Source organism: Barbus barbus, assembly GCF_936440315.1.
Source record: "Barbus barbus genome assembly, chromosome: 33".
Taxonomy (NCBI): Eukaryota; Metazoa; Chordata; class Actinopteri; order Cypriniformes; family Cyprinidae; genus Barbus; species Barbus barbus.
Genome location: NC_136761.1, coordinates 24,041,558 through 24,329,915, shown reverse-complemented (window position 1 = coordinate 24,329,915; position 288,358 = coordinate 24,041,558). Strand labels below are relative to the sequence as shown.

Here is a 288,358-nt window from a genome sequence, read left to right as displayed (position 1 = left end):
TTGGGCAGCCAGTAATCTTTGCCGATCTTTGTGACTCGTGTTACCCTAGCAGCCAATGACTGCAATAGTAACGCTTATGCAAAAATGTGTCTCACTGTGGTTTTGACAGAGGAAACTGTGCTGAGGGTGGAGTGGCTTATTTGAAACACATTGAAATGCATGTGCTTTTGATAAAGGGGAAATACCATTTTTTGAGCGGCATGATTAAAGTTATAGTCGGTGATAACGGTAACTTGCGTGAAATCACCAATATAAAATGTGCATCTCTAAAATCCAATTAAATACTTCCTAATAGTGCCATCTCTCACTAGTTTGTTTTGTGCACTTTAATTTACATGCAGCACTGAAAAGCACATGGTAGAAACGTGTCAAATTTGCATGCCCATCCTCTCGAAAGACAACAACTGCGTCATCAGGGTCAGCCACTTCCTGCTTCACTTCCCCAGTCTGTGTTTACAGCTACTTTGTATTTCCATGGAAACCGTCGCCTTGCCTACAGAGATTACAAAGAAAAAAACTTATCTGACATAATGGCACCATTTAGGAAATTTTTCTTCATGGTAGCCTACACTGTCGAGCTGCATTCCTGCCGCTTTCAATGAAACCAAAACTGAAATGTTCCATAGACTTTTACATGACAGATTTCGGTTGTCCGTTTTAGGATAATAAAATAATCTTTATTGATGTCTAACACTCTTCCTGGGCTAAGTGAGACTTTTCCACCCATGGTCAATATCCTTTTCAGATCTAAGGCCATTGGGCGTCCATAAAGGCTTAATGTCTCATCTGGGGGTGTGTGGACAGCTTATCCCATGCAATCTGCTGTGAGCTACGATGCATAACGCAGTGACGCCACATATCTGCATTCGTTAGGCTGTTTATAGCCGGCGTTGTTAGTGTTGTCCACCCACACCATGTGCTGTATATGGAAAGAAATTAGTGCATGACAAACCCTGAGTTTAGAAATCGTAGTCCTGTTTATCCACTGCATCCTCTGGACTTTGTTATCCTGACATTAGAAACATCCGTTTGGTTAAAAAAAAGCCTTAAATCAAAGCTTGCTGTTTGGTAAGCCTCTTTACCAGAAATGACAAAATATGTGGGCTAATGTTACAATAAGGGGATAGTTCATTAAAAAACTAAAAACTGTCATCATTTACTCACCCTCATGTTGAAAATCTCAAATATATTCTTTAGTATGCAAAGTACTGTATATGAACTCAGACTTTGTATATTTAGTGTTTGAACTCAAACATTAAGCAGCATACAAAAATGAAAGAAACTCTGTGTCAACTTTCAAGGAAAGTACCCTGTTTTCCTGTAAATGGTTAATATTTCCTCAAATTCACATGATGTGTGGTATTCACAGTACTGTCACATTACAGTCATATTTTATGTGGTTAAAAAACCCAGTCATGTTACTTTGCCGAATTGTTTTCCCCATGTTGTTCACAGGAAATGCAAAATCGTGATCATTAATGAGTCTGGGAATTCTGCCAGGTGGCGTTGTCGCATTGCCTTACATGGCGTGGGATCGTTTGAGAACGGCTTCCTCTTTACCTGAGGTGTATCAGTGCACTCTGAGTGTAAGAAGAGCTGGCATGTGTTCTTTCAGACTCCTTTGATTAATGGTTAATCACATGAAGTCCACAAACCGAAGCCGGCGTGTTTACTCTCGTTGTCATGTCTCTCTTGGTTGACAAATGGATGACTTTGTCCTTTCAAGGACATGATAATGTATCCTCACTCTGTATTTGCAGTTTGCAGGCTTGTTAATGTTACATAGCCGCTGTGACAATGTGTAACAGGTCCATTTCCGTTTTTCAACAGATTGAAATGAAACGTGCCAGCTGTCTTTGCCACTAATTTGCGATATTTATTATATATAACTTGCCTTTGCCAATAATAATTGATCAAATTAAATCAGAAAAAAAAACTAGATTTTAAGGTTTCATTGCACACTTCAGTTGATTCACAGAATTTATTTTCCACAGATTTATAATAGCTCAAATGAGTTCAAGATGTTAAAGCAGGTAAAGCAGCTGTGAGAGCAGCAGTTTACATAATGCCTTAAAGACAACAGGCTCCAAAAAAATAAAGCAACAGCCGAAATAATGCATTAACTTTTTGGACAGGGGTCACTTTGCTAGTGAAGCATGTGTCTGCCTCAGAATAAAAATGGTAATTGTGAACTTTAAATTAAACAAAGACACATTGTGAGATGTGAAATCACACTGTGACACACAAAGGCAAAATTTCAAGTTATAATGTCACAAAGTGACCCTTTTTTGTGTGGATTTGCCTCTATTTCATTCATTCATTACAATAATCATCCTGGGAGCATTTAGAGTGCCTCTCCAAGGCTGCATTTATTTGATCAAAATGTAAAAACAGTAATAGTGAGATATTATTAGAATTTAAATAACTTTCTTTTTTAATGTAATTTATTCCTGTGCAAAGCTAAATTTTCAGCATCATTACTCCAGTCTTTAGTGTCACATGATCCATCATAAATCATTCTAATTTGCTGATTTGCTGCTCAAACAAAAATCTAAAGAACAGCATTTAAATAAATAAATTCTTCTTTACTGTCTTTTTTTTATCAGTCGAAAGCATTCTTGATAAATAAAAGTATTAATTTCTTAAAAAAAAAAAAAACCTTGACCCCAAACTAGTGCATGAACATTAACACAGATCTAAAGTTACATAAGCATTTAGATTCACAGTCAAACCAAAACAACTGAATGCCCACACTCGGCACATCTCGTTTGCCCTGCTTTTTAGGGGAGTTTCAAAACCACTAAACAGGCACATGGTTTCTACCTCCACATAATTGCCAATTTGATCTGACATGGTATACTGAAGAACTGAATTCCTCCAAAGCCAACCGGCCTAAAAAACAGGAAGTGCTGGTCACAAGGAAACGATATTGTTTCACCACACCGCTGGTTGCCAGGGTGTAAACTACACCGCTGTGTGTATACAGCACAGGTCAGTGTTGTCATCGGTTGTCATCAGTTGCCTGGTAACACATCACCATCTCATTTTGCAAGTGTTGTGACTCAAAATGCATCAAAATAGACAACTATGCTTACAAGGAAATGATGAAAGTCTACATGATGAAATCTGTTGAATGTACAAACAGGTTCATTTGCTGTTTTGTCAGTGTTGTTTTGTTTAATATTATTGTTTTAAAAACAGCACTTCTGTCTATAATTTGTGTGAACTCTGTATAGTAATTCTGGTATACTACATGCAGTGATTGGTTTAAATTGACGGTTACAAAGACCTTTAACATGGCACTTACACAGGTGGGTGAACATACCAAACTCCAGTTGCTCTACACAACCCGCACATGTCTTCAAGTATCTGTGTGCAACAGCATTTGCTCCGCTCTTACTCTGGAAAAACAAGCCTGCTGAGACACAGATATCAATTAGATAAGACTTCCGGCTTGGAGTGCAAGGCCATATGCTACAGGAGACAATTAATCACATGTCCCGGGAACTAAAAGTTTTTTAATTGAAGGGGATTTTTTAAGATATAGGTAGCAGGAAAAATCCATATCTCCTGCAGATAGCGTTAAAATCGGTATTCGGAGATGGTTTGAGGCTCTCACTCTCCATCCATACAGATTTTTGAATGCCTTTGCGGACATCCCTTCTGAAAAGGGAGACTTTAGCACACTTTTAAAAAGAGTATTTAAAGTGCCCCTATTGTCTATTTTTGAAAATTACCTTCCATGCAGTGTGTAACACAGCTCTAAGTGAATGAAAACATCCTACACAGTTTTAAAAATGAAAGTGCACCGTGCATAAAGTTATTGTCTCTCAAAACAAAGAGTAGACTCTGAGGCCTCGTTTACACTAGTGCATTTTCGTTTTAAAACGCAAAACGTTTGCTACTTTTACGCCTATCGTTTAAACTACTCCAGCGTTTTCGAGGTCGAAAACAGAGACTTTTGAAAATGCTGCAGACCCCGTTTCAGTTTGAAAATTCCAGGGTTGCGTTTCAATGTAAACGGACCAAAACGGAGACTTTTGAAAACGATGGCGTGGCTGCCCACATTCGCTCTGCGTATCCTTGATGACCGTGTAAACAATAACATAATGCTCACTGTTGTACTCATAGAATATATGTACGTAGAATCCCCATTCGACCACTCCAAGCACGCAGAGGCGTCCGCCATCTAAATAATAGGGAATCTACCTATGCATATCTATTGTTGTACCTGCATGAATGCTCATGTGACATGCGTTTTTGATAGTGTAAACAGAGATCGCCAGTGTAAACGGGGATCGTTTTCATTCTGAAACGCCGTTTTAAAACGAAAACGCACTAGTGTAAACGGGGCCTGAATCATCGAAACGAGTCATTTTTAAAAACGAATGTCAGGCATTTTCATGTTGACGTCAACATGAAACATTAGCATATTGCCCGCCCACTTGTTGCGGGAGAACTGGATTTTCGTGTTGGTCTGAATGAAAATCCAAATTCATTCTTTGCCACTAGGTGCCGCTTCTGGAGCGGTAAACATAGCGGTTTCCCTGGTAAGGGCTGTACACAAAGCAGCACTGTGCTCACAAAGGCTGCTTTAAATGAAATCAACCAACTGGACCAATCAATGCAGATTAGCGTAACGCAAAGGAAGGATTTGGAAAAATTCATCGTTGAGCGAATCGTTTGGGAGTCATTGAGCAAATAAGGTAAAAATAAATGCATATTATAAAACAAGGAAAGTGTTTTTTGACCTTGGATCCATGTCAACCTGTTGTTGAGGACTCCCAACACCAAAATATGAACCTTTCATAACCCATAATAGGGGCACTTTAATGTCTTCTTAAAAAAAATTAAAATAATTACCAGTATAAATGTAATTACTATACCAGTGTAATTTATTATTATATCACATTTAATATATTTGTGATTACAAGTTTGTAATTTAAGCTCATCAAAACAAGTGCACTTCTATTAAACACAACAAATTAAAGCATGATTTAAAATGTACTTCAAAGCAAAAATTCTAATTTGACATTATTTCAAAGTGCACTTTTTAAATCTTAAAAAGTGGCTTTTTATTTCACTACTATTATACTATTATATCTGAAACCGTTCAAAAAAACTACACTACATGTGCACATTCAATACAATTAAGTGCACTTCTTTTTCAAAAGAGATAGCTTTCAGTTGCTAACATCGCTCATAGCACCTTTTGAGTGCAATTTAGTTTTGTACTAAAAGGAAATGCAGAATTATTCTAGGTGCGTTGTGCATATCATGCTGAATAAACTTTGTCAAAGTGTGGACAAATAATGGACACGTAGGACATTTTTGAGATGTTCCCATGTTTGGTTGATCACTCCCATCTGCCTCCTTTAAAAACCACACATGCTTGACCTTCAGACATCATATAGACAAAGGCAGACTGGAGTATGACTATGCTTGTGAAAATAGTAAATGCATTCCAGATAAGAGTGTAATCAAATCCTCCTTCAAGAGAATTGCTGTGTCGAGGAATTTTCTTTCAACACTATCAAAGTGATCAAATGAGTCAGCCAAGACAATATAACCAAAACTCCCATAATCAAGACATCGGCAAAGAGAATATGAGGTTAATAAATTAGTTTATTGCAAGCGTTGCATAACATCTACCGTGTATCTGTACGTGACATCCATGTCTGTGGACTGTACATGTGTACAAGTATACGACTTCTATATAGTAAATGTTGCATGTCCTGTCAGTTTGTCTGCGTTCTTTTGTTTACATTGCACCAGATTGAAGATCACTTATGCCACTCCTGTCTCGTCTGCTGTCGTATTATGCTTTGCAAAACAGTATTTTTTTCAAGTCATTACCCTTGACTTGTTGTTCTTACCTGTCAGAATGAGGCAGCAACCTGAGCCCTGAGACTAGACCTAAGGCGCATATGCAACAAGAAACCTGATATACACAGGCTTTTCAAGATAGCACTGTCTCAGTATAAGCTAAACATACATACATGGTCTTGGTGGTGTCTGAGGCCTTGCAGTGCAAGCAGTGTTTATTTTGGTGCCCATTTTAACATGTTACAGCGCTCACATTGCACACACGAGCAGAGAAACCCCGATGAGCTGGAGTGTAGGAGTTTCAACGCTGAGCCAGTTTTGCTGCATGAAGAGTGCTGCACTCAGCAGAAAAAAAATGCACTATAAACTTATTTATCTTTTGCAATATGGGCTTTAAAGAAGCAATGTAAAATAATGGGGTGAATTACTCAGCGGTTAATGAAAGTTACAAGCAGTGACAGGCGCAAAAATCATTTTGTATCCGGCTGATTCATTTACGCACTGCTTGTGTGTGCAGAGTGAAACAGGCCTGAAAAAGCTGCTTAGTTCTTACAAGATTACCAACTAACAGATTTATTCCAATCACTCTTTGTGTGAGTGTGTGTGTTCTGTTTTTGTTTTTGTTTTATTTTTTGTTTGCTGATTTTGTTTGTTTGTTTTTTGTTTAATGTTTTGTTTTGTTTGCTGTTTTATTTTATTTATTGTTTGTGTGCTTATTTTTTATTTATTTTAATTTATTTGTTTTTTATTATTATTTTGGGTGTTTTATAGGTGCTTTCTGTACTTTAAAAAAAAAAAAGTTATTTAATTTGTTGTTTAACACAGGTGCACAGCTCTAAACAATATACACCATTTTTTTCCAATGAAATAATCCCCTCTATTCTTGGCTTTGACACAATAGCCCACCATTCTCTTTCAGCAAGAATGCACAGGCATTGTTTTCAGCAATAATAGGTGAGCATATGAAGGAGAAATATATAAAAATAACAAATGCATTGCAACTTGCTAAGTGAATGTGCCAAATTTTCTGGTGTCATAACGATGGCATTGGATCACTCTGTTAGCACTGGCAGCATACGAGTACTTTCAGTTCCTCCAGACTCCATAGGGAATTATGTGTTCATGCACATGCTAAGAAGCTGAGAGGCTGTCACTAGATGTTCCTTACTGTTAAGTACAAGCAGGCTTGCCAAGTCCTGGCCTAGCCATTTAAAGGTCTTCTTTTAGGTCCTGACTCACCCTGGTAAGAACCACTAGGGGAAAATCTCAAGGCTATGAGTGGTCTCACAGCCTGGTAAAGTCTATATTTAGACAAAACAAAGTATACAGATAACTTTTAATAATTAGAATTATAGTATAAAGATATAATGCAGTCTCCTTTTAACATGAATTTAAATGACAAAAAAGAAAAGTGTTTTTGTTTTATCAGTCCAAAGCAGTGCGTCTTTGTTCACCAAGAAACGCTGATGCAAATAATGAATCAGAATTTTTTTTCCAGCAAATGTGTGGCAGTCTTTGGTCTTATGTAAACACTGCGTACACCCATACAACCTTTTATAGTGAAGAGGTTTCTGGGACGGCCGGCGTGACTCACTCACTGATGACTTCTAATTTCCCCCTCTCTGTCTCACCCTCTGTTATGGACTTTTCACACCATTGTTGCCACGGTGACACCGCTTGCGTCCAAATAAACAGACAGTGGATCTGTTGTAGTTGGAGAATGATGAAAACAGAGCTCACCAGGCGCGGCCTGGTTGATGAGTGGTGCTGGTGAAGCATAAAGTGGTAGTTGAGGCTGCTTGCATTTCGCCTTCAGCCAGGCTGAGTGAGCTTTTCCCAGCCTCACTCCCAGAGCGAAGTGGGTCAGGTCCTGGCCGCAAAGGGCATTCCTGCTAAGCACAGATGTGTGTCGCAGGACGTGTAAGGCCCCTGGGATTTAACACCAAACTATAGGTTGCCCCAGCAAGTCCTGAGACAATGCATGGTCAGCCTTCATGCATAAACTTTACCTTTAGTGTATAACTTTGTTGAACGGTTTTAAAAGACTGTTAGTCCAAGTAAAGATGGGACACCCACATACATGTGGGTTATGTAATATTAAATATAATGCCTTAATCCAATAGTAACCTGTAGTACGGCTTTGAGCGGAGTCCTTAGCAGCTGAAATAATACACAACGGGCACCGAGGCGGTAGGAGACGCCTCCTTCTGTGCACAGCTCGAAGCAACATGGTGCTAACACCAATATTCCAGATGTAATGAGGCCATTTGAAATAAAGTATAACTAATGGAGTCACCTCTCCCATGAACCTTTAGGGAGAAATACGATGGCTGGTGAGTTCCAACTGCCCTATCAAACTGTTAAGAAAAACAAATGAAAACATCTCCCGCTGTCAGGTACACATCTGTGCTTTCCAGTAGTGTGAGAACGATTATTTTTTGATGTCTATTTTGACCAAAGTTGCATCCATGCTTATTTAGACCTTTGGGAAAATAAGGCAATTTCACTCAAAATTATAATTACCCATAAAAACAAACGTGTCATTCTTATAGAAATCACTATCCACTGTTTCCTGCATGTTCACTGATCAAATGTTATTATAAATAATTAAATAGCATTAAATATAATACTAACATTAATAAAATTATATTTAAAAACAAATATAAAATAATTAAAATAATTTACAAAAAAAAAAACTAATTAAATCAAATTAAATTAAAATTAAAAGTGTAATATTTTGTGTGTGTTTGTGTGCTTCCACTTCTGTGGCTGAGCTGGCTGGTGTTCCCTCGTCATATCGCTGTCTGGGTCAACAGTTAAGTACTGTACACCTCACTTTACAGCCTCTGCAAAGATCTCCAGCTAGTTAATTATCCATCTCACTAATTAAGCTGCTATTTCATTATCGTGACCTAAAACCCTGCTAATGGCTGGGCTGTATCTGTTATATCAGTATATCTGTGGTTGTGTAATCCAGGTGCACCAGTGGATTTTGATCACAGTGTTTCCATGCTTCAGGTCATGACGGCTGAGTCGGAGTTAGGGCATTGTTGATAAATAATAAAAGCCTCGTGGTCTTTTGATAAACTCCATATGAACAGGCATAGCTTATGCAATAAAGCCTTAACATGTGACTGTGCCAGTACGTCTAGAGTGTGCCATGCATGCTATGACAGCCGACACAAATATGACAGCATGACAAACATAATTTGTGTAGGTCTCAGAGGGCACAGTCCAATCCAATAGGTGTTGCCCTTTTGAGGTTATTCTGGTGTCACGCACACATAACTCTGTTTCTCATTCTGCATGTACCACAGGCTTTCATATGAAAGAAGTCTTTCACAATATAAAAGGAAACTCTATTATAAGAAGATGGACGGATAGATAGGTAGATGGATAGACAGTTGGATGATGAATGCATAGGTGGAAAAATTTAATGGATGAATGGACAGAGGGACGGATGACTAGATAGACAAACAGATGAGGAAAGATAGATAAATTAATAGATGGATTTTTGGAATATATAGATGATGGGTGGATGGATGTTTGACAGACTGACAGATAGGTAGATAAATGGATGGATGGACAGACAGACGGATGGATGGATAGATAGATAGAATAGATAGATGAACAGAGGGACAGATGGTTGGACAGATAGACAAACAAATGCATGGATGGATGGGTGGATGAATAGACAGATTGAGGGATAGCCAGATGGACAGATGGGTAGATAGAAGGAAAGATGGTTATGTTGAATAGAAAAATGGAAAGATGGATATTTTTTAATAGATGGATGGATGTTTCTCAGGATGGACGGACGGACAGACAGACGGGTAGATAGACGGGTGGGCAGATGGATGGATGGATGGATGTTTTGTTGGACCCTGAAATATTAAGAGTTGCATGAATTCTAATCAGTTTTCTCTCTCTCTCTCTCTCTTTATAAGCATTTTGTAATCTATGACTTACTGCTGAGGAATTGTGGAACTTTTCGCATGCAAAAGATCAGCAGTGCAGAAAGGAATTTTGCAAAGCTTGTGGGAACTGCTTGGAACTACCGAATCATATTATTGTGGTTATTTTATATTGCAATCGCTTTATGCAACATGATCCTTGCCGTTTTAATAGGCTCTAGAAAGTACAGTAGCCTTTCATTTCTCAGTATATTTTTTCTAGGGGCAGTGCCGATCTATTTGCACACTGGCAGGCTGTAGATCCACATCTCTGCATACCGCAGATATAATCCAGCTGGAATGAAGGAAAAAGTGTTATGAAACGACAGCCTACATTTGAAGGCATTTTGCATACGTGCACAATACAAAGTCTATAGAAGAATATGATTGCAATGCATGCTCAGTGATCAGAGGCTCTGCGGTTCCTCCTCTGATGCCTTCAGCAAATCTCTGGACTTTACTAGGTCACTACATCTGGTTAGTGGGCCGCCACATAAACATTTGCAAAGGAAATCCTGGCAGGGTTGTGTTCTTCAAGGTGTCACCCTGCTTTATTACAGCTCGTTCCTTAGGCTGCCCAATAAGAGTTGAAAGGAAGTGTCTACTGACAGTTGTGTGACGAGTGGCTGCTGGTGGACACTAAGCAGTTTATTGTCTAGTATGCAGACAGAGACCTAAAACAGATGTTTATAACTCTGATTTTATGGATTGTTTTTATTTTGTAATTTTTTTTCCCCCAAACACCACATGAACAGTGTTAACTAACTACAATTACTGCACATAAAAGACTTAAACGAGTTAAAGGTTTAAATAAGTGAGCCATTAGTAAATATGTGACCCTGGACCACTAAACCAGTCATAAGTATATTTGTATATGTATTTGTATGTACATTGTATTGGTTAAAATTATCGATTTTTCTTTTATGTCAGAATTCATTAGGATAGTAAAGATCATGTTCCGTGAAGATATTTTGTAAATTTCCTACCGTAAATATATCAAAACTTATTTTTTGATTAGTGATAAGATTGATTAGATTGCTAAGACCTTCATTTGGACAACTTTAAAGGCAAAGTCTCTTATGCTCACAAAGGCTGCAAGAAAGAAAAGAAAATGAAACAATATTTCAAAGTTTAAAACTTCCCAAAATGACAAATTGCACAACTAATGGATTTTTATTTGCGCTTAATGCAGGAATTAATCTATTTGTGTTCAGGAACAGCATGTGAAATCATTCTCTGTATATTTTCCAGTGGGAAAATGCTGGTATTGTCTCGCCGTTCCGCATGGAAGGCATCTGTATGAGGTTTCATTAGCAAGAGAACGGCTTGCCCATTTACAGCCATTGGAAAAGTCATGCACAAAGCTCGACCTTGTTGAAAGATAGACCACACAGACGAGCATTGCGTGCCAGCTATTGTGTTTACCTCCTACTCACAGGCTCTGGCTTGATGACTTCCCCCAGTCTGAGATGTTGATGAACAGTGTGATACATACAGTACATTCAATTCCCTTAATTCCCCACCATTGCAACAAATCTTACATATACATATGCTGCTGACCATTTCAAAATGTTCCTTTTGGACATTATAATTGTCAATTTGAATGTCCGTTTAAGAATTTTCCATAATGGAAATGTGCCTAGTTCTGATGCAGATAATGGAAATTGTTTGTACTCTATTAGCTCTTGTTAATTATTTTTTCCTACATGAACAAAAGAGATGGTGCAGGAGTCTTGAGGACAGGTGGTTTCAGGGGCGCTAGTGTGAAATATTTGTCAATTTGAGCCGGTCGAGCGTCTGCAGCCCCAGACAGCGCCCTTTTCACATGTCTGCTTCAAGTGTTATGCAGCTCACCACCTAACCCTGTTCTCTCTTTCTGTTGCTAATTGGCCCAGGGGAAACCTCATATTTGCATATCCTTTCCAAACTGGGCGATTGAGAGTGAGCTCTGGATTTCTCTGCTGATTTGCTTCTGCTGTTGTCTTTCACTTCCATTAGGCTTTAGAAAGTTTAACCACATTATTTCAATCTGCTCTATTGCATTATCAAAGGATAAACTGGATGAATAGCAGAGGCCCAGAATGCTGCCAGTTTGTTGTTTTTTTTTTGGGGGGGGGGGGGGTACAGGCGAATGGTTCTGTGAGAAGGAGCTTGAGTCAATAAATTGAAGATTGCTCAGGTTTCTGTTTGCAAATATCATATTATGTATTCATGCTGGCTTATGCATAAGGGTTTCAACAACAAAATCGTCCTGTTATGCAACATACCAGGCTCCAGATTTGTCTAATCGAATCATGGGTAAGGTATTTTACCCATATATAGACCACGGTAAGCCTAAAAGTGGAGCGGTTAGAGTTTGCAGCCTTTTGAATCTAATTTGATTGCAAATGCACTTGGTTTCAATAAATCCTACAGACCACCAAAGATGAATGGTAAACATTTTTAGTTTAATCTTGTGAGGATAATGAGCTTTAAAATCAAATTAGAAACATATAGATGCCCTTCTGCATAACCACATTATAGGTTTGTAGTTGTAAAATCACACACTGAAAGAACTCAGTAAACATCACACTCCTAGAGCTATTCTGCCAACTGTGCAACTAACCCATGTGCCAATGTTTTAAAGGTTCTGATATCATATACTGCTTTTTGAGTGAGGAAATGCTGAAAAAGATTAGATTATAACCAGACAAGGCTGAGATGAATGTCTGATTTCCCTTTCAGTTCTGTAGCCTGTTCTGTATCTGCTTCATATCTTAAGTTTGACGTGTACTGTAGTCGTAGGTCAGGACATGCTCTATATTCTCACAGGGGCCTTGGTAATGTTATTTCAGGTCACAGACAGAAGCACAATTACTGTGATTTTACATAGACACACGCACACACACATGAGGAATTGACAATAATTAGGATGATGTCATAGTCAGATGCTTGAAAAGCCTCAAAGCTGAAAAACTGAGTCAGTTTTCACACAAGACTGCGCTGCCAATCGATTAAAATTGTAATCAAAACGAATTACATGATATGCAATTAATTTGATCCATCAGTATTTGCTGTGAAAAGCCAAATGTCAAATGTAGACATTATTTTGGCAGACGAGTAAATCATTGAATTTGTATGTCAACACGTGGCTTTTAAGTCCAAATATTGTCCACACAAAAATTAAAAGTGTTTTTTGTTGTTTTTTTTCAACAAGCAAATAAATTGTCGGCATATGTACACATGCAAGTAGCCGTTACATTGCATACTGCTGTTTTTCACCGTCTTGTGCGATGTTTACCACATTTTTAAGATGCATTGATGCATTTTCAGATGCATTATATTAAATAAAGTATAATGCAATTCAATAATATAAAAATCTTATTAAAAATAAATATAATTGTTTGATTTACTATAATATATAATGTAATTTTAAGGTGTGAACCTCAAATTATATATTATATAATCAAATTGTATTAAATACATTATAATATTAAAATGAGAATGCAATATGCAATAATGCATTTTAAATTCATGTTTTATATTATAATAAATTCTGAAATCAATTGTATGCTCTATGTGACTAATAACAGATTTCTTTTCTGATCCTATAGATCCATTTACAACCAAAAACATGAAAAAAAGCAACCACTGTAGACTGTTGGCTTAAAATGGCTATATTTTTGTGACCGTTACAGAATTCTATTCATCCACTGCCATCTTGTCTTGCTGAGTGCCAAACACACTAAGCAGCTTAATCTGTATTTTAATGTACTCCAGTTCAGATTTGAAGTCAGATTAACCTTTTTTTGTAATTTTAGCCAAGTGCAGTTTGATGATTGTGCCCGAGCGCATTAACTCCAAGCGCATTTCCACAACTACTTCGATCTATGGAAACAAACCTCTCCAGTGTTTGGTCTTGGACGGTACATGAAAGCTAGGAAGTGCGTTGTGACAGGAATACGACCGGGTGCTTCAGCTCTGCCAGCAGCTCCATTGTAACAAATGTGTTTTACAGGGCAGGTTGTTTTGTCTGGCCTGTTTTCTTTGTGGGCACTTTGCCCTGCAGCCATTTTCCTCAAAGGAAACCTTGCCATGTCCTTTCTGTTTCATTTCCAAGACTTATGTCAGACTGTCACACTTTTGTTCTGCTTTGATGGTGGTTATTCTTTGTGACAATTTGTGTACATTACAAGGGACAATTTCTCATTTAAGCTTTGAAAGGATTGTGACCCACTAAACATACAATATGACAGCTATTTTCTGCTCCCGACACTGAAATCGAAGCTCTGAGGTGGAAGTAACAGCGAGACAAAGTCAGCTAAATGTTCTGGGCTGCACTTTAAAAAAGTCAATACGTGTTTCCTCTCTCTCAAGGGGCAAGGCACAAGATCAACAAAATCTGCCTCTCTCCACAAATACACCAACAATTGCCAATGGAAACAGTCCCTGGGATGGTGTTTAAAGAGCAATCGATTGAGGGACTTTTGTCCATGCGTTTCTGGGAATTTATTGATGCTATAAAGCTCATTTCATTTGCTTAGTTTAGAAGTGGCTTGAACTTCACCACTCATTCAAAACAGCGGGAGTTCTCCGCACATGATCCGTATGATAGAGTTTCTTGGACACAAAGCGGATTTAGAGAGGGAGCGTGGGCGTCTCTCCAACTAGGACAGAATGTACCGCACGAGTCTGCTCACATGCATAAATGTGCATGCAGCTGTCATTTCGCACTGCTGATGAATCAATGCAGCGTTTGAGTTTGTTATTGGCTTTGGTGTCGGCTGTGCAGTTGCTGTTGATGGCCAGACAGTCTCTTGGACAAACTGGACTTTCAGTGCTGGGTAGAGAGGAGGAGGGCTGATACGCTAATCCTGTGCTGCATGCGTGCGTTTACACCTCCTCTCTAATGTCATGTGCTCTCATGTGCACTGAGTGCCTTTCATGCAAAGAACTCTGACTGAGCTGGAATGCACAAAGCACCACCAATCAGGTTCATTTCAGTACACTTTAAATGAGATTATCTGTAACTCAAAAGATGCTTTCAAATGTTTTCAGTAGAACTTCAATGAAATAAACATTTAAATGTCAGCTTGCTATTTTTATTATTATATATTTAATTATATAGGTGTGTGTGTGTGTGTGTGTGTGTGTGTGTGTGTGTGTGTGTGTATATACAGTATATATATATATATATATATATATATGTGAAGAGTTCATTTGCAAAAAATCAAATATATATAATTTATTGTAGACGTTAGAAGAGTCTAATCATACAGTATCTTTAGCATCATAATAATAATAATAATTATCACAACGGCTAATTGACATGAGAATAATACACTATGCATGCACGCACACATATACATATATATATATATACATATACATATATATATATATATATATATATATATATATATATATATATATATATATATATATATATATATATATATATATATATATATATATATATATGTATGTATGTGTGATATTTAAAACAAATAATAACAATTTATACACACACACACACATGCACGCACACATTTAAATGTATCATTATTAGAATTTATTACCAGTAGTACTGACAATAGCATAAGAATATAGACTATAGACACTACACTGTAAAAAATAGGTACACCTAATGAAAAGAGATAAAAATAAACAACAACTGAGACTTTTATATGTATATATATATATAAACCCCTGTAATGTGTGTCCCACCTGCAGCCCTTGTGCATTACTAACACAGCTCTTTGAGTTGTGATTGGATCTAAGTCCTCTATCCACAGTTTGTCCAGTCTTATCAGCATTCCACCCCTTTCCTTTGATCTAGCCGGTGATTTAAACTGGAACTTTGTGCTCACATTTACGCTCTTTTATAACTTTTTAATAAGAACCAATTGTGCTCCCCAGTGTAAAAGCTTTCTCTTCCTGTCTAGCATAGTGAAAGCTGAAATTTATCTTCTTCCTGATGGAGAGTGTGAATCCTCAGTAGGCCTGTGCCTAGCTTGTTTTCTAATTTTATCTGAGTGCATTACTTCAGCATTGGCTGCCAAAATGCTGGTTTAAATTAGAAGTGTGCAGAATATACAATGTCAGCACTGGAGCCCCTCCAACTAGTGTAAAAGTGGGTGATGAGCAAAAAAACGAATGTGGTTAATAATTAGGCATTACTGCTGCATCAGGTCATTTTTTATTTGAGGACAGAGAGATAAATCTTTGAGCGTATAAATAAAACTAGCCCATTAAATCCAAAAGATCAGAACATCTTAGCAGGCAAGATTGCCAAAGAGGGCAACCGCTTGGAAACACATTAGAGTTGTTTGGGTTGCACGGGGTCAGAATTTCCTATTTAATGATGTAGGCTGTGGATGGCATGGCATAATTCGTGTGGGGTGGAGGTTTGTACTTGGATCAGAAGCCTGTGTGTACTAATCTGAAAGGTCAGATACCTTGTGTGTTGTCATTTTCATTTCTTAACAGCTGCAACTGTTATTTCCCCCCAACACTTCAACAATCTCAGTGTATTTAAGTCTCTAGCTATAAACTTCATCGTCCCGAAGAAATTTGCAGAGTAACATGTTTTCACTTTATACATTGCACATGCTAAAAATCAAATAAACTGTTAAAAACCACAAAATACTGTACGTGTGGTACTGAGCTGCAAAATCACCGCTAGTAACTTTTTGCAGTAAACCATACAACCATAAAGTAAATATTAAAATCTGTTGTATTTAAACATCCTTTCCAAGCTGTGGTAGAAGTGCCAAATTGTGTATTTTTACTTTTAAAGCTTTCATTAAACTTTTAAATCTGCATGTTCAAGTGATGTCAGGCCATAATCTTTTTCATAGTGTTGGTTTGACTGAAATAGCATTAGCAGCAGCTCTGTAGAAGTTAAGTGAATTAGAGGAATGTAGAAACCTTCCACACTTTTTTTAATGCCTCAGGTCTAGTTTGTGGTTCTTTTGTGTGTGAAAAAAGTTTTTTGGAACAAATAGCTACATAAAGTGTTCAATGTGAAATACAGGCTTTGTTTATAGTTCTGCGTCTTTGTATAAGTATATGACAAGACATTTGTTGACTTGTATTGAGAAGCTGCACACTTAGTGCAAATCTCTTTTCAGTTTCTTTTATGACTAATATTTTTGTTATATAAATAAAACCTACAGGTTTTACTATTGGTATGTTTTTGGTTGATGTTCAAGCCCATTATGCTCGTGTCATTTCTTTTCATTGTTTTTTACATTTTTAGTTTTCTTATATAGTACAATTACCCAAATTGTGTATGTATATGTGCATGTATGCATTTAGTTAGTTAGTAATTTTAATTTATGGCTGTAAATAAAAACCGAAAATCCCTTTGCTTTATTTCAGGCATGGTAATATTTCTTTATTTATTTTTGGTTTATATGTCATTACTCATGTTGTTGCTCCAGTGTGGAAAGTCTGGGAAGGAGTGAGGATCTCATTTTATTATGTCCAGGTGTTCTGCCAGCGACTTCCTGTATTCAGTTGAAGTCGATGTTTCACTAAAATTAAAGTCTGCGAAATCCGTCAAACATTAAACAGCGAGCTAAAGTGCGACTACAATGTTTGGACATTTCTAGCTGTCAAACAGGCAACACATGAATACCTCAGCCATAACGTCATTTCCTTAAACCGCTGAATTCATTTTAATGTCATTTTGGTTTGTTTGTGTTGCACTTTTAATCTTTTAATAGATTCTCATCCAGCTTTATCCAACATTCAGCGAACTTGAAAGCTTCCTTCACTTCCAGAGTAAAGCTGGCCATAACATAGTGCTTTCTTCAATACCATGAATCTGCCCTGTAGCATTTCACATAAAAATGTCTCTCACACACATTTCTCATGCTTGGATTGTTTTTAGTGTCTTCCTTGCAGTTTAAGTCGCATGCGGTTTGCAGTTTAACTGTTTTCATCTGTGTTGATGAGATATGAATATATTTATCATGCATGCAGGAAAGGCGTGTGCTGAACCGTTTGTAAACTAGGACATCTCCCCATCTGCTGTCAATAAACAAGGGAATGAATGCATTATATAAAAAAGTAAATAATCCAATGCTCTTTTTTTTCTGTGCAAAGCCCTGGCCCAAGAGTCTTGCATCCTGAATATGAAGCGTGCATGTGTTTGTGTAGGATTGTAGTGTTGTGTGACTGAGGGTTGCAGCACACTAATAATCTCTAGCATGCTTGTGTAAAGCACTGCCTTTCCCAAACCACAGGAGAGCTGTAAAACTCTCTAGAGAACACTGTGTTCCTCCTCAGTCGGTTGAAAAATGCTGTATGGTGAGCATATGGGACAGGTGGGTAATAATCACTGTGTCAAATTATATGAAAAAACTTTACAGGGAGCCATACCGGCTCGACTTCATCCTGCAGTGCCGTGTAAGCACCATGCAATTAGTCTCACTCCTCATACTTATTATTACACCATGACGTTATTTTTATGACTTGCCATATTTCATCTTTAACGGTGCTTGTGGCATCAAAACAAAAAGCAAAAACAAGTTGGATATGGATGTGTTTGCGTTGCAAATCAGCTTATTTCAAGGCCTTTAAGACTCAAATTTAATTCTCGTAACCTTTTTTTCATGGTAATTCATCTTCATTGTGTCACGTTCAACTGAGATTGCCCCACTTCACCATGGAGACTTTAATGATTAGAATTGCAGAAGTTGCAGCCGCTTTACTTGACATAAGGAATGCTGTAAATGTCCCACCGCTGGTCTGTTAGAGGCATTTCTTCCCCTGAAGGTGTAAACAGGAAGAGATACTGATATGCTAGCATTTGGCAGAGCTCAGAATAGATAACAATCTCCCCACTCAGCTAAAACACATCTTAACATTATTTAAAGACATTCGTTAATAAATTTTAACAAGCATTTAGTTGCTGTTTTTTTCCCCTCTCCAATTTTGATGGTCCTCTTTAGACATTTTCTTGATTATTAAGTATTTGCAAATACACGGCAACTAACGAATTAGCTTTCCTGTAGCTCAAATAGTAGAGCATGGCGCTAGCAACGCCAAGGTCATGGGTTCAATTCCCAGGGAAAGCAAGAGCTGATAAAATGTAAAAACTGTAACTTGAATGCAATGTAAGTCGCTTTGGATAAAAGCGTCTGCTAAATGCATAAATGTAAATGTAACTCTCATTAGAATGTTAGTAGACTACGTTAAAGATATGGTTGAAAATTCTGTCTTTAATTACTCACCCTCATGTTGTTCCAAACACGTAAGACCTTTGTTCATCTTTGGAACACGAATTAAGATATTTTGATGAAACCCGACAGCAACGTAACTGAAATATTCAAGGCCCAGAAAGGTAGTAAGGACATTGTTAAAATAGTCCATGTTCAACCATAATTTCATGAAGCTACGAGAATACTTTTTTTGTACTCAAAGAAAACAAAAGTAATGACTATTCAACAATTTATACTCTTCCTTCGACACACGTTCACAGGAGTACCACAATGAATGTGTCAGTTGTATTGCTGTCTATGCAGGGTCAGAAAGCTCTCAGATTCCATCAAAAATATCTTAATTTGTGTTCCAAAGAATGAACAAAGCTCTTACAGGTGTGGAATAACATGAGGGTGAGTAATTAATGACCGAATTTTTATTTTTGAGTGAACTATTCCTTTAAGGTTAGTAGAATAAGTTGAAATACACTTGCAAAGTTATTTAGGCTGCATTTACATTACATGGTTCAAGTGACCAAAATTCTGAATTTTTCCTCCTATGTGGCACAGATCAGATATGACCCACACATGTGTAAGCAGGAAAAAAAAGTGCATGGATTCCGATATTCTCAGATTGGTTTCAGGCTTCATTCATAAGTGGCAATAAATCTGATATGAATCAGATATATGCATTTGTGTCTGCCAAAAAGTGACAGCGCCAAATGATTTTAACTGAGGTCAAGTGTTGCCAAGGTCATGGTTTTTCTGTGGCATTAGGCTTATTTTACACTTTTGCGTCTATCCTGTGTTGTTTCAAAGACTTTAGATATATAAAGACGGTGCACTCCTGTTGCTTATGAATGGGAAAAAGTGCAACACGCAATATGGCAGAATAGTCCCGACTTCTCAGTATAAGAGCCAATCACCAATTGGAAAAGTCACATGTCATTGCAGTTGCCTTTAGAAGCTCTGATTGCTATAGAAAGAGTCAGCGTTCTGAGACATGTAGGACTACACATGCACACTGGCTGAACTTGGTTGTTTTGCCAAGTGTAAATGCAGATATCTCCTATAGTTCACTTTTAAAAGATTCAACTGAATGTCTAAAGGAGACCATCTAGTTAAAGTGTTACCTAGATTCAAATCAGTACTGACTGATGAATTCTGATATGTAAGGATTATTTGACATTTTTTTATGAGGTATCAATCATAAAACATTGTCAACATTAATCTGGAGACTTCTGTACAGTCCTGTGGCTACATTTGGGAACGCTGTAGTAAATATTTAGAGATTTCATAACTAGGAAAAAGCTGCACTGTGTTTAAAAACTAAGAGACATGAGCGCACAGACAGCAGGTTAAGCTCAAGCTGAGTTGAAGTGTGTACCTTGCCAAGGTAGGCTTAATTGTGTCCATTACACTAATGCCTGCTTTATTGCTGTAGACATGGGACGAAATGACGGTGGGTTATATAACTGTCTCAAACGTCTGATTAGCATGTTCTCTTGCCTCTTGCCTCCCGCAAATGTCTTAGTTGTGTAGACAAGCTTATACCATTTTGGATTGAATAAGATAGAACTAGTTTCTAATCCTCTGTTGTTATGTGTGTTATGTGATCTCACTTTCCACACTAAGGCAAACAGATCTAAGAAGATTTACTTCTTTAGAAATGAGTGCAGGCCTTGCCCTCGGGAGAAACACATTAAAGGACTCACCCTCATGTTTTGTAGATCGAGCACAAAAGGAGATTTCCTGGTGATTTTTTTTAGTCTCTCTTTTCAGTATATAATTAAAACGTAATTGAGGACTGGGGCCTTGAAGTTCCAAAATGAGAAAAAGTTCCATAAAAGTGTCATATAAGAAGTCAACATGACTTGTTTTCCTATTCTATATAAAATGGTAATGTTTAGGTTTGAGGATAGGGATCGGGGATCTAAAAATTGAAATGATTAATCGCTAAAAAGGTTAAAACTGCATACACAATGTTTACATTTTAGAAGTTTCAATATGTCCAAATTGTAGGTTTCAGCATCAATTAAACCTGTAAATGTTTCATACTAACCCCTACGTATTAACAATGAGACCTGGCTGTCATTATTTATATATTATCTGCCCTAGTTCTGACATTTTCAGTGAATCACTTGGTCCAGTTCATCTGGTTGATTTGTTTGTGAATCTGACTGCTCCAGTTCTCAAGTTCAAATCACTGACTCAGTGAGCTGGTCCCCAGTATCTTGCTGAAGGGGAAGATTATCACTGGATTACAGCCTACGTTTTGGCCTTTTTCTCACACAGAACTATATGAGTCAAAAGACTTGGAGTATATACAGTTGTATGAGTCATATGGACTACTTTATTGCACTTTAATAGTGCTTTTACATCCTTTGTAACGCTTACAAAGCTTCAGTCCATATTCATTGTAATTACATGAACCAGACTTGAGCAGCACATCTATGTTTTACATTAGAAAGTTACTGAGTGAAGTAATTCTCCAAAAAAACCTCAATGATTTCTCAACTATGACTGTTTCAGTTAATAGAAGCAACTCGTAGTTTATAATCTCTGTAAAAATAGTCACTTGAAGAAACAAGTAAGCATTGTTCTACTGCACTTAAATGCAGATTCGTTTATTAGAAAGGATGTATTGCTTTTGCCTGTTGTATCATTTTTCTGGTAATTAAATCATAGATTTCTTTGCATAGGTACAGTATGAGAGATAACACAATGACCTTGTCATTGCGTTGGTGGTTCAGGCCTTATGAAGCACCATTATTTAGAAGCTTTTTTATCAACTTCTCCCCACGTCACGGGACAAAATTTCCTTAAATAGTATCTAGCCTGGAAGTTTTGAATCCTGAGTTTCCTGAGGCAGGAAAAACTGAATGGTTTATGTGATCAGAAATAACTTGTACTTTCTCAGTGCCTGCTAAATCAACATACACTCACTTGTGGTGGGAATATCATGAGAGATTTGTACGTACAGCACTTATTGGCCTCTACACCTAGCAACCAGATCAAAGTATTTAGGACACAAATTATAACATGCAAGCATTGACCAGGTGAAGTCCTTCTGTTGATGCAAATGTTGATGGACTAAAGAGCAATAAGAATAGGCCCAGCTGTCCTCCTTTTATATTTTAGAAGCAATTGTACAGACAATGGCAAGAATGGTTCACCTGTGCAGAGATCAGGCTAACTGCACTCCAAGGCCTCTGTTGTTGGACTGAACCGACGTCATAAGGAAGAGATGAACATCCGGGTTGTGTTTTGAAAACACTCACTTTTAACAATGCCCACCCTTGAGGTAATATCCAGTGTTGTTTACTGCATTTAGTTTCCTGTAGGACTTGGCATTGCCAAACCAAGCAGATCCACACATCTGATTATTCCACAGTCGTGGCAGGCTCCAAAAAAATACACAATTTTACAATTATGCTACACGCATCATTAATGCAGTGTAAATAAGTGAGCTAAGCCCAATTTCCAGAATTTTCCCAGCATCTTCTAAACAGCTATTCTGTTGTTATGGAATGTAACTGAGGAGCCGTGTGTTTCAGAAACAAATCTTCCAAACCTGTAACCATTCCAAGAAAAATGAGGCTCAAGAAACTCTGGTGGTGATTTTATTTTATTTTTTCTCAGTTTGAGCAAAATTAGATTTTAGATGATTCCCAAAAAAGAACACCAGACTGCTGTTAACACCCAATATTATGAAATGTTGACTCTTAAGGAGTGATATACTTCTGTGGCAGATGAATTTTGGGAAATTGCATAAGCATGAACAAAAAAAAATGTATAAGCCAAAAGATAGACAAGCAGATGGATAGTTAGGTGAATGAACAGATGGATAGATGGATATTCATTGGATGGATGATTAATAAATGGATAGATAGATGAACAAACAGATGGATAAATAGATGGACATTCGATGGAAGGATATAAATGGATGTCCGATGGATGGATGAACAGCTAGATAGATGAATAAACAGAAAAATGGATATTCGATGGATGGATGGATTGACGAATAGATAGATGAACAAGCAGATAGACATGATCAAAGAGATGGATAGGTAGATAGATATCCATTGGATGGATGGAAGGATGGATGGACATGGATGGACGAACAGACGAATGGATGGATGGATGGATTCTGTTTTCACACCTCCTGTCTCTTTGAGATGGCCGGTGGGTTGTGTGTGGGAGTGGAGAGAGTATTTATGGCAGGAGGCATGGTGATATCACTCCCAGGAGATCCAAGTGCTGATTGGATGAGAGTCACAGTCGGCTCAAACAGACACTCTGGTATTCAGTCATGCTGCTGCATGCGAGCGTAAGGAAAGCACCTTACAGCTTTCTACATGCAAATCAAGTTGGGGTTTCAAATTTCATGAATGAACTGTTGATATTCCCCAAGTAATATAAGGTATTCCTTTGTTTCTTATTGACAGACCTTTTTGTTTTTTTTTTGCCATGTATCTAGACTAGGTTAGAAGGTTAATTGCCTGCTGTCAATCGTGAGGTGTCCAAGACAAATGTGTTCACTCCCAAAAACTGACACAACTATGGTATTTGCATGAGTTATCACTTCATAATTGTTCTGCAGTGTTTTTCAACTCTACTTTTTTTCAGTTATGAAACACTAAATTCTATGCATATTATTTATTTTGTAATAAGCTTTTCTTTGATGGTCTCAACTGGACATGGCCATATGAGTCTCTTAAGAGAGAGACATTCATAGCAAGAATAATTTCACAACCAACAATAATTATTGAGACTTACAAATTTCTGCCCTTTACATGTCTACTTAAACTGTTCCACTCGTGTGAAATTAAAACTGTCTGAACTTTCCTTAGGGGACCTAAAGAGGTCAAAGCGTTAGTTCAGCTGGTTTTGTAGTCGACCTATACCGCATGCATTCACCACGCATAAAGTTATACAACAACAACAATACTCCAGCAATTCAACTGTTCAGATTACAATCTTAAGGACAAAACCATGCCACCGAGAACACTATATCCTTTCAGTCATTAGATGCAGAAAAACAAGTTGATCTGTCTGGCACACACAAAGTATATCACATTACAGGCAAATTGCTTCAAAGCAGTTTTACAAAAAATATTAATGTTTATAGTATCTTCATTCTTTATAGTTCTATTCAGCAGATTAGAGCTGGGCAATAATATAGTTATATTAAAAATTACTTGAGTGTACTGTATATAAGTGGATTTATATGTAACGTGTGTGACTATATACAACTTTATATATAGAGTTGTACAATAATACCGTTTATATTTTGTGACTATATAACAATCAAGCAGTTAATATTTGCTATATAGTACATACTGCTTAACCTGCATGTACCTGGGTAAGAATAGATATAGTAGTTGTATAATTTGATGTAGGTGATATTAGGAATTATAACATTTTGGTGTCGTGACAAGCTTAATTACTTTTTGGTGATGTGTATGACTGAAATGGTTATGCATATAAATAACAGGGTTAAAAGTTTCTCATATCACCCCCTCCTGAGCAGTTTATCCGAGGAGTTAATTGAAAGTTGGCATGGCATGATACTTAATATCTTTAGTCAAATTTAACAAAACAAGTCTCAGAAGCCCAACAGTTTCAAAGTACTCATTGCTCATGATGAAAAATCCAGGTTATGTAATAAGGGCGCCTCAATTTCCCCCACGACATATGTCAGTGCTAGAAAACAAGCTGTGCTTGTCCCGTGGTAGGACTCTGAATTCAAGGCTTTCCTCTCAAATCCTCAGCCTCATGCTGGTGGCCTTTGTTCTGCCCCACTTGGTCAGAATAAGATGTTCCAGGCACATTCCTTGCGATGCTGGTACCACAGAGCAAACCTCTCACACAGACGGCGATTCACAGTGTTTTCCAAACCCCTGGGGAAAGACGGACACAGTTCTTTTCAGATATGATGCGTCTAGGAAGAATTCCAGCACTGTTAAATAAGAGCACCTTCCCTTCAGCTGCTTACAAAGGGTCTCTTTTTGAGGAGAGCTTAATAAAAGCCACTCAGATAAAGTTGCAGGATCTTTCTTGCTATTTTTACACACTTATCATTTACAAATCATCAAGCTGAGGAACTAACAAACATATGTTCTGTGTGCTCAAGCCAATCACCCATGAAGGGTAAGGGTCATTGGGCAACTTCTGCTTGGTGTATTTGACCTCTTGCACCAGCCCTGGGATTAGTACAGAGTTTAGGGTGGAACTACCACCCAGATGTGTTTGTGAGGCAACATCCTTTTATGGTCGTGTGTCTTTTAAAGCGACTGTTGCTTTCCAAATCCTCTTTCTATAGGTGGAGTGCGGTAAACTTAACACATTCCCACACCCGTGTAAAAACAAGAGCATAGTGGCTCACCTCAAATAAAAAGACCATTGATCTTGTGAAAATGCTCGGTCTTGAGAGATATGTTTATGGGAATAAACAGAACTTTGTCGCAAATTCAATCTCCAACTATTCACTGTTTACTGCTTTTGCAAAACAGTGAAACCATTCAAAAGACTGTATTTGAAGTATGACAGGACAATATTAAATCATAAGGGACTTTGGGATCAAAATTATTTGGGTCAGGTCAGCTAGGGTGGATACTGAGATAAGACGCCTCAAATAATTGAAGAAAGATTCAATATATGAGATACTATATGCATACTGACTACAGAAGTTCAGTACATGCACAAACATAAATCTTGCTGTCACATCACAAAGAATCTGAAAATGTGGTTTGTACAATGGAAATTTTTTACTTGTCTGTGGTTATGACATGCAACCCTAGTTAAACAATGGGTCATGTATTTGTTTGCCATTTATGTCAGAAGCAGCTTGACCATATGCCTAGCACTGCCCTAGAAACCTTATACAATCATTCTTGTATTCCATTACAGGGGAGAATATTAAAGATTTGCAAGTGCATTTTTATATAGCCTTTTTGTATGGATTATATAATCTTATAAAGATTTGTGTATTTATGCAAGCTACGTATCTCGTATGTGTTCATTTGGATTGGACTTTGGATGCTGTGATGCATTAATTAGTTTATTTGGGAGCTGAGCACCACTCCATAAAGGTAGTAAACACTTTCAGCTCATTATGACTTTGTCTATTTATACTGTCAACTTTCTTTTAAGGATAGACATAAAAAAATCCCGAAGTAAACATCTGTCACGTTTGATTCTGTCTCTACAGGATGCACCTGTGAGGGAGAGGGAGGTTGTTTGTATAACGTGAGAATGAGGTAACAACGTTTACACGGCGGATCACACTCAATAACTTTCCACAACAGGGTATTAGATCTGAGGCTTAGGAAATAATGTCACTCCGCTGAAAAATGGCACAAACAGCCTACTGTGAGCCTATATTTACATGAGAGGACAAACAAGAACAATTCTCAGTGCACTGTAACTCACTCGCATGCAAAGCCGGCCACACTTCATCAGGCCTTGACATAAAAAGCCACCCACTACACCAAACTGAAACAGATGTTTGTGAGTTGCATAACAGCAGAGGTATTGCAGCTGTTTTGGGAAGAAGAGCAAATGCTAAATCACCAGCGAATTTGCAGTGTTTACACCAGGTTGTTTTGAACCAGTCAAAAAACAAAACAAAAATGACAGAAAATTTTTTTGTTTTTTTTGTTTTGTTACTTAGTTATATACCAAAAGACACATAACTTGTCTATTACAGAATGAAATAAAATCAAAGCACGAGTCTTTACTTTCATGTAAAAGCCACTAATATTTATTCATTTATGTATTATTATTATTAATACAGTTCATTGCTTTAGTTATTTGCCAAAAGACAGATGCATTATTACCCAATGAAATAACATTCTTAAAGTATGAATCTTCATATTCACAAACTTCACAAATAGTTATTAGTTTATATTTAATGCGTGGTTTGTCTATTCGCTTTGGAATCAAATTGCCATGTTCAGTACAATTAAAGGGATTTTAGTTTGACGGCATGTATAGGTATATCTTGATTTTATTAGTAGCAATAAAACATTAATGAAACCTCAGATCTGAGTGCATTTGGATTCTGATATTTCCAGAAGTCATTTCCTTTTAAGCCTCCACCCATTTGCAATAGGACCCAGTGGACACAACTCGCTAGATCTGCATAACCTTTGAATCTACTTTATTACCGTTTACCTTATCGGAACTTCTGCAGAAATAATAAAATCTGGGTCTTACGTAGAAGTCCTACCCCAGAGACCTCTGAGAGGCTTGAGTTACACTGAGCGTGGCTTTCCTAAGGAGAGAAAGATGAGGGTTTCACATGCCAGCTCTGTTTTCTCATGCTTTGCCTCAAAGCCTTGTGGATTACCACAGCACAGTAGCCATTATGAACTTACCTCTAGATCTATTAAACCCTCTCTTTACTCCACTTTTAGTTTTTAAATAGCCATTTTTACAATTCAGTGGAAAGCTCAAACTATAGTTTTTAATCATGCACGTGATGCAGAGCTCACTTAAGTCAATGACATTTACTGTATCTTTATATGTAATTACCGGAAAGAATTTGATTATTCCTATAAAGAGATTTCATTGTGTATAATAAAATGTAAGCAGTGAGTGATGCCACTGCATATTTGAATAATAAATGTCAATCATAAACTACCATGCATGCTAAGAGGACAATATTGGGCTAAATAATTGCATCGTGAAGGCCTTATCTTCATGGACTTTACTCCTGGTATCAAACACTTTATCTCAGTCCTATATTAAAGCCAATGAAGATTGTGCCAATTTTACATCGAAGTAGGAATTTTTATGGATATTAATAATCTGATGGCAACTTATCTAAAATTTTACAGAGGTCATGAGCATTCATGTGAACTACCAGTGCAAACTCACGTTTACTTTATGCATGAATTCAGTAGAATAAGAGAGCCGAGAACTGCATAAATAAACTGTTCTCACCGTCGGAGGCCTGGCTAAGTGTACATTAGGTCCTTATTTTTAAGATTATTATATAAAATGCATCAACCTTAACCCTGGTATCAAACACTTTATTTCAAACCTATATTAAGGCCAGTCAACATTTAAAACTGGATTTTATAGCCATTAAGAGTTTGATATCTAAAATGTTAGAGGTCATACGGAGAAGTGTCCTTGTCCTGAAGAAAAAGAAAAGACTCGAGCGTCATATTTGGTGTAAACATAAGGTTTATTGCAATGTGCATTTTGCATCCATAAATTGTTACAAAAAATACCATGGACACAATGAAGCAACAATACCCATGTTTCAAAAAGACTGCTGTCAAAAAACGTATCCCTGTGAAAAGTTCCACATGGTCCTGTTGGCTTGTGAGTATTAGGCAAGTCTTTGGTAGTTAGAAAACAAAGTTCATTCGAAAACATGTGGCCCTCTCCAGACACCATCGTGCCTGCTAAAAAGTTGGCATAGAAGGTCAACAGAACAAATGTTCGACATGTCAGCAGAACATTCGCAGCAACATTATCCTCCTCCGTTTCAAAACATTTCTCTTTACATCAGTCGCTAATTTACAGAACTATGCAAATGTATACAGATTTTCATTCCCACAATAAGAAAAAAATCATTTTTTACACACAGCCCATATAAACAAGTTGATTTTGTTCCGTTTCAAAACACAAACAAGCAATAATCCCCATAAGCAGCAGGCCCCATCTGCAGAGATACAAGCGATGCTACACAAATCATATGGCAGGAGTCACCGCTGTGGACGAGAGGACCAGCGCTCCGTACAGGCCCGTCTCGAACGTCCTTAACCACAGGAGCTAAGAAATGTCCACAGCACTAGGGATCAATGATATGGAGGGCATGAACGCAAGTCCCGTATAGCTTGCGTCAGGTGGGACTGTGGGGGCGTCTCGCAAGGACGTATACATTTCCTTGGCTTGCATAGGCCAAAGATGCGCTCTCGGCCAGCTCCATCTGGCAAACCCCTCTCCGTCTCTTCGTGAGAGGGACCAAGGGAAAGCAGGGTTGGGCCCCCTTCCTAGCAAGGGGCACGTCAGTCCCGTTGTACAGTAACCTTGGACATCTACAGCACTCTCTCTTTTCCGTGTTAGTCCGAAGAGATTGTCAGATATTACTGAACTAGGCCACTTGTCGCAATGCTTTCATTTCAGGTCAGGTTTCCATCTGTACAGCCAGCTTCATCTTGAAGTTGCATATTTGGAGGTCCATTTCAGGTGAGAGCTGTGGCTCTGCCCGCCCCATGGCAGAGCCACTTATACAGCAGATCCCATGCTGTTGTACTGGTGCTCGCCATCCTCGGAGGATCCCAGCTCCAGAGGCTCCAGGGGGAGGCTGGACTCTGAGGGCAGCCGTGACTGAAACTTCTCCATCTGCTCTGGGCTCGCCAGGTTCTTCAGCAGGCTGTTCTCACGCTCCAACTGGTTGTTCTTCTCTGCCAGTTCCTTGATCTGCTCTTTCAAGATCTCAACTTCCTCCCTGACTGCATACATCAAGTGATTCTTCACAAGATCCTATGAGGGAAAAAAAAAAACAGTGTGTTGAGTTTCCATGATCACACCAGGACATCTGACTTTTAAGTACAATGCAACTGATCTGTCTGCACTGTAATGCATGAATTGAGTAGACTGAGGCTAAGAACATAAATCCAAGTTTTACTCCTTGAATAGTTCAATGAAATAAACTACATGCTATTTTTTAGGGGTCCTGATCTCACCATCAGGGTCTGTTTTTACAATACTGGCCAGCTGACTGTACATTATGTTCTAATTATTCATTTTACCTTTTTAAGGGGGAAAAGAAAATCAATCCAAGAATTTAATAATTCGTGGTAATTTTCTACCTAAATGTGAATCATGTTAATTCAAAAAGATTTTCATCTATTTTGAGCATGATTTATATACTGTAAGAGAAACATAAATAGATCTGAATACATAGTTATGATTATTTGCACAATATATTGTAGTTATGGATCTGCACTTTAATTTACAGTTAAATAATAGAAAATAGTCAGTAGTACTCATTGGTACTAAATGGTTACTAGGAGGATTAAATGGGTTCAAATAAATACTTTAACTAAAAAAAAAAAAAAAAAAAAAAAGAATCACAATCTGAAAATAAACGCATGTTTCTCTTTATTTTAGTTACATTTTCCAACATCCTAATCTACAGTCAAGTTATTGAAATGTGGCACTGGATGTTTACATCTATTGTTAGCATGATTTATATACTGTAAGACAGAGCAATCTTAATACATTAATAAATGACTGTTTAAAGAACATTTGTAGTAAATATGGTAGTTATGGATCTGATTTTGTTACCTATATAATAATATTTAATACATATTTTAATAAACAATACATAAATGATAACAGATGTTACTAGGGGGGTGAAATGGGGTTAAACAAAGACATGCTCTAAACAAAAGGGTGCATGTATTATTGTATAGTGACGTTTGACTTTTACTGCAGGTGGGCCAACAAAGCACAGGCAACGAAGGTGGATGCAGCAGCTCTAGAGCGTGCCACAGCTCTGGTTACAGCCTACACAGAAACTAGATATTTCCACTGCACTAATACAGTCTGAGCTCATTCTAGTAGGGATCTGATCGTGATGTTAAATCAACTCACCATTGCTTGTTCGATCTTGTTGTCAATTGCCACAACGCTTGCGCCAGAGGCACTGCAAAAGACAAAGAGACACGGTATTAGAGCACAGCCCAGGCACTGCAGAAGTAAACAAGCTCTTAGTCGAAGTCCGAGATGCGACTGTCAAAAAACACCCTACAATCGCATAAAATCGGCCTACCTGTTGTCTAGTTTGACTGATACTACATCCCCTCCTAGGAAGGACGAGAAGAAGGAGATAGAGAAATTGTGCAGCTGATAGACCGCGAGCTCCATTGGCGTTTTGAACATCTCCGTGCTCATATTGAGGACAAGACCCGTCTGAATAATACTTCTCGCCACGTTTGCGACTTGTTTGGAGACGAGTTTAAGATCCTGGTTGTTTTGCTTCGTTGCTCTGTTGCGGTGCGCACAGAGATGCCGGGCGCTATAAGAGAACTAGGAGCGGTTTCAGAGAAACACTGTCGGCTTGTGATGCTATTTCTGCCGCAGCGGGGCTTTTATACTCGGCGCGGTGACGTCGCATGACGCATGCATGCATTATGCAAATGAGGCGTGTGGGATATATTCTCTTTCTGCCCTCTTACTGAACTCGCTCAGAGAACACACAGCATGCAGCAGCGAGCCGCAGGACAAACCCTCAAAACACATCAACACAAACAAGACACGCCATTAACAAGTGGCCCTTACTAGTTGCATCATGTTTTAATAACTGATGCGTTTTGCCGAGTTATGACAAGCATTGTGAAACAGACAATGCATTTGTTTTATCCAGGTAACACTGTCACTGAGGAACAACAGTGAACCTCGGTGATTTGTTACAAGGTGAAAATCAGTCATTAGTTTATAAGAGTAGCTAAAATGACACCATCTATGCTTCCAGGTCTTCATAAGTTGACAGCTGCTCATACACGAGAGAGTTTGGGAATTGGATGGGAAATGAGTTTTCTCACAGTGTTTAACTTCAGGCTTTAGTGCCTCTAGTGGGCAAACTGTGTATAACAGAAATAAACACGTGCTCAACCTGAAGTCACTGATGCTTCAACACTTGGATATTAGTCAATAAACTGGTGTTTGCACATTTTGCTCGCTCAGAATGTAAACAAAATAAGTGTTAAACTGTCCGTTTGTTTAGTTTTTAAAGTTAAAGCTCATACCAAAAGCATGACAACAGTAATTAAGTTTTAACAGGTACATTTTACAATGTTCTAGTGATATAACAATGTTTTAAGACATAGAAAGTCATTCTGATACCTGTTGTAGACTCAAAATCTAAATACAATTATAACAAATTTCATTTAAGTTCATGATTATTATGAAAAAAAGCAAAACTGGAATCTCAAATTTCTCCATCCAAAGTTCCTCTTTCTTTCACTCAATATTGTTTTGTTATGTAAATACTTTTAGGGATGGCATGTGCTAGAAACGTTATACATAGTTTCTCCTCCATCCAAAGCACGTTATCAGCCTTTCACTACAGTTTACACTATCATCTTTTCTGAGTGGAGTCTAGATCCCAGTGAAGCCCTTTGAAAGGTGACGGCTCAAAGTTGATCCACCTAATGAGATTTCACAGAAAAGCACAAATTAGTGACCGTAGTGCTGTCACTCCATTTCATGCAGTGTTAGTAATGCTGCCAGATTAGATTTCACAGGGACGCCCCAGAAGGAAGTTAACGTCTTCTCGTTTGACAGATGCTGAACTCCTGGTGAGCTGTAGTCACGGTAATTGGCAAGCGCTTGTACAGTTTGTACTGTATGAAATGATAATCGTACCTCAGATGAAAGACCATGAAGCACCCTCTTAATTTAAAGAAATAAGTATCTTGCTGAGGGTCTGCAGATAATTAAGTGTCCTGCAGATTTAGTGTAAGGTAATAGTATTCACTTTAGTGGCTTGACATGAAAAAACGAGGACAACCAGCCTCTCGAACAAAGAGAAAACTGCATACATTCCATTCCAGTGGAACTAGGATGTTATGCACTTAAAACTTGTTTTGGAATTGGATAAATTAGGCATTAATAATTAATGGAATAATGCATTGTTGTGATGCAGCGAGATGAGCAAACAGATGCTTCATTCAGCCGCCACTCCTAAAAAAAACCCTGAACATCACAGTAAACACAGATGTGCCATGGTACAGTATGTCTCCGTCTGTCACCATGGCCAGGGTGGGGATGTCCCAGACTCGCTCCGAAAAACAAATCCTTTACACTGCTACTACACAGTTTGGAAACTTTAAGACCGGTCTTAGTCTATATATTATGTTTAGTTCAGAAACGCTCATTATTTATACTTGAACCCCTAATGCACAAGTTAAACTTAATTTACTACAAACCCACAAAGCACACCGAACCATATTTGGTAAACTTGGTTTGTATTTGCATATAGGGACACACCAATAATTACAACTAAGGAATGTGTGGAATTACACATTTTCAGTCCGTCAAGTTTGCATTCCGTGAATAGTTGCTGCTTATTAAGTCAAAAAATTAAATCTAGTTTACGTAGGAGGACAGCTTGAGAGAGACCTACACCATAGTTATGAATTAAATATGTAAATAACACCATCTACAGTGTAAGCTCTTGACTTTGTATCTTACAAAAACAAGTTATGCAAGATATGCATAACCCATCTGTAATCACTTTCTATCATGATCCACAGCAGATGATAAACACAGTCACGCACTTTGCTGACTAAAACGTATCGTTTTTTGCAACTCGTAGAGCAAGATGTGCAGTATTCGCCTGTTTGAGTAGTTAAATGAGACTAAATTTTCTCACTCACGTTCACACCTTCACAATTAATCCGTCAGCTGTCAGTAGTAATGATACACTCACACGACTCCATCATTCTTACACTTACCGCCTGTCCATCCTCTTAAATAGACTAGGTGAGTAGAAAGGTGGCAAACTCATGGCCGTTCCTTTATGAGAAATTCACTTAACTGCAGACGCAGCCTGAGATGCGTCAGTGTGGATGGAGTAAAAATGTCCCATTCTCTCGGCTGGATGGGAGGGAGGTGGACATACAATGATATTGTTTCTTTTTTTTCCCCCTCTCTGTTCTCTGTCTGACTGTTCTCTGGAGACATACCCAGAAATTCTATTTTGCACATGGCAAGATTGATTAGGGACTCTCATTGCGACATGATTGAGAGCAGAATATTCAGAGGATGATAAATTATTAAAGTCAACAAAATGACAATGCTGTAGTAATGAAGTCTCACTGTTGCAATCTGGAATTTCCTAGAATAGATGATGTTAAATTTCCATGTAGAATTTTCCATGTCCATTTATGGTATGTTTTTTTTTTAAGTTTAAGTTCCCTTTTGTTGGAAGAGAAAATACATGTTTTAACTTTTATGTATATAGCGTGCTCATTTCTCAGCAGACAGCTTTGTTTTGTGCGTCTGACGGTCTGAAAGGACTCATGCATGACTGCAACAAAGCAGTTATGCTGTACGTGCAGCGGTGTTTGTTTGCCTACATAAAACATGTTGGTACAGGAGATGTGCATGCAATGTGTTATGTAAAACGAGATTAGGCATCCATTACTTTAATTCACTGGATATATTAAACTGTCTAATTGCCTGAGTCAAGAACGCATGAGTAATTCTAATAGACATAATTCAGGTCAGCCTGTAGGCAAATAAAGCGTTTGTTTGTGGGCAACTGTAAGCGAAATAATCTTCATGTTCCAGAAGTAAAACCTTCCTTTTGAACATGAAGTGCGTAAGTATTTTTTGCTTGTTTTTCCCTTGTCAGGATGGCTTCCTATGTATTGTACTTTCACAGGAACCCTGGACTTGACCTATTTGAGTGTTAATACTTGGGGTGCCAGGTCCTGCCCTGAACAACCAATAAGACAGGAATTTAGGCCAGAAAGTTACAGAACATTTGTAGGACTTTTGAAAGCAACGTTGAACAAGTGACTAGTGACTATTAAATATGTTTGATCACTCAGAGGTTTGGAGTCAGTATTTTATTTTTATTAATTTTTTACATTAATCAAGTCTCTTTTGCTCACCAAGGCTGCATTTCATTGATCAAAAATACAGCAAATAAACGTAAAATTGTGAACTAGCCTATTATTAAAATTTATAATAACTTTTCTTTTTAATATTTTAATATCATAAGTATTAATATACTTTATTACTTCAGGCGTCAGTATTGCATGATCCTTCAGAAATCATTATCATATGCTGATTTGCTGCTCAAGAAATGTTTCTTATTATCAATGTTGAAAACAGTTTTACAGCTTAATATTTTTGTGAAAAACATGATATTTTTTTCCAGGATTCTTTGATTAATAAAAGTTAAAAAGTAGAGCATTTGTTTGAAATAGAGTCCTTTTGTAGCATTATAAATGTCTTTATTGTCACTTTTAATTGAATGCATTCTTGCCGAGTAAAAGTTATTTCTTTTAAAATAAATGCATAATATCAAATCCAAATAATAATGATTGGTAGCATCGGTTTAATTGCAGTCCTGTGCAATGCTTGTGAATGCATGTGCACTGGTATGGAATGAAATGAGGTGCAAAACAAGTCATTACATCACTCAAGCTCTCAGTTTCGTGCATTGGCTGACTGAGCAATTATGAACGGTCAGAATGTCAAAGACACTATTATCATAGCGCATGGAGGAGCTGCTTACATAAAACCACCTGTAATCATACAGCAAGTGTTAGCAGGTGTTTGTACCTTTACAGCCCAGGTGTGTCACAAATCCGACCCTTTTTGTTGCTTTATCTGTCTAGACAGGACTCAGTGTGGACTGCAGTGACTATGGGTTATACTAACATCTCTGTGGTTTATCTGTTTCCATTGGGCCTCATGGAAATTCTGCGCAGTCTCTACTAAAGATCCAATTCTTTTCATGACAGAAAGCCCAAGTCTGTAATACATTGAGTCAGCCACTTGAGGCAGTTGCGGACATTCAGTGCCCCTATTCCTGCTGGATATTTACACACGCTTGAGTTCTGTGTCAGCTCAGCAAATGCACTCATCTGTCTTTACCCACTAAAGTGAATCTACTGCCCTCTCCTGTTTTATGGGCTTGCATTTACTTATTTTCTGATTCACAAGGAGCAACAACGCTGGGCTAATCCTGGATTACTAAAATATTGGTATAGATGCATGTAATTTACTCATGTGATGATAAAGCTGATTTTTCATCATTGTTACACCAGTTTCCAGTGTCACATGATCCTTCAGAAATCATTCTTATATGATGATTTTGAACTGTAGTGTTTTAGCTACATAATTTCATAGTAATTTGTTGATAGGAGCAGTTAAATATTATGTAACAAAATATAATTTGACTCTCTTGAATGCGCATTGCAGTCTTATTACTGCGTATGTAAAATGTTTTGGAAATTATTTGTCTGTTCCACGTCTCCATTTTCAAATTGCATAACCAATTGCATCAATCTGACTAATGCATGGAAAGTGCATGTTAAAATATGAAATGCAGGAGTACGCATGAATTAGGGGGAGAGAAAGCTTCAGTTATGTCAGTAACTAAATCTCTAAATGGGAGTGTTGAAAACTGGTGTTAAAGGTAAAGTCACTAAATGAAATTCCTAAAATCCTGAACACTCCCCCATCTTTCATCAAACAGATAGTCTTGCCCTAAAGTCATGCCACTGGATGAGCCAATGATTCTCTGTCCGTCTGGGGTGCATAGTATAATGCATTGTTGGAGAAACAAACTGGCTAGTCACAGCTGCTTCCAAAAAAAAATGTTTATTGGCGTAAATCTATGAATATTATTGTCCCAGCAATAAACTAGATTATTTAACACTGACTGACAAATGTTCAAGAAAATTGTGTCCTTTTCACAAAACATGCAAGATATGAGCTCAAATCAAAGTAATGGAGTCCAGTGGGAGAAACTTTGGTCCAACAAAAATGGCTGTTCTGCACAGTTTGTGCAGTTATCAAATCACTCTAATTAAGTCTGTCATAGATATTCAAGCAACAAAATGAGAGAGAGCGCTCTGACGCAAGTCATCATTATCATTATTAATGTAATCATCATAACCTCAGAACATTAGTCCCAAGGTTACGTTGAATAAACCCTCCATTTCCATTCATGCATTTACAGATCGGTAAATATGAGCAGTCTCCAAGTGATTATTCTAATTTCTCGTGCAAATATGATACGGTGAAACAGTGAATGGATCGGTCTTCAGTTCTGTTCGGTATGAACCAATGATCCACGTGTTCAAGTGGCCCCTGCTGTGCAGACATGAAAAGATATCGCTCCAGATGTGGCTGTACTTCTGCACACACTCTTAATTAATAATGCATTGTTTTGTGCAGAGAGCCGTCAGAGCGCTTTACTCTTGCACGGCTGCTCACAGGTCATACTAATCAATGCCTCTCGCTGGGCCGTGACCTCCCACGTGACCTCCCAATCTGCAGCCAGGTCATGAAGTCATTGTCAATGCAGCAGTTCTTCTACAGTAGTGAAATCATAAAAATGTATTAATATAAGGCTTCTGTATATATTCCATCAAAGTTTTTCCACCATCAGTGGTTTTCCACGTATTCAAAATAATTAGTAATATTGAAGTCAGCATTGACGTCATCATTGTAATTGTACTGTCTACAATACAAACTTGTTTTAGGTTTTCAGTTTCATGTGAGATTATTCTAAAGTTACGCCCACAGAAAAACACATTATGTGTATGTTTTTAAATCGTGTATAATTAAATTAATTTAATATTAAATAGATTTTTGATATAAATTTCATATAAATATAAATTGAACAACAGTGACAGTAAAGACATATAATGTTACAAAAGATTTCTATTTCAATGAAATGCTGTTCCTCAATCTTCAAAAAATGTATCAAGCAGTACAGTTGTTTTCAGCATTGATAATAATAAGAAATATATCTTAAGAAAATCAGCATATTAGAATGATTTCTGAAGGATCATGTTACACTGAAGACTAAAAATTTAACTTTGCATCACATGAATTAATCACATTTTAAAATATATTACAACAGAAAATAGTTCATTTAAATTGTCAAAATATTTCACAGTATTACTGTTTCTACAGAATTTCTCCTATTGCTCCTTCTCATAAATACAGCCTTGATGAGTATAAAAGTGACATTACAGAGCCCAAACTTTTGAATGGTCATCTTCATCATCTTAATCATAATCTCACTAAACTAAGCGTTATTTGTTTGTAAAGCTCTTATGGAGGCGAGAGCTGTAGAAAGTGTCTGATGGTGGTCTGACGTGAACCACAGAGACTTCCCTGCCTGCAAAGTGGCAGCAATACAAGCGAAGCTCCAGTGTTCTGGCCTCAGAAGATAAGTGGACATGCCAGGAGGAGGGTGGAGCATAAGGCATCTGATGTCATTACATCCGCTTTAACGTAGATCAGCTGGCATCAACACAATGTTCAGAGCCTGGCAACGGGCCTCCTGCTAAATCCATTCATTAGTGCATCTCATCTCAACTGAAAACAAAACGTGTGTGTGTGTGTGGAGCGGTACTAATTTATTTTATCAGGTACGCTTCAGTGTCTGTTGGCCAGGGAAGTGCCTGTTTGTATTCTCTGCGACCAATGAGGCTTGAAAACAAAAGTAAATCAATTTAAAACATAATTGTGTTAATCTGTGCAATAAAAGGGCACCATAAATCATCCAAAGCGTCTGTATTCATTAAATGAGTACTGAGAGCAATCATTCTTTATTTACTTTCTTGCGTCGTATATTATCTGCACTGAAAGAATTTGTCCTCTAAATCATATGATGTTGTCATCGGATGGTTTCCAAAGACAACACAGACAAAATGCCTTTGACACAATTGAACCATAAACCTTAAGGCAAACACCGATATCTAAATAACTAAGGAACAGGAGCAAAGGTCAAGAAATAGCGTTATCTCGAATACATGTTGTCATCACAGCACATTTGAAGATGTACACAAACAGACAAAAGAAATCCACACGAAATCCTCTCAGTCTATATCAGGCCGGATGAGTTCCATGTGTTGGCCAGATAAAGCTGGAAGCCAGGCAAAGATTTACAGTATCTGGCATCTCAAATGCACTGCCCCAAACTCATTCCTGTGTCTTCATCATGAATGGATCCTAGAAAGGAATTTCACAGAAATAGGGTAACCTTGTTCACCCTGAGCCATAACCGCCGCCTACGCCTGAGCACTGGTGTTTGTGTACGTACTTACAGTTGTGTATGTGCATTCAAGCAAGTGCCTCTGCAGAATGAAAACGTGTTATCTTGAGGCTTTGTACATTCTTAATCTCCTCTGCACAAAAGGATTAAACCGTTTAAAGGTATGAACTGAAAGATGATATATGTGCAGGTAGCAGAGGCGGTGACGTAAAAGCTCTGATCAAAGTCAACCAACCGGACAGAAATACGTAGGTCAACTAAACAGTGCAGAGATGTTTTTATCTGATGTGCAGGCTTTTTTACACGTAGGCAGCGTGTGAGCCAATTAGCTGTCAGCGTATCTCCAAAACAATTAAGAAGCCTAGTCAGACTTGAGAAAGTTGTCCAAAAAATGGTGATATGCTGGCATGCAGCCACTTTTGCAGAAACACGCGATGTTCAGAGCAGTCAGGGGAGGTGGAGGCCATACGCTGCTATGCAAAAGCATGTTACAAGGCTTGATGAGGTCGACTATTGGCCTCAGATGATCTTAGGATCTGCTGTACTGTATTGCAACTGTATAGCACTGAGATGGAGGCAACTCAATTGACTTTATAAAATTCAGATAGTGTGCTTGACTAATCGGATTGCAGATAGTTATTGAATAACACACAGATTTTTAGAGTGTGCAAACGTGCCACAACTGTTAATTTGCTCCATAATGTGCCAATAGTGCGTGTTGAAAGACTGTATCGGCATGCAACAGTTTGACTCGACTCTGCAAACTCCAAACACTGAGATTGAAACGGATCAATGTTGTCAAGAATGTCTTTCGAGACATTGTTTGCAGTTCTTAGTCACTTTAAAAACAAGGCAGTTAATAGAAAGCCTGTTTTAATCTAATGCAAATACAAATGGTGCAAGCAAGTTCGGTGTATTTGCGCAGTTTCACTTTCTCTCTCTCTCTAAGTCACTGTCCATAATTATTTCATTTTATTCAAAATAAAAGATATTATTAGATATTATAAAAAAAAATGACTTGATAGGAGTGATTAGCTCCAATATATGGCTCAATGCTAAAGATCAGAAGCTGTGAAGGACGTCCTGTTCATATGTCACTATACAATCAAAGCTTTCCATGTTTACAGAAACTGATATCTCTGTATGGCCCTTATTCATATTTAAAATACCACTTTCTTTATTATTTTCAGATATACAGGCACACAGGCATGGTTTTTCTTTACAGTGAACCGAGTCAACTGCCACACCCAGAGTAATGCAGAAGTGCAGAGGGCCGTTTTAATACACCAGCTGCATCTAGATTTGTTCTGTTTCGGGTTCTTTTTAAAGCTGTTAACACATAATGTGTTTTAACATTAGAGAAATGAGAAATTAGAGAAACTTGCTCACAAAAACATTTAAATACAGCTGTTATTGTATCATCCCATCATTTTCTTGAGGGATTGAATGCGAAGTTTCTGAGGAATGAAAAAGCATTGAAATATAATTTTTCTTCCATCTCATTTTCCCCGTAAATATTTCAGTTTAGACCATGTGGGCTATTAGATAATTTAGGCATTTCCAAAGGCAAAAAAAAAAAAAGTCCCACCCATTTTTCCTCCCTGAATATGCTGTTTAACAAAAAACGAATCCATATGAACCAAGTTTACTCCAAATTCTGAAGAGACTCAATTACTTTACATGATGAACAGATATAATTTAAGCTTTTATTCATTGATAAGTGCACATAAACAGAAGCTCAACCATACTTGATGCGCAAGAACAAACCTCACTGGTTCAATATAGCATTTCAGAAATCTGCTCCAACACCTTCAGTTGCCCTAAAAGCATTCGTTATGTTCGGATTTGCCCAATCTATGCCAGATTGTGAAGGTCAAATACTTCAGCAATTGTCTACATTTTAAGCTCATCCCGTCTGCGCTTTTGCTTATGCCCCTCCCTGCGTGCTTTGCATGTCTGCAAGTGTTTGCCTGGTGTCTGGCTTGGGCGCTATTTCTGGCATGAGTGAAGGTGTTTGGTGTGACACTGACAGTATACCTGCAGGCTTATAACAAGGTGAGTCACTTCTACCTGGATGCCTTCACCCTGTTGTTTGTTATGAAGTGCTTTAACCGGTGTGCCGCTCTCTGTTGCTAAACAGAACGCTCTTCAATGTCCTCACAACGCCCTGGAAAACATTCATCTCGCTTCTTCTGACTGGGGGGGAGCCTCTAAGGCCAGACTCACTTCAAACGGCCCTGTGACATAAACATGGTCACCAGCAGGTTCTCAGAAACTCTGCCCAAGTAAACAGACCACAGGAAGAGACTCTGCATGACCCTCAAATGAGGACAACAAGGAAGCTGGTTGACATGGGCCCTAATATTAGACGCTCCCTGACTACTCTTTTTGCTCTCTTGAAAACAAAGTTAATGGACTCCAACAAAATGAAGTACCTACATTTGTTTTCCTGCAGGTTTTCACATTCAAAGCCAACTTGAAATCGAAGCTGATCCCGTTTACTTTTTATAATAGAGACATTCCTAGTCCTGTTGTGAAAGATTCATTGCTGCATGTCATTCCAAGTTTTTTGGTTTGTTTTTTTGCCAAAAATAATAACTTAGTCTGAAAAGCATTGTTTTTTCCATGCACTGGTCACTTTTAAGATTTTGGGCTATTTTGCTAACATAACATGTCTTCTTTTAGACTAGAAAGACTTATAAAATAAAAACATGTAAAATACACGTGTTTATGTCATTACACTTTGTCTGTAGTTTCCAAATACAATACATCTTTTCTCAAAAATATACGCACCAAACTTTTTTTTCTTGTACGTTTTATACCCATATTCCTAATTTCACAAAAAGCCTATATTTTATTTTATTGAAACAATGCATTTTGAATCTGACTTTATCCAATATTTAGATTTCTGTTCTGTTTCTGTTGTTATACAAAACAATCTGTTAATGTACTGTGATACTAACTAGCAAAGTACTTTTTAGTATTAGGGATGGCATAATTCTGATATGTAATTTTTATCATATAAAAGTTCTTATTCTGGAGTTTTGCTCACTGAATATCCTGTTTCACTTGGAAATGTCACATTACGGAAGTAACAAGTGTTAAAAATGGCCAAATTGTTCTTTATTTTGTCATTGTTGTTGTTGTTACTACTATTCTTTGAGAGCTGATGTCCTGATTAATCCTAAAGAGTCTTCCATGGTTTGAAGTGTGGGTGGCACAAATATACTTCTCTTCTGATTCGTGCTATTATATCATTTGTCAAGATCTAAACGGACATGTGATGTAATCTAACGTAAAATTTATTTGAAGGATGTCCTCTTTCAGATCTGGGTGACTGTGAGTGTTAGAAAGACAGAGCGTGAGAGAGACGGAGAGTGCACGCAGAAATAGGGAAATTAAAAAAAAATGAGGAAGAGAAAGAGGTGGAGTGGGAGGGTTTTCACAGCTGTTGTTCTGCTGTGTTTCCTCTGATAGTGGACTTGGCTGTACTCCCAGTTCTTTAGGTAAAAGATTCAAAACACAGTTACCTCCAACAACTTTTTATGAAAAGACAAGGTGGAAGTATGCAAAGCAACACTCATTCTGGATTTCCACCTATATATTTTATGATCATTTTTTCTCTCAAATCTGTATGCATAATTGAGTTGTTTTGCTTTTATATTTTAAATATTCAAGGCATGTTGCATATTACTGTGGATATACTTTAGATGTACAAGAATTAATTCCACCCTCATCCTCTTATAAAGCTGTCTCCCATCACATGAGTGAAAATGCTGACAGTGCTGACATGAGCTTCTTATATCTAGATCAGCTTATGGTGCACGCTTTAATTCTTTAATCTGTTCTACACAAGTGACCCTTTGCGAGTTGCACTCGGCCGGGATGTTGAAGGGAAGGAACTTATTCTAGAATACTAATTGAGGGGAACAAAAGCACCCGATGGGCCCTCACCCATGATTCTCCAGGTGACCATGGCAACACTTAAAACCTGAAAGATAACGTCTTCTTGAATTGCAATGTGCTTCGAATGTCTCTTATGGACATTTGCCTGGTAATTCTAAAGAAACGTATAAATAAAATAAAATAATTAAAATAACAGGCCCACGTGCCTACGTAATGGATTCCACTTAAGAACAGATATGCAAAACACTGTTGCAATTCATTTAACATGCCAAGACATTTCTCTCATACAAGTCTGGTCTTATACTCTCAGATATGGTCTGTCAGACTGATCTAGTAACGTAACTGTTGCTAGTTAAAGTAATAGAAAGGTGTGTCTCTTCTACATGACAAATTTCCATATGCACGTCAGGCTTATATAATGTAATAACTCTTGCTTTTCAAGCAACAAAGGGAAAAATTAACAGCTGTCAGTATATGTCTTGCCTTGGAAATCTCTCTTTATTTCTATGCGAGCATTACAATAATTTCCATGTGTCTGGGCTGCAGTGCAATGGCATAGTATCATTTTAAAATAAATATTTGTTTTAGGGGAAAAGATAAATGTCCTGTAAATCCAAACATTATCCAGAACTTTGGACTGATGACAAGTACATTCACCTCTGGAAATCCAATGTAAAACATGTCTCAAACAACACAATGAAAATTACTCTTTTTTTATGTAACTTATGTCACCTGTTTTCCTCAGTTACTGAAAACGACTCGGTATATTTTGTGAAATAATTGTCATGCTTATGTTTAGATTTACATATTTGGTAAGTATTTCAAAACCTATGCATTATTCCAACGGGATAAGTTTTCCAATTCAAAAATGACAGTAAAGACAGTTATAGTGTTATAGTATAAAATCCATTTCAAACAAATGCAGTCTTTTTATTTATATTATGTTTATAGTAATCAAACAATTTTTGGTTACCACAAAAATATTAAACTGTGGGAATGCTGAAGGATGCTGTGACATTTATGACTGAAGTAATGAAAGATTATTTTTTTTTAAATATATTAAATCAGATGTTTTAAATTCCATTATTACTACTATTAAGTGTGTTCTTTCAAAAAAAAATAAAAACAAATAAAGCACTGTTGGAAAAAAGCAAACCTCAAATCAAAGTAAATTCTGTCTGGCTACAGTTGCCCAAATTAGCCCACAACACTAATTAATTTTGTTGATTTACTAAGAAGAGCACAAGTGTTTTTTCAAGTTGTTTTATTGGTCACATACGCAATCATACACAGCACGACATGTAGTGAAATGCTTGGTACGACTCTCCACACAGAATGCAATAGACTGTATATTAAAATAGAAATATTATAAAAGTAGTAATAAGAAGAGTTACTATAAAGAAGAATTTAAACTAAGAAAATTCCAACAATAAAGAATTATAAATAAAAAAAGAATATACGGGTTACTAAAACTTACAGCAAATAAGAAATCATTTAAACAAGTAAAAACGTAGAGAATATATAAAAACACAAAAAAGATATGAATACAGAGATGGTAGCAGCAACAGTCTTGACAGTAGTCTTTTTTTTTTTTCGAGATGGGTTGCATTCAAAAATGTCAGTGAAACACTAATTTACCCGAAAACTATTCCCATCCGAAACTAGCTTTACAGTGTTCACTACATGCCTGTTTCCATGAACTCATGACTTTGGTGTGGAGAAGACCACACTATACAGTACTTGAGATCCAGAAAATCAAAAACAGGAACCTCTCAAACATATTTATACATGGCAGAGCTATATGGGGGATCATGCATTTCTTCAGTGAGGAACTTACATCACCAAACAAGAGAGCATATTATGTTGCACAAGTCAAAGGCACATAAGATCACTCTGCGCCTGTCACGAGACGATATTTCTTCTATATACCCAGTCTCCTAAGTAATACGTTACAATAAGTCAAATCAATATAAATTGAAACCAATGCTATCATAATTGTTACTTCTTGACCTTAAATCATGCAAAATAAAATAAAAAAATCAAGCTGCATGTTCTGGAGAAGAAAAACAAAAGTCTGTTGAAAAGTTGATTGGCTCTTGAGTTATACTGTAGGCGGGATTTTCATTGCTGCTGCTGCCATATTGAAGTTTTATGATTTCCCCATTCCCCATCTCCTCCTCCTGTGCTGTCTCTGGATAAGTATGTTCTAGTCTATGAAGACTAGAATGTTCTTTGCTGCTCAGTTCTTAAAAAAATGACACATCGTGAATTGCAGGCCCTGGGAGATTGCAATTTGGACCACAGCTCTGTAGTTTGTCCAACAAGAACCCAGTTGCCCCTTTGGACAAGGCTAAGAGCAGAATGTTTCACATTCCAGATCCCAGTGTCTTTGATTTTTTGGCAGAGCTTTGTAAGTTACATTAGCCTGTCCCAGAGTTCACTGTTCTGTTTACTCATTTGTCTATTTGCGTTTGCTTGCATGACCAACCCATCCAGATGATCTATTCCATGACATATCAGTGGAAAGAATGCTACTGCAAACGTGGTAAATGACACTGGTAATTAGCACAACACAAGATGCAGAAGTGCAGAAACAAACTACACGCTAACACTAGGCATGCATGTTTAACATGGCAGATACTGTAAACAGTGGCTTACAATGTGCGTCTTGTTCACAGGTTTTTCATTCAGGGTCATGTTTTAACTTCTCTGACTTTGAGGGGTAGCTCACCCAAAAGTAAAATAAATTATGATTTTTTTTTTAGGAATATCTTTGCAGCTCTTCTACATTTAATGAAGGTAAATGAGGAATTGGGCTGCCAAGCTTCAAAATGACAGGGGAAAAAAGCTAAAATAAAATATAAAATAAAAATTCAATTAAAATAAAATAGTTGATAAATGTGATTAAAATCACCAGTCAAATAAATGATGAAGAATATCTTTGCAACTCTTGTGCATTTAAAGGGATAGTTCACCCAAAAATAAAAATTTGATGTTTATCTGATGTTTATAATGAAGGTAAATGAGGAATTGGACTGCCAAGCTTCAAAATGACCAAAAAAAAAAACGTTGATAAATGTGATAAAAATAAAAATTGTGAAATAACCAATCCATTGAAAAAAACAGTTGTCACTTTTATAATAAACTCAAATTACCTAAGAGCCATGGATGTTTTCAATGAATAAAGTCTTCCTTGTTCTGTCTATTCCTTACACAAAACTAAGACTTGAAATATAGCATATGACTCACATTACACGAAATTACTATTCTTTTACGCAACCTTTTTACTGATCAGACTGCACACAAAAAAAAAGGTGAAGAATAATTAAAATCACCTATTCTTGCTTAATTGCGCAACCTCGTCCGGTTTACAAGAAACTCAACACTGAACCTGGTTATCATTTATCACAGTGACTGTTGGAGTCGATAAGAATTAAAGACAGCAGTCTACTGGCATGGGCATGTTACGGAAGGATACTTGGCAAAAGAGCTTAACAAGGGCTTTCCAGGACGCCCAAACATTTCCGATAAAAGGAGAGGAAGGTTTCTTAAGAATAGCAGTACTTTGGGTTATTATTAATGCAAACAAGTTGATTCAAATGAAAAAGCAAGTGTGATGAATCAGTGTTGTTGACTCTCTTTTTTTCTTTTGCTCTTAGTCTTTGGGAAGTGACGGCAACAAGCGTTAAACCTACGTAAATAAAGCTCATAAGTAATATCTGTTTACATTTAGCAATATCTAACAATTAGTCAACATCCCTTCACGTAAGCACTCTGTGTTTATGTGAAGACACAGTGCCTTTCCTTCATCAAGCGTGAAGTTTTTAATGAATTACATGCTTATGGAAAGAAATGCTTTGGGGTTATATGTTGTGTATCAAACATAAATGAATGTGGGTGGCATCCGTACTATATCCACAATCCTGATTCAGTACATCGAGATAAACTCAGTTCTATTTATTTTTGAACACCTTGCATAATATGCATTTGACAAGCTTTGTATGTTGACTCAAAGTTCCCAACATAATACTTTGGCAACTTTATTCAAATTTGGCAAATCTATGTGCCACAAAACAATCTCAGCTTTTACTGCCTAAAATATAGTCTTATAGTGTTGTTGCATGAGACTAGTGTTTTGAAAAACCAAGATCCTTTAATTAGCCGTCCAAATCTAAGAAACCAAAACGGAGAGTTGTTTACTGTGAAAGGGCTGTTTCGGACTGGAAATTGTTCACTGCGAAGCCACATGCACACATATTTTACTGCAACCTGCTGTGCACATGCATGCCCAACACGCCAGAGCAGAGATGACTCGTCGCTGGTTTGTAGCATGTGACTGGTGAAGCCTGGACAAAGTCCATAAGTATATCCTGCTTGGATGATACGCAGCGCAACAACCCTGTGCAGAAGCTTTACGCAGGGCTGCAGCCGAGCATGATGTGATAGCAGGCTGATTCATTCACTCTATAGGTGTTTCGGAGGACACCATGTTCCAGACCAGTCAAGACAAAACCATGATGACCCATGGCGTGTCAGAGTTAATCTTACAGACTAGCATAATGGAAAAACACAGAGGTTTCCGTAGAGGCCTGCTCTGCCAGCACAGTGTTCTTGGTCATACATAGTGAAATAGTTGAAAAAAGTGTTTTGTCACGTAATCTAAAAATGTGATTGGTAACAGATAAAGAAAAAAGAAGTTATATTTAAGACAAAAATAGTATTTAAAAAGACTGAATCAATTAGACTACGTTAAATTAAATTGACAAAAAGTGACAGTTGAAGTATAGATCCTTAGTTTTAGAATTTATGTACATTCATGACTATTTGTGTGTGTGTGTGTGGGGGGGGTTATATTATTATTGTTGTTGTTGTTGTTTAAAACACAAATAAAAATAGTATTATTATTATTAAAATACAAATAAAATAAATAATAAATGTTTACTATTATTTTTTAATAATTTTACTATTATTATTGTTGTTGTTATTGCATAAAATAAGAAAAATAATAATTCATAAGAATAATGTTATAATTATTAATAATAAATATTTATTTTACTACCACTACTTTTTATTATGGGGAAAAAAAAACGTAAAATAAATTTAAATTTGATGTTTAATGCATAATAAATCTACAGCGTGATTTCACTCCAGTGTGATATAAAATTGCTTTATACAGTATATGGCTAGGTATAATGCAAAGGCTAAATCCTCTTTAAACCACACACTCAAGCAGTGTGAAATCAAAGCAAAAGCATGACAAGTGACAACAGCATGCTCACCTTGTGCATTCAACTGAACTGCAGTTCTATACAGAAACTTCTTTTATTCTTACAATGAGTGAGTAAATTACCCTGTTATTTTGTGTTCCGTCATAAATTCCATATTGCAAAAGATAATGTTGAGGAATAGGTTTATAGTGCATTTCAACATTTTTTCTGCTGAGTTCATGTGTGGAAACAATGGTGTGTACTCAGCAGCGAAACTCTACTTGCACCTTTTGCTATGTTCCTGATACAGTATACAGCACAGCTCTGCTAGGGCGGGCAGTGTGAATACTATAATCTGTTAATATGGGTGCTTAAATAATTACACGCTGCTTTGTGTGTGGTGTGAGAAAGGCCTAAGTCATGCACAGATTCGGCTCGGCCCACGTGGGCTCCCAGGTGCTGATATAACAAGGGCAAATGCTGCAGAGGGCAGACCACTGTTGACAGATTCTGTCATTATCTCAATGGGCGTCATTGGCAGGGTGTGAGCAGATAAGACAATAAAGGCCAAGCACTTTTCGCAGGACTCACCACTGTATCATCATATAAACAACAACCGCTGATGCTTTCCACATCATTCCACTCTCATAAACAAGGAAGGCAAAACAAAATCACTGGGAAATCAATAAATCATTGTTCTTAAATGTACAGTATATTTAATATAATGTAATATAATATAATATAATATAATATAATATAATATAATAGGTCATGTGATCTATGAGCCAACCTGCTCCATGTAGAATAAAAATATATTTTGTTGGACTACAAATATTACTGTTGATATATGATTTTAAGCATACTTTTCAAAAGTGCTATTTGTTCATTTGTTCATAAATGAGAAAATATTGAATGTATCTTTAAAATAAAGGCAAAAGGACTGGGGCTTGTTTGTTCTTTCAGGACATTGTACAAGGGTTGAAAGCGCTGGAAGTGGTGAAAGTTATTCCACTCCAAGACAGTTACCAGCAGAGACTTTTGAGGTCGTGAAAACAAATGCCTTGGATGAAACCGAACTCTGGCCACAGATCTTTTCAGAGTTTGTGCGATCATTGATTTTCAGCCAATGAATGTCATTTTTTCACATGCAGTACTAAGTTGTACAATAGAATAACTGTCCTTTCGCTTTTGACTGTTTTGTACAGTGCATTCATTTAAAAAGGCCTTAGGGGAAATTAAGGATACAGTCCTGAATGTCTGCGATCTGAACTCTATTACGTCTGCCTTGGCAGCCACTTCAACATGATCAGACCTCTCTTTTGCCCTGAGGTAAACACAGCTGAAGCCATCCAAAAGAGTGTTTTATCAAGTCAACAAACCATGAACCCATGAGGCTGTTTCACAAGCTACCAGGGCAGTTTTATTTCACAAGCAAATTATCTGACCTCTCAGCTAATACTGTGGACATAGGTTTTTGTTGAAGGCCTGCCACAATCAACAACATGGTTACCAACCAACAGACACCTTGAACACTGGTTTTAAGGGACAGTTCACCCAAACATGACAGTTATGTCATCATTTACTTACTTTTGTGTCATCCCAAACATGGTACACAAAGGATGGTACACTGACACTACCATTCAAAGTCTCACATATACTGATTTATTTGAACAAAAACACAGAAAAAAAACTGTATGTATGAATGTCATTGAGGATATAAGCATGGGTGTGTGTGTGTGTGTGTGTGTGTGTGTGGGTGTGTGTGTGTGTGTGTATGTTTATGTGGTTTTACAATATGAAGGTGGTTTATGAGGACACTGCCTATGTCCCCGTAATTCAAAAGGCTTAAAAAACATACTAAATAGTGTTTTTTTGAAAATGTAAAAATGCACAAAGTCTCCTGTGAGGGCTAAGTTTAGGTGTAGGGTTGGTGTAGGGCAATAGCACACACAGTTTGTTCAGTATAAAAACCATTACGCCTATGGAGAGTCCCCATAAACCACAAAAACCAACATGTGTGTGTGTGTGTGTGTGTGTGTGTGTTATATAAGTATATATAAATACATACACATACAGTATATATTTTGAAATTATTTCCATGTATATATTTATATTAATATAATTGATATTATATATAAATATTTTAAATGTATATTTTTCTTCAATTTATACATGCATGTGTGTTTATATATACATAATAAATATACACAGTACACACATATTATGTAAACAAAAACGTTTATTTTTTATGCGATTAATCGCAATTAATCATTTGACAGCAATATATATATATATATATATATATATATAAACAAATCATTGGTGTTTGGTGATGAGTTTTTGACTCAAGGTCTGCATATAAAGTCACACCAGAGGAGTTCAGCTGGGATCAGGACTTGGCTTTCTGCAGACCAGTCAAGTTCTTCCACACTGACTCAATCAATCATGTCTTTTTGAACCTTGCCTTATACACAGAGGCACTGTCATGTTAGACTAGAAAAGGGTCCTGTCCAAACTGTTGCGATAAAATTAGAAGCACACAATTCCCTAGAATATCATTATATGCTTAAACATTAAGATATGTACTCATGGAAATTACTAAAGTAGTCAAACCTGTTCATTAGAAGGGGGTGACCCAATACTTTTGGCAATATAGTGTATATATATATATATATATATATATATATATATATATATATATATATATATATATATATATATATATATATGTTTGTTTTCTATTTTATACAGAAGTCCTAAAAGACCATCCAGCAATACATTTTTTCTCTCGTTTTCTTGTGATCATGACTTAATTTTCTGGTGATTTTGCATAACAATAGAAATTAGAAAAAAAAGTCATGATTGCGAGAAAACAAGGAAGAAAAAAACATAATAATCCAAGACCTCTTGGGACTTCCATAATATTAATGTTTTAAAATGTATTCTGAATTTTAGCATCATTACTCCAGTCTTATGATCCAGCTTTTTACATTTAATTAAATTAAAGTCATTATTCACTGAAAAATCCATCTTACTGTACTCCTTGGTACTTGTGAGAGAAATAACTGTGTATGATTTGTGCATGAATTATTCTTTTGAGTGAGTTCCCAGTTATCAGCTCACTGGAGAGGAAGACAAAATAATAATAAAATAAGTTTTCTTATATAGCCTCAGAAGGCTTGGAATACAGGATATGAGTCAAATGCGCCACTTTTATGATACTTTTCTGTACTCTTGCATCCGTTTTAAAGCTTGAAAGCCTTCATTCTTATTCAACTGAAAAGAGCGACAAGCACATTCTTCAAAATCTCTTCTTTTGTGATTGACTGAAGAAATGAAGTCTGTTTGGTGGTGCATATAAAATATGCATTGCTTATTTTCACCTGTCATTAACAAATGCCACCAATTACTATTGGAGTAAGCTTTTTTAGACAACGTTTATAAGACTACTTTTTCATTGCTGAATGAACCCCAGCTTTGTTTCCATTTTAAAATGACATCACATGATTGTCAGTGACATTATTCTGTCACTGTTAGATTACATAACAGCACAATGTCTCTTTATTAGCCTGTCTTAACATTTAGTCCGTTGTCCCAGGTCATGGACTCCGAGGCACTCCAGTGCCCTCAATAAGTATGTTTGTGTTTTGGCTATAGCATGGCTGCTCTGGATCAGTGAATGCCAGTGCTGGGTGGGCTTGCAGACAGTGCCTGTCACTACCCTGAACCCTGCGTCTGGGAACAGGAGCACCTTATACCAGACAACAAAGCCTGGGCTGGCCCCCAGCCTCTGGCTCACTGTCAACTCTCCACCGGCCCAGTCACAACAATGCTGCTATTCAGTCAGCCAATTAAGTGGATATTATACACCTCTGTGCATGTTTATCTGACTATGACAAGTAAATTACTGAACAAGCCTCTGCCATGAAGAACTGACCTGTTAAGCCACTGTGAAACTTGATCCACCTGTTGCATTTTATTACAACACCCCATCTACTGTCTGCAAGTCATATATTACAAACAGCTTGTGTTGAGTGTAGCGCTCGCTACACGGAGAAGCGCGTGTGAACTCATAATCAGAATCATCGATGCAAATGACTTGCTCTCACAGCACGAGCTCAATGGATGTTCAATTTTCAGACCAGCTGCACGACTGAATGCGTCGCATGTGTTACATCAAAAGGCCGCTTCTCACTCAAATAATTAGCGGAGACATTATCAATTCATTAGGTTTTATGTGTATGATAGGGAAAATTGATGGCATATGATCTAAGACGGGTGGAATGCGTGTACTGCTATTCGCTATTCTCTTTAGTAAGCCGGTCTAAATTTAAAGCAGCATTGGTTCTTTTGAAATAGGGCAAGAGCCATAAACAATATCACACAAGAACCGTGAAGCTATTCAGACCAATGACTCAATTTTGATTGCTTCTATTGAAAAAACGATATGACTGCAGACTATAAGTTCCAGAATGTTTATTCATAAAGCAGTGTATCATTTTTCAACCAGTCAGGTCTTTACCAGGCATCGTTTTTATTTATTTCTATTTGGGCTTTGGATGTGCATACTTACTCTGTATTTTTAGATTGCTTTTGCTTTTCTACAACAGTTTAATAGACACAAAGTTATTATTGAATAACTCATAGTTTTAGCTACTACTGCCAGTTACTTCATTTACTTTTGCTCCACTAACAAGCCGTTGAGCGTCAGACACACATGTTGTGTCTCATTTCAAAGGCCGAATCCACCAAATGTTGCATTTTTTATTGATACATCATTGGGACTGTCTCATTTCAGAAAAAATAACCATTATATTATAAAGCAGAAAGGAAATTACAATAATTTATGCCTCAAAATGGCAACAATCAATTTTATAATGGCTGCTTTTCTAAAATGCAGCCAACAAAATGAAATACAGATAGAGACGTTCCTGAATCAATCAGTGTTTTTTAACAAATTGGTTGAGTGAGTGAATGATTCAATCATAAAGGGAATCAATTTAGTTTCAGAATGTATTAATCGGTTAAGTGAATGATGCATCATTCCTCAATAAATTAATTGTTGGAACCACATACGATTTACTATTTTCTCTTCACTTGCTTAGAATTATTTCTATAGTCTCTTCCACACAGCAATTCCGGAAAATACACGGATAATGTGAGCCGTGATTTGTTTTCCGGAATCGTTTGATTTTGACTCATTCACACTGCCAATGATTTTCCGGGAATCTGTGTGTGTGTTCACACACAACTTTTAAAGACTCCCGATGTGATGTCACCATTCCACTAAACTGGCGAACGATCTCCGCTTCAGCGCGGGTAGTGAAGAGCTCCCTGATCGCTGCTTCGTTACAGTTTGCACATATTTTTTCATCTGGAACACGGATCTGCCTTTAAAACACCTGGTAAAAGAGTCAGATGATAACGTGCGTCATCAGCTTACGGCATTGGTTCTGCTTTTTGTTCGCACAGTGCTCATTCCGGGACTTATACCGGTAATGTTACTAAGTCCCCAAACCGGGATCATTCCCAGAATCAATCCCGGGACGTATTTGCGTTCACACAGAAAGCAATTTTCCGGAATCAACACGCTGTGTGAAAGGGGCTTATGTCACGAATTCAGCAAACGTTTTTAAATGAATCAGTTTATTGAATAAGTCAATGACTCCTATCACTTGTTGCCACCTACTGACTTATTCATTTATGCAGAAAGATTCACTGAAAAGAAAACATAGCTAATGGCTAATGCGCAAACTGGTGGTTTTCACATTGTGCACATTTGCTGTGTTATGAATCCGATTATGAAGCATTATTTTTCAGAGCATGAATTTTTGCAGCAAACTATGGAAGCCCGTTTCCGCCACTGAATAAAAAGTAAAAAGGGTAATTGTGACTTTTTATCTCACAATTCTGACTTTTTTTTCTCAGAATTGCATGATATAAACTCGCAATTGTGAGTTAAAAAGTCATAATTGTGAGATATAAACTGGAGATTCTGAGAAATAAAGTCAGAATTGCATGATATAAACTCCCAGTTGCGAGACATAAAGACAGCAAACTATGGAAGCCCGTTTCCGCCACTTAATAAAAAGTAAAAAGGGTAATTGCGACTTTGTCTCACAATTCTGACTTTCTTCTCATAATTGCGTGATACAAACTCGCAATTCTGAATTTTTTCTCAGAATTGTGAGTTTATATCTCGCAATTCTGACTTTATAACACACAAATCCGAGTTTATATCTCATAGTTTATGTCAGAATTGTGTGATAAAAAGTCGCAATAACCTTTTTTTTCAGTGGTGGAAACAGGCTTCCATAGCAAACTCCACAGCATTAGTCTTGTGCATTTACACTCATCTAGCATCATCACAAACATAGAGCACATGATGGTGAACTACACACAGGTTGGTGTGTGTGTGTGTGTGTGTGTGTGTGTGTGTGTGTGGTTGGTGGGTGGGTGGGTGTGTACATATATATAATATTTATTTCATTTTATTTCATTAATTAGTGAGTGATAATTGCATCTATTTTGTGTAATTTAGTAGATGTCCAAGAGAAGGCGGCTTTTTGGGAGAAGACATCCCATGCAGTTCATTTGCAGTTTTATACAGTAGCTCTGTACTCATATTATGTTACATATGCTCTTATCCAAGGTGAAGTCACATTGCCAGTTTTTCATGTAAAATGGTGTTTCAAACAGTGGCTGACTTTGAAATAGTATACTCTCATAAAACTCTTGCTACTTCTGTGATATATTTCAGAAGAATATACTATAAAGCATTAAAAATAGTAAAAGTATGTTATTGCGAACACACAAGTCGAGTGATAAACCATAAAAAATGAAACCCCCGGTGCTGCTGCAGTCTGTGGTTAAGTTTCCACATCGTCGCTGATTGTTCAAAATCTGATCCAATCAGCATTTAGATTTTTGCTGTTCATTTGAAACAGAAGTCTTATTGAAGCGTTCCTGCTTCTGTTGACACAGCTGGGAGTGGTAAGCATGTCTTCAGATTGCAGTGTAATGTATGTATAGCTGATCTTCTTTATAGTGATGACCATGTCAAATAAATAGGCCTGTGAGGCCACAGAGAGCCAGGGATGGATGGGAATAATGCTCAGAGGTTCCAGGCCTGGGGTTTTTCAAAGCCTTGATTTCTTCACACTTATAGTGCAGGATCAGGCTGCCATTCTCAAAACAACTTTGAGAGGAAGACCACTCAGCCGAAACCACAGAAACCCTGATGACCCTGGGATTTTTATGTAACAGTCTGCTGCGTGTTGCCTTCCAGGAAATATCCTGCAGGCTTTAGGAGGACCTCTCACAAAATAGTTGCATCTTTTGATATGTTTTTGTCCTCTGCTATAGACTTGGCAGTATACAGAGGTTCATTGTTAGTATTTTTGGTATATTAGTGCTACTTACATATATAGATAGGGATTGCTCAAGTCTTTGCTTCAACACGTCTTCACCGTCTTGAGAAAGAACAAAAAGCTAGAGCTCTCATGTGGAGAGCATTATCTCTCTTTCCTCATGTGATGTGCTGGATGCTTTTTATTAGTAGTGGCTCCCTTTTACATGCTGGCTGCAGAAATATTGTGCAGACAAACTCTATATCTATTTATCTATCTATCTATTTATCTATCTATCTATCTATCTATCTATCTATCTATCTATCTATCTATCTATCTATCTATCTCTGTAGCACATATTCAGCATTCTTGTTAAAAGAATTTTAAGGAGCAGCCAAAAATTCTCACTTGGGACGGAGGCTTGAGAACGAGCAGTTCTGAATTTTGTTTGTTAATCTGTTTGGTCAGAGATATCGGGGTCAGTCTGGACAAGGCTGAGGGTTCAGATGTTATCTCACATGGACATCGTCCTTGAAGGGTGGCAAAATGTTGTCTTTTCATGATGTTTATGAGGGCGTAGACGACCTTTTGCAAGGTTTTGCATACTCAGCATTCGGGGTGTGATTTAAGTAGAACGTTGCTCCTAAGAGTCTTTATGTGTATTTATGAGTCATACTACCTTTTTTTGTGCAGGTGAACGGCCTTATTCTCAATTCTCTTTAAAATTTTGTTTATGTTCCTGGCTTAGTGACACAACACTCTTTTATTTTCTTATTTTTCGTGTTTTGTTTCTCTGTCTCATATTTCTTACATCAATATGAGCTTAACATTTTTTTGAAACAGATATTTTGTGGTGTAGTGAATGTGGACATTATATGTCAGTTCTGAGGTTTGTTGTCCGAAACCGTCATAAAACCAGTTAGTGTTAGGGATATCAGATTCTAAGCAACAACTTTATCACATTTTAAGAATCAGAAGAGTCATAAAAAATTACACTGAAGAATAAATATACATGGTATAAAAATGTATATTTATTGGACTATATTTAGAGCTCACCGAGGATATTTACATATTAGTTTGTTGGTGTTAAAGATTAGAGCTGTCAGAATACTATTTTTTTAAACTAATGCAATAAGTATTTTTTTTATATATATATATATAAATTTGGAGTAAATTTTATATTTGGAGTATAGCATTCAATTAAAATGAGTAAATTAAAAATTTTATTTAAAATGCATTAAATTACATGACATTTTTAATCACATTTCTTAAAAGCACTACTAATTATGTGCTTATTAATATATATATACATATATATTATTCATTAATCACAATATATAGTGCACTTTTAATGTGTTATGCAATCACCTATTTCCATTCACCAGGCACCAGAAACACTCCTTTTATTTAAATCCCCATGGATAATTCCCAAAAGCACTGGCTTCCAGACACTATAGTGTAGATCATGAGCTGTTCAGCTTGGCATGTCTGGATCCATGTCTCTGCATGCCTGGAGATGGATTGCATTTCTTCATATGAAGTAAATAGACTGGCATTTAAGCAATATATCTGAGGGTTTAGTGGACAGGACTTATTGTTGGCAAGACCTCTGTTACTTTGTATCCTGCATACTATTAAACAGACACACCTTTCTTATCTTTGTTCCATCAATAACACCATGTTCCTTTCTTAAGGCATCAAGGACCTTTGTGTGAAACACAAACAAGTCAATATTTAGTCTGCAAGAGGTGTGAAATATGAAATATTATACCTAGTAAAGGATGAGAGAAAGGAATCATCATCATAAGACACTAGAGTGCTAATTTTTGAAATCATGGATCACAGGGAAAGTATCCAATGGCATAGAACAGTCCAACACGAAAAAGAACTGCCTTTCCTGTCATAGAATACAAGAATGGGTCGGTGTACAGACTAACAATGGCTATTTGATGATATTAGAACAGAGGGCTGTTGAACTCTGTGTATTTAGTAACTAAGACTGTGAAGTGTCTTTGGGCTAGAGGTCCCATGCAGACTGCTCCTGTTTGCATCCCGACACCAGGCTCATAAAGAAAAGCTAATTATGTAGACTGTAACCTTTCACTGCCACCCATAAAACTGAGGACACCCCGATAAAGAAGATTAAACATTAACTGGCACACTAGGAATCTTGTTTCAGAGGTGTCCCAGTAAGGTTATGAGGTATATTGTTTTGTCGTAAAACAGACTAGACAGATTAGATGCTGAGCAACTTTATCGCATTTTAAGAATCAGAACAGCCATAAATAAGATTCCACAATAGAATACATTTATACTGCATAATATTAATATTTATTGCATCATATTTAGAACTTGAAAGGTTCTTGTTTTAAATATTTATTAGGGTTTGTTGGTTTATTTATTTATTTTATGCATTTTTTTAATTATTGTGATTAATTCATATCAAATCATATCATTATCTGCATACCATGTCATTAAATTTATTACAAAAAAAGGTAAATTGACAGCCCTATTTTTCATATGCGAATTTGTTCTTTTAAATTAAATATTATGAGATTTTTTTTTTTTACTACAAGAGTTGCTATGGCTTTCATTAGTCATTCGGTTTGCAATCTTTTCATTTACAATAGCTGTTTCAAATATGAATTGTATAATCCCAAGAAAGATTGATTTTCTGACTGTTGATATCTAGATGGTTATTAGACAATTTTATTCTGCTGTCAAAACTTAAGATAGAAATTTGAGCAGATGTGCAGAAAAAAATGGCAAAATAATCAGCTATTACCATCAAAGACAGTATGACAGACTAGCTATACGCTGACAGTGAGTATTTCCAAAGTCAAATCCAAAGGTGTTACAATAACAACACATGGAATACATTCTTATCATCTGGCTGCAAATGTCAATTAAAAATAGTTCAGTTTTATTTATTTTTTTTATAATACCTGGCTATTTTTCCACTAGGCCTCATCTCTACTTCTTCCGCAGACTAAACATTTCAAACACTATCGGAATTTAGCGAACTATCCTGATGTCCATATATGTTTATTTTCAGTTTGGAGAGCATGGTTTCATGGAAAAATGCGCTGTGAGCTTGATCCTGATTAGACGCTTTTGCCAAATACCTGCTGCTGTGGATAGCTTGCAATCCATTTTTGACACTGTTACATCACATCAGCTTGTTCCACAATTCAATATTATGCATACACACTGAGACTGAAGCGAGTGTTAAAGGTTTATGAGATATCAGTGCATCCACAGTTGTTTTGGAAACTCCTGTGACCATTAAATTTTATAAACATGCATATTACCTGGAAAGGAATTTGTTTTTCTGCATACTTCAGCTATGGGGAGATAGACTATGCCAGAATGGTATGTAAATTGCCCATAGTTTGTAAATGAATGGGTGTTTTGCCAATCGGACTGGTTGGGGAGAAAAATCCACATGCACTTTCATTGCAAAAAAAAAAAAGAATATTTGCACTAAACCATTGCATGAACCTGATGAGTTGCAATGAATGGGGAGTATTTAAGAAGTGAGAACTGGACTGACTCAAGATCCTCTTAAGTTTGCGCAAAGTCATGTTCTTCACATTCCCGGAACCCTACTGAGACTGCAAGCCACCCTGTTCTTAAATAACGTGGTCCTTCATGTTAAGCATCAAGGAATGTAAATAACTAGTAGTGTTCAGTGTTTGTGTAACACGTATTGGTGTTGGCTGGTGGTTGGCAATTAATAAATGATGAATTACTACCCAAACCCATTAAAATGAGCTTGGTTCAAACTAAATGGTAGTGTTACCACTCTAGTGTGGCGATTCGTCGATTTTAGTCGACTAGTCAATAATCGTCGACTTCATTTTGCTCGCGTTGACTAACCGGCAACATACCCGAAGTGGCGCATTTCACGGATGAGAATCCATAAAACACATTGTTAGACTATTTTCCAAGGCTGCGTGATATATTAAACCCATTTAAAAAATCATAATTGTGAATTCACAAACGCTATGATTTAATTAAATAATTATATGCGATGTAGTTCTAACACAGTATATGCGCTTTATTTGCATGCGTGTAGTTAAGCACGTGCGTTCACAGTAGCTCCACAGAAACTGTTATCATTTACAAACTCATCTCTGCATGTTGTTGTGAGTTTGGGTTTATTATAACGTTCATCTGGGAATGCAACGCGCGCCATTGCATCAGATTTGTAAGGTAAATCATTTATAAATCTACTCAAACAGGAGAATACATCGCGATTTCAAAATAAAAGCTCAAACCCTCACTCTGAGTTACACGTTTTGATGTCCACATATTCATGTAATTACAGTGGCTATAGCATTTCTGTCCTAAAGAAATGGCCAAATATTAAAGATTAAGTGTACGTTTGATTCAATGGTGCTTGGTCAATATTAAACAGTAATGTGTAAAAACAATCATCAGGTCGTCAGCGCCTCCTGCAGGTCTTTGTTGTAATGCGTCATCTACATTAGCTCTATTGTTTATAATGCATTGTATTTTAACAGTTTTGTTCAATAAAACCATATAATTTCTTGCTTTTGATACTTTATTTGAACTAATTATTATTGCATAATTTCTATTATATATGTATTTTAAGTCATTTTAAAAGCTATTGTTCACTTAAATCTATGTGTATTACCACAAAAAAAAATATATATATAATTATAGGGCCCTATGCAATCCGTTTTATTTCCAAATTCAGTTTTTTAAATTGTATTAATCAAAAAGTCTAATTAATTGAGTTTTACAGTTTTATCTGTACCAAATTCTGTTTTCCATTATTTTCTGGATTCAATTTGAATGGTTCCATTAAATTTGAATAATAAAAACATCTCCAATTAATTGATTTTATATATATATAAAAAACATTTTTCACCTAAATAATTTCTGGTAAATACTCTTTTAAAAATTGTTTTTTTGATTATAATTGTATTATTAGTAGACTAGAACACATGGATATGTTGTCATTCTCACACTATAATACTGAACTTTGATTTCGGTGACTATGAGATGGACACTTGCTTCTTGTACTCTATGTTGCACTTTACTTTTGCTTTAAAAAAGGATTTCATAGAAATTTGGATTTTATTTGGTTTAATAAAATATTCTTAAGTAAAATTGTAGATTTTTTTTGTGTAGGAAATTAATCGTTTAGATTAATCGATTAATCGAAAAATTAGTCGATAGATTAATCGAAATGAAAATAGTCATTAGTGGCAGCCCTAGTTACCACTTAAAGTCATCCATAACCAGTCAGCCAGGAGGTGGCCAGAATTACATAAGTGAAACCACAGCATGTTGTTGTCATAAGACTCAAACATCCCAACATCCTGGCAATCACGGCTCTGGCAGAGACTTTTAGAGTTTTTATGAGCTGAACTAGACGAGTGTGCCGGAGCAGGTGTGTGAATGCACGAGTAGTTTCACATACCTGTGGAAGAACAGCAGTATGGACAGCATGGTCTGGTCAATGTTGCTGTTGCAGATGCCCTCGTTGAGCAAGTAACAGGGGTCCCGGACCACCGATTCCAACGAGTCCTGTCTCATGATGTTGTTGAGCTTATCTGTGTTTAGGTTCTGAAAGTGAAGCTGGTCTCGGAGCTGTCTGAAGTGGTTGGCGGACGTAGGGCTTCCCAGGCTGGTGTGACCAGCTCGGCCCGGCTCAGGCTCGCAGCCATTGGCCAGATCCAGACAGCAGCTGCAGCAGTCCAGGCCGATGGGCGAACGGCACTCCTCGTTTGACATCAGGTCAAGTTCCCCCACGTGGGAGTCAGACAGTAGCCGTGACAGGTTCCCCTCCACCTGCTCCCAGGTGATCTTCAAGCACACCTCCCTCCTACTCAAGTCCACCAAGTGTGCCAGGTGCTACAGGAGAATAAGCGTCTGTGAGTTGGTTCTCCTCGACTGTGTGTGCGCACACACGCGACGCAGGTTTTTATGAGCCGGGGGGTGCCTGTTCTCTGGTAATGATGCAGCGGGAATGCGTTTGAAAGAAAACCCAGAAGCTGCTTCTGTTTTTTGTAGATTTTTTTCTTCTCGCTGTCCCCTGCCCCGCACTTTTCCCTGCCCCTGTGCGTGCATGCAGTGCAGACAGCGAGAGAGGAGGTGGAGGGATGGAGGAGAGGGAGGAGCAATACATCTGATTGGCAAAGCATGCAGATCAGTTCACAAAAAAGATCCGCCTACTTCCCCTCAACATCACAATGAGGGAGGAGCGAAGTTAGGAAGGGAGTAAAAGCATGCTCTTTAACATGTGCACTTCAGTACTGCCAGGGGCGGAACCCTGAGAGAGAGCAAACACATAGTACTTCCCCTGTTTATATCACTGAATCAAACACAAATGTAGTTTTTTCCTTGCTGGTTTGGTCTCGCTTTCCTAAGGCTATTAAATTCTGACTCGACTCGTAGTCTTTGCATGCTGCTGGGACAAATACTGCTTGTGTGCAGTGTTCCGTGTCCAATGATTCATTGCTAAAATCTTTCTATCAGACGTGTTTGCAGTTTTTTTCCATTCCTTGCCTTTTAAAGAGAGAAATTTTGGCTTGAGTAGTGTTTAATGTCCCATGAAAATTGTTTATTAGCCTGTTATTCTCTGGCATAATTTGTTAAAGGTTAAAGGTCAGTTATCCTATCTGTTTTATTAAATTCCTATTTCAGGGAGAGATTCATGTGAATCAGATTTAGAATTTTGCATCAATAGGATTCCTATCATATTGCATAACATGAGATAAACTAAAAATGCTGACATAACGTTAACTCAACACAGTATGCTTTAAAAATCATTCAGTGGTCAATAAATTCTCTGAACACCTTCCAGTGTTCCACTGAGCATGTTTGAAATGATTTTGTTGCCTCTTTAGCTGAACTTTCCACTGAAATTCAATCAAAGACTGATTATAAAGCAAATGTTATTACTGTTAGGACCAGTGCAATGTCTGAGCCAGCTTTGACATTTGACAGTCTGATAATACTATATGATATGATGTTTAATTATTGCATTGTATAGTGCAGAGCTCCTAAATTCAGTGTATTGTGATTATTTAATAACGTGTTAAATGCCTTTCTGGATCGTCTCTTGAAATGTAATTTATGCTGTAATAAGACTTATCGAAAGCCCCTTAATAGGAATTCAGGAAATTTAATTTAGCAGAGAATAGGTGAATTATGATTGCTTTGTTGAGTGTGTAAAGCGGTTGAGACATGTTGGGACATTTAAGGACTTTACCAGTATGGGGTCATATGGGTTGATTGGCCCTCTGCTGGCAGGAGCAGTGAAGTGCAGAGAATAACATACTGTGGGATATGAAATGATTCCATTATATGCTGAATAAGCTCTCTGAGTTCAAGTGTTTAGGTTTTGTAACACAATCTGAGAACAAAAAACATCAAGTGCGTCATACGAGAGATTCCTTTAAAGACAAACATGAAGAGTTTCTTGTATAGGCTTGGTGAGTGCAATCTGTCATCAGAGAACACTGGACCGTTCGCCCTACTGCAAAAACAGATACACTGACAGTGATATCAAAACCACAATATAATGTGTGGACAATATTATTCCAACTTAAAATTTTCAGCATCATTACCATAGCCATAAGTGGCACATTATCCTCCAGACATCAATCAAAAATGATGATTTCTAGAAATTTTCTATTTCAAATAAATGCTGTTCTTTTAAACTTTCTATTCAGGAATAGTGAAAAAGTATCGCAGGTTTCACCAAATATTAATTGGCAAAAATCAAATCAGCAAATGAGCATATTAGAATGATTCTGAAGGACACTGAAGACTGGAGTAATGATGCGGAAAAATTCAGCATGGCATCACAGGAATAAATTACATTATATACACTACCAGTCAAAAGTTTTTGAACAGTAAGATTTTTTATGTTTTTTAAAGAATTTATCTAGGTTTATAGAGAGAGAGAGAGAAAGGGATGGATTGGTTGATCGATTGATCAGATTGATGGATAGATAGCTATAGATGTATAAGTGTATAGATTAGATAATGCATCAAGAAATGGTTTTCACACAGACTACGTATAAATTGTATTATGTGTGTAGATATGGTGGAAAATATATAATGTATATACTGTATGCATACAAATTTTCCACTATATATAATCATTTTATATTTATATTTTTCTGCAATTTAAATGCGCTATTGTGCTGCCTATATATAATGCTGCAAGCAATGGTTTGCCATATGTGCACACAAATTTTCACTGTGGGTGGCGTTAGGCCGGAAAAGGTCCTGGGCTTTTTTCCCAGTCTCAGTAGTCCCAATCCTTCCCCGCTGTACTGTTACACTGAACCTGGGGTGAATAATGTGACACTGACGGGTTACATATGCAGCATGTGGGTGCCTGAGGCTGGAGAATGTATAATGCAAATGCTCTCTTTGAATGTTACCTAATGTGTACACTAAAGCTTTACTTTGATACTTTGATTCTATACATGAAAAGACAACAGTGACTGTTATCCAGGCTAACATGCTGGGTTCTGCTTGGAAAACAGGCCTTTGCTTGTTATTATGGATTTATTGTCATTATCACTGCCTAGATAGGAAAAAGAAATCAAATAAAACTGTGGAACTGTCTTGTCACAGCTTACAGAGATGAAAACATGTTTGGGTTAAACTGCAATCTTGCAATGATCAATCCAAACACACAATACAGGTCAGCTGTCAACTACACATGATCACTTCCATATCTAGACATTTATGTTTAAAATAGTCCACTCTTCTCAGACTAAAATGTCCAAATTATTTGCATTTCAAAGCGTGAATGGCATGTGATAGGTCAGTAAGGTCTAAAGTGAGTGATGTCTTTTTGTTCGTTATCTACTGACCAACCGTTTTTTTGTTTTTGTTTTTCCTGCACAGTCAGTATTAAAACATATGGTGCCTGTCCTGAATGCTGATTGGTCAATGCAGCGTTCCTGTCCTAAAATACACAAAACACCTGTTCACCTGCCAGGAACTGTATCCTTTAGCAGAAATGTGGCACTTCATGAACATTACTAATAAAAATATTCTTGAATGAAAATTGTCATCTTTAATCATTTTTAATATGTAACTTTGTAACTTGGATTTTTTTTTTTTTTTATGTTTTCCAGGAAACATTTTTTTACTTATCTTTCAAACAAGATACATTTCCTTGAAAAGCAGTTGTTTGACATTTTTAGATAATATATCTTGAACTATGCTTTTTTTTTTGTTACCATATTGGTAAATTGATTTTCTTTTAAGCTATAAATCTATCTAAATTCAGGTAGGTTCATAATTAAAATGACAATGATTTACTAATAAATAAATATTAATTGAATATATACTGAATACTCATATTCATAATATAGAACTACCACTCACACAATATTTCTTAAATGTCCGAATGCATTAATTTAAGACATTAATAATTAATGCATTGATACTAAAATGTATTTGACTTTTTTTCTGCAAGCTTAAAGCTGGAATCCATGCTGTGTGAAAACTGAAGTTTTGCTGCCACCTTTTGGAATGAAAGTTTATTTAGGAATAATTAACCCTTGTATATAATAGCTTTGTGTGTTTGTGACTTGGCACATGGACAGAAAGAGTCAGGACAGAGATGGGAAGGCTGCCTGGGACAAAATGTACTCATCACAAGCAGTCAAAGTCCCTAAAACAGCGTTTGATTTCAGATCTCCCTGTTCATAGTTCAGAGCTCTTATAACAGAGCCAAATGCTTAGCACAGCATTCCTTGACCAAATAACGAATCATTATAGTTATATAATATAATTATGTCAATACACTTCATATGACATTATAATATATGAAGTAAAGCTTTCATATAAAAGAAAAGAATAAAATGACAAATTTACTTCAAATGTCAGCATACTTTTATAACTATAATAAATATAAGGCTGTATTTGGACCCTAATAGCAGCTTTGAATCTTTTGATTTCTGTGAATAAAGTAAAACATATTGGCTTTGTTCCATTATGATGACAGATGTGCTTGGTGGAAGCACAACAGGAGTTTAACTCTGGTAATGGCTCCTCTAATCAGTGTAACAATCTGTGTCGCTAAGCATAACACTATCTACTTAGATAAATGACCCCATGCTGGTAGGGCAGCGTGTGATGGATAGCTCTGCTGCAGTATCTCCATTCTGGTTCAAGGTTTGCTGATCTCCCCTTTTTCAGTCGAGTTTAGCCACAAGTGAATGACATTGCGTTTTAGATAAAAATGTAGGTCCTGCTGTAAGCCAGCTTCAGATGAGATGCAATCAATCACAAGGTTTGTTGCCAAATAAAGCCTCGGTGTGATGAATAAATAGGTGAAGGAATTAATAAATTAACTGTCATTTCAGCTTTCTGATATAGGAAAAAAAAATGGTGTGGAATTAAAAAAAAAAAATCCACAATTTTGGCTTTACATGCAATACTGTTTAGATGCAATCCTGAGTTAATTTATCACAATTTCTTTCTCTTGCAATTCATATATATACAATTTTGAGATGTAAACACAAGAAAAAGTCAGAATTGTAAGGACTGTTTTGCCAAGGAATAAGGGTAATAATGACTATTTATATGACAATTTTGCCTTTTCAATTGCTTTCAATTGTTAACTCAAATAATAGAGCATGGGGCTTGCAACAACAAGGTCATGGGTTCAATTCCCTTTGAAAGCAAGCACTGATAAAATATCTACCTTGAATGCACTTCAAGGTCAGTTTGGATATAAGCTTTTGGATAAATTCTGAGAAGAAAACCCCTAATTGTGAGATATTAACTCACAATTATGAGAAGAAAAAAAACAGAATTGTGAAAAACAGAAGTAAAAAATATAATCTTATTTTATAAAGTACTTCATAATTTTATAAAGTGCCCTGTGATGAGACTTTTCTTCAGAATTGTGAATTTATATCTCAATTACAATTGATGTCTCAGTTAACATCTTGAATTCTTTTTTTTTTTTGTGCACATTTATTTCCCACAATTCTGAGTTTATAAAACGAATTGTGATATTAAAAAAATCGAAAATGAGATGGATCATCTCAAGAGGCTATCCCTTTAATAATATCAATTAATTACTGTAAGCATGCATTTATTTTATTTTGAATAGCACATACAAAGACTTACGTAAAGAATGAACAGCATGACTCTTTTAAGTATAATTATTTGGAGTACCAAAAGTACTAATTTCCATGATTATAACTGAACACTAATATTTCCGTTCATGAACAAATGACAGAAAAGCAAATAGTTAATTGATATTCTCAAGCAGTTGTGTTCAGTCTGAAGAAGGTTTGCTGTAAATAATGTAGAAACACGTTGCTCCTGTTTGGTTGAACCTTGTGAAATCAAACACTAGATGTCGGTCTCTCCTCTGATATTGAAGAGGAAATGAGTCTGGCCAGGGTGAGAGAGCTCTCCATACAGCATGTCACATACAAATGTTTCCCAGCTGACATAGGAAGAATTGGGATTCAAGGTTAGTTTTCAGTGTCCTATATTTTAATGCATAAATCTTTAAGGCTAAATAGATACAAGCCTGTTCAGGGAAATCAAAAATACCTTCTAACAAAGAAACACACCACAGTATTCCCATGCACTGATGGATTTGCCTCAGGCTGAAAGCAAGTGATTAATTCTCCACCAAGCCTTGGTAGGCCATCTCCAGTAGAGGAGCAAATGTGGATTGAGTCCTCGGAGACATAAAGCATCTGTTAAGTTTGTCCATCCATACAAACATAACACCAGTCATTTCTATCATGCCGTTGTAAAGTCCGATTTGACCTTCATTATGACAGCACATCACCAAAACATTTTTGTGTTTTCATCTTAAATAATCATTTTAAAATTCCTCAAATGTTAAGCATGCTAAAACAATATTCAGCTGTTTATGGTGTTTGTGATTCTGAATGTATGTGAGAATCCACTCTTTTTTTAAGAAACATATTGACACAAAATATTATTTTAAAATAGCACACAGTGATTTTCAAATGATTTGCTTTGTCACTGACACTTTGGCAACATGTGTGCTTACTGGATCATTTGTGCTTAAAGCTGTTCATTATTAAAACACTATCCCAGCTTGTTTAAAATTAGTCCTGATACTAGACACAATTTATGCGGCTTGCTCCCTTGCCTTTCATATCAGGTCCCTTAAAATGACTTAATTATGTGATAATGCTTCACATTGCTCAGGTTATTTCACTCTGAATCTTACTTTCACAAGTCATTAAAAATGTGTAACATTTCATTACATGAAGTATCATCATTCTAGTCAGCTGCAGACTCAGTCATGAGCAACGTAAGGTGCACGGACCACACACAGCTGTCACAGACACATGCTCTGTTTTTCTGTCATGCTCTTTGTTTCAGTTCAGTGAAAGCAATTTTTAATGTGTTTGCTTTTCAACGTGGTCAGTTGATTCAAACATACCACCCCTTGCACTTACACCAAAAAAGTTCCTCTGAGTGTACAGAAATTATTGCATAGAAATGGTACACTTTACCTTTATGTACACACACACACAAACATATCTTGATAGAGTGTCATCTCGTATAGTATGATATAGGCGAAAAATTATAAACTTAGCAACAAATATGCAATTTGGTGCAGTTTCTGATATTTATATAGTCAAAATGCAAGATAAATATTCGGCTAGCTTATAATGTAAATCAATGAGATCTTTACAACAGCATAGCAAACTACATAAAATGCATATAAATGTCACTAATGTAAGATTGTAAGATGATATTTAAATAGCTTAGTTTTATGATCATATCTCTGTTTTTTATTATCATTATTATTATTGTGAGGGGCAAACATATAATGCAATGAATTACAATGATGATGTGAGATGTACAGTACAAGTAAATGTTCCTTAAAACTTACATGACAGAAAGCATGTAGTAGATTGTGTACAATAAGTTTTTCTTCAAAGATTTTGTTCATGTTAATAATTTAGAGACCTTAGAAATGTCTAGCACACATGCCGCTTGATACAGTAGGCTTTACAGGGTTAACATTCATGCAAACTCTGTATCAGCAAAGAGATATCAGATGCCATCATCCAGATTTTCTAATGGCTTTCATAGACCATATGTTCCAATTAGAGCATAGTATATGAATTTGCTCTTGCCCGCTGTTTGTTTTCAGGCCTGGCGAGCACAGCTTGAGGATTGTTCAGGCTTTCGCACCTGAAGCTCAGCATTTGAGTCAGATCTTAAAAGCAAGACAGAAGAGGGATTTTAGCTCAGTCAGTGGATATGCTTCAGGGGAACCTGCTGCGTCTTCTTAAAGTCAAGCCGCTGTCAAGCATCTGACTGAGGTCAAAGTTCCTGTCAGATCTGAACGTCCATGTGATCTTAGCCTTCAGACTCCATATATTCTTTGACAGGTTTAAGGCCCGTCATTGATGATTCTCAATGACACTGGAAAATAAAGCCCAATCCACATCAATCTGTCATCACACAACATGCAAAGAGTTAAAGGGATAGTTCACCAAAAATAGGAATGCATATTAAAAAAGGGTGCAGAAACAAATTTCACTCATGAAATTTTGAAGTGGAATTTCTTGTAAAGCATGCTCCAGTAATATTTGTTTTATTTACAACTTCGAAAAATCTGTTTTTACAGTCTATTTTCCCTTTTTTCATACAATGAAAGTCAATGGGGTCCGATGTTGTTTTGGAAAACCTTCATGTTTGGTTCGTTTAAAGTGCCTCTATTATGGGTAATGAAAGGATTTGGTCATATTTTGGTTTTGGAAGTCCCCAACAGCAGGTTGACATGCATACAAGGTAAAAAAAAAAAACACTTTCATTGTCTTATAATATGCATTTATTTTCACCTTACTTCCTCAACAACTCCAAAAAGATTTGCTCAATGATTCATTTTTCCAAACCCCTCCTTTGCGTGACGCTAATCTGCGATGATTGGTCCGATTGGTCTCATTTTCATTTCATCGTGCGTGTAATGCCTGATAAAGCAGTGTTTGTGAGCGCAGTGCAGCTGCTTTGTGTACAGCCTTTCTGGGGAAACCGCTATTTTTACCGCTCCAAAAGCGGCACCTCGTGGCAAATAATGAATTTGCATTTTCATTCAGACCAACGAGTGGGTGGGCAATTCTAATGGTTCATGTTTCAGATTTAAAAAATTTACAGGATGTTTTCATTCACTTAGAGCTGTGTTGGCATGAAAGGTCATTTTTAAAAATCCATAATGGGGCACTTTAAAAAAAAACAAAAGTCAATTTATAGATAATTTGGAATCTACTTTAAAAGAGTGCTGTAGATACAAGAGGTTCAAGTGCTTAATTTTAAAACACAACTGATATGTTTTTTTTTATTATTATTATTATGGCCATAGGCACTCAACAATTTCTCTGCTCTGCTGCTTGTAAACCAGATCTAAGCTGGTATATTGAGGTCCCTCTGTTTCATACACTTCTTAGGTTTTACGCTCCGCTCATACAAGGTTCATGAAGAATTCTTCTGTCAGTAGCACACTTTGAAGTGTTCACTTTTTCTTCTGCTCAGAATAGAAGACATCTTCAATCATTTCCCCGTAGGCCTCATTATAAATCCAGCTATCATTACGCTGAGGGTGGGAAGCGGAGCAACACGCTGCTCTTGCTACTGTATGGTACACGTGGTCAAACGAGAGCTGCGGTTTGATTTGTCCAAACCTCTACATCTCCATCTGTTCCAAGACTCCCTGCATGACAGAAAGTTTTTTGTATTTTTCTTTCATTGCAAGAAATAGGCTTAGCATTCCTTTGTAGGAAATCGGTAAAGCACTGTTACCGGCTTTGAAATCCAATGTTTTCTCAAAGGAAATACTGAGAGAGAGAAAAGAATGTCTCTTATGCCTAACCACATGACAGTTAGGAGCTGGATTTTTATATTTATGCTCTTCATTAGCCAGGTTCCCATTACCTAGGCTTTGTTTAAATTATATTCTAAATTATGTGGCAAAAAGTGGTTATATAAACAGACATGACTCTGAATTCTCAAGGCTGCTTTGTTTATACTGGACTACCTTATTATATGATTAAATTTTAATTGCATCTTGAGGTTACATTATTTGAACATTTCCTAAATGAAACAGGATAGATGGAAAAATAAAATATTTTATTCTTGAGCCTTTGTCTTTGGTTGTCAAGGGAAGGATGAATGCTGCCTATAAAGACTCTTTCTTGCAAGCGCAGCACAGGGTTGCAGGGTTTAAAAATAAAAGCTTTGTTATATTGCATCATGGAAATCATTCACTTTATGTATGCATTGTACATAATTTTCATAATATAAAATTCTCTTTGATCCAAATTATAATAAAGTCTGGTTTAAAAAAAAGAACAATATATGTGAGTTAGTGTTTGTCTTTTGTGTTGAAATCTATAATGATGATGATGATGTTAATAATAATAGAATTTTATGACTGTATTATGTAGCATAAGGTATGCTTGTACAAATGATCAGAATGTTGCAATCAAATCACAAATGGTGACATAAAACTATGAAACACTGTTCTCATTATTGCATTTGATGCTTTTAATATCTGGACAGTGTTTCATATTTTAAAATCAGCTTATTATTGAGTGTTACACAGATGCATTGTGGGTTTTCGGTTTAACAATGGCTGTTACTGTTGGCATTATTTGGGGTTTTCCAAATCTTTGAGGAACTGTTGTCCTATTTTTGTTACTGCATTTCCACCTCATGTGTTTCCAGGCCATCTTCTCCAGCCCAGAGCACTATATGTTTACTTTCTCTTTCCTAAATCACTGGTTTCAGATTCCACAGCAAAACTGCTGCTATATATATCAACTGATGTATAATATGCAAGCAAAAATAATGCAGAGACATAAGCATGCGCTATTGCGCTTGTATAGAGCAATATTATTAGCTTTGTTGTCAGTCACTGTAGCTACTCTAATGTCTAGTAGGTATATTGGCACATTCACTAAATTTATCAATAATGCTTAGAGGTTTTTCTAAAGAAATAATTTGAAATGGACTTTCATTTGATGCCAATTTAGTTTGTCTTTCATTCAGAGGCATTCAAGCTGCATGTGTGCTAGAGAGCATCCAGGGATCCGCACTGTTAGGGAGTATCCTGCAATTCTCTTGTCCTACTGATTAGGAACAAGTCTCAGCTGTAATTCTTTCTGGCCTGAGCCACTAACTCTTGATTTTGTGTTTACAGCTGGTTGCTAATAATAGCACAACTAACACTAGCACAACACAATGCCTAATGTTTTTTTACTGCTTTTCTTTTGTTTGTTCTTTACTATGTGTGGAAGTTTGTTTGGAGATGTGGGTATTCATCATTCTCATAGCTCTCATAGAGCAGAGCTGTAGGGGTCAGTATTAATATTTTTAGTTTTGGCATTTTTATTATATTATTATATTATATTATTACTGAAAACATAAAGAATAGCACAGCAGTAGAGGTCATTATTAACAGCATTATTTTTTTGCATTAACATGTTTAGTATTATATTATTAAATTATATTATATGTTTCTGTATTATATTATTATTTCTGAAAACCTAGAAAAAAAAGACAATAGCAAAGCAGTAGAGGTTATTATTTTATTTTTTTATATTATTATATTATCATCTGTTATGTTATGTTGTGTTGTTAGAAAATAGCAGAGCAGTAGAAGTACCAGTGATATGATATGATATAATATTAATGTGTTACACAGTGTTTGCCATTTTCTCAGTATCCATAGTACTTTAGCTCTTTCACGCTCATCTCTTCAGTTTCCTGTTTATAGCACAGTAATGGTTTGTTTGCTCTGAGCGAATGAACATTTCCTCAGAGGTTTAAGGGCTTCTACTGCACTTGGTTCTACTAAAAAGCTTAGCAAGGGTTACATATATCTAGCTGTATCTCAAAGCCCACGCAAACGATGCAGACGTTCCATGAGGGACAAATCCATGTAACACGCAAAGAGTAAAGTGAACCCATGCATCACACTTCATTTGATTTTATCAATGTTTTTTTAGTCATAATTCTTATTTAACCTACACCTTCGTTTTGCCTCAGTTTCTTTTTTGCACGATTGAGGAGGAATGATTATGCAAAGGAATGTGAGCTAGAGAAACACAGAGCCCCTCACTGAGGCCAGAGGGGTGCACGTCTCCTCCGAGAGCTAACTTTAGCTGTGAGCCTGTGTGGCGTGTTCATAGCTGCCACCGATCTGACCGGAGGTCGGTTCAAGACAATCCTCTTAGCTCCCCGCTGAGGGTCTGCTCCTTTATTAGCATTGGTGACATTCTAGACACGAGACGAGAGTTTGAAGAGGGGACAGACGCTCTGAGGGTCACAGCTACTGCTGCATGTGCTCTTCTGTCACATTATGAGAGGACGCTCTAATTAGGTCAGCGGTGAAACAGCTAATGGTGCCGCTAACTCTAGACGGATTTAGTTATGACTACAATCCTCTGTTATGTGTGAATGGCATTCTTAGCCAACATGAACAGATATCATGTTGGTGTACCAGTGTGGCTGGAGTGTGTTTCAGGGCAAAGGTGTCCCAAAAACAGTATGTCAACGGAAGGCTGTGTGAACCCACTGTGACCGATTGTTGTTACACTCCCAGTGCTGTAAATAAAGTTCATTAGCATCACTCTCTTTTGCTTTGGCTTAGCTTAACTTTTTTGTGACTTTCACTCTGCATAGTCTGTCTGAGCAGATGCTTGTCATTTGGAGGAAGAATATTTGCATAGAAATGAAAAGATTGTTTACACGCTGCTAGCTCATATATGTGGATTGTCAAAAGTATGACAAATATGACAGTTTTGTGAAGCATTCCTTGCATTTAGTGCTTCTTAAAAAATTAAAACACAAAATCTGGCAAGTGCGCTGCACAAGATATATGAATGCAAACTATTATACTCAAAATCCAATCTGCTGTTTTTATTTAAATCCATAGCGCCAAACAGTGCAAAACACTGAATCATTAAGGAGAAAAAAAAACTAAAAACCTGTGGCTTTTTTTTTTGTCGTTTTATTTTTTTTATATATAGCCTATTTACACACTACCATTCAAATGTTTGGGGTCAGCAATTTCTTTCTTTAATTCAGCAAGGACACATTGAATTGATTAAAAGTAACAGTAGAACTTCTAAAGATTTCTATTTCAAAGAAATGCTGTTTCTCAAAAAATCCTGAATATATTAAGCTACACAACTGATTTAAAAAATGATAATTAAAAAAAGCATATTAGCATGTTAGAATGATTTCTGAAGGATCATGTGACAGTGAAGACTAAAAAATTATTTTGCATGCTAAAAATTTTTATTTGCATGGAATAAATCACATTTTAAAATACACTAGTCAACATTTGAAATAGATCAAAACCTTTCATCAGTGTATTTTAAAATACTAGTGTAGTTTAAAACTACTATATATAATATTAGCAATAATAATTCACAATCAGGCCCGTAGCCAGCTATGAGGTCACCAAGGTCCGGACCTCTGTAAATTTTTCATGTTCAAAAATTAAATTTGTTCTCTGAATGACTGATTTGCTGTTTAAAACTCATCATAAAAATGTCTGCATGTATAAGTCAGTTTAAACAGTTTGCAAGAATGTTTAGCGTCCGTGGTATTATAAGCATTTTTGACTTGTCTTTTCCACTTACTTTGAGTCTTTAGAAAGCTAATAAAGTGGGAAGTTGCAGTTTAGGGTCAGCGATATCTTTATCTTATCTTATTTGCAAAACATTTGAAATAATTTCGGTTTATTTTTATTTATTTTTCGGATTTTGTTTGTTTTAATAGCTATACCTGGCAACACTGCATCGCCGGCACTTAAACTGACAGTAATAAAAAAAAAAAAACCATGGACAGGTTTTGCTGACAGGATGGCACATTTGATAAGAGAAATGCAAAAAAAATTAAAAATCATGATAGTATCTGTCAGAAACGTTATCAACGTTGTCAAAAACAGTAGCATTTAAGTTCACAGATCTGTAGAACAAGTAGGATACAGAATGAAATGAAAAAGCCTATGCAAACACTATGAAGAAGTCTATGCTATGTCATTCAGTATAGTAGTTAAATTTTCACAAAGTCATGCTAAAAACATTTATATGAGCACTAGACAAAGTTATCATCTATATAGCAATTATTATTAATAAAAACTAGAACAGTATCAGAATCAGAAAGAGCTTTATTGCCAAGTGTGTTTACACACACAAGGAATTTGTCTTGGTGTTAGGAGCTTCCAGTACAGAATTACAAACATAGTGCAGACAACATATAATTAAGGTAATAAAAACACTAATAATGAAGAGAATAGACAATAAATTATAAATAACAACAGTAATAAAAATACAAATATACAGAAAAGAAAAAATGTCCAGTAGACAGAACTGTGAATGTGCATATGTCTTATGTACGGATGGGGGTTTGAGTTATTTACAGATGGACAGTACTGGGGTGTGTTATATGTTGTTCAGGTGGGATATGGCCTGGGGGAAAAAACTGTTGTGTCTGGCTGTTCTGATGCTCAGTGATCTGTAGCGCCGGCCAGAGGGCAACAGTTCAAAGAAAGAGTGAGCTGGGTGTGAGGGGTCCAGAGACATGACTTTCTTAGCCCTTTTCCTCACTCTGGAGATATAAAGATCTTGGAGGTTGGGTAGAGGGGTACCGATAATCCTCTCAGTAGTCCTGACTGTCTGTTGTAATCTTCTGATGTCTGTTTCGGTAGCTGAGCCAAACCAAACAATTATAGATGAACACAGGACAGACTCGATGATGGCAGAGTAAAACTGTTTCAGCAGCTCCTGTGGCAGGCTGAACTTCCTTAGCTGGCGAAGGAAATACAGCCTCTGCTGGGCCTTTTTCACAATAGAGTCAATATGAATGTCCCACTTCAGGTCCTGGGAGATGGTGGTGCCCAGGAACCTGAATGACTCCACTGCAGCCACAGTGCTGCCCATGATGGTGAGTGTGGGGGGGTGGGGGTTCCTCCTGCAGTCTACTGTCATCTCCACTGTTTTGAGTGTGTTGAGCTCCAAGTTGTTGTGACTGCACCAGACAGCCAGCTGCTCAACCTCCTGTCTGTAAGCAGACTCATCTCCGTCCTTGATGAGGCCGATGACTGTAGTGTCATCCGCAAACTTCAGGAGCTTGACAGAGGGTCTTTAGATGTTCAGTCATTTGTGTAGAGGGAGAAGAGCAGTGGGGAGAGAACACATCCCTGAGGGGCGCCAGTGCTGATGGTGAGAGTCCTGGATGTGAGTTTGCCCAGCCTCACTAGCTACTGCCTGTCTGTCAGGAAGCTGGAGATCCACTGACAGATGGAGGTGGGCACAGAGAGCGGTGTAAGTTTGTCTGAGAGAAGGTCAGGCATGATGCTATTGAAGGCGGAGCTGAAGTCCACAAATAAGATCCTTGCGTAAGTCCCAGGCTTGTCAAGGTGTTGCAGGATGTAGATCCGGTTCACATCCTCTACACAGATTTTAAACGCAGGTAAAATGGTGGGGGAGGGAGGGGGAATACAGGGGGGGTAGGCAAATGTGTGGAGTGCAGATCAGAGCGGGTGCTGGGTGTCAGTCTGGCCTTTTCAAATCGACAGTAAAACACATTCAGATAGTCAGCCAGATGTTGATTCTCCACAGACTGTGGGAGAGGTGTCTTGTACTTGATGTTCCTCAGACTAGTCCATACTGACGCCGGATCGTTGGCTGAAAGCTCTTTTCTCAGCTTTTCAGAATAGTTCTTTTTAGCCACTCTGATCTCCTTTGTTAGTCTGTTCCTGGCCTGGTTATACAAAATTGTATCCCCACTTCTGTAAGTATCCTCTTTGGCCTGACAAAGCTGTTTGAGTTTCCCAGTAAACCACGGTTTATCATTATTGAATGATAAGAATGTCCTGGTGGGGGTGCACATATCCTCACAGAAACTGATATAAGATGTTACAGTCTCTGTGAGCTCGTCCAAATCGGTGGCAGCAGCTTCAAAAACAGTCCAATCAGTGAGCGAGAAACAGGCTTGTAAATCCCGCTCTGTTTCATTAGTCCATCCTTTAATAGTTCTTAATACAGGTTTTGCAGATTTAAGTTTCTGCCTATAGGACGGAATAAGATGAACCTAAAGCTGTGGGACAGAGTGATATGCGTCCTTTATCGCTGTGTAACAGTGATCCAGTATATTACTGTCTCTGGTGGGACGTGCTGTCTGTATTTTGGCAGTTCACGGGAGAGATTTGCTTTTGTTAAAATCTCCAAGAATGATTAAAAGAGAGTCCGGGTACCGTTGCTCCGTTTCTGATATTTGTTCAGCCAGTTGATGCATTGCGGCGCTCACGCGCCCGGAGGCACGCACACATTCACGAGAATGAAAGAGGAAAACTCCGGCGGCAAGTAGAACGGTTTACAGTTTATGAAGAGCACCTCTAAATTAGTATTAGTAATATGTATTAGTATTAGTTTTACTAATATGTATTGTTGCATGAATAATAATCAACTGATAAAATTATCCATCCCATAGTAAAGTATTAATAAATTTTAATGCGATAAATATGATTTAAAAATGATCATCCCTGGAAAACAGAGAAAATATCTTTCACAAATATCTACATGCCTATCTCTTTTAAAGTGTTTATAGGGTATTTAATGAGTTGTATTTGTAGGGGTTTTTATAGAACAATTCTTTAACACCCCCCCCCCCCCCCTCCCCCGATACCCCGGACCTCACAATTTTTTCACAATATTACTGTAATATATCTGTTTCTGTTTAGTTTCCTTTCTGCCCATATTTGGTTCTTCCTGCTTTAGTTCATGACCCAGTTTTGTTAATTAGTTATATTCATCACCTGTGTTCTATTAATTACCTTGTTTCCTCGTTTGTTCCACTCCCTTTATAAGTCCTCAGTTCTCCCTCTGTGTTTGTCGGATCTTAAGTTAGTAATGGTAATGTGTGTTGATGCTAAATAAATCTCTTTTGTTATTCTTTGTCGAGCGCTCCCTTCTCTACAACCACCAACCGTAACAGAAGATCCGACCGCCAACTGAAGACGAGATCAACGCTTGGGATGCTCGAGCTCGTTCCCGTCGTTTGCGGGGGTTCTCGCCGCCGTTCGCGGCTCGCCCCTGCCCGTTCTGCGTGGGATGTTAGGCTGCCTGTCGCGGCTTACCCAGGCCACCCGTTTTGGGGAGAACGGGTCGCCATTCGCCGCTCGCCCTTACCCACCGCCCAAGAGAAATTCGTTCCGCCTGAGACGGCGATGAATGTTCCGCCAGCGGCGAGGAGGATTCCGCCGCAAGGGGCGATGAACGTTGCGTCGTCCGCGGAGAAAAGGGATTCCGCCGCCAATAACGGTTCCCCCGAACCACCGAGGGGGGAAAAACAGGTGCCGGTGGGGATTTTAATTGAGTTTGAGGGCATGTCATTCCCTCCATTGCCTGCTCCTCGCCAGTGCCATCCATTGCCTGCTCCTCGCCAGTGCCCTCCAGTACCTGCTCCTCGCAAGCGCCCTCCAGTGCCAGCTCCTCGCCAGTGCCTTCCAGTGCTTGCTCCTCGTCTGAGCCCACCAATTCCGGCACCTCGCAAGTGCCCACCTGAGTTCCCGCTGGTTCCGTCCAGCCCACCTGAGTTCCCGCTGGTTCCGTCCAGCCCACCTGAGTTCCCGCTGGTTCCGTCCAGCCCACCTGAGTTCCCGCTGGTTCCGTCCAGCCCACCTGAGTTCCCGCTGGTCCCGTCCAGCCCACCTGAGTTCCCGCTGGTCCCGTCCAGCCCACCTGGGTTCCCGCTGGTCCCGTCCAGCCCACCTGAGTTCCCGCTGGTCCCGTCCAGCCCACCTGAGTTCCCGCTGGTCCCGTCCAGCCCACCTGAGTTCCCGCTGGTCCCGTCCAGCCCACCTGAGTTCCCGCTGGTCCCGTCCAGCCGTCCTGAGTTCCCGCTGGTCCCGTCCAGCCGTCCTGAGTTCCCGCTGGTCCCGTCCAGCCGTCCTGAGTTCCCGCTGGTCCCGTCCAGCCGTCCTGAGTTCCCGCTGGTCCCGTCCAGCCGTCCTGAGTTCCCGCTGGTCCCGTCCAGCCGTCCTGAGTTCCCGCTGGTCCCGTCCAGCCGTCCTGAGTTCCCGCTGGTCCCGTCCAGCCGTCCTGAGTTCCCGCTGGTCCCGTCCAGCCCACCTGAGTTCCCGCTGAGTTCCCGCTGGTCCCGTCCAGCCCACCTGAGTTCCCGCTGGTCCCGTCCAGCCCACCTGAGTTCCCGCTGGTCCCGTCCAGCCCTCCTTCGTCTCCGATGGTTCTATCCAGCTTCTCGCCTCCCGTGCGCCCTCAAGTGTCCGCGCTGCAAGAGCGCCCTCCTGCATCTACGCTGGTCCCGTCCCGCTCTCCTTCGTCTCCGCTGGTTCCGTCCAGCTCCGCGCCTGCAGAGCGCCCTCAAGTGCCCGCGCCTCCAGAGCGCCCTCAAGTGCCCGCGCCTCCAGAGCGCCCTCAAGTGCCCGCTCCTCCAGAGCGCCCTCAAGCGCCCGCTCCTCCAGAGCGCCCTCAAGCGCCCGCTCCTCCAGAGCGCCCCCAAGCGTCCGCTCCTCCAGAGCGCCCCCAAGCGCCCGCTCCTCCAGAGCGCCCCCAAGGACCCTCTCCTCCTATGTGGCCCCCAGAGGGGAACTTTCCCAAAGAAATTTTGGGGGGGGGCCATATAGTCTCAGTCTGTGTGGCCAGGCCAAAGGCCAAGGCCACAAAGGACCCCGATCCATCATGGCCTCCCGAGGACCCCGATCCGCCATGGCCGTCCGAGGATCCAGATCCGCCAAGGCCGCCCGAGGACCCCGTCCTGCCATGGCCTCCCAAGGCTCCGGATCCGCCATGGTCTCCCGAATCTCCAGTCCTGCCATGGCCTCCCAAGGCTCCGGATCCGCCATGGTCTCGCGAATCCCCAGTCCTGCCATGGCCTCCCAAGGCTCCAGATCCACCATGGCCTCCCGAATCTCCAGTCCTGCCATGGTCTCCCAAGGCTCCTGATCCGTCCTGGAGGCTCCCCTGTCCTATCCTGGTCCTGCTCCAGCCTCCAGGACGCCCGCCCCCCCCCCTCCCCGATGTTACGGTGCGGGACGCACCTTCCGGGAGGGGGAGATACTGTAATATATCTGTTTCTGTTTAGTTTCCTTTCTGCCCATATTTGGTTCTTCCTGCTTTAGTTCATGACCCAGTTTTGTTAATTAGTTATATTCATCACCTGTGTTCTATTAATTACCTTGTTTCCTCGTTTGTTCCACTCCCTTTATAAGTCCTCAGTTCTCCCTCTGTGTTTGTCGGATCTTAAGTTAGTAATGGTAATGTGTGTTGATGCTAAATAAATCTCTTTTGTTATTCTTTGTCGAGCGCTCCCTTCTCTACAACCACCAACCGTAACAATTACATTATAAATATTAGCTTTTTTGCGTTATTGATCAAATAAATGCAGTCTTGATGGGCATAAGAGATATCAATATAAACATAAATAAACATCAAAATAATCTTACCAACCACAAACTTTTGAACACTAGTAATTTTGACTGACTTTACTTGTATGTTACATGTCCACAAATAAAGACCACAAGAGCAATTTGGAATAGGGCCTAAGGCTGTAAATATCAGTATCAACACGTATAAATCTTACATGCATTCTATTTGAAGTTTAATCAGATTTCAGCTTTATTTTGATAATTTATTTTCCCTGACTGAAGCTTGAAGTGTGTGTTCAGATGCTGAGAGACCCTAAACATCTGCTTTGGTCTGAGGAGGATTCTCATGTTTGCTCTCTAATGTTATTGGAAGTGAAGCACAGAGTTTCTGTGAGTCATGCAGCCTTTGATGTGATTCTCTTAGGAGTTTTTGAGAATCAGTGTTACTTTATTTAGACTGAGGGTCATTTATGTCAACAATTTCCCATCTTTGCTTCTGTTGGCTTGTTGGTGAGATATGCTTACTTTGGATATGTATACAGAATGTCTCCTTTTTTCTCTGTATACAGTTTTGCCCCTAAGTACGTGAGGTGAGGGTTTTATTTTGCCTGATACGATATGCCCATAGGCCAGCTAAGCAACATCACAGCACAGTGATAAAAGCATGCTAGAACAGAGGGTCATGGCACCATGTTTGTACCTGCATATGAAAGCACTCACACCAAAAAAAGCCCAACTGTTCAAGATATCATACCATGAGACTTTCAGCACTAGAACAGGCCTTTCCCTGCTTCTTCCTGGAACACTAGTCTAAATTCCTCTCTTTTGGTGTGCTGAGAGAAGTGACAACACTAAACAATTGGGTATATTTGGCCCCGCTTCCTGCATCCGTCTATTTATAGTCGTAAGTTTTTTTTTGCCTCACGAGAAGCTTAACAGTGCAGACACTGGGAGAGTTTGAGGGGTGCCAGTGGGGGCCCTATGAAGATGAATTGTTTTAGATTGTGCATGAAACGGATTGTTAGGAATGCACAAAATATCTGTACTGTATCAGTTACAAAATTTCAATATTACAGTATCAGCCAATACTGGATATTTAACTGTGGATACTTATTTCCCCTATTTCTGTGTTAAGATTACATCTGCCTTTATGCAAAACTCTTGCAAAAATTAGCCTTTAAAACTAATAATTTAATAACACTGTTAAATGTAATCTTTAGCATGATCTCAAAACAAACATACATTTTCCATTTTCATACACTTCTATTATTATATATATATATATATATATATATATATATATATATATATATCACCATTAACTAAAATAAAAACACTCAAATAAAAGCATATATGTGTGTGCAAATGGATAGATAGATCCATATCTATAACTTTCTTATTGTCATGAAAATATGTGCATTATTGTAATATCTAAATCAAAATATGAATTCAAATCTACTATTTAAAGCGTGATGCACTGTTTCCTGTGATTGTGATTCATATGTAAATATGATGCACGCATTATAAAGTCTGTGCAACACCATTTTGTGGTATAAATGTGGCTTTTGTTCAGTGTTGTGATTCAAGAAAGCCAATTTTCAGTTTTCTTTTCATCTCTAGATCTCTATCAAACTCACATAATATCTAAGACCTCAAAAAGTTCCCCAAGACTCCACTACAAAGAGTCTGTCAATTTCATACATCAGTGCGATAGCATGATATAATTGCTCTCTATTTTAAACCATAAAAGTCATCTGACATTCCATTGCTTCCTATTCACAGAAGTGTCATAAATCTATGAGAAATACTGTACATTTATTGCCCTACCATTGTCCTCTGTGTGCCACATTGTTCGTCCATCACTGCCACACTCAAATATCTACAGTTCAGAATCAGTGCTAGGCTTTATACTAGATAGATTTAACAGCGCCAGTTTGTCAAAACAGTGCAGTTCCTGACAGTAATTATTCATGAGGCAATGAAGTATGGCTTCCACTTATACTGTAGATATCTGCTCTGCTCGTAACTGCCGGCAGTCTGATTCTTCCCCTCATTTATTCAGTGACTGATCTTCAATGTATTTAAAGATGAGATTGGTTTTAAAGTTTCTAGACAGGATGTGCCTGTAAGGCATGTTGGATGTAATATCTGTTTGAGCTCTACAGGTAACTGCTGGACATGATGAGATTCATACCAAAACATATGGTGCTCGGACAGGATGAGACACTAAAATATGCCATGATGACCACCAGAGATAAAATTAATGATCATTAAAACCAACAGTTCTGTTTGTGTAGGCAACTGTCAGGTAAGACAATAATGCTTTCTGTTAAACAAATAAATGAACTAGATTTGTTCACATTCTGAAGAAAATGCAACTCGACACCACAATGCAAGGATGTTGCAATGTTTGCTAGGGTGTTCTGGGTGGTTTTGAAACTTCAAAAAAATATGCTGTGGTTGCCAGAAATTCAATGTAAAAAATACAATGACAATGTTTCAAGGATTACAGACTTGCATATTAGTGCCTGTATATTTTCATTTTAATAAACGAAGCAGCTTGAACTAACAAAATATGATTATTTGTTTGTTTGTTTAACTTAAAATGTACTTATAACCAACATGATAATATATAGGTTAGAAAAGCCTTGTCTAAAAAAAATATATACACACATGACATTAAAATAATGGAAATATTAACCAAATAACATAAAACATTACTTTTTTTTTTTTCTTCAAAATTATATGCAATGAAAGAAATTGGGTGTATAAACAAACTTCACTCAGGAACTGCACATGCATTTCAGAAACAATTACAAAGAAATAACACATTTAATGAAATATGAATTTTTGAAGTAGAAAAACTGAAACTGAAAGAATACCTTGTTAAATATACTCCAAAAATATTTGTTTCGTGTACAGATTTGGAGGGGAAAATTTTTTTTATAGTGTGGTAATTCATGAAGAGTTTATTTGCAAAAACTGATAACTCTGTTTTTTTTTTTTTTTTTTTTTCAAAAATCATGTTTTTTCATGTTATCATGTTTTATTGTGTTAGTTAGCTGTATTTTTAGTTGTTTTTTACCTAATCAAAATAACCCAACTGCAGTTTGATTGAGATTAATTGGAATGCACAAAGAAAAAACAAGATATTTGAAAATTTTTAAAAACAGTTATCCGTTTTTGCAAATAAACTCTTCATATATATATATATAGTATATATATATATATATATATATATATATATATGTGTATATATATATATATATATATATATATATATATATATATATATATATATATTTATATATATATATTAATTTATTTATTTTTTGTATTTATTGTATTTTTATATACTTTTTGTTGTTGTTGTTTTACTTCCAAAATCCTTTTTTTTTTTTTTTTTTTACACTTCTAAACAGTATTTGTCAGTAAAATTACATGAAACGTTAAACCTGTTTTTCACCACGTATGGAAAGGCAAGTTAACAAATTAATAGATTTTATAGCAATTTTAAATAATTTTTCTGTACAAATTACAAACATTTTTACAGATTGAAAGCAATTTTACTGGCCTACGTCAATAGAGCCCAACTCTAGACACTAGAAGCAGTGATCACCTCCCAAAACCATCTTCCTGTCGGGTCAGATGCGGTCGGAGTAATTTCCAGCCATTCAAAAGGTGACCTTGAAGGCCAGCAGCCAATCAGTGAAATGACTGGTCACCATCTGTCTGCCTTAACTATGCCCAAATCTGCTACCTTCCTGACAGTAGACCACTTTTCTGATTCTATCGCTCTATTTGCAAGAACACAGCCCAGTTGGATTTCTAAAATGTGACACTAGACCTGGCCAGATAATCAGGGACCTTTCCCGCGATTTCTATTCTGCCTTCTGGCCAAGACCGACAGCAGCTGCTTAGTTATGCTGTCAAGTCAGACTGAATGTTGAACACTATCCCTGAGTATAAGAACTAAAGTGATGCTTTTAGTGTAGTATTCTCATCATACAGGATTAAAAATGCAATCCACGGTCTCTCAAACCGGGAAAAAAACAAGAGTTTGAGTCATACATTTACATTTTGTTGTAATGAAATTATGCTCCCATCCAGCACTTTACACGCTTCATATTTCAAAAGACAGATTTCCCAGTGTGATAAGCAATTCAGCAGCAGGCTCATAACCGCATGAATCTCACAAACTTGGCAACCAATAAATGCACCCATCTGAATCGCAGAGGCTGACAGTGTCATGTGCTGCACATGGATATGGCTAATGATAGCTGGAGGGGACCATTTCCAATACCAGCAGATGCACGGCTGAGAGAGGACCCCAAATGTGGTTCAAAACAACCAGCTTTTGGAGATGCATGTGAGAAAGGTTAGGGATGCCGAGCTCAGCATTTGTAATTACTTTGAACCTCAGACTTGTCCGAAGGTCAAGTTAAGAAGGATGTATTTCCAGTACAGCAAGAAAGCTTTTGAACTTCTGTTTCCTACTTTCTAAGTTCAAAGAGAATGAAGCTGCCAACCTGTTATGGTAGCGTAATGCAAGCATTTAACTGCCTGATTCGGGCCTAATATGATTAACATAGTATTTAAAAAGAACGATAATGTTATATTTGCCTGAATGAAACTTTCTATTAAATTGCCTCATCTGGGATATATCAAAGATTAATTTAGTGCTAAAAATCATCCATATATTTCTACCCTGCTCTGTGGAAGCTATACAAAATCTGCTTACTTTAGCAGTACAAAAATGTGCTGTTCCCACTTTTTAATTAGCAAATTCAAAAAGCAATAATCAACTTGTGCTCTCTGGAGTTACTGAGCTTTGGGCTCTTTGATGATGAGATGAGAGAAGCATGGCAGAAAGTGCTTCAATATTTTTCATTGCTTTACGATCAAAAAACAAATCCCTGGAGGAAACCGTTTTTCCGCCTTTTTCCCTGGGCCAGCCAGGCTTAAATGTGAGCAAAATGAAAAAGCAGAAGTTGGACTCGACAAAGGTGAACTGTAGAGAAATGATGAGACAATTAAAATCCCTTTTTTGAGTACATTTGCATACATCATGTCTTCTAATGTGACCACAGTTTCTTAAGTGGTCTTAAGTTTGCCTAGTGCTCTAAAAAGTTTTTGGGCCATTAATAAAGCACAGGGTTATCAGTTACAGAACTTAATTAGGCAGTGTGGCCCATCTGCACTCTGTCTCATCAATTATTGCTCAGAACCTGCCCGAGTCCCCCATTATCCGATGAACTATTTATAAACCTTTAATGATTCACGCTATAAGAGGCACGATTCATCAGATATTATGTGATCTTATCTCACTCCACTCTGGAAATATGTCATTTCCTTTTCAACATTGAAGCTCCAATTCCAATTTATACCAGGAGTATGGTATAAAACACAACTTGCATAGCTGATTTAGTGTCATAGGTTTGCTAAAATAATCTTTTTCCAGGGCTACAGTTACAGAGGCACTTAAGAAGCTTGTTCAAATTACAATCTAGGATTGCGATATGGTTGAATAAGCCTTGACTATGAGTTTTGTGGGATTTGAAATCCAAACCTTTGTTCAGCTTGGATCAGACTGTTGTATATTTGCTTAGGACCATGGAGGAAGAAAGCTTTATAGGATTGCTTTGGTAAACCGGCAAGGCGTACGGCCTAGCGTGCCAACTCAACAGAGTATTTCATCAACCCCAGTCTTATCTAAGATTACTATTATCCGCTTTTAGAGGATTTTTTCTCTTTCAATGAAACATAGATGGAGTACACTTGTCCTAAATTCACTTTGCTGTCCAATTTGTGATGACGAGGAGCAAAGAAATGGAAAGTTAGATCAATTTCATCATGCACTTGCAGGCTGGGGTTTGCAATCAATCTCGAAAGGTGTTTACAATGTGTGACACATGATAAATGTGTTTTTATTTACTTAGGCATCAGCATTGGTGCATAATCCAATAACTGGATCATTAGTTTTTCTCCAGCTCCTTCAGACTCCTGAGTGTCTCCTGAAAATTTTCTGTCCTAGTCTGCAAGGGAAACGATCGTGAAGCTTGATATTTGTCAGGGTTTTACTGTCAACAGCTCAATGATAATGAGTTCCCCGGGAGAACGCCACTCCATTGGCGTAAGAGTTTTTCTTTCTTTTTTCTTTCTTTTCTTTTATCGTAAGAGTCCGACTGGCAATTATATACCAACCATGGCTATTTTCTTGGTAGGGACCATTAATCTACATTATAATGCTAGGTAGTAAGCAGTTCACCCACAGTAGTCATTTGCAGATGCAGTTGCCATGAAACAATGAGATTTTCTAGTGTTCTGAGGGCCTGTGGCTCATGGGATACCTGCTCAAAATTCAACATAAGCAATCAGAATAGGATGCTACATCCAGTATGCAGGCTTTGCCTTGAGTTTTCTTCAGTGCAACACAACCGCAAAGCTCTTGTTTACACATACCACATAGAACTACTCTTGACACTCTTTGCAGGATAGGCTTAATCCCTTATTGTGGAAGCACATATAAAGTTTAAGAAGAGTTTAGCATTAGAGCTTAGACAAAAAATGAAATGAAACAGAAAAAGCCCCTCACTTAGTATGGTAAATGGGCTCTCATTTAAATTGTGTGTAAATATTTTAGCAGATAACCATTGGATAATATCAGACTCTTTAAACTTCCCACATGTGTCCTTGAACTCAGGGTAAAAATGGCTGCTGAAGAATTCATTACTAAAACGCCATGAGAACATAGAGACGAGTCATGACAGCACCACAAAGATCCATCCGCTCCCCACAGCTGCTCTCCACGAGGGTCCCGAGCAAGTGAATGAATTGAGATTTCTTCTCAAAAGCAGGCTCCCTTAAGGGATCTCATTTTGTTTGCTGTCCAAACCCTTCTTAGTCACAACGTCATTTGTTTTCACGTCAGCTGTTTACAGCAGGGCACTTAATACGTGTGCACATTTTAAGAACTGTTAGATAATCGTGTTGATGTGAGCAAATGTGAATGGAAGTCCAGAGAGGTGGAATAGAATTAAAGTTTAGCAGAAAGAAGAAGTACATCAAAGCATCCCTGTCATGATGGGATTTACAAAGCATTAACCTCTATTAGTCAGGGATAGTCATATGGTGGTAATTGCAATTCCATGTTTTGCTTTCGCTCTGTCATCCTTCAAATTTACCAGGAGCAAATCTCAGGCTCCTCAAATGTTGCATCTACTCTGAGTGTAAGTTTTGTCACTCCTCTGTAGTTTATTTCACTTTAGTTGTTTGTTTGACTTCAGACAATAACAGTTCACATTATAAACTAACATGTGCATATTTTTCTTCTCTGCCTTGTTATGTAATGCTGAATACTCACTGAACTCTGGCAGAAACCTGTTTTCCAAGCAAATATTTTCCACATGGAAATCCACGTGTGGAGGAGGCCCAATGTGATGAAGTGCCAGAAAGTGACTCGAGTTGTCTTCCTCAGCCCTCACAACTCACAATCTGTATGGAGAAGGTAAGAGGACAGACCAAAGTTTGATATCCCATCAATGTAAAATATAACTATATATTATATATATATTATTACAGTCATAGTTCAAAGTTGTAAATAAAGATAATTGGAGTATGTTTTACAAGAAAAACTATTTCAGTCTTTCTAAAATTTCACGTTTAATTTAGGGTGTTACTTTTTTGCTATTATATGTGAGATTAATGTGCAATAATACCAGCAACGACAGACAGACAGACAGATATTATGTATACCTTCTTGGATTCGTTCTTGGATGGCCCTGTCCAGTTTTACATCACAGCAGTCTTAAACAAATAAGGGATAATACTGTCAGATTATTTTATTATTATTATTATATGAGAGGCTTGACTAGATTCCAGGTATCTATCCACTTGATCTTCCAACCAAGAATATCCTGCTTATAAAATATAGACAAACCCTTTAAAATGTACCATGATAGCCACGGCTTCAATCAAGTTAAAGTTATTGGTACTATAATAAATGATGGTTACCATTTGGGTGTAATGAGTAAAATAGATCCATTGTCTATCCAGAAGGCTAAAAGAGTGACTTGTGTTTTTTTTTTTTTTTTTGTGAAACAATTTGTTTGTTTCACACAATCCAAAAGTTTTTTTTTCTTTTACTGCAATATATTTAATGACAGTTTTGTGCCATCCTGAAATGAACAAAAATGCTAGAGCAGCCTACTGTTGCCATGGTTACCACCTCAGGCGAACATTATATTATGTTTTATTTTATTTTTTAATTTATCAGGTGAAAATACCCGCTTTGACTAACTTGTAATCTAACTTTTGTGGTTACTGAACTGTTTGAAAGGGAAATGCATGCTTCTGTTTAAAAGACACTATAGCCTATACTAAAAAACAGAAAGCCACCTTGTAAGCCATGCTTTGCAAGGCTGAAGTATGGTTCTCATGCTGAATGTGTGTTTAGTCGATATGTTTATATAACCAGGTCGATATTCATATGCATTCAGCTCAGACTGATTCGATTGTCAATGCTTGTCAACTTGTTTTCATTGTCCAATACAATCTGTGCACATGACAAAGCCGAGCTCAAGGACGTGTCCTGCCGAAGCGATGCCGGTGTAACCCATACCAGCCGCCACTGAGGGAGGGATGAGAGCTATTCCCGTGGGATGATCACGTGTCCGTGGGGAGTAGTTGTGTGTGGAGCCAGTGGTAGCGTCAAGCGCGTCGTTCAGACTTGATTGTTACAGTAAAGAAGCTGTCAACACAGAGCCGACTGTATTCGCGTCTTTGTTCAAAGCGAATGAAAATGCACATGAGGATTGAGGATCTGGCGATCGATTTCCATAAACTTCTGCGCGCATCTCAATCGCATCAAACACACTCAGCGTGCTCAGTGTTGTAATAACAACGCTACTGTTTACTATTGCTACAAGATACGCCGAGTACTAAAGACTGTCTGCAAATCAAGGTGAGTGCATGTGTTTTTTGCAGTTTTATAAGTTTTAGGAACAATTAAAACATAACAGATCGTTTGTTATCATGAAGATAAACAACTCTGTTTACTATGAATGTAACATTATATCTACATTATGGAAAGTTATGTTTCATTTGTTATTGCTGTAGACTGCATTGTTCATATTTGCACTTGTATCGTGTGTTTTTATATAACTGCTGTACAAAATGAAAATAGAGCAGGTACATGGGACTTCTCCGGTGATGAAAGCTTCTGGATAATGTGCAAGAACAACGTGATCCAATTCATGCCTCTGTTGCCTCCTCTGAATTTTTTATTTCTTCTAAATAGGCCTATATATTGTTTCTCTGGACGTTTTAGATGTCTTGAAAATATAATGGCCATAAAATAGCCATTTTCCAAGGAGGGGTGATATTACAAACACTTTTATGCTTTGATAATTGAATTTTTTTAAATGAATAGTTACCCCAAATATGTAAATTCTCATTATTTATTCATCCTCATGTCGATTTGTCTTTCTTCTGTGCTGAAGACAAAAAAAGTAGCCTATAGAACTTCCAAGTCTTCCAACAGGAGGGAATTTAAGTCATTATTCACCTATATTTTCATTAAGTATTTGACCAGATCAGTTTGCTGAACTCAAGAACTGTCATGAAAACAATTCACTACGTCCTACATTACTGCTACTAATATAGTTCACTGAATGAGTGAATAAAAGTGAGTGAATTTAGACACTGAGCATGCTGGATTTGCTGCAGACATCAGGTATTTTCTAGAAGTTATTAGTTGAGTGTACATCAGTTATTGAGATGCATTATGGTGTTGAATGAGTGCACTCGACAGTGTCCACTATGGTTTTGGACACCACCTCAAATGGCTCAAATCATGTATCTATATGAGTATAGGGGGCGATTACAATGCCTGATCAAACAAAACATGTAAAAATCTAACATTTGCATAGAGTGTAAGCTAAGGTAGCAGTTTAATCAACTACCAGTATGCTAAACTAGTACACTGAATGGTTAACTTGCAAAAGAGTGGCCAATTTTGTGGTAATTTCAGTTCCACGGTAAATGTAAAGGATGACAGGATTTTAATTTTGAGGTCAACTGTTCTTTTATATCATGTACAGCTTCAGTGCATTGCATGGTTGTCAGTATCTTAAAATTGACATCCTCTATTCTCATGGCAGAAATATCAGAACTGTGTGGAGGTGTACCTGCCCTTAGCGATGAGGAAGCATATTACACGCCTCCGAGTTGAAAATGTCTGTTTTTCATTCAGTGCAGTTCATGTGGGGCATTTGTTTGTAGCCAGTTGATTTCCATATTGCATCTGAATACATAATTAAAGGTTACAATGCATTGTTGTGCACTGCGAGTTATTTTGGTGGCATTTCTTCATAAAAGTACTGTCATCCCCATAGTAACACTGAGCTTATTGTATATCCGACACCTGTGTCACCGGCTGTGCTGTCAGCGCTGATTTGACATTCATGTGGTTAGATCCGTTTGTGGAATAATGGTTTACGGTGCAGCTTTTCAGTTGCACCACTTGGAACCAGTCCTTAGAGCTTGTTTAGAAAGAACATAACTAGTTTGTGATTATAATAATAAGACCTGTTCATACGATAGTTTGTTCTTGAGGAAGTGTGAGATATCATATTGGCACTCTGTCTAGCCTTAAGATGCATTTAAAAGGTGCCCAGCAGTTGAAAAGGGTTCCTTCAGTGTTGTTTCAGCCTTTCTTCTGTTTATGCTGAGTAGTCTCAACTTCCTGCCAGTATTGTAGGGCGTTCTTAAACTAGCAACAAACATCCAATTTAGACCACCCTTGTGTTATGTGACATATGAGAAAATCCATCCCCATATGTACAAAGGCTTCATTATCCAAAACTCTGCTTATATTTACAAAAAATCAACTCTGATGCCATGTTCAAAGACCTATCTTTCCTTCATTACCACTGTAGCTCCAAAGGGAAGAAGAAACGTTTCTCAATATTAAAAAGCACAGAAGGTAATTTTCCATGGCTGACCTGCTGTGCCAAATGTATTTTTTGAGCCTATGTACTATTCTTATCTCAGGCAAGGCAGCCTGAGAAAGGTTGCTGAAGAGCTTGAGGAGATATCTACTGAAAATATTGAGATATGTGTTAGACATGATGCCAGGAACCTGGTGGTGATTAGGAGGGGGGTCCGTTAATGTTGTTAGCTTCTCGTCAGGGGTTTAATATTCAATTAGAGAGTCCTGCTTTCATGCCAGCTCTTATGTAAATGTGGCCTTAAGGTTGATTTAAAATGTCTTATATTAAGCATTTCTATAGTTTACTGTGTCAATGAGGCTTAATCGCATGTGGACAGTAAGGCCTGCTGTGATGACGGTCGCAGTAACAGCCTCCCACTTTTTCAATCTATCTTTTGCTGTATCCTTATCTTTCGCTGCATACACTCTTTAGCCAATCCAGCATGTGATCTCACACTGATTTAGTGTTCATATTGTGGTTCTCGGTTATACTTAGTGTGCTGATTTAAACTCTCCTTCTGTTTACCCTGCATATTGAGCTCTCACTGAATGATGACACAATGGAGCTGACTGCATGGCAGGTCATCTCATAATGCACACAGCTTTTTCTAGGAGAGCCTTCAAATAATGCAGGCCTGTTGAAATGGGTATGACTAATTTTGTTTTGAGCCAGAGTCAAGACGAGGTGACGTTGTGATGTGACTTTCATTCCATTTTTAGTGGAATCAAATCATAGTGTCTGTTATGAAGTGCCATGTAAGTGTCTGAAGAGTCTATTTTAGGGACTATTTATAGAAATAATGAATTAAAGCTACAGTAAAGGTTTCATTTATAACCAAATAGGGGTTTAAAGCCTGATCCCACTGGAGAGCCTTTTCAAATTCAAGAAAAAAAAAATTCTCTAGTATCTAGAGTTTTGAGGAACCAGAAAAGCAACAAAATTATCTAAAGAATGTGTATCAAAAGAATTTGAATCTTCAAACTAGCATATAGCCAAATTGTGAAATTGTGGTTAAGTTGCTGAATGCTGATTTTGCTAAATAAAAAAAAAAAAAAAATTTCAGAAATGTTAATTTTTTTTTATGTCTCTATATAGATTTGTGGATTTATTTACTTATGGACTAATTTGATAAGCCATACACTCGTAAAATTACTATTTTTGGGGGTAACGCAACCATTTTTGGGTTACTCGAATAACTTTTCAGTGAGCAGTTCTTAAAATAAACTAATTTTTCTTAATTAAGAATATTTTTACATTTACATTTATTTAAGGTTGTTTAAATTATTTTAACCTTTTTCCAAGAACCTTTTGTGCAATAGAAAATCCCATGGATGTTAAAGGTTCTTTATGGAACCATCAATGCCAATAAAGAACCATAAAGTTTTAGGAATGTATTTAATTTTTTTCTTAATCGTAAGATTTAAAAAAAAACAACAACAACTGTTTTGGTTTTTCCAGATAAAAAAAGATACTTTAACAAATATTTAATGAATAGTATAATATTTTCATTAGCCAAAGAAAAGTGTCGTTTTTATCCCATTTATCAATACTGGTACCTCATAAAAGTGTCATCCTGTGTGGCTTCATACAATTTCCCTTTTCCTTCCGAGACGCAGGACATCACCATAAATTCCAATTGTTCAGTTTTCAGTATGGTGGCAGTTTATCTCATTTTAAAGGATGTGGCACAGTGTAAGCTGTTATTCAAGACACTTAGAAGACATTGTAAATTGTCATTTTTCTCCTGCTGAAATAATTAACGCCGTTCTAAGCTCATTAGCTACAATGCACATTAGAGTCACTGAGATGGATGTCGAGACATTCACCAAACCAGAAAGACAGTCTTGTCTTCCACTATCTTTAGTTCATTCGAACAACTCCTTAACCAGCGGCATTCAGAAGGTTTTAATTTGTTTGTCTTTCAGCCCGTGACGAACACACCTCTCCCTCCATACAAAACAAACAGACAGTGTTTAACTTCATAGAGGGTTTGGCATCAATACAGATAGTCTTACTCAAGTGTTTTACTCAAGGTCAAACGTGTCACCTTCAGCTGATGGAAGTAGCACAGATGTTGAAGCTTGTAATCGTCTCAATGGGAGAGTTTAGGCACAATGCTATTGTTCTAGTTGTTTTGTTTTGTTGGGAGCCATATAATGCCAATCGGCGGGGTGGGGTTGTCTAGACTCCAAGGGGGACATGTTTGTGTAATGACCAAAATAGTGGACCAAAAGGAACAGGAGATAAACCTTAAGTATCCCTTGGCCAGCCAACATCGTTTAATGCAGAGTTCTCTTGTGTGGATTAGATGCCATTGAGGCCAGACTTTCATTATCGTGTTTTGTCTCAAGTTTTCTTTCTAAACAGCCACCTACAATGTCTCGGTGTTTATCTCAATAGGGTGAGTTCAAGAAAATTGGGCCATTTTTCACATTCATGGTATTCAAAATAAGCTTACTTTCTGGTGTCATAGTGGGGTCAGTTTTTACTCGCCCTGCCAACATGTTTTAATTTTTATCAACATATTTTATGTATAGGAAAAGCATGTTATTATTACATATTATTACACATATTATTAATATATATAAAAATTATTCCTGTGATGCAAAGCTGAATTTTTAGCATCATTACTCCAGTCAGTGTCACATGAACCTTTAGAATTCAATCTTATAAAATGCTGCTGAATAAACATTTCATTATCAATGGAAAAACAGTTGTTCTGCATAAAATGTTTTTCATTATTTTTTTCATTAGCATTATTTGAGAAATAGAAACTTCAAAATAATGGCATGTATTTGAAACAGAAATCTTTATTTTATCCTTTCTAAGTAAAAATACTAAAACATTTCTTAAAAAAAGGTCTTGACACCTAACTTTGAATGGTGGCGTAATAGAATATATATATATATATATATATATATATATATATATATATATATATATATATATATATATATACATGCATATACATACATGCATATACATATACACATATATATGCATATACACATATACAGCTCTGAATTTACAGTTTTGGTGGAAAATTATACAAACATATATTTATTTGATGGTTCCAACACAAGTCATTACACTGTGTTGGAAGTGACATTTCAACAACCAATGTTAACTAGCTATAGTAAGTTGCCCTAAATTAGTAGCAACAAATATCTTTGAACCTTGCATTGATGTCAATGTAAAAAAGTTGACATTTACCTCAGTTCACTTTATTTCCCACCCTTATTGTTTCTATTTGCTTGCTCCTATTAGAGAGAACTTTGTATGCTTCTATGTATACTTGAAGCTAATGTATGCTTTTTAAGCTATGTCAGTTGCTGTGTCACCCTTATTTTTGCTAGCGTTCCACCTGTTTTATATGAGCAAAACCTACATGTTTTTGACATTTTGAGATCTAACAAGTGAGGGACTCTTTCTGCTCATGCATATTTTATTATCACGTTCTGCTAAAGTACTCTAGCAATTTGCATTTTGCTGTTCTTAGTTCAAACTGCTGCTTGCCCAAATATTAATTACATGGATGGAGGGTATAGCAGTTTGTCATAAATACATTTCAGGAGATGTCAGGTCACCATTTTCATTTCAGATATTTGCATTTGCAAGAAAACATCCATAAGCTAATTGATACACTCAGATCGGAGCAGTCCCACAAACTCGGAAAAGAAAGAAAGACAGATTGCTTTGATGCATTATCACAAATCTCCTGTTCATTTGGACTCTCTCTTCCACCTTTTTTGCCCTGAACATGAACAGGAAATGTGCCCACATTTTGGTTCGTGGGAAAGGTTGAGAGCATGCAAATGCGTGTAATTAGTCAATGCCAACGCAGCGATTAAAACCTACAAAGTAAGTCATTAGTTCCCTGACATCCGTGGCGCCTAAATTCACTTATATTTTTCTTCCCACTGCATTACTGGTTTGAAATTAAGTGATTTGCTAACAGTCACACAGCAACGTGAGCTAGCGACTGTGAAAGTCAGTTATTTGTGACTCATGAAGTGTCAGATGTTCCTTAGTGTCTCTGTATGAGCCCTGCAGTTTTGTATTGTCTGGTTTAATTGTCGTCCTGCTTGGGCTGAAGGCCACGGCGTGTGGATCACTGCACTCTTGCGTTCTCCATGTGTAGGCGTATCTTGCTCTGCCTTAAGGAGCAAATAAAGACTCACATTGTTGCCACCCAGTCAGCCTGCTGGATTCCAGAGCTTGGGAGAGGAAATCTATCCACAACACTAACAAAAGCAAACTGGCATACCGCTGAAGGAATCAGCCAGGCATGCTGGGAAAGTTTGTACCCATCTTATGCATCTTAAATGAAACGTGATAACCTTGGATAATCTTGGATCCATATACAACATTCCGTTCTTGTGTATGGGAATTGCTATTTCCAAACGTGATGGCTGCTATCCAGTGCTTTCAACACCCACTGAGACTGTAATATAAAGACGTTTGTGTATTTATTACAGTAGATGTTTTGTTCATTAGCATTGGGGAGTCTGATTCATTTTAGTGAATTGATTTATTCGGTTGGGTTATTTAACCCTCAGAGACCCAGCATAGCAGTAATATTGTATTAGGGTTAAATGAGTATATAGCTCACAATTTTATATTTTAATTTTGTAGTTATATACATTTATGTTAATATTGCTGTTTATCATAATGTTTTTTCAATAGCTTATGTAGATTGTCAAATGTTGTGTTGTTTTGGCCTCAGCATTTTTTTTTTTTTTTTTTTGAAAATAGGCTCATTTTCCAACTCCCCTAGAGTTAAACAGTTGAGTTTCACCGTTTTCTGTTCCAAGGACCATATTTATTATTATTATTATTATTTAGTCATGTAGCAGATGCTTTTATCCAAAGCGACTTACAAATGAGGACAACAGAAGTAATCAATTGTAGTATTAAAACAACAAAAAAACTGATCCAGAATGGATCTGTATATTTATTTATATTATTTATATAATATAGATATCTGGGAATCCATACTCTGGCCAAGTCAGTCATTTTCTATCTGATATGTTATGGCATTGTTAATGGAGGAGAACAGTAAAGTGCACTGATTTTATTCTAAGGTGTACTAAGATTTTACTGATATTAATGACATATTTCTCTGTTTTTGCTAAGAATGTTTAATTCCTTCCAGTTTTACCATCTTTCCATGATTTATAGTAGTGAACGTTAAGAAAAAATATTTTGTATTTTTCAGAGGGGGTTTTGCTGAGCGCTGTATGTGATAAACATTTTAATAATCAATTTCTTAAAATATAGTACTGTATGATCACAACATAGTGTTGTTTTTTTCAGTTCTGTTTGTCTTCCCACAGATTCACTGGCTGTGCATCTTTGAAAAGCCCACAACCTACAATTAACAGGGAGAGGCTGAGCACATGGAGACTCTCTCTTCTAATTGTCAAGCATTGTTTTTGAATGAGCAGCCTGAGATCTGCTCTCCATCACTAAGGCTTTGTTTAGGTAGAAAATAACATCAAGGGTGGCAGTGTGTCACTTCCTCCTGCTATAATCAATTCAGAAAGCAGTAATGACAGCTTTAGTTTCTCTCTCCGGGTCATCAGCCACAGCTGGTGGGCGCAGCCTCTGTCATCGGACATACAACATTGCTTTAGTTTTTCATCCATTATAACCTTGCACTGCATTTTCACTGGATTTTAGCGCTAGTGTCTCATCCGCCTTCTCATTGCCCTTTTGTAATTTTTTTTTGTGTGGTTTTTATCTGGTCTTTGTGAGGCTAAATTGCCTTTTATGGAATTTGAAATGACATTTTAATGCACTTTCTGTGCACAACACTTTTTTTTTTTCTTTCCTTTTCCCACATCGTAAAGAAGCTTTTGTGTTTTTAAAGTGCACTTCTTGAACTATAAATAATCTTCTGGTTGTTTTGGAGGGATAAAATAAGACATTTGTGATGCCTTGCGAACCAAGTTTAAATATTACTCAGGTTTGTATGTGTATAAGTGCAATGGCATCACAGTAGACTGTGAATATGACTAGCTTTAGCGCTTTTAAATTTACCAACCTCAAATATAAAAACACAGTCAGAGATTTGCAATGTACTTCATGCCTGGTGTCAAGCAAAACTACAGTAGCTTTATTGTAACAACCAATGACTTTATTAAATGCATTTTGACATCACTTAACAAATGCATTATGGATCAGTCGTTGATGTTTATCAAATTATGAATGCATTTAACCGACTGCATGATTTACCTCGCAGTTTAAGGATACACGTCAGACATGCATATGCAACACACAAGAGCCTTAAGGTTCCTTAAGGAACTTAAGTGTTTGCCAGAGGGCCGGCGGGGAGTCTGAACAAGAAGCCGAAGTGTGTACGACTGGTTGAGGTAAAGGGATAGCCTAGTGACAGGTGGCTGCCCTTCAGTTGAACCACACAGTTCGGTGGCAGTGCCGAGTTACCCCCCTCCAACTCACCTCCCTCTGATCCTCAGAGCTCAATTTCCACTTCCACCCCGCCGGCCGAGCCTGAACCTACGCCAGAGTCAATCTCATGGGACGGGGCTATCGAATTTCTACCGCGATACGGAATAGCACCTGAGGCACTTTCTGTGAGAGCAGTGTTGCTGAGAAAATGGAACGATAATAACCCGAGTGCCAGTTTGTCTTCCAAACTGTTTTTATTTGGTGGTAAATGGTCTTCCACTGCAATTTTATGCTCATTAAATAGCTTCAGTTTTATTGAGTATATTCAGAACAGTGCGAGATGGTTTTCTGCATTTATGAGTGAAAAAAGGATATCTAGATAAGGGGTGTTTGCAGGCGAAGTTTACTTTGTAATTGTAAAATAAAGGCTTTAGGGTAGCTTAATATTACTTGTACAGACAGATGCAGGTAATAAGGTGTATTTAGCATGAATGTGTTGAAAATCATCCCCATTTAATAAATGCTGTTCGACAGGGAGAGAGTAATAATTCATAATGAATTGTAGGGTGGAGAAATGGCTCACTTCATGAGCTGCCTTAGAAGGCATTTTCTCACAGCTTGAATGCTTAAAGCGTATGTAGATGTGTTTATGATTTCCTCAGATCATGCAGAGTTGTTTCGTCTTTATCAGAGCGTAGCTTGGATGTATGGTCTAATGTAACATAATATATACATTTGCACTTACTCATAACTGCAACAAGTTGTTAATGCAAGCATGAGTAATGCCATTTAGCAAAGCCATAGCAACAGTAGGAATACAAATATTGGGCAATTGACCCTGCCTAAAAATGTTAATGACCAATTATCTTGTCAGACTGGCTTTGGATACCTTTGAACTCATTTTACAGTAATTAGACAGTAATACTGTAATTATACAGTAAAACTTTGGGAGATAGATAGATAGATAGATAGATAGATAGATAGATAGATAGATAGATAGATAGATAGATAGATAGATAGATAGATAGATAGATAGATAGATAGATAGATAGATAGATAGATAGATAGATAGATAGATAGATAGATAGAATTAAATACATCTTAAGAAATTCATGTAATATAAATGAACATTTTATAAAACATAACATCAGTCAGGACACCTACATGTGTTCCAATGTACTGTAAACTAGTCTTATGCCTTGATTCAAGTCTGTGGTGTTTATAGTAAAGAGTTCACAGTATCTTAGTTAATATGTTGAAGAAATTTTAGAAACCGTTTACTAGCTCTTGTGTGATCACTTGTAATTGCTTTTAAATGAGACTTTTCTCTGTTCACTCGACTGTGATAAGAATTTGCCTTGATTTTCATTTGCAGTCGCCATAAATTTGAATCATATTACTGCTTAATTTAACATTTTCTTTAAAAACAAAACTGGATTTTCAGGCACATTTGACTGAAAACCATGCTGTTCACAGAAATCTCCAGTGCATTAGTATTAAATGTTCTATAAAGTTATATAAGGGGGTGGAGCTAAAGTTCAATGATCTAATTACACACGTGCCCCAAAGAGACTGTGGCTGTAGTAACTACACTGAAAGTTGGATGTGAAAGTGTTTATTAAATGACAAGTAACTGCAGAGTTAAACTAGGATCCACTTAATGCCCACATGCATTGTGAGCCACTCATGTGCACTAGATGGCAGTGTGGATGCACACTCCAGCACCCACACTTACATCACTGTACTGAGAAAGCTTGCACAAACCAGCATAAGCAAGCTATATATCACTGTATTGTGTATTAAAGAGATCTCTGTCCTGACTATAGACTAAATTAATTCATGGATTATCGCAAGAACCTAATGAGATACAGTAGCTGTTGAAAGATGTTTTTTGGTCACAACATAAACTGCTTCATACAATAATTAGATCCGGTCCTCCAATTTGATTGGCCAAACAGTGTTCCAGTAGCGTTGATTATATGCAGTACAACAACATGCTCAGAAAACTACGTAATCCATATAATGTATGATTTATACACTCACAGAAGCTGTCTGAGTTAAGAACATGATGCATTTGTGTTTCTCTGGCAGCTCTTGGCAGCTTCATCATTTGAGTTCTGCTGAGATGCTTTTGATCCCTTTAAGCAGGTTTTGCCCGAGACAAACTGCCTCAGAAATGGGCTTTTTACAAGTTACAGCTAATCTTTATTGAAGGGATTAGTGTACACAGGACGGATGCACTTACCCTCTCCTCTCTGAGTGATCCAATTAATAAGATCACGAGGGAACCGCTCCTGTGTGGCATATTTGACTCGACCACTGCTTTGTGTCTTGGTAGTGACTCACATATATGACCAACCATTGGTTTTGGTTGGATTTATGTTTTTGACAGCTTTTATTCAACTGAAATTGAGCAGTCAGACATTAAATTGTCTAATTTATTATCAAGTAATTGTCTCCCAAGAATTGCATTGCAAACCTCAACACTGGGTTTTTCATGCTTTGCATGACACTGCCTTGCAGTTCTCTAACTTGTTGCTAATATTTTTACACATCTAATCCAGCCAGCTACACTCTTAATGACATTTAAGCCATAGGTAATTTATTTTCAATTCAATATTCATAAATTGCCATGTACTGCAAGGGTCAGTGTCTCCTCGGCTACCAAAGCATGAATACAGAGTGTTAGCTTCATTCAGGTTGAATTTTCAGCATGGCTTTACTTGTTCTATTCTCTGATACTGCAGATGCTTAGTTATACATTTTAATATTATGTTGTGGTTAAAATGATCCTGTGTAGAATCATGTATTTTGGTGATGAAATTATAAAGGTACCATGTAATTATGAAATTATGGATCTTGATTTGTGAGTAACAGAGCTAAACAGTATGTTGTGCATTTGTAATCTGAATATTTGTGCTGTTGTTTGAGTACATAAGGAGGTTATGTATTGCAAAAAGGAGCCTGTTTTTATGGAATGCTTTGGATTACATAAAAGTATAGACACTTCAGCCATTAATGAGAAGACTGGATTGCACAGCACATTGCATTTTTCTGTTATTTGCTTCACTGCAGCCGGTGAGATTCAGACTTTCACAGAATTGCATTTTCCAAAGCAATTGCATGCGAATTGAATTTACTGCTCTCCATTTTCACTGACCTTTCTCTCCTCGTGGAGCCATAAAGGTGGTGTATAAGGGAAAAGAGGTGTTTTTAGTTTTATTTAGTGCTAGGCCTGGACAAAATGAGGGTGAGATGGCTACAATCTCACACTGGGAGCCTTTCATTCTGCTCAGACTGTCCTTTACTTGTTCACAAGCTCCAACAAAGATGTTCTCTATGACTCAAGAGTCTTTTAACAGGGTGGGAAAAAACCCTGTATTTTTGCAGTATGCTCTGACTTCATACTGCACAAAGAAGATATTATTTGCGCTCTTTTGAGGGCCCCCAAAAATGGAGCGGAGCTAGCTGATAGATGTTCACCCCTAAGCTTTTGTCTTCTGTTTGGTGACAGAACATGAGCCGTATGCCATCGGGAGTCTCACATCTCCATTTACAGCTGTATTGTGTCTTTCACCTGAAAGACAGACCACAGACATTGAAGCAGACGGGAATCCATCTGAAGCCACAGAGCGTTGATATTTGAGCAGGTGGTCTGCGTTTAATCATAACCAGAACCACAAAACACACATCATCAGCCATAGAGCTGAGGTCTTCAAAGAATTACATAATGCAGATCTATTTATGGCGTATTGTGTGGGAACATACTGATACTGCTTTGACAGGCATTGTTAATACATGGCTCCCAAAATTGTAGCTTTGGGAAGAGACAAGAAGGAGTACCTTTTCAAACGGTGGGATTGTTGTCATGCGGTGAACATCCACCATGAACACAAAAGAGAGTGATTTCTGAAGCTGCTGATGCAATCCACGTTTCCTCTATCACTCTGCTACTGCTACTGTCTGTAAATCCAGTTGATTTGCATATACTGTTGTCATTTTGAATAATTTTTTTGCTTATGTGCTCTGTTATGTGTTTCTTGCTTTGGGCTTGTTTGTAACTGTAATATGGCAGAGATAAATGTAGGTTATTAAAGATGAAGTATGTAATTTTCACTACACTAGTGTTCACTACACTAGTGTTTCACTAGTGTTACCAAATGAAAATAATGACTGTTTTGAAACTGGTTTTTGAACACTCCCCTGGTATCCCATTGGTCAGACTGGCAGATGGCCATGCCTCCAAACTCATGCCATAAGTGCAACAGTGGCCACCCTGTTTTTCACTTGGGATTTTTTTAAAGTTTTCCTTAAAGAAAAACAAGCCATGACCAGCTATCAACCAGCTAATCACAACGTTACAAAGTTTGATTTGAAGCAAAAACGTATTTGAAAATTTAACAAAAAGACAAAGGTACAAGTCTGAACTTAACAGTTTTAATGAGGGAAAGAACTATAATCCCATGATGCATAGCGAATCTCTAGGTGCGTTCCGATTGACAGGGTCCCTACGCAGTGCTCACTGCTCCCTAAGTGCGGGATATCCTTTGAAGTGAACTTCACTGATAATAATCATTCATTTGGAATGCCCTTGAACGTAATTTTCCCTCTCCACTTCCTGTGAAGTGATTTATCAATGTTCCCTTATTCCCTATGCCGTTCGCAGTGCCCTTCAAACTGAACATGATCGCTCCCTTCAGATTTGGAATTTCACTTAAGATGACGGAATACCCTGTGAAGTCCACTTCGAATGGAATACACCTTCTGATTGGTGGCTATTCCCTGCAGAATCATGGGTAATGTAGTTTTTCACCAGAAACATGATTATTTAAAATAAGTTGAAATAATGGAGGCCGATGGCTTTAACAAAAGCGTATACCATTGATTAACAACCTTGTAGTTCACAGTAGGTCTATCTTTAAGGGCTTATGAGTTATTGTTAAATATCAATCCCCTATTAAGAAAGTGGATGGGATTTTTGCTTCCGTAACCTGACTGCTGCACACTATTGGTTGACACGTTGTTGCTATGTTGAACTCATTGGGTGCACAAACAAACAAAGCAAGTAGTTTGTTGACTGAGTGCAACACATGTTCTGATGCCTTTAATAATCTTTTTCTTTTAATAATGATATTAATAATAGAACAATATGGTAAAAATATGGTTATACTGTATATTTGAGTGTATGAAATTCTCAATGTAGAAGTCACTGTGTAGTAGATTAATGCTAGCTTAGCAGGCTAATGTTAACTGACAACACGAACTGTACTTTGGGTAATTTTTACTAAAATATATTTTATCCTTATGGCAGTGAGATTATTTAGCTGTTTTCCCTTTTGTATGAGGTACATAGCACCGTGTGACTCACAGAATCATGCTGGACATGAGACCGTGAAACTGCACCTGTCACAAAAATGTGAAGACATAAAGTGATTTTATTACTCATATTTTTCGTTTCACATTGTATAAGGTGTGAGTAGCTTTGATCTCCATTTTCACAAGTGAAATTATTAATAACCTCATGTTCACATTAGGACCTATAGGATGAGGATGTGACTTGACCCAGGTAAAATCCACATGCTGGTTATTAAATTTACTCAATTGCAAGACTCGCTGTAGCTTACCGCTGTTACTGTAGCACATTCAAAGAAATAGGACAAAGTTTAAAAATAGGTGCTCCCCAATTCCTCCCTATTTATAAGACGAAATGACACTGCAACTCGATTTTGAATCCACTTATTAGGTCCACTTTTCTGCTGTGTGTCTGATTTGCTCTTGTGTATTATGTCTTTTTCAGGAGTGTGTTCTAGCCTGAGGGACTCATCTGTGCTTGAATAAATTCTATTAGAGACCTGGCAAAACTAGACATAACACGCAGTCAATGAGAAAGAAAGGCTGCATTTTTATGGCTTGTAAGAAGTGTGGTTCTCCTGACACCAGTGAAGCCTAATTCAGGTTAAACAGGCGTTTTCAAAGCGTATTTATGCCACTTGTTTTGCATTAATACAGTTAAGGCTGTGAATTCTCACATTAAGCCAGTCAACATGGTATAATCACATTTTCCTTAGATAGAAAAACATCTAGTTTTAAAAAGAGTAAATATTTGCCCAGGTAAGATTTCAATAATTTGTTGTGACTTAATATTACTTGCAGTGATTTTGTTTTACTCAAAAACAACAATTTTCTGATTTATAAACTTAGAGATACATGTTCGATTCAGTTCAGTACCAATTTCACAAAAATGTGAACATTAATAAGAATTAAAACATAACTTTTTATATTTATTATACTTGTTATCCAATGATAAGTTTGTGTGTTTTGTAGCTCTTAAGCCTATCAAATGTACTGTAAATACCCTGCATTTTGTTGGCGTGTGTGTGCTGGCATTATTCAGATAGTGTTATGATTAATATAAATTATCTTCAGTGGCTCTGACTAAATGCTGCAGCCCACCTGGGAGGTAGTTTAAGGTGATAAGTGTGTCTTTACCTGCTGTCAGAGGATAGTCACAATGAAGAGGTCTGTACTAACATTTTATTTGTGTTAATGAATTACTTGATAGACATATCAAAGGCATCCGTGGCCCCCCAGAGCGCAGTCTGATCATGAAATATTCACGTCCTGAATAATTTAGCTCTCGCTGTCAATGTTTGTGTTAACAGAGACCTCCAGCAGACAGCGCATAACTGGCAAAGTAGGGTTGAGGCACTTCTTGTACTGGATATGCGGAGGAACGCAAGATTCATGAATAAAAGCCAGCGTTCCTTGTTCATCGTTTTTGGAATCGTTGCATCTGTTTTGCTTTCTCCCTGAAATCTGTTTATGGAGACGTGGAAAAAAACTAACAAATATCTTTTTAGCATATCAAAAAGAACAGAGCCATTTCAGTGTTTTCAATCTTTTCAACAAATAAGAAACACATGAGTAATGTACAGCTTTACAGCGTCAGCGCATTCCAGTTGAGCATTGTTTTTATCTTCAGTAGCAACAACCATTATTAGAATCACTCTACAGTCAATGCAAAGTGCATCTGCAGGCCTGCAGTTCTGTCAAAAATGAATGTTTCCTTATTCAGACTACTGTAAATGCAACAAAGAGCCTAAAAATAAAGCATCCAACCCTTAATTCTTAGGTGACACTGTAACACTGTGCACATACCTTTTTTATAAATGCACTATACTGTATACACATTCAATGCATTTTAAAAAGTAAATGTCGTTCTCTATGTGTGTATTTTTAAATTAAATTAAATAATTCATATATTTTTATTAAAATATATCAAATAGAAATTATTCTATTTTAAATTGTAATAATATTTCACAATATTGCTGTTATTGTCATTTTCATCAAATAAATACAGCCTTGGTGAGCATAAGAGACTTTTTCAACAACACTTGCATATCTTAGTCTTAACAAGTAATAAATATATAATAATATGCTAAAATATATGCAATATATATAAATAATGTGCTGTGTATATATATAGTTTGAGGATGCACTTTAGACAACAAATGAGTTGAAAGCCATTATGCTAAGTTGATTTTGAAGAAAAGCTGTGTAATGCACTGTGAGTTGCTAGTTCAGATCAGGATGCTTGTTCATCTCCTCCAAGTGCCCTGAGGTTTTCTGAACGGAACGGTGTCTCCTCCTGGGTGTTGTAGCGCCGACTGAGGTGCACGTAATTAAAAGTGCACTGGACCCAGAATGGAGCTCTCTGAACCTTATTAAGGTGTAATACTCTGAGGTTTTAATGCTGTCATAGCCCAGCATCACAAAGTTCAATTAGCTTGCCCTTCACACACAATTACCCAGATGTAGTGACCACCTTGACAGGACACGTCAACCTTAATAGGAAGCTGGGATGCCTTAGAAGTTTTATGAGGATGCCTGAAATGTCCTAGAAGTCTAATGACTTGCCCTTGTCCTTATGGCCCAAAGTTTGTTTTTAAACTTAGTTTAATAAAAAAGTTGTATCCCCTTTGGAACTTACTAACAGCCTCCTTCATCAACATAAAGCTTGAAACATCTGCAGGAAACTACTATCAGTACTGAACACTCACTGCTGTAGTGGTCAGTGAGGTCATAGTTAAACACAATGTGATAAAGGCATACAGTGTGAGAGACCGGCAGATAATGTGGAGTGAGATAATTCCTGAGTTCTGATTAACACTCTCCACTCTGTCCCATTGGCCCTGCCATTTTCCCACAGTTTCTTTTTCACTAAACTGCAGGGGAAAACACCTTAGCTGAATATGCAAGAGAAAACTGAAGAAAAATTCATCAATTTGTTCTTTATTACTGACTGTTTTTGCAGAGAGAAAAATTTTCAGTTTTATTTATAAAATAAATAGTTTGAGTGCTGCCTTGGTTGGGGAGAGTAAAAATATTGTGGGGGGTATTCATATTATGCATATTAATGTCACGTCAATTTGCATAAACAGTCAGTAAGATGATTAAAGTAGTTAATTACTTGTAGATGTTTACAGATCAAAGTGATTTTCTATGATTTTATCACAGATTTGCTGCATTTAATTTTGCACTTTGTATTGATCGTTACTGATAATAATTGATTATTATTGATAATGTTATTGAATCTCACATAATGCATGCATCACATCACTTCTAGCAGTGGTACAGATTGAACATTTTGAAATTGAAATTTTGGTATGGTGGCAGTGTTATAGCAAGTAATAGTGACACCTTGATAGTAAGGGTGTAAGAAAATATTGATACACTTGATAGTATGCTTGGCGATACTGAATCGATTCTCCAAAAAACCGTATTGGTATTTCATTATTTGTTTACATCCTAGATTTAGGGGCTTGGTGTTGGGTTTAAAGCAGGTGCTTTAAACCATAGACTAGAAAACACACACGTCCTGAAAAGTGAAGCCAAATGACTTTGATCGCCCTCTGTTGGCTAGCTTCAGTATAGGTCGTGTAAAGCAATGGGATGCCTTCTCCATGTAAATCAATTGGACATGAACCAACTTAAAAAATAAAAAAAAATCACATCTCAAAGATGATTTCTGTCATTTAGTTAGACCTTATCATGCTTATGTTCAAGTGTTTGTTGTGTTTGGGTGGGTCCCTGATACAGCGGATCCACTTCACGATCACTACAGCACAGCTTCTGGCTCCAAATTAAGTTATCAGAGCAAGATGGTAGTGGCCATCTTGGGACATTTTGCCTTCACTTTTCTGCAGCGGCAGGAAGTGGATATGCATTGTCCGTCTTTTCTACAGTGACAGGAAGTAGAACAAGGGCACACTGCTAAAGTTAGCATTAGCAAACCTAGCTCATAGCTACCACCAATGACATCTCCTGCCTTGCTGAAGTGTGGATTCATTTTGAAAGGGATAGTTTACCCAAAAATGAAAATTCAAAATATCTCCCTCTGTGTTCAGCAGAACAAAGACGTTCATACAGGTTTGGAACTACTCGAGGGTGAGTAACTGATGACAGAATTTTCATTTTTGGGTGAACTATCCCTTTAAAGAAGGCAGTTTATATAAAATTAGATCCTCCTCATAAATAAGGAAATATTGCGATATATTGCCTTGCATACAGTCTCGCAATATATTGTAAGCTCTGTTTTGCTGTCGTATTGCCAGATTCTTGCCAATATGCAGCCTTACCAAATATTGTGATAAAGACTGACTTTCTTAAATAGTTCAATTGACTTTCTTGAACATCTTAAAACCGTTTAGAGTTCTTTTCAATAGTTTGAATTCTTTATTATGAAGGTCATTTTTTCAAAAGAAGATTCTGAAATGAATAAATAGCTTGACTTTCTAAAGCACTTTTCACTGAAATGGCAATTGCAAATGAAATGGAGCACTTGACTAAAGTCATAAACATGAAAATGAGCCTTCTGCCAACAGTTAGCCCTGGATGTTATTGAAGGCAACATTTAATTTATTCGACGCGGGGATATGGTGACACTTCATTTCTTTCCTCCGTGTCTGCGAAATACAGCTTGGCCTGCAGGAAGTTTGATGAGAGTAAAATCAAAGTGGGCAGTTTAATCGCATACAGGGGGTATTTATCTGTCTTGTGCCTTCACATCCCCTACACGCAAACCAGTGTCAGCAACATTCATAATTCATTACCTTACAACTGCCATTTATCTCCGTGCAACTTCCATTTGGCTGCATCCTGGGGTAATTCTGAGCATTGCGTTGCAGAAGCAGCCACAATTTAGCTTTCTTTGAGACGCTTTGTCATCTATCCCCCCCCTCTGAAACATCTTAGATTGACTGATGTAATATCATGTAAATACTTCAGTTTCAGCGTATTAGCTAACAGATTAATCAAGCTTGCTGTTCAGAGTGTGTTAGAGTCAGTATGTTGATTTCACTATATACGCCTCGGCTTGGTGTCAGAATTTTTTATTCAGCAAGGACACAGTAAATCCTGTAAAACAGTATATTTCCCCAAAAATATTAAAGGAACACTCCACTTTTTTTGAAAATAGGCTTTTTTCATGAGCCTATTTTCAAAAAAAAAAGTGGAGTGTTTCTTTAAGCAGCACAATTGTTTCCAACATTGGTAATGATAAGAAATGTTTCTAGAGTAGCAAATCAGCATATTAGAATGATTTCTGAAGGATCATGTGACACTGAAGACTGGATGATGCTGAACATTCAGCTTTGCATCACAGGAATGAATTGCATTTTAACAGAATTTTAAAACTGTAATAATATTACAATTTATTATTTTAGATCAAATAAATGCAGATTTGTTGGGCCAAAAAAATGTATTGACCCCAAACCTTTGAAGCTTACTTCCTCAGACAGACACTCAATGCACATTTTGTTAAATTTGCCATCCTTCAAGAATTTCAAACATGTTTTATTTAGTTCCAGACAGTTTGCTATAAGAACAACAATTGTATGTGAGTTTAAATGCTTGATGAATTTAACAACTGCTGTAAAAATTCACCATCCTTAGATTAATGTATTATCTTCAAGTGATATTAACCACAGCCCTTTTTTTACTCATAAATCAAAAAATCTAAAAAGCCATATGAAAATCCTCAGAGGGAGCTCACGACTCAATATGCTAATTCTCCTCTGGGTTTTAGGACTACAACCTGAACAGCTCTATGACCTCCATTCCCCTTGGCCTTCATTATATGGCTGGAATATGGCAGCTCTTGCTGGGTTTGCATGGAAATTTGAGAGGTTTGAGGACCAGATATATTAATTTGGACAAGCCAGAATCCAGTGCCCTGACAAATACTGCAGCAAAAATATGTGCACCTAGATCACTTATTAAAGAATCTACGCTTCTATTCTCCCACAAATATGCACGAAGTAAGAAGATGAAGACTCAGAGGCATTGGGCGTTCCCTCCTGAAATATCACAGTATATCACTCTCATTCTTTGCGGTATTATCAGGATGCAGTTGCAGAGTGATTTGGACTTTTTCACATAAAGCGAGTGGGATGACTTGGTGTGTGGGGGGGGCTATAAATTCAGAGATGCTGACAGATTCACTCTCGGCGTCACGCTTCACTTCCTCATCAGGAGAGAGCCGTTGCATCACGGGTTCCCCAAAGTGCTGACCCTTCACTTCATCACACCTGCCTGTATTTATAGCCTCCTGTTTCCATTAAAATGTAGGGACCTCAGAGGACGGCCATACTAGATTAGTCACATGACAGGAAGTTTTCCCTTGATATTTCTCTTTTGTCTGAGATGGAGAGGGTGTTGAATCAGGTCAGACCCATCTGTCATAGTCATAATCACATGAAACATAAATGCTAATGAAGACGTGTGTCAGCGTGTGAATGAAGGTTCATTAATGTGATTAAGCGGGAGCGTACACAGACAGACGCGTGTGTTGTGTTTATTTGAACCAGCCATTTGTCTTCTAGCCTTCGCTTTCATTCCTGGCTGTTTACAGATATGTCTTTGTTGGTGTTTCCCATGATTTCATCATCAAAAGGGCAACACTTTCTTTTGGTCTTTTTATCTGGCAACAAGAGGCACAGATATTTTCACGAGTCATTTGATACCTGGATTATGGAAAGCATTATGCTTTGAAGTGATTGTTGTGTGAATGTGTCATTGAAAGCTAATGAGAGATTCATGAGTGGAAGTGGAAAATGTTTTGTGCTTGTGATTTCAAAGCTTTTCCTGTGCTGCTTTATCGTTTTGCCAAAAAACCATTCGGGTTGTGCTGTGGTCTGTTTTTGAATGCAGATAATACATTTTTTAACACAGCCACGACCTTGCAGTACTAGGTTTACAAGCTCTGTTAATAATGGTGTATTTGAATAGCTTGTATTTGAAACTTGTATTCACCTTGAGAAATCAAAGAATTCCTGTATGACAACAGAGAAATGTTTCTGCTGTATTTGGTTTGCACTGATGTGGCATGTCAATTACATGTAAAGATGAAAATCATACAGAATTGCTGCCATGATTCTACGGCTGTGTCCAAATTCAGGGTCTTCATCCTTCGGAGTACTCATTTGAAGGATGTTACGTCACAGCGCCGCGACGAAGGCTGTCCAAATTCGTAGGATCCTTCAAATGCGGCCCACAAATACGTCCTCCTTTTCCCCGAATTGGAAGGATGGGTGTGGTGGATCCTTTCCCGTCCTACCTATCCCATAATTCTTTTCGGCAGAGCGTAATGGCGGACGAAGCGAGCGGTAGCGGAGTGGGAGAGGAGTTTCTCTGACAAAACAAGCTAAAGTTTATGCTTCGGCTCAATGAATTTGTAGGAGAAATTAGTAGAATACTTAAAAACAAATAAAAATAGGCTATAATGGCTTACCTGGATGTGACTGTCTTGTAGTCTGATATAAAAAACTCTCCGACAACGAGCAAAGAAAGTATTTAATGTATTTAATTGCTTTATTTCTTCCAAAAGAATTAAAATGAGGAGAATAACTCTTTGTTTGTCCATTTTCCCGCTTCTTGCTTGGCGCTGTCACGGTTGCTAGGCGACAGGATATGAGCAACGGGTAAGGGAGGGAACTGAAAGAAGGGTAGGCTGTCCAAATTCACAAACACCGACTTCCGGGTTTTGCGGACGTCGGAGGATCCCTCCTCCTTCAACCGGGTAGGAAGGATCCTAAGGAGGATGCAGACCCTGAATTTGGACACAGCCTATTTCTACTCAGTTTTAATTTGATTAAGGATTCTTGGATTCTTTTAGCACTTGAAGAATAACATGATTCATTGAGAGTCTGATCGATTCAGTCATAAGATAACACATCAAATCAAATCAAATCAAATCACTTTTATTGTCACATCACCACAGCACATGTGCCTTCATGAGTGAAATTCTTGAGAGCGTGCTCCAGACACTGCAGAAACAATTTACATATAGACATTACCATACATACGTACAGACTTATACAGATGACAATGTGTAATATACACATACATATACTCAGTACACACAGTGTACTATTAGACAGACATACAGTTACCGATACATCAGTTTAAGACAGATTTTTAAGGTTTTGTAACAAGAAACTAGTTAATAATTAAGTCATGTGTTAGATTAAATATAGGCCGGTTTGTTTTGTAGTTATCATATTTTTTCACTTTTTGATGGTATTATTTCTATCTCATCATATTCTGATTGCAAGTTTCAGTTACTTCAAGAAATAAATTTTATTTTATTTATTTTTTAATACAGCTTTTATGCAGCATTGTCTCTATAATAAAATTAATTTATTTTAAATTTTAAAATTTTTATTTTAATACAGCATTTACCCACATTGTCTTTTATTAAAGCATGAATGATTTTTTTCTGTTTTTAACAGCTTTTATGCATCATTTTCTTTATAATAAAACATGAATAAGGATTTATTTTTCATTTAATTTTATTTTTTAATACAGCTTGTTACCAGTTTTATTAAAGTATTTTATGCTTTCAACAGTGTTTTATTAAACTATTTAAAATAATAATAATTGATTTTGTTTTATTGTATTTTAGTTTATTTTTAATACTTTTTTTTTTTTTTTGCAACATTGCGTCATTAATCATAATTTGAAGCCTGCACAGAGCATTCTTAAAGCAACTTGACTGTGTAAAGACACCAAATAAATGATTTCATTCCAGTATGTTACTGGTTGAACACTATAGTTTAAGAAATATTTTTACTGCTACATTTCCCAGCCATTTTGAAAGTAGGCCTTCAGTATCTGTTGCAGAGAGAATCCGATTCATTAATTCTGCATGGGGAAGGGATATGAAACATCAAGGAACAGCTCTTTCTGCCTGTGTGAAGTCATTAAGGTGCTCAGACTGAATACCTGCTCCATCTGTCTTCCGTGTGATCTCGAATGCAGGGAGAGATTGAGCAGATACAAATAGAGATAACTAGATTCCTCCTCTAATCTGGAACAGCGGGCGGACATCAGAATGTCCAAATGCGCCTGTTGTTTTCCTCAGGCACTGATCTTCCCCCGAAGAATTTTTCCCGGCTGGAGCTTTAGAAAGGGAGGCGTGCTTGTAAACACAGAGCCGAATTCAAGCAATTCCCACCAGCTTTCCATCTGTAGATTGTTTGGTGATGTGCTGTTGGTTATGCGGGCCACGCTTCAAGAGCAGTCTGTGGTAATAAAAGTCCTATTGAAAGGCTGTGAAACCAGGGCGAAGCTGACCTCTCACCCAAAGTGATAAATGAAGGCTGGAGCACTCAGCATTCAGGCTGGACGAGCCGTGTCCGCACAGCCTCAGACGCCACGGACGAGGCCATCTCTTGTCCTGTTGTTCTTCATTATATAAGCTCTACATCCTGAGCTCTGCTCTGCATCAGTAAACAGCACACTGGACTGTATTAATCGTGCAAGCAGATTGATTATCAGATGCCATTTAAGAGTCTAGACAGGGTGAATAAACATAAAAGAGAAATGTTTTCTGTTCATTATTGGCTTCCCCATCATTTCTGGAAACCATATTCTTTTACTTGTTTGTTGTTTCGTGTCTGTATTACAAACCAATGCAAAACAAAGGGAAAGTAATTCAAGTTTAATGATACATCAATTAAATCATTTGTTCTCTGTGTAGAACACGTTTTTTGTGTAATCGTTTCCTGTGAGAGAGTTTTCTGTATGATGAATCATCTGTAGCCGCAGTGCATTATTTCTATCATACGTTTCTCCCTATGGACGTTGTCCAATTGCAGCTTTCTCTAACAGTCAGCTAATATTCGCTGCTTTTCTCATTACACATCACAAAATCTTGTAGAATCACCTGTGTGGACATAAAATACTGTCAGTGTAAGTGTGTTGTTGGCTTGATTCTTTTCTTGCTCTGACAAAAAGATGCCTGGCTCTCTTTTTTTCCCCCTCTGATAAAAGCTTAATTTGTTGTCCTGTGCACACGGTCAGCTATTTGCAAATGTATGTAATGCGCAAAGCGGACCTCATTGTCATTAGTTACGGCTGAGCTAGACATTTTGTATTTTGTCTGTTAATAAGCCTGCTCAAAGGGATTGGCTATAATGTGTTATGCAGAAAATAGCCAGCCTAACAACGTAAACAATGTTATGCATGTCGGTGTATATAAAGATTGTTTAGTCAGCCAGTGCTTTATATATAGATTTTATTTGAATATCATGCTGCAATGATTCAGTTTCCCAGTAAAATATATTTGATTAGGTAGACAGTGTTGTCTGACGCACTTATTTTTCTGTAGCTGTTTATATGTATATTTTTACCATCCACAGTAAATCTAATATCCTTTCAATTTGTTGGCAGTATATAAATTTGAAAGGGTTATACGGTATTATTGTAGTTTTATTTATATACTAGAGCATTTATTTTTGAATTAGATTTTATTCTTATGTTTTCAGTTTTCATTTTTATTTTAGTTTAGTTTTAATAATTTTGTTTTATGCTTTTCTCAGGCAGGACCGCAATCCACAATCTTATCACAGCCCTTGCAACCCAGGCTCAGTGGAAATACGTGATTGTGCCTACATTTTTGCAAAACTGCAAAAATGTACCTATATATATGTTTCACTGCAGTTTACAGGTGAAATGAACATAAGAGGCAGTAAACCTTTTATCCCATTTAACACCAATTATGATTACAGGAGCAGATTGTTGTTGAATGAAGGCTTGTGTTACATGGTCCCTTAAAAAATTGTATGTTATAGCCTTAAAAACATTTTTACCATAGTGCATGGTTTGAATATTAATGCATTTTACATCACACAGTCGGTTCCATTATTGCTTTTCAGATGTAGTAAACTTGCTTGGTAGCACACCTAGTACAGTCTTTACAAACACGAGTCACAACACTCCACAGAAGTGCTAAAAGCCCTGTTTAAGGAAGCTGAAATGGTATGGTTGCTTCAGCAAATGTTTTTTATGATTTTCTAGGCCGATATGGCTAGGAACTATACTCTCATTCTGGCGTAATAATCAAGGAACTTTGCTGCCGTACCATGGGTGCAGCAGGCGCAATGATATTACACAGCGCCTGAAAGTAGTCCCCAGCTATATCATAACTAGTTACCTAGCAGGCTCTGCGTAATATCATTGCACAGCACTTAGGAAAATGTACTTCACAATAACATGCAAGTAAATTCTTTTTTTTTTTTGCATATAAGAATTTACTTGCATGTAGTAACCACTAATAGAGGTGATAATAATAATAGTTATAATCACAGATAATACAAAATTATAAAAAAGCACAGATAATCAAAGAATAGAGATGCTAAAGCAATAATAATCAAAAAACAATGACACTAACTTTCTCTCTGCAAATGCAGATTGTGAAGACATTTTAAATGTTCACAATCTAATATTAAAATATCACATGCCCCTAACCTTAACTTATTTCAGTTAGGAAAGCAACGTAAAAATTGTCTAATTTCTATATTTTATTTTATTGTAAATCTATTGCTGTTAACTAAAACTGTTTTTTATGTGTGATTCATTGAATTATTCACTCAGCTGATTCATTCAAAATCACTCGTTCGTTTAGGATATGTTTAGATTACCCTGCTATTATTTAACACTGAGAGTTAAAAACACTAATAATTTAATTTAGTTTGATAGCACAATTAAATGGAATCTTTAGGAGATTTAAATCAATTTAAGTTTGTAGTGTTTGTTGTTTTATTGATTTAGGCAAAGTAGATAACAATTTTAGTTTATTGGTTGTCAGCCATAACATGACAATAATTGTCAGCTAGAATGATAATGTACTTGTGAGTGTTTTGCTTTAATACTAATGAAATGGATTTTTATACGCTTTACCATGGCACAATGAGCATTATTTTCTTCCTTTTCTCAGGCCCATCTGATTGGTGGGGTCATGGGATTGGCTTCCGAGGCTGATGAGGATTACGTTAGCTGTTCATTAAGCGAGCGCTCTGGCAGCAGCCATGCTGGAACGTCCTCTAGCGCAGGTGTGAGACTCAGCTGAGCGCTCGACGTCTACGGTCTGATTCGCTCTCTGAGACTCAGCGTGGCCTCCACTCTAATTACACTCCCTCGCTCTCTTCCTCTTTCATCCTGTCTTTTCCTTGAGCTCCTGCCCCTGCCCAGAGCCGCGTGTCCCCAGCTCTGCTGATCAGCGCTAAGTAGGCTGGGACCCACAGGTGCACGCTTGCTCTCTGTGCTATTTTTACCTGCTCTTTCATCCACAGTGGGAGCAGCGAACAGAGACTGGAACATCCAGATACGGCCGTGCAGATTCTGGACAACACACATGCATAAACAGGCCCCTCGCCTGTATAAGAATCTTACCTCGTGCTTCTTATCCGCACGGGTCTGGTCAGGTCTCCCATTACTGCTGAGTGTGTCTCTTTAGCTCTGTACCTTGGCAGGAAGTCAGACCTCCCAGAGAGCGAGAGATAACACTGCTGGGCTCTCAGAGCGGGGCCTTCCCTCTGGCTCCTGACAGCCGCTTAGATCACTATGCGTAAGTGTGTGTGTGTGTGTGTTTGTGACGGTAGCAGCTTCACGTCTTTATAACGCAACTGTTATGCTTCTCATTATGCTTGAAAGCCCCATGAATCACTAAAGTGTACATCCATGTTTTACAAGCTGCATAAAGCTACATTTCATATCGCAGATGGCTCTATTAGGCCCAATATCCATGAGAAAATAAGCCCTTCTTTATTATGATGAACGGCAAACATAAACTTGATCTAAGCAAAGACAGCTGCTGTTTGTTATTATTCTAAGCAGTATATTAGCTTACCCGAATCACCCTTCAGGGATCAATGGAGTTATCTTAAAGTCTCTATATCTCTCTGTGGTGTATATAGCCTCGGTTTGAGCCTCGATGAATGTTCTGTTACTTATTAGACTTGTACAGCTCTTTGATTCCTCTTAGTCACCGATGAACATTTGGCATTTGGTGTGATTCATCAGCAACAAAACAAGAAAGAAAAAAAAATTATGGTTACAGGATTTTTGCCACTTTTTGTTGAGTGAGGACAGTAAAGACGGGGCAGGAAATCGTAGGTAGACAACATTGATGTGTGAGTGAAATGAAAAGGCCCCTGTGATTTAGCCTTTCAATTTTTACACATTTTCAAGGCATATGGAAAACCATTAACAAGCAACCAATATATATTTATTTATTTATTTTTAATATACTGCCAACAATTTTGTCATTATAATTGTAGACAGACATGGAGATGCACTTTTAATTTAATAGAGCTTAGTGGTTGCTCAACATACAGATTTTTCATATGAAGCTCATTTCGGTTCAACCCTTTATAATTTCCATTTATGAATGTTTGAACTAGGGCTGGGCGATAAAACGATAACGATATGTATCGCGATAGACACGTGAACGATATCAATAAAAAATGTGTTCGATGAAACGTTCGATATTTTTTATTCTTCGTCGGAAGAAAACAAAGGTTGCGAAGCAAGTTTGGTTGCATTAACAAAGGCACTCGCTCTCTGGTAACCTAGCAACGTAGGGAGTGACACGCTAACAGCCAATCATGTAACAGTGTCAATTTTGGTTGCGCCATATGGTTGTCTCGTGTCTAAGTGCGCACGCGCGGCTGAGAGTGCACGTCTGCAGCCAGACCTGGGTGGTCTGCTGGATTCCTCTTCATAAGCAGAAAATGAGTGCCGCAGCGAGCGAGGAAATTGTAAATAAAAGAGAAAGTCAGCTCGCCAGTGAGCCAATAATCCTGCAGCACTAGGTGTGTTTGACTAGAAACGGCGACGTGCTGATAGATCAGTGTTTGACCACCGCGAGAGCGATTATAAAGCGTACGGAGCAGTCTGCTCTCTATATCGCGCGGTTTGTTTATTATACACAGACTGAAGCGCGCGTGACGCTCGCGGTCATTTCAGCGTCTGCCGCCCAGTGGCGGAGCTAGACTTTTAAAACAGGGGTGGCAAAGGGGTGGCAAGGTATTATTTTGGGGGGTCAATATACAAAGTGTTCAATTACACTAAAAATAAATTATTTTACACAAAATGTATACAGATTAATTAAAGGTGTTTATTTTCCAAAATTTCTTTCTTCTGCTGAACAGAAAGGAAGATATTTAGAAGAATGTCAGTAATCAGACAGTTTTAGATACCATTGACTATGGAAGTCAATGGTATCTAAAACTGTCTGATTACTGACATTCTTCTAAATATCTTCCTTTCTGTTCAGCAGAAGAAAGAAATTCATACAGGTTTGAAACAACATGAGGCTGAGTATATGATGACAGAATTTTCATTTTTTGGTAGAGTATCCCTTTAATGTTTTTTGTACATGGCTACTCTACCTACCACTTGGTCCTTTTGGTGCACATGTGATGCTTGAGCTGGGTATGGGGAGTTCAGTGCATTGTTCTTCTTTTTCTATTAGGACTGGCTCACTGTCTTCCTCGTCACTGGTAGAAATAACCGTCTCACTCTGGTCTTCTTCTGAATTTGAATTCATTATAAAATTATCATTGGATATTATACCATAATACTTTGCACAAAAATCATCACACAATCTGAATTTAAGACACAATTTACTGCCTCTGCTCACTGCTCTGACCTGCTGGTGATACACTGGGTTCTTGTGTGTCATCATCTTTCTCTTCTTGACTTCCCTGTCCACCACCTACATATGGTTCACTACAACAGCTGACACTGGGATCTGTTTGGCCCTGATCTGCACCTGACTTTTGCTTCTTTAGAAAGAAGTTGGTGATATCGCTTTTTCTCTTCATTCTGCTGTCCCTATTCAAAGGAAAGCTTGGTTACACACCTCATGAAGAAACCAAAATTTGGAACAATTTGCTTGTTATTATTTACCATGAGTACACCATTACTACAAATACTAAAGTAATACATTACGACAAAATGTGATTATATTGAGGTCTAGCCTATTTGACAACACAAGGAAAATTGCTTAAAGACGTCTAGACATGTTATGTTAAGTGCTAATAAATTGTATGTCTACACAAAGTTACTTCAGTACATCTCTACAGTCACATCTATTCAGGGATGCAAACACATGTATGGTCAAAAAAAGAGAGAGGTTATTGAAGCCCTCGCCCCGCGGCAAATATCCAGATACTTACATAATTTTGATGAATTTAATCCTTTGTAAATTATCATTTTGCATTGTAAGATTACAGTTAACACCTTTAAATATTACATAAATGTATTATGTATTTTTATTAAACTTAGTGAGTATATAAATGAGCAGCAAAAAGTAATTCGAAAAAGTAAGCGATTGAGTGAGTGAGGGAGGGAGTGAGTGAGAGTGCGTTCGCGAGCGAGTGTGTGTGACTATGTGTGTGTGCGCGCGAGAGTGAGTGAGTGTGTGTGTGTGTCTGTGTGAGAGAGAGAGTGCGTGTATGTGAGAGTGTATGTGCGAGTGTGTGTGTGTAGGCTATATGAGTGAGCTTGTGTATGTGCGAGTGAATGAGTGTGTGAGACAGCTCGCGATGACTGGTCGGAAAACAACATGTAGTCTGACATGTTTCTTGTCCACGACGTGACAAAATTTTTAGGAGTCAAAATCGTGTAATCTGACACAGTGACAATGGTAACAGACAAAAAAAATCGATTCGAATCGTAAATCGAGTTTTTTATTTAAAAAATCGCAGATCTTCATCGGTCCCGTGTGTGCTGCCGCGATGTTTTGGAGCCGTTTGGAGCACGAAAGAGCTGCGTGTCAGCTTAACCAATGAAAAGTGTAGCAGCAACAGCACGCTGCACGCTTGTGCGTGCTGTGTAAGGATGCATTCACGTCCGCTGGGAGATTTGAGAAATGTTCGTAAAAATCAAACAGTGTAATGTTTTCAGCGGGGTGGCAACAGGGGTGGCAAGGACTTCGTCTGGGGTGGCAATTGCCACCCCAACTAGCCCTCTGGCTCCGCCACTGCTGCCGCCTCACTAAATGAGGACATAAACACATGAACAACATCTCCAGACCTGCTCTGAAAGTCACTTCATGAGCATTTTACCTTTTGATTCGAGTAAAACTAACGTCATATCATATACACACAGAACTGTAAAGGTATTCCAGGCAACCCGTCAAAATAAAAGTTCGGTTTTAATATTAACGGTATTAATATTGTTCAGCAGACAGCACTGCTACTACTAGGCTACTATTAAAATTATTACAACTTTTTTTTTTAGTAATGATCACACAACAGTTATTCCATGTTTTAATTTTAATAGTAACCCCCCTTTGTTTGCCAAAATAAATAAACTTTGATTTTCAATAATTTAAAGATAAAATAAATTAATGTTTTATGTCTTCATTTGAAAACCAGATACAGAACACAGAATTTCTGAGGAAAAATAAAACATTTCATAAGGCTATTTTAAGAATAAATTTAAATAAACTAAGTTGTTTTTATGCATTCAAATAATTAGACATACTACACCAAAATTGAATAACAATAAAACATATGGTGAAAGAAAATAAAACACCCACTTATGAAAGTGGATGAAGATAGAAATGATGATTCTGTCTGAGCTATGTGTTTTAAAATGAACATGCACTAATGTAAACGTAGCCTAACAGATGTGTAAACTGAAAACAATTTCAACTTTATTAAAATTATTTATTTATTTATTGTGTTGGATATATTTTGTTCCTTTGTGCAGTGGCTCAGGAGATGAGGCTTTGAGTCTGTATAAATATCAACAAGCTAAACAAAATAGTTTTTTCAGATAATGTAATCTTATTAAAACTGATTTTATAAAACTGGTATTGAAAAAAGTACCGTTCAGGAACCGGTATCGAACTCAAGGTATCGATATCGAAATTTTTTGAACGATACCCAGCCCTACTTGCCAGTATGGCAGTTTTTTGGATATTATAAGTCTGACCGTAGTCAGACCAAATGTCCTCTGCAAATTATGCAAGACCGTCGTCCCCGCCAAGACTGGTAATACCACGAACTTGATGTACCACCTTAAAAAAAATATCAATAATTATCGATATCGACCGATATGAAACACTGATATCGTGATACAGTTTTCAGCCATATCGCCCAGCCCTAACTATTCAAGATGATTTTCAACATGACTGGTTATGGACCTGATACTTGCACTACTGTTAAAGAGTTTGAGATTGGTAAGATTTTTCAATGTTTTTGAAAGAAGTCTCTTATGCTCATCAAGGCTGCATTTATCTGATCAAAAAATTCACTAAAAACAGTAATATTGTGAAGTATTATTAGAATTTAAAATAACTCATAATTCTTCATAATTTTAAAAATAACTTTTCTATTTTAATATATCGTAAAATGCCATTTATTACTGTGATGGCAAAACCTGCATGTATTTGTTATAATATTACAACAATATTACAGTTTTTACTGTATTTTAGATCAATTTAAAATTTCTGTTTTCTATTTTCATATATTTTAAAATGTAATGCTGAATTTTCAGCATCATTACTCCGGTCCTCAGTATCACATGATCCTTCAGAAATCATTCTAATATTTTCAAGAAATTTTTCTCATTATCAATGTTAAAAACAGGCGTGTTGCTAAATATTTTTGTGGAAACCATTCTGTCCAGACCCTTTTTTTTTTTTTTTTTTTTTTTTTAGGATTCATTAATGAACAGAAACTTTATTTGAAATAGAAAAAAAATGTAACAAATATCCTTATGGTCACTTTTGATCAATTTAATGCATCCTTAATTTCTTTAATAAAAAATCTTCCCGACTCCAAAATTTTTAACAGTAGTGTAGGTGAGCATTAGCACATTAATACCAGGGTACAAAGGTTCAAATTCAAACCTATGCTTTCCATTTGAGCAATATGTGACCCTGGACCACAAAACCAGTCATAAGGGTAAATTTTTCTGAAATTGAGATTTATTCATCATGAATAAACAAGTGTTCCATTGATGTATGGTTTGTTATGATAGGGCAATATTTGGCCTAGATGCAACTATTTGAAAATCTGGAATCTGAGGGTGCAAAAAAATCTAAATACTGAGAAAATCGCCTTTAAAGTTGTCCAAATGAAGTTCTTAGCAATGCATATTACTAAGCAAAAATGAAGTTTTAATATATTTACAGTAGGAAATTTACAAAATATCTTCATGGGACATGATCTTTACTTAATATCCTAATGATTTTTGGCATAAAAGAAAAATCAATCATTTTGACCCATACAATGTATTTTTGACTATTGCTACAAATATACCCCAGCGACTTAAGACTGGTTTTGTGGTGCAGAGTCACATATAGTATCTGATGCATATGCTTTAACTGCTAAGCCACAGATTTTTGTTTTACTAAGCTGTTTATTCCAAGCTGTCACAATAAATGCATCAGGCTAAAACCATTGTTAGCATTCAAAGCATAGATCATTCAGGGAGTCCCTGTGCAGTTCCATTGAATCCCAATGAGCAGAGGAGATTCCACGTTTGCTACATTTGATAACGTACCATCAATCTCAGGCCTTTAACAAATAAGAGTTGAGAATAGTGGCTTTTTCGTGAACCATCCTCTGTATTCCAATCCTGCAGTAAACTTTGCTTTATATCGGAAAGTAATGATTCTCTCTCTGTGGTAAATTGCAGTTAAGAGGCAATGATTTAAAAGTGCATTAAGGATTCTTAGGCTGACTCGGCTGATAAACGCTGTCTCAGATGGTTCCTTCTGCTCTCCCCTTACAGACATTTGTCATCCCGCTGTGCAGGTACCTTCCTCTCCTGCCTAATGATCCCTTTGCCGGAGCGTTTTTCCCTGACACCTCTATAGCTGTCAGGGATTCGGGGAAAGCACTGCTCCCATGTTCTGAGAGTACTCAGAGTAACCAAAAGCACCAGCCGAAACATTTTTCTACAGCGCAGTTGTGAGTGGCGGGGTGCTGTCAGGAAGTTCTTTGTGATGTATTGTGAATGTGAGGGAAGAATGTGCACTCGTTTGTAGGTGTTGAGAGATTACCGCATGTCTTGTCCTCTCAGCATTCTGCTGATCACTGTAGTGACGCTGCTTTTTTTTCATCCAGGCTCATCAGACACTGCGGTCTGCTTTCAGGTTTCTCTGTGGGGAATACGGCAAACCAGCACTTCACAATGCCCTCAGTCTTATAGTCCAGTGATACTAGGCTGGGAATATGCATGCATAAATAATATCAAATTCAAAATGCTAACATTTACAATCTACTTAACTTTCCTGAACCAGAAAGGATCCTCTGTTGGTTAAAAACGTTTTTATTATTTAAATTTGCAGTTTAGAGTTCAAAAAGAAAAGTCATATGCTTGTGCTTCTGCTCTCCAGGATCTGAATTTATATGAATATACAGTATAATAATGTCCTGCAATTGAAACTCTAGCTGATACTGATAAGCCTAAGAATTGTTTTCATGTTATGGGCAATGTCCGATAAATGGCCTAAAATTATACAATTACATTACTGTGTTAAAAAAAAGATACAGAAATAAGTTTAATGCACATTTGAAAGTTACATATATAAAGTGTATTGTGTTTTTTAAATATATTAACTTGAAATGAATTCTCACATGCTTTCTTAAAGTGACAGAGCTCTTCAAAAGTGTTCTTAAATCTGAGTGAATCAGATTTTCGTAAAGAAAAAAAATATGTGGCAGGAACTTGGTTTTATGCATTTAGTTGTTGATTGGATGGAGGCAAATCTGATTGTGAGCTTGCAGTCAATTGTAGGAAAGGGGTGGGTTTTAAGTGGACTAAATATTTGGCATCTGTTATATGTCACCAGAAAAGCGGTTGGGTTATGATATTTTCATTACAAGCTGTCAATATGTCAATAAATAAACAAAGAGACATATGCATGAATAATAAGTAAGATCAATACATGCATTTAGAAAACAGATAGATATGGTGCATTTCCACTTCATTTTTATTTTAAAGGGTTAAATATTTACCATAATTATTCACTATTGCTTTTAGGTTAGTGCTAGATGATGATACTTATCAATAGAAGTGAGTGGAACACAAAGTCTTAAAAAGATCTTTAGAGCTGCTTATTATTGCTGTCGAGTTTTCCTTGTTTTGGTGTTATATTGTGGTACATGTTCTTGCCCTATCGACAAACAGTTGGCAAGCAGCTTGTTTGAGTTCATCCGAAGGCTTCATGCTTCAGTAACCAGTCTGGTCTAATTGGTGGTGTATTTTTCACAGATAGGTGGACATCGGCCAAACTTCAATCATGAGTTTTACTCGCAACATATTGAAACTTCGCTGAAATGACTTTGGTGTGAGTTCATAATGAGATGAAGAATAATATTTCCATTGTGATCCACAGCTTTAGAAACACACTCAGACTCGTACTTCTCAACAGAGACTTGCAAACCAGAGCTGAAGTACGAACAGTAAGAGGCTGCAGGTATGAACCGTACCTTTCCTCTCTATGATGTATGCCGTGAGAAACCTGACGCTTGCCTGGGTTGAGACAGATGAAAGTGAGATGGTGCAAGAGAACCAGCCTTCAAAGGGCTCGATGTGGAACTCTCAGGGCTCTTTGAAAAGCTGTCCCTAAAAGTGTGAGAGGAGTCCCTTCTTCTCCAAAGCAAGTTTGCAGAAGTGGAACACTGTGTTAAATTTCATCAAGGGCTTGGGCTGAAAAGCTTGTATGGCCCGGGGTGTGTTCTTTCCGGTCCAACTTTTGATGGTTTTGTCACCCATGCGTCTAGACAAACTGGAAGGCAGGGAAAAATAAACCCAACGCAATTGATTTTGACGACTTTCTGACCCAGTGGACACTAGGCCAAACTATCACTTTGTCACGCTTTGTCAGTCACAGCGCCATTGCTGAATTTAGACTTCTGGATGCAATAAATTCACATTTGAACCAACACAAGATGTCAAAAGAGTGACTCCAGCCATCATTAAACTTTTATACTTTGCTCCCAAAATGTCAAAGTGATGGATCGCTGCAGCCCATCCTAAGGGCTCAATTGCAATCAGGCTGATAGTAGCTGCCGTTTTAACGCTGGAGCTTCAGAAATGAAATAGAATTTCAGAATTGACACACTGATCCATGTTATTTGCTGTCTAATTGGCTCATTATCGACCCATGTTGTTAAAGCTCGCACATTTTCAGCTGTCAGCAGCCATAATTTTGAGTGTGAAATTTGAGCAGCATCAGAATTGGTGGTCAAGAGGTGGTCGTGTTTTGCAAATCTACTGGATATTTATGTCAATGGCAGCAGTTGTGTGGCTGCGTTTAGTCGTGCCATCTCAATGTCTGGTCTGTTTTCTTCGATCAGCCACAGCAATACTGTTTTATCTGTTCTTCTGCTTCTCTTCCTACACTGAATGTCTGAGGCATGGTCGTTTTAATTAGCTGAATAATAATACCATGAGGCAATGAAAATGCCTTGACTGTGAGAGCGTGTTCTTTTTTCCAACGCGCAATATATAGCGAGACATCATTGCTTAAATGAATTGAAATGGGATTGGGTTTTTGCAGCACAAATACAGGCTTTCTGTGTCTAATGGCACTCCTCCAGACTATCAATATCATATCTGTTCCAACCAACAGGGCCAAGATATTTCATACTTCACAGCTTGCAAACAGAAGATGCCTCACAGACATGAAGTAACATGAATTTCTGTGATGTTCATTTTTGTGTACGTGTATACAATGACCATGTTTATCTGTCTGGGTCTTCTGGACCTAGAGGAGAGATAAGGAAGCACAACAACTCACTAAACGAGCATCAATTTTTGTGTGTTTACTTGCACAGTTAATGGAGTTAAGTTTGTTGTTGGAGTTGAGTTATACAATCTTATAGCAAATATAATTCCATGTGGGTCACAAAAGATATTTTGAAAAGTGGTTGTTTAATTTTTATTTTTTGTTCAGTTAAATTCACTGTTTTGGACCCCACTGACTTATACAGTCCATACAGTCTTTTGTGTGTCTTTTTACAGTGTGGCTGTATATATATATATATATATATATATATATATATATATATATGCATGCACACACACACAAACACACACACACATATATACATATGCATATATATACATATTAGGATTTGTGCCGGGTTCTGTTGACATTACAAGCAGGCGGATGAAATGAGTCTTGATTCTTTCTTGTGAAAGCTCAAGAAAGATTCTCTTTGTGTACTCTGACTTTTACTTAATCATCTCTTGACTCATCCCCAGAGAACATGCCCACTGGCCACTGTTGCTTTACCCAGTTACAGAGCAGCTAAAGCAGGGCATTGCTCATTAGCCTGAGCACCACTGGCTGTAATTAAATTTAGCCCTAGAACAATGCTCATTCTTCCATGCTGTATTATTTCATCATTTGACTAATCATTAAGTAAGCGTAATACAGTATCTGTCGTCTGGAGTTCCACATGAGAGCTCTTTGTGGCTGGGAATGGGTGCTTTCAGTCTGGGTTTCTATAAATAGTCTGCGGGCATCTTTATGCAGCACAGAATATTCATTCAAAAATTATGCATTTTAAAGGAATGATTCGCCTCCAAAAATTATTCATTATTTCCTTACCCTCATGCTGTTATTTTTCAAATGGAATGCAAAAATTATTGAAATTGAATTTGAATTTTAAAATGAACTGAAATCATGACATTTATTATTATTATTATTATTATTATTATTATTATAGTGGTTTTCATGGTGTTGTATGGAAAAGATCAGACAATTCCTCAGTTTTTATTTTATTTTAATGGGATGGAAAATAGTTACTTTTATATAAGTGAATAATTGAAATCATAACCAATTACATGGCACTTTTATTTTTTTATCATTTTTTTTTTAAATTAATTTTAATATTGTTGTATGGAAAATATCCAAAGAATTCTTAAATTTTTCTGATTTAATAATTGAAATTAGAACCAATGACTTGATCAGAACAAATCTGACCCTGGACCACAAAACCAGTTTTAAGTCACTGGGGTATATTTATAACAATAGCCACAAATATATTGTATGGGTCAAAATTTTAGATTTTTCTTTTATGCCAAAAATTATTAGGATATTAAGTAAAGATCATGTTCCATGGAGATATTTGGTAAATTTCCTACTGTAAATAGATCAAAACTTCATTTTTGATTATTAATATGCATTAAGAACTTAATTTGGACAAATTTAAAGGGGATTTTCTCAATATTTAGAATTTTTTTTTTTGCACCCTCAGATACCAGATTTTCAAATAGTTGTATCTCAGCCAAATAGTGCCTTAACAATAACAAACCATACATCAATGGAAAGCTTATATAGTCAGCTTTCAGATGATGTATAAATCTCAATTTTGAAAAATTGACCCTTATGACTGGTTTTGTGGTCCGGGGTCACAAATTATTTTAATTTTTTTAATGCAATTGTATGGAAATAATCATAAGATTTTTCAATTCTTTATTTTATGTTCCATGGAAAAAGTACCTGCATGCTTGGAACAGCATGAGGGTGAGTAAATAATGAATCATTTTCATTTCTGGGTGAATTATTCCTTTACTTCTGAAATGTAAAGACGCTTTAGGTGAGGCAGAATCACAGTATGGCCAGCAGATGTAAAAGTGATTTGGAGCTGAGTCTGAAGCATTTGTATTTCACATAAGTGAGGTATCAGTCCCAAACACCAGTCATCCAGAAGAGTTTGAGCCAGCCTTGTGAATATCAGATGAGTCTGATTAATGCTCCAGGTGTGCAATAGTGTCTGTTAATGCCATTGCCTTAAAGTGCAGCCTCATGAGTAATGATGTCACCACGGCAGCAGTGGCTTTTATGATTGACTCGAATGTTTGGAGGACTTGTTCTTTCCATTGCTTCTGCTTTCGCAGCACATGGCCAGCACTCTTCTTCTGTTTATTTTGCTGTTTTATTCCAAGTACATGTGCTGCTTTCATGCTCCACTCACTCCGTTTTAGTTTCTTGTTTCCCCCTGGAGAAACAAATGCCTCCAGTTGTCTGTTGCGTTTTTAGAATTGATAAACAGCCAAGTCATTGCAATTTCCAATCTCATCAGCTTAGGAATGGGCGGCCCGGGTGTGACCCAGTTTTTGCCGCCGGCCGGCATGTTCTTATGAAATGACATACACTGTTATGATATACACAAATCTGTTGGAGTTTCCTGTGCACTGAATTCATATATGTCCAAAATCAGTAATATAAAAAGCAATAAGAGCCTGGGGGGCAGCCACACATCGCAGCTTAGACAGGAAGAAACAGCTGGACCGACATGTATAGCACAGTTTGTTTTGTTTTTACATGCTGGGTTCTTTTAGATAGTGGAAGTAGCTGTCAATACATTAAACGGTCAGAAAACCTGAGAGCTTGTAGGCGGTCTGTGACTGTGTCAGCTGAGTCTGAAGATCATTGCACACTCATAAATTTTCGAATGCGTTTTTCTGTATTTTTTTTCATATTCCCCTTCCTTTCCTATCAAAATGCATGCTACAGATGCGAAAACGCAGAAAATCGAACCTGATCCCAATTTTTTTTGATGGACAAAAGTTTCAGAGGCAGTGTGCAAATATGATTGACAACATGAGGTCGTATTTATTTTTTAACGTGCAAAAATTTCGGACGCAGTGTGCAATGACCTTGAGACTGGTGTAATTTAACTGAGAATTATGTGTGAGTTTCACATTAATATAAAAATAGCATACTATGTGCTTTGTAAACAAAAATTAATTACAAGCTTTTATATATGGCAAATGGCCTTCAAAGGGTAGCATCAATAAGCAACATCTTCATAAAAGCTTTAGCCTCGTGCCAGCATTGTTTCTATGGCAATGATCACACTACTAACTATTCCTTAAAAGCAATTGCTTGGTATTGATTGAGGTGATTTCAATAGGAGAAGAAAGGTGAATTCAGAAACCTCATTTATTCCTTTTGTGATTTACTGCACTTAAATGGTTGAATATAAATGTTTGTGTCTACACAAAGCACAAGGCAAAACTTGACCTCTGCTTGGTTTGCTCATTCTTAACCATCATTAATTATTTGTTATTTTCCTGCTGGATGATTTTGTACCTTGAGACACATAATGGGTGGATTGTTTACTGCCCCTTTGGCATAAACTTTGTTGCTGTAGAAACAAGAAAACAAAGATTGCATTTACGTACATAACACAATCTTTCTTTATGTTTGCTTGGTCCTTCTCACCCATGCACAGGGCAATGCTGACACAAGAATATTTTTGTTTATATTCTTATGTTTAATTATATATATATGCATGTATATATGTGTGAATATGTGTTATTTTAGATGCTTGGCCTTCTATGTTTGTTGCATTTTTAATTAATTGGATTTAGAAGTTATTAGAAGTCAATGTGAAAACTGCCTTACCTTTCTATTTTAAATAAATGCTGTTCTTTTGAACTTTATCTTCATCAAATAATCATTATTAAACAAATGCATCATGCTTTCCGCTAAAAATATAAAGCAGCACAATTGTTCGCAACATTGAAAATAAACAGAATTCTTACTTGAGCAGCAAATCAATATATTAGAATGATTTCTGAAGGATCATGTGACACTAAATAAATAGTAATAATGCTGAAATTTCAGCTTTGCCACCACAGAAATTAATAAAAAAAATATATCATGTTAAAAATATGACATTTTAGAATAAATCTACATAAAAACATTTTATATTAATTATAATATTTTACAATATTAATGCATTTTTTTATCATATAAATGCACAATACATTTCTGAAGGATCAGCTTTAGGATCTGCAGGATCACATTTTTTTTAAATATATTTGAAATTGTACAGTGGCATGCGAAAGTTTGGGAACCCCTTGCAGAATCTGTGAAAATGTGGATAATTTTACCAAAATAAGAGAGATCATACAAAATGCATGTTATTTTTTATTTAGTACTGTCCTGAGTAAGATATTTTCCATAAAAGATGTTTACATATAGTCCACAAGACAAAAAAATAGCAGAAATTATTAAAATAACCACATTCAAAAGTTTGGGAACCCTTGGTTCTTAATACTGTGTGTGGTTACCTGGATGATCTACGACTGTTTTTTTTGTTTTGTGATGGTTGTTCATGAGTCCCTTGTTTGTTCTGAACAGTTAAACTGAGCACTGTTCTTCAGAAAAATCCTCCAGGTCCTGCAGAATCTTCAGTTTTCCAGCATCTTTTGCATATTTGAACCCTTTCCAGCAGTAACTGTATGATTTTGAGATCCACCTTTTCACGCTGAGGGTGATTGAGGGACTCAAACACAACAATTAAAAAAGGTTCAAACATTCACTGATGCTCCTGAAGGAAACACGATGCATTAAGAGCTGGGGGGTGAAAACTTTTGAACAGGATGAAGATGTCCAAATTTTTCTTATTTTGTTGAAATATCATATTTTTCCATTTAGTTCTGCCCTTCGGAAGCAACAGAAGCTACTTGCATGTTTCCTGGAAGACAAATTAAGTACAATTTACCTTGATCTTCAAATTCAAAAACTTGAACTGTTCAGAACAAACAAGGGACTCATGAACAACCATCACAAAACAAAAAAACAGTCGTAGATCATCCAGGTAACCACACACAGTATTAAGAACCAAGGGTTCCCAAACTTTTGAATGTGGTTATTTTAATAATTTCAGCTATTTTTTTGTCTTGTGGGCTATATGTAAACATCTTTTATGGAAAATATCTTACTCAGGACAGTACTAAAAAATAACATGCATTTTGTATGATCTCTCTTATTTTGGTAAAATTATCCACATTTTCACAGATTCTGCAAGGGTTTCCCAAACTTTCGCATGTCACTGTAATATTTCACAATATTACTGCATTTGCTTTTATCAAATACGTGCTAGTCGGTGCCTAGTGGGCAGTGTGCGACATATAACGCTGTTGTGTTGTGGGCGTCTCGAGTTCCAATCCTGGCTCGAGGACTTTTCCCAGTTCCACTGCTCTCTCTCTCGCTCCCACTTCTCTTCCTGTCTACTCTACACTAATCCTATCTTAATAAAAAGGTAAAATGCCCCAAAAAATACATGCATAGTTAGCATAAGACATTAAATAAAATCTTACTGACCCCAGACTTTTGAAGAATAGTGTGTGTGTATGTACAGTGCAGAATAGCTGTGAAATAATACTTGTTTGCGCTGCACAAGTAAATTTGTTTTTACCCTTATCCTGTGCTTATCTGTGATCTGCTGTGAAACACGGGAGGAGGGTACGTAATGAGATTAGTCTGAACCATGTTTACCAGTTCTGATTCATATCAGGCCCTGCTGTCTTGACTGAATTACAAACGCAAGTAAGTTCAAATACCCCACTTACCATTAACCAATGAATCCAGAATTAGCATCTAACTCATCCAGACTGCATCGGACTGATTCATGCCTGAGAGGGATGCTGATTTCGAGGTCATCATTAGGCCAAGGGGCTGCCCGCCGAATTACTTTGAAGCCGCTCTGGTTTACTCTGTTAATGATATGTCATTTTAAATGGTCCACGCGTGAGAATTCATCTCACATGCCTCACCAGCAGCAATTCCCACTGAATCTTCACTGGCTATTTCCATTCACAGCATGGTGAGACTGCATTATGCCTCCTAATGACTTGTGTGAGGTCTGGCGCTTTACAATGAAAGCAGAGGTGCATGAGATTAGTTCTTTATCGATCTGGCTTTAAGAAGATAAGATACACTAACATGTTTAAAGAGAATTTAATCCTAAATGACCAGGGCTGTGCTATTCATAACCATGATGCATTTTTAATGCAGTTAAATTAATTAATTATCCACAGATATTATACAATATGTGTGAGGACTGCTACCAATTTTAGTTGTTATATAATTTCTGACCATTATTAAGCCAGTTTGTGATATTTATGGTGCAGGGAATAGAAAAGGAACACAAACAAAATAGAAGAATTGATAAAAAAAAAATAATAATTTTATTGAAAATGTAATGTTTAAATCTGTAATGTTAAAAAAAAAAAATTATATAACAGTAAACATTTGCTTTTAAACTAATGTATTTAGTTTTGAGATTATTTTATTTTGAGATTATAATTTATTTTGGAAAGAAATGAATACTTATATTTAATAAGACGTGTCAGTACAAACATTCATAATGTTACAAATAAATGCTGTTCATTTGAACTTTCTATTTATTGTATTGTATTTGATCAAATAAATGTAACGTTTTAGCGATTTATCGTCAATTTGATTTCACAGACACTATTTAAACTAAACTGAGCTAGACAATGACATCACTGAATTAAATAATGAAATGCCTTTAACTGAAAATTGAGTGTTTAATCTTATTATTATACATTACTGACACTCTATCCTCCAGTTTGATACTGTTAAATGCTTTGACACAATCTGTATTGTTAAAAGCGCTATATAAATAAAGGTGACTTGACTTGTAAACATAAGAAATTTGTTTTAGAATCATTCAAGGAAAAAAGCAACCTATACTGTGTGTTCAATATAAGAAGTTTATAATTTAGCGACCTTTCTGATGACACAACAGAGTTGACAGTGGCTGCATCCGAAATCTTAGGCAGCTTATTTGTGACCCTGGACCACAAAAGCAGTCTTAAGTCGCTGGGGTATATTTGTAGCAATAGCCAAAAATACATTGTATGGGTCTAAATTATTGATTTTTCTTTTATGCCAAAAATCATTAGGATATTAAGTAAAGATCATGTTCCATGAAGATATTTTGTAAATTTCCTACCGTAAATATATCAAAACTTAATTTTTGATTAGTAATATGCATTGCTAAGAACTTCATTTGGACAACTTTAAAGGCGATTTTCTCAATATTTCGATTTTTTTTTTTTTGCACCCTCAAATTCCAGATTTTCAAATATTGTCCGATCCTAACAAACCAGACATCAATGGAAAGCTTATTTATTCAGTTTTCAGATGATGTATACATCTCAATTTCTAAAAATTTACCCTTATGTCTGGTTTTGTGGTCCAGGGTCACATTTAGCGTCTGATTTCAGACAGACATCTGAACCAGCATAGCAGTCTAATGATTTACAACAAAACTGACCAATACTAAAAGTGGAAAAAGTTGGAGAAAAGCATACATTTATACACACATTGACCACCAACCACAACTTCAAAGTCACCATTTTATTTTTTAGATCAACTGCAGGATAGCAGGATAGCAGGATATCATACCTTCTGAAATCAGTCAAATGAAGGAATCTCAGTAGACAGGATGTGACACTATCTTTGTATTCGGATGTGTTTTGTTGCCTTCCTACCTCTATATCCTGCAGAGGCAGCATTTTTCAGCTTTCGGACACAGCCAAGATGACCACAGCACAATGGTGTTATGTCTGTACACACGGTATGAGAGAGACACTGCAGCCAGCTATTATAAGCTCTTAGATCACCTGGATCTGTGTGTGTGGGAAATGTAACACGTTTAAATGCAGTGGACCAGTCATTACTTATTTCACAACTTGAATAACAATTTATTTCCGATTGCTTTACACAGGCCGTGAAATCAAGCAAGCTTTTCCATCCCTATAAAACAAATCACTGCCTTCTGCTGTCATCTGCTCTCTTAACAGCCAGCGCTGAGATAGCCCTTAGCACGACTTGTTGCGCCATTTAATGCGGCTGTGATCCTATTCCTCCTGACAGCTAACGACAGACACTTAGTTCCAGACCACATGTGGAGCTAGTTGCTCATGCAGAGCCTTGCACTGGGCTCTAAACGAAACAGTCTTTTTGTAGCCCTGCGTTTGTCTTTGGCTGTAATTTCTTTTTCTTAAATGAATTAATGGTGTACGTCTGAATTAAATGAAAGCCTGGCCGGTCTTCAGATCAGTTCACCCCCTCAGCATTCACTAATGAATGTGGTATTAGTGACAGACACAAGCTGTATATACCTAATTGTTTTATTTGATAATCATTAGTAGTGATCCTGCTGCTTTATTGACTAGATTATTTGTTTTACTGCTATCTGTAAATTACTTTTAAAGCATGGTTACCCACTTATAATTAAGGTCTTTTTCCCTTTTGTATGGCCGATTCGGAAAATGTAATGCCTCCAGTCTCATTCTACTGAGAGAACTCAATATGAAATTATACAGGGCAGTGAGGAGCATCCCATGGCCCCAAAGTCTGCGGTGATGTATTGAACATTGTTCTTGAAAATTGTATTCATATGAATACATTTTATACAGTAGTCTTGGAAGTATCACTAAGAATCGGCATGAAAAACAAATCACTGCATACTGTTTTCCACCAGCAGACGCTAACCATAACTATGTGTTTATGAATTTACATTACCTTTTATTTACAACATTTGTATGCATTTTTCATAAATTATTTAATATGTAGATGTATGTATATGTAAAATAGTTGATGAAAAATGCATACAAATGTTGTAAATAAAATGTAGTGTAAATTCATAAACGCGTGGTTATTTATATATTTATATATTAGTGCTGTCAAATGATTAATCACGATTAATCGCATCCAAAATAAAAGTTTTTGTTTACATAAAATGATAAAATGTCTGTGTTTATTTATTATGTATATGTATATAAATACAAACACATACAGTATATATTTTGAAAATATTTACATGTGTATGTATTATATAATATATATACATTTATATATTTATATTATCATCAGTAGTGCATGGTCAGTAGCATTTTTTAATATTTTGAACAGTCTCTTTTGCTCACCAAAGGTGCATTTATTTGATACAAAATACAGTAATATTGTAAATTATTATTGCAATTAAATAATTGTATATGTATATTTATTTTAAAATGTCTAATGTCATTTTTAATGATACAAATTTGTATTTATTTCTGTGATGCAAAGCTGAATTTTCAGAAATCATTCTAATAAGCTGATTTGCTGCACGAGAGACATTTCTCATTATTATCAAACTTGAAAAAAGTTGTAAATGATCTTTTTTTTTCAAGTATTCTTTAATGTATAGAAAGTTCAAAGGAAAAAACATTTCTTTGAAATTTGTCTTTAAATTGATCAAAAGTTACAGTAATGTAAAAAATAAGTCTAAAAATATTTATTTTAAAAATATTAGCAGATTTGTGTGCGTGCGTGTGTGCGCGTTTTTGTGACAAATGAGGACGTAAATTTGTATAATGACACCGGTATTACAAGGTGAAGGTGACTTTTCAGGACATTGCCCCATGTCCCCACTTTTCAAAACGCTTATAAATCATACAAAGTGAGGTTTTTAGGGGGAAAGTAGAAATGCACAGTCTCCTGTGAGGGCTAAGTTTAGGTGTAGGGCAATAGCACAGACAGTTTGTACAGTATAAAAACTATTACGCCTATGGGATGTCCCCACTTTTCACAAAAACAAATGTGTGTGTGTGTGTTTTGAGAGGACAGCATGGCCTTTATCTCAGTGGGATCCACTCAGCAGGGGTCTGATCATACTTTAACATCTTACGCCTTGTGACATTTGTGTGTCTACTGCAGTTTGCTCATTTATTTCCAGAGAAAAACGGGAAATATACTTAAGATAATAAACTATGCAGCTATTAAACGCCAGCAGATGCATTCTTCATCTTTATAAGCTGTTGCATAACCTGACAATGACATTGATGATAATAAGAAATGTTTTTTGATCAGTAAATCATTATATTAGAATGTTTTCTGAGGGATCACGTGACACCGAAGACTGGAGTAATGATGCTGAAAATTCAGCTTTGCATCACAGAAGTAAATTACATTTACAATATAGAAAACAGTTATTTGTTATTATTTCACATTATTACAGTTTTACAGTATGACTCACTAGATTTGAAAAATCTTCACAAAAATGAATTCTCACAGTTGCATCTCATTCATTGGTAATTAGTTTTGTTTCATAAGAATATATAATAACATGTTAAAGTTAGGGTGTGAGTCAGAAGTATGTGCATGAGGTTATGCAGGCTGAAGAATTCCTCTAGGGATGGGGGGAGGGTAGAACTGACATTCGTGGCAGTTTAATTTGGTTAGTCAGTGTGAAAGCATCCGTGCATGATAGTGACGGAGTCTATGTATTAGAGCTCCACGTTTCTGTCAGAAACAATATGTCTTTGTTCGACTGAAAGTAGCAACAAAAACAACAGTGATGGTCTTCTCTAGTTCTGCAGCCTGGCCAAGACTTCAGCTTGATAACCATGATACACAGAAATATAGAATATAATAGGATACTTACTAGCTGTACATGGAATTTGTTTTGAGCTGTGTTTATTCTTGATTGTAAACAACTAAAGTTTGTTGTATTTAAGAATTTTGTATACATAAGTGACATGTGCTTGCTTAAAAACTGCTGTGTTGTAGGAGTTACAGTGAAATAGAGTCTGCAGAAGCTGCAATGCAGAAAATATAACAGATTTTTACAAGACAAGCACTTAACATCGTGTCAAGTACAGTACACACAGTAAATACAACACTATGCGGAGCTGAAGTGTCTTTAAAAATCTATTGAAAATACTTTTTAAAAAATAGGGTACAAGCCGTGTGCTATATTGTGAGTGCCTTGTTGATTTTATTTAACAATCAATTATATTTAAAAAAAATGTTAATACTACTATAAGTTTTATACTGATTTAAGCAAATGTATTACTGTGATTGCCATGCTTTTGTTAGAAGTTATAGTTCTTATAGCTGAATGTTGCATTGGAGCAATAATCCACTATGGTAAACAGGTGTTTTGTGCCAAAGCTGTTGGATCAAAGATGTTAGCACAATCAGAGTGCTGTATTGACCAATCAGAAGCCATGACCACATCTGTTGTATAAAATTTCAAGCCTAGACTATAATCTTAGAGTATGCATATACCAAAAACATTGCTTTAATGGCTAAATTAAACACACTATGTAGGTGTGTGTGTGTGTGTGTGTTTACTGTAATTCTTTTTTTTTTTTTTTGTATATAAAGGTTTTTGGAGTATGTTTTAAAAGAAGGTACTATGTTAGTCTTTCTACTTTCAAAATTTCACATTTAAAGGTGCAGTAAGTGATTTCTGATCAACGCTGTTGAAAGTGGATCGGAACGAGCACCAAAACACACTTCTAGCCAATCAACAGTAAAGGGCTTGTCCACTAATGATGGGAGAGATGCCCGTTGCATAGCATGTTAGTGAAATCGGGGACGGAGTTCTCATGATAGGATGTAATCCTTTTGGGTAGGGGTGTGTTTTGTTTTGGTGATTTCTAGTGTTTTCAAACGATTAATCGCATCCAAAATAAACGTTGTGTGTATATTTATTATGCATACATTAATACACATACAGTATATATTTAAAAAATATTTACATATTTATATTTTATATTATTAAATATATTTAATATATAAACATAACATATTTTTCTTAAATACATACATGCATGTGTTTGTATTATACATAATATATATACTCCGTACACAAACATATACTTTGTAAGCAAAAACTTTTATTTTGGATGCGAGTAATCACGATTAATTGTTTGACAGCACTGAATTCAAATATCAATAGCATTTCTCAGAAATTGCTTACTGTACTGTATCTTCAAAGGTAGGTGATTTCAAGCAGGGTAGCAATAGGAAGCTAGCTTTGAACCATAAGATCCCACCCTCCCTTCAAATCGCTCTCCAAAGCCAGATGGATGAATGGATGTCAATAATTCACTACGCTGAATAAACAACTTTTTAGAGGAAACAGCTTATCATTGAATGAATTGACAGCCTATTGGCTAATCTTCAACATGTTTTGCACTAAACAATACTTTTGGATTTAACTATTTTTAGAGTTTACCATGAAAAAATGCTGTTTTATAAGAGAAGTCAATTACTTTTTGTGACAGGTGGAATTAATTTTACTGCACTTCTCATTTATTCCTATGATATCCGTAAACGGCGACTGAGTGTTGTACAACTCTGACTGAAATTAAATGACATCAAGGCTGTAATGTGATTGGTTATTAAGGCACGCATGATCCAAGTTAGCTGTTAAGCTTTCTCCAATAGTAAGTAATACAGACCCTCTCATCTCCCAATACCTGGCCTGTTTGTAGTCCTTGGACCGAGGGATATGATTGGGCAAACATTTCATGGTCCTATACCTTCCACAGACTAAATAAAAACATTTAGATCACTTAATGTAGTGGTTGCTATCGGTATTTGCAGAGACTTTCAACTAGCATAGCAAAAAATGTTTCTGAACCAAATCCCCTACCCTGCCTTTAATTGAATGTCATACTAGCAAGTTCTTCTACCAATCTACTAGCAATTTCTGAGTGAAAATTGTAAGTAAATATATAAATAGATCAATTTTTAAGCATTATTATTGGTAAATTGAGACATTACATTATAATTTTACACACTGAACCTATCTGAGCTTTCAAATGGTTCCAGTGATGTGTGGCTTCTACACTGACTTTTATCGAAACAGAAAACAGACGAACGGAAATAGTGGGTGATCACGGCTGCACCAACTGGTTGTTTAAGAAACCAACTTGTGGATAGCATTACAGCGCTAATCAGAGACATGGTGAAACTATTCTAAAACAGGAACAGGCGTGCTTTGGGAAGAGTGGGAAAGTTCTGTCAGTGGTTTTGTCCACATGTTGTGGTTCAATCCAGTCTCAGATGAAAGTCGGTGGAGGTTTATAAACTGTGGAGCACATCAGTTTCACGTGGATCACTTGCTATTTCTGCTGCAATTAAATGTTTTTACTTTTTGTTGTTTCCTCTTAGAGGCTTGCTTTTGATTGGCTCATTGTCATCCAACCGGGGCATCCATCCATTGCGTGTTTAAAAGTTTCATTAACACATCTAACTTGAAAGCCGATCTGATCCATCTCCTGTGTTTCCGACGTGTGAGGGCATATGGAGGCGGCTTGTCACGCAGCGTGTCGCCCACCTCAGACAGTCAACAGACTGAGTAAAAAAGGGGCAGCGAAGCGTTTCCCCTGGATCTTCACACTGATGTGTTGATGATGATCTGTTATGTAAGCTGCCTTCATGTCATTGTGCTTCCTGTCAGCTAGAGTTCTACCCTCATTCTTTCACCCGGGCTTCTCAAACCGTTGATCAGCAGCTTGTAATATTTCACCCTCTGAAATAAAATTCAAAAAAATAACGGCAGGAATGTCTCAGAAGAATTCAAGGCATGCAGGCTACACTAGACTCTTTGAGTGGAATGAATGAATTCATCACAAAATGAAAAAGCCACAGTTTTTTTGAGAGCGCATCCTCTCAAAAATAACCACACTCCAGCGAAATACAAATTGATTTATTCTGCACATTATAATCATTTTTCGCTCATCCAGACCACTGAGGGTTTGGACTTGCAAGCCTCTCGAAGAAGCTCTTGCAGAAAGTGTCTTTGTGTTTCGTCAGATGGCCGCAGACACTCATTTTTATGTAGCTGTAATGTCTTCGGACGTATCATGTCACCTCAAAATCGAATAAGCTTTACAAGTCTGACAGGTTTTGGTTTTGTGATGGGTGTGTCATGTGGCAGCAGGCGTTCGGATAACACAATGCTGTCTTTCTTCATCTACATGACCACAAGCATTTTATATCAGGCCTCTCTGGGCGTCTCAGTTTAACTAAACCACAGTCAGTTTGCATATTGGCTGGGTCTGCTTTAGGAAAACACTCATCTTAGGTGGCGAGAACAAACTGTATTCCCTCATTCTGTGGTGCCATCAGTTGTTTATGTTTTCATGGAATAAGCAGTGTACATGCAGCAGCTGACAGAATAACTTTAAGTAAAAACATGGCTCTGATAGAGAAAAAATTAATTATATAAAGTTTGAATTTTTAGTTAGAATTATTCGTTTTTGTTGGCCAAACAATGGTTTGAAATTTCTGTGTGTTACCTTTTACAGCTTTTATGTTTCATTGCTGTTTTGTTTCATAATTCATTCATTGCTTCACTGCTTGAATTTTGCTGTAAAGCATATTTAGTTTATTTGATGCCATTGTGACAACTTTACCCACACAATATAAATATATTCAATGACATTTTTAGACATATTACTGTATAATAGTTTGTTTTTTAAACCAAGATGTAAAAACATGTGCTTGAATAAGTATATAATTATATAATATTTAATTTGTTTATAGATACAGCAAAACATTATTATTATTATTATGCTTTCTATTTTTTATATATTGGAAATCTTATTGCAATTTAAAATAACTGTTTTCTGTTTTAATATATTTTAAAATGTAATTTATTCTTAGCATCATTACTCCAGTCATCAGTGTAAACAAGTCATTCTAATATGCTGATTCGCTGGTCAAGAATCATATTTTATTATTATCAGTTATTATCTTTGAAAAGTTCAAAAGAACAGCAGCTATTTGAAATAGAAATCTTTTGAAACATCATCTGTCTTAACTCTCATTTTTGATCAATTTAATGTGTCCTTGCTAAATAAAACATTCATTTCTTTTAAAGAATACTCAAAAACTTAAACTTGCATGCATATGAATTTCATACATTTATTATATGTATTAAAAAATTGGAAATAGTCAGAATACATGGCTGTCTGTCTTAGAATGGTGTAATTACAGCATTTACCAGCAGGAGATACCTGCATGCTAGTCAGCCAAACCTTGACCTCTTAAGCCCGAGACACACTGCATGAATTTTGGCTGTCCCAGACGAAAGATTGGCATCATGAAACAATCGTGGCGAATCAGAAATCACCGCGATAGCTTCACGATGCCAGTCTTTCGTCTGGGACAGCCGGAAATCTTGCAGTGTGTTTTCAGGCTTTAGGTGCAAGAGAAAACTTCCAGAACACAGTTTAAGCCTAAAGCTGCACGATCCTGTTCTTGGAGAGCTGCCTTTCTGCAGTAGGCTATTCAGTTCCAGTCCTGTTCCAACACACCTGCCTGTAATTATCGAGTGTTCCTGAAGATCTTAATTAGCTGGTTCAGGTGTTTTTGATTACGGGAGGAGCTGAACTTTGCAAGAAGGTAGATCTGGGCAACCCTGGCATAAAGCCTTCCAAACAGCTGCAAAGAGGAATTCAATGTGAAATGGCTCGGTGTGGTTCAGAACATATTTATTTAGCGACAGCTTTTTCCAAATAATATCATTAAATGAAATTACTACACTATTCCTGTTTGCTTAGTTGACGGTGGGTCCGCTGCACCTATGGCTTTCATTGAACCTCCACTGCAGGGCCAATCCCAAAGTGTAACATTCTCTCAGTGCCGTGAGGCTGTAATTGCACGGTATTTCTGAACTAACAACCCAGGAAGCAATTAGTAATTGTTTGTTTTGATTTTTTTTTTTATGTTTTGAGTGTTCATGCATAACACTCCAGACATGAGTTGAGAGCCTGTGGTTGGACAGCATGGCCTTATATCAGCGGGATCCACTCGACAGGGGGTCTGCTCATACTTGAATAGCTAATATCATGTGACATTTCTGCGTCTACTGCAATTTGCAAGATTTTTCCCATGAAAACAGGAAATTAGGTTCACATTTCTTAGTTGAATATCAGGACGTTCCTAATAAACTCCAACTGCTGGTTGTGTATTTAATAAATTCTTGTAATGCGTTCAAGTCATTTGTTTGGGATTTTTAAATCTTTTTAAAATGTAATCAGGTAGTCTGTCTTCTATAGACAAGCTTGGCCAATCAGATTTGAGAACCAGAACTAATTGTTGTACAGTAGAGTTTTTTTATTTATTTATTTTTGTGTACATTTTGCTGAAAAGCCTATTTAATCCCACTGTGACTACCCACACAATATAAATGTGTGTCACTGTATAATAGCATTTTGATTTTAAGACTTACTATATGTGCTTGTATAGAAATAACATAATTATATAATATTCACTGGAGTAAAAAACGTGACAACTAGCCTTGGTCTCCTACTGAGAAACGCAAATGACCCCCTCTATCATGATTGTTTTTGCTCTCATGGGTAATTCTGTTTACCATTCATATGGGATTCTCGTTCATAATAAGCTATATTATATCGTATCTCCCCGGTTTCATACACAGTTAAACGTGCAGGACCACAGACGACCATAACATTCATAATTCCTATTATGGTTCATATTGCTGACCTTATAGAGACGCGGGAGTGCCGCCTGGTGATTAATGACCCTGCCACCAACGGGAACCTGACTGGAAGGAGACCTTAGCCGCTCACAGCCATCATTCTGGAGCCTCTGTGCGCGTGTGTAGCCGGTGGGAGGAGCCGCTTTCCTGCGATTGTCTGCCTGCGCTCGCGCCGCGCGCATTCCTCTAAAGTTGCGTTCTCGAGACATACTGCGTCGCGGAGGATTGCGCTTCGAGACAGTCACACTTGTTTCTGACATCAAGATTTCTTTTGGTTCCTTTCAAGATGACAGAAGAAAAGAATGTTCGACATTTAAAGCTGGTATGTGAGTATGTCTCATATCACGCTGTGCTGTAACGTTAATTAGTTGCGCTTTGGACAGGTTTTAAACTGAGGAACAGTTCGACTGCCAGGATGAAGCTAGTTTAATGCATCCTGAAGTAACCTAAAAGCGGAGAAGTTTTAATAATTCCGTAAACCAGGGCTGTGCTGCAAAACCCACTGAGCTGCTTACCTAGACAGTGTTTTGGAGCATCGTAAGCGCTTGAAAATGCTGTCTAGGTAGTGGGCTCGCTAGATATTGAGAAACAGCGCAGTAGAGTCGGTGCGTTTTACTTCTTAACCTGGCTGTTCGCTATTATTGGATGTGTCTGGATGAACGTGTGTTTGGAGATGCTGACTATCATTGCGTTTTACCTGCGATCAGCAGTGATGGTCTCCTGTAGACAGAGATAAATGGATGATTAGTGTATATACCCTATTCTCATAATCTGAACATTTGGGGGATTTACGCATATCGCTACCAGCGACAATACATGCATGCATTATATCACTGAACCACTGAGCGTTTCATTTATTATGAACTTAACATTAAAAGTAAGGAAAATCATACAATAGCTTTTAAGTAATCTTGTCTTTCACTTGCCGATTTAAGATCACATTGGAAAGTTTCTATTTTTATTCATTTATTTTCATTCATTTGGAACTGTTTTTAAGAGCAGTGGTTCTTAACTTGGGGTCCGGGGCCCACTAGGGGTCCTCAGTAAACCTTCAAGGGGCCACAAAATTTAAAATAAATATTGCAATGATAAAAAAACATATGCTATTTGCATCCAATTTCTTCAGAGAAAGATAAGTTTAACATGCACAAAAAGCTAGTTTTCAATTTAAAAATTGTTAGCGGATGTAAAACATTTTGTATTGTTTTTTTTTTTTCCTTTTTTGCTCTTCAATGATATTTACACGTTATATTTCCTTTAAAAATAGGTTAAAAGCTACTTTAGCAGAGTGAGAAGTGTGTTTAAAGAATATGGTAATTGTAACCAGCTGTTGTGCGTACATTTTAATAAAATAAATTGAATAAGTTATATGGAAAAAAAGCTCACCTGCTGTAAGCAAGTTGAGAACATGTTTTCACTCTAAAAGAATGTAGTAGTTGTAGTGTGTTGTTTTTAGTAGCATTACTCACTAACGTTTGTGATCGTAGGAACTTATTTTTCGAATAAGAGCATAAATCCATCAACAGCGGTTTGTATCAGTTTTGATCTCGGGACTCAAGTTTAATTGTTTGCATACCTCATCTGTTTTTGGTTTGTAAGTGATTGTTTACACGTTGTTTTACGATATAAAGTGTATTGTAAGTGTGGGTTTTTGTTGAGCTTTCATCAAAGGCTGTCAGAGTCCTTTAACAGAAAGCAGGTATTTGGGGGTTTGATTGTCCCGCTGGCATGCAGAACACCCTGTAGGCAGACCCTGAGTTGAAGGTCATTAAAATGTCATTTAGCAGCTGTCAATTTTAAAAGATTAAGATGATTTTGATTTGTTACTTGATTTAAAAGATTACTTGATTTGTTGAAAGAGCACTACATAACATACACGCTAAACCATTTAACATTTATGAATTCCTAAAAGTGATCTTTAGTGGCATGTACACCATGGCTGTCAGTCCGTTCATGTTCTTTCATACAGGCTTAGATTACTGCCAGCTAAAATAGGGATGGTTAGCTCTTAAAAAAACATGACTTTTATTCCACTGCGACTCTCTGAGCAAAACAAACTGAGTGTACACTTGTTTTGAAGGCACCTCTTTTTTGCGCTCCTGTGGCTCATGACATGACACGTTCTCTCAGCTGAATTACACATGAATAACAGCGTAATTAGATGATATGAGGTACTGGGTAACAGAGGGCTGAACCGTGCTTCTTTTTTGCCCTCGCCGTTGTTTTTGTCTCTAGGGCATGAACAAAAGTATGATGAACTATTGTGTGGTCAAAGGGCAACCACAAAATGCCATTTTGTCATTTAATTCTATAATTGTAATTGCGCCTACTGGAAAAAATACTTCACTCTAAACCCGAAAAGTAAATTGAATGCCTTTTTAGCAGGAAGCACTGTTGTTTTAATTGATCCATTTGTTTTTGATGTGGTTATATTGCAGCAGCATGCAGGCCTAACAATGTCAAATATATTAAAAAGGTTTTTTTTATTAATCTTGATGAACCATCATTGAACAAACAGACATTGTTGTCAACTTGATTTAAAATGTTAGTAAAATGCAGTGAAATAGTCATGACAAGGAAGAACAGCATTTAGGGATTTATGTGCACTAATTTACTATATAACCAGTAATATTTATATATAATATCAAAAGTTTAGTGTCTTTGAAAGATGTATCTATACGCTCACCAAGGCTATATATTTAATAAAAAATACAGTTAAAATATATTAAAATATTATTACAATTTAAATAACTGTTTTGTTTTTGAATAGATTTTAAAATGTAATTTATTTATATTATTTTATTATATTATATAGCATCATTACTAGGGTTGTTCCGATTACGATACTAGTATCGGAAATTCCACCGATACACCGATAAATTCTGGCATTGGTATCGACGAGTACTTGAACCCATGTACCGATCCGATATAATTTTCTTATACTAGACCTAGTTATTCCCGCTAGCTTTGCTTAACGCAGCAAATCGGAAATAAATTCTTCGCTGCTCAGAATGCAAACACGGGAAGTTGTGCTGTGTTGCCACAAGCAACCACTATTTAGAGCAGCGAAGAAGAAATACAAACATGCTAGCAGTATGTCCGCGGTTTGGCAATATTCAGACTGGACCAACCAGCCAGTAAAACGGCGACATGTCTCATATGCCATGCTGCAATTTCGAGGGGTGGCACAAGTATTAACGACTTCAACACGAGTAACTTAATAAAGCATTTGAAGACGCGTCACCCCAAAGAACACGATGTAGACTAACCATGTTGAGAGACAGACAAGCATGTTTGTGTGATCATTCCCTGGGGGAATACCCATTATACAGTCCACACTTTGATTGATGTCTTTAGGACCAATAGTTTTTGAGAAAAGTGGGGAAAAGTACCTCCTCCGCCAGTGTACAGAAAATGATAAGGCTTAATGGTGTACCATACAGCGTGCATAACTTGATTTCATCGGCGAAAATGGACATTTAACTGATCAACTGTGAGCTGTTTATTTATTTTAAATGAAGAAAACATCATTTAAATTAATGAGAAAGATGAGTAGCTTTTATTTGGTTAAAATGTAAGTTAATTGATGCTTTAATAAGCTAAAGGATTGAATCATATCATTCTATATTGTAATACTAAAATACCTTTTTCAGTTTACAGTGTTAGATTTGTGGCTGCATTTGATTTTCGATACACACCCAGGTATCGGATCAGTACTCGGTATCGGTATCGGGAAGGGAAAAAGAGTATCGGAAACAATCATTACTCCAGTCTTCAGTGTCACATGATCCTTCAAAATCATTCTAATTTGCTGCTCAATAAACATTTATTATTATTATCAATGTTGAAAAAGCAAACGGTGATATACTTTTTAATGTTTCTTCGAAATTAATTTATCATAAAAATCTTCTATATCATAATGCATGTAGCTACTGTAGCTTTTGATCAATTAAATGCAAATGAAGTATTCTACTATACATATCGTCCAGCCCTGTTTATAACCATATAGTATGAGCAAATGATACATGTGCATTATTACTATGCACTATACACTTGTTACTATGCTTAAAATGCATTGCAATACCTAAATCAGGAATGAAGCAAGGAAGGTGTGGCTGTATTTTAACAGTTTGTATTGTTGTCAGCATTTGTGGAAAAAAAATTCGCAAAATTTAGAGCTTGCACCCTTCCTGTCGATAATAGTTGGTGATATTTTTAGCCTACTGTGCATGCAACCTTTTTGTCCAACACTGTAAATGTTAATGCTTCTTCGCCTCTCACCCCATTATTTGTCCCTGATGATGAAATTATCTTTTGCATTCATTGTGGTGAACTATACAGAGTTTCCTCCATCGCTATTCAGCCGCTGCTGATTCTTCACGGCGAAATAAATTATATTTCACCTGCTTTGCTTGCAGGCTGAATTGAATGAGAGGAGATAAAAATGTGTTGCACAAAGCTTGGACAACAAGTCTTTTTTAGATGGTCTTCGCCGACTGCATTCAAAAACAAAAGCAGTGTCGTTTGATAATACATTAACTATATTATGGGAATTATCAGAGCAGCAGTAGGAAACACTACAGCTACATCATAGGGCATCAAATTCAGCTCACATAGAGCTCTGTTGAGAGCCTCTAGAGGGGCCGGCTGGGGACTGCGTCTGGATTGGACTGGCTCTGAGAGAAGCGTGAAGGGTACATTTTACACAGTCCCTAGCAGACACCGCGCTGATCGCGTCTGCTCACGGAGGGGACGCGTAAATCTCAGTGCTTTGTGGTGTAAGGTCGTTGTGTACCTAATGAAGGCGTTGCATATTGATCACATGCTCCCAGTCACATGTTTTATTCAGGGCGTGATGATCCTGTTTAAATCCTTGGTTATTTCTCAATGCTATACTGTGTATTCATGAGGCACGTGGGTATTAGGATGGTCCTGATGTGTACCCATTGTTTGTTTGTGTGATTCAGAGTCAGCTCAAGCACAGCGCATTAAGACTTAATGAGTATCAACACAACAATCTGCTGGTTAATTTGAGCTGCAGACATGCGGCAAAACAAGCAGGTTTTGGACAGACTAGCTCTTGTACTTTCATAAACAAGTCTCATATTTTAGAAGTATGGCTTGGCAAAATAGGTGCCTTCTGGTGATATGTATTTGCACTAAAATGGCTTAAATGGTTGCTGTTATTGAGTAGTTTTAAAAAATTATTGCACGATATAAAACTCTCCAGTTCAAATAAATCACGTTTTCTGCAATGTTTTGTTCTGAATGGACATACAGTATTGAGAATTATATTTAAAATTATACTTGATTAGTTTTACATTACCATACAAGTTCAAGGTCAGTTTTTTTTTCTGAACATAAATGAAGATGATTCAGCTAGGTCACATTTATTCACATTTATAATGTTACTAAAGATTTACATTTCAAGTAAATGTTGTTCTTTTGAACTTTCTATACATTAAAGAATCCTTAAATTAAAAATGTATTACAGTTTCCACAAAAATATTATTGCAATCCACATATTAGAGTTGATTTCTGAAGGATAATGTGACACGGAATACTGGAGCAATGGCTGCTGAAAATTCAGCTTGTATCACAGGAATAAATTACATTTTAAAATGTATTTAGAAAAGAGTTGTTTTAAAATTGATAAATGCAGCCTTGGTGAATATAAGAGACTTCAAAATCATCTTTCTGACCCCAGATTTCAACACAGTAGTGTATATCCTGATATTTGTTTTATGGTTTTTAATACACAGAGCATTATATTATACACACAGTAATCACAATCAAGAGAAACAATACATCACATGCTTGAAAGGTAATTGTTGATTATTATGCACAACAAATAGAAAAAAGGACACTGATTTACATGACAACAGCAGATACTCAATCAGTTTGTTTGTTTTTGTAGTTGTTTTCAGGACCATATTTTTGAATTTTTAGACTTCAATTAGCATAACTACACTACTTCCGCTGTATGGTTCCAATTGGAGACTTGTGAACTAAACCAAGTCTAAGATTGAGTCTTCCCATAAAAAAAACAGCCAATGTGTTGGCGCCAATAGTCTCGTGGTTAGTGTGCCGACATGCGGCGCTACTTCGTTCGCAGTGACCCGAGTTGGATTCCCATATCGGTCCTTTGACGATCCTGCTCCCCTTTCTCTACCCAATGCTTTCCTGTCAGCTCTCCACTGTCCAGTCCCAATAAAGGCATAAAAAGACCATAAATATAACTTGAAAAAAATGTGATGGTGTCGCACTTCCTCACTGCTGCGCACCTCTGAACTACACCGGATGCTTTCACTTTGCCTCTGGTCCTGGGACTTCTCTGTACTGCCTCTAACTTTCAGCTTGTGCATGTCACATTTCTGAGTGTATCCTGAAAAAATAATGAGGCTTAACTGGATTTTCTGCCCATGTTGATCTCCATCCTGCCGTTCCCAGAGAGGAGCGCTGAGCTGCGAAACGCTGGAAGTGAGATAGGCGGTTGACTCTCACAGGACCGCTGACCCTAGGGGCGGGTGCTCATGTTCAGGCTGTTCCACTGCAGCTTTGCCACTTCCTCCAGCAAACAGCAGCTCAGCAGGAAATGGGCTCTGGTCTGTTCAGTGCCAGACAAGTCTCTGTAGAGACTCAAACCACTAACCACCATCCATTTCAAATCATGGGATTGTAAGTGCTCCGGGAAGGTTTAGACAATCTGAAAAGATGTTAGAATTAATAGTGACAGTCTGAATTTGTGGACTTTATTACAATTTTGGTGCTCTTTTTAAGGAAAACCCCTGAAATCCATTTAAACTTGGCCTTTGGGACTAGTCATCATTTATGTTGTTAGATTATGTGAAATTCGATGCATCGGCAACATAAACGATTAGATCTTCAGTTGACCAGATGTTTTCTGTCAAGGTTTCTGCAAGCCTTAAAAAGTCTTTATTTGCTCTTCTACAAAATCAGAGAAGGAAGTCTTAAATTCAAAGTCATAGTTTTATGCATTGTAAATAAAAAAAGAATAAAATTTGACCAATAGTTTTGTCTTGTTTTCCAGTATACATGTCTAAATATTCTTAAGTCAAGATACATTCACTTAAGATGTAAAATTAATATGTATGAAGTCTTGTTTTCTGAGAAGTTGAACAAAATTAAAGTGAGTTTATGCTTAAAATAAGAATATCGGTTAATGAGGTATGAAAACTTGTTTTCCATTTTAATTTAGGGGTTTTTTTTTGTTTTTTTTTGAGCCCATGCACTGGAAAATATATGTTTAATCATAAACTCGCTTAATTTTTATTAATTTGTCAGAAAATAAAACTTATATCAATTTGCTTCTCAATATATTTTGATTTAAAAACTTCAGACATTTGCACTGGGAAACAAGACCAAAATACTGAGGAACAACATCACTTTTTTGCAGTGTGATCAGAAGTTACAGAGGGGAAAAAAATGGTTGGAAATTGTATTTTCAAACTTTGAAGAGTTGGTAACCAGAAATTACCAAAAAGAAATTTTCCCCCTACTATGCAAGTCAGTGGCTACCAGCAACTGTTTGGTTAACAACATTCTTCAAAATATCTTCTTTTGTGTTCAACACGAGAAAGAAAGATTTTTCATTTTTGGGTGAACTATCCCTTTAAAAAGGCTTTAATTTACCTTCATAAAACCTGTAGAAACCCTGTCTAAGTTGTTTGACACCCAGATATATATTGTATACACTATACAGCTGTGAGCATGTCTGAATGACCCGCATCTGCTCTGCCTCTGTGCTGATGGAGGCAGAGGTGAGCATATGGGACTAATCGGCTGTGCTGCCGTGGAGGTGGAGGCAGGCAAGAGGTCAGGAGTTTCCTGCGGCAGCTGAGGGAGGCTCCCGCTGTGGCTGTTAAGAGCCAGCTGCCGTACCCGTACATATGCGTGTGTCTGCCTGCATCCTGTGATCTCACCTGGCACGGTGGTCAGGCAGTGGCGTCATCCACCCTCACCCCAGAACCTCCAGACGTCCAGGGCCGGTAAAGCACAGACAGGGTGGAGCGTGGCTTAGCGTTATGATTATAGACACACAAAGTGTGCATTTCAACTCTAGCAGACACACAAGTGCACCTTTTATACTGTATAAATATAAGCATTGTCACAGATACTTACAGTATTACTTTGATCCTGGAAGAAAATATGAGGTGTTTCCTATGCTAATACTGAATCTACAGTGCAGCAAAGACATATATTTGCAGTGTGAGCTGAATGTGATAAAAAAGATGTTCTACAAAGAAAATAAATAGACAGCATATCTTTGAGTTGTCACCATTGGCTGCACACAAAAACGAACTGAATCACAAACGAATGGCTCTTTTGAGCTGGAAATATGTAATGAATCATTCAAAAGACTAACAAGTTATTGCTCGTGTTGAATCTGTCGGAATTAATATCTGACTGCTTGTTTATATGACGACATGACGTTAAAAATACTGCATTATATTATTTGGTGGTGGTGTAATAAATGTATTTTGATTACAAAATTAAAAAAAAATTAAAAAAAACAGCGTATACACTATCATATGCTTATGTATTTATTTACATAGAAAGAAATTGATACTTTTATTCCAGAATAATGCATTCAATTGATCAAATGTACAGACATTTACAATGTTATAAAATATTTTTATTTCAAATAAAAACTGTTCGTTATAATCTTATATTTATCCAAAATTCCTGAAAAAAGAAAAAATGATCACGGATACATTTTCCATAAAAATAATCTTAAGAAATTTTAGCAGCAAATCAGCATATTAAATGATTTCTGAAGGATCATGTGACACTGAAAACGGTCTAAAATGGCTGCTGAAAATTCAGCTTTTCCCTCACATTTTAAATATATTAAAATAGAAAACAGCTATTTTCAATTGTATTATTATTTAATATTATTAATATTATTTTTTATCAAATAAATGCAGTCTTGACTTATTTTCTAAAAACACTAAGATAGAAATAAATAAAATCTTAAAATAAAATCTTTCCAACTTTTGAAAGAAAGAGTATATGGTATGACTTTCCAACCTTAAAGTCGACATGAAATGGCATTTGCAGTGCATTAATGTCTATATGATGAATGATATAAATTAATTGAAATATTTGGAAGAAAATACAGAGAAAGTTATTCGATTTTGAAGAATGATTATGAAAACAACATTTTTTAGAATAATGTATGCTGATGAATCATGAGACATTTAGGAAATACCAAACATTTTGAATTAGTAATGACACCCAAATGCTGTACAGGAGACCTTAGTAGCATCAGCAGCATCCACGTCATCTGCTCTTGACTCATTTATGACCATATAAAACCACAAAATAAATCCACGTGCATAACTCCTCCTCACCTTTCGCATGTTTACTGTGACTCTCAGCAGAAGGAGCTCTGCACATTTAAGATGAGCTCCGTGGATTTACAGCCCTTTGTTAGCAATACAGGCAGAGGCTTGGAGAACAGGTAGGAGGAAGAGAAGGGCTAACTCACTCACACTTAGTCACTTCACCATCATGTGAACACAGAGAACGGGGACTCCTACGCTCTCCGTCGGCTCAGTAACAGAGCAGGATTATGGAGCATGACTGAAAAGCTCTCTGCAATTTATGCGATGCATAATCCATGAATTATGAATACAAACGAGCCATGTGTTTGTGTTTCTAGCCATGGAATGCTATCTATAGCTTATTGTGTCGAAGCATATTTTTCTCAAGCTGTCTGTTTGATGGCTGATTATCTCATTCAGTATAGAAAAAAAACATAGAAATTGAACTGTGTTTCAGGTGGAGAATGCATCACAACTAATACAGAAAGTTTTGTGTAAAATAAGCCATATTTTATACACTTTTATAGCATTTAGATATTTAAATCTGATGATAATGTTAGTCATGTTTTTATATATCAAAAACACCATAGTTGCCAAATTAAACATGGTATTTTTGCTGCTGTGCCTTTAAATTTTCTATATGTAAATGCTGTTTAGATGGGCCAAGCTTGGCATAGGCATTCAGAGTTGTACTAAATAGGTGTTGATACGAGCCTGATCTCATGAAAAAACGTACCTGTGGGAACTTTTTTGCAAGATGTGAAATATGTAACGCCATGTTCGTTTCAAAACATTTGATGTGAAATAGCCACTGAGTCGCTATGATTCTGATGCTGCGTGATGTTTTAAAATAACATACTATCTGCACTACGCCAAAACCGATCCGATAGTATGAACAAAAGTGAATGTAATATAAAAACCCAATCGCAAACATGATGTTTTAGCTTGTTTTTCGATCTCTCATCTTTGAGCTCTTTCATCGTGAGTCATTTTTTCACGCGATTCGTACCCAAGGATTCCGCATCTTAAGTCCAATTCCATGCCGGCTGAGCTACCGAGCAAGCTTGTTGCGTCCGGAAAGCAAAACATAGGAGCTGTAATCATAACTCTTAACGCTGTTTTACTGCCTCTAATGTTCATTTCTGTTGGAAACTGCAGTGATATGTACTTTTTGGTACGTATTTCGCGTTTTGCGAAAAAGTTCCCACATGTACGCTTTCATCATGAGATCAGGTTGGTTGATACATAAAATTTAGCTGACATAATGTACTTATACCTGTGAACCTTCAATTGCCTACAAAGTACACTTCCAATCAAAAGTTTGGGGTCAGTATGATTTTATTTATTTTTTTTAAGAAATGAATACATTAATTTAACAAGGATACAAATAAATTAATCAAAAGTGGCAGTAAAGTCCGTTTACTGTTTATTATTCCGTTGCAAATAAATGATGTTCTTTGTAACTTTCTATACATCATTTTGAGCTTCCTTACCGACCCTTAACCCTTGACCAGTAGATTGCTTTAAAATGCAAAATGTAAAAAAAAAAGATTGCAAAAATGCAAAGAACATTGTTTTCTTTGATTTGGCACCTTTAAGTGTTGAATGACTTGGACTTGGACTTCATGGAGCTTCATAAAGACGATAATCTTGCAAACCACTTGGTCATACGCTGGCATTTGATCTCCGTTTGATCGCCATTGTTTAGTCCGTGGTGAATCCACAGTGTTAAATGTGAGGCCTGCAGGGTGTTGAACGAACATAAAATGCAATGGTTTAGACCGTTGTGCTACTGTACACTGCAAAGCCCGAGTCTATGGGAGAAAACATAAACAGCATGACTGTGATGGGGCAGGGGGTGGGGGAATAATGGCTTTCTCGACTCAACACAAATAGAAATGCATAAACGGAACAGCAAGACTTTGACATTTCAACAAAAAGAATCAGTAAAACAATCAAAGTCAGCCAAGGAAAACAATGCCTTCTCCCTGCCCCATCCCCAGAGGAAATACCAAACATTACAGCAGCTTATAAATAGCATCTCCTACAGCCAAATGCAGGAGGGGTACTACATCTCTGGGGGTCTTTGGAAACACGCCAACATCTCCGACACGTCTGTCTTGCACTTCCCTTGCACTATTTTCCTCACTATCTGCCCTCCTTCTGCATGAGTTAGCAACCTTGTAACACCTCACAAACAGACGTTTATTTATTAATAAGCAGCAGCAGCACTTGTGCAGAGAGTGCTTTTTTATATGGGTACTCCTCAGTGGAGGAGTGTGTGTGGACATTGACCCGAGTGATTGCAGAGGTTATCTGAGGTGCCTGATCAGTTGTTGGCTGATCACACAGCACCCGCAGGGGCACACATTGTAACACACAGCTGCTAGAGGGGCTAGTATATAAGATATATAGATATCAGAAAGGGCACAGGAACCAGAACCTTCATTCTGTTAGTACATGGGTGTTTCTTTAACTTGCAGCACATGTTCTATAGATTGATTATAATTAAACAGAAATAATTTTTTTTCTTTTTCCGTTTTAAGCTCCCATTAAAACTGTTTTTTCATGCATTTATTTTCATTATTATTGCTCTCATATGCTCACTAAGGATGCATTTAATTGATATAAAATACAGTAGTAATATTATGAAATATAACAATTTAAATACTGCTGTTTTTTATTTGATGCTTTAAAATATTATATTTTGTTTTAATATATTCTAATATATTTATATATTTTAATATGTTCTGTTTTAATATATTTTAAATTGTAAAATGTAATTTATTTCGGTGATGTAAAGCTGAATTTTCAGCAGCCATTACTCCTGTCTTCAGTGTGATCCCTGAGATATCATTCTAATATGCTGAGTTGCTTACATTTATTATTATTATCAATGTTGAAAACTGTTGTGCTGCTTAATAGTTTTACGGAAACTGATACTTTTTCAGGATTTCTCAGGATTCTTTTAAAAAATTCAAAAGAACAGCATTTCTCTAAAAAAAGAAATATTTTGTAACATTATAAGTATATATCTATACATACACACACACACATATACAGTATATGTGTGTGTGTGTACATATAGACTTGCATATAAAATTGCATTTTAAAAACAATGTGAACAAAAAAATAAAATATTCATTAACCATTTTAGTATTTGTTAAGTGAAAATATTCCATACTTGTGTACTTTGTATAGAGCGTGTGTAAAGGACAAAGAAAAAGGTAAATATCAGAAGAATATTTTAATTGTGCAACATTTCAAATCAAGCTGCAATTTGATCAATTAATTAAAAAAAATGTGAAGATACTATTTAGGGCAAGTAAATACTATTTCTTCTTCTACTTCTTCTTTTTAACCAATGTACAGAATACATTATTTGAAACGTGGCAGCATTCTCCTATGATATATATATATATATATATATATATATATATACACACTGGACATTTTACTGGAAAATTAAATTAATAAGTGTGAGTGTGTAAACTACATTTTAACTGGCTCCACGGGGTCACAAGTCCCTTTAGTTGAAGAAACTCCCAAATATTGATTCAAGCTATTAATTTTCTCATTCCCCGAGGAGTTATCTGAGTACGGAGGGTTCATGCGCAACGCCGACCTCTGTGGCTTAATAATGAGACGGAGGGAGACATCGATCCCAAATCTTTCCTCAGTTATATGTCTCGTATTAAACACTGTGCTTTGCTTGTCTTTCTTGGCGATGATCCAGGGTTTAAAAGATGGATTCTCTTGATCGCTTCAGCTTTACTCCAAGCAAAGGCCTCAGTGGATTATCCATTATAGACTCTGGGAAGGAGTACATATGAATTTTACATTTTCAGTAGAATTGTTTATATTAGGAACTTCACCAGCTGGGGTTCATTGACTAGGTTGTTTTGTTTTTTTAAAGTGACCCCTCTCTATTATAAGTTTCTGAATGAGAAAGGCCAGCATGCAATCTCAGAAATCATTTTAGTTTAGAGCCTTGAGGAAACGCTGGGTGGGTTTGAAAGGTTACATAAGCATTCAGCCCACAAATTCATAGAAAACTGAGAGAAAGGCCATCAGCTAATCAGTCCATTTGATTGGTCATGCAATACTGAGTCAAAAACTGCACTTTCACACATAATTTATTTTTCATACTGCTGATAAAATCTGTATGGATAGCTAAAAATGAATTCAAATTGATTAGTACCGAAAGTACCGAAAAAAATATTATTTTTAATTAATGAAGAGCACAATGGGTATCTTGTATATAAAAATGCAATAGTAAAAGACAAGACAAAAAAAAAAAGCACATGGTAGTGGCAAGCATTATTAGCTCCAGATATGGTAAAATATGGAAGCACCTGTTTTGAATATCATAAGTATTTGGATAGGATCAGAGATAGCCGTGATACTGTAGCAGATTCTGTTGTTCATTATTGTCAGATGGGAATGTAGATTAGTACATTTGAGACTCAACGCAGAAACCCATCAGATTGTCATTTATGTGCAGCACAGGCTGCATTTCATTCAGGCTACGGGAAATTAACATATTTATGGGAATTTTAGCGGAAAGGTACGGCATTAGTTTGGTCGTCAGTTCCTTGCACATTTGGTGTCACACGTTCTGTGCCCTGTGTCAGCAAACAAGAAATGAAAGGAGACTGAAAATGATTTTTTGCGAGTGCAAGTGTGTTTATAGTGCGGCATAACGAAAGGATTTGCCGCAGCTTTTGCATGTTTACACTCCCATTGATCAAATTCTTAATGCATGTCAGCGGGGACCTTCACCGCAATGCTGAACCAGTCCTACTAATGTTTGGATATTCAATGCGTCTTGTTCTCCAAAATGCGTGAAATAGAGGAAGTATTAAAGAATATGACAGGCTAGATACTTCAGAGAAACTCGCCGTTATCTTTAATGTTTGCAAATCGATTCCTTGACATGTAAAATGGAGGAATCAAAGAATCGTTCTGTGCTCTGATGCTGAACCATAGCCTAAAAGCTTCTGATTCTCCTCTGTTAGCTCCAATGGGACAGTTTGTTCTCGTACCTCTGTTTTTCTGTGGCTTCCTGTGAGGATTCGCTTCAACATTGGACACAGCAGCAAGCAATCCTTCGAGTTCTCACCTCTGTCTCCTCCCTGAAGGTATTGGAGGTGAAGACATGGAGTCAGTAGTCTGTGTCAGGAACACTATGGCAATAAATGTAAGCAACTCTCAGCAGTTCTTTTTTTATTTAGCCTGTTTCTCTATAATCTGGGCTTAATGTTTCATGAGGTTTTGTGCTGCATTTTTATCCCGTTTTTACCAGAGCAAATGCACATCAATTATGGACGTGCTTTGGAGTAGCAGAGAGAGAAAGCGTGAAGGTATTCTGTTAGTGTTAGACACCTCTCCAGCTAAAAGCATTAGGAAAATGACAAGTCTTTCTAGAGTATTACCGCTGCGGTGATTGGTCTATTTGGCATCAGTTCCATCCGCAGGTGGTAAATAATACATTTTACAAACAGAAACTGTCGTTGTAGTGAAACTGAGGTTTTGACCTCAATTCTGGGCTGAAGATTGTTCAGGGAAATAAGCCAGTCATAAGCTCCTATGGAAAAAAAAAAATAATAAAATCAAATTTTTCATGTCACATTGATGGTAGCTGTAAACTCTTACTAACTAGAACAAACTACTGTCGGACTATAGACTGCATGCATTTTAATGATTATTATATTATTTTAGATTTAAATTTATATTCATGCATGCATACACTACCAATCGCATTAAAAACAGTAAAGATAATCATTTTGAGAACCCTGATACTTTTTTTTAGGATTCTTTGATGAAAGTTTAAAATAACAATTTATTTGAAATAGTGTTTTTCCATAATTTTTGTTTACGATTTTTTTCATAAAATTGTAAGGTTTTTTTTTTTATAATTTTTAACAATGTAGAAGATCAATTAAATTATTTTCTAAATAAAGCTATTTTATATTTACTTATTTTTATTTATTTATTTTAGGTGTTGAGATGCTGTTCACCACAGAATCACAGTGTTTCAGGAAGACGGCCTACAAATGGCTTTTCTTGGAAAAAAATACAAAAAAAAATTTAATTCTATTTGTGAATGTTGTGAAACAGACACATTTCCACTGGCGTTTTCCCCTCCCTCTCATATCGAGATCCTGCCACTTCCATATCTGGGACAAAGGAAGCCTTTTCCATCATTTCAAAACCCTGTTATTCTCGAGTGGTAGGGCACCAGATGGGCTCTGACCTGGATCCGCGATCTTCGATCATCAGGGTTACCCATCCGTGTTTGTGTAGATGCCAGAGCGTTGAATCTCTAGTCAGTGGTCATTGCTCTTATCCCCACAAAACTAAGCCACCACGGCACTGTTTACATTCTATGAATAGAACCACATGTTTGATTAAGCTAGCCCAGTGTCAGAGAGCGGATGTGGAGAACATGAACAGAGGCCAGTGAAGCACATGCTGAACTCTTGGTGTGGAAAACTGTCACTATGTTTTATGTGACACATTTGATGTGCAACATGATCTGCTGAAAATACAACAAAGCACACCTCTGGGGATTGTTACCTGGGATGGAAAGAGTGACTGGAATCGTAAAGAATTTAACGACTTTGGATTCCACTTACTTAACGGCAAATGGAAATGAAGTTCCACTGACAACGAGATCATTTCAATACTTTAAAACAGTTCTTGCTAAAGGTTTATTCGGACCTTTTGAAGACTTTTTAGAGCTGGTATAAATGCAATCAAATATTTGGCCTTAATTATACAAAACGACAATACAAAAAAAAAGCATTATTTTTTAAATGCTACTGACAAAATGAATAATATGTATCTTTAACTACATACATGTTATCATATAAACAGTCAGTAACTACACTGATTTGAGTCTCACTTGTAAGCTGATTCACTAAAAAGAACTGGCTTCTTAGAGCTATGCAGGTTTTGCTGTATGTGTTTGGTTCACTAAAAAGAACTGACTCATTAGAGTATCTCAGTACTTGCTTGATTCATTAAAATGAACTTGTCCTAAGAATAATGTGTTCTTTAATTGCACTACTTTAATTGCTGTCTGGTCGGTCTGTTCTGCTATTTTTAATTTATTTATTTTGTAAATATATATTTTTAAGTAGGTTTTTTTAAAGAAATTAATATCTTTATGTGGCGAAGATGCATTAAATTAATCAAAAATAACAATGAAGATATTTATAAAGTCACAAAACACTGATTTTCAAATGTAATGGTAGCATTGGTGAGTAAAAGAGACTTCTTTCAAAAGAGACTTCTTTTTCTCCACTTTCAGAAGTGGAGAAAACACATAATGTAAATGGCCATCTATGACCTTGGTGACCAGACAGCTATTGTGTATCCTTATAAAAACACATCCACTGCAATTATCCATGCCTGCCCTCTATTTCAAGCTTTGACATTAAAAATAAATAAAGTAGCACTTATGATTTGAGAGACTGACCACTTACTTTTGGGATCTAGGCAGCCTTGTGTTGACTCTCCCTGTGTGGCTACATGGTTTGGTTGTGTTGAAGCCAGGCTATCCGCTCGCAGCTGAAATCTCACTGCGGTGCAGCTAAAAACAGGCCTAACACATACTCTTATTACGCTGTCCCACGGGAGATGAAATAAACCGCCTGTTTAAGCAATACTTCAACCTGTTAAAGGCATGTTCACCCTTTGGGCCCAGTTCTAGCACTGCTGTGTACTTCAGAACGCTTATTTAATTAGCGACATGTCTCAGTTCCACATGAAGTCGTCGGTGGAATAATCCTGTAATTTGTAATTAACATCCATAACCTTTTGTTCTCATTTGATATTTGAGGAATGCTCAGTGCATACTAACTCGTGCAGCTCGTTTCTGTCTCGCTCACGTCTTTTGTTAATGCTAATCACTGCAGAAAATCAGCATGTCACTTATGACGTGGACAGCTTTACTGTACAGAAGACACATGTTCGGAGCCTGCGCTCGTGCAATGGCTCACCTGTTCGGCTCAAAGCGTTAGCTGTGGGTGAGCAGATTATTACTCAGTGTGGGCTCTCCATAATGTGTGTCATATTTATACAGCGGCAAGATTTAGCAGTTGAAGGTGGATAGGAGAATGGTGAATGTTCGCTGTGGTGAAGAGCCGTGGATTCTGTGCCAGGCACTTCAGTTAAAACACACCTGCATGCTTTTATTCACTCCAGCACTCTCGTGGGATTGAGCTTTTCATAAACGTATCCCACAGCTACGTAGTAATGCAGTGAGAGGAAAATTCTGCATTGAGAGATCTTCAAGAGTTTGTGTGATGCTGCGTGATTTAGGGATTATTTCAGGGTGAAGCTTAAACATGTTTGCTGATTTTTTTTTTTTTTTGTAATAATTTATGATACTGTGTACATATATTCTTCGAGATTTCACAATATCTCACAATTCCGATTTTTTTCATCTTAATTCTGAGTTTATATCACACAGTTCTGGCTCTTTTCCTCAGAATTGCGAAATATAAATGCAGAATTGCAAGAAATGAACTCAGAATTGTTAGATATAAATTTAGGATTTTGAGATAAAAATTTACAATTACTTATTGACCCATGTCAAAACAATATAGCGCTTGTCGTGAGTATAAATCTCCAAATATATATATTTTTTAATTCACAATATGTATGTACTATATTGGTTTTCTGCCAATATTAGATCATTTTCAATTTATCATATTTGATATTGTATATTTAACAGTGCAAGTCCTTATTTTTACACGTACACTGACATTATATAACGCTCACTTAAAGTTAATATTTAAGAAGACTAATTATTTAATAACCCTGTTAAATGTAACCTTTACCAAGTCGTGGGATGTCTAAAATTACTTGCAGCATTTAAATTTTAGTTTATTTAGACCAAAAATAGAAAATAGCAAAGACCAAATTTCACTTTTTATTATCCACCAAGAGAAAATTATGAAAAATTATTATCAAGTCTGACCATAATCTTATAATAGCAGACATCTGCTCAGTAAGCCTCAATATTTGAGATGTTCATGTCTGTAGCATAAACATCTCTATGAGTGTAAGCAATGGTATTAGCTTCAGCAGGCACCATTAATTCAATGCCGTATGAGATCCTTTTTTTTTTTCTTTTTTTTTTTACAAATAACTTTATGTACTGGTGCTTTACAGATCTCATAAATCAATTTAACAATACACTGATCTGAAGAACCTATGAGATCAAATCGAAAACCTTTCATCTCCAGATGACCATAAATAAACTCAAGAACACTATCCAGCACAAAATGGTTCTTTTTAAGAAATCCTCCGGGGTAGAATTTGCCACCGTGGGGAATCCTGTCTTTTCTTAAACGCCCCTCCTGCTCATATCAGCTGCCGCTCGGCTTGCCGGCAGGTCAGTCGTAACAAATTCGGAGGTGATAAACTGCGAATGGCTTCCTTGGCACCTGTCCTAACAGCAGAGCTCTGGGAATCCCCAAAGTCCAGTCGCTCATTTTTAATGGATGTGTCTTCATCCGTCCGTGAGGTGTGGGGCTGCAGTAGTGCTCCAGTGGTGCTGTGTCCGGTCTAGACTTCCTCTCTGCCCATGACTCCAGCTGCCTGGCTACTCAAGCGGCAGAGGAGGCAGTGGGGAACCGGTAACCAGCTGCAGGTTGACAGGAGATAAATGGCTCCATTAGAGTGTCTGGGCTGCAGGGTGGAGTCTTCCTCATTCCGGACAGGCTAGCACAGTGAGTTATCTTGTGTCCTGACTGAAATGACCTATATAATGCCATCTGAATGGTAGGTCAGTGTTATGACAGGTTTATGAAGGATTACGGAGTCCTACTAGTTTTACTTTGTATCGAAATCCAAAATTTTGGTGAATTTTGAGGAAATGTTTCATTTGAGCATAAATTGGATCGCTCTATATCATGTGGGATATTGGATTGGTGTCTCATTGACCACTGAGCTCTCTAGTTATCAACCACTTTAAAATCCATGTCGGTCAGCCACTAGTTGAAATATTGCTGGTATGGAAGTGTTTAACGGGATGTAATGTGATATGCTGAATTTCCTACTGACCTGACTTTCTGACCCAGATGGAGTTTGCATTGTATGAACATATTTCTCCTATGACATGCTTCACCAAGGACAGTTTTTTTGTTTCTTTGTCTGTTTCTTTGTTTTTTTAAATAAATAAATAGCAGACCAGGACTGGGCTGTATACAGTTATATCCTATGCAATGACTGAAATATTATCTGTCTGTCTGTCTGTAAATACTAATTGTAAACTTTGGCAAATCTCTGAAATTAATTTCTTTTTTCATACTGTACATTGTAATGTTGTGCCTAAATTAACTTATTTTAAAAATTGTATTTATTTAAACAATATTGGCCAACAGTTAGACAAGCTAATTTTAATCAGACCAAGTGTAACTTTTTTATCATCTGCCAAGAGAAAATTATAATTAATTACAGAGACGGATGGATGGATAGATAGATTTTAGTATAAACTAATGTGAATTAAACTAAATGTTTCTAAAAATGTGTTATGAATATAATAACCCTAAAGATGCATTAAAAAACCCTTGTAACAGATTAGTCCATCTAAAAATAGCAGAGAAAGTTTCATTTTCAGTGACCCTATATATATGTTGTAAGTAATCATTGTCTCATTATCAGTGTATGCATATAATTCAAGGAAGAGCAGTTCTTGGAGCCTTTTTCAAAATGAACTGTCCCTATTGTTTAGTCAAGGCTAATTGTCATTGTTCCAGAAATGCCATACCTCTCAGTGACGCATGAGTGTTGGTTTTTCTTTTTCCTTCTGTCCTAACAGGCACAGAAAAGTAGAGTCCCAGGAGGCCAGAGATAGGACTAAATGCAACTGCCATCTTTTAAACTAGCCGTGCTTAGTATTTGTATTCTAGAGTGGGCTGTCGTAAGATTGTTTAAGAGAGATGTATTACATTTGGATGTTATTAGCAAATATATCAGCATCAAGGCGGCTAGGTTTGTGTTTAGGCGAACACGTTAGACACCTGATGTACACTTGTGCCTGCAATTGAACACTAAGTGACTTTGTTAAATCATTACCATATGAGTCATCTCTTATAGAGACTGCTTTTTGTCTTTTTCTGATTCCCAGCCTACATCAAAGGGGAAAATATTGCCTTAATCAAGCCAAGAACAGATCAAATAAACCAGACTCGGCTCTGAGAACATGTGTATGCGTGTTTGTGCTTGAGAGGGGCTGTTCGTGAGCAAAAGCAGACTCTGATCAGCCTCCATATGGAGCACTTCATCATAATCAGATTATATGTGGTGTCTTTCTTTGAAAGCAGTAAACTGTTTGCTTCTCCACTTCTCCAATCTATCACATCCTTCTTCTGCCTGTTACACTTAAAATAGACGTTTACGTGCTAAACCTCTTACTCTCCTGACTCTCTCAAAATCTGCATTCAAAACATCAGACCAGCTGCAGAGGATGCTGGAGTCCATTGCTGACCTCTTTGTGACCTTCACTAAGTCCTGCCATTTCTTCCATTGAAGCTATGAATGCTCTGCATACCCAAGCCATTTGAGAGAATGAGTTCAGGGACTTTTGCAAATACATATTTATTTACCAACTGATGGTGATTTTCTGCAAATCCTTGCCAATTACAGAGGGTTTGCACAACAGCTTTGGCACCTGCACTCTATTGCTGTGAATTGTCATTATTGTTGCATTCTCTCATTGTTTTGTTGGCCTTTGTGTGATTTCTGGAGCAAGAAAATTTGCTCGCCCAACCCGAAAACTATGCTGTTGCTGCCAGATCTTGATTATCGAAAATTGCATTTTGAAAGAATATTTTTTGACATAGACAAAGCATGTTGAAGGTACATGTCACTTGGTGACTTGCTTAAGCAAACTAATCAAAGTCAACATTTCTGAGGATTTTTGTTCCGTTAGTTTTCCCCATGCTTGATATACCATGGTTAAAGTCACCACTTACCACTGCATTCCACTTTAGCAGAACTTTTGCTCTTTTCTAATGTAATAAGTCTCTTGTGTTTGGATGGTTGTAAATGAACTAGCAGTGTTTTAAAGGAAAACAATTCAAACTTTTCCAAGGTGTTCTGTTTAATCACTAATATTTTTAGATGTAAATTCTATGAAATGAGGCTTCTTTATTTGATCTCTTTTTATTTGACTGAGTTTGAGCTTCTGCCTCAATTCTGTTTCAGTCTCCACAATTTTTTTTTTTTGGCAGTCAAAAATGCTTTGCAATTTGCATCCAGTCCCCTAAGAATAGCATTCATGCAGTTTTTAACGGTTTATGAGAACAAATCACACTGTTCACATAAATCTACAATACATTTTTGAGGTAGCCTATGTTTTTTAAAGAAAATCTGAGCCAGTAATAGTATCTTAGGGGGTGGAGCTTAGCAAAGAGTCAGTGATGTTTCTAACTGGCCAATAAGGACCAAGCAATAACTCAAATTTTAAATGCAAGCTGTCATGATATCAGATGTTCACTCACTGGTGTGTTAAACAGCCTGTATTTTTTTAACGGAATCCAAAAACTCCCAACCTGGTGAAACTTTTTTCAAGGTATCTCACTTTCATCTGTCATCTTCATGTTTTGAGTGACAGTTGTACCCATAGATATGTATAGCCGCGCTATTCGACTGCTCCATATACGTTGACGCGTCCCCTTGATGTCATTCACCATTATTATCAATAAGTATTCAAAGATATAGGCCTAGAAGCGTATAACTTGCTGTTGTAGACGCACACAGTCAACACGTTCAAAGGTTTGCATACCGTTCCAAAAATGGCGGATGTCTTATGTAGTGTGGCCCATAGAAACAGTCGCTAATGAGGCATCTACGTATGTATATTCGATGGTTGTATATAAACACTGTGTTGTCTTCTTACTTCTTACTTAAAGAATGGCAACCAACATTAAGGTACCATACTGCCACCTATTGTGTTGGAGTGTCAAGCAGATTATTTACAATATTATCACATAGAATTAACATGATATCAATATTAAATTTTTTTTAATTTCCATTGTTATTGTTAGTACCAGAATATTGAGATATAATATTTTTAACACAAGGATTATATTTCGCACAGAATCCTCCTGCTATCCATCAAGGTGACTATTACACAAGGACACAAGCTCATATTACCATATATCTGCATGCTATTTAATTTTTCCAGTAATGACTTCATCCAGTTTCCACCTGGTCCACTGCTGCTTTAATCACATGCCCTTCTTGGCTCGCCATCATAAGTGCCTGTCGAGTTAAGGGTTTAGTACAAGATCTCAGGATGTCTGCAGACTTCAATAGCTTTTGGCTCCTCACAGGAGCTGTCAGATAATTTTAAGCAGCAGTCAGGGGCTTCAGTTTGCTTGTCAGAAATGGCAGTAACTTGCTGCTCCAGTAGAGCAGTGTATCTTGAAGATTCTGACACACTCAATAGCAATTTAAGAGGATGGAGCTGAAGCCTAATGTGGGAATGATAGGACGGTGATGGACGGTGTCGCTGTTAGATCAGAAGGTGTGGGGAAGTGTGATAGACTAAGGCAATGTGATCATACGTGTGCTTGGAGTTCTGCATTGATTTGAATGTAACATCAGAGATGGAAATCGTTAAAAGCCACCGAGCGCTCACGCACAATCAATATGAAGTCACATGGCTGCACACAGGCCCAAGAAGGAGAAATAGAGACAAGAGTGAGAAATACAAAAAATGAAGCATAATAATCAGAAGAAGAATTATTATTGTTGTGTTGTTGATATTACATTATTATTATTAATACATTTTATTTTTATTATAATAATAATAACTATTATTATTACATTTATTTATTTTATTCTTTTACTTATTTTTGTTCTTTTATTTTTATGTATTTATTATTTGTTTCAGTAATAATAACAATAATAATAATAATAATGTTTTTTGCAATAAAATAGTAATAAATAATAAAATACTGCTTAAAGTCTCACATTAACCTGTTCCAGGAAATTGCTTTAAATTCCCCCACTTTAATGCTATTTATTTGCTATATTAGTTAGACATTTCGCTTCTTCATCCCTGCACATTCTTGCATTATCAAGCCAAGTCAAGTCACCTTTATTTATATAGCGCTTTTAACAATACAGATTGTGTTAAAGCAGATTTACAGTATTAAATAGGAAAAATAATGTGTGATAATGCAAAACAGTAAACACTCAGTTTTCAGTTAAAGTCAGTTCATCATTGATTGAGTGATCTCATCGTCCAGCTCTGTTCAGTTCAAATAGTATCTGTGCAATCAAGTTAACGATATCACTGGAAATGAAACGTCCTTTTTTTAAGTTTGTCTATACGCATGCATGTCTGTTTGAAGCATCAAAGCTGAAAGCGTATCACATTCCAGAATAGACGCCTCCAGTGTAGACAGCTATATTGATTATAATGGGAGTGATTTACGTTTGACCACACTGCTCTGCTCATGTTTGGTGTACACATGGTGTCAGAAACATGCCTGGCATAAGTATATTATAGAATTCTATATAATTATACAGGGCTTTTTATGACTGACTAGTCATTCAGCCCAAATACTAATCAGTTTTATAAATGTATAATTTTACACATCCCTACTTCAAAGGTTATATAGTGTGATTTCTTCATAATTTCATTGTTTATATAACTGTTAACCAAACAGGCGATGTGTCATCACACCATGTGAAGTACAGTTCATTAGCTGAAAAAACAAACACATTTTAGCATGCAGGCTGGAGGCACAGGTGCCCGTGTTCAGTGATGTGCTGTGCTGATTTGGGCCCATTCGTATTCATCAAAGCAGAAACATTGTAATCTGCTAAAGCTCCTCCATTAAAACAGCAGCAGCGTGGCACGAATATATGATTTAAAATAAATGCGCAGGAGTGGTTTTACTTCAGGGGGTTTAGCTTTCCTTTAAACTGTCTTAAGTGAAGTGATGCATCTTATTGAGTCTTAGTCTATGGGTAGAGGAGATGTTGCTTGATGACACTGATTTGCTTCGCTGAAGCCCAACAGGTGCGTGTGTGTGTGTGTGTGCGTGTGCGTGCGTGCGTGTGTGTGTGTTCACTGTTCATCTAGCCCAGAGCATATGCGTATGAATGGAACGTAAAGTCTTCTTTAATCCCCATCTGTCACGATGACAATGCAGCTTGAAGGCAATCCTTGATCATGTTTTGACATTTGTGTTCTCCTTGTAAAACTATTAGCTTACACACGCTGCCACTATTGAGCCAGAGATAATGCTTTGCTGTCATTAACCAAACTGCTTACAACTCTAGTGATTTTCCGCTCAAAATCAGTATTTTCCTCCTCTTTTTTCCAGTTGTCATCAAGGTTATTTAATTTGATTTATTTTCTAATTTAGCTTTTGTCATCAAAAATTTAGTTCAGTGTTCAATTTCACTTTATTGGCATAATTCTTATACATACATTACCCCAGCATCAATACACAACCAAAACAGTGATGAAAAAAGAAAAAGAAATATAATAGTAATATAATATAATGTAATATAAAAATTTCTGCTCTATTTAGGTTTTAGTGATTTTTAATATTTGATTTTATGGCTCTATTATAGTATGATATAATGTATTTTTCTACAAAAAATCAATTTCATGATACAAGTTTATTTTCTCTAGTTTCAGCTTTATGATGTAATATATTTTTCTACAAAAAAAATGCATTTCGTGTTAAAAGTTTGTTTTCTCTAGTTTCAGCTTTTTCTGTTTCAGTGTACTTAGTTTTGAATTTTAGTATTTTTAGAATTTTAGGATTAATATAATATATAATATATGAAGATACAGTATATATGAATTTAAATAAAAATCTATATAATTAATAATAAAGATTCATTTTCTCTATTTTTTTTCTTCAGTATATTTAGTTTTGATTGTAGTATTTTTTATTTTATTTTCATGACTAAATATAATATAATATAATATTTTCCTATTAAAAATAGAAAGTTATGATAAGTTTATTTTCTCTAGTTTCCGCTTAGTTTTTCTTTTTCAGTATATTTAGTTTTTAATTTAAGGTTTGTATTCTTTATGGCTATAATATAATATTATATATAAAAATATAATTTCATGATGAAAGTTTATTTTCAGTTTAGATTTTCTTTTTCAGTATGTAGTTTTGATTTAAATTTTATCGTTAGCAATATGCTGATTTAAATGATTTCAACTGATTTAAATACTTTGGTCACCGACTTTGTATACCTTTTTGTTTTTGAGCGGAATTTCTCTTTCTGCTGCTTTTGCCATACTAAAGTTGCTTGCCACTAACCCATAGCTATCCGCCGCACAGGTGACTGACCAGCTTCTGTGGGATTTGATGTCACCTTTAGATCGGTTCAACTGAAGATGGAAACACTGGAGTCCGAGCTGACGTGTCCAATCTGCCTGGAATTGTTTGAGGACCCCCTTCTGCTACCCTGCGCCCACAGCCTGTGCTTCAACTGCGCCCACCGCATCCTGGTGTCGCACTGCTCCAGCACCAAGCCTCTAGAGTCCATCTCCGCCTTCCAGTGCCCCACCTGCCGCTACGTCATCACGCTCAACCAGCGCGGCCTGGAGGGCCTGAAGCGCAATGTGACGCTGCAGAACATCATCGACCGCTTCCAGAAGGCCTCCGTCAGCGGGCCCAATTCCCCCAACGAGAGTCGCCGGCCGCGACCCTACAGCGCCACGCTCGGCGGGAGCGCGAGGGGCAGCCCCGCCAGTAGCGCCATGTCCCTAGAGCGTGTCGGCTGCCAGTTCTGCGATCAGGAGCCCCCGAGGGAGGCCGTCAAGACATGTGTGACGTGCGAGGTGTCGTACTGCGACCGCTGCCTGCGGGCCACGCACCCCAATAAGAAGCCCTTCACCAGCCATCGTCTGGTGGAGCCGGTGGCGGACGCTCAGCTGCGTGGGCTGGCCTGCCTGGAGCACGAGAACGAGAAGGTCAACATGTACTGCGTGGTGGACGACCAGCTGATCTGCGCTCTCTGCAAGCTGGTGGGACGGCACCGCGATCATCAGGTCACCTCGCTTAGCGATCGCTTCGACAAGCTTAAGGTGAGTCCAGATCTTGATTCTTAAGACAAGGCACCCCAGGTAAAAAACAAAAAAATGCAACTAATAGATATAACCATGCTTCCCCAGTTGATTGATTACATTAAGAATTGCAAGCTTCTTAGTGTTACAAGTGGTATGTAATGTAATGTTTAAATATGCACATGAGGCATTGTTTAATTATATAAAATTTGCTGAAAATGTACTCATTCTCAGGCCATCCACGATGTAGATGAGTTTGTTTTTTCATCAGAACATATTTGGAGAAACTTATGTCACTTGCTCACCAATGGATCCTCTGCAGTGAATGGGTGCCGTCAGAATGAGAGTCCAAACAGCTGATAAAAACATCACAATAATCCACAAGTAATCCACTCCACTCCAGTCCATCTCGTAAAGTGAAAAACTCCATGTTTGTAATAAACAAATTCATAATTAAGATGTTGTTTTAGCTTCAATGTAAGAGTCCTCTATCCATAATATTTGTTTTCTCCAGTGTAAAAGTCATCTTGTCTGAATCAGGAAAGAAATATGCACAGATCAAGCACCATTTATGAGCAAAAACTGCCTAAAACAGTTTTAAACAAACATGTGGGTGGATTTTGATGTGAGAGGACAACAGGGGGTGAACTTTTTCTCTGGGGGAAGTGTTATTTTTGGCCAAAAGGGACGGTTTAAAGTTAAAACACCTTTGCAGCTTTTGACATTAAGACGTTATTTGATGTATACCGGGGTGGTGTGGATTACTGATGTTTTTATCAGCTGTTTGGTCTCTCATTCTGACGGCACCCATTCACTGAAGAGGATCCACTGGTGAGCAAGTGATGCAATGCAAAATTTTTCCAAATCTATTCAAGAAACAAATTCATTTAAATCTTGGATGGCCTGAGGTTCAGTAAATTAAGCAAATTTAAATTTTTGGGTTCAAAGTTTGTTTCATTTTGTTAAAACATTAGAGTCAAACATACAGCTGGGATTTTTTTTTTTTTTTCACTCAAGTGAAATAAAATAAAATATTGTCAACAAGCAGAAAAAATGTACCATATGAACCATATGAAAAATGATGTATGAACAAATCTGTAAAAACCTTCAAATTGTAAGTGGGAATAAATCTGTAAAGGTTTTGTGTATGTAATGGTAGTAAAGTGGAGAAAGCAGTTTTCAAACTGAAATCTACAGACACCAATAGATAAAATGCAATAAAATAAAAACGTATTTTTGATATTTTCTTTCCATTTAAGAAAAAGCCAAATTGCCCAAAATCTCAAAATTGACCAGTGCATGAAAAAACAGTGTTTTTAACTGTAGTGTCTTGCCTTACACAGCTGTTTTCACTGTTATTAGCTCTTTATCATAGAAGCAGCTCAGACTCCTCTAAGTGAGCAGTAGAAAGGGTTCATGTTGACCGGTTTTGAGTGAAATAATTCAAGTTGATCTCTTTGGTAAAATCTTTGTTGTCCTGCATCATGTATTGTAACCATCATTAATTATGCGAACTTGTTTGTTTTTTCTCTCTTAAGTAAGCTAATTTCATTTCATTAGCATCAACCTAACTCATTCTTTGCAATATTTGTTGGCCTTCATAGTGGAATGCTTCATGCATAGTAGCAGCCAGAACTACCCAGCTGTTCCTTTAAGCACAACTCATTATCATATTAGATGAGTCTGCAGTCCCTAAAGCCATTCTCTGTTCGGCACTGAAACGCAGTGCTGACCTGCTACAAAGACCCTGATTGCTGAATCAGGGCTAAAATACAGAAGCTCACACAGAGCTCCCAACCTGTGAATACACTCGTGCCTGTCAGTTTAATCATTCGCAGCTGCAGAAGGCCAGAATTACATCCGTGCCTTGTTTTTTCAATGCCACAATAACTTCAGAGCAAGTTTCCTCCAGATCAGCCTCCCGTTACCTCAATTATCCCTGCGAAGGTCGAGTTACAAGAGAAGAGTGGGTTAAGGCCGCTAGCGTTATGTGCTTGTTAAGTTCTCATGGGGTGGATTTGTAAATACGAGCCCACGTAGAGGCCTCTACACCATTGTAATCTTTCTCCCATGAATAGGCCACTATTGACTTCTGCATCAGCATTATAATAGCAAGCATAGAGGGCACATGTGATCTCCCTGTGATCTCGTATCCCGGTTGACCTCTTTGTTCACACCAGCTCACACAAAGGAAATTCCGATCATTGACGCTCGCCCCATCTGGTTTTTGAAGAAAACGAACGCAGCTCTGCTGAAACTGCCTGGATTGTGCTAGACGGAGTTCATTGTGTGTTGTTGAAAGTCAATACCTGAGAAAGTTGCTCCTCTTTTGTCCCAAGATCTTCTTGCAGGGAAACCGAAAAGAGGCTGGCAGTATGCAAAGGTTACAGCATCCAGATCGACATTTAATTTCCTCTAGGAATCCCGGCGGACTGAGAGGATTACCTCGGTTTTGAATTACTCACTGGAATGTTCTATCCATAATTACCTCTTGTGCCGTAGATGCTTGTTGTACACATTCCACACGGTTACAGTCTTGACTCGTTCCATTTAAAAAAAGTTGCGCTAGGCCTACAATAAGACGCCAGGTCTAAAATGCACTTTAATGCACTTTTAATGCAAAACGTCCAGATTGGGGTTTGTATCTACGTTACAGAGGCTTATTTGAATGTTCCCCTGCCGAAGCTTTGAACCTGTCTAACTTTGAACTTCCAATTCACAACCTGAAGAGAGAGAGAGAGAGAGAGAGAGAGAGAGAGAGAGCGCAAAGATGCCGTCAGGGCTCAGGGCTTCAAACTTTTAATCTTCTTCCAGCTCAAGTAAAATGAGAAATCCTTGTTTGTACGTAAGCTTCACGGTGGATGATGATGATTCAAACTGTTCCATGCGTTTAGATGAGCTCTGCCGTTTCCTAGTCAACAGTCGCAGAATTGCATATTACAGTTATTGTGAAGCCAAACCGCTGGCTCTCCTGCAATGAAGTTGTAGTGAGGTATAGGTTTGCACATGCTCATGTCCTGAAAAAAGGTTCATTTGGCCCTGAGTAAATTTTTGCATAAGTTTTCCTTTCTGCTGTGTGTTTTTAGAATGTGTTTAATGTGTTTTGAACAGAACTTACTGCATGTTAGGTAATTATTAAGAAATGAAGAGACACATTAAGTTAAATGAATTAAATATTTAATTAGGCCTGAGAACGGAGGCTTATGATAACTATAAGTAGTTCTCATTAGAAAGTAATCGGGATTATAGTTGTGTTTACAGTTATGCTCAGTTATATGATGAATTTGTTTTTATAGAATTAAAAAACATCATGGAGATTTATGTTGCTTTCAACTAAGCACAACCTTATTTTTCTCACATATATAAAGTATACTTCAAGATTATACTTCAATTTGCATCTGGTTCATTTTCTTTATAGCAAAGGTATTTATTTAAGCTAACCACATTATCGTTCAAAAGTTATATATAAATTGCTACAAAAAAAATGTAAGTAAATATTTTATATATATATATATATATATATATATATATATATATATATATATATATATATATATATATATATAAAACAGCACAGCATTGTAAATTTTAATATACAATATAATGCATCCAATATAATATGAAATAATACATAATAAGGGATGTTTCCTGTGCATCAAATCAGCATATTAGAATGATTTCTGAGGAATAACATGATACTGAAGATTGTAAATAAATAAATAGCTTTGCCATCAAAGAATTAATGCAATTACAATATATTAAAATAAAAAGCTTATTTTAAATTGTAACAATGCTGTAAATAGTTGTAACAACATAATATAGAAAATAATGTAATATATAATGTATAATAAATATATATATAGTAATATAATATTTTCACAATATTGTTTTTACTGCATTTTAGATTAAATAAATTTAGCCTTGATGAGCCTAGAAGGCTTCTTTCAAAAACGAAAAAATCTTATGACCTCAAACTTTTGAACGGCAGAGTGTAAAAATCTTTTTGAAAATTGAGTTTTCAGTGTTGATGCTCTCAGACGCTTTGTTACAGGCAGCTAATTGATTGAAGAGCAGGTACTGCAGTCTTTGTGTGCTATACTTCAGGAAGCTAATGAGCTGCCATTCTTTTAAAACCTCATCAACACCTCTTCACGCGCTCTTCACTTCTAAACAGCTGCAGAAAGGAGCCAAGACAAATATTATGTTTAGGCGTCCGCTGTCCATTGCACTCAGCGTGCATCTTCCATCCGCCTATTGATCCCACCCCGTCGCCTGCGTTTGAACGTGACTTAGATGAGTAACGTCGGACAGCGAGGCCTTCAAAGCATGACAGCACTCTCGCAAACGCTCAGGGATTAGGTTTTACAGGGCCAAAACACAAAATATGAAAAAAGTGGCGATTAAAGGCTTAATTTCTATTTCGGAAAAGTTGCAAGTTGCAGCAGTCAGCTTTGATTAAAGTTCCACCCCGTTTGGCGGTTGGGCCTCTTACTCTAAGCTCCTTAGGGAAGCCGTCTATCTTCTCACAGATATATGAGCCCAGCTCAGCAGACACCAACTCGCCCAATTCTGCTGTATTCAGTGAGCCATCAGTAGGCCGCTGGGGTCATTTTCAAAATGCTCCTAAAAGACAGTTTTCAAAGCCAAAAAGCAAGTCAGCTGAAAAGGTGCTTGATATGAACTGGGCTTTCCTTCCACCTCGGCCTCTGCCAGACTTCCCTACTGCGGCCACGTTGGCCTTGTTTGGTCCTTTAGCCCATGGTGTTCAGAGGAGATAATGCAGGAGGCAATGTGTCATGCTTATAAATTTAAGCACTATGGAAATACTCCTCATTTAGAGTAATGAAAGCTACAGATTTTGTATGCACTCACAGCTGACTTACACCCGTATTCAGAGGACAGTGAATATCAAAACTATTTTATTGTAATAGTCAGTGTTGGGAACATATTTTGAAACTCTAGCTTGTTACCATAAAAGCCAGTTACTGAATCAAAGCTAAAGACTATGACTTGCAATTTTTACCAAAATCTAAATTAAGTCTTTAATTACCACTTTTTATTTATATTTTGTGTATATAATATTTGTCACAGTTTACAAATGAATTTACAGTAACTACAAAAAAAAACTTGATGATGAACAGCAGCATTTAATATAATTTTACAAAAATATTGCGATACATAGGAAAATTATTCTCAATTCTTATTGTATTGCTACAAAACAAGAGTATTTATTTATATGTGGATGGATGGATAGATAGATATTCTGATTTTACAAAATATATATGCATTTATGATGTGTATTTATGTATATTAATGTAAATTTAAAAACTATAAAAAATACTAATGTAAAAAAACTGTAAAAAAAAATAATAATAATAATAACAATAATGAACAGCAGCATTTTACATAAATATTGTATCATTTTAGTCCAAATATTGCAATACATATTAGAAAATTATTCTGAAATATGTATTATTGTTTATATTTGCTACAAAATAATGCTGTATGTGACCATGGACCATAAAACCAGTCATAAGGGTCCATTTTTTTAAGCTGAATAAATAAGCTTTCCATTTATGGTTTGTTAGGACAATATTTGGACGAGATACAACTATTTGAAAATCTGGAATCTGAGGGTGCAAAAAACGCCTTTGAAGTTGTCCAAATAAAGTTCTTAGCAATGCATATTACTAATCAAAAATTTAGTTTTGATATATTTATGGTAGGAAATTTACAACATATCTTCATGGAAGAAGATCTTTACTTAAATATCCTAATGATTTTTGGTATAAAAGAAAAATCGATAATTTTGACCCATACAATGTGTTTTTGGCTATACCCGTGCTACTTATGACTGGTTTTGTGGTCCAGGGTCACGTATATCTTTTCTAAATAGAAGTCTAAATTTAAAAATGAATTAGTGTCCCAGATAGCTTGACTGTGAAGTTGATTGTTCAATTTATTTAAAAAATAGTAATGTTGAGTTTTGTCACACTACTTCTCTACATGTTGAAAAAAAGTAGCTTGTTACTAGAAAAGCTATTCAGTTTTAAAAGCAGCTGAGCTACTGTCAGGCTACTGAAAAATACATATAAATTAGTGGCTTTTCTCCTTTTAGTCAGTTACTCCCCAACTCTGATAATAATCTATTATAATAAAATGTGTTTTAATGGTTTTTGCTGCTTTTTGGAACATGCCTCTTTTCTTTTTCTCTCCCATCTGTATGGAGGCATGCCAGTGTTTTGCAGCTGCGTAAGAACCGAGTGAATCAAGAGTGCTTGTTGTTTCTGTACGGAGGCGTTCAGAGACATTCTTAGGGGCTTTTTTCTGTCTTCTGTACAGGCGTGCACATACCTGGCACATGATTGCATGCAAAAACGGCCACATGTGTGTAATGCATGGTGCATGCTGTGAAGAGATATAGTGACAGGTTATCAGAGGTGAATATAGAGGCTTGTTATTAAACTGCTTTGAACCTGCGCTCCCCATACACAATTAATGCAGAGAGGAACTGAAAAGCTTTTAAGAGCAGTGAAGTGGAGTCATCAGCCTTGCAATGCAAACCACCTTCTCCTTCCCTCTCCACTTTGGTCTCCAGGTTGAGGAGTTTCTTGAGTGCGTGGGGCTAATGTGGTGTTTCTCTGCTTTGTGCTGTGGTGTGAAGTGCAAAGCGCCACATATATCATCTTCCAGCTGCATACATGATGGACAATATCAGTAATGCTCAGAGAGTGGGATTAAAAGCTGTACTGGCTCTGGTTTTAGGAGATTATTCCACTCAGTCTTGCCCCTCTTTGAAATGGGATTTGTGTATTAGTAATGCATGTAGAGTCTTTTGCATTCACGTTCTACCTTTATTTGGCCTGCTGTGGTGCTGTACTCCAAAGTCCTGTGAAGTTATTTGCGCCGGATGTTTTGCTTTGCAAAGCGACTTTAAAGAATTAGTTCACCTCAAAATGAACTCATGTCTTTCTAAGCCCGTATGACTTACAGTCTTCTGTGTAATAAAAAGAGACGTTTTGATGCCTCTGCTGGTCGCTCTTGTACAAAAAAAAGAAAAAGATTCTCAAAATTATTAAAAAATTGAAGAACGTTTTACAAAGCAAATACTATTTACATTTTTCTTCAAAATTTCAAGTTTAAGTCCAAATTTGATTTGTTTATTTGTAATAGTTTGGAATATTTAGTAGTAATTTCTGAGTTAAACTTGTTCATAAAAGTACATATTTGTAAAGTGTTCTGAAGGTCTTCAATAGCTGTATGTAAAAAAAGAAAGAATCATTTATCTGAATGATTCATTCATAAATCAATCTTGAGTTCAATGATTCAATCTCGATCTGTTTCTCTCTTTTAATGCAATGTGATTTATATTTATTTTCTTAAATGAACCATCAAAATGAATCGTTTCACTAAAATGAATTTGGGTCAGGACATTTGCTTATTCATTCATTCATTTTTTATTTATAAAACACATTTAAAAACAACCCAGGGTTGACCAAAGTGCTGTACAGATCAGAGTCATCGAGTAAAAATACAAATTACAGTCTCTCAAACAACAGACAAAAACACTAGAATAATACATTAGAAACCCACGCGAAGAAAATTAGTTTTAAGTTTTGATTTGAAAGAGGAGAGTGATGAAACCATTCGGATTGATACCGGTAGGCTATTCCAGAGTTTGGGGCCTACTGTCGCAAAAGCTCGGTCTCCACGATGTTTTAACCTAGATCTACAAACAGAGAGCAATCCAAGGCTGCCTGATCTAAGTGGCCAAGAAGGATTGTGATACTGTAAAATGTCAGAAAGATACATTGGTGCTAGGCCGTGTAAAACAAAAACAAGAATTGTAAATTCTATTTTCAGATTTGCAGAGAAGTTAAAATAGGAGAAATACGATCTAATTTTCTACTGCCAGTCAGCAGCCTAGCTGCAGCATTTTGTACCATTTGAAGACTACTGATAGATGATTGATTTGCTCCATAATAGAGTGAATTGCAGTAATCAAGGCGTGAAGGAATAAATGCGTGGATAACTATTTCAAAGAAAGAACTATTCCTTCAGATAGTTTGGCGGTAAAACGTTTTCAGTTCATTTAAAAAGTAGTATTTTGCCACACTACATTTTGAATAACAAGCTTGTTACCGTAAAAGCTATTGTTAAAAGTAGCTACACATCCTCCTTTTAGTGCATGAGTCATATGGACCATGTTTATAATATGTTTTGGTGCTTTTGCATCCTTTTAAGTGAAAAGTGAAAGTGACATGACATGTGGCCAAGTATGGTTACCCACACTCGGAATTCGTGCTCTAAGTGCATACACACACCGTGAACACACACCCGGAGCAGTGGGCAGTCATTTATGCTGTGGCACCCGGGGAGCAGTTGAGGGTTTGGTGCCTTGCTCAAGGGCACCTCAGTCGTGGTGTTGAAGGTGGAAGAGAGCGTTGGACGTTCACTCCCCCCACCTACAATCCCTGCCAGACCTGAGACTCGAACACAGTAACCATTAGGCCACGACTGCCCTACATGAAAACAGCAACTTTAGCAACTTGAAAGCCATAATCTCCATTTATTTTAATTGCACGGAAAGACTGACCTGTACATTTCTCAGAAGTTCTCCTTTAGTGTTACGCAAAAGAAAGTCATTATAGTTTTACATTTTCACGTGGGCCTTTTTTTCTTTTTTCTTTTCTCCCTGATTCTCTGTACCGCAGACCCTACTGTGGTTTTCCCTGAGAATTGGTTTTGTTCAGGCTTTGATGTGGTGACATTTATCTGCATTCCTCCATCTTTGTCAGTCAACAGTTCTCAGGATCTGCGGTTCCTAATACATTCTTTACTGTGTTCTGCATGGGTTACGGTCGATTGTGAACAAAAATGCTTTGCTTTTCCATCTTTTCCGGCCATGTTTTGAAGATCAAAAATCATTGAATCACTCCGCATCCGCTTCCATCCGAGCTCTGATCCCAGCAGTTTTAGACTGAGGTGACCTAGGTCATCCGTTATCTCTGCTAGGGATGCTTGGCGCTTTTCCGCCATGAGTCGGAATGTCAGAAAACAGTCCAAGGTAGGAATTTCCTGCAGCCTTTCTCCATCAGGACAGGCAGCGGACGTTCCAGCTCATCCTGCGCGACTGAAGCGTGTTGTCCAGCTGCCAGGAACGCTGCCTGTCCTGAGAGAGAACAAGAGTGGGGAGTGTGAGACCACGAGCACGTCTGCAGTGTTTCTGTGACCTCTCTCCACGTTTCTCGTTCCCTGAGGAATCCCAAACCTCCTTCTCCTGCCCCGGGATACTCATTAACTATGACAAGACCCCCCTCCACCTATTCTTCCCCTTCAGCTTATCTGTACTTCTGCCAATGAGTCGGGGATGAGGACAGACAGCCTGGATCTTATCACAGACCAATGAAGGTCACGGTGAACATCGGACAAGATGGAACAAACTTAATGATCCCACAAAATCACTGTTTTATTGTTTTTTTAACAGTATTTTGAGCATATCAAAATAAATGAATAAAAATTTAAAATTTTTGGGGGTTGATAAGGTTTTTTGTTGTTTTTAAAAGAAGTCTCTTATGCTTAGTGAATGAACAATTCTGGAAAAAAAAAACAGTAATATTGTAAAATATTTTTATAATTTTATAATTTTTTGTGATACTATGTATCACAGCTCTATGCATCACACAAAAAGCAGCACAACTGTTTTTTTAGTGAATAAAAAGAACAGCATTAATTTGTATTTATTTATTTAAAGTGCAAAAATAGGTGTAGTGCTCTGAGCATTTTATTTTATTTATTTTTTTAATTTATTAACGTTTAAACGATTAATACAAGCAGACAGAAGGGACTATTAAATTTTTGATATGTGATTAAATATCCCATTCTTTATGCAGTGAACTTCTATGAACAAACTTAAATAAGACTTTCTATCTTCAGTGAGGAAATATTAAGTTAGCACAGTTGGTCCTTGGAGCATGCCTGGCTCTCAAGTCTTACTCATTTCATGCGTTTGAAAGAGTCTGGAAAATGAGATATATTGTGGGTCCCAGACCGAATTTTCATTCTCAGGTTTTCTGAGATTTTTTCTTTGCCTATTCAACCCACTTTAAAGAGCAGACACCTAATGCATGCTTTATTCCCAGAGCCATCTTTAATGGACTGTTAAAAATGTCACCTATCAGCTGTCCGTATGGGAAGTGTCAAAGAGCCCGGGGTCCAACAAATCTGTCATGCTGCCGCACACAGGAGAATCCCAGCAGTGAGCTTATTTCCCATCATACAGTCTGTTTATCTTGACTAGCGTTAAGCCTTGTGCTATGCATGCTAATTACTCCAGAAGATTAGAACCAGAGGAGGTAAAAATAGTTTGCGCTGTCTACGTAATTATGCATTCTGCATCACAATGTGATCCAAAAATCCTTTGCCTATCAGTATGGAAAAGCAAGGTAAACGGTGAAATATTCAGCACAAGTCAATTATAAATGGGATTTTGTATTTACCCCCCACCAGACGCTAACCACCATAGCTGTGATTTATTAGTATGAAAGCTTCCTTATTGGCGAAGATGATTTTAGCAGTCCTTGCTTATAAATTTAGATCAAACAGTTACTTAAGAATGTATAAAATTTGATATATGTACACACACACACACACACACACACACGTACATGTACAATTTAATAAATTCTTAAGCAACTGTTTGCAGGATAAACAAAGATTAGTATGTTGCTTTATGAAAATGTCATTGGATTGTAATCCCAAATAAAAAATGTCTTAAACCGTATTAGGATGGGATTAGTTTTTAGGACATATGTCCATAAAGTAATTGTTTCTGGACATATGCAATGTTTAACGGCAGTTTGCACAAGATAAGTGATCTATTTTAAAATCACTGAAATAGGTTTGTGTACTGCATTTATGCATCACTCTCACTCATTCAGCTATTTAATTTTGTATGCATAAAATGCTTAACATGAAGCATAACCATATATTTGGTATTGAATATTAAGTAAAATAATGGTCTTGCTTGCATTATTGAATCTATAATCCTGCAGTGTACATTAAAAAAAAGGCTGACATTTTGCACAATGCACATTGTCCTAGTATCTGATTCTCTTTTTTTTTCTTTTGACAAAATTGCTCAAAGAACGAAGCAGACAAGTCTGTGAACAATGTACAATCACTTGTAACTTCCCTCTTGTCTCCTTGCTCCAATCACAAAATGACATGCTTAGTTTGAAACCATTGCACAGCGGGTAGTTTACAAGCTTGTGTGTCGTGACACATAAAAGCTGCTGCACTCAGGGGAATGTGGGTTTGAGTCCAGTCTGCCCTATGTCTCATGCTCTATCCTGTAAAATTAGATGCAAAAGGCTATAAATAAAGTGAAAACATTTCTGCTTTTCCACAAAAGCAACAAATGCTATTTGCATTAAAAAGCAGTTTTAAATTATTTATCATAAGTAAAATGTAATCTGTTCATCCAGCATGTTTTCAAAATAAAAAGCACTCTGTGAAAAAAAATATGCTAAAATGTACTTGATGTACAGCAGTAGTGTAATGAAATGTGGGCTGCAGAGAGCTGATTTTTACCAGCATGTTAATTCTCACAAGATTGCTTTGTGAACATCAGACAAGATGGAGCACTGAAAGGTATATTGTTTATTTTGTTTTAGAACATTTCATTAAAGGTAAAAGTTGGTGTAATCATTATCAGCATGGGAATTCACAATCTTTAAGAAGTCAGAAAAATTACTGACATGGCCATGGAAAGACTGGTAATTATTCTATTACCCCGCCTCACCTCTCCATACAAAACTAATCCGGTCCGAAAAAAGCTTTTGTTTGTCAGAGCGTCGTCATAAACACAAACTCATGTAAGGTACCCTCCGAGGGGCCGTCCAGAATGTGCTCTTGCGTTAAAAGCAGCGAGAGCTCAGTGGAACTGAACAGAAGGCATGTTTAGAGGCACATTAACTCCTATTGCTACACACTGAATGTACTTGAGTCGCTCATCACATCCCCAGATTCATCTGATTGGTCCATTGATTTAAAGCTGACATTGATCCTCTGTGCTACATGTCAAAAGTTGAACTGTTTTTGAACTTGACTTATCCTCGTAAAAATGCTGCATTTGAGATTCTGAAAAGTATTGGGAGACACTGAAAACAACCATCAAAGATGTCTGTTTGACACTGTGTTTCCCAGCCTTAAATGTTAGTATTTACTCATCCTCAAGTCATTCCAAACCAAAACTTAAAAGAAGATATTTTGAAAAATGTCTCAGTTTGTCCATAAAATGAAAGGGGTAGCTGTATTGGACTGGAGCGATATCTTAACACAAAGACATTGTGTATATATACTTGCTAGCTTGTTTCATAGCTTTCTTCCTCCTCCAGCAGAGCGGCGATTTTTGCTCTTGCTGTCTTTCTTGTTACACTACTAGTGAGCAACGTTTCCCACTTGCTGTGTAGACAGCTTCATTGATTATAATGAGAGCAATCCAGTTTTGCTGCACTGCCTCGTAGACAAGATGTAAGAAGTTCCATTTGCGTGTTGAATTCATTTTTATGTTTTGTACCATTAGTTGTTAAATGTTTACTGCTATACTTTTAGCAGATTGCAGCTCATTTTTTAGCAATTTTTAACCATAATGTTTTTTAACTTCGTCTACACTGTAAAAAATGTTTGCTGCGATTAGTTATCACAACTTAAAATTCAACATTAAAATAAGCAATAATGCGTTTCTAAAATAATATGCCATTTCTTGACTGTTTAAAATTCAGTTAAGTTTAATGAAGTTGGATATGTGTTATCTCAACGAATTTCAAGTTGTTATAGCTAATTGCAGCAGTATTTTTTACAGTGTAGCATTCAGCAGATGTCCGAGAAGCAACTTGAGAGTAAGTAAATGATAGAATTTTCCATTTTGGATGAACGATTCCTTTAAACTTAAAAAAGGAGTCATATAATACGATTTCACCTTTTTAACTTTTGTTAGTGTGTAATGTAGCTGTGTGAGCATAAACAACATCTGCAAAGTTACGAAGCTCAACGTTCAATGCAACATGGAGAAATTGTCTTTTACAGAATTAGTATAGCATCGCCTACAGCGAACGGCTGGTAAGGGACTACAACAAAATAATTCCGGGTTAGTGACATCATAAACCCAGAGAAACCCCGCCCCCGGGAACATGCAACGAAGGGGCGAGGCCACACTGTAAAAAAAATAAAAGTTGAGCCAACTGAATTTTAAGGCAACCGGCTTTTAGCAGATTTTTGAGTTCTCTCAGCTTATTTTTGTAGGAGATTCTCAACTTTTTTTGTTGTATGAACTTAAAACAAGCTGGTTGCCTTAATTTTAAGTTGGCTCAACTTTTTTTTTTTTTTTTTTTTTTTTTATAGTGCATGCTGCACTGCTTTAGAGAAGAGGAATAAAACTAGGGGTGCACGTAAAAATCTATTCATCGATTCTGTCTTCTAATGAGTCTAATGGATTCACAAGTTTCAAAAACAATGTTCTAAAGCAGTGGTTTTCAATCATGTTCTTCGTGTCGCCCTCCTCTGCATGTCTCTCTCTCTCTCTCTCTCTCTCTCATTCAGATCAGCTCAGCTCCAACAATGAACTGTTCCATTTATACACTTATGCGTTAAACATGGGCGTGCATGCGGTTGCCGTACTGTATTAAAGCTTTAATCATGATAAAACCGTATATTAAGAGCTAACATAAGCAGTAGAATAATAACAGTGCATCTAAAAGTATGAGACAACAACTAACAAAATACATAGGCCTACCATTAAAAGCCGTGCTTGCACAGGTACTGCACGATCCTCTTCACTAATATCCTCTGCGTCTCAATCGGGCTCAAATTGATGAGCAACATAGATGACACCATTGTTTACAACACAACCGAAGCACATGCCGCTGAGGTGAGGGGCAGGACGTTTAGACGCGCACTAGAGACGGTTTAGCCAATCACAACACACTGGGCCAGCTAACCAATCAGAGCCCCATCGTGTATTTCTGAGGGAGGGGCTTCATAAAGCCAGGAAATGATCAGCACGTTTATCAGAGAAGGGACATAGCCGTGTGAAATAAAGGTAAATTATATGAAAAATAATGGGTTTTTTTAACAAACGAAGCATTAACACATGTCAGATCGCACCCCATAAACACAATCAAGCCTAGAAAACAAAGTCAACCACCCCTTTAAAATAAAAAAACACACACATGATGAACATGGGAAATACTGCATTTGAAATAAACTAAAGCTAAATAGAAAACAAAAAATGATGAAATAACACACAAAAACAATTATGGAAACTGAAAACGGAATATATACAAAAAAGAGCTTTCAAAATATAATAGTATAAGAATAAAATTAAAATAAGAATTGTTAAAATTGTTGTCAACAACATTTCAAACCTTGATTGATCTAATGTCATGAAGGCACAACAGAGCCACTGTTCATAGTTTTCTTACAGATTGTTCAGAAATGGCATGTTTCGAGCTGCAGTTAGTGCCTCGTCTGGCTCAAGAATTTCTCAGTAGTATTTATTACAGACAAACATCTATTGGTTTGGATGTTCTGCAGAGGCTTTCACAACTCAGCATCTGTCGTCATTATAGCTCGCTTGTGTTTTTGGGTTTAGATCACACAGTTCTGACAATATCTCATAAAGTGCTGTGTGGTTCGGAGACTACCATCCAGAGTGTTTCAAAGGCCCATCAAAGGGATTTTTCACTTTTATGTAGCCAATTAGACACTAAGAACCGTAGTTTGGAGCAGTGATACAGTAGTTTCTGTGTCTGTTGCTGCTGTGAGACTACAGTCGTCCCTGTTGTGCATCTCAAATGCCCATCTCGGTCTCCTGCGGTTTGAGAACTAGGCCGTGTCTTTGCTGTGAACCCTTAAAGAAAGCAGCACTTGTCACTCTTGGCATCAACGCTCCTTTTTATCCGCCTTTGAAAACATGTTTACACTTCAGAGAAGTTTTGTCTGTGTGAAGTTCTGTATTCTGCAGGCCACTGAGTACAGCTCACAACAGCAATGACCGCTGAATTTCAAGTCACCTTCCAGTCCAGCTCTAGATTATAGTGCTGCTAAGGTCAGAGCTTTAGTGTGGTAGGGGCGGCTGCCTCTGAAATCTTTTTGTCAGGATTGCTGTGATGAATCAGGAGATGTTTTTTTTTTGTTGCGCTTTATTCATCTGCTATTGTGCCTTTTGAAATTGTGTGTTTTTTTCCTTGTGGGAGGCAGAAGCAAAGAGAGTGCCAGAAGCAGATGTAGAAATATGGATGCTTGTGTACAGATCTGTCTTGAGAATTTTGGATATTTTTTATTTGTTTTTCATATTAAGAGGAATACTAGACTGTAATTGGCAAGGTAATTTGCATTTTGTGAAATGCTTGCAATAAAGAAAAATCATAATTTATTATGACATCATCACTGGCAGATTTTCAGCGTCAAACATCCTAATAAATGGCTGTGTCAGAAAGCAGAAAAAAGTACTGCTTTTTCTGTACAGTATATCACAATTTTGTGTGGTGTAATAACTGGAAAAAATAAAAAAGTGATCTGAGATTGAAAGATTAGAGAGATTGAAAAAAGTACATTTATTTATAAAAGAAATACGTTTTTTTTTTTTTTTGGTTTGAACTGAGAAATAAACATGTATATCATTTATATTTGTATTGTATGTTTATTATTAGAGATTTTTATATTTTTAGAGAGATTGAAAGAAGTCAATTTTATTCATAAATGTCCCTTTTTTGAGTCAATTATTGGTTTAATTTCAACTGAGAAAAGAATTGCTGTATCTAAATAATATTTATACTAATATTTTTATTACATTTATATTATTTGAATGTATATTTGAGGGACTAAAAAGTTAATTTATTTATAAATTTGCAGTTTTTCTTGCATACAAGTTTGGAACCACTTGGGAAATAAGGATTGTAGTCACTTTCTATTGTATTATTATTATTATTATTATTATTTTATCACTTTATTTTAAATATTGTAATCACTATATTTGCTTGCTTAGTTGTAAAGCTTATTGCCTAAATAATATAAAGTTTGTGAAGTTATAAAGCTTATTAAAAACATAAATTAATAAAATTATTTATTTTTTTAAAACCACCTATAATTTGCTAGAATTGACCCCAAATTGTTTGAGTGGAGTCTTAATGCAATGCAAATTCATTTTAAAAAGTATGAGAAGATATAGAAGAAATATAAGGGATTTCAATACAGTTGTATCCACTGTAAAAAATGGTGCTGTTCAGTTTCCCAACATTTGACCCAGTCTTGCTCTAGCCATTGGCATCCTTGCTCTTTCTCAGCGGTCATGGGACAGCGAGAGAGATGGACAAATGTAGAAGATGAGGACAGAGGGTCTCCTGATGCAAGGCGACAGCGTGACTCACCCTTCATCCACAATTGAAGGTTTCAAATGACAAGTCCCTGCACATGCCTCCCCATGTGCTCTGCCTGAAGAGAGGGATATCATGTTTTCTCTTGCTTTGTGTTTTTATTTATCCGGGTATTGCTAATCTATGGATTTATGGATTTCCAATTGAGAAGAACACGTTTGTTTCGAAACTTTCCCCTTGGCAGGTCCTACTCCGCAGAATTTACAAACATGAAGGTCTCCAAGGGAGATGGATTATGGGAAGTGTCAGAAAAAAGATTAATTAACATCAACCAGTTTATGTTCAAAGGAGTAATAAATGACAAACTCAAACTTGCCTGAACTGAACAAGTTCTAAGCTTCCCGCAGCCATCATTCAGAAACGTACCAGATGAATGTCAATGTTTTTTGTACAAATATGGTGTGAAACTATACTGAGCCCAATTTACATGGAAAGGAGGCGTGTTTTGTTCTGCATAGAATGACAATGAATGGAAATATTCAAGGCACTGCACTATATCAGCTGATTTGCGCGTGGTGAAATGCTTGAAAAGCTTTGCTGTTTCAAGAGGGGGAAAGAGTGAATATATATGACGGATATGCCAGAAAACATCACTCTCTGTGAGTTGAGGAGCACTCAAACCTTTTACTTCAGACCTGAAATAGCATAATAGCAGTATTAAGACATAATAGCAGTAAGTGTTATCTAAAATTAGCTGAATTAGCCTGATAGAAAAGAAAGAGCAGACCTGCATTGATGTGAGTTTCAATGAGAACTTAAATGAGAACAATCCATTTAGTTCATTTGAGGCTCCGTCATATGATTTATGGCATGCACGATATCTCCAGAGTGTACGCCGTTGACTAAAACAACAAACCGCACAATAGCGCCAATTGTTGTTGTTCCCCGAGCACAGGCATAATTTATGGTGTCGAATACACAACATTGCTGTCTTTTTCTCCACCTCTGCTTTGTACCCACCCTCGTTCACCTTGAATTCATAACACCACTTTTCCCAGTCTAATGAGAGTCTGGAGGCTGCGTACAGCATTCCTGGGTGGTGATATAAGTCGTGCACCTGTGCACACTTGTGTACGCTTTACCAACCCACAGCCAAATATTTTGGGCTTCAGGACGCATGTGATATTTCAAACTGAAGAACAAGACAAGCCTGAACCCCAAGGCCAATCAAACCGCTCGATTCGTTCCAGAGAAAGTGAATCATCATGTCATTCGGATCCCGGGAAAATCTACAGCAGTTAATTGTGTTACACAAATGAAATGTAAAGCCATTTAGCAGACATGCCACTTGAGTCAGTCTTTAGCATTCCCATGCTTGTCCAAATTGATAGCTCTTAACTCATTGGCAGATGAGCCAAGGCTTGTTTCTGCAAATTAATTTTCTGAATAAACCGTTTGTTATGCTGCCTGTCAAAGACAGATGTCAGGCTGAAAGTTGTCTTCGGCTTATGATTACAGGGAGCGTGCAGGGTTGAGTTCGGATAGGGTTCAAAGTCAAATGGAGGAGACGGTATCTTTCCAAAAGTGTCTCAGAAGTTTTGCAGCTATAAATAAACCACAAGCTCCATTTTGCATCCGAGCTTCTCAAGGGCTTAGGCTTTTTTTGTTACAGCCTCTGCCGTGCATTGTTTTCATGTAGTTTCATCAGCTTTGCATGTCTTTTTTTTTACGCTGTGACCTCTACTGCAATGACCCAGAGTTCGCTCCTACTCCACATCGGCCATTAACTGTGACCTCCATGTTCCTCTTTCAAGCAGACACCAATATCAGGCTCCCAGGCATGCAGTAAGCGGAGATAATGGCTCGACTAAAAAAGCTGTAAGCCTCTCTTTCTGGCGGATTTCTAGCAAGTTTTATGTATAAAAAACCTGCCGTTGTAGGTAAACGCACTTTACCTAAAAAAAAAAACATAAATTTACATCTAGAGTAAAGGCTGGAACACATTACGCAATTTGTTTTGTTTTTTTAAACACTAGACATATTATATTTGCCGACTTTTAAATGGTTACAGATAAAAACTAGACGTCATGCACTAAGCAACTGAAGATCACACACTACAAGATATTAAAGGCTTACCAAACACAAATAAATTCATGACAAATGAAAACAGTGTGTCCTAAAATAAGCTCAAAATAACAAAAATGTTTGATGTTCCTCGAACTGATGGAGTCATATCTGTGCCCATCATACACTATACGATTTTCTGTAAAATTTATCAATTCATTCCGCTCCAAAATCTGCAATCTGGCTCTAGCTTTCAGCAGTTTTCACAGACTCTTCCAGACTGCAAATCTGAGCATAAATCTGGGCAAATGTTGTATAGTGTATTCTAGCCTTATACAGCTTTTTGCATCTGAACAATGCAAAGTTTAAATGATGAAATCTGCCATTCCAGAATACTTTCTCAGCCGCGTTGTGTGTCCTAAAGGACACTTGCACACCCTCAGACTTATTTCACTTATTACAATGACCAATCAGCGCTGTTTAAGAATCTGCTCAACAGCGCTCAAATCTTAGCAGGAAATGGAAAATTTCAGTACCGAATGGTATCGTGGTCGGTACTTTTGACAACACTAGCCTTGATTTTGTTTACGTCAAATAAAATATGATTAGCTAACCACGCTAATGTCTGTTGGTAGAAGCTGAAGTGTCCCTGTTCCCTCAGACTCTGACAAGCGGAGGCGTCTGTGTTCCTCAAAGAAGCTCTGCTTTTGATTAAAATTAATTATTTTCTAACTGAGCAATTCCTTTCCATTTAATGTCCTCAGTGGGTGTAATTAACTCAAACACATTCCTCTTAAGTTGTTTTGCATGAAGCACATTTTCCCTCAAGGGATTCGTCTTCCCATGAGAGCAAGCAATTCCTCTGACATTCGTCCCTTTAACCTTCAAGCTTATTAGTCTGATGTCTTCCTGTTAGTCCTCTACCCCTGTCTTATTAGAGAATGTGAGGTCAGGGGAGTGAGGAAGCTTATTTCCATCACAGAATTAAAAAAAAAGAAGAAAAAAAAAGATGATTGTGACTTTTTATATCTCACAACTGAGAAAAGTAGAACTGCGAGATCTAAACAAGGCAGACTTGTGAGATGTAAACTCACAATTACGACATGATAGCTTGATAAAATTATGGGCGAGAAGTCAGAATTGCAAGATGTTAACTCAGAATTTAAAAAAAAAAAGGCCAAATCGCAAATTGTCAAGTCAGAATTCTGAGAAAAATGTCAAAATTGAGATGTTAATTCAAAGACAGAATTGCAAAAAAATCTGAATTACGAGATGTTAGCTCAGAATTCAGAGAAAAAAAGTCAGATTCGCAAAATGTTAACTCAGAATTCTGAGAAAAAGCCGGAATTGCAGTGTTAACTCAGTATTAAGGGGGAAAAAATCAGAATGGCAAAGAAAAACATCAAAATTTCAAGATGATAACATCAAAAAGTCACCTTTTTTATATCTTTGTTCCATGCGAAAATAAGCTTCCATAGGGAAGAGATGTACTCATGAAAAACACACCTGCGATGTCCAACCTCGACAGTACATTTTCATTTGGATTTAAAGTATAGGCATGCTAGACAGTTTGACAGGGTCAAAGCTTTAAACACAGCATTATGGGATTGATTTTTTTTTGTTTTTGATGGAGAGAAGGGGGCGTATTCCACTGCGTTAAAAGCTTAATGGCGCTCCCCAGACAAGCCTCAAACAAGGGTAATATAGACAGAATTAAATGACTCTGTCTAATTAATTAGAGGAGCGGAGGATGGTAAGAAACAGCAGTGGCTTCTCATTAGACTGAGTTTGCGAGTCTCTGGAGAGTGCTGGTTTGGAGTATTATCCGGTGCGAGCGATATTTCCCAGCAGGCTCTGGTTGCTGACACATGCACGCACTCAACCGCCCGTTGTTAGCGTGGTTGCTGTGTTTCCGCATTGTGTTCCCTCAAAAAACACAAGAGGAGAGGATCACAGAATAATTAAACACACCCACTTTGAAGTCTGTTTTCTCGCCTCAGGGTGTAATTCTTTTTCAGGATTTGTTGTTGTTGTCGCTCTGACCCAGAACTTAATGGACGCGGCACACGCATGTTAAAGCGTGCAACGCCTACAGTGTGAGCATCAAACAGCAACTCAGCAAATATCTTGTATATCTCGCCTTCCCTCTGTATCTGGGATAATGTCTTATCTGATAACAAGGTCTAGTCAAACTGTGAATCATTTGAACTAGAGCTTTCCAACCAAGTCTGATTCATTTGATTAATTCAAGCTGTTATTTGATTCTTTTGGTGAATCAGTAGCTAATGTAGCAGATGTAATTCAACTTCAGTACATTCTCCCACAACGCAGCCTAGATAGTCAGTCCTTCGTATCATTCACTCTCACTCACTCATTGCTTTATTCCTGTCAGTCATGTCACAGTGTCAGTTGTGCACTGCTGCACTGTGCTTGTTACATATTAGAGCAGTTTTTATGTGTGCTTCTGTCTCTCTCTCTCTCTCTCTCTCTCTCTCTCTCCTCTTCCTCTTGCATGGCTGTGTCTGTCTTTGAAGTCTAGTGTCTGCTTTAATGAGTGTGTACTTCAGACTTGTTCAGCCCAAACAGCACTAGGTCTGCTGTCCTGAGGCCACTCCGTTCTCTCTCTTTCACCATCCCTCCTTTCCTTTCCTTTCCTTTCCTTTCCTTTCCTTTCCTTTCCTTTCCTTTCCTTTCCTTTTTCTATTTGCTTTTTGTCCATTCCTGTTTTTGTTATTATTCTTGCATGCCTTACTTCCTTCTACCTTTCTTTTTCCTTCCCTTATGTGTTTTTGTTCCCTTTCTCTCTTGCTTGCTTGCTTTCTTTCTTGCTTGCTTCTTTCTATTTTCTTCTTTCCTTACTTAAGATGCTCATTTCACCATTCCTTCTTTCCTTCCAACCTTCCCTTCATCCATCCTTCCCTGCTTCCTTTTTGTAAAATTACGTCTATCCTTCCTTCCTAGTTTCCTTCCTTTTTGTCCTTCTTCCTTCTGTCCTCCTCCTGTCCTTCTATCCTTCCTTCCCTTTTTCCTTCCTTGTTTCTTTTTCCATTTACTTTTATCTTTCCTTCCTTCCTTGATTTGTTTCTTTCTTTTTTCTTTCTTGCTTCCTTTTTTGATTTGCATATATCCTTCCTGTCTTGTTTCTTTCTTTTATTATTCCCTTTTCTTTTTTACTAATTTCCTTCCTTCGATCCTTCCTTCCATCTGTCTTCCTTTTTCTTTTTCTTTCTTTCTTCCTTGATTACTTTTCTTTTTTTTACTTGTTTCTTTCTTCTATCCTTTCCTTTCTTCCTTCTGTCCTTCCTTTCATTTCCTGTCTTCCTTCCTTTCTTCCTCTCACTATCAGTCACTCTCTCTCTCTCTCACTCAATTGGGCTCCAAGCTCGTTCACCCCCGGCAGCTTGTCTTCTGTCTCCTGGGAGGTGATACTTGGTTTTGATGTATAAATCATCCTCGACTGTTCAGTCTTTAATTAATGACCCCCATCTGTCTTTGCTGGGTGAGTTTGAATTTTAAAATGCTGACACACCAAACAAGCGCCTCTGCGACTGCCTGACGCAACAAGCCCCCGAGTACAGCAACCTATCAGTGCACAGAGAATAAGCAGTCTGACATAGACACCCTCACCTGCTCCGAGGTGCTTCCAGCCCATTTACCCAGCAGAGCAAGAGAGATAAAGCACGAGAGAGGCTGATATCCAGTCGCCGGACAGAGCAGGGGCAATAATACTTCCGTCCATCAGCAGGCCAGACCAGTAAGGCTATGTGTCTATGTGTGTGTGTTCATAGGCTTTTCAAGTGAGCCCTGCCAGAGTTTCTGAAGCGGTTATGGAGGCATCAAAGACAAGCGCCGCGGTGAGTCACCGGCTGCCTTTTACAATCTATGTACTGGATGTGTGCAAGACAGAGTTTCAGGCCATAGACGGGGGGTGCGGGACGTGCAGGTGGACAGGGTCAGGCTGCATCACATATGCATGAATAGCCAACAACACAGAACAAGAGAACATAAAGGCTCTGTTCTCGCTTTTGTATGCCAATGTTGTTGTTCCCATCGTTCCTGCTTTTCAGTCCACTCTGGCTTCCTTTTTGTTTCCTCTCATGTCATTAATATCAGCTGTTCATCTCAGCGCCGTGTTCATGTCTTTCTCTCCTTTCTCCCGCTGTGCGGGTCATCACTTCGTAGAGCTGCTCATGTAGCATGGTGGGGTGGCTCTCTTTGAGTTGTCGCTACGATTTCCCTCTTTATCTTTCCAACTTTTGTTGTAGTGAAGCATGTGCTCTTTTATTAATTACACAGTTCTCCACCTCTCACCATTGTGATTCAACACCAATGAATTTCAACACCCTCATAAATCTTTTGTATGTAGTGTTAAACTCCATTACTCTACAATATGGGACAGTACCTCATCCCCTTTTTTCATGAGCTAAACAAAAGCAAGTGGTCTCACAGTGACCCAAACTCACCCGTTCTGACCTCAAATCTCTTATTAAACTTTAATTGATACAAACCTGTTTCTACAAAATTTACACTAGAGCTCATGAATTAGGACACCCTCCCCCCAGTGTGAAAGTCTCAGCCCAGTGCACACAATTTCTCGTTAGTGACGATTAGTGGTTGTGATGTGGAACTAATTTGCTGTTAGTTGCTTGTTTTGAATCTAATCCGTCTTTGTGGGATCTCTGTGGACTCTGTATCATTTGTCCATGTGCACCTACACTAACATTATCATCTGCAGAGTGTTTTTCCTTAATTTGTGAAAAAGACAGATCGGGAGCATTGGGGAAAAGAATCTGCTGCCCTTGAAAAACACAGTTTTAATCCCTTGAAAGCAGATGAATTATGAGATACAGTTTTCAATTCCAAAAGTAAAAGTCTGTTTTCAAGCACTGCATTTTGGAAGTGGATGTGTATTTATATTAAAGGGATAATTCATCCAAAAATGTAATTTGTCATTTATTCATCTTCATATTGTTCCAAACCTGTACGCTGTTGTTTTAATTCATTTTATGGCATAAAATTCATATATTCTAATTGAGTTGTACGCTACCTTTCAAATGTTTATGGTTGGTAGGACTATACTCACCAAGGATGCATGTATTTGATCAAAATTTGATGAAAAAAAAAAATTACTACAATTGAAAACAGTTGTTTTCTATTTCAAATTTGAAATGTAATTGTGATGCCACATGGTGATGCCACCATGATGCCACATGGTTACTTCTGTGTCACATGGTCCTTCAGAAATCAGTACGCTGATCTGGTGCCCCAAAAAATTCTATATTGTTACATTGTTTGATCAATTTAATGCCTCCTTGCTGAATAAAAGTATACATTTCTTTAAAAAATGGTATGTCTCATATCTTGATGGAATAAATGGTAAAGCTTGTCTGTTTCAGATGTGATTCATTTCATTCTGTCTAATTGCCATGTATCTGCCATTCCAACAGCAAACCTTGGAGAATAACTTAACCAATCTGGTGAAGAGGAACAGTGAGCTGGAGAACCAGATGGCCAAACTCATCCAGATTTGTCAACAGGTGGAGGTGAGTCCTGGCAAATGTATCATTATATTCTTCATCCTTCACATCACCATCATCGTCATACTCCTTCACATATTTTCCCTAAATTAATTAGTTTGCATTTTGTTTTTAGTGACAAAAGTAGCCCTTTTGAGCTACTTGTCAGACGTTCAAGGCTACTGCAGGGATGTAATTACAAAATGTAAAGAATAATGTGTATATGAGATTTCTAATTTTCATATGATTGATGCCGTTATATGGATGTATGCATTATATATGGATGTATGTTTTATGTAATCGTGTGTCTGTTTTTCTCAAGTGCCAATGAATGTTTTTTTTTTTTTTTTTTTTTATTCACAGTCCAGTGTGTCTGTATAGGCAGCTTTTGAATGGTGATGAGTTCTGCATTGACTTTCATTTTCTGCTGAGCCAAAGGCTAGAAAAGCCTCCAAGAGTGTATCAATATGAATGCATATTGTTAAATGCTTTTCTTGTGAATAAAAGAGACTAGCACCTTAGATACACTCATTCAGTAAAATGCACTCATGGTCAGCATAAGAGAAATAACCTTAAATAGGCATCATAGTAGGTGTCTGAATCATAAAGTTTTCCTACTATACAGTTTAATAGAGTTGCTTGTACAAGCAGAAAATTATTTAGTTGTATTTTATACTATTTCCTGGGGTTTTTCTCCTATTTATTAATATTCCACTATGGTTTATCATTAAATATAACTTTTATGCAGTTGCAGGAAAAAGTATTACCTGGATTCCTGTATAAATGTATCTAATCTTTAACCAAATCAACAGAAACACACAATCTGCTTAAGCAAGTATTATACACACAATGATACATTTACATGAAAAGTGCAAAATGTATGTGAATCCCTGAGGTAGTATCTTAGCTAAAGCTAATGTAGAATCTAATTAATGAGGAAAGATTGAAGGGCTGATCAGGGTAAAAAAAAATTGAGATTGCTATTCACTAGACGCGTTGCCTGATGTGAACCATACCTCGAACAAAAGAGATGTCTGAATGCTGAAGATTAAGAATTGTTGACTTTCTTAAAGCAGAAATATCTCTACACAATAGTCATCAGTGCACAGTATGGCAAATTGTCTATAAATGGAGAAAGTTCAGCAGTGAATGCTCAGTGATGTCAAGAAGAGTCATAGAGTGTCAGCTTAAAACTTAAATTACATGCTTTTTCCCTAGAATTCTGTTTAAAGTTTACATGGAAACACATCATTTGTTATTTAAGTAAAGTGTTTTTCCATTGTTGAATATATATATATATATATATATATATATATATATATATATATATATATATATATATATATATTAGTGCTGTCAAATGATTAATCGTGATTAATAGCATCCAAAATAAAAGATTTTGTTTACATAATAAATGAGTGTGTACTGTATATATTTATTATGAATATATAAATACAAACACATGCATGTTTTTGTTGTTTATATATCAAATATATTTATATATAGTATAAAATATAATAATATAAATGTATATACATGTAAATATTTTCAAAATACATACTGAATGTGTGTGCATTTATATATACATACTAAATAAACACAAAAACTTTTATTTTGGATGCGATTAATCATTTGACAGCACTAATATATATATATATATAAATATTCATTCTATGAAACTGTCTATTGATCAAAAAATAAAAAAATTAATGTTCAAAAATTAAACAGCACGACTGTTTTCAGCATTAATAATAATGAAATGATTATATCATATTATATTATTTAAAAAATAATAATGTTTCTTGAGCAGCAAATCAGCATATTAGAATAATTTCTGAAAGATATGATACTGAAGAATGTAGTAATTATGCTGAAAATTCAGCTTTGCCATCACAGGAATTGATTGCATTTGAAAATATATTAAAATTGGAAAACACTTATTTTAAATTGTAATAATATATTACAATATTACTGAATTTACTATATTATTAGGCAAAAAAATACAGCCTTGGTGAGCATTTTAATTATTGTCTCCACCATGATGTTACATGCTCAGCCGCAGCTTGGTAGTGATGTGACATATTTATGCACTCATGATAAACAGTCCTTTTGAAAGTCAATTAGTACCCTTTATCTTTAAATCAGAGCTTATTAAAGGCACAGCAAACAAGGCACCAGGGATATATTTAGGCCTTTACTTGATGTCACCTTGAACATCGGCTGAGCGAGTTGTTGTTACTCCAAATATGACTCAAGATCAGCACTAAGACATCAGGCACAAGGGAAATTCTAATGCGTGCGTCCTTTTTAATGACTCTGTCAGGATGGTTGTCCTTGGTGTTTGAGAAAAGAAAGCAGGTGACAAGGCATTGTTACTTCATTAGCTGAATCAGTCTTGTTGAACCCCGAGGGGACTGCATGCATAGCACGTCTCTAGCCTCAGCTGAACCGACACATAAAAAACTTCTGCATACCACCGGCTGCTTTGAGCATTTGAAGAATGTAGCTCACACCTCAGCTGAGAGACTTAGTGTGGTGGAGGCCATTCATTTTAAAGCATTTAAAAACAGCTTTCCACAGTAAATCCCCAGCTACATATATTATATTGAGTTGAACATCCTCAAGGTGATTTAAAATGGTTAAACCTATCTAAACCGAAATAAATAAAGTATTAACTGCATTCCATGGTGATTTCTCCTTTATTATTAAAACCTAGATCAATTATTCAAGACTGACTGTTGTAATAATGTTCACCGAACAGCTTGTCAGTCATCAGAAGAACGTGTCTTTATGACCAGGCCCTCTGTGTCATGTTTTGAATGCCACAGTTAATTATTGAGGACCAAATGAATGAGGTGTGATAATGAGAAGTAAGCCAGATTTCAGGGACACTGCAAATTAAATGTCTTGGAGATGAAATGCTGAATGTTTGATCCAAAATCCCTCAGCTGTGAACTTTGGTCCTCCACTGTGCGTACAAAGCTGGCAAGAACAGGAAATGTGCATCAGTTTTGATCTGTTAAATTATAGTATTTTGCTTTTCATACTTGTGATCTTGATAAAGTGCATTTATGTGCTTGAAGGAAGGCTGCAGGTTCAGTATAAGTTCAGATCTGTAAATCCCTGTAAAAAAGGTGATTTAAACAACTTTACAGCTCAACTTGTGAACATTTTTTAATAGAATCATTTAAGTAAATGAAAAAAATAGAGGTTTCACATTTCTGATTAGAGCCAAAAATTAGGAGTTTTAACAAACATTAAAATTATTTATTAACTGTTATTCCAGACCTGTTATTCCAGACCTAATGTCATATTTTATTTTATTTTATTTGTTCTGTTTTGTTTTCCCCACTTTATTAAATTATTAAAATTTAAATTTCTTGCTTTTATTGTTTTGATTATTTTCATTCCTTTTATGTGAAGCACTTTGAATTATCATTGCGTATGGAATGCGCTCTAGAAAAATACACTTGTTTTGCCTCGCTGAATGGAAAAAATTAAACATTTGAAACATTCTTTAAAATATCTACATTTGTTTTTCCACGGTGAGGCAAAGTGATGCAAAATTTTTGTTTATGGCTCTCTTTAAACACTGTTTTGCTGGCATGGTGTGTCTCCATTGTAAGCGCATTTTTGTGGCCAAATTGAGAGCGAAGAAAGAGGAAGAATCAAAATGACCTTCTATAGTACTTAACATTATGCATCCGATGTTGTCGCTAGAACATGAATGTTCTGAAACTTGCCCAGTTTAGCCAATCAGAAGAGTCTGAGGTGCTTTCTGCCTGTCAATAATTTTTCAGAACAGCCCATAAATGGGAGTTAGGCTAGATTAGTCTGGTTTTTGATGTGGATGAATCAAGTTAAGCAGCATATTCAGCTTCATAAACGGTTGTCAGATGTTAGTATGTCGTGCAAACACATTGAGAACACTGAGACATTAAAACATGTATACTGTTGTCATTAATATTCTCTTTCCTACAGACTATATATGGGTATGACCCATTAAGATGTCGGCCAGCGAGTGCATCATCTGGAATGCATCGCTTTCTATTTTAAGGGTCACATCTGCAAATATCTGATAAACGTCTCAAAGCAGATTCACACACTCTGTTGCGAAACATCTGCTTGAATATCATTCTAGCATTCAACAATGAATGAATGCAATGTATTGCAGATGCAAACTCTTAACAGATGACGTCTTCCAGATGAAAACACACATCAAATAGACCCTTCGGCATTCGTGCAGCATCAGAGCAATATCTGCAGAGATGTTTACAGGGGTCTTTATAAGCGTTATGTGAAAAATAGTATCCATGGCAAGGTTTTGGATGGATTCCATTAGACAAACTTGTCAACGCTAACAGTGAACAGTGAAGGAAATGTCCTGAGAGAGTCCATGTATAAATAACTCATGAGTGATGCTGTCAAGGGACCGAAGGTATCTGGGGAACTTTGCACTTTCAGTTGGGAATTTCCATTTTTACCTTTGGTGATTTGAAGCCTGGATTCCATCACTGCCTTCTTTGACATTCTAGGTTCCCTCTCTGGGCCGCTGTGGGTTATTAGCCCTGCGGTGCAAAGGGCCGCTTTGTTGTGTTGCTGTTCCACCGAGTGGACATGTGTGCAGCAATGTGGTGAGGGCTGCCACGCTGTGATGCATATGCCTCTTCCTCATCCATTTTTAACATGGCCACTTGGACTCTCCGGCGACGAGGCAGGCCCCATAGGGAGCGTCTTGTACAGCCGTGCACTTAGAGCACTCAGACCTGCCCCATCTGTCAGCATGCGGGCAAGATACACAGTAATCAGAGCTGCCACAAAAACAGACCTCTGCTCCGTGGCATCTGTTCAACAGCACTTAGATTGTTTATGTACCCAAAGTGAACCGCTGGAGCTCATTAACAACCTTTTTATGGCGGCCAGTGTCTTTCCCACCCTGTGGATTAGCAGGTTAAAGATGTGGCAATATGAAGAGATAAAGGTCAGGAACTGATGAGCCTTGTCAATAATGAGTCTTGTCGCAGTCATTACATGCAGCGCACACGAGCATCTGGGCTTAATCCGAAAATAAATTGCTGAAGTGTGTGCAGACATTTTTGAGTCTTTTTTTTGTTTGTTTTTTTAGATGTGCAAAAAAGTTGTTGTTTTTTCCCCTCAGAGCCTATGCTGGTGGAATAAGACATGGCAATAATATCATTATTTTTACTTGTTTTCTTAGTGTCTAACAGTTTTGCTTCTTAAGTAAATGTATCTTGGTGTAAGGATCTTGTGATATTTTTACAGGAAGAAAAACTAAAAGTAGTGTTAATTTTTACTTCTGTATTTTTTATTAATTATTTTTTTTTACTTCCTTTTTTATTGTTACTTTATTTATATATACATATATATATATATACACACACACACACACACATTTTTAGTGCACTCTTATAATTCATCAAACTGAAGACATTATTGTAATATTTGCATACTAAATCTTTCTTACATATATTTATCCCTCAGCGTATTGTATTACAATCCATTGTATCATCTGTAGGTTTCTTTATCCATATTTGGATATATTACTTTTTGAAATATCCTAATACTTCAATGCTTTTGCTGCATTTCAAGCACTGATTGTCCTTTAGGAAATGCATGTCTAGTTTATTATGTGGCCTACAGTGCACGACGTCGCAAAGGCACGTTACATTGCAAAATTGTCCCCATGGAGCAAGCTAAAAACTGCATCTCCATTGCTTTACTTTTATGCATTGAAAATGCAGTTTTGAATACCCTGACTTGCTCCTTTGAGACTATTTTACAACCTTAAATTTTGCCACTTAACAACTACTTAATATTTCCGGTTGCACGCTTTAACTATATAAAGTTTTTAAATAAATTCCATGTTAAACTCATAGAAAGATTCAGCATTAGTGTTTGTAAGGGAGTGCAGACTAAATCACCTGTTCCACAATGACGCAGAATCCCAATCCACAATGACGCAGGATTGTTGTAGATTTTTTTGAGTGTCCAATAAACACTAATCCAATCCAAGAGTAAATGCTAAGACAAAACGTCTGTGCCCAGCAGCACACTTTAAAGGTGCCAGCACGAATCTGCCAGGCGAGTCAGCCTTCAGGGTCTTTGCTGACTTACGGCTGGCTGGTACCGTGCGGGCACCACAGTAAAGTGGGGTCACACATCACATTCATACCAACCTCAGAAGTGTCCTTTATAGTCCCAAGAAAAGCTACGGGAATGTATTTAATCGCTGGTGGAAGAATAATGTGTTAAGAGGTCTGATATGTGACACATCAACAACAGGAGTCGTCCATCACTGCACCCGTCCACTGAGCCAGAGCGCTCTGAGATGGTGGCAGATAGAGAGAGTTTGCTTTGCTTCAGACCAACCATATGTGTTCGCTGGCTCGTTTTTATTCCACTCTCTAGGGTAGCTGAGTGGTAGGATTGCGCTGAGCATTATGGGATCGACAGCGAATCATGAAAAAGGTCATAAATGCTCAACTTTGTGTGAAGTGCCACACTTTGGCTGGGTTAACAAGTTTGCATTTTTGTCTTAATATAATGATTCCTACACCAAGAAAAAAGGTTGTGGTTTTAACTGTAAAAAAGACTGTGAAAATGTACTTTAAAAAACAGTTATTCTATTATTCTATATGGAATGAAAACCTGAAATAGATCTAATTTCATGTTATTTTACTGTAAAACACTATTAAATATACATTTTTGGAAGTGAAACAGAACAAGCCATCTCCTCATTTACAGTGAAAAACTGTATATCAGCATTCCCACAATTCTCTGTGTGACAACTGACATTTGACAGTTTTTCATACTGAGGTTTTTTCTCTTCTCAGTTATATAAAACCCGGTTTTATGTTGCATCTTATGCTGTTCAATTAATGTTTATTGCATTATTTCAGTGTCATGTGTGTTGCCATGATGGTATTTTGTATTTGTGTTTACCTCAGCTCACTTTGATTCATCATGTGGCTTTCTCTTTACTACCTGTATTTTTAAAGGAACAGTTAACCCAAAAAATGAAAATTTGCTGAAATTTACTCACCCGAGCCTTAGACCATTCAAGATGTCAATGAGTTTGTTCATCAGAACAGATTTGGAGAAATATAGCATTTCATCACTTGCTCACCAGTGGATCCTCTGAAGTGAATGGGTGCCGTTAGAATGAGAGTCCAAGCAGTTGATAAAAGCATCATGAAAATCAAACATCAAGAAATTTTCAGTAAATTCTCATTTTTGGATGAACTACTCCTTTAAGGTGGTTGTCAATGTATTGTACATTTAAAAAAAAAAAAACTCATTTAAAAAATATCTATATTTAGTTGTTTTTGTTTTACTGTCAATTTAAGTTCAATCTCTAAAACATAAAATGTTGCTGCCATATTTTTACAGTAAAGTTTTGGCAACCACATCTATCAATTATTTATTTATTTATTTATGCATTTAGCAGACGCTTTTATCCAAAGCGACTTACACTGCATTCAAGTTACAGTTTTTAAATTTTATCAGCTCTTGATTTCCCTGGGAATCGAACCCATGATCTTGGCGTTACTAGCGCCATGCTCTACTATTTGAGCTACAGGAAAGCCATACATCATACATGCATCATACATTTTATCATACATTTCACAGATAATTTTTTTACAGTGTCAGTATGAAACCTTTATTGACTTTGCACTGAAAGTCATAGACCATGCTAAAGAGATCTGCATTCAGTTTATTTTATAGACATTCCCAAAAAAAGATTCATCCTTGGGGTTTGTCTGGTATTGAGCGGGTTTCTTCCATGTGAGTGGATACCGCTTGACAACAAAAGTTGTCTAGCCGAAATCCAATAAAATGTTGGGTTTGTGCTGTCCTTGGCTTCTGTGCTTTCTTAATGAGATTGAACCCTTGACAGTATTAAAACGGGGTGAGCATTAATTGTCTGTTTATTTAAATGCATTAGTGTGAGTGTGCTTGATTAACAGCTTAAGTGGATCTGTCTTGAATAATAAGCTTTATGCAAAGATCGGATAGTACAGTGATAAAGCAGGATCCTAAGAGAGCGGTACGGGAATCTTTGATGGGATATCACAACTTTGTCTAATTACAGGGTTGATCTGAGGAAGGAATTGAAGTAGAGTCTAAAATGTCTCTCTTTTCTGTAATGATATGGTCCACATCACTCCAGACAGGACGTGATGTTGATATTCTCTCATGGTTTTTGCATGAACTGAAGCAGAGAGGCTGGAGTAGCTCAGTTATCCCAGCGGACTGATTAAGTGCCATTGTATTTCTTTATGAAACTCTTTGCTCTTATCTGCAGGTGAACACAGCCATGCATGAAGCCAAGCTGGTGGAGGAGTGTGATGAATTGGTGGAGATAATTCGCCAGAGGAAACAGGTCATTGCTGTCAAGATCAAAGAGTCCAAGGTACAGTTTCTCTCTATTTGCACCACTGAGACAGATTAGGACGGCCCAAATTGTAATTTTAAGTCAGACTCGTATCAAGCACTTGAGACACATTTAGAAAGGCTTTCGATTTGCTTTTCAATTTATAAACTCTTTAAAGTTACGAGTATAATATCAAGGTGAAACTTTTTAGCTTCCTTAATTTTCACCTAAAAATGGAAATTTCTTCATTTACTCACCCTCATGTCATCCAAGAAAATGTGTGTGTGTTTTGCCCACACAATGAATGTCGATGGGGCTCAGTGTTGTTTTGGTTTGGACCCCACCCACTGACTTTCATTCAGACAAAAACAGTTGAAACAATTGTCCAACATCATATATTGTGTTCAACAAAAGCTATACAGGTTTGGCGCAACATAATAATGACTTGGTGAACTGTTCCTTTAAGATGCAAACATGGCAGAGAAACAGATTTTTAGAGCTCAGTCCTTCAGAGAAAGCTATTTGAATTTGATTCTTGACAGTATGTCACATGGCACACAAATACGGAGCTGGCATTTCTAACACATCTTTCAGATCATGTCACTACCCCTGTTATAGCAAGAGAGGGACTGTCAGGGTCTGTTGGACCCTACGCTGTGCGGAGAGATAGGTGATGTGTCGCCTGATGACAAGATGGAGAAAAGGCTGGGAAAATCGCCGTGTATTTTCCCTTTGTGAATTAAAAAACTCCCCTATTTAATCTCTTCTGAGCGAACGCTGAGGTTAAGCTGGTGCAGATGAGTAATTGGCTGTGAGGACGTCAAATGGGCCTTTGGAGATCTTGTCAGATAGTCCACAGGCCGAAGTGTGGTGGCCGTCGGGTGAGGGTGCAGTGAAGTGTAGAGATATTGCTTGAACGAGATTGTTGAATGTATGACAGGAAGCTTGGCTGGTTGAAGCGGACTTGGCCATGTGGCTTCACTTAACAAGCTTCCCTTGATAATTCAGTACAAGACCTTGATAATCTTCAGCTGCACAAACACGGCACAATGAACAGCACTCTTCTCCTCTGGGATAGGAAATAAAGAATAGACACTCACAAGTATGATTAATGCTAAAAATCAGTTTGAGTGCAAAATAAAAATAAATGGAAACGTTGAAATATTAATTTGCATTATAAAGAAAAGGGGGCTTTTTAGTTTAGTGTTGCAAAACGAAACAACTAGAGAAGTGCATAATCGTGTTTTTATTGTGAGTAAGGGATGTTTTAGCCAAAATTAAAAGCACTTAAGAGAAATAAACCAATATTTCATATATAATTAAATGAAATTATTTTTAATTATTTTATTCATTTTTATTATACTACCATTTAAAAGTACAGTTGAGGTCAGTAAGATGTTTTTAATTAAATATTAAACAAAAAAAAATTCAGAAATATTTTTATTCAATTGAGCAAAATGACAGTGAAGACATTTACAATTTTCATCAAAGAATCCTGAAAAAATGTATCACAGTTTACACAAAAATATGAAGTGGTACTGCATACTGTCACGTTCCCTCTCGGGACACAAGGAGCGAGGAGACGTAGGAGTTCCAAATAGCACATTTATTGGAGAGACACACACAAGGAGACGAGGAGCTTGGGGAGAGACGAACATCAATGACGTTTAAGACCGGACACAGGGGCTAGGAAACACAGGGATTATAAACACTGGGAAATTATCAAGGAAGAACAGAAACAGGTGTGGGGCAATCACATGCAGGGCTGGGGACACATTAACTACTAATTAAAGGGACGAGGATGGCCAAAGGGACACGAGAGGAAGGGAAACACAAGACAAGGACTGACATTACGCCCCCCTCCGGAAGGCGTGTCCTCACGCCTAACACCATCCAATGGGGAGGGGGGGTGGGCGCTCTGGAGGCCTCCAGGGCGGTGCCCGTTCCAGGGGCCATGGCGGGTCAGGGGACTCGGGAGGCCAGGGCGGGTCAGGAGACTCGGGAGGCCAGGGCGGGTCAGGAGACTCGGGAGGCCAGGGCGGGTCAGGACACTCGGGAGGCCAGGGCGGGTCAGGACACTCGGGAGGCCAGGGCGGGTCAGGACACTCGGGAGGCCAGGGCGGGTCAGGACACTCGGGAGGCCAGGGCGGGTCAGGACACTCGGGAGGCCAGGGCGGATCTGGAGACTCGGGAAGCCACGGCCTATTTTTTTCGGGTCGTGTGGCCTTGGTCCTTGGCCCGGCCACACAGGCTGTGACCCTCTTACCCCCCCCCAAAATTTTCTTGGGGAAGCTCCCCCCTGGGAGCCACAGAGGAGCGGACTCTGTCGGGCGCTCTTGCAGCGCGGACTCTGTCGGGCGCTCTTGCAGCGCGGACTCTGTCGGGCGCTCTTGCAGCGCGGACTCTGTCGGGCGCTCTTGCAGCGCGGACTCTGTCGGGCGCTCTTGCAGCGCGGACTCTGTCGGGCGCTCTTGCAGCGCGGACTCTGTCGGGCGCTCTTGCAGCGCGGACTCTGTCGGGCGCTCTTGCAGCGCGGACTCTGTCGGGCGCTCTTGCAGCGCGGACTCTGTCGGGCGCTCTTGCAGCGCAGGGCTGGATGGAACCAGCGGAAACGCAGGAGGGCACGTGCGTGGAGCCGGCACTGAGGGGTGCTCGGGAAGCGCGGACACTTGGGGGCGCTCTGGAAGCGCGGACACTTGGGGGGCGCTCTGGAAGCGCGGACACTTGGGGGGCGCTCTGGAAGCGCGGACACTTGGGGGCGCTCTGGAAGCGCGGACACTTGGGGGCGCTCTGGAAGCGCGGACACTTGGGGGCGCTCTGGAAGCGCGGGGCTGGACGGAACCAGCGGGATCTCAGGAGGGCTGGACGGAACCAGCGGGATCTCAGGAGGGCTGGACGGAACCAGCGGGATCTCAGGAGGGCTGGACGGAACCAGCGGGATCTCAGGAGGGCTGGACGGAACCAGCGGGAACTCAGGAGGGCTGGACGGAACCAGCGGGAACTCAGGAGGGCTGGACGGAACCAGCGGGAACTCAGGAGGGCTGGACGGAACCAGCGGGAACTCAGGAGGGCTGGACGGAACCAGCGGGAACTCAGGAGGGCTGGACGGAACCAGCGGGAACTCAGGAGGGCTGGACGGCACCAGCGGGAACTCAGGAGGGCTGGACGGCACCAGCGGGAACTCAGGAGGGCTGGACGGCACCAGCGGGAACTCAGGAGGGCTGGACGGCACCAGCGGGAACTCAGGAGGGCTGGACGGCACCAGCGGGAACTCAGGAGGGCTGGACGGCACCAGCGGGAACTCAGGAGGGCTGGACGGAACCAGCGGGAACTCAGGAGGGCTGGACGGAACCAGCGGGAACTCAGGAGGGCACGAGCGTGGAGCCGGCACTGGAGGGCACGTGCGTGGAGCCGGCACTGGAGGGCACGTGCGTGGAGCCGGCACTGGAGGGCACGTGCGTGGAGCCGGCACTGGAGGGCACGTGCGTGGAGCCGGCACTGGAGGGCGCTCTGGAAGCGCGGACACTTGGGGGCGCTCGGGAAGAGCTGAGCTGGACGGGACCAGCGGAGATGCAGGAGAGCTGGGCGGGACCAGCGGAGACGCGGGAGTCCACCTGCGAGGAGCAGGCACTGGAGGGCGCTCTGGAAGCGCGAGTTCGCGGGGGCGCTCTGGAAGCGCGAGCGGCGGCGGGCTCGGGAGAGCCGCGGACGACGGCGGGCTAGCTCCGACTCGGACCCGGAAGTCTCCCAGACACCGGTATATTCCTACCCTCCAGGTCAATCCTGTGGTGTCTGGGAGGTCCATGGGGTAGTTGTAACAGGCTCCGAGCCGGAACAGATGGAGGATGGCCGCGTCGTGCAGATCCGAACTCTGCGCGAGCCCGCAGAACTCCTCTGCGTACTCCACGAAGGGAAGCTCGCGGAGTATCAGGGCGCGGAGGCGGGCGGCGAACTCCATCGCCATGGAGGGAGCGGGAAAAAAGGGGCAAACAAAAAACTTTCAAAAACGGAAAACAAAACGGGGGAAAAGGAGCGCCGCTTACTTTGTGGGTCCGGTCTTCTGTCACGTTCCCTCTCGGGACACAAGGAGCGAGGAGACGTAGGAGTTCCAAATAGCACATTTATTGGAGAGACACACACAAGGAGACGAGGAGCTTGGGGAGAGACGAACATCAATGACGTTTAAGACCGGACACAGGGGCTAGGAAACACAGGGATTATAAACACTGGGAAATTATCAAGGAAGAACAGAAACAGGTGTGGGGCAATCACATGCAGGGCTGGGGACACATTAACTACTAATTAAAGGGACGAGGATGGCCAAAGGGACACGAGAGGAAGGGAAACACAAGACAAGGACTGACACATACAATATGAAACCAGCATATTAGAATAATTTCTGAAGGATCATGTGACACTGAAGACTGGAGCATTGATACTGAACATTCAGATTTGCATCACGGGAGTAGATTACATTACATAAAATGTATTAAAATAGAAAACACTTATATTAAATTGTAATAATTAACTGCATTTTTATTCAAATAAATGTAGCCTGACCTGAGTGAGCGTAAGAGAACTTTTGAACGGCAGCATATTTTTAAATAATTAATTTTGGTTTATTTTTTAGGAATGAGTAATAAATGTAACAATTTTCAATGACTTTAAATTTCACTTACTGTAAGTGCTTTACAGTTGCCAAGCTGTTTGTACAACAGTTTTGAACATTGATAATCTGATCAGACTGTAGAATTAGAGCTGTCAATTTTACACGGAAGGATCATATATTGTTCCATATTTTATATTTTGACACTCTTCAAACATTACCAGAACTGAAGAGTCAGATTTTCTGCCCCAGTTCATCTGTGTGCAGTGCGTGTGTAGCGTTTTGTGTTTGACAGTGAGTGTGCAGCGCACAGGCACTTTAACTTGACAGCCTGAACTCACACTCTTATCAAGTGGAGATTTGAGCCGCGAGACAGGCCTGTGCTTCTCTGTTTTTGGATAATGTGATGTGAGAGGCACGGACAAATGCAGTAATCTCCATCAGAAGTGTCTACGTAAGGCCTTCAGTGATGTACTCTCACACGGCAGCCCCGAGTCGACATGCACAGCCTGCAACATGAGATTATGTCTGGCCTTTTGCAAACATCAGTAATGCAGCTCCAGCACAAAGTGCCTGTATCGCTAGCATTAAGGAGGCTTTTGGAATCATAAACCCAGATGCAAAGTGTCTGTAAGATTTGATCTGAGGCTTTGGCTGTTCAGGCTGGTTTGATACTGGATTGTTTTTGAATGATTTTCTATTCATTTTTCTGATGCGGTCCGATTTCTTTAATGCCGTCCTGAAATTCTGAAACTTTTTGGTTGTGCACATCTGATCAAAGCAAATCATTTGAAGCTGTCTTTAAGAAATGGGGTCAGATTGGGATTTGATCTAATGCAATCCACTACGGCACCGAGCAACATTTTTCTCTCCTTGTTTCTTGATTTATCTGAATGCTTCCAATCATTCCTTCCTGTCAGACGTCCCATTCCTCTATTGAATTACACTGTGGCATAGGCTAGATCCTGCTTAACCGACTTATTGAGGAAGCATAGCTAATGTCTCTCATTCCCTCGCGAAAGAAAAATAATGTATGCGCACATGAAACATGGGGTTATTTGAAGGAAAGCTCAATTCATAGTAAATCTGTGGTTACGTATTGTGGGCGGTGTGAGCAAAATCTTATTTCATCTTATGTGTGCATTATATTATGGTAACGGTATATATAAGATTGCTGGATATTGCTGCAAATTCTTTTATTTTTTATGTAAATTCAGACCAGTATGTTTTATATTTAAGCGTGGAATGTAGTTATGCCTATTTTTGTATAATCTATAGAATTATAATGTACTTTGCAAATCAAATGCATGTCATTTCATTTGAATAATTTCTTTTTTGTAATGAATCTTGATGGACACAAACCAGAAGATACTATTTATATACACTGCCACTAAAAAGTTTGGCCTCAGGTTATTTTTTAAAGAAATTAATACTTTTAGCAAGAAAGTATTACTTTATATTTAATATTAATAGAAAAACAATCAGCTATTCTTTTGAATTTTCTATTCATCAAAGAATCCTAAAAAAATTTATCAGGGTTATGTATCAGAGCACAACTGTTTTCAACATTGAGAATAATAAGAAATGTTTCTTTAGCAGCAAACCATTTATAAATAATTCAAATAAATGAATAATTGGTGAACTAAAAAAAAAACAACAATTGAAAATCTGACTCCAAACTTTTGAACTTTATTATAAAATTATAAGACTGGATCAATGCAAACACAGCACTTCAAAACACTTGAGTTGAAATCAAAACACACTAGTAAATTCTGACTGGATAAGTCATATTTTTGGACGTTGTAAAGTAGCTGAAACAAGCTCACCTGTGATCACACATCAGCTGAATTCTATATTAACGCAGAAAGTTGATTTTTATGCAAGGAGGAAATCTGAAAAGCTATCCAGCCAGACACAAGAAATATGAGAAATATGAAACATTTACAGCTGTTCCAGCATTAAATGAGATTCTTTGCACAGCAGTCTGGTTTGGGCCATACTCTTTTCTTATTAAAATCTCTTGAGACTTTGTGAAATTGATTTAGCTCACCATTTGTTTTACAGACATCTAAAACAGAATGAAATATGCATTTGTTTTTCTTTAACAGTTCATGCTAATTTGGCATTTATATGAGTCCTTTTTCACTTAACTGAAAATCAGAATCTGACACTTTATTGTTTCTCAGCTGTAATTACACAAAAAGCAAACAAAGCAAAGGGCTCATTTGGCTGTGATGATGAGCCAAGGGGTGATAATGAGTTTTTGATAAAATGCTCCATTAGGGTCCATTATTCTTCATAACATCTTGAGGAATGTAAACATTTATAATAATAATAGCTTGTAAAGTAGTTATAACAGCTCCATGCATTATCTATGTTTAGGTGATGAAGTTGAGGAAGTTGGCCCAGCAGATTGCGAACTGCAGACAGTGTCTGGAGCGCTCGAGTGCCCTCATCACACAGGCTGAGCACAGCCTGAAGGAGAACGACCACGCCCGCTTCCTCCAGACGGCCAGGAATGTGGCAGAGCGGTGAGAACACACACACACACACACACACACACAAACACACACCGTCACTGCCGCTGCCAGCGTGAATTCAACTTTCAGCTACTCTGCACATTTCCTGGTGCCGCCTCCTCCTTTCAGTTCTGTTGCTTGTGGCTTATATTCAAAATAATTCAAAATATGCCGTCGGGACTCAATATTTAACAGTATTTGTGCAGCTTTGGGTGTGGAGAGAGACTTTGTGTTGTCATGCGTTTTTGACGAGCAATTAAACACAGGCGGTTTGTTTTGAGTGAATATAAACAGGTACAAAAACAGGAGGGATCTGTGTTGCAATATCTAGGCAGATGCAGTCTAATAGACCTGATGCTGGCTAAATAATATTGTGCAATAATATTAACCATACAACAATTTTGACGAGAAACTCCTAATGTCTATTTTTGTTCTTTATTACTGACAGTTTGCTTGAAAACACAAAAACAATGATACTTAATGAAATAAAAAAAGTTATTATATGTATGAATATTTTTTAGTTAAAAAAACAACTATTCACTGTTCTTAATGTTTTTTGTTGTTGTTGTTGTTCCTTATTACTGAATATTTACTTAATATCACGTACTTAAACTTTCCTTAACGGAACAAAAATGTAATAATTATGTTTAATATTATATGTATAAATAGATTTTCTATGAAAAAGAGAAAACTACTCCCTCTTAATGTTTTTTGTTCCTTATTACTGACTGTCTACTAAAAACGTGTACCTAAAAACAAATTAAATAACAATTGAACAATTATATTATATGTAATATTATATGTATAAATATTTTATTTTTATAGAAAAGAGAAAACTGCTTTCTGTTCTTGTTTTTTGTTCCTTGTACCTATAAACAATGTTTCCTTAATGAAATAAAAAGTGAATAATTATATAATTTATAGTATTATATGTATAAATATTTTATAGATTTTAATAAATATAAAATTGAATAGTATAGCAATAATTAAAGGCTACATGCCATTATTTTACAATATCATTATTTTTAAAAGTATATATTCACTTTTTATATGATGCTGTGGCATCAGAATTATCAAGAACTGTGAGATTGGTAGAAACTACTGAAATTCTGGTCTCATGGCATCCTTACTGATTGTACAGTCTTCTGTGTTATTTGAATTTCATGTGCCACACACATTTCTCTGAGTTTGAGAGCTGTCAGGTGCTGTTTATAATTTCTGTCACTGTGGGAGAAATCACATACAGACTTATAGCCTGTAAATAGTCTGTTGTAAATAGAAACATTTATAAATTAATTGCCAGTGCCTCTCTTTCCTCACAGAGTTGCCATGGCTACCGCCTCCTCCCAGGTCCTCATCCCAGACGTCAATCTGAACCAAGCTTTTGACAATTTTGCCCTTGATTTCTCCAGAGAAAAGAAAATTCTGGAAGGACTGGATTATTTGACAGGTAAAACCATTGAGAAGACTGAAACCACCTTCCACAAGTGCTTTCTGTGTATGTAGTGCAAAGTTAATGAATACATGCTTAAACTGGGATATTGCCAGAATTTCATCAGCCATCCTTTTTGCAGAAGTGAATCAATACATTACATCTTGACGATTGCCTTCTTTTCCAGCGCCTAACCCTCCGTCTATACGTGAAGAGCTCTGCACGGCCTCACATGACACCATTACAGTGCACTGGACCTCTGAAGATGAATTCAGCGTCACCTCCTATGAGCTTCAGTACACCATCTACACTGGCCAGACCAACTTCATCAGTGAGTCTAAATACACATCTTACACAGCCTGCCATCTCACTCTTTTACCATCAAACCAACATTTATATCTTAGATACAAATATTTCTCAACTGGTTTTGTTTCTGTTCACAAACAATTTCCATTAGACATCAAGCTGTGACACTACACAGTACCAAAATGTTTGCCATAGAAATGTAAACAAAGAATTATTATAGAATTAATATTACCAAGGACTGCACAAGCCCATCAATTTAAAAAAAAATCATCATAGGCTTTATATTGGAATAAAACAAATAGGACTCATGGATTTTTTCCAATTCATTTGAATTTAATCCATTTAATTCTTATTTTTATTTATCTATTCATCTTTTTTTTTTAAATTTTACTTTAATTATTTTTATAATATAATATACACACTTTTTACTATCTCTTATGTCCACCAAGGCTGCATTTATTTAATCAGAAATACAATAAAAACAGTAATATTGTGAAATATTATTAAAAAAAAATCTATTTAAATATATTATGTAATGAATTTTTTTCCTGTGATGACAAAGCTGAATTTTTAGCAGCCGTTACCATTAGCAATGTTGAAAATAGCTGTCCTGCTTAATATTTTTGTGAAAAATCATGGATTTTTTACATTCTTTACTATCACATTTAATCAATTTAATGCGATCTAGCCAAATAAGAGTATTCATTTTAATTTAAAGAAAAAATTTACTGACCACAAACTTTTGAACAGTAGTGTATATCATTTTATTTTCATTTAATTATTTACATTTAGCATTTTGTTGAATCATTTTTGCATTATTTTGAAGCACCAGAATTACTGCTGCATACCCATAAAAATTTCCAAAAGATTCATCGCATTTTTGAACACCTGCCTGTCCCCCCACACCTTTTGTTTTGTTGGTGCACTTACAAATAAAAGCCCTAGTCTAGCTTTTATGAATCTGTGGAGTGAAAGAGCTGTTAAGGCTTAATTGCTTAAAGGCCAGGACATGCATAACTTGTTTGGGCTTGGACCGTACAGAGACAGCACTCTCTCACTCACAGACCTGCTCCTCAGTTTCCATTCAGCCCGCTTCGGTAACAAACACGGTATATTCATTACAACCACTGATAGTTTAGAAGCCCCGAAACATCTACAGATTTACCGCAGGCTCCTTAGAGGATACAAACAAACAGACACAGAAATGGAGAGCGACGCTTTCTTCCCAGACCTTTTTACAGCATTGCTCTTTGAATGCGGAGGCCTAAACGCAGCAATTCTTAGATGCGTATGCTTCGCTCCCTTGAGATGAAATGTGAGTCTTTACTGGTGCATTTTCTCAGCCGTTGGCCAAGTCAGGTAAAGTAGCTCTAAAAAATACTCCAGCCTCCAGTCAGGATCTATCAGCTTTAGATGGATTTCCTTCTATGAGGAAGTTCAATCACATTTAGTTTCAAGGCATTTTTAATGGAATAATGACTGTATATTGTTTTTGTTTTTTTATCTTGCGTTTTATTGTTTATCATATTTGCAGGCTGGTGAAATTGATGGCTTGTTTTATGTTCCCTTTAGCAAAAGTGTATTACATTTTACAAGCCTCTCATAGTAAAAGCATAATATTCAAGGGCTCAGGCTGGATAACATGCAGGATCTTTTTCATTTATTGTGATCCGTCAGTTTTTATGCCAATACCATGCCTTAGGCATATAAAATAAGAGTCATGTGCTATGCAAAAATTTATACATTCCCCCTGCAATATGTGTAATTGCACAGCTGCCATGACTGGAAAACCGACCTTTAGTGATCAATTAAACGTGCACAATATTCATGTGCATCAGCCGAAACTCAAGCTAATAGAATAAATTAGCTGTAAAATGGACTTTAAAACAAGAAAGCATCATTTGCAGACAGAGTCGTTCGAGGTTCTGTTGAAAGAGCAGCTCCGGTTTGTCTGCGGACTTTATTGTCAGCTCTGTGAAAGTGAGGGCACTGGCCTGGCATCATCCCTGATTAGATCTGACACGAGCTAATGCTCTTTGCTCCGCTCTCATTGACTGGCATGCTAACCTGCAGCAAACAGTATGCAAATGCCGCAGTCCTTGCAGAGGAAACGGGCCACATCACCTACTCTGACGTGCGCACCTCTTGCTCAGGGACGTGTGCTGTGACTCATGGGCCGTTTATGGAAAACAAGAGAGACGTGGATGTTACGAGGGCCAGCAAACACGTGGTCGAACACAACTGTTAAGCTGGCAGTTGTGCGAACGTGAATGACGTCAGACCAGTCTAACAAAAGACCCTATTATGGTCATTTGACTCTGTGTGTCTGTTTTCCAACAAAACTCTTGTTCATTTGATAATGTGTGTCCCCACAAAACACTAGCTCGATGTGCTGTGCAACCTTGAAAACACCAAGAAATCTTATATAAAGACAAACCCACGCAGGGCGGTGAGAGTGTGTTGACAGAGCTGTTAAGCAGCTATTGTATGGAATATCAGTAAGTCAGAAATTGAAGGGATGTTTTCTTTTCACACAAAAGAAGATGTTTTGAGATGTTGTAGTGTTTTTTTCTACATACAATTTTTCTCAGAGATAAGTATTGTTGATTTTAAAGCTCATATGAATTGGTTTTAATGAAGAAACTGCAGATAGCTCAAAAAACGTATTAAAAAGGCCTCTAAAAATCTATTCCAAGGAAAAATGTTCATTTAAATATATATTTATATGTTTTTGACCCTAATAATAATTCTCTCTAAATGATGGTTTGATTGCTTATTTGAGCTCCACTGCTGTGTTAAGAAGGTAGACAGAGTCTGGTTTTAGCTCCTCCACAGTTTATTGGTTCAGTGCTGCACCTTTAAGAAGTTGTAGACCGTTTGCACAACTGTTATATATTAAATCTTCCCTGTCAGATGTTGGAATGCCGTTCAGATGTTTTCGCAATGTTTATGATTTCGAATGGGTGGAAATCTACTCTTGAGGATGTTTATCAGATGATTTTATCCAGATATTAAACAAATTGTTCCAGTTCTGGGGACTCCAAGACTGGAGTAATAATGCTGAAAATTCAGGTTTAAAACTTTTAAAAACTTAACGGTTCATTTAAATTGTAATAATATTTCATAATTCCTACATCAAATAAATGCCAACTTGGCGAGCGTAAGATATTTGGTCACACTTTATTTTAAGGTCCAATTCTCACTATTAACAAACTATTAACTACGATTTTTGCCTCAATAAACTTCTAATCTGCTGCTTATTAATAGTTAGTAACGTAGTTAAGTTTAATCATTGGGAATATTTAGGGATGCAGAATATGGTCATCAGAATAGGTGCTTTATAAGTACAGCCAATATGTTAATAATAGACATGCTAATAAGCAACTAGTGAGAATTGGTCCCTATACTAAAGTGTTACCAGATATTCTTTCAAAAGCATTTAAAAAATCTTACAGACCTTTAACTTTTGAGCAATAGTTTATACAGTATATACAGTATTGCATAGCCTCTCATGTTGCTTAAATAACATGCTTAAAGGTAAGCACATCTTTCTGGTTGATGCACACTTTCACAGACATCTGCGACATGCTTACCGGGTCAATATTCCCGTCCTGCTTCCATGATTTATCCTCAGCCTTGATGGTCCTGTATCTGAAGGGAATCTCAAAGCACCATCATTGAGCAAATAATCACAAGACTGGTCAGCTAGGCATTGATTAAGTGTCATATTATTTTGACATGATGGCGTTGGTCATCGTAAGTTGGTGCACCATGATGCTAGGTTTCTGTACCTTTTTAGTGGTTCCTGCCAAAGCTACGGTCTTTGTACCTTAAGATATTCATAAGCTGGGCTTTGGAGAGCTGCCCAAGAATGTGAATGTGAAATGAAGACACAGTCCACAGTGGCCACCGATCAGAAGTGAGACATTATTTTTGCAGCAAATGTGAGCGTATGTTTTTGCATCTCTAAGCAAATATGTTCATGTGGGATCATAACACATGCACATACTGTCCATACTCTTAACATTAATTATTCTTACGACAGTACATGTCCTATTGGCATTGATGATATCTAAACACATGCGCAGTCATGGAAACACACACACACAAACACAATAGAAGCATCAAAGGCTAGTTTGGATTTGCCGACAGTATTGGGAGCAGCCCCTATCCAGTTTTGTGTTTTAGCTCCCTTTCATCTGCCAACACGCACACACACACACACACACACACACACTTATGCACAGTCTAGGATCCCTATTCACCCTGCCTTCTTTTTAGCCAATGACACATACCTTCATCTGGCCCTCTTTGAAGTCTCTCTCCCTCTGAATGTCAAGTAACAGCAGAGAATTTACAATGTAAGCAGCATATTGTAGTCTGCTATGCTAATTCCATTCATCAAAAAACAACATCAAACGTCTTTTTGATATGGATGTGGATCAAATTACTTTTTTGCTCATGAAAAAATATTACAGACGTGCAGTTGGTGGACGCAAATGGTTAATACTTTATAAGCTTTGCTTTCTTTTTCATCCAGTCATCAGAGGTTGTACTTTTTTATTTACTTGAACACCTAAAGTTATATGTAATTACATTTATAAGGCATCTTTATTCCTTAGACATGTGGTTTCTGCTCGACTGAGTGATACAGTAGATGTCCTTGTGAAAAGGACATTTTGTGCAGACTGTAAGTGGTTGAACGAGGGATTTTTAAGAAATGGCTGATACTGATCTAGATAGTAAGTGGCTAATATAATGTTGGTATTAATATAACTGATGTATTTGCTCAATTTATTTTATTTTTTTTTACATTTTGTACACATTATTATTATTATTATTATTATTATTATTATTATATGCTCCAGCATCCCTAGAACCATACATAGAAGAATAAACAGTTTGGGTATTTTATTTTATTTTATTATTTTATTTTATTTTATTTTGAGAAGAGGAATAGCTAGGTGATATATTAATATATTATGCATTCTATCTATTGTTTTCTTTTTATTTATTATACAATTAACAAAAGCAAAAAAAGGCCTCTAACACTAGCTTGCTCTATTCTTTTTCTATTCTGTTTTCTTTTTATTTATTATATAATAAAAATAAAAAAAAAACTTGCTACATGTACTACATTAATCTAACTGAGACTTGTAGCACTTGCATATCATTGCTCTTTTGTTGATTTTGATTGCTTCCATTATCCTCATTTATAAATCGCTTTGGATAAAAGCGTCTTTTAAATGGCTAAATGTAAATATTAATATAACTGATATAAACAATATGAATAATGCAAATATTCAATATTAATTTTTAGTCAATTTCGTCATCATCGTTATTCCTTATTTTACTACATCATATCTTTTGGAAGTTGCAATTCTAATTGCATTGAATATATCTGGAGAGCAGGAGGGCCAGTTGTTGATATATTATTGTAATTGATATAGATAAAAGGCACTCAAAATTATTACATTACATTTTTAACTACTTATGAAGTGCTTTTGCCATTTGTATGTGGTTTTAATGGCATTGCTGATGTTTCCTGAGGACATTGTGGGCAAACGGTTCATCGTGATAAACTGGATTGAGGGGCATCTGTTTGCCTGAGGCAAACATCCCGAGTCTCTCTACGAACGTGTGCTATATGTGTTTTCACATCAAACAGAAATAGGCATGCCTTGAATAATGAACTTCATATGTACCATTCCCTTTTTAGAATCATCACACTGTTAGTGGGTATTATTGCACTGTTCTTCTGTGTTAATAATGAGTGCTTGCACAGTCCTGGCTAAGAGTGATTGTAAAAAAAATATGCTGAATCTGTGATTGATGTTATGCTCTGTCTCTCTTACCTTGCAGGTCTGTATAACTCTGTAGATAGCTGGATGATTGTGCCCAATATCAAGCAGAATCACTACACAGTCCATGGCCTGCAGAGCGGTACTCGTTACATCTTTTTCGTCAAGGCTATCAACCAGGCAGGCAGCAGAAACAGCGAACCTGCTCGACTCAAAACCAACAGTAAGTCCAGGCCTCATGAGCTGTGCTAAGGATCTATACCTCATGGTAGTCGTCAATCGATATGGCTTTTGCAATAGCTGATGCCAGTATCTTGACAGCAGTATGCAGTATATTCCCAAAATGAACGTTTATTTGACAAAATATTTACTCAGCATTCACTTCAAAAATATAGAGTGCTACAGGGATGATATATTTTTGTAGTTCAGCCCAGAAGTTTGCATCGCCCTGGCTCCCTCAAGTTAAAGCCTTTGAATTTTTCCATTAGCCTTTGAATTTTTTTTCATACGTGTTTTGTTCATCAAGATAATCCTCACAAATGAACACAGCTGTTAGGAATTTTGAAGCCAAAATCGCCAGAATGAACCCTTGTATTAAGTTTGAATAATGGGTAAGACTTTTATGTTGCAGCTCAAATTGACAGTAATTTGATTCAATACAATTTACCAAAAATCACAACAAAAATAGTAAACCTTAATGCTTCTCTCACATTACAATAAAAACAAATACTAAAACTTGTCATTTTCAAACTGTATTTAACAAGTTTTTAGTTTTTTTTATATTCATATTTTTATAAGCAGTATTGTAGCAATTATTTTTTAGATGCCAAATGTGTAATTGTAAATACCCTCAGAGGGTACTGGCATAACGAAATGCATAAGTTATATATATATATATATATATATTGGGTCAGTGCAGTTGCTGCTGACCATAAAATTCAGGGTCAAATTTACTTGTGACCATCATAAACATAAATCAAAATTTTGTATGCACATTGAGTTTATTTATTCATATTTATTTATATGCTTGTTTGTTTTTCAGGACATGTAAAAGCTTAGAAAAATCACTAATGTAGTTGTATTAGTCATGTATTTTATGTTGTAGAATAAAACATGAAAACATCTTGAGATTGTTTTAACCACAGACCTTGTTTTAGGCATTTAACCAAAAACCCTTTCAAAAAATAAAAAGATTGACTTCAGGACAATGGAATTGAAAGTACAAAAATGCTAACTGTTTCCAGGTTTAAGGACTTGTTTCTGGCTGCAGCACTCTATATACTCCCAAAATGATGATTTGTTTTACAAATTCACTCAGAAATATTTGTAAATGGAAAATATGCCCTGAACCCCAACTGTTATTGGATATTGGTAGGAAAGGTTAGGGATTGATGCAAATAATATTAAATAATCAGCAGATTATCTGAATGATAAATCTGGCCAAATGCACGAGTCTACTCCTCTTAGGTCTTATACCCTCAGTCCTAGTATATATGGTGGTTGTACATCAGTGTAAATGCAGCAGCTCTGTCATACTCTACCGCTCGATACCTTTATCGGATCAATCTGTCACAGGCACCCGAGCATGCAAATAATGAGAACCATCAGTTGGTTTGGTGTGTGTGTGAGAGAGAAAGAGAGGTCTGGGAAAGCCCGGGTCCCTCACCTAAGCTGTCAAACATTACCCAGCCTTCTCACAGCAAAGAACTCAGTCAAGATGAAGCGCACCAGCTGACAGCATTCAAATGGGTTATTGCATCAGAGTCTCTCCGCGCCTTGTGGAGGAGTTTGAGAAAGAAATACAGGAATGTCTGGAGGAAACGGCAAGCGCTCATTTTCATTGTCTGTTTCTTCCTCTCAGTCCTGTGCTTTCTCATGGTTCCTCGAGCTTCTGTGAGAATGCGGCAGGAGTATCTCTCTCGCTTTCCATCATTCACCCCCACCTGTCTTTTTTGGTACTGTAATAATGCTGTTTTTAGACAGCAGTGCCATTAAATGCCATTTTCTCCTAGACACACACAGAGCTGCGGTGCTTTAGCTGTGTTGTGCTGTGAAAGCCTGTCCTACAAAAATGTAGGGGAGCGTATATATACGGTATGTTGCTGTAAGTTTACTGATATTTAGACTCAAAATGCAAGCCCTTTAAAATGCTTTAGTGTTGTTTTTGGGACACCCAGAGAGAAGAACTAGTAATTATCTGTAATGTTGTGTATAAGATTGTAATATTATTTAAACATCTAATATTGTGAAATATTATTACCATTTAAAATAACCGTTTTCTGTTTTCTATTAAACTGTATTTATTCCTGTGATGTTAAAGCCGAATTATCATTACTCCAGTGTCACATGATCCTTAAGAAATCATTCTAATATGCTGATTTACTGCTAAAGAAACATTATTATTATTATCAGTGTTGAAAACAGTTTGCTTTGAATAAAAATCTCTATTCAAAATCTTTTGTGACATTATAAATGTCTTTAATGTCACTTCTGATTAATTTAATGTGCCCTTGCTGAATAAAAGTATAAATTTCTAATCATTTTCTTAAAAAAAAATCCCAAACTTTTGGGCAGCAGTGTATGTGCTGCTTAGATAACGCTGCTATTGGGAAAAATGCTGTAGAGATTAAGCACTACTGTTATTCTTAATGCTTTGGGGAAATTATCCAAGGTGTAGCTTTCTCTCTTTGAACCATGGTAACATTAGCATTCAAAGTAGGACTTTTAAGGCTGCTGTATATAGTATTCACTAGAGAAGACATTTTAACCCTTGCATAGTCAAAGAATCCACTGTCATTTGCCACAGCTGTGGCTTCCGCCCATGTGACCATATAAAACAGGAAACTGATTTTGGGCCAATTCTCTGATTTACGTTTTGTCCAGCACACATGTACACGCCATGCCTACTCGACCGTGAAAGTCCAGACACTTTCCCCCGTCTCAAGAGAAATGCTATTTAAAGACATTTACATAATCACTTCCTGTTTGATTCCAGAGTGAGAGCGTGCTCAACCCCCAGTCGAATCCTAGAGCTCATGCTTTATCATCTACAATTAATTTCTCAGCAGCCTTTGAGTCAGCCTTCTCAGTGACTGCAATTTGCAAAGGCAGAGAAGATGTAGAAGCGATCGTATCACAGGGCCACTCAATATGAAATGCACAGGGGCCAAAAAGCAGGATCCCTTTACCCTCAAATGCCACATTCGTAATGTTTTATTTAATTGATTTTATATTAATGAAGCAAATGAGCTGTGTGGTATGCGGTATGACATATATAAAAAATTAATATCAAGTCAAGTTAAATTAAATTTCTATGACATACACATTGCTTCAAAGCACCTTTACAGAAAATCATGATGTTCATTTTTATAATATCTTAATATCTTCATATTTAAAAGTCACATTTAGAAGATTTAAGCTGGCTTATGATATAGTTTATATTATGCGACAATACAAACAATCCAGCAGTTGAGATTTGCAGTACATTTACATTTACATTTATTCATTTAGCTGACGCTTTTATCCAAAGCGACTTACAATTGCTATATATGTCAGAGGTCGCACGCCTCTGGAGCAACTAGGGGTTAAGTGTCTTGCTCAGGGACACATTGGTGTCTCACAGTGGATTCGAACCCTGGTCTCTCACACCAAAGGCATGTGTCTTATCCACTGCGCCATCACCACCACTTAGTGTATAGATAGATAGAGTTGGATATACTTACATTTCTTACTTTATATAAAGAGCTTGCTGATACTGTAGTTGCATTTTGTTACAAAAATAAAAATCATGCAATTGAGATTTACTATATATTAACCGTTTTCTGACGCACAACCCCACGCAAGGAAGATAATTCTGCAAGCAGCTGCAATTCCAGATTTTCAAACAGAGATGGCGACACAGAGACAAAACTTACGGACTGCAGCTTTAAATATTTTGGAATTTTATGTACACCAGTGTACACCAAAAAAAAACCTGGAGTGTGTGTGTGTGTGTGTGTGTGTGTGTTTGCGCGCGCGGTCTGTCCACCGTGGCCACCCTTCCTCTTTATTTACCATCCCTGCCTCTCCATCCCCCAGTCCATCGCCAGGCTCTACGTGACTGTGCCTGAAGCGCAGCCAGGCTTACAGAGCAAGAACGGGAAGACATCAAATGGCTCTTTGCAGGTTGTGCTGAAATCAAAGTTTGGTTTCTCCAGCTGAACTTTGGATGAGATATGTTCAAAAGGCATTGCTGAGATCTATAATACAGACAGCAGCAGGGGTCTGAGCACAAACTCAAGTCTAGACACATCAAGCCAAATCACTGCCTTTCATTCCCACTGATCTATCTTTTATTCCTCAAATGAATCCTCTTTCTTCTTGTTTTCTCTCTTCTGCTTTGGTTGCATTGTTAATCATAGTATATATCATTAATCCAGACTGATTGTTCTTTGAGCAAGCCCCTCCTTTAGTCTCAATGCATTTTGAAGATTTTTAATGATGTTTTTGCACTGTTTGTCTTTTGATATATGGTATCATCCAGCTGTAGCAGAATACATTTTTATTGATTATAAAGTAGCCCCAAAAAGTATTTGGACACTTCAGCTACAGTTTCATCATTTATTTTAAATTAGATGGATAGCAAAGCACATTTTGTTAGATTCTACAACATAAATAGATACAGTTTTCAAAATGAAGGCAGAGTATTGCAACACTTTCCCTCTTGTCATACTTAAGTGCAACATGTTCACATTTAATGTGATGAACTGCACCTGGTTACTCAGATAGAACAATCTGTGTAAACTTGAGGAGAACTGATTTCAGCCACAAATTTAGTGTAAATGTATGAATTCAGTGCCATTCTTCCATCTGTGTTATTGAAATGTCCATATGAACCATAAAAAATTGAGACATAAGATGTCGCCACATTTACCCTTTTTTTTTTTTTTGGAAATTTTGCAGGAAAAATCCAGTCTTTTCAGTAGGAATCCATGCAAATGGGAATTTCATGCAAGGGCAAAATATTTCCCCAAACAGACTGTGACAATACACTTTTTTTGCCTGTAAATTTGACCAAAATTTTGCAAATGTGTCCTCAGGTCCACTCTAGAGCTCCAATATGTCTTATAAACTTAAAAAGTAAAGGTGTATGAAACAAATTTTAGCTGAAGTAAAGTGATCCTAGACCTCCTAAAATCCTTCTTCCAATCTTCTATCTGTTCTTCTCTACTGTATTATCCAGTAAAGACTCATAACAAGTAAAACACTTTCATATGACCTTTGAGAAATGCAGGATATTTTAAGCAAAATATAAATTTAATAAAAAATAATTGCTTTCTTCATTATGAGAAATAACAAGTGACAGCTCAAGTTTTCTTTTTCTGGGTGACTAGCTTTAATGTCATGTTTATACTGCCCTGGGAAGGTAGAATTTTGAATGACAGGAGCACTAAATAAGCCTGTCTGTTTGTGTGTGTGTAGAGTCACACTGTTCCTATAGGAGGTCTCTCCTGTTTAATCAGCACTGCCATGGCTGGTGACCGTACATAAAGCCAATATGAGAAATATCACATGACAAGCAGCCCCAAGGGCAGCCATGTTTACTTGTTGTTAAAATATCTCAGAATAATATTTACTCGTCCTGAACAGCGTAGACATCTCTCAAGCTGTCAGCAGTCGGCCCTCCCCTGCAGAAAACACACCATAACAGCCCAGCCCAAGAACAGGAGCCAAGCCAACCATGTGACCTCACTACACATCTTAAAGAAAAACATACACTAGATTTGTGTGTGTGTGTTATGATAAATAATTTATGAGGACACAAAGGTGTATAATGGCATGCTGTATTACAACATAAATATAGTTTATAAGGACACTTCCTGTGTCCCCATAAACTAAATGGCTTAGAAACATACTAATCTGTGTTTTTTGAAAGTCTAAAAATGCAGAAAGTTTGTGTGAGGGTTAGGATTAGGGAGAGTCGATAAAAAAATACACTTTGTACTGTATAAAACCCATTACGTCTATGGAGAGTCCCCGTAAACCACATATGTGTGTGTGTGTGTGTGTGTGTGTGTGTGTGTCTCTAACATTTACATATTAGAAATATGTAAATATAATTTTATATTATATTTTACTTATATAATGGAAATGTTATAATGGAAAATTTTGGAAATTGAAATATTTCATAGAACTTTGGAAATACTTTCATTAGCAGATTAAAAATAGACTGACCATATTCTAAGATAAAGATAGTCTAATACATAAAAAGATAAATAAGATGAAAAAATACTGAGAAAACTTCATTCCTGAGAAAAAAAGAAGAACTAGTAACAACATATATGATCTATGTATCTATATAAATATTATACATATAATATTAACATTATAATAGTATAATTCAAATATATAATATGTATATCAAATATATAAATATAATATTAATTCAATACAGTAAATAATGTTTTATGTACTATATATATGGAAGGGAATTTGGTGAAATATTTAATATTAGACAACTTATAGTACTAATACTACTAATAAAACACAATAATATATAGCAGTAGTAGTAAAGGTTTTATTATAGACAGACACTGAAGGGCTGTTTTTTATGTCATGGTCACAGCTGGCACTACACATTATGTTGTTGTCACTGTGAAATGCACATTTTAGTGCTTTACAAATAACCCTTTGAATATATGTGGCGCAGGCATCAGCATCTACAGTAGCTGTCATAAATCTAGCTTTTTTCTCAAACACTGCTCATTTTTGCTCGCTCAACTCTACTATGTAAAGTATATATTTCTCCACAATAGATCAATATATTTCTCTAGTCTTTTCGTATTAATTTTTAACTTTGATGTACCTATTATTTGAACTGTTATGTTTTTATATTTCTACGTACTTATATTTTATATTTCTACATACTACATGCTTTCATTAACATAAATAAATATTCTGCAGAAAACCATCCTAATTTTCACCATAAATTCTTGTAGTTAAGTGTATAAAAGTATGTTTTTTAATTTCCCGTTTTTAAATAAAAATGGCACAATAAAGACCTTTATTCTGACACCTGGACTGCACAATTATGCCATTTTACTCCTTTTTGTCTTGAACGGTTCATCAGTTTTATAGTAGCGGGCAATAAGCATTTCATGGGATTCTCGCTTGTAGCCTGGTGTGTGTATGTATGCGTCTGCATCGTTTTTCCCAGTGCTCTCAAACACATGCTGTAAAATGGCATGACTGCACGAGTGTTGAGAATGGCTGCGCTCGCAGTGATAAGCAGTTCAAAGACAAGAGCGTGTTAATATAATTGGCTTCCAGCAGCACATTGCCAGAACCTTTCATTTCTGGGTGCAGTAAACCTCACTCTGGGTTGAGATGATTGGTTTGTGGGCAGGGACGGAGCGCAGCTGATTGTTTTCCTGCATTGTCAGTCATTACACCGGGGATGGGAAGATTTAGACGTGCCAGAGTTAAATGTCGGGTCTGCGGGGTCACCTCTGCTTTTCAAGTAATATAAAACTCAAATCATATACATAGCAGACTTCATTTAGCATTTGGTTCTCTCTGTCTTTAACTCTCTCTCACACACACTGTGCCTTTTATCACAACCGCTCATCTCCTAATTAACCAGAAGAGCTCAATCTGACATTAAACAAATTGCACGAATTCCAGCAGACCAGTGAGAGTTTCTTCTCAGGTCACCAAACTCATTCCCCACTGGCTCTTATTACATGCTCCTGATGTATCTCACCCATCTCTGTCCTCTCCGCTCCTCAGGTCAGCCTTTCAAACTGGACCCCAAAACGGCCCATAAGAAGCTGCGCCTCTCCAATGACTGTCTGACCATGGAGAAGGATGAAAGCTCCCTGAAGAAGAGTCACACTCCAGAGCGCTTCAGCGGAACTGGATCCTATGGTACCGCTGGCAACGTCTTCATCGACAGTGGCTGCCATTATTGGGAGGTTTTACTGGGCGCTTCCACATGGTGAGTGATTTCAGATTTTCAGGTTTGTAACTGTTATGTTAATAAGCAATTATTGTCAAAAGTGTATAATAGGCAATTGAGTCACACTCCCCATAAATCATTTGCTTAAAACAGAAAATTGTCAATAACCTGCCAACCCTTGTGTTGCTTGAAATTTGTTCCTGTAAATTAAAAACAAAATGTCAAAGCTGCTCTTTTCCACACAATAAAATGTAATGATAATTATATTAGCACCCACACCAATATACAATAATATTTAGTTTATTATTAATGCTGCAGTTATGCCATCTGATGCTTTAAATGCTCTTTAAAATCAGAAGGATTCTTATTTGCCTGCTGTATTTTTAGCATTCATCATCGTCTATAACTCTTTAATTTAGCAAAATGTCTTATAACTTATATATGTGTGTGTGTGTGTGTGTGTGTGTGTGTGTGTGTGTGTGTGTGTATATATATACTGTAAAAAACACAGTGGCTAAACAGGCCTTCAATCAGAAATATATACAGTGTAAAGTGTAAAATTTGTATGATCTTAATGTAATCTTACTCTTGACAAGTAGGGATTTCTGAAATATGCACAGTTAAAAGAGTACATTGTGGCCATTGTGTGTAATTTTTACATTGTTACAATTTTGTAAAAAAAAAAAAGTCTGTTAATTGGTAATATTAATGACTTGTCATTATTTGTGCTTTCTGAAAAAGGTATTAGGCTTTAGAACATTTCTACTGATCACTGACTGCCAAGTTCAATTGAATTTTTATTTGGTGCATCCCAGATTTCAAGATTTGGGAACCCAGATTCTAGACGCTAAATAAAATCATAGTACTAAACTTAAACATCTTATATAATGAACTAACAAGTTGTTAAAATCAGTTTTATCTCACCTGCATTTCAAACGTTTCCCTTGCAGGTACGCTCTTGGTGTGGCTTACAAGTCAGCACCCAAAAACGAATGGAGCGGCAAAAACTCATCGTCTTGGGTTTTCTCACGCTGCAACAACAACTTCCTGGTGCGGCACAACAACAAGGAGTCAATCGTGGAGGCATCGCTACAGCTGCGTAGGGTCGGGGTGCTGCTGGACTACGACAACAACACCCTGTCCTTCTACGACGCCATGAACTCCCAGCACATATACACTTTTGACGTTTCCTTCCTGCTTCCAGTGGCTCCCACCTTCATGATCTGGAACAAGTCGTTGATGATCATGTCAGGGCTGCCTGTGCCTGACTTCGTGGACTGCAGCGAGCAGCAAGAAGGCATCTGCCGCCAACAGGATTCGCCCTATATGTCTGGAGTGAAGAGCTGCCACTGAGGCATCATAGGAGTTATTCCAGAAGGTTCCCTCGCCCTTCTTCTTGTCCTGGTTTTCATAACTAGGTTGAAGTTGGATCTTTAGTTGTTCCTGATAGTTCTGGTCACATTAGTGAGCGTTAAGCGATTGGGTTATGAGCTCTCAGATTTAAACAGCTGAAATGGGGGAAATTGTAAATTATTTATGACTAAACATTGGTTTGCTTTTTTGTCAGTTTTAATGTATCCCTAAAAGCACTTTTTAGAGTTGAATTTGTTGCCCGTGTGTAAAAAAAGTCTTGCTAATTTGAGACAGGGTAGGACTTCCTTTTGGACCGAATATAGTGGATTATGTTAGGATGACAATTTGGTGTTTCTAATAGGGGTTACATTTATTATCTGATGGGTCTATAACACACTTTTCATATTCAGGGACAAAAGATGATGCTTTGGTTTAAAATGTCTGAAGATGATGGCATGATATGTATTTCCTCTGTGATTTGTTCTCACTATCTCAGTTTTTTTGTGAACAGCATGAGACACAAGTTCCCCAGGTGTTTTTAACATGTATCTTTAATAATTGATATACGATGTGTCGCAAAATCCCATCTGTGGAGGTGTTCGTCCATTGACATGCATTCAAACGCCATCAAGAACTGAATATTTATCAGATCCATCCATTCAAAAATATTTGAAAGATTGGCAAAAAGACATGTTGAAGCAAATACAGTCTAGTAGTTTTATTTTCTTAATGGCTGTTGTGAATCTTACAAGATCTTCCGCAGTGTGACATTCAGGGCTGTAATAAGGATACCCAGTCTTGGGATAAAGACAATCACTTGTGCTAATGCAGGCAAAAAAAATCAAGTGTGTAGCAAGAGATCTTTGCAATAGCATGCTGAACTTGAGATACTTCCCCAAGAAAGTGGTTTGAATCCATTTAGTTCAATGTAAATATCCAGATTGGGAAGTATTTGTACTACTGACGCCACTGTCCTGCTGCAGGTTTTGCTTTGTGTCAGTGGAGTTTCCTCTTTGCTCTGCTGAATGTACATGATTGCTTTGGTTCTTTTTATATCTTTCTGATTGAAAGCACAGCGCATTTTATCATTACATCCTCTTTGCAAGTACAAGAAGTATGTGAATCCTCCTGTTACATCTTGAGAGCTTAACATCCCTACAAATATATATATAGGGGATTCACTAAGAACAAGTTGTGTGCATTGATAGCATAGTTTTTTGCGTTGGATAAGGAAGTGAAACGATGTTTATCCAACACAATCTTGTGGCAATTTGTAGCTATTTTACATTTTGGCGAATTGGTGGCTAATTCGTATGAATTGTATCTCTTATGTATGTTTTCATGCGATATGCTTACTCCCCATTGGCGGTTAGGTTAGGACCTTAACTCTTACAGAATCACCACCTCGTAAAATAGTTACGTTTTCTCTAGAGATCAGGTTGCGTTTACCTCACTTCTGACAGTTTTTCCAGCATCCTTCATCTCAGCATCGGTCTATATCAGGGGTCACCAAACTTGTTCCTGAAGGGCCAGTGTCCTGCAGAGTTTAGCTCCAACCCTAATCAAACACACCTTAACCAGCTAATCAAGGTCTTGCTTGGTAGACTTGAAACTTCAAGGCAGGTGTGTTGAGGCAAGTTAGAGCTAAACTCCAGGGCCGAGTGTGTTGACCCCTGGTCTATATTGACTCTTTTTCCTCCATGAACATGAACTCATGAGTTGTTTTAAAGTTTAATCTGTGACTGAATGATATATTAATGGTGTAGTAGAGCAATAATGAACTTAATTTGTTAGCATTTATAATGATTTCTGGCCAATTGCATGAAGTTCTTGAGTCTCAAAACTATTTCCACTTCATCGTTGGCCTAATTTGTCATAGTCTCAGGCAATAAATGTATATCTGAATGCCATAATGAGACACTTTTTAGATTGATGGAACTTATTTAGTGAGTTCTGCACTGCTGAATGTGCAAGTATGGGTGACGTGTGACACAGCAACGTCAAATCATTGTCAGTGTGTTTCCTGTATGAACGTAACCCTGAGATGTCCACTACTGCACTGTCCCTCCGTCTCAGTTCATTCAGTCACACTGTTGTCAGTTCTGTTGTCGCTGTCAATGCTGCAGGCGCTGTCATGTGTCTTGGTCTCATATTCTGACAGTCTTGAGTGCAACCCTGCATGCTAAAAAGAGCAAGATGACAGGTACTGCAGAAAGTCGTCAACATTTCCATTGATCATTAGTGATATCCATAGGCAAATCTTGAGGAATTGTTTGAGATTTGCTTATTTTTTGGTCACTGCTTTTCTGAGGCTGAAAGGTAAACGTGAGGAGCGTGAAAGTAGAACTCGCGAGTCGATCTCTGATCTAGTTTGATCTATTTGTTCAAGTGCGATTCACTGGGTCACTGCATGACGATTTGACCCGACTCAAGCATTTCCTGTGATATTCTCTGCTGTTTTATATAAACATTTTTTATGAGAAATGTCCAGGAAAGATATTATGGCATATCAGGTTTCCAGTTAGCCGTGCTTTTGTTTGCATTTAGGACTGATGAACTAATTACATTTGTTTTCAAGCGATTGTTTTTACATTTCTGAACAAAAAAAAATGAAAGAACCGATTCCTCTTCTTTGATATTTCCGTCTTTAATATGTGCTCAAGCAGCTGTGTGTTCATCAACATAATGCTCCTGTTTCAATAGATATAACTTAGCAAAAAAAAGAATGTAAATCATAGGAGGAAATATATATTATATAAAAATTGTATAATATACAAAAAAGTATATATATATATGAACTATTGTTATTTATGTGCGTCCAAATAAAAGTCTGATCCCAAATGTGTGTTTTGTTCCATCATTGTCCTGTTTTCCAGAACATTGTGTTGTAGGAGGAGGTTAGTAATGCCAAATGAATATGCCCATAAGGTTATGAGCAAAAGTGCATAGGAGGAGCCCTGCTGCACTGGCAGGGCACTCAGTGCCCACAGTCATATTATAGGGCATTGCTTATGTTCCTCAGCTGCTATATCTGGCACAAGGGAGGGTTCCACACTCTGGATGCCTGACACAAAGGTCACCGTAACAAGCTTTTGCAGTTATAAGCCTTAATCATATGCAGTCATATAATAAGGTTGTTTAAATGCCATTGCAATGGGTATTTCATAGGTATTCCATATTTCAAGTTTCTAAATTATGTATATATATATATATATATATATATATATATAATTGTATGTGTGTGTGTGTGTATATATATATATATAAGAAAAAAAGATTTTTAAAAATCACATCATAAGATAAATCAAGCAGTTGTTAAATAAACTGTTCTTGCCTTACTCTGGATAAGAATGATAAGCCTGCAATAATTATCTATATTTTAGAGAGCCATATAGGGGACAGATATTGCAGGAATTTGCAGATTTACGCCATTCATCTTTGCATGTTTAAGTCTTGTCTGTAAACGGAGTGAAAAGGTTCTGGCTACTTGCTCAGAAAATATATTTTTTCGAATATATACCTTTTACTGACTATAAACTTTCATTCTGCTGTCAGCAGGTTTTGGTTTAGCAAGTCAGATCTGCTTTGATATGATGACTAGTAAAATTCCTCAAAACATCAGATTTATCTGCGCAAGTCAATTAAATTGCAGTCTTATGTTTTAACCACAGAAGGCAATAGTGAGACCACAAATCCTAAGTGCACTTTCAAGATTGAGGGTCTGTCTCAATACCCACATTTTTTCAGTCTTGTAGACTTGAGATTGCGTGCATGCAACAGGAAGTAGTGTAAGGCTGTCTCATGTCCAAAAAAAAAAGTAAAAACTCTTTTAACACACACAAACTTATAAGCTGCTATCTCTACTACTTAGGAGCAGCATTTGAGGCTAAGTATACACCATCATTAACCATCTTAAGGATGTCATGTGCTCCAAAAGCCACTGCTTGTGCAGATGTGCAGGGTAGTGGTATCCCAGGACCAGGATTGAAAACCACTGAAATACAGGGCTAAGTCAGAGTAATGTAAGTCAGGGCTGGGCAACTTCGGTCCTGGAGGAGGGCAGCTGTCCTGCAGAGTTTAGCACCAACAAGCTGTATCTTTCTAGTGATCTTGAAGACATTGATTAGCTTGTTCAGGTGTGTCTAATTAGGGTTGGTGCTAAACTCTGCAGGACAGAGTCCATCCAGGACCGAAGTTGCCCAGGCCTGATGTAAGTAGACAAGTGGTCAAGTGAAAAGATATTCAGTGTGGTCACTGGGACAGGCCTAAAGTATTTGAACACATTTTTATTGGCAAAATAAGTGCGGTTACACAAAAGGTAGACTGCACTTGATACACTTGACTATCTGTATGCTTTTCAGTGTTGTTGGAAAGGGGATTACCAAGTGTATTTTAACATTTTAAAAGTATTATTGTGTTGTTAATTGTTACATTTATTAAAAACAAAAGCTTAAATGTGTGAAATCATATTGTTGCCCATATTTACTGTACTATCTTAAGTAATTTAGCATAATCATAGACTGACACAGACACTAAACTTTAGTGGATTTTGTTCATAGTTAATGTAATGAGCTGCAATTTTTAAATACCTCTTTTTTTCATGCTACAACGTGAAAACAGTTTTCAAATGTATCCACTTGTGAGAGCGTCTTCAAAAAGATCAGTTTTCACCAGTGTGAAGAGAAGGCCAAAATATAGATTTGCATTTGCATGATGCTTTTACAAGTGTATATGTTAAAGTGTAGACATCTTGAAACAATGCTAGAAATGATAGGTGTGAGAGAATTTCTAGCATCATTTGTTTGCGCCTTTTGATACATTGTAATCCATGCTGTAAGTGTGATTTCAGAGTACATTAACACAAATACTTTTTGGAGCCACTATAAGGTCATGGATGTGGCCATTAAAGCAGAACAACATCAGGAAATATGTTTATATGAATGATTTTATATTCAGAACAGAGTACTTTGAAATGGCTTGTTCTAGTATCGTCATTCTGAATGCTACTCCAAAGGTTTCAGAGAAGTGAAATTTACCTTTTAACTAAAGCTGCTGCTTCTGTCTGTAATTGAACACAGAGTTCATGCAACAGTGCCTCAGTATCTCATCGCTGCTCTCGGTTCAGTCCTGCACAGCAGAGGCAGTGATTACGGCTCTCTGCGGTAATGACTCTTATCACAGACTCCATGTGTGAGCATGGAAATCAGGCCCAACTTGAAGAGTTCACCCCACTGCCTGCTCTTCACCACAACACAAGACCTTAAATTGCTTTGCCACTATACGGCTGCAAAGACTCCAGATTGAAATATTCAGTATCAGTGACAGTGAGTGCATCAGTATGTCAGCAGAAAAGATTAAAATGTGGGAATGAAAGCTTGTGGCATTTGCCAGATTGTTGTGTTGAACGTGTGATTTGTTAAGCTGACTGTAAGCAGTGCAGGCTTAGCTTCAGATTGATCGAGGAATAGATCTCAGGTTAATCTTGCAGTGTGTTCAGTGAGGCATTATTTTTTGTGTAGGCTTTATTCCGTTTCCTTGAATACTCAGAGATGTCCTGTTTGGTCTGCAAGTAAAATGATGTTTTCTGATAAATGCAAAGCCTGGATAACCTATAAAAAGTGCTGAGAATTGATCTTCAGGAATGGCTATATATAAAATGTATTGCTTTTTTGTGTTGACTGATGAGATGTCTCTTCAAAAGGACAAATGACCATTGTTGTGTCCAAATGCAGTTTACTCTGGAAATGGATGTTCAGCTTGGAGGCAAAAGTTGATTGATTAGTATGATAAAGAAAGATTTGGCATGATGATTTGCGAAACTTCTGCATCGGAAATATAATCAAGTAAAAGTATTAATATACGCTGGATCTCATAAATGTCAAATTACCATTTTTTTTTTTTCCTAATGTAGAGTTTTTAAACTGCTGTAAGAATGGAACCCCAGCATATTTTTTACAACAATATTAAAACTATATTTTGGGGAGGTGGAGGTCGACAGAAAATTTGAAGAAAAAAAAAAAAACATTTTAGTGTTTGCTAATTAACATTATTGTTAACTTGACAACTTGATATCTCTCTTAACGTGTTTTTCCTACAGATTTATTTCTTAAAGTCAAATTCATTTAAATTCTTTTAACTTTTTTTTTTATTTGTAATATTGCAGTGTTTATTATACATTTGTCTGAGCACATCATTATAGTAAAAATTCTAATAACTTAATTGCTTCTAGATATTTTAATAAATTTCCAGATATTATATTAATTTTGTATTTTAATAATGGTTTTGGCTGTAGTACAATATACAACAGCAAAATTTAAAAGGCAATTTTTTACTATTTCTCTCACACAGTATGAATAGACCTTTATCCATGAAAACATAAATCTTCCTATATTTTAGGGTGTTTTAGGGTTGTAAAGTGAACATCATATGAAAACCCCGCTTCACACCCCTAAGCGTATATTCTGACAGGCTCAGACTCTGTATATCGACATGTAGAAGCAGACATGAACTGATGGAAACTGCAGTGAGCACTTTGAACTGGATAAGAATTTCATGAGCGTTGTAACTCTGAGGTTTCTCTTACATCAAAGTCTCAGCGAGTCTTGTCAATCAAGCTCTTCAGTGAGTCCTATATGTACCAGATTGCCCAATAGCTAAATATAACATTAATTCCCACTTAACTTCATCACCTAGTCTGCAGTTAAACACCCTCTAATTACCATCTTAATTACACAAGTAATTAGAGGATCCAGAACGACTTGTTATATCATTTATCACCTTGTCTCTTAATGTGATGTAAAACAACACATTAATTAGATCTGCCTGAAAGTGTGTTTTAGCATCACTCTTATATGTCACAGAGCCACTTTGTCAGGATAAATGAATATCAGACTGAAACGTTTTAATTACGTGAACAGGGTCAAAAGGTTTCTCGGTGACCCTGAAATGACATTTAAATGCCGCAGATAAAGAAAATTACTCCAGTAGCGATAGCATGTTCCACAGTCCAGCTCACCTGATCTTGCACTCTCTAAAATCTCTTAATTCACTAATTTCTATAGAAAACCAGCAGCATTATTCATTACATAAAGGTGTTATGCTGGTAGCATAATTCAGAGCTGCAGTGGACTTTACTGGCTGAATGTAATGAGCAGTAAAACCCATCAGGCTCTGGTTGATGGCTCCTGAGCACCTGCGGCAGCTGCATCTACCTGATGACTCTCTGACACCTTCATAACATCCCCAAAACAGCCCACTTTACTCCCATCTGCTCCACTGATAACAGCACTACCTTCAACAGCACCCCCACCCTCCATATTACCAGCTGCTGCGCAATATGAGAGAAATTTATGGAAAGAATTCAAATAGATATGCAAAAAAATGGGCTTAAAGGAACAGTTCACCTAAGAATGAAACTTCTGTCATCATTTATTAATTTCAATATGATGAAAGAGAAAACAGCAGAATAATCATAATATCATCATCATAATCAATAATAAGCAGAATAAACATCAACACCATTATTATCTTTCATGGCAACATTAATAACCAAATTAAAAACCCAGGCAATAATGTAATTCTAGATTAAACTGGTTTTGCATTATGATCTGGCATTGACATTTTTATAATGAGTGTAATTCATTTTTATTGCATGGATCTAATGCAACAAAGTAGAATCAAAATTGGTAAATATCGATCTATCTATCTATCTATCTATCTATCTATCTATCTATCTATCTATCTATCTACAGTATCAATCAATCTATCTATCCATCCATCCATCCATCATCTATTGCTGAGTATATACTTGAATAAAGATATTTATCCATCCATCCATCCAACTATCCATCTATCACCGGGTATAGATATTTATCTATCCATCCTATCCATCCATCCTTCCCTTATCTATTACCGAGTATATACTTGAATAAAGATATTTATCCATCCATCCATCTATTGCTGAGTATATACTTGAATAAAGATATTTATCCATCCATCCATCTATTGCTGAGTATATACTTAATAATAGCATTAGGTGCATGGTTGATTCTTGATTGTTTGTTTCTTGATTGTTTATTCATTCTTTTCTTTTTGTGACTAAAGAGGAGATTGAAATTACATAGTGTATGCAATGATATAATGGGGTTTTTTTTTTAGCAATAGCATACGGCAGGTTTTGAATGCACAGTAAAAAATGGGGACATTTCCAAGAACAGCTCCAGCCAGGAACAGACCACTGAAAATGGGGACCGTCTCTGGAAAACAGGGACAAGTGGTCACCCTATTAAATAGTCATTAGCATTAGCATGCATCACTGTTCACATTAAATCAAGACAAAGCCATTTCTTGCTTGCCCATTCAAGCTTCACTGCAGTGAATGTAAAAAATGGACAGCCTTATTTAATACAGTTGCCGGATGGCCTATTTTTTTCAATTCATACATTATTGATCACACTTCTTCACAATATATTAATGCTATATTTTTTCAATTGGCCTGCACAAGAAAATTTATCACTGGAGGTGAGGAGGAGCAGCGGAGGAGTACAACCTGTCTTTTAGAAATAGCACACTGGGCCGGAGGCATGGCGTCCAGCCAACTGACTGATGAAGCGGCGCTCTAAGTCCTGTGCAATGAGGATCTAACAGGCTGTAGATCATTACATTCCTGGACTCAATCGAGATTAATCTCACAAGGAGCCATCACTCACACCACTGTCCATGTATCCCTGAGCCTCAGGGCTTTATGGTAGCATCTGACAGAGAGTGATGGCCCAGCGTTTCTGCAAGATCTCAGCACACATCTGGAGGTACAGGACCTCTGACAGGCACAAGGAACTGGTCACCAGCTCAAGTGTGTGGTCATAGATCTCCAGCTGATTGATGCTGGAATTGGATTACTGTTGATATCAGCTAAGGGTGAGTGATTGCTTTCTCTGGCCCTCTCTCAATGTGAGACCCTCGCTGACCATTCGGTTTAGGCAGCCTCGACTGTACTAGTATGTGACTTTTTCCTCTGCAACATATTCTGTTTGTATCGATCAGTTAGATCCAGCTGAGAAGAAACGTTGCTTCCTGTGTTGTTATTTAAACCCAAGACATTGACTTTTGCTCGAAACAAAAAGTGATTGTAACAGTCATGTTCTAAATTCTAGTCCTGTGGAGATTCTGTGCATTCTATTATTCTGGGATCTGTGTTTGAAGAAATTCTGAGGTCTTCTGTCTTCTAACTGCAGGATGTCCATCTAGGTGTAGCGACAGAAGCTCACTTTAAGGTACAGTATAGTCCACCCAAAAATCTATATTCTGTCATGATTTGCTCACCCTTATGTCATAACAAATTTGTGTGGCTTTCTTTTTTTCTGTGGAATATAATTTAATCGAAATCGAATATAATCTGTTGTTTGGACAAGAAAAATACAGTGGAAGTCAGTGGGAAACAAAATGTTCCAAACGTACAAAACGTTTATTCCAACGAATCTCAAAATACCTTCATTTATGCTCCACAGAAGAAAGAAGGTCATACAAATTTGGAATAACTTGAGGGCGAGTAAATGTTGAGATAATTTTCACTTTTGGATTATTATCAAATTGTTCATATATTCTAACATTCATATTTTATTATTATATTCTAAATATATTCTAATTGCTAACTAAAACACTTTCATTTACTTAAAAATAAAATCAAACATAAAAGCTGAAACTTAATTTTGAAAATAAGTCGAAGTTGAAGCACTAAAATTACTAAAACTAAAATAAAAATTAAAGCTGAATAGAAATATTTTTAAAACACTATAAAAAATTGATAAACATAAATTTATTAAAAATTTCACTAAAATTAAAAATAAAATGGTTATAAAACCAGGTAAGCAGATACAACCCGAATTCCGGAAATGTTGGGACGTTTTTTTAAGTTTGAATAAAATGAAAACTAAAAGACTTTCAAATCACATGAGCCAATATTTTATTCACAATAGAACATGGATAACATAACAAATGTTTAAACGGAGAAATTTTACACTTTTATCCAAATGAGCTCATTTTAAATTTGAAGCCTGCTACAGGTCTCAAAAAAGTTGGCACGGGGGCAACAAAGGGCTGAAAAAGCAAAGGATTTTGAAAAGATTCAGCTGGGAGAACATCTAGCAACTAATTAAGTTAATTGACATCAGGTCTGTAACATGATTAGCCAGGGCCGGAGTGGGACTAAGTTTCAGCCCTGGAGTTTCAAGTTTTAGACCTGCCCACTTGTTCTTTTTTTTCTTTTTGTGCTGGCCTTTTCAGTGCCTCCTTTGTGCTTTCTATTATCCTTTTTTTTATCTATTATTTTTTGCTCGCATATCTCCAACAACTGCCTTTTTTTTGAGCAAGGTGCAGCTGTCAGGGAAGTCAACAGATAATTTGTCATCATTAGGGTTGCCAATTAACTTCAGAAATGGAAAATAAGGGACAATTGTGATTCTTTATATGTTATTCTTTGAGAAAATAGTGTTTATTCTTGTAGAAAATAAGTGTTTGCCTGCAGTTAAAAAGAAGTAATAATCTCAGAAATAATCACAATTATTCTAAAAATTTTAATGTCAAAAAATGTCATTGACAATTAATAAATTGTAAATTGTACAATTATAGAACTGTGACTTCACAAATGTAGTAATTTAGGAGGTGAAAATACTGTGAAACATTATACAAACAGCATGAAATTTGAAAGCATAACAACTGAAGGTCTATGAAATGTCAGCCAATAAAGCATTATTTTTTAAAACAATGGCACTTCAAGTTTTGAACTAAAATATTATTGCAACTATAGCCTTTGAATGAATGGAAATGCATATGTTTCAATTAAAGAAAACTTAGAGAGTGTGGTGCTTCTGATGCTTGGATTTGTACTTTAATAGCTTATGAGTTCCAAGTTTAAGACTACTAGAATTTTTTTTATTTTTATGTATTTCTTTCTCTCTCTCACTCTCTCTCTATTTAACAGTATTACAATGAAAGATGTCTTCCCTCAGATAGATTGAATGTTTTCCTGCCTTGCTAAATGTTGGTCTCATGATCAATAAGTTGTTTGCATTGGCCAAAATTGATTTGGCAGAGTCAAAACACGGACGGTGCAGGTTGCCGTTAGCGTGAGTCCCACACGCTGTGAAGCAGGAGCAGCCGGCAGAGGATTCCACTTGGTCTTAAAGCCTTCTGAAAACGGCTACTTCACCAAACAATGATTTGCTCAAAAATATTAATTATCAGTTGAGAATTTGTTATTTATATGGTCTGGTGAAAATAATAATAAGGGCTGCTATGAGTGCAGGCAGTCTAGGGACAGCATCCATATCAATCCAGTGGCTTGACAACACTGCGGCCCTCGCGGCCAAAAAAACAGACTGGCCCACCGAGAATCCTTCCGGTGCTCCCGATTAGCCAATCCGGGCCTGTGATTAGCTATAAAAGGGATATCTTAGAGAGGTAGAGTCTCTCAGAAGTAAAGATGGGCAGAGGTTCTCCAATCTGTGAAAGAGTGCGTGAAAAGGTTGTGGAAAACAACGTTCCTCAACGTCAAATTGCAAAGGCTTTGCAAATCTCATCATATACAGTACATAGCATCATCATAAGATTCAAAGAAACTAGAGAAATCTCTGTGCGTAAGGGACAAGGCCGAAGACCTTTGTTGGATGCCTGTGGTCTTCGGGCCCTCAGACGACACTGCATCACTCATCAGCATGATTCTGTCATTGACATTACTAAATATGCCCAGGAATACTTCCAGAAACCACTGTCGGTAAACACAATCCGCCGTGCCATCTGCAGATGCCAACTAAAGCTCTATCATGCAAAAAGGAAGCCATATGTGAACATGGACCAGAAGCGCCGTCATGTCCTGTGGGTGAAGGCTCATTTAAAATGGACTGTTTTAAAGTGGAAAAGTGTTCTATGGTAAGACGAGTCCAAATTTGACATTCTAGTTGGAAAACACGGACGCCGTGTCCTCCGGGCTAAAGAGGAGGGAGACTTTCCAGCATCATCAGCGTTCAGTTCAAAAGCCAGCATCTGTGATGGTATGGGGTGCATAAGTGCATACGGTATAATTATAATAATAATAATAATAATTGGCAGCTTGCATGTTTTGTAAGGCACTATGAATGCTGAAAGGTATATAAAGGTTTTAGAGCAACATATGCTTCCCTCCAGATGACGTGTATTTCAGCAGGACAATGCAAAACCACATACTGCAGCTATTACAACTGCATGGCTTCATGGTAGAAGAGTCCGGATGCTGAATTGGCCTGCCTGCAGTCCAGATCGTTCATCTATACAGAACATTTGACGCATCATTAAACGAAAAATACTTCAAAGATGACCATGAACTCTTCAGCAGCTGGAAACCTATATCAGGCAAGAATGGGACCAAATTGCAACACCAAAACTCCAGAAACTCATAACCTTGATGCCCAAACTGTTTTGAAAAGAAGAGGAGATGCTACACCCCCGTCCCAACTATTTTGAGACCTGTAGCAGGCATCAAATTTGAAATGAGCTCATTTTGTGCATAAAATTGTAAAATTTCTCCTTTTAGACATTTATGTTAAATATGTTCTATTGTGAATAAAATATTGGTTCATGTGATTTGAAAGTCTTTTAGTTTTCATTTTATTCAAATTTTAAAAAAAAGTCTGAACATTTCCGGAATTATGGTTATATTATTGAAGCTTTAACCATGTCATATCTTAAACTTTTTGGAAATTGTATTAATACAGTATTGTTTGGAGTATATTTTTTGACCCCAGCTAAAACATATTGTAGAAACATACAGCAGAACAACAAAATATAGGCTTTATATCTGAGACACCAAACATAATTTTACGTAATGTAACATTTAGCATGAAGAACATTTGAAACTTGATATCAAGTTAAAATTTAGATATTCATTTCTCATAAGTCAAAGAAAAGTCTTTAACTTGAATAACTCGATTCTTCAATAGGTTTTTTTAGTTATTAAAGTGGCCTTGGGGATTCTTAGTCACTGAACAAAGCTTCAGGATTAAGGAAAAAAGAAAAAAAATGTATATTAAGGCATGCAGGCTAAGAAAAATAAATAAATAAATATATATATATATAGTGTTATAGCTTTCATGAAAAACCATTTCCACCTACCAGGCAATTCAAACAAAATACAGTTTAAAAGACCCACAGTAAACTCTTACTATAGATGTGTACAAATTCATATGTATAGATTGTGACATGTTTCCAGTTTTGTCTTGTGTTTGGACTTTTATGTTTTAGTTCTTGTCTGTGATTTTACAGTTACCTGTGCCAGTGTGTAGTCCTTTTATTGATCAATGGTTCCTTTGATTTTTTCCCCATGTGTGTCTTATTTCCTTGTTAACCCTTGTGTATTTAAACCCTGGTTTCCCTGTGCTTCCCTGGATTCTGTTCCTGCTTTGTTTTCGTTGATTAACCTGCCGCATTTAGATCCTGTTTCCTCTTGCTTTCCTGGATCTCCTTGTTAAAGAGGAATTGTCAGTTCTTCATCTTAGACATTGACATGATGGCACTGTAAAGGCACCAGACTGATTTTTAAACAGAATGACTGACAGATGAGATTTATTGCACAGCAGTGCATAAATAAAATCACCCTCCGGGAAAAGCAGTATGGCAGAAGTAAGTTACAGTATTAGATTTTTTTAGACTGGAAAATAGTGCAAGTCTTAAGTTTCAAACTGCATTTCTTTTTGTTTGTTTTCTATCTAGTTAGTCCAGAACCAGACATAACAATAATTGTAAATGAAAGAAAGCAGAGTACTATAGCCTTCTGTAATAATATCAGTTATTATGATTATAATGTTAATGCAGGCATCATTATTTAACTGAATTATCCAAAAAAAAAATCTTGAAAGTGGTGGGAGGAAGTACATGCTGTAGAGATGGATGCAGATAGCATAAGCCTTTGAGACGAGGTCTCCTGGGTAAGAGCGATGGTAATTTGAATGTCAGTCGATTAATGAATGAAATAGAGCACCTGAGCTCTTTGATCTAGTAGCGCATGTTCTGCGTAAACAGCTCTCCAAAAATACCGCTTCGTCCTTCTGGGAATGATTTTCCTATGTCCTCTCTAGTTTTGTCTAACTCTTTGATATTTAATCGAATCAGTCTTTCATGTGGATAAAGAAAGATTAACTACAGATTTATTCAGGGCACAGTGTTTACCTAATTAGTTCAGGCGCTCATAATAAACGGGATGAACAACCTTGACTCGTATGCTTCTAGACTTCCGCTTTGAAAGCTGTCACAGGATTCTGGAGAAAGCAGCTTGAAAGGCTTGAAGCTTATTACTATGCCCCATTTTCCAGGCCATTTAGACATGAGTGTTTACAGTTGTTCACTGATGATTAGTGCCTGTTTCATTTGAGTAAGAGCTTTGGTTGAGTAAGACCATCCTGAATGCGCCCCAGCTTCTGACAGGGAAAAAAAAAATCAAATTAAATTTGTATTAAACTAGTTTTTTGTGCTTGCCCATTCGGGTGTCTTTGCTATGCAGTTGCAAAGTGTTCTGAGTATTGTTTTAATTGAATTTTTTACATACTTTTGCCTGTGTTCATGCCAACAGCATAATTGTTGGCACAAGTTTGTATTTTATTAGAATTTTAATATTTCACCCTCATTTTCTTTAATAAATGTATATTACTCTACGCTCTTAAACATAAAGGTGCTTAAAAGGTTCTTCACAGCGATGCCAGAACCATTTTTGGTTCCACAAAGAACCATTCAGTCAAAGGTTCTTTAAAGAACCATCTCTTTCTTACCTTTTTATAATCTGAATAACCTTCTTTCATCACAAAGAACCTTTTGTGAAACAGAAAGGTTCTTCAGATGTTAAAGGTTCTTTATGGAACCATTTAGACAAAAAAAAATTATTCTATGGCATTATGAAGCACCTTAATTATTAAGAGTGTAGGTACACAATATAGTTACACTCAGGACCTTAAGAACAAAAATTTAAAACTTTAATCCCACAACCATTTAACTATTGCAATTATATCGTTTATGTTAATAGGCTTTCAGTATTTTGGCAAGGCTTCGTAATTGAACTTTTTACTATTTTTTACCAGATGGTGCTATTTTCTCAGGTTTGTCCTATAAAGAAAATACTCGCTTTTTTCCTGTTTTCTGCTTTTTCTGTATTATAGAGCCAAATGGATCAATTATGCAGCTATAATTGTGTGGGTGTGTATGTCAGAGTGTGGTTTGTATGTGTATTCTAAAATAAAATGTGTGTGTGTTTCTGTGCGGTCGCTGTGATTTTGTCAAGTCACACATGTTCCTGGATCAACATGTTTTGTTGATCCTGGAACAACATTACTGTCCAAAAGCATAGACCTAACCCTATCCCTACCCATAAACCTATACCTATAATTTGTCCTAAAAATCAGAGGGAAATGATAGCTGAATAACCACCCTTACCTAACCCTTGTTGTAAGCCTAAAACAGACATTTCCTGTAAATGTATCCCTCCATTCTGATTGGTTGATCGGGATGTTCATCCAGGAACATATACTTGGTGAAATCACATTCAATGTTTGGGTCCATGCGCCTGCAATGTTTAAGAGAGAAATTATACTGTACTGCGAACCACAAATCCCATTGCTGTGTATACCAGCAGAGTACCTGCCATATAATAGAAAAAGGTTGGAAATCCGCCCAAACAAAATTTTAGATATCTACTTCAAATTTGGGGCACAACTTGTTTAGATTTATGGCTTTGATTTTCTAACTATGTTCGAGTTCAACGTTTTATAAAATTTATAAAAAACATTTTTACAAAAATTTGCTCATAAATCATTTTCATAAACTAAAACTGTACTCTGTACTCCCAAGCTTCAAATCTTTCTGAACGTTTTTTGACATGGACAATTTTGTCCTCTGAGGACATCAGATTAACTTTTGTAAAATGACGCACAAGGCTTAAACAACTACAATCTTGCCTAAAATATATATATACCTGTATATATATATATATATATATATATATATATCATTGGAAAGACTCATTGGAAAGACTGATCAGATTGGAGAACTAGAATGAACTGGTGTGTGTGTGTGTGTGTGTGTGTGTGTGTGTGTATGTATATATATATATATATATGCAAAACAAATTATTTTCCTATATAAAATTGAATAACTCTCTGAAACAACTTTCTTTTCAGCTGACATCATAAAGCTACCTCCAACCAACTGGCACCATGTAACACCCACATTTCCTAATTCAATCAATTCCCAAGGCAATTAGCAGCACTTGCTAATTAAGAGCGCAAAATATTGATTGTGTGCTCAAAAAGTAGACAGCCTTCTTCTAAATGTGTAAATGCACTTCTGTTGAATGCTCTGTAAACATAATTTACTACAGCAGAAATCAGCAGTGTTGAATTCTGGCAGGTGTGTTTGTCCTCTGTGTCAGCCCTTTGTGCTTGTCTAGCCACATTATCATTGAGTACTATAGAAGAGTTGTGTAACATTGAGTCATTGATCAAGCGTAGGTACTTGTGGGTGTGCTAATGCCTGCACACAGCTGGAGGCTGCTGCTGTCCTTCCTGTGAGACTCCAGTGCACGTGTCTTGTCCTCAAAGGACACAGATGAGCAGGATGTTGTTGTCTTCCTCAGGCTTCAGTGGCTCTGCACCAGTCTGTTGTGTCAGTGTGCTGCGCCATCGTTCTCTCTGGAGTCAACCATGACCATTGTCTCAAAGGAGCTTTACATCATTCTGGGTAAGAGTTTACAAAAGACTCAAAAGGGGGAATTTTTGTGGTATTTTGATGCCCTTCAGTGAACTTGCCATTTCTTCTCAAGTACTGCACATGAAATGCCACACCTCGGTGGGATTCATCTAGAAATTTCTCTCGTTCATGAAGAGATCATTTCGAATTTTGACCAAAACGAGTAGCTTATAGATGCATAAATGCATTTACACAAATATTGAGGTGGTGCTATGAAAAAGTGATGGTATTGGAAATTAGTCATCATGTATATCTATCTTATACATGAAGTCTTTTATTTTGTTGAAGGCATAGTTCAAAATCTGCTGTTTTGCCATATAGTTGAGTTTGTTTCTTCATCAGATCAGTTTTGGAGAAATGTAGCATCACATCACTTGCTCACCAATAGATGCTCTGCAGTGAATGGGTGCCGTCAGAATGAGAGTCCAAACAGCTGATAAAAACATCAAAATAATCCACAAGTAATCCACAAGACTCAATTAACATTTTGTTAAAAGCTGTGTGTCTGTAAGAAACAAATCCATAATTCAAACATTTTTAACTTCCATTTTTTGCTTCCAGCTAAAATACGAGTCCAACAACCATATACTGCTTTCTCCAGTGAAAAAGTAATCTTGTGTGAATCAGAAGAGACATGTACAGATCAAGTATGGTTTACAAGCATAAACAGTTCTAAAATAATATATTGGTGGATTTTGATGTGAGAGGGCAACAGCTGATTAGACTTTTATCCTAATGGCACCCATTCACTGCAGAGGATCCAGTGATGAGCAAGTGATGTAATGCTACATTTTTTCCAAATCTGTTCTGATGAAGAAACAAACTCATCTACATCTTGGATGGCCTGAGGGTGGGTACATTTCAGCAAATTTTTATTTTTGGATGAACTATTCCTTTAATACACGTGTCATATTACATATGCCACTTTTGAGAGGAAAAGCTAGCTCGTCAAGGGTATTAATATCATGGTACCTTTTTTTTATATGGGGAAAGTCTTTTTCACAATGTTGCACTACTGTGAAGTCATTGGCTAAAGGCTCAAACTTCATTGTCTGCCTGTATATTTTATTTACTAGGCCTCTGTGTCATGCTCATTTGCTGCATGAGTCAAACTGCATCACACCATCCTCAGAAAAAGTTGGCATTGCAAGTGTAATCGTGTACATGCCTCAACAGTTTGCACCTAACAGCCCTTCGTAACTAACACTTGTCCTGTGGATCAGTGTTACATTGCATTTATTTCTCCAGTTTTTATGACTGACAGCTCTTAGAATGGCACATTACATTGAGTGATGGGCCATTTTTCCTGAGCTAGATGAAACCGATAGAACACAAAATGGTATTGACGACAATCTTTTTTTCATGTGTAAGGCTTTTGCTCTTCATATAGTAATGTGTTTACGTGTTATGTGCTTACATTGCAAAGCCATTAAAATAATAATTATTGATACAGAACCTTGGTGTATCTTCTTAACTTAGATTTAGTTAATGTTTACTCAATATTGTATTTTTGCTTAAAACAGATTTTAAAAAAATTGAGCTCAAACAATAATTACTAGGCCCCCTGCAGAACTGCTGTAGACCCCCTGTTGAAGACCCCTGCTGTATTGTTACATTTTCAGTTGGATTTCTGAAAAATATTGAAAACAATGTAGGCGACCACAGACAAAGAGAGCAATTCAGACACAAAGATATAAATTGGCTCAGGCGTTTGCGTGGTTCAGAACTCTCTGATGTACCGTGTGTCTGACTCAAGCTGAGCTTTCATATACTTTGGTCTGAAATGTATCAAATTTGTGTTGTTAAGAGACACCACTACTCATAAAGCAGATCACGACTCAGATGCTTTGAGAGACAGATACCAATTTTGAGCAACTCTTGAAACTATTTTTCTGATTTATCCTCAATGATAAATGCATTTATTTTTATTTTTCATAGATGCAAGATCATTTTTTAATTTTCTTGAGGCAAATAGCTCATGAAGTCTTCCTTTGGTTCCTTGCAAGTACTCCTGAAGAAATATGTCATGTTGAATGTACCATTATTTGTATCTATATGAAATATAAAGAAATAGGGCTGAGACTAGAAATGCCTAGTGACCTGGGAATAATCGACATATGATACATTGATTGTTACACATGTCTAAACTCATTTTATTCCTCTCAGTGCACCTTAGGTTCATGTGTAGCATGAACATCGTGTTTCAAACCCATAGAGATGGTTATATAGATTGAACCTGGTTTTATTATTATTTTAATTCATTGTTTTTAACACACTAATGTTCAAATGTTTGCGGTCAGTAAGATTCTTTAGGAAGAAATTAATACATTCATCCAGCAAGCATGTACTAAAAGGATTAAAACTGGCAGTAAAGGCGTTATTTATTATTTAGATTTTTTTTTATTACCAGAAAAAAAATCTATTTCAAATAATTGCCTGTTTAATTTTATATTCCTTGAAGAATCCTAAATAAAATATCACAGTTTCCACAAAACTATTAAGCAGCACAACTGTTTTCAATATTGATAATAATAAGAAATGTTTCTTGAGCGCCAAATCAGCATATTAGAATAATTTTCTAAAGAATCTTGTGACACTGAAAAATGGAGTAATGGCTGCCCTAAAATTCAGCTTTGCACCACAGGATTTTTTTATTTATTTATTCATAAATTAAATAAAAACTATACGTACATGTGTTTCTACAAGTTCCTTTAAAAACTACTCAACACCTGCTGTTTGTTTCTGGTCTCTTGACTCTGGTTTTTCAATCTGGATTATCTCACTTCATTCAATTATCTGCACATCGATCTTAAGTCGGCTCTAAACTCTGATTCATTGCAATTTGATTGTATCAGTTGAATCAATTTCATATCAATTAATTCCATAATGTACCATATTTTTACTGTCAATATTGCACCTCCATTAGTGGCAGGTGGTTATACCAAGCCATCATTCTTCCTTAACCCCATTTGAAATATCCTCACTCACTGTGATTCATCTCCTTCCTGTGGCAATGAAAAGATAAAACAGCGTTTGAAGGAGAAAGAGTGGTGAAAAAGAGGTTGACCTGACCTCAAGCCCTGGAGGTGACATCTTCTTTCTACCAAACGAGGGCGGCTTATTTCCCAGCCTCCTGCTGTCGGCCTCTGTGCTCCTGAAAAGGACACGAACCCTTCACACATTCACAATTAGCCGAAGCAAACAACTCTCTAATTGACAAGCTTCCACCATAAGGAGCAAGACATGCAGACTTCTCGGGTCTGAGTAGTCAAGATATTTGACTAATTAGATCATTTGCACCACAGATCGCGTCACACTGTTGCAGGCTGGGTAAATCACAGACAGTCATACTGAGAGAGCATCTGAAGCATCTTTTGCTTCAGCTGCAATGGCTTTTAAAGGAGTTTAGATTAAGGATGTTGAGATTAAAAAAGCATAAAGATGCTCACGTGGGTTACAGGTTATTTGTTAAAAGTGTCTGTCTGCTTTCCCCTCGGGCATAATTATGCAAGAGAGGGCTGAAAAGGTTATGAGCATTCGCTCTCTGGCACATTGAAGATGCCTGCCATCATCACTCTCTTATGTTCGATAATGGCAAATTCAAGTTGAAGTAATGAACTTTATTTGCCTTCTAGACATTTATTTAGTTTTTCACTATTCTGAAATGTTATCTCCCATAAAACCCAACTAACAGGCAACATTACATGCCTGCACCTATAGACTGAACATGTAATACATATGTGCATAACATCACTGTTTTCATAGTTTACACAGAGATGATAACAGTATCGGTTTCAAAAACATGCTCTTTGAATCCTGTTTGCAATAATTTGTGATTTCAAGCCCCTAAAATGCCATTGTCATGTAAATAAATGGACAAAATGTTTAACATTTTTAATTAAAAACAGTGTAAACACCCCCTTAGTTGGACGTTAGCTGTATTGGGGCAAGTTACTTTTAAAAGTAATGCATTACAATATTGCGTTACTCCCAAAAAAGTAACTAATTGCTTAGTTACTTTTTATGGAAAGTAATGTTGCATTACGTTTGCGTTACTTTTCCTCGTCTGGCATTAGGATTGTTTGCTTGTTTTTAATATAAAAAAAGCTATTTTTGGCAAATGTAAAAGCCCGTTCACACCAAAAGTGAAATGAATAAGCCTCAGGCTGAATGAAATGTAAATTTACATCTGTACAATAGAGGGCACAGGTCAAACAAACGACTGTGCTGGCATTCTGTATTGCATGAAGAATAGGACATGAGGAAAAAAGTTCAACACTTTCTTCTCAATAGCATAAAAAGTCATTTTTATGTTTATCTAAAGTCATTTTTGCTTATTAGTATGGTTGAATTGCATCATTGAAGGTCAGCAGCAAAGAAACTAGTTAATTTTTTGATAATATTATTGCAGGTTTGAGTCATATTATTAATTTGCATTTCACTGTTTTTATTAATTTTGTGGAATGCTGAATCTGTTTTGTGCAACTGAGATGAGTAAATGCATGTTCACATTTAGTCTGGAACTACAGTAAGCGTCATATTCAGACAGCACACACAATGCCTTTGCACTTTGCATTTCTCTCAACATGGGGACAGGAGAGCTCTCTGTCAATAAATGGAAAAACAAAGTAACAAAAATGAACTCTGATATTTTCCTGTAATTTAAAAGAAAGTATTAATATATTGCTGGTTTCTGCTCATGTTGCAGTGGTAGGTGAAAGCACAGCACATTTCTAGATCGAAATCTTGGAATGAAAGTGCAGTTGTCCATCAAGTTCCTTCTAGAGATCTTCCATTTAGACAAGACATATCTTCAAAATCTCTGCTGTTTCCATGCGACTGGGATTCCCCCAGTGAGAGCGCTTCCAAAGCCCTTACAAAACCTCAACACCCATTGAGAAAAAAGCGGGTTTTCATACTGCTGACCTACATTTCACTGCTGGTTATACTCTGTATAATTGTGTATGTGACAAATACAAATCTTGAATCTTGAATCTGCTGTAAAATGAAATATGAAGTGGCCTGTGGAGAATATGGTTTAGGACTAGAGGGATAACCATTGGAAGGACGAAAGCTGTTTTTGGTCACTGCGGAGGTCAGATCTGCTTGTCTTCGTCCAATATTAAATTCGATTTAAACTTCAGTTGAAACAAAGCTCCTGCATTCTCCCAACTTTTAATCTTTATTGATTTTTAGAGGTTGTTGTCATCGTGAGCTCTCATGGCCTTATGTATGCTGGATCTAAATCCAGTTAGGAGGAGTTTGCGATTTCAAGAGTGATGTTGCTTTTACACAGTTATTGCTGAGAAATGTACATTTTAGATACATATTGACAGTTACTTTTTTGCGCTGCCGATGAACATAGTTTCAAACAACACTGTTGTATCTTTGAGCAATACAAAGTAGTGGTGTTTTTAAATAATAATAAATCATTTCAGTGAATGATTCAATGGCTCACTCATGAAGACAGTATATGTATGTTCTGTCTGGTATGAATGTGTGTAGTATGAATAAAAAATCGCCACCTACTGGTTTTACAAAGTTTTTTTCAGCCATTCGTAGGTCTAACCGCGCACAAATGCCATCTGAAGTAGAAAAGTGCTACCATGTTCCTCTACGGGCATAAGCTTCTAAGCTTTCAAATGTCAGAGAGCTTCACTGTGAATTACGTGTGAATCAGAAACAAACACCGAGGAGATCCTAATGTTGAAGAGATGCCTGAGGGATCACAAAACCGCATTAGGCCTATTACTGTTCCAGTATATCAAACACTCCACTTTTGAGTGGTCCAAATTGTTCTGCACCATTTATTGTGAGATATGGATCCAGCTCCTGTGAGATACCTTCACGGGAAGATTACGGACCAGCAACCACAATAGCAGACTGGGACCAATACCCTGTACTATCACAATATTGTGCTGAGTGTTACTGGACCTCCAATAAATTGGATCTGAGGGGAAAAATTGATCCTGCATCCCGTAATCTAACCTAGGGGGCCTTTAAATACATTCTCCGTGAGATAACTGTCACTGAAGGACAAAATACAGCCCTTGAGACCAGAGAACCTCTGTCCATGCATGACTTAAAATACCAAATTTCAGTGATAATATCAACAGAATCCCTCATGTGGCAAGGGTGTCAATGTCAGAGCTTTGCACTCTGAAATCAATTTTATAAAGTTGGAAATTACATTACGTTTCAGCTTACGTCTGAAGGGCATAAAGACCCTGTTCACCTCTCGTCATTGGATAATCCGCTCAGGAGCACACTACAAACTCCATAAAGTGCACTCTGTTGACTCTGATCATTTACAAGGACATCTACAATAGCCCCACCGCAACCCTAAGACTGGGCGGAGATCGAACCGAGACTCACACCTCAAGGTCTCCTTCATGTCAGGTAATAAAGTGAAATTATGTGCCATGACACCGCTTTCTAACATGTAATTGCTTTCGACCTGGTCATTTGTGATTAACGTGTCATGCAGGGTGAGGGGAAATGTGAGTGCTGTTCTCTAGTCACTCTTTACAGTACTTAGTAAACTTCCCACTTTACAGTCCCTCTGTTAATGTGAAACAGTGTGTGTTAAGGAGTCACATTATGAAAGCCTGTTTGTGTGTCTCATTGTGGAGATATAACGTCACAATTGGGAGATATTAAGTCATATTGCAACAAGTCACATTATGAGTTATAAAAACTCAGTTATAAGAAACGTCACAATTGCAAGATTTAAGTTATATTGTGGAGATACACAATCATATTGTGACATTTAAAATCACATTATGAGTTATAAAAATTAAATTATGAGAAAGAAACTTTGAGACTTTTAATTAAAATTTTAAGTCAAGTTATGAGATAAAATCACAACTGAGATATAAAATTACATTGTGAGTTATAAAAGCGCAGTTATGAGAAACTGTTGCCGCTGTGGGATGTCAGGTCACACTGTGGTGATATAAAATCATATTGCATTACATTGTCACTATGTGAGTTACAAAATTGCAATTATGAGAAAAAAACAACATTGCAATGGCAAGATTTATGATAAAAATAAAAATTCAGAGATATAAAGTCACATTATGAGGTATAAAAATCTTATTTATGAGGAACTGTCACGTCTGTAAGATTTGCAGTCACATTATGGAGATATAAAATCATATTGCAGCATGTAAAGTTATAAAATCACAATTATGAGAATAAGCATTGCAACTGCAAATTTAAAGTCACGGTGTAAGAATAAACCACAATTGGGAGATATAAATTCATTTTGTGAGTGAAGTCACAATTACAAGAAACAAAGTCACGTTTAATATTTAAAATCACATTGTGGAGGAAAAAAAAGTCATATTGCAACATGTAAAATCACAGAATAAGTTATTAAATAACTGAGACAATTGCATTTTTTTCTTTTTTAATTTCTTGTATTCTAAGGCCTAAACAGGCTTCTATAGCAATCAGCTGATATTATCTAAAAAACTGAGCAACATTTAATTGGAGCATATGGTTATTCAAAGTAGTAACACCTATAAGACTATATTTAACAGCTGAACTGTAGTATAAATCTCTGCTGTACTGTTTCATGGTTAGATGCATGTTGTACAATCCTGACATAAGCCATTCAGACAACTGTTGTCGTAGTTATTTTTATCCAAGCGTCTGCTCAAGATGGTGAGATCAGGTAAAGTGCCATCAACCTTTCCTGTACATGTGGCTTTTACTCTTCCGCTGGATAAAGCAATTTGCTTTCATACACAGTTGTAGTTGATGAGTTATAGTAATTTTCAGTGCTGCTTTTAGTCCCTCTGGTCTTGGGTTAGAATAGGGCTGCTTTTCACAGGGAGATGGGGTTTGTGATCTGTGCCATCCCTGGAGACGCATCTGGAGCAGGTTTGAGTGCAGGCTACTGTCACCATCTTCCACCTCACTTCTCTAATACTCACTAGTCTCCAGTGAGCCTGTTTCACCGGAAACAATGGCACATCAATATTTTAGAGCTCTGACAAAAAACAGTCAGCCTGGAGGTTATTATTGTTTGTAGTATTCTGCTGCTTGGAAGAGGAACAAAACTTTTTTACTCTCATGCATGTTTTTTCTTTAGTTCCTTCCTATGGTCTTGAATGAATCTAGTCAAGTGGGTTAGATTTACAGTACTGCTGGAACTAATATTTTCCATAAAAATATTTTCTGATAAGAAAATGAGGAATTTAAACATCCAGCTTGGTATGCTAATCTAGTCTATCTAGCAGAGAAATCTCACACCGATGTAGGCTAGACATGTGCTGTCTATTAAAGGTCAGGGGAAACATGTTTGCCTGAGTTTCCGCCCATTCTCTCTGGAGCTTCCTTTCTCTTTGGAATATCATGACTGTTTAAGATGATTTTCCTGAATATGTTTCACAAAGTGGCTGTTCGCCAGACAAAAAAGAAAAAAAAAACATGGCATATAAGAAAAGAAAGAGATTTTTGCAAAACAGCAATAATAGACAAAGCTCATTGTATGTTAAAACTTCTTGATGTTTCCTTGAATATATATATATATATATATATATATACAGTCCCCTCCACAAGTATTGGAACAGTAAAGACAAAATTGATCTGTTGGCTGTGGAGTCAAGACATTTGCAAATATGATTAAAAGATGAATATGAGACAAAACTACAGAATGTCACATTTTATTATTGGGTGATTCAACACGTAGATGTTTTACCAGCTAAGACGTTCAGCACTTTTAGAGTTTCATCCCTACATTGGAGGGTTTTCGAGCATGAACCACCTTTTTAAGGTCATGCCGCAGCATCTCAATAGGATTCAGGTCAGGACTTTGACTAGGCCACTCCAAAGTCTTCATTTTGTTTTTCTTCCGCCATTCAGAGGTGGATTTGCTGGTGTGTTTTGGATCATTGTCCTGCTGCAGAACCCAAGTTCGCTTCAGCTTGAGGTCACGAACAGATGGCCGGACATTGTCCTTCAGGATTTTTTGGTAGACAGCTGAATTCATGTTTCCATTTATCACAGCAAGTCTTCCAGGTCCTGAAGCAGCAAAACAGCCCCAGACCATCACACTACCACCACCATATTTTACTGTTGGTATGATGTTCTTTTTCTGAAATGCTGTGTTACTTTTATGCCAGATGTAACGGGACACACACCTTCCAAAAAGTTCAACTTTTGTCTCATCAGTCCACAGAGTATTTTCCCAAAAGTCTTGGGGATCATCAAGATGTTTTCTGGCAAAACTGAGACGAGCCTTTATGTTCTTTTTGCTCAGCAGCAGTTTTCTTCTTGGAACTCTGCCATGCAGGCCATTTTTGCCCAGTCTCTTTCTTATGGTGGAGTCATGAACCCTGACCTTAACTGAGGCAAGTGAGGCCTGCAGTTCTTTAGATGTTGTTGTGGGGTCTTTTGTGACCTCTTGGATGAGTCGTCGCTGCACTCATGGGGTAATTTTGGTCGGCCGGCCACTCCTGGGAAGGTTCACCACTGTTCCATGTTTTCGCCATTTGTGAATAATTGCTCTCACTGTGGTTCGCTGGAGTCCCAAAGCTTTAGAAATGGCTTTATAACCTTTTCCAGATTGATAGATCTCAATTATTTTCTTTCTCATTTGTCCCTGAATTTCTTTGTATCTCAACATGATGTGTAGCTTTTGAGGATCTTTTGGTCTACTTCACTTTGTCAGGCAGGCCCTATTTAAGTGATGTCTTGGTTGCGAACAGGTGTGGCAGTAATCAGGCCTGGGTGTGGCTAGAGAAACTGAACTCAGGTGTGATAAACCACAGTTATGTTAAAAAAAAAAAAAAAAAATCAGGAAGGGGGCCAACACTTTTTCACATCACTGTATATATATATATATATATATATACACACACACACATAAATGTACAGTATCAAGATATTATATTCAATTTCATTAAAAAATATATGTAGAATATTTTTTAAATGATGTATATAATTCATCGATACTGATATTATATATAATTTAAAAATAAAATATTTCTAAAATATTCTATCTATCTATATTTACATAAAATATAATGTTAATAAAATGTAGAAAAAAACATTTATTCCTATTAAACTTTTATTCTACTAATTCTTTTAAATGATTTTAAACAATAACATTTTTAGTCTTTACATGCTCTCCAAATATTAATTTAGACCACTGCAACCTTGATAGCAACATGTACAAATCTCATTTGACTATTCACACTACATTTGAATTCAACAAGGTTGTTAAATTCATCAAGTAAAAAATATAATTAGGACACACCAAGGAAAACAACAACACAACGAGTGAATAAAGAAAAGATCAACTTGTCATTTTTCAGAAACTTTTTTATTTCCTTTCTAATGATGTGTCACAAACTCCAACTCAAAAACAAATAAAGACTCTTAATTAGGACCCTAGCCTCATTTTTGAATAATATGCAAACAAAAAAGCAAGAAGAAAGCACATTTGAGCTGAAGGGTTGAGCACTCATGCAGCAATCAATCAATAATGCATCAAACTTAGTACAAAGCCCTGAAGATACAAGTGACAAGCTCTTCCAGTCCCTAGTTTCACTATGGATGAAATATTGACAGGTTTTAAAGTGACAAGACACAGAGGTGATTGCTACTCAAAGCGGTCTCAGGCCTGTCTGCATCTATTCTGGACTCTCATCCACTCATACAAATGCATAGATGGATAAATAAAGAAACACACTGAAATCCATCAGGCTTATGGAAACATTTTTTAAAGCTCTATCCTGAATGACTCCTCAATCCGTGCTTTACTCTTTCCAGGACATAACATGAAAAATAAATGTATTTTGTGGGAATGACTTTACATTTTTAATGTTCTGAGTTGTTTTTCTTTACAGCAGTTAACCTAAGTTTTTTTTTAAGTTTGTAAGTTGGTGGCTAGAGGTATTCTGCATCTGTACATCTTTAAAAAGACACACTCGGTTTGACATCAACATGGCCTTGATTTTTGATGAACAAGGATTCACATGTCTTTACCAAAGGGCCTTTCTCATACTTGTGGAAGCTTATTTAAATACACCATGATACAATATAAAAACAGACCCTACTGATGCAATTTTGAGAGTTTGTGTCTGTCATCAATACAATTTTGTTTTTTCATTTATAGAGATCTACAGCCAAAACCTCATTATGTGAGGACATCTATGCCATCTTACACTGGCAAAAAAAAAATTTATCCAGATTTCCCATGCTAACGCTGGCTTGATAACACACTTTCCTCTAGAGGCAGATTGTGAACATTCTTAAATGAAATACAAAACAGGGTCTTTCATACAGTTACACATGGTAGTTTCTCGATCAAACTGACTAATTCCCTGTTGGAATAATCTGGACAAGTTTAAGGGAAAACGCCTTAAGTGGAAAACAACTGCAGCTGTGCCCCATAAATTTACAAATTCAGCAAATGTCTTCTGTTTTATATTGCATTAGTGCAGTGAAATCACAGCAGGAAATATTCACATGATATTCTCCACTACCTTATATATTTACAAGCATTGTTTAACGGATATGTTAAGAGAACATTTCTCAGCCTGAGCAGAAAATTAGGTTAAATCACTTGAAAAAGTAGTTGACTGGGCGCGACTGATATAATGAATTTCTGCTTTCACTATATAGTGAATTTAAAATGCAGTAGTTTTATACCTCAGTCCCTGTGATGTGACTAATAGTGTCGAGAAGGGAGACTATGATATGCTCATTTTCTGGATTGGTATGTTAAAGCAAGACTACACAATTTCTTACTATAGAGTGCCACCTACTGGTTAAACAAGGTAACACTTGCAAAGGAGTCCTGAATTCCCATTTTCTTGATGTCAAATATCTACAAGACCTCACTATTTCATAATATTAATTATAATTCATGTATGATTACATGTATTACAAAACGCTCTATTATACTCTAATGCCAGCATTTGCTGAGGTTCACCATTAGAGAATGACTCATTAGGAAATGCTAGAAAACGACGTTCTCTTAATTGAACAGACATGATTCAGCATGTGGTCTCTTGGTCAAGGTTGAAAATGAGGTAGCAGGTCTCCAGGTGGTCTGTCCCGATCATGTGCTGGAATTGTGGCTGCAGGTCTTCTGGCGTGAGGCCATTTAGAAAGTGCCCGCTGATTTCCTCATAGACCGAAGCGCCAACATCTTCTATAAATCCAGAAAGCAGAAAAGCATTTACTGTGTATGCAAAGACACTCTGAGAACCAGATGTGTTGGCAAACAGTACCCAGAATTATTCTGATATCAGCAGATGTACTAGATTTATGACGCAAGACAAAGCCTATGTGACATTTTTCAATTATTTGAGTTATTTTAAATGCTCTGAAACAATGATAATCATTACATGTACCACTTTTTACATGTAAAAATCTAATTTAACTGTTAAAACTAAATATGAAGCATTTAAATTCATCACTGAAGTAAAATGCAATTAAGACACAAGGAAAAAACAACACAATCAAGTGAATGAAGAAAAAGAATGTACTTAAAATGTGCATGTTTACCCATGTATTTCTCTTTTAACACTTTCATCGTGACAGAGAAACCACCTGCATCTTTGAGCTCCAGTTCCACATCAAATGCGTCATTCTCTGAAACGCAGTTCATGGCATCTCTGGCGTAGCTGACCACTTCAACCAGGTCATCATCCTCAGCTTCCTCAAAGTCATCTGGATAGTCAGAGATATCTTCATCTTCAGACACAACTGTCAAAAGAGAAGAAAAATAAATGCAGAGAATCCTCAAAGGTGTTGGAAAAGCCAGGAAAAACGCCTGTTACAACTCAACTCAAACTACAACTCAAAATAATAATAAAACAATGGAAAATATTAATATGATTACAACGCACTCTTACCACTAGATTCCACAAAAGCCTCTTCAGCTACATTGGCAAGGCTAGAGGACACGTCTTCCCTTGAAACATCCTCTGAGGAGGCATAGCTATCATGTTCGTCAAAGTCCTCTGAATAATCAGACTCTGTTCCTTCATGGGCCACTTCCTCCTCAGCACTGTATGATGTCTCTGTTTGCAGAGTCTTGTCAGAGACGGCTGTGGCACTATCTGTTCTGCTTTCCATAGATGCCATTTCTCCATTAATATCTTCTTTTGTTTGAGGTCTGGATTCAGCATTCACCTTTGACAGTTCCTTCTCCTGATGCGTGATGAAGTTTCCCAGATGTTCTTGCATGTAGGTCATGCTAAGTATGTTGCTCGCACTCGGTCTATTCTCAGGAACCAAGGACAGCATTTTCTCGATTAATGTATGAATGTCTTCTGAATATCTCTGGGGGATCGTATTGTACTCTCCTTTTATGATCTTGTAAAACAGACTCAGGAGATTTTTAGCTTCAAAAGCTGGTTTGAGGGCACAAAGCTCATAAAGAAGGCAGCCAACAGCCCATATGTCAGATTTGGTGCTGTATGGGACATCCTGACAGAGTTCAGGACTCAGATAGCTAGGGGTTCCCACACAAGTGGAGGCCATATCGAGCGTGTTGTTCATAATCTTTGATATTCCAAAATCTCCAAGCTTTATCACACCTCTCTTGGTTAACAGAACATTGGAAGGCTTGATATCTCTGTGAAGGATCTTTTCAGAGTGGATGTAACTGACGGCCATGACTACTTGCACAAACCAGTCCATAATTTTGCATTCTGCAAGGTATTCGCCACTCTTCTGCTCTTTAATGTGGTCGTCCAGTGTTCCACCATCACAATAATCCATAACAATGTAAATATGCTCATTAGTCGTGTCAAAGAAAGTGTCAATCCATGTTATAATATGAGGATGCTTCAAGCTCCTGAGAATATCAGCTTCTTGCAACACAACATCTTTGGTCTGTGTTTTTCGGGAACTGTCCACGTGTATTCTCTTGACTGCACATAATTTCTTTGTATCGACATGTTTCATTAACATCACAACACCTGCTCCTCCTCTGCCAAGAGTCAGGACTTTATCATATTTCTCCATAACACTCACTATTCAATTCACTAAACATTATTCCTTTGCTGGTCGCAGGAACATTTAATTTGTCCCGCTGAGAGCTGGATATGATTATAGCCACTTATCTTCTGTATAAGAGATGGTCTGTCTAAAGAAAACACCAGATATGTAGGCCTTCGGTAAATCTACTTATAAACTGAAAGGTGAAACGAACGTTTTGGAAAACAAACATCTTTAAAATCTGTATTACCTGTGAGTCATCTTGTTTTATTGACAAAAACTAGTCTAATTTATGTTTTTTTTGTTTTTAAGATAATGCGTCGTTGCCACTCGTTGTGTCAATAGAAGAAGACGGCTGTGTTGTCTTTATGTTACTATGGCAACAGCTACTTATCAACAAACGGCAATCTGATTCGTTCCGAAAGGCGAATTACGTGCTTAATTTGAGGGATGCATGCGTAATTTAAAATATAAATGCGTAAAACCGATAACATTTGAATGATTTTTTTTTTTTTTTTAAATAGATATTTTCCACAAAAAAAAGTAGGCTGCGGTTGTTCAGGAGCATCCTTGCTGGGCACATTTGCGCAGAAATGTCATTGACAATCCTATTATTATAATCTGTTTTATTTTAAATGCATTAATAATAATAAATTTAAAAATATTAACACATCTGTTGGTCATCGCCATAAAAAAATTGTCACTGGAGTGAAAATACCGAAAACTGTTCGTGTCTCTCCAGTGTACTCAAGCGCGTCCTTTCCACTCACATATGCGCAAAGTTATACATTTAAACTGTCGTATAGTTTCTTTACCTTGGCCCAATTGTTGTATTTGCATGTGTCGTTTACCACTCGTATACTGTACTACTGTTAGCTGAAAAGAAAGTCTAACCGCGTGGGAATCTGAGAGTTACTACTAGCTAGCTCGTGTGTGCTAACGTTAGCTAAGGTTTAAGTGGAAACACACATCCGACACGAGGAGATAGAAAATGCCACCAAAAGGAAAGGGTGGCAAAGGTGCTAAAGGTAAACAACAGATATATGATGCTGCATGAATAAAATCTAACAAATGACTCCATATCGAAGTTTATATCATATAATTTGACTGTTGCATTAATAGTTATGCTGATATGCTAGCTAGCTTGCAGTGTTTGTGGCTAACAGATGCTAAACATTGTTACACTCTGCTGTACTTCTGTCGATTTAGTCTCGTTTTTCACAAGACCAGCTAGTGTTAATGAAATATTTCGGGTTATTGTATCTTAACTAAATGTGTTAAATGCGCGAGAAATGTGGCCAAATGTGTGATTCGCTTAATATATCAAGTGTAGCTACAGGTATTATCTTAGTTGCATAGTTGTACTTTTTAGACGCTAACATGCATTTGTATTGGGACAGGGGCAGCTGCTTCAGGCAGTGGAGACAGTGATAAGAAGGAGAAGGCTCAGAAAGGAGGTACAGCTGTAAAGGTAAACATCTGTATACTGTATTCTGCATAAAAAATGCTACTTACAAATGCTGTACATTTTAATTATAGTAGTGACAGAATGATTGTAAAATAACTGGTATACTGTTACTTAATGTTATATATTGTATACCAGCATTTACAAATTAAGTCTAAGTTTCTATGAATATACATTTGTGTGATAATATGAATATTAAATTATTTATATGAATAAATTAGTCAAGGTTGTTCATAACTGATGTTCATTTATGAAGGTGTATATAATATACATCATATTGATACATGAAATTAGAATAAAAATTTTACATTTTAACAGCCTGTGTTGGCACTTTCTATTTTTGCTTTACATTAACTTGAAATTAACATCATGTTGTGGAATTTTTCATATAGTACAATATGCAAGTGATTGAACAAATATGTCTCAAGCACCTATAAATGAATGATATGAAGTCACTTTCAAATCACCATTTAAATGAATAACATTTTTGTTGATTATGTATCTCTCCCTTTTTTTGGCCTATTTTCTTATAGGTTCGGCATATTTTGTGTGAAAAGCATGGTAAGTGTATGGAAGCAATGGAGAAGCTCAAGTCTGGCATGCGCTTCAGTGAGGTGGCAGCACAATACAGTGAGGACAAAGCCAGACAAGGCGTAAGACATTTTTTATGTATAAAAACAGTGGATTAGTAGCAGTAATGTGACTTGCATGATGTGGAATTTTAAAAATCCTATAGTTTCTATGGGTACTATTTGTTTTTACCAGCAGATGACATTCAATGCACTATCCATGCTGGAAAATTCTTCAGTCTAATTTGCATTGGATACTGAACCCATATTATTCTAGGGAATTTCAGTAACACTAACGTACAGCCGTTCTGTATCATTTTGGTTTAAAACAAGTTATATTTAAGAATATATGTTTGTAATAGTACTGTTATAATTTAAATTGTGCACTGAGGTAGAAATCTAATTCACCTGGGAAAAGCTGTTGCCTAGTACCTTTACAGATGTGTATACTTTTAATTTTACAGTTTTGATTAAAGTATGTTTTAGTACTACTCATTGTTATTCAAATTATGCTTTTTTTTAAGTATCAACCTTAACAACGGCTTGTGTAGTTTTAAAGTTGTGATTTGCATACAGGGTGACCTTGGCTGGATGACAAGAGGATCAATGGTGGGACCATTTCAGGATGCAGCGTTTGCACTACCCATCAGCACTATGGACAAACCTGTATACACTGATCCTCCTGTGAAAACAAAGTTTGGTTATCACATCATCATGGTTGAAGGCAAAAAATAATGGACTGAACAGCTTGATGTTGTGGTAAAATTCATTTTGGTTAATCTACAACACAGCATTTATAATATAGCAACATTTTGCAGTCATTTAAGATGTGTATATATATATATATCACCATGTAAATAGCAGCCAATAAAAACTGAATTTGTCTCATTGTTGAGTGTTTTTTCACAAATGTTGTTGAATCATATGTTTGTTGCAACATAATATTTCTAGCAAGCCCTGCATCACTTACACTACTGATGCTTTCCATATGCAACACAAGTCAATTTTTTTTAAACCACAGAACTAGAATATTATGTTAATATTACATCCTGAAACACTAACAATACATTCACTTACTTCACTGCATAAAGTATAGAATATGATTTGGATTTTACAATTATTTGCTTATTGGCTTGTGAAACTACAGAACAAGACATGTGTTTTTTAAATTGTGTTGTTAATAATATTAAGTCTGGAACTATTATAGCTGTGACCTGAAGTGCACTGGCAGTAACACGAAGTCAATGATGGCGCTTCATTGTCTCTAGACCTTATTGGCTGAAAAATATGGAGTCAGATGACGCAATGTTTCCGGGTGTAACAGCACGAGCCGGAGGTAACTGTCGGTCATTGAGCTTGACAGCGAGAGAGACTGAAACACACAAACCGGCTCTGAAGGTAAGATTTAACCGGCATCGTTTTCTGAGTTTAGGGGATTGGGGGGTTTTCTCGTTTATTTCTTGTTTACTGCGACAACTTTACAGATGGCTGAAAGCGTTAAAGGAAACGCTAGCTTGCTAACGACGGACTGTTTCATCAAATCTGAATATTACACGTCATTACTAGGTCTGAATGAAGATTAAAGTGTGTGCATAGAGTTTTAATACATGATGGTTCAATATGAGGCTCGGTGATGGAAAAGCATGTCTTGGCATCCCTCATGATGATGATGCTGCGTTTGACGTTTCGCATCCGACAGAGCGCTATCATCATCATCAAATTCAAAAGACCAGACAAGGCGGAATAAAAGAGCTTTAAAAGATTCCATTATTCAAAAATCAGTCGTGTTCCATTTATTGAAACGAGCCGTTTCCACGGTGATGAACGGAACACGTGTAACGTTCTAGAGCCGAGGCGGCGTTTCGAACATCCTGTGAGCGCGCTCAAAATTGATATATTCTATACATTTATAACCTTATTATCGAAAACTACTAGATAAAGTACCCTCGTATTTATGTTTTATGATATTTCTTAATTTATCTGAGCGTTAAATCGTTTCAAACTAAATGTTTACAGAAAGTTAGACTTTCACAAGTGGAGTTGACATGACATCCTCACTGAATTATGCTAATATTTGTATAGGAGTTGTAATCACAGCCACTCAACAGCAGTATAGATGTTTACGTTGAAAGTGTACATTCAGGTCAACTTGTCATATGGTGTCCTTCAAGTAAACAGAGGTCGGTTTGTAAAAGATGATGATAAAGATAATGGGATCAGACTGAGGATCCAATCATTCTGTTCCACCTGCTGAAGATCTGGTCCATGTCTGTGAGTGGGGTGAGCCGGAGGCATTGATATCATTGGCTGTCTCTGCTCACTGACCACTCTCACCAGGCTTTAGGGTTCACATTGAGTATAACCTTTGTACAGGTTTCAGCTCATCAGGGCAGATTAAAAAATTGCATTGATCAGCAGCAACATTTGTTTCTTCGTAAGTTAATTTGTTATTAGATAATGTCATTAACTTGGGATGAGCAAAGGTAGAGCTTCAATTAATTCGATACTCCCAGTGTGAAGGTATGTGAATGTGTAAGTATTGGCTATTTAATTGTAGACTAACTTTTTTCCTCCTGGTTTTACATTTTGATGAACTATTATTTGATCGTTAGATGATGGCAAGAGTAAATGTTTTTTTGTTTTTTTATAATGACTGAAAAATGTCAATTAAATGTAAATATTTAGCAAATGGAAAAAAAAAAAAAAAATATATATATATATATATATATATATATATATATATATATATGAATGAATGATCTGGAAGCTGAATAAATAAGCTTTCCATTGATGTATGGTGTTAGGATTGGACAATATTTGGCCGAGATACAGCTATATATATATATATATATATATGACCAAAAATATATATTGTTATCAGCATTGCCAAGTAAAGTTGGTCTTTCTTACATTTATAATAGTAACATTTTTAAATGTAATATTTAGCAAATTGCAAAATTAATAGGCTATATATTTCTCCTGTGAAACAGTATAACTGTGATGTCTACATTCACTTCTAATATTTAAAAAAAAAATAGTTTTTAGTATTTTTATTTAGACAAAAAAAGTTCAGAATTTAAATATTGTCCATTTATCATTTATAAGGACTGGCCACAAAAAATATTATAAAATAAAAATACATGCGTACTGGTTGACTAGTAGGTGGTCTTTCATGTATTAGAATAGCAGACATTTGTTTTGCCCAAGCCATGAACCGTATATCAGGCTGTGGATTGTGGCAACATCACATGCCATTTCACCTGGACTAATCACAACTTGATCTCTGTACCAGAATGTTGTCAGACTAAACAAACAAGAAAGCGCTTACTAACTGCCATAGTAAGAGAGCTTTGGTTATCTGCTGTTATTGAGTGTCTTGCTGAGTCAGTGGAGTTTGTCCTACATTAACCTTTTGCCATTTGCTCATACTTTTGCAGTAGCCTCTGCAGCTGGTCATACTTGTCTTCACTGTCAGTAAGGACTTGTGTTTCGAGGGATCTAATTTCATAGACAATTCCCAGCTTGGCAGCACTGTAACAGGATGATGCAAAGCTATGTAAATTTTCTAGGTCTTTGTGTACAGGTTGTAACAGTACTGTTAAGGTGATGTTTCTGTTCCATATATGAGCAACACATTTATACTTCCTTAATCTGACACCAGTCATGTGATCAAGAGATGACCTTCTCTTCCTGACTCCTGAGATGAAGTTTTCTTAAGCCAGAGTTCACTTACGTGGCTAATGACGGAGATAAAGTGTTTCTGCTAAACTCAACAGATTTGTTTGAATTATTTTGGGTGTTTCCTTGAAATCTGAACCCATGGCCTTGACATTTCTGTCATGCTGCACCAGCAACTGGAACACTAGATAAAACAAGTGTATCAATCAAGTGTATCAGCCGTGAGCTTTAATGTCATGCCGTTCGTCAGTCCACCCTGTCTTTAGGCTAGGGCAGCCTCCGCAGGATGCTTGTGACTTCACACTGGTCGTTAAATGAGAACCAGAGAGACACTATTCACTGGCTTGGAATGTCTTTTTGTGCGGCGCATGTGACCGCGTCCTCTAATAAGCCTCGCTTGTCTCATTAAAGCAGCTGAATGAATACAAACTGTTCTGCTTGAAGCCTAAAAACGCGATTTTCTCATAGAAATGTCTCGCAGGGCTGTGTTTCAGTTGAATACACTTGAATAACATACATTTCCTTTATTTGTTACTCTCAGGTTGCGCATTTTGGAGCTACATATCAGACACTTCGCTAATCTATCTGAACTTTGATCTGGGATCCTTAGTTGGACACAGGGCAATAAACTCGCTCTCTCTCAGGCTTGGCCTGATCCCTTCATCTTTCAGTCCCCTTCAGCTTCTCAGCAGACGTGCGTCTGAACATGGACCTGAGTACCGTTCTCTTGTTCCCAGTACACGTAGTAGTGTGGCTCTACTCACTCTTGAGCTTTCTGCCATGGTACTTCCTGACTGGAGCTCAGAAAAAGAAATCCCTAGCAAAGAGGCTCAAATCCAAGTCAACCACCGGTCAGGCTGATGGGCCGTATCGTTCCGTGGATTGCTTCGACTCCCTGGTCACAGAGGACTTCGCTGAAAAAGACACCCTTGATAAGCTGTTTGATAATGCGGTGGAGCATTTCGGTAAAGCGGACTGCCTGGGAACCAGAGAAGTTCTGAGCGAAGAAAATGAGCCGCAGCCGAGTGGGAAGGTCTTCAAAAAGGTACGTCCTCCTCTGACATATTCTGTAAGGCTATGGTCACAATGCAAGCCAAAGTGCTTAATTCTGATTTTCTGCTCTAATCCAATTTATTTAGTGAGGTTTTTAATTTAGCTCATATCAGATACTGGTCTAAACAAGTGACTCTCCTAAACTGGCCTGTGTGCATAAATTATGATAATAACAACATCTTAAACAAATTGTATTTATAAATGTATACTGCTGTTTAAAGGTTTGGGGTTGTAAGATTTTTTGTTTCTTAAAAGAAGTCTCTTATGCTCATCAAAGCAGCATTTCTTTAATAAAATATACAGTAAAATAGTGAAATATTATTAAAAATTGAAATAACTGTTTTCTATTTCATTATATTTTAAAATAAATTGTATTCCTGTGATTCAAAACTGAATTTTTTCAGCATCATTACTCCAGTCTTCAGTGTCACGTGATTTTTCAAAAATCATTGTAATATTCTGATTTGCTGCTTAAAAAAAAACATTTTTTATTTCTTTATTTGAAATGGAATTCTTTTGGAATAATGTAAAAAATAATGTGAAAGTCTTCACTGTGATGTTTGATTATTCAGCATGAATGCATTAAATTAAAGTCATGTCTTTCAAAATGAATTTTACTGACACAAATGTAAAATGTAGTGATTTTCCCTATATAAACATTACATTTATAGATATTCATTCAGTTATAAATATTAGCTTTTATATATTTATATATCACAATGTATTATTATGTGGAATTAAAATACTACTTTAATATTAAAAACTAATTTACATTTTAACACCGCTTCTATTTATGGTTCACAACAAGAGTAAATCATTTATAGAAATCGGGTTAAATTGACATACAAATCACATAAATTCCTACCCGACGGTGAAGTCACATCAGAAAACATCTGACAAATCTGATTTCCACATATATAATTGGGGATTGCAAAAATAGATAAATTCTCAAATAAATATATATAGTATAAAGGTGTTTGATGGTCTTGTCTTGGCAGTTAATTTTGGGCGAATATAAATGGTTGTCCTACAAGGAGGTGGACACTCTGGTCAGTCAGTTTGGGAGCGGACTGGCAGCACTAGGCCAACAGCCAAAAAGCACCATTGCAATTTTCTGTGAGACACGGGCAGAGTGGATGATCACGGCTCAGACCTGCTTCAGACGCAATTTCCCATGTAAGTAAACAAATCATTTTTACTCTCACTTTTTCTTTTTTTCCCTTCTAAGGAAAAATTATTTCAAGTGAGTCATAGGATTTATCCCTTCATGCTTTAATGTGATGACGCATATACTGTGAATGTGTTGTGTTTGTCTTGATCATCTTTTGTTGATCTGTGTTTCATGTGGTTTTGTAGTGGTCACCTTTTATGCAACTCTAGGAGAAGAGGCAGTGTCTTTCGGATTGAATGAGTGTGGAGCTACACACCTGGTCACCAGCGTGGAATTGCTGGAAACCAAACTGAAGGTGAGCTAAAGAGTTTCAGTGTTTCCTGTACTGTAAAAAGAAATTCTGTAAAATTTATGGTAAAAAAAATAAGCAGCTGTGGTTGCCGGAATTCTACTGTAAAAAATACGATAACATTTTAGGTTTTACGGTTTTAACTTAAATTTACAGTTAAATACCGTAATTTCATTAACTGATATAATGTTAATATACCAACCTAATGAAGCACTGAAATCTGTTTTGTACCTTTTGAAATACACTGATAACCACCAAATGCAAGTGGTGATGAGTCACATGATGAACCAAAGCCCATCACAAGCAGCTTTTAAATACTAACGTATATAGAAGGTGCTTATTGTCATTCACACAAGCACTAAACACCATCATGGTGAGACTCGTTAAACTGAAACAACATTAGATGTAACATTCAACCCTAATAAACATAACTGATAAGAAAAAACTAAGAAACATAGTTATTTCAAAGAAAAAACATCAAATTCAAATAAAATTTGGAATGCAACGCAGGGAATTCTGTGAATTTACGTTTTTTCCCGGTAAATTTTACAGGAACTTACTGTTAACCATTTAACAGTTTTTTACTATAGCATTTTCACAGTTTTTTACCGTTAAAATCACGGTAATTTTTTACAGTGTGTACTACCATCACTACAGATTCACAGCAAAACAATATATAACTCAAGTTGATTTTTGAATTGAATGGGTTAAAATAACATGGTACCATGAGTCAGTGCCAACTTAGCACGTTTTTCAATTCCATTCTCTTTGCTAACTGAACTCATAAAACCAGTGTAATCCATATAAGAAACAAACAGACAAATTACCAGTGCTTTCAAAACCATGATCTCATGGGTTATTAGTTTGAATCACTGAATTAACTCACTGAATCAGTTGGAACAATTAACAAAATAACATCAGTCTATTCAGTCATGTTTGACCTGTTATTGAACTTCTATAAGAAAAGGGTTTAACAGTAACAAGAAGTCAGGCCCTGTACTGTAGTTCAGATTTTTCCAGCGGACATTGATATCCAATCCATATTGAATCCGTGCTCTTATATCAGGTGACCAAAATTCCATGCCCTGACCTGTTCTAATGCCAATGTCAACTTGACATAGAATACTGTCAAGAGCTGATCTTGATATTTTGTTGGCTTTAAGGTGTGGTATTAAGTTACCAAAATTCATGCCAGCAACATACTGACAAAACACTGGCATTTAGCCATGATGGTAACCAAAAACCAACGTCTGCTAAATGTCATAATGTTAACTTCCACACAGCTTTAATATACAACATCATTAGATGTTGATAGTTTGTTGGTTTTAAGTCATCATATTAGGTAACTAAAATGCAACGTCAATCTAATGTTGGATTTTGATGTCAATCAGATTTTCAAACCAAAGTTTAACTTGAAGTCTGGTGCCACCTCTGGTTTACTTGTCCTGCCACTTGAAATATTTATATTTTTTATTAAGTATTCTGTTTCCATTCCCCTACAGAGTGTTCTTTCACAAATCCCCAATCTGAGACACATCATTTATGTGGACAGGAAGAGCATCGGCACAGCGGGATATCCACAGGGCATCCAGATCCACAGCATGCACTCTGTGCAAGAGCTGGGAGCCAAGCCAGAAAACCGTAAGAAAGGGCACCAACTTTACGGATGACATTTTATTTATATGCTAATTAACCTTTTCAGTGATTGCCTGTAGTTTACCCACAGTTCACCCATACAATATTGATCTGAATAGAGCTGTAATAGATTCATCTCTATCACCACAGGAGAAAACAATGTGCGCTTTGTGTTGCAGTGAGCAGACCCATAGTGAAGCCCGTCCCGTCAGACCTCGCTGTTATTATGTACACCAGCGGCTCCACCGGGAGACCTAAAGGGGTGATGATCATTCACAGTAACCTGATCGGGGGCATGGCAGGCCAGTGCGAGAGGATACCTGGATTGGGGTGTGTAGAAATATCAATAGGGTGCCACAATGGCCACCCAGTTTTTCAGCAGACTTTGTTCCGAAAGTGTGTATATATATATATATATATATATATATGTATGTTTTCCCATTTATTTTCTTTAACCACACAGATTTTTAAAATATCTTAAAGTTTTATAAGCCAACTAGCAAAAACCAAATAGCTATAAGGTGAAACACATCATTATACACTTTATATATCGTAATTTGAAGCAATACTGCATTTGAAAATCAGACAAAAAGACAAAGATACAAGAATGTGTATTTACAGCTTTAATGAGAGAAAGAACTACAATCCCATAAAGCATTGCCAATTATATAAGCAAATTAAACAACAATGGAGAAATATGAAACAATTAATTTTAAGGGTTAGTTAGTTAATTATATATAAAAATTAAATAACAGAGTGTGGATGTGGGTGGGGCCTAAAGAGTTCTTTTGGATTGATTTATTTTCTATTCCTTATTGGAAGAGATTCTCTGCAAAGTCATGGGTAATGTAGTTTTTCACCAGGAAATTATGATTATTAAAAATTAAGTTGAAATAATATAGGCTGATGTCTTCAACAAAAGCATATACCATTGATTAACAACCTTGTAGCTCACAGTAGGTCTGTCTTTAATGGTTAAAAAGTTACTTCTAAAAATCAATTCACCAGTGGAAAATATAAATGGGGTTTTTGCTTTTGGAACTTGATTGTTGCTTTCTTTAATGAAACAGTGCCTGACCCTGAAATGCTTATTAGTTTTGCTTTAATATGCCTGTATGCCTCCACAGATCAAAGGATACGTATATTGCCTATCTTCCTCTTGCTCATGTGCTGGAAATGACGGCTGAGATCTCATGTGTGACATACGGCTGCAGGATTGGCTATTCTTCACCACAAACACTTTCTGATCAGGTACTGCACCTCAATTTATTACAGGATCAGATAAATATAGTTACACATTTACACAAATGTAGGAGGTTTTTACAAAATAAGGAAATGATGTTAATCTCAGATGATTGAATGGCTTGTTTTTGCTTTGTAGTCAACCAAAATCAAGAGGGGAAGTAAAGGTGACTGCACCGTGCTGAAACCTTCTCTAATGGCTGCCGTACCTGTAAGTCTGACTCCTCTAAACATTTTCACCTGGTTTTATTCACACCAGTCATGTTAAAATCTCACACTCCTGTTTCCTCTGTCAGGAAATAATGGACCGGATCAATAAGAACGTCATGAGTAAAGTGCAGGAGATGAACTTCGTGCAGAGAACCCTGTTCAAACTGGCCTACGACTACAAGCTCGAGCAGATTAAGAACGGTTATGATGCACCCCTGTGCAATATGTAAGAGGAGATTAAAATAGGCCTTCGGGTAATCACATTTGCTCTTGTTAATGAGTCTGGAGTTTTAATCGGATTTGTTCCCTCATGTGTTCAGTTTGTTTAAGAAAGTGAGAGCTCTTCTGGGTGGAAACGTGCGTATGATGCTGTCCGGAGGAGCCCCTCTGTCTACCGCCACTCAGCGCTTCATGAACATCTGCTTCTGCTGTCCTGTTGGTCAGGGTTACGGTCTTACTGAGACCTGTGGAGCGGGAACTATAACCGAGGGTGAGGAGTCTTGCTACATCCGGACATCTTTTCCAGCCTATCTTGCACTGTTTATTTTAATATTACTTGTAGAGTCTTATTTAGAAAAATGGTTAGAGCTTTATCTCAGTGTGAAGTAATGATGACATGATCTTATGTTGAGCAGTTGCTGACTATAGCACAGGACGAGTAGGAGCTCCACTGATCTGCTGTGAGGTCAAACTCAAAGACTGGGCAGAAGGTTGGTAAATACTACCAGTTTTCCTTATTGTAGATACCTTAAATCTTAAAGAAGTAATCCACCAAGCATAGTATTCTGCCATTATAAACTCACTTTCATGTTCTTCCAAACTATAATGCTGTTGTTTTGTTCTGTAGAACACAATTTAGACATTTCTGAAGCTCTTGCCATAAAGCAGCATTATATTTTTACCACCATGGCTGTCAGTCTCTAAAATTGGACAAATAAACACTAAAGACACGCACTATATATACCAAGCTTACTAAAGTAATGCAAAAGTTTGATTTGAGGAAGTCTTTCTTCACTTTTGCCAAAACTTACATCAGTGTTCCTGTAGCTCAAACAGTAGAGCATGGCGCAAAAACACAAAGGTCATAGGTTCAAGTCCCAAAGAATGCATGAACTTGTAATGTATCTTAATTCAGTATAAGACTTTTTATCTCACAATTCTGGCTTTTTTTCACAGAATTGAGAAATATAAAATCACAATTGCAAGTTATAAAGTCACAGTTACGATTTATAAAGTCACAATTACGAGATAAAAACTCGCAATTCTGACTTTTCTCGCAATTGTGAGATATAAACTCGCAATTAAAAGAAAAAGTCAGAATTGTGAGTTTATATCTCAGTTCTGACTATTTCTCAGAATTACGACTTTGTCTCGCAATTGCGAGTTTATCATAAAATGTAATCTGATGGCGTCTAGACTTTTTTTTTTTTTTTAAAGTTGACATCAATGAAACCAAAAGCATCATGTTTGGTGTTATGTGAGCTTCAGAGAAGCAGTGTTGGTAATGTTAGTAAAAATATAAAAAAAATTATCCTTTAAAATAAAGCTAAGCTAAAATAAAATACATTTTGGATGCCAAAAACTTAAATGGAAAAAAAAAAAAAAATTTAAATTAGAAATGTTGCCTTGGCCACTAACTGAAATAAAATTCTCAAGCTGAAGTAATTCTCCTTATACTTTAGGTGGCTATACGAAGCATGACAAGCCTCATCCACGTGGTGAAATCCTCATCGGAGGTCCTAATGTGACCATGGGCTACTCCCGGAGTGAAGGCTGTAATAATGAGGACTTCTTTGTGGATGAGAACGGCCAGCGGTGGTTCTGCACTGGTGATATAGGAGAGATGCACCCTGACGGTTGTCTTCAGATTGTCGGTATGTTTAGATTCAGCCTCGTAATGAAGTCTTCTTTCTTGTTTTAGTTAAAGTCATATATTTATGTTATCTATCTATATTATTCACATCTATTCTATGCAATGCCTAGATCGCAAGAAGGACCTTGTGAAACTTCAAGCTGGGGAGTACGTCTCTTTAGGCAAAGTTGAGTCAGCTCTGAAGAACTGCCCTCTCGTTGACAACATCTGCGCTTACGCAAACAGGTTCGTATGTTTGGCTTTGTTTGACGCATATGGGATGTTACTGACCCTAACAAAGGGTCCTCTCTTTAGAACAGCAGACGTACTGTATACAGAGCTCTTTTCTCTCTCTCTGCCCACCAGTGACCAGAACTACGTTATCAGCTTCATTGTTCCTAACCAAAAGAAGCTGACAGCTCTTGCCAATCAGAAGGGCATTGAGGGCACATGGGAAGAGATTTGCAACCACCCATTAATGGAAAGGGAAGTTCTGAGAGAAATTAAAGAAGTTGCAACTTCAAGTGAGTATAACTTACAGTATTTGAAGTATATAGTATATAGAACATGTCTTCTAATGGTCTTCCCATGCTTGTAGTTAAACTCCAGGGCTTTGAGATACCAGTTATGGTCCATCTGAGCCCGGAGCCTTGGACCCCAGAAACAGGCTTGGTGACGGACGCATTCAAACTGAAGAGGAAAGAACTGAAGAACCACTATCTCAACGACATTGAAAGAATGTATGGCCACAAGTAGGACCACTATCACAGCCAAAAACATCTTCATCAGCTCCTTGCCGTGCAACATTGCTGTATATCAATAAATGTTAAACACCTTTTGCCACAACTGTCACCACTGCCCATTGCTTAGTGATGTGCACAAATTTTCAAAGACGAACAATGTCGATAAGCAGTCGGTCTGGGTATTTTTATTCTTGAGCTTTGTGGGCTTTTCATTCAGAGCTCCGTAGTCTCTCTGCTGTGAAATAGTTTACAATTAAAGTCGTAGCTGATTAGTTTGAAACCTGTTGGGTAAAGGACGATATTTATCTTATCCAGCATAAAGCATCCACTCATTTCTCCTTTTAGCATACAAAAGGAGTGTCTTGTGAAAAGGATTTCATCCATACAACAGCGATATACTGCCATCACCTTGCGCTTTCTTTTTTCTATCGTGTGAAATTCTTTTGTCTGTAACAATGTTCACTTGTTTAGTTCAATAGAATTTGAGAACACAAACCGCTAGCTGAGAAGTCTTTGCACTGCGGAGCTCCGTCTCCTTGTAGATGCAAGTAATATATGGTGATGTTTCTGTGCCTTCTGATTGGTCACTATTTTTAATGTTGATTCCCTATTGGCTGCAAATTAGAATTTGATTCCTGTGCTTCATTCATGCAGTGCATTAGGAGTTAGTCTTCATAATGGTTATAAACCATGTTTTTTTGTCTTTTGGTTATGAATGTGTCACTGAATTACAATTCAGGACAGGTTGAGATGACTGGCAAGTGGTTTATTGCTCATTTGACCTGTTTGTTAGACTGATTTTAAATGAAGGGAACATTTCAGGAATAGTTTTTCCCTCTCAAGCCAGAGGTAAAGTTTGTATTGCATCTGTATCTTTTCATGTCAGATTTTTTTTCAAACCACTCATTTTACTGTTAACAGTGTCTGATTGTCACAAGCTCTCTTGTCTGTCGCAAACTCCATTTCAGCAGGCTTTTAATATATTTGGTAATATGTCCTTAAAACAGACCTCAATATTTAATGTATAAAGCTGAAAAGGAACAAAAAGCGTTTAGAAATTCAAACCAAGAATATGAATTTTGAGATTGAGAGGAACCCTTCTCAGTCAGTTAATATTGTATTCTGTATTTTAACTTATTTGGGCAAACCTAGACATTTCATTTGAAACCTTTTTTTTATTTTTAAGGAAGTGTGATCTGTACAGGAACTGTTGTCTCTTGGATTACCAAATGTCTAGAAGGTGTTTTATTTATAATTACTTTGTCATTTGCACTATTCTTTTTGTCAGGGATTTTTAGCCATTGTTAAATGAACAGCCATTAAGCCAACAAATTCAGCAGTTTCTCTCCAACCCCCCAACCCTCAGGGTTCCGGTCATCACAAGCGAGACTATACAGCAGTCAAATGTTGGCATTGAAAAATTGTGAATATGCTTGTAGAATGTTCTATGATGCTTATTTATTGTGGTTCACTGTATGTTATACACAAGTAAAATGGTTTTCTACTCAAATTGTTCTACTCAAATGGTCAATGGGTTTTTTTATTTACAGAACATACTTAAATTGCAGTGCGTTTACAAAAAATGAAAAAAGCTATAAAAAAAGATTTGAAGCTACAATTCAGTTTGCCCAGTCTTGAAAGCGAAAGCAGTCGCTTGCAATCTTCCATACTGGCTGGTCACTGTTAGGAGAGGCTTGGGCAGTTAATAAGAAATTCTGGTTGAAGAATCTCTGTTTGTTTCCGTCAAATTTCACTGAGCCAGCTGTAACCACCAACAAAGTCATTTGGCCATGAGTTGCTTGTTCTGAAAAAAAAAGATAAAGAAAAGGTATTTGATAAAACGATAGGAAACTAGATTATTAATTAGTGCTGTCAAACAATTACAATTATATAGGTGACCTTGGACCACTTTAATACTTAAAGGGATAATTCACCCAGAAATGAAAATTCTTCATTTTTGATATTTCAAGATATTTTGAAGCAAGTTTGTAACCAGGCTGTTTTGGGGCACCATTGACTTCCATAGTAGGGACAAATATAGTATGGAATTCAATGCTGCCCCAAAACTGCTCTGTTTCCCACATTCTTCAGAATATCTTCAGAACAAAGACATTCTTACAGGTTTGGAACTACTTGAGGGTGAATAAATGACAATTTTCATTTTTAGGTGAACTACCCCTTTAAGAACATTAAAAATTTAGTACTTTCTTATACTCAAGTAAATCTTTGAATTACTTTTACTTGAGTAAAAGAAAGTAATAGACTTCTAATGTAATTAAGTATTAAATTATATTTAATATGAAATGTAATACAGTAAAAAGTAGACTATTATGCTTTAGAATGTTGTGAGGTAAAGTTTTCTAAAAACAAACACTCTGATAAAGTACAGACACTTTGCTAGCCACAGTGGCCAGTGAGCATGTCAAGCCCTGTTAACAATAAGATATGATGATGAGCACGATGTTGCATACCGTGCACAGGCTGGCAGTCAAGAGATTGCACTTGAAATTCACTGGAGGGAAGAGACTCGAAGAACTCTCCGAGAGCATCGTGACCTGAGACAGCATTTCCATTCCACACAAGCGTTGCTTTGTCCAGATACAGCCTTGTCAAATTCTGAAAACATTGATGCATTATCATGAAGCCTATTAGAAGTGCACTTCAAATGCATGAGATGAGCATACCCTTCTTCTCTTGTCCATGCAGTCATAATAGATATTGACGAATTCATCCGAGTATCTGCATGACTGATCAACCAGAGTCCTGAAGTCCTGATCAGTGCCGAACACAATTGATGAGGACAGTTATGAAACATATTTGCATAAGCATTGTTGACATCAATGAACACTCACCACCGTTGAAGCCATGCTACTGAACGCGCACCGATCTCCCGCAGACTGTTTTTAACTACTAATAAAACATCAAATAACCAGAGCGATTTAAAATGTAGATGAAAAAGCTGTATGCAGCATGTAAGAAAATAACTTGTGATCGTAGTTTATGCCCACTTGGAAAACAATATCAGAATTATGCTCTCTTACTCTTAAAAATACAAATGCTACATCGAGTAAAATGTGCTGAAACGCGTCTGTTCCTCGCGATTATTGTTCCGCCGGAAACCTACACCATTATTATAAGTTCCCATCAAAATACAAACATGACAAAAGGCAAAGCAAAGTGCATAAATAATTTAAATAAATACTTCAAATGCACAAAAATTATAAATGTCCACTGTTCTTATTTTCCTCAGCTTAAATATTCTGTAAATTTACATTTATTCGTTTGTAAATTATAAGACACGATTAATTGAAAAAATGTTTTAATATTTGTCGAAATAGTACTTTTCCTCAAAACAGTAATGGCAAGACATGTTTTCATAGCTTTCTCACAATCATTCTTTGTATTTTACACCAGACTGTAACACATAAAGCCAACATAAATGTAAAGTAATTTGAGGGTAATCATTAAAATCGTTTTATATAAAAATAAATAATTTATAGAATATAAAGTTTCTGAATATAAAGAGTGTACGGCTACACGGGCTTTAAATAAAATTATACAAACTAGCTAAATGAATGGCTTCATTTTTAGTCTCTTTAAGTCTCTGTTATTGTTTATTTCTTTTAATCAGGCACCATTCTGCGGCACCTAAGAAAGTTGTTTTATCCAATGAGATTGCAGCTTGTTGTTTGGGGGCGGGGTCATTTGAATTGAATTGTCATTCTGGCGTTCCCCAAGAAGTGTGAGATGGAGGGAACAGTATCAAATGTAGAAATCTGTAATTTGGCTTATACTGGGAAGTTTGAAGAACTGAAAAAATGCGTGTTGTCTGACAGCTCACAAGCGAATAAAACAGATCAGGTATGTGTGGGCAGTGTAGGAGCACATGCACAGTGTTAGCATGATGCTAGGTTGAAGTGTGTCTGTTGATTCAAATGTTAATATCACACTTGATACAGGACAGCAGGACTGCTCTGCACTGGGCTTGTTCAGCTGGACATGTGGATATCGTGCAGTTTCTGTTGGATCTTGGGGTTGAAGTGGATCTCAAGGATGATGTGAGTCAGCATTATGTCTTGCTTCAGTCCAGAAGTCTTAGTGTTATTGTATTTAAAAAGAAGTGTTATTACTGATCTCTAATTCATTTAAATGTCCTGTTCATACATGACACAGGGTTTTTGTCCAGATAGTAGCACTATTGATGCTTTGTCATTCACTGCATATCCTCTTGGTGGAGATCTTTACCCTTTTTATGTCATTTTAGGCCTGTTGGACTCCTCTTCATATAGCAGCATCTGCTGGGAGAGAAGACATTGTCAGATCCTTAATATCCAAAGGAGCTCAGTTGAACGCTGTGAACCAGAATGGTTGTACCCCACTACACTACGCAGCATCGAAAAACCGATATGAGGTAGCTTCAGCGTTCCCCAGCCTTTTTTAACTAATCAGAGTTAATTAAATTATTACACGGACATTTTTTTTTTTATGAAAATAGTGAAACATTTATATTAATATTTTCTATATGTGACCCTGGACCACAAAACCAATCATAAGAGATGTATACATCATATGAAAGCTGAATAAATGAGCTTTCCATTGATGTATGGTTTATGATTGGACAATATATGGACGAGATACGACTATTTGAAAATCTGGAATCTGAGGATGCAAAAAAATCTTAATATTGAGAAAATCACCTTTAAAGTTGTCCAAATGAAGCTCTTAGCAATGCATATTACTGATCAAAAATGAAGTTTTGATATATTTACAGTAGGAAATTAACTAAATATCTTCATGGAACATGATCTTTACTTAATATCCTAATGATTTTTGGCATAAAAGAAAAATCTATAATTTTGACCCATACAGAGTATTTTTGGCTGTTGCTACAAATATACCCCAGCGACTTAAAACTGGTTTTGTGCTCCAGGGTCACATGTTATTGCAGGCCCTTACTTTAGGTCATATCAAATCAAACCACTATTCAACGTCAAAAATATAGTATTTCTTTCTTTATTACATTTTTTTATATATATTGTTGACTATTGAGTTAATTATTCACTAATCTTCGGTTAGGGGTAAAAATAAGTTTGATATAACTGCACTGCAATCGGCATTCCAGGAAAGTCATGTGACTCATGCCACGTTTATTTATATAATATTTGCTTTAAAGCAAGCAGCTTTACAGTGTTAAAGGGATAGTTCACCTAAAAATAGTTAAAGGGATAGTTCACTCAAGTAGTTCCAAACCTGTATGAAAGTCTTTGTTCTGCTGAACACAAAGGAAGATATTCTGAAGAATGTGGGAAACAGCAGTTCTGGGGGACCATTGACTTCCATAGTATTTTTATTTTTTTTCATACTATGGAAGTCAATGTTGCCCCAAAACATCCTGGTTACAAATTTTCTTCAAAATATCTTCCTCTGTGTTCAGCAGAATAAAGAAATCCATACAGGTTTGGAACTACTTGAGGGTGAATTTTCATTTTTGGGTGAACTATCCCTTTAAACATAAAAACATTGTCAGTGTCACTTTTGGTTTGAATTTTAACTTCATTTTCTGTATATAGAGCAGCCCTGTATGAATATGTGTAGAATATGTATCTCAATATTTTAAAGAATTACAAAAGCTGAATAATCAATCTAAGGTTACTGAAGAATCGGTGAAATAATTAGTCAGTTAATCGTTCTAATAATCTTTTATTAATTGATTATCAAAATAATCATTTGTTAATACAGTGCGGGAAAATAATTTCTTGATCCCCTGCTGTTTTTGTAAGTTTGCTCCCATACGAAGCAATGGAGTAGTTGGAAGAGACAGATTCTATGGACAGGTTTCTCACATAATGAGCTGAAATTAGGAGTATCTTCTTAAAGTGACAGGTCTATTCTGTGTTCTACATGGGCACATAACCAATCTGCGGGAGCCAGAATTCTTGCTGGTTAGTAGGGGATCAAATACTTATTTCACTCGATCAAATGATAATCAATTTATAACCTTTTATGTAATGTGATTTTTTTTAAAATTATTATTCTACCTCTCTCTGATCAAACAAACCTACCATAAAAATGATAAACACTTAATTTCTTTGTAAGTGGGCAAACATAAGCTGGGCATCAAATAATTATTTTCCCCACAATATATTGCCAGCTCTTTTTTTTTTCCTCATTCAGAAACTCTCAAATGAGGAACTCTAGTGATTGATCATGAGGATCCAACATTTCAAATCTCATGAATGTGTGACCGCCCCTAAGTTTCGATGAAAGGGATTTTTATTTTTTTTCTGGTAGCTTTTCATATTTTTCCTGAAAATTGTCAAATTATTTATATTGATATTTTCCTATATGTTTTATAATAATATATTGCCAACACTTAAAAAAACGTTATATTAAATTACATTACATCTTTCAAAAAACATGAAACTTTTTTAACGTTTTAATATTGTTTATATTAATATTTTGCCAGCGCTTTTTAATCAGCTATATTAAAAGATTACATTAAATCTTTCTGAAAAGTGTGAAACTTTTTATTAATATTTTATTATATTATTTTTTTTATTAATACATTGCCAGCTCTCAAGAGTTCGATTAAATGATTACATTAAATCTTTCTGAAAATTGTGAACACTTATTTTGTATTAATAGATTACATTTTTATAATCATTATATTCAAAAAGAAATGTATGTTTTAATAAAATAATTATAATGCATTGTTTATGCATCTTTTTTTCAACAGATAGCCCAGATTTTGCTGGAAAATGGTGCAGATCCTAATGCAACGGATAAACTGCAATCCACACCTCTACACAGAGCTTCTGCCAAAGGCAACTATCAACTCATTCAGCTTCTTTTGAAAGAGAGTGCTTCTACCAACATTCAGGACTCGGAGGGAAACACAGCACTGTGAGTAGCACTGTTACTGCTCTTTATTGGCTCATAATTATATATAAATTCTTCCTCAGAGCAGTTCGGCATAAGATTTTGTTTGTTTTTGCCAGTCATCTTGCATGTGACGAGGAGCGAACAGAGGCTGCAAAACTCCTTGTGGGACATGGTGCCAGCATCTACATCGAGAACAAGGAAAAGATGACGCCTCTACAAGTGGCTAAAGGTGGCCTGGGATCTGTGTTGAAACGGATCGTAGAGGGTTGATGAGAGGGTTTAAAAGCTCATGACTTGATATGTTGGTCACTTTTCGTGCATTTTATTGAGTATATGAGTTTCAGATTTACAGATAACATTCAGATTATTATTACTTCAGCAATGGCTGCTTTATTTCTGTTAAACCTAAAGCTGAATTTGTTATTGGTTAATCACTTAAAATGTCATTTCTAGGTTTGTATCTCTGTGCAAAAATCACAACACCGTAGTGTATTCTTGATGCTTATTTTTTTATAGTGAAAATAAATTATAATTGAATACAATTTACTGTTGCAGACATATCCAAGTGTTGGGTTCAAATGTAAATGGAGACTCATTTGAATATATATGTTGAATACAATGTTCATCATGTACACTACCATTCAAAAATGTGTGGTCCCTAAGCTCTTTAGAACAAATTAATACTTTTAATTTCCAAGGATGCATTAAATTGATACATATTGATAACGGTAACAAGACACTTATTTTTTTACAGAAGATTTCCATTTAAAAAATGTTGTTCTTTTTTACTTTCTATTCATCAAAGTATTTGAAAATGTTTTGTAGTTTCCACAAAATTATTAATCGGCACAGTTGCTTCTTGAGCAGCAAATCAGTATATTAGAATTATTTCTGAAGGATCATGTGACACTGAAGTAATGATGCTGAAAATTCAACTTTGCACCACAAAGATAAAAAGTCTTTTTATATATTCAGCTAGAAAAAAGACATTCTAATATGTAATAATATTTCACAATATTTATCTTTGTATTTTTGACCAAATAGCAGCCTTGGTGAGCAAAAGACTGGTGAACTTTTGAACTGTAGTGTGTATTATACAATTATAATGGTGCACATGTATTCTTTGTCATTCAGCAAGTAGTTTTCACTTTTTCATATTCAGTATACTCAAGCTCTGGCCATTATTGGACGTATTGGATATGTATTTAAGCAGACTTCCTCTTAGAACAACTGATGTTAAATAGTTTTAGGTTAGTGTACACTAAAAATGCTGGGTTAAAAAATAACCCAGCCGCTGGGTAACTATGGGACAGAACACGCACTGGGTTATTTATTTGACCCAACCAGTGGTTGCTGGGTTAAACATTACCTAAACATTGGGTTATTTGTTGTCTCATTGCCTTGCTGCCTTTATATTTACCGTTATTACCAATAATAAAAAACTAACAATCACAAAGTAATGTAAAATTATTATTTTTCTGTAATAAAATTACACAATGTTTTCACATTTCTTTTTAAAAAAAATTTTGAATGGGTGCTACTGTTACACATTGCATCCAACCCCTAAAGACACAAATAAAACAACGCTTTTTGTAGATCAGTTTCTTTAAAACACAAAACTTTGTAAACTCGGTACTGTAGATTCCTATTCTTTGTCAACATTGCAGCATCATAACACTAAGAAATTGATTATTGGCGCATGAGAATCAGTCCAAACATTGTGCCATTTAAACTAAGCCAATCAAACAGACAATACATGTGACAAAAAATTAAAACGTTACAAGTGGCCAGAAAAAACTGTTGCCCTCAAATACTTCACGCATGAAGACTCATGTCCATCAATATGATATACTGCATGCTGGAGAAATTCCCAGGAAGGAAGATGTTATTGTGAAGGTGTGGGATGTCGTTGTTTCATCACCAAGGCACAAAATGTGCAGGAATGCATCACCATGCTGGTCCCCACCTGTTAATTACACAACACTTAGTCTTGTAATATAACTTACATTTTTACAAGTTGTAACGTTTAAGTGTATTTTATGGAAATCAGCCACACCATCAGGGTTTTGCTGTGAACTGGGTCTGGTAAAGGTTGCTCAAGCTAAATATTTATTGTGTTAATGCTTTAGGTTTCTTTCTGCTTACTGGCACTTCTTGGTTGTCTACCTAAATTTCATCCACCCCATAAATTATAGGGTATTTAAATCCCCCAATATATATATATATATATATATATATATATACAGCATTGTGCAAAAGTTTTAGGCCACTAGTATATTCTAAAAATAAAAAAAGTTTTAAGTCAGTTATTTCAATCTTTTGCTGTAATGCGTCAGTAGGAAATATCCGTTTACATTTCCAAACATTAATTTTGCCATGTAATAATCCAGTGAGATTTTTGTGTTCACAAAGAGACTGAAAACAGCCAGTGCTCCACACAGAGATCTGATCTGATGATCATCATCCAGTCTGTCTGGAATGACATGAAGAAACAGAACAAACTGAGACAGACTAAATCCAGAAGAACTGTGGCAACATCTCCAAAGATGCTGCCGGACCTGAGACTGGAACCCACAACCTCAGGTTACAAGTCCAACTCTATCCGTTAGGCCACGACCCCTTTTTTATAGTTATATACTTATAGATGGAAACAATTATTTAATATTTCTACTTGCACCTATCCTAAAGTTGATTTGGTTTTTTATACGGATGTCAGGTAATTGTGAATGCTAATTTTGTAGTAGTTAAAAGTTAAAAGTTGTCTTATGATTCATAAAAATAAGCTGCCCGTAAATGTTGCTTAATTGTGAGTTAAATTTCACTAATTTAGTTTTTTGTCTTCAGGAAGCCATTCAAGCTATGATCCTCGCAGATCTACTACTATCTGAAAAGAAGACTGCAGATCTTTTTCAAGACACACAAGGTAGGACACATGTCAGAACAACTTTACATTTACTTGGCAACATTTTAACATTTTTGCTGAGATCATCAGAAATGACTGAATATTTGAGTTGTCTTAAATGGATAGTCCACTAAAAAAAAAAAAAAATTCATGGTTTACATGATTCCAAATTCATTTTGAATGAATTTGATTCATCTTCAGACAAATGTTTTTATTTTTGATATTATTTCATCATTATTGTCTAGACAGTCTTTATTTTCAAGCTTGAAAAAGGTTTTATTTTAGGCTTTGACACATAATAAAAAACCCTCAGCTCAAGCTTCTCAGTTAATTTGTCAATCTTGATTCCTCGATTTCTAAAAAATAAAATTGTGGCAAAACATTAAATTCGAATTAATCAATAAAATCTGAAAAATCGCCCAGCACTACTATTAAGCATTGCTTACATAATAAATAATAGTTTAGCAAACTAATGCTACATTGCAAATATGAAAACATTTGTATTTGTGCTCAATGAGAGATTGTAATTTATAATAAATTTATAATAAATGCCATTATAATTTGTAATTGAAACTAAATCGATACCATAGGTGACAAATAACCAGCCTCAAAGGGTAAGTGACTTAAAAACAATTTTATTATTAATAATAATAAAAACAGATTCATATGTTAATACCTTTGTATCAAACTAACAAAAAACCTACATGGAACATAGGTTACATTTTGATGTTGGAGAAAAAAAAATTGGCTAACTGAAGTAATAAGATGAAAATATATTAAAATCTTCTTATCTTTTCAGTGCAAACACATAGTGCAAGCAAAATGTCTCAAAATGTAACAAAAAAAAAACTACCGGGAACATACAGTCAGGTCCATAAATATTGGGACATCGACACAATTCTAAATTTTTTGGCTCTATACACCACCACAATGGATTTCAAATGAAACGAACAAGATGTGCTTTAACTGCAGACTGTCAGCTTTAATTTGAGGGTATTTACATCCAAATCAGGTGAACGGTGTAGGAATTACAACAGTTTGCATATGTGCCTCCCACTTGTTAAGGGACCAAAAGTAATGGGACAATTGGCTTCATTCCCCACATACCCCGTACCTGTGGCTGATCACGCACAGGTGTTTCCCATTGACTCTGAACTATTTAAAGCGTTCTCCCAGCTTCCTCATTGTGAAGTCTTGTCATGCCATGCAAACATTTCCAAGCGTTTATTCCGTGTGTGGGTCCCCGTGTATGACCTGGACTGTTTACTGGACTCTAATTTACAATAATTTATCTATTAATCTTACCTGTTTTTATCTCTGAGTTTCCTTCCCTGCCTGAGATCATGTGACAGTTTATCAGCTAATTACATGTAACAAGGCCACTTTTTCCATTTTAATAACTTTATTGATAACTTCTAAATGTTAACTATATTTGAAGGAATTGTTCCTTTCAAATTGGTATAAAATGGAAATTGCAGTTGACTTAATTACCATATTATGATGTATTTCCAGTAGTATGCATGTGTATACCTCTCAAGATGAATAAACTAGGTCAATTTATGTCAACCTAAAAATTGGTTTTTAGAAATGATGTGATGAATGGATTTTGAAAGAATATTGCAACACCGCTAATCTTAAAATAACATTTTATTAAACTAAACATTGTAATTTTCCAAATAAATGTTTTTAGGATGTTGTATTTTTAATAAAATGTAGGTGGAAAGAACTTTGTAGGAACATTATGCTAACCATAAAAGAACGTTCTAGGAACGTTAAGCAAACTGGACATTTTAACGTTCTTGGAACATTCCAAATAACGATTCATTTTAGAAGAACAACAAGCTCCTATAACCTACGTGTTAACGAATCATATTGCAGCCTATTATTGTTTATTGCATATTATGTGGAATAGGCCTACTACAGCAAGTTGTCTTAAGTGATTCTCGATCAGCTGAGTACGAGGTGGAATACAACGATTTAATAAGAAAGATGTGCATCAAAATCTTGTTTAATTTGTAATAATCTTAGCACTTGATTATATAATAAACCTGGCATTGTGACTGACTTTGTAATTTGTGCCTCTTTTGTAAGTCGCATACAAAATATGCATAAGTAACCTAAATGTATAATAATAACAATAATAAAATTATTAATAAAATAATAGGGTGAAATCAGCTAAAATGGGCCAAATAAGGTTGTAGCCTCATATCTTTTTTAATTTTTTACAGAAAATCACAATAACTGATATTGCTTTGTTGCTTCAACCCTTGTTGACATGTAACAATCATTTCGATTGGTCTGAGTTTTTTAAGGCGGGCAGGGCAGAGTGTTATATGAAGCTTGTCAGAGAAATTGTAAGGTAATTGAGCCTGACATAGAAAATTTCATTCATCACTAATAAAGGTACTAAAGCAATTATAAGTAAGCTTACCAACAAAGCAAAGGTTTATGAACATTGTTTTGACATGCTCTTTCAAAAAAAAAAAAAAAAAAAAAAGTTTAATTTATAAAAGAAACTTTGTGAAAAAGGTCATTTTATAGAGTTGGCTGGTTAAGCTAAAATGAGCCACAATGTTCAGCTAAAATGGACTGCATACACACACACACACACACACACTTGTTTCGCTATCCTTGTGGGGACTTCCATAGGTGTAATGGTTTTTCTACTGTACAGACCTTATATTCTATTGCCCTACACCAACCCTACTCCTAAACTTAGCCCTCACAGGAGACTTTTTGCATTTTTATGCATTTTTACACACTTTTAGACATAAATTGAGGGTGATCTAGCTATAGGCCTAGATATGTATCCATACAAAATCTTAAGTCTTTAAAAAAAATGCATTGTAGACAGTATGGCAGGAGCACAAGCAAAGAAAGGAAACAGAGAGACGAGAAGAGAAAGGGAAATAAAGGAAGATGTCAGTAAAATTGTTGAGTAAACACAACCTTTTCCAAAATTTTTGAAATGAAAGGGAGATTCGAAATTGGTCTGAAATTACCTAAATCAGACACATCCAGATTTGGTTTCTTCAAAAGAGGGGTGACTGAAGCATGTTTTAGGCAGTCAGGGACCGTACCAGTACTCAAACACATGTTAATAAAAAACAGGAGATCAGGCCCTATGGTATCAACAATTTGCTTAAAAAAGTGTGATGGAATACTATCATAAGGACAAAAAGTTGGTTTCAGATGATCAATAATATCTTTGCAGATCTGAAGGCTAATTAAATCAAACATGCTCCAAATAGAAGAGCATGAGAAGTCACAAGTGATTGAGGTCTTAACCTTGTCGTCTTCTCAACAAAAAACGACAGACATTTTTCACATAGGAGATCAGACACATCAGGGAAAACATCAACAGGAGGATTTAAAACAGCGTCTATAGTTGAAAATAAAACTCTTGGTCTATGGTGATTTTTTGAGACAATTTCAGAAAGAAATTTAAATTTAGCAGACTTAACTGCTTTCTGGAAAACAGAGAGAGACTCCCTTAAAATGTCATAGGACACCTGCAACCTGTCCTTATTCCATTTGCGTTCTGCTTGTCTACAATTCCGTCGAAGTGAACGAAGAGAGTCATTAAACCAAGGAGCAGATTTTTTAGTAGAACGCTTCATCTTCAAAGGGGCAATATTGTTAACGATGCTCAGCCAGGTGTTACTAAACAACTTACAATATGCATCAGCGTCAGAGCTTTCTGAGAACCGGTTTATGATTGACAATTCATCAGTTGCCTTGTAGGCAGTAGCAAAGTCCTCGCAGGCTGTAGGAGAAAAGTAGCGAACCCAGCGGGCCTGAGCAGATGTAGTGGCGTTACTTGATCGACGAGGAAAAGCAGTAGTAAAAGTCACAGAATTGTGATCAGAGAAACATGGCCCATTTTAGCTGACATCACCCTAGTTATTATTATTATTATTATTATTATTTATAGGCTAAAAAAATGAGTGCACTTAAGACAGTAAAATGTTTATCACAAAATAATTCAAGAATGATTTCTTTTTAAATAACCTTCTACAGTTTTGGAAATGTGTTTGTGTAGGCTACTATTCCTTCTTAACACGAATACTTATTTTGTTGATTTTATTATACTAAACTTTCCCCCCAGAGTAAGATGCATGTTTCACCGTTAATGATATTATTAATTATTAACTAGGCCCAGCACAATTAACCCAACAATGTGTTTACAGAAATAACCCAGCACTTTTTAAGAGTGTAACAAAGGAAGTGCTGACCAACATATTTTTTAATCTTATGAATGCATTTCATTCAATGCCAGTTCCAGCTGCCAACTTGTCAGCAATAGTTTCACCATGTAAAATAGGGTAGTGGTGAAGAAAACTTCCTCAGACTATGACGATATCGAACAGTGAACATAAAAAACCATCACGCGCCGTTCCTGTGTTTTGGGCAGTGGTACGCCTCCACTGAAATTTAATGGTGGTTACAGCCTTGCATTCTACACTCTAAAAAATACTGGTTAAATACAACGCAGCGGAGGGTAAAATATGGACGAACCCAGAGATTGGGTTGTTTAGACCAAGTAACCCAGTGGTTGGGCTACTGCCCAGAAGGTTGGGTTTAACCCAACTGTTGGTTGCATGTGTTCTGTCCAATATTTAACCAGCACTGGGTTGTATTTAACCCAGCATTTTTTAGAGTGTACTGTAGCTCCAAATCCTGTATCAACCAGACGACAGGTGGTTAAGAAACTCACAAATAAGGAACACGAGTGATTACTCGTGAGGATCCAACTTTCTATTCTCACGAATTCCACCTGAATTCCACTCCCACATGTGACCACCCCTAGCTTCTATGAAAATTAGGTTTTTCTAGTAGTATTTCAAAATCAAGGCCGTAACCAGGGTTTGAAAATTAGTGAGGTCCGAAGTAAGGTGTTAAGAATTGTGCTATAATAACACCCACAAATGTACTACATATAGCCTAAACTTCAAAATAGACAGACATGTAGATGATTGTGAAATATTTTTTATTCAATATAATGTTTTACATGTTACAAACTATTTACAGGCTATTTGCTATAGTGTTTCTCTGTGTGTGTGTGCGCGTGTTTGTGTGTGTGTGTGTGTGTGTGTGTGTCTTTCAATTTAGGCTTTTTTTTAAGAAATACATCTAATGTATTTTGCCGGAACCTTTTTGCCATTCTACACTCTCTCTGTTCTGTCTGTTTTGGAGGATAAACATTGTTAAATTAGACCTTCTTTATTGCATCACAATGGGTTATGTAACAATACTGATTACTGTAATAGATTTCCATAATAAACATTGCTATATGGATAAGTAATAATAACTTTGGCTGTGCTCTAATGCAGTGGTTGTCAACTGGTTAGGCCATTGAACCCACATTTTACCATGGACATTAAGCTGCGACCCTTTTTTTTTGGAAATTGACATATTTATGCGATATATATATGCCGTCTGAAAATTTCTTCTAGAATGATCATTTTTATCAAGCTCGTATATTTAAGTTCAGTAATTTCACTTAAATTACAATTAAAATGACCTATTAATTGACATTTAAGTGAAATTACTGAACTTAAATATACGAGCTTGATAAAAATGTCCATTCTAGAAGAAATTTTCAGATGGCACTTAGAGACTTTTGCATATATATATATATATATATATCTATATATATATATATATATATGTGTATATAAATGTACACACATACACACTGTATATAAGAAAATGCACATACTGATGAGAATGAGGTATAAGGCAACAGGTAAAGGTAAGGTAGCAGTTCCAAAACAGTTTTTGTTAATAAGTTGGTATGTGATGAGACCACAGTCATTTAGAAATACATTACAAAAAAACACAGTGAAAAAAAAGTGGCATTTTGAGGGTTAAGGTCTGTTACCATGGTAAATTTGCGGTGTAATGGAAGAGTGCGCGCAACCAGCACAGTATGACTGACAGGACTGGAAAGTTCTTTTTTTTTTTTTTTTTTTAGGTGAGGGAATTTTTATTTTATAACAAGTTATAAAAATAACGTTAGAATAATGACACCGACATAAAACTTGACAACATCTCATTTGACCGTAGATACTGAATGAGGAAAAAGCGTTTTTCTCAGGTAACGTTAGGCCTACTGATAGAAGAGTCAACCGCTTTCAAGCACGTCTTTCAAAATAATAGTCTAGCGTCAGAAAAAACAGAATTACGTTTGTTGTTTCTTTGACTGCACACTGCGCGACCCACTCAAAACGTTTTTGCGACCCACCAGTTGAGAAACACTGCTTTAATTAATGTTTTTTGATGACTTAAGGTTAACTAAAGAGCATGAGACGTCTGCTGGCCAGTAACGTTAACGTTATTTGGCATAGTAGCCTATTTCATTCTGTTACAAACAGATTTGTATTATGCTATTGTTTTTGATAGTGTTATACATTTCTTTCAGATATTAACGATGATCACTGCGTTTGTCTTACCGATTGTGGTATCTTCCTGTCAGCAATTAAATTACAGATTGTCTATAAGCTTTTTTTATGAATGTACAATGTTGCCAGATATTGCTACGAAAAACAAGCAATTACAAAAAGAAAGAAAAAGATATCCGAAATAAGTTCAAAGCTTGTGTTTTGTAAATAAGAATATATCACTAACACTAACGTTCAACTTTCCACTTTATAAACGTCCCAAAGTGTCACAATAAATTGGAAAAACGAGTCACAAAACACGTATAATAGGTGGATCTGGCAACAAACGGAGACTGCACCCGCGCTCTCACTCAACGCGCTCTCAAGCCCCGTTCACTGCGCTATAGCTTCTCGCAGCAACATGAATTGCAAACACTCATGTGATATGAGGTGGTTTAAACGGCTAAATAATCATTCAGAGAGCTTGACATTTTATTTTTGAATATAAAAAATGACCGAGGTCCGGACCTCGGTGACCTCATAGCTGGCTACGGCCGTGTTCAAAATATCAATTTTTTTTTCTCCTATAGCTGTTTATTCTCAGAACTGGTTCAGTCAGTTTTAAAGAATCACATAAACCGTGTGCGCCACATAAAAATATGCATGAAGACCCTTCACGGGCCTAATATTCATGAATATACATGAAGACCCTTATTTCGGGAACCATTTGTCAGGGAACTGTTGTGTGTGTGTCATGTGTTCCTGCCCCTTGTGTCCATATTTGGTTTGTTTCCTGTCATGTCATTAGTAGTTCATTCTGTTCAGCTGTGTTTGTCTCGTTAGCTATGATTTACCGGTGTATATTAGTCCTGTCTGTTTAGTTAGATTTCGTCTGGTCTACTCGTTATCCCCGGTGTTGGATGTCTGTGTCTTACCCTGCCTTGTTGATGTTATAAGTAAAGACTGTTATTTGAGTTTATATCCTCGTCTGCGTGTTCCTGGTTCCTCCCTCGTGTGTGCACCGTGACAGAAGACCAGACCAAAACAGTAAGCGGCGCCCCTTCACCTTGTTTTGTTTTCCGTTTTTGAAAAGTTTTTTGTTTGTTCCTGTTTTGTTTGTCCCTCGCGGCATGGAAGTCGCCACTCGACATCCCGCCTTAGCCCACTGCAAGTCGGCGTGGGAGTTCGGCAGGATTATCGCGAGTGCCGCGAGTCCGCTGGCCGCGAGCCCTGCAGTCTGACGATCGCGGGAGATATCCGCCGCTGCCCGCGGCCATCCCAAGCCTGCCGCTCACCCAAGTCCGCCGTCCGTGGGGAAAGCCAACCCACCGTCGGCGGCTTCCCCAAGTCACGCCGCCGTTCGCGGCTCACCGACCCCGCCGTTCGCGGGAGATCACGCCGCTTTCCGCGGCTCACCGACCCCGCCGTTCGCGGGAGATCACGCCGCTTTCCGCGGCTCACCGACCCCGCCGTTCGCGGGAGATCACGTCGCCGTCCGTGGGGAAAGCCCACCCACCGTCGGCGGCTCCCCTGTTCACGCCGCCGTCCGCGGCTCCCCTGTGCACGCCGCCGGTCCGCCTCTGACTCAATGCCCGCCGGTCCGCCGCTGACTCAATGCCCGCCGGATTGCCGCTGACTCAAGCCCACCGGATTGCCGCTGACTCAAGCCCACCGGATTGCCGCTGACTCAAGCCTGCCGGCCGCCGCCTCTAACCCTCTCCGTGGATCAAGTCCACATGTCTCGGCCAGGAGAGCCGTGTTTGTTTGTTGTGCCCACAGGAACATTTAAAAAAAAACCATGTCTTGTCCATGGAGACTCGTCTGGGGCAGGCGGCTTCTTGGGTTGTGGCCATGGAGGCCAGTCGCAGCCGCTTGCCCCCCCCTGTCGCAGAAGTGGAGGAGGTTGCTGAGGGACCCTGTGAGGGCCCCTGACTCCTCGTCATGCCCAGAGGAAGCCTCAGCTTCCTAGCCAGCCCAGGAGGGCTTCTGGTTCCTGTGGGATGTCTTATTGTGTTTGTCTGACCCTGGAGGGTTTCATGTCGTGTCTTGTACTGTTTTGTTTGTCTAGCCCCGGAGGGCTCCTGATACCCCCTGGATTCCCCATGGAAATTTTTGGGGGGGGGGGGGGTAGTAGAGCTCTGGGTGGAGTGGGTGGGCCGAAGAAGGATGCCATGGCCACAGTTACCACCTGCCATGGTCTCCTGAGCTCCCTGCTCCGCCATGGGTCCTGTCTGTCTGTTCCGCTCTGGAGGTCCCCGTCCTGTGGTCCGTGTCTGTCCTGAGAGGCCTCCAGAGCGCCCACCCCCCCTCCCTGATGGAACTGTTAAGGCTCGGGACGAGCCTTTCGGGAGGGGGGAGTTATGTCAGGGAACTGTTGTGTGTGTGTCATGTGTTCCTGCCCCTTGTGTCCATATTTGGTTTGTTTCCTGTCATTAGTAGTTCATTCTGTTCAGCTGTGTTTGTCTCGTTAGCTATGATTTACCGGTGTATATTAGTCCTGTCTGTTTAGTTAGATTTCGTCTGGTCTACTCGTTATCCCCGGTGTTGGATGTCTGTGTCTTACCCTGCCTTGCCTTGTCTTGCCCTGCCTTGTTGATGTTATAAGTAAAGACTGTTATTTGAGTTTATATCCTCGTCTGCGTGTTCCTGGTTCCTCCCTCGTGTGTGCACCGTGACACCATTAGTTTACCTGCACTAATGCTTTCAAATAAAATGTATAATAGTAGTTTTTGAATGCGGAAATGTAGCTGGGTGCAAGTTTCTAGTTCCGTAACTGAAACAGTATATGCATACCTCGAAAGTTAAATGTGAATGCTATGACAAAAATGTGGTCTGGTGTCACCAGCCTTCGTGTATTCATTTCTGTGCATTTTAGTGAATGCAAATAGTGCCTTGTAGAAAGTAGCATACATAATACATGCAGAGTTCCTACACATTTTCAAAATCCCATACTTTTCCAGATTTTACTGTAGATTCCATATTTCATAGTGAAAAACAATATATTAAGCGTGTAACAATTAATGGTACAATTCACAATGTCATACTCTTACAGTACTAAACTAGTGCTGTCAGTATTTCAGTAGTTGGTACCAGTTAAACTCCAGTTGCAATCATTGAAGATGTCTACACTGCACAATGAATTTCTTATTTACATTGTGTTAGTATAATGGATGGCTTCACGAGAACTTTAATGCAAGCGTTGAATAAAAACTGTGGAGTTTTTAGCAAAACAGAGCCTTTGAAAACCCGAATCGGTCCGATACTCTGTACCACCGGTCCTGCAGAAAGGCTGGTATCATTACATTAATTTAATAAATTTCAGTACGGACTTGGTTCTGTAGTACATTACAAGTAAATTACAAACATGTCTGAATAACGAAAAGTTCAATTTGAATGTTTGTTTTAATTTAGTTTCATTTTATCTTATAAGACAATTTCTTTAATTACAAAAAAGTACTTTTCATTGCAAAATGATTACTCCAGAACAGAGGCGGACAAAGTACACAACTCCATTACTCGAGTGAAAGTACAGATCCTGCTGGTCAAATATTACCCCATTACAAGTAAAAGTTGTAAAGACAGATTTTTACTTAAGTAAAAGTACAGAAGTACTTGCTTTTAGAAGTACTTGTGTACCAAAAGTAACTTTCCTTTTTTATGTGAATGCATTGTTTTATTATTGTTGTACATAATACTTGCAATACCTCTGAAGCAACTTACAACACGTTACACCTACTGAATAACTTGTAGTATCTTTGGAATAAAGAGTTTTTAGAATGTTAAAACCTATAATGATCTCACACGGTTCTGATAGTGTGTGCACACATATGTGTAGCCTTTCATCCACATTTGAAAAGAGTGGACAGTGAAATCCTGTAAATACAGAGTTACAAGGAAGAAGAAAAAAAATCAAACCTGCCTTAAAACCCAGCAACACAACTGTAGCTGTATAACTTTACAACAGCAACACTGCTTTAACAAAAAAGCAAAACAGCAAGATTCATTTGACATCAGAACAAAAATGTAAAAAATGCTGTCTAATTGCTTTCACAGTACTTTGATGTCACACACAGAACTGTCTGTGCAGTGCTGCTTCAAGTCCAACACCTATATTGTGTTTTATTAGGAGACGCACAACAGTTCTTCTGTGGCTTTATAGGTAGTATTGATATATTCTTTTAGCAAAATCAGACAATATTGTGTCTAATATACCACATTATTAACTTTTTATTATTGAATTGTTGTGAATAAATACATTTGCAACTGGTCAGTGTTCACAAAAATGCTGGGAAATCACTTCATGTAGCCCTACAAGAGTGATTACTGATAAACTGTCTGAAAAAAAGTCACATTTTGGAGAAGAAAAAAATCACCTACTGACTT

General features: G+C 37.1%; 7 protein-coding genes across 12 annotated transcripts; 4 read left to right on the top strand and 3 right to left on the bottom strand.

The window, feature by feature from the left end:
- Window positions 1–28,473: 28,473 nt before the first annotated feature.
- On the bottom strand, window positions 28,474–61,313 carry LOC306853311 (TSC22 domain family protein 3-like). 2 transcript variants are annotated; one of them, XM_079390630.1, is made up of 3 exons: window positions 60,659–61,313; window positions 30,587–30,638; window positions 28,474–29,470 (listed from the first exon to the last, which is right to left on the bottom strand). In XM_079390630.1, exons 1-3 carry the CDS (start codon window positions 60,970–60,972, stop codon window positions 29,213–29,215), a joined length of 624 nt encoding a protein of 207 aa, XP_079246756.1. In that variant the 5' UTR covers window positions 60,973–61,313; the 3' UTR covers window positions 28,474–29,212. The 2 variants fall into 2 exon arrangements, with proteins under 2 accessions (XP_079246756.1, XP_079246757.1); XM_079390631.1 differs by lacking the exon at window positions 60,659–61,313 and adding an exon at window positions 30,765–31,264.
- A 26,976-nt stretch (window positions 61,314–88,289) lies between these two features.
- On the top strand, window positions 88,290–225,890 carry LOC306852830 (putative E3 ubiquitin-protein ligase MID2). 4 transcript variants are annotated; one of them, XM_079389927.1, is made up of 11 exons: window positions 88,290–88,583; window positions 166,184–166,892; window positions 189,100–189,165; window positions 190,759–190,854; window positions 199,154–199,261; window positions 206,211–206,359; window positions 207,670–207,797; window positions 207,967–208,110; window positions 213,948–214,109; window positions 221,654–221,861; window positions 222,773–225,773. In XM_079389927.1, exons 2-11 carry the CDS (start codon window positions 166,200–166,202, stop codon window positions 223,173–223,175), a joined length of 2,157 nt encoding a protein of 718 aa, XP_079246053.1. In that variant the 5' UTR covers window positions 88,290–88,583; window positions 166,184–166,199; the 3' UTR covers window positions 223,176–225,773. The 4 variants fall into 4 exon arrangements, with proteins under 4 accessions (XP_079246053.1, XP_079246055.1, XP_079246052.1 ...); XM_079389926.1 differs by lacking the exon at window positions 88,290–88,583 and adding an exon at window positions 140,633–140,778; XM_079389929.1 differs by lacking the exon at window positions 189,100–189,165.
- Window positions 225,891–250,258: 24,368 nt separating this feature from the next.
- Window positions 250,259–254,269, bottom strand: nek12 (NIMA-related kinase 12). Its single transcript, XM_079390366.1, has 4 exons — window positions 254,152–254,269; window positions 252,812–254,049; window positions 252,462–252,662; window positions 250,259–252,105 (listed from the first exon to the last, which is right to left on the bottom strand). The coding sequence occupies exons 2-4, from the start codon at window positions 253,926–253,928 to the stop codon at window positions 251,948–251,950; spliced, it is 1,476 nt and encodes a 491-aa protein (XP_079246492.1). The 5' UTR covers window positions 253,929–254,049; window positions 254,152–254,269; the 3' UTR covers window positions 250,259–251,947.
- Window positions 254,270–254,289: 20 nt separating this feature from the next.
- Window positions 254,290–256,822, top strand: LOC306853162 (peptidyl-prolyl cis-trans isomerase NIMA-interacting 4). Its single transcript, XM_079390365.1, has 4 exons — window positions 254,290–254,929; window positions 255,302–255,372; window positions 255,900–256,019; window positions 256,512–256,822. The coding sequence occupies exons 1-4, from the start codon at window positions 254,893–254,895 to the stop codon at window positions 256,668–256,670; spliced, it is 387 nt and encodes a 128-aa protein (XP_079246491.1). The 5' UTR covers window positions 254,290–254,892; the 3' UTR covers window positions 256,671–256,822.
- Window positions 256,823–257,248: 426 nt separating this feature from the next.
- Window positions 257,249–269,329, top strand: LOC306853297 (long-chain-fatty-acid--CoA ligase 4-like). The gene is made up of 15 exons (XM_079390600.1): window positions 257,249–257,333; window positions 260,155–260,658; window positions 261,665–261,842; window positions 262,023–262,132; window positions 263,629–263,767; window positions 263,941–264,091; window positions 264,889–265,012; window positions 265,143–265,214; window positions 265,300–265,439; window positions 265,534–265,703; window positions 265,849–265,923; window positions 266,896–267,087; window positions 267,197–267,311; window positions 267,432–267,589; window positions 267,664–269,329. Exons 2-15 carry the CDS (start codon window positions 260,320–260,322, stop codon window positions 267,819–267,821), a joined length of 2,121 nt encoding a protein of 706 aa, XP_079246726.1. The 5' UTR covers window positions 257,249–257,333; window positions 260,155–260,319; the 3' UTR covers window positions 267,822–269,329.
- On the bottom strand, window positions 269,247–270,961 carry LOC306853298 (NTF2-related export protein 2-like). 2 transcript variants are annotated; one of them, XM_079390602.1, is made up of 5 exons: window positions 270,850–270,961; window positions 270,661–270,718; window positions 270,493–270,579; window positions 270,280–270,424; window positions 269,247–269,612 (listed from the first exon to the last, which is right to left on the bottom strand). In XM_079390602.1, the coding sequence occupies exons 2-5, from the start codon at window positions 270,673–270,675 to the stop codon at window positions 269,428–269,430; spliced, it is 432 nt and encodes a 143-aa protein (XP_079246728.1). In that variant the 5' UTR covers window positions 270,676–270,718; window positions 270,850–270,961; the 3' UTR covers window positions 269,247–269,427. The 2 variants fall into 2 exon arrangements, with proteins under 2 accessions (XP_079246728.1, XP_079246727.1); XM_079390601.1 differs by having other exon boundaries at window positions 270,661–270,932.
- A 538-nt stretch (window positions 270,962–271,499) lies between these two features.
- Window positions 271,500–276,206, top strand: LOC306853722 (uncharacterized protein). Its single transcript, XM_079391351.1, has 5 exons — window positions 271,500–271,669; window positions 271,768–271,866; window positions 272,073–272,219; window positions 274,545–274,711; window positions 274,807–276,206. The coding sequence occupies exons 1-5, from the start codon at window positions 271,556–271,558 to the stop codon at window positions 274,958–274,960; spliced, it is 681 nt and encodes a 226-aa protein (XP_079247477.1). The 5' UTR covers window positions 271,500–271,555; the 3' UTR covers window positions 274,961–276,206.
- The last annotated feature ends 12,152 nt before the right edge of the window (window positions 276,207–288,358 follow it).

Excerpts from the sequence above, each read along its gene's own strand:
- LOC306852830 (XM_079389927.1), top strand. The coding sequence starts at position 166,200 with ATGGAAACACTGGAGTCCGAGCTGACGTGTCCAATCTGCCTGGAATTG. Across the intron at positions 207,798-207,966 it reads AGGACTGGATTATTTGACAG|CGCCTAACCCTCCGTCTATA; the intron begins GTAAAACCATTG and ends CTTCTTTTCCAG. Across the intron at positions 208,111-213,947 it reads TGGCCAGACCAACTTCATCA|GTCTGTATAACTCTGTAGAT; the intron begins GTGAGTCTAAAT and ends CTTACCTTGCAG.
- nek12 (XM_079390366.1), bottom strand. The coding sequence starts at position 253,928 with ATGGAGAAATATGATAAAGTCCTGACTCTTGGCAGAGGAGGAGCAGGT. Across the intron at positions 252,663-252,811 it reads GGCTTTTGTGGAATCTAGTG|TTGTGTCTGAAGATGAAGAT; the intron begins GTAAGAGTGCGT and ends CTCTTTTGACAG. Across the intron at positions 252,106-252,461 it reads GTTAAAAGAGAAATACATGG|AAGATGTTGGCGCTTCGGTC; the intron begins GTAAACATGCAC and ends CTGGATTTATAG.
- LOC306853162 (XM_079390365.1), top strand. The coding sequence starts at position 254,893 with ATGCCACCAAAAGGAAAGGGTGGCAAAGGTGCTAAAG. Across the intron at positions 254,930-255,301 it reads GGGTGGCAAAGGTGCTAAAG|GGGCAGCTGCTTCAGGCAGT; the intron begins GTAAACAACAGA and ends GTATTGGGACAG. Across the intron at positions 256,020-256,511 it reads AGGACAAAGCCAGACAAGGC|GGTGACCTTGGCTGGATGAC; the intron begins GTAAGACATTTT and ends ATTTGCATACAG.
- LOC306853722 (XM_079391351.1), top strand. The coding sequence starts at position 271,556 with ATGGAGGGAACAGTATCAAATGTAGAAATCTGTAATTTGGCTTATACT. Across the intron at positions 271,670-271,767 it reads AAGCGAATAAAACAGATCAG|GACAGCAGGACTGCTCTGCA; the intron begins GTATGTGTGGGC and ends CACTTGATACAG. Across the intron at positions 272,220-274,544 it reads CATCGAAAAACCGATATGAG|ATAGCCCAGATTTTGCTGGA; the intron begins GTAGCTTCAGCG and ends TTTTTTCAACAG.
- LOC306853297 (XM_079390600.1), top strand. The coding sequence starts at position 260,320 with ATGGACCTGAGTACCGTTCTCTTGTTCCCAGTACACGTAGTAGTGTGG. Across the intron at positions 262,133-263,628 it reads TGCTGGAAACCAAACTGAAG|AGTGTTCTTTCACAAATCCC; the intron begins GTGAGCTAAAGA and ends ATTCCCCTACAG. Across the intron at positions 267,590-267,663 it reads TAAAGAAGTTGCAACTTCAA|TTAAACTCCAGGGCTTTGAG; the intron begins GTGAGTATAACT and ends CCATGCTTGTAG.
- LOC306853311 (XM_079390630.1), bottom strand. The coding sequence starts at position 60,972 with ATGTCAAACGAGGAGTGCCGTTCGCCCATCGGCCTGGACTGCTGCAGC. Across the intron at positions 30,639-60,658 it reads ATACTGCTGTTCTTCCACAG|TGCCTCTGGCGCAAGCGTTG; the intron begins GTATGTGAAACT and ends TGTCTTTTGCAG. Across the intron at positions 29,471-30,586 it reads ACAAGATCGAACAAGCAATG|GATCTTGTGAAGAATCACTT; the intron begins GTGAGTTGATTT and ends TTTCCCTCATAG.
- LOC306853298 (XM_079390602.1), bottom strand. Across the intron at positions 270,425-270,492 it reads GCATGGACAAGAGAAGAAGG|AATTTGACAAGGCTGTATCT; the intron begins GTATGCTCATCT and ends CAATGTTTTCAG. Across the intron at positions 269,613-270,279 it reads TGACTGCCAGCCTGTGCACG|AACAAGCAACTCATGGCCAA; the intron begins GTATGCAACATC and ends TTTTTTTTTCAG.